The sequence below is a fragment of the Oncorhynchus gorbuscha genome, linkage group LG16 (assembly GCF_021184085.1).
Source record: "Oncorhynchus gorbuscha isolate QuinsamMale2020 ecotype Even-year linkage group LG16, OgorEven_v1.0, whole genome shotgun sequence".
In the NCBI taxonomy this organism is placed as follows: Eukaryota; Metazoa; Chordata; class Actinopteri; order Salmoniformes; family Salmonidae; genus Oncorhynchus; species Oncorhynchus gorbuscha.
In genome coordinates this window covers 64,699,181-64,987,538 of record NC_060188.1, presented here as the reverse complement: position 1 = coordinate 64,987,538, position 288,358 = coordinate 64,699,181, and the positions used below count along the sequence as shown (strand labels likewise).

Here is a 288,358-nt window from a genome sequence, read left to right as displayed (position 1 = left end):
TTAGCCACGAATGGCCCCCACTTTTCAGGGAAGTCAATATACACAGTCAGTTAGGAAAGCAAAGGCTAGCTTTTTCAAACAGAAATGTGCATCCTGTAGCACTAATTCCAAAAAGTTTAAGGACACTAAAGTCCATGGAGAATAAGAGCACCTTATCTCAGCTGCCCACTGCATTGAGGCTAGGAAACACTGTCACCACCGATAAATCTATGAGTATTTCAATAAGCATTTTTCTACAGATGGCCATGCTTTCCACCTGGCTACCCCTACCCCAGTCAACAGCTCTGCACCCCCCACAGCAACATGCCCAAGCCCCCTCGCTTCTTCTTCAGCCAAATCCAGACAGGTGATGTTCTATAAGAGCTGCAAAATATGGACCCCTTCAAATCAGCTGGGCTAGACAATCTGGACCCTCTCTTTCTAAAATGATCTGCCACAATTGTTGCAACCCCTATTACTAGCCTGTTCAACCTCTCTTTCGTATCGTCTGAGATCCCTAAAGATTGTAAAGCTGCCACGGTCATCCCTCTCTTCAAAGGGAGAGACACTCTAGACCCAAACTGTTACAGACCTATATCCATCCTGCCCTGCATTACTAAAGTATTAACAAACAGATCACGACCATTTCGAATCCCACCGTACCTTCTCCGCTTGCAATCTGGTTTCCGAGCTGGTCATGAGTGCACCTCAGCCACGCTCAAGGTCCTAAACGATATCATAACCGCCATCGATAAAAGACAGTACTGTGCAGCCGTCTTCATCGACCTGGCCAAGGCTTTCGACTCTGTCAATCACCGCATTCTTACCGGTAGCCTTGGTTCCTTAAATAACTGCCTTGCTTGGTTTACCAACTACTTCTAAGATAGAGTTCAGTGTGTCAAATCGGAGGGCCTGTTGTCCGGACCTTTGGCAGTCTCTAAGGGGGTGCCACAGGGTTAAATTCTCAGGCCGACTCTTTTCTCTGTATATATCAATGATTTCGGCTCTTGCTGCTGGTGATTGTCTGATCCACCTCTACACAAACGACACCATTCTGTATACATCTGGCCCTTCTTTGGACACTGTGTTAACAAACCTCCAAACAAGCTTCAATGCCATACTACACTCCTTCCATGGCATCCAACTGCTCTTAAATGCTAGTAAAACTAAATGCATGCTCTTCAACCGATTGCTGCCCGCACCCGCGCAACTAGCATCAATACTCTGGACAGTTCTGACAACTATAAATACCTAGGTGTCTGGTTAGACTGTAAACTCTCCTTCCAGACTCACATTACGCATCTCCAATTCAAAATTAAATCTAGAATCGGCATCCTATTTCACAACAAAGCCTCCTTCACTCATGCTGCCAAACATATCCTCGTAAAACTGACTATCCTACCGATCCTTGACTTCGGAAATGTAATTTACAAAAAATCTTTCAACACTCTACTCAGCAACATGGATGCAGTCTATCACAGTGCAAAAGTCACTGAAGTTGGAGACTTATATCTCCCTCACTAACTATAAGCATCAGCTGTCAGAGCAGCTTACCGATCACTGCACCTGTACACAGCCCATCTGTAAATAGCCCATCCAACTATCTCATCCCCATATTATTTTTTACTCTTTTGCACCCCAGAATCTCTACTTGCACATCATCATCTGCACATCAATCACTCCAGTGTTAATGCTAAATTGTAATTATTTCACCATTATGGCCTATTTATCGCCTTACCTTCCTAATCTTACCACATGTGCACACACTGTGTACAGATTTTTCTATTGTGTTATTGACTGTATGTTTGTTTATCCCATGTGTAACTTTTTGTTGTTGTTTTTGTCGCATTGCTTTGTTTTATCTTGGCCAGGTCTCAGTTGTAAATGAGAACTTGTTCTCAACTGCCCTACCTGGTTAAATAAAGGTGAAATTAATAAAAAATAATAATAAAAATGGTGGGAACCACATATGCGTCTCACAAAGACGGTGGTTGGTACCAAAAATCTCAAATTTAGACTCATCAGGTCAAAGGACTGATTTCCACCGGTCTAATGTCCATTGCTCGTGTTTCTTGGCCCAAGCAAGTCTCTTCTTCTTATTGGTTCCCTGCAGTAGAGGTTTCTTTGCAGCAATTTGATTATAAAGGCCTGATTCACACAGTCTCCTCTGTACAGTTGATGTTAAGATGTGTCTGTTACTTGAACTCTATGAAGTGTTCTATGAATAACTTTATTTGGGCCCCAATCTGAGGTGCAGTTAACTCTAATGTACTTATCCTCTGCATTGGAGGTAACTCTGGGTCTTCCTTTCCTGTGGTGGTCCTCATGAGAGCCAGTTTCATCATAGCGCTTGATGGTTTTTGCAACTGCACTTGAAGAAACTTTCAAAGTTCTTGAAATGTTCATGACTGACTGACCTTCATGTCTTAAAGTAATGATGGACTGTCGTTTCTCTTTGCTTATTTGAGGTGTTCTTGACATAATATGGACTTGGTCTTTTACCAAATAGGGTTATCTTCTGTATACCACCCCTACCTTGTCACAACACAACTGATTGGTTCAAATGATTTAAGAAGGAAAGAAATTCCACAAATGAACTGTTAACAAGGCACACCTGTTAATTGAAATGCATTCCAGGTGACTACATCATGAAGCTGGTTGAGAGAATGCCATGAGTGTGCAAAGCTGTCATCAAGGCGAAGGGTGGCTACTTTGAAGAATCTTAAATATAAAATATATTTTTATTTGTTTAACACTTTATTGGTTACTACATGATTCCATATGGGTTATTTCATCATTTTTATGTCTTCACTATTATTCTACAATATAGAAAATAATTTAAAAAATAAAGAAAAACCCTTGACTTCATGATTCCGTATGTTGGTAGTGTTCTCCTGGGATCCGCCAAACCCAGATTCATCCGTCCGACTGTCAGATGGGGAAGTGTGATTCATCACTCTAGAGAACGCTTTTCCACTGCTCCAGAGTCCAATGGCAACAAGCTTCACACCACTCCAGCCGACGCTTGCCATTGCGCATGGGGATCTTAGGCTTTTGTGCAGCTGATCGGTCATGGAAACCCGTTTCATGAAGCTCCCGACAGTTATTGTGCTGATGTTGCTTCCAGAGGCAGTTTGGAACTCGGTAGTGAGTGTTGCAACCGAGGACAGACGATTATGCACTACGCTCTACAGCACTCGGCAGCCCCGTTCTGTGAGCCATTGTTCCTAAACGTTTCCACTTCACAATAACAGCACTTACAGTTGACCGGGGCAGCTCTAGCAGGGCAGAAATGTGACGAACTGACTTATTGGAAAGGTGGCATCCTATGATGGTGCCACATCGAAAGCCACTGAGTTCTTCAGTATGGGCTAGTCTACTGCCAATGTTTGTCTATGGAGATTGCATGGCTGTGTGCTCGATTTTATACACCTGTCAGCAAATTGTCATAATTTCTACCAGCTACCTGTGCAACTAGAGGTGAAAAAACACTAGATCACATTTACTCCACACACAGAGACACATACAAAGCTTTCCCTTGCCCTCTATTTGTTTAATCTGACCATAACTCTATCCTAGGGCTGTGGAGGTCATTAACTTTTGTCAGCCGGTTATTGTCATGCAAAAGACTGCCGGTCTCATGGTAATTGCCGGTCAATGAACATAAACACATTTAGCATCTCCAGGCCTCCATGCATTCAAGCAGCCGATGCATGATTTCAGAACATCTGTATTTCAAAAAGTCTAATAAATCACTTTAATATACACCATCACAATAAATCCATTATTTATTTTAGTCAAGTCAAAAGAAAAATTATGATATGAAGAAAATGTATTTCAGAAGAACAGAATTTGAGTTGGCCTACTGTATTTGCGTTATCTGACTATGCTCTGTGCCATAGGCTGTAGGCTTGTTCATTTAGCTGACAAGACATGCTTATACATCCCTTATCATTATTTTGTGTTATTGTTTTTGTCACTGTGCATTGCTTTATCTTGGCCAGGTCACAGTTGTAAATGAGAACATGTTCCCAACTGGCCTACCTGGTTAAATAAAGGTGAAATACATTTTTTATGTATATGATTTTATAGTAAGAATAATATAATTGAACGGCTAAATAAAATAGAAAGGATAATTGTCCCATTGAGCAGTGCACATATGAAGTGGCTATGTTGAGCATACAAGATATCATTTGAAACAGGTCCTATATGCTAGATTTAGAGTTATTTGGCAACTGTAGTTGTGAATGATACAAACCTTAGAATGTCTTAGAAATCAACACATATATGGGCTGCATGGTGCTACTAGGCTATTGGTGGTTTTAAAAAGTAGCAGAAAAAAGCTGTGTGCTCTGTTCCTTGCCTCAGGCTGCACAGCTGTTCTCTCATCAAGTGATCATATTTACACCCATTAGACTATTCTCATTTTAAAATTGTCTTTTGATTTAGAATGACCCATTATCTAATGGGCAATAACAAAGGCAGGGGGGAAAAGACAAGCTATCTGTATGCACTCGAAAAGCCCGTTTTGTAGGCTACATCGTTTTATAGTAAAGCATGTGCTTATTATGAGTTGCTGAGAACTAAATATAATAACACTTATTTCACTCCATACATAAACCACTGTTTGAGGAGCTTCCCAGCAGGTGATATTTCGCCCAAGCTCTGTATGCCATGGACTTTCCAACCTTGTTCCTGAAGCTACCAATTGCTTACTTTGGGAAACCAAGTAAAATCTGTTTGGGAACATCGTGTTTTCACTAAACTGTTGACAGACCGTCTGCGTGCAAAAACAAATGAATAAAGGAGAGAGGGGAGGACATGGAAATGCATGGTGGTGAAGTATTATTTATAGCTAAAGGTAATGTGCCACCCAATGAATTATTCAGATATAAAAATGCCCTATTACTAGGCTATTCAAAATCAAATTCACTAATTGCAGGCAAACTGTGCCTCACAACCAATGAACCAACAGAATCGCCTATCCGACCCGAGACATAGAAAATACCAATTGGTAGTTACAGTTTTGTCACATCGCTGCAACTCCTGTACAGCCTCAGGAGAGGCGAAGGTCGAGAGTCATGGATCCCTCGAAACACTAGCCAGCCAAGCCAATTGTGCGTCGCCTCATGGATCTCCCAGCCACGGCCATCTGTGACAAAGCCTGGGATCGAACCTAGATAACTCCTCAAGGACTGCGATGCAGCGCCTTAGATCACTGTGCCACGCAGGAGGACCCTGCAAATTGAATTTAACAAACAATTAGTCCCCCCAAAAATGCAGCCCTCCTTTGAATTCCAAAAGGTTTGCCCAAGCCTGGCCTAGGCTATACCTTCTCTCCCAGACTCATGAATATAAATTGTGCAGCATAGCATAAGGTAACCAGTCCATCCAGTATGCATAATAATACAGTCCATACTCAAAGGCTAGACCAATTACAGTTGAAGTCGGAAGTTTACATACACTTAGGTTGGAGTCATTAAAACTCATTTTTCAACCACTTCACAAATTTCTTGTTAACAAACTATAGCTTTGGCAAGTCGGTTAGGACATCTACTTTGTGCATGACACAAGTAATTTTTCCAACAATTGTTTACAGACAGATTATTACACTTATAATTCACTGTATCACAATTCCAGTGGGTCAGAAGTTTGCATTTACTAAGTTGACTGTGCCTTTAAACAGATGGGAAAATTCCAGAAAAGGATATCTTGGCTTTAGAAGCTTCTGATTGGCTAATTGACATAATTTGAGTCAATTGTAGGTAAATCTGTGGATGTATTTCAAGGACTACCTTCAAACTCAGTGCCTCTTCGCTTGACATCATTGGAAAATCAAAAGAAATCAGCCAAGACTTCAGAGAAAAATGGTAGACCTCCACAAGTCTGGTTCATCCTTGGGAGCAATTTCCAAACGCCTGAAGGTACCACGTTCATCTGTACAAACAATAGTACGCAAGTATAAACACCATGGGACCACGCAGCCGTCATACTGCTCAGGAAGGAGACGCATTCTGTCTCCTAGAGATGAACGTACTTTGGTGCAAAAAGAGCAAATCAATCCCAGAGCAATAGCAAAGGACCTTGTGAAGATGCTGAAGGAAACAGGTACAAAACTATCTATATCCACAGTAAACAAGTCCTATATCGACACAACCTGAAAGGTCACTCAGCAAGGAAGAAGACACTGCTCCAAAACCACCAGAGAAAAGCCAGACTACGGTTCGCAACTGCACATGGGGACAAAGATCGTACTTTTTGGAGAATAGTCCTGATGAAACAAAAATAGAACTGTTTGGCCATAATGGCATTCGTTATGTTTGTAGGAAAAAGGGGGAGGCTTGCAGCCAAAGAACAGCATCCCAACCGTGAAGCACGGGGGTGGCAGCATCATGTAGTCAGGGTGCTTGGCTGCGGGAGGGGACTGGTGCACTTCACAAAATAGATTACATTGTGAGGATGGAAAATGATGTGGATATATTGAAGCAACATCTCAAGACATCAGTCAGGAAGTTGAAGCTTGGTTGCAAATGAGTCTTCTAAATAGACAATGACCCCAAGAATACTTCCAAAGTTGTGTCAAAATGGTTTAAGTACAACAAAGTCAAGGTATTGGAATGGCCATCACAAAGCCCTGACCTCAATCCTATAGAAACTTTGAGGGCAGAACTGAAGAAGCATGTGGAGCAAAGAGGCCTACAAACCTGACCCAGTTACACCAGCTCTGGCAGGAGGAATGGGCCAAAATTTACCCAACTTATTGTGGGAAGCCTTTGGAAGGCTACCCAAAATGTTTGGCCCAAGTTAAACCATTTAAAGGAAATGCTACCAAATACTAATTGAGTGTATGTACACTTCTGACCCACTGGGAATGTGATGAAAGAAATAAAAGCTTAAATAAATCATTCTCTCTACTATTATTCTGACATTTCACACTCTAAAAATAAAATGGTGATCCTAACTGACCTAAAACAGGGATTTTTTTTACTAGGATTAAATGTCAGGAATTGTGAAAAACTGAGTTTAAATGTATTTGTCTAAGGTTTATGTAACTTTCCGACTTCAACTGTATGTAGCAATGACATCTTAAATCAGTTTTGTTTGGTGTTTTTCTGCCACGGGTAATATGCCGGTAGCTATGTATATTATAACTGCACAATCTTCATTTTAATTCTGTTTTTTGGGGGGGCTTGGGCTCATAAGCCTATGCGTAACCTCTAATATGCATATGTTTGATTTGAATGAATAATCGCCTTAGAAAGCACTGTCCATTTTGTTGTGTTAGGCTTTGAATACAATAATTAGAATTCCCTTCTCCCAGCTGCCATGTTCAAAAGCACCTCTCACTCACATGGCTCTGTCAGATATATACATTCTTCTTAGCCTATGCCCTTCACTTGATCTGTCTCGGAACAGGGGCATGGGAAAAAAAACTACATGTCGTCTATGCACTTAAATAGCGAATGGAGGACCATACCACCTCCACCCTACCTGACACCCTAGACCCACTCCAATTTGCTTACCGTCCAAATAGGTCCACAGACGATGCAATCTCAACCACACTGCACACTGCCCTAACCCATCTGGACAAGAGGAATACCTATGTGAGAATGCTGTTCATCGACTACAGCTCGGCATTTAACACCATAGTACCCTCCAAGCTCGTCATCAAGCTCGAGACCCTGGGTCTCGACCCCGCCCTGTGCAACTGGGTACTGGACTTCCTGACGGGCCGCCCCCAGGTGGTGAGGGTAGGCAACAACATCTCCTCCCCGCTGATCCTCAACACTGGGGCACCACAAGGGTGCGTTCTGAGCCCTCTCCTGTACTCCCTGTTCACCCACGACTGCGTGGCCACGCACGCCTCCAACTCAATCATCAAGTTTGCGGACGACACAACAGTGGTAGGCTTGATTACCAACAACGACGAGACGGCCTACAGGGAGGAGGTGAGGGCCCTCGGAGTGTGGTGTCAGAAAATAATCTCACACTCAACGTCAACAAAACTAAGGAGATGATTGTTGACTTCAGGAAACAGCAGAGGGAACACCCCCCTATCCACATCGATGGAACAGTAGTGGAGAGGGTAGTAAGTTGTATGTTCCTCGGCGTACACATCACAGACAAACTGAATTGGTCCACTCACACAGACAGCATCGTGAAGAAGGCGCAGCAGCGCCTCTTCAACCTCAGGAGGCTGAAGAAATTTGGCTTGTCACCAAAAGCACTCACAAACTTCTACAGATGCAGAACCGAGAGCATCCTGGCGGGCTGTATCACCGCCTGGTATGGCAACTGCTCCGCCCACAACTGTAAGGCTCTCTAGAGGGTAGTGAGGTCTTTCTGTAGCTCAGTTGGTAGAGCATGGCGCTTGTAACGCCAGGGTAGTGGGTTCGATCCCCGGGACCACCCATACGTAGAATGTATGCACACATGACTGTAAGTCGCTTTGGATAAAAGCGTCTGCTAAATGGCATATATTATTATTATTATATTATTATATTATCACCGGGGGCAAACTACCTGCCCTCCAGGGCACCTACACCACCTGATCTCACAGGAAGGCCATAAAGATCATCAAGGACAACAACCACCCGAGCCACTGCCTGTTCACCCCGCTATCATCCAGAAGGCGAGGTCAGTACAGGTGCATCAAAGCTGGGACCGAGAGACTGAAAAACAGCTTCTATCTCAAGGCCATCAGACTGTTAAACAGCCACCACTAACATTGAGTGGCTGCTGCCAACACACTGACTCAACTCCAGCCACTTTAATAATGGGAATTGATGGGAAATGATGTAAAATACATCACTAGCCACTTTAAACAATGCTACCTAATATAATGTTTACATACCCAACATTATTCATCTCATATGTATACGTATATACTGTACTCTATATCATCTACTGCATCTTTATGTAATACATGTATCACTAGCCACTTTAACTATGCCACTTTGTTTACATACTCATCTCATATGTATATACTGTCCTCGATACCATCTACTGTATCTTGCCTATGCCGCTCTGTACCATCACTCATTCGTATATATTTTTGTACATATTCTTTATCCCCTTACACTTGTGTGTACAAGGTAGTAGTTTTGGAATTGTTAGTTAGATTACTTGTTGGTTATTACTGCATTGTCGGAACTAGAAGCACAAGCATTTCGCTACACTCGCATTAACATCTGCTAAACATGTGTATGTGACAAATAAATTTGATGTGATTTGATTTGATTTGGGCTCTCATGAAGTGTTTGATTTAATTTTTGGAAACATTTATATTGATGTCAGAGTGATTAGAGAGACAATAGAGTGCTGAGTACCAGGCCTTTAACAAGTTTAGTAAGCTACTAATGACCATCAGCAGCATCCGAGCATGGAGAAGCCTAGTTACCTAATTTGGCTGCAGTCATGACTCTTGACTGCTGGTGTGGCGCTAATATGGTCACCATAACAGCCCTTTAAATAGGTTAAAATTCACAATGCCGCAATGCCATTTTATTTATTTTTAACCAGGAAAGTCAGTTAAGAACAAATTCTTATTTTCAATGACGGCCTAGGAACAGTGGGTTAACTGCCTGTTCAGGGGCAGAATGACCGATTTGTACCCTGTTAGCTTGGGGGTTTGAACTTGCAACCTTCTAGTTACTAGTCCAACGCTCTAACCACTAGGCTACCCTGCCGCACCATTACCAGGATACGTACTCAGAGCATGCGCTGACCAGCTGGCAAGTGTCTTCACTGACATTTTCAACCTCACCCTGATCCAGTCTGTAATACCTACATGTTTCAAGCAGACCACCATAGTCCCTGTGCCCAAAATGCCAAGGTAGCCTACCTTAATGACTATCGACCTGTATCACTCAAGTCTGTAGCCATGAAGTGGTTTGAAAGGCGGGTCATAGTTCACATCAACACCATCATCCCAGACACCCTGAATCCACTCCAATTCACTTACCGACAAAACAGATCCACAGAGGATGCAATCTCTACTGCACTACACACTACTCTTTCCCACTTGGGCAAAAGGAACACCTATGTTAGAATGCTGTTCATTGATTGTAGCTCAGCTTTCAACACCATAGTGCCCACGAAGCTCATCACTAAGATAAGGACCCTGGGACTGAAAATCTCCCTCTTCCACTGAATCATGGACTTCCTGACGGGACACCCCCAGTTGGTGAGAGAAGACAACAACACGTCCGCCACACTGACCCTCAACAAGGGGGACCCTCGGGGATGCATACTTAGTCCCCTCCTGTACTTCCTGTACTCCCACGACTGTGTGGCCGCGCACGACTCCAACACCACCATTAAGTTTTCCGGCAACACGACGGTGGTACACAGCCTATAGGGAGGAGGTCAAAGACCTGGCAGTGTGGTGCCAGAACAACAACTTCTCCCTCAGTGTCAGCAAGACAAAGGAGCTGATCATGGACCACAGGGCTGTAGTGGAGCAGATAGAGAGTTTCAAGTTCCTCTGTGTCAACATCCCCCTAAGGCTGAAAAGATTTGGCATTAGTATTTTTTGTATTTTATTTATTTATTTTATTAGGACCCCTAATTGCTCTTCCTGTGGTAGAAACAGGAAACAAAACACAACAAATAAAATACATAAAAGACATAATATAACACTACATAATACAATACATAATACAATGAAAAATACATAAAAATGTCTGTGTTTCTTCACCGTCCCCGTCAGGTATTCTTTCATCTGTTTCTTGAATCTGGTTTTATTGCTAGCTTGAGTTATGTGGGGTGGCAAAGAGTTCCATTCAGTCATCGCTAAATGTAATACTGTGTGTTTTCCAGCCTCTGTTCTGGACCTGGGGACTGTGATGTGACCTCTGGCTACATGTCTTATGTGGTACTGATGAGTGTCCAAACTGTGTGCCAACTGCTTGAACAGACAGTTGTATCCCATTAACACCTCGCACAAAAACCAATAGTGATGCAGTCAATCTCTCCTAAACTTTGAACCATGATAGATTGACATGCATACCACTGACATTCGCCCTCCGTGTACATTTATGTGCAATAAAGTACCAGTCAAAACTTTGGACACAGCTACTCATTCAAGGGTTTTTCTTTATTTTGACTGTTTTCTACATTGTAGAATAATAGTGAAGATATCACAACTATGAAATAACACATATGGAATCATGTAGTAACCAAAAAAGTGTTAAACAAATCAAAATATATTTTAGATTTTAGATTCTTCAAAGTAGCCAACCTTCGCCTTGATGACAGCTTTGCACACTCCTGCCATTCGTTCGACCAGCGCTGTTGATGTTAATGGGGGCCTGTTCGGCCCGCCTTTTCCTGTAGTCCACGATCAGCTCCTTTGTCTTGGTCACATTGAGGGAGAGGTTGTTGTCCTGGCACCACACTGCCAGTTATCTGACCACCCTATAGGCAGTATCATCGCTGACGGTGATCAGGATGACACTGTTGTGTCGTAAGAAAACTTAACGATGGGGTTGCTTCATCATAAACGTATTGATGAAGCAGATGACTGAGGTAGTATACTCCTCAATGCCATTGGTTGAATCCCGTAACATATTCCAGTCTGTGCTAGCAAAACAGTCCTGCTGAGTAGTATCCTTGTTATCTGACAACTTCCATATTGAGCGAGTCACTGGTACTTCCTGCTTTAGTTTTTGCCCTTAAGCATGAATCAGGAGGATAGAATCATGGTCAGATTTGCCAAATGGAGGGCAGGGGAGAGCTTTGTATGCATCTCTGTGTGTGGAGTAAAGGTGGTCTAGAATTTATTTCCCTCTGGTTCCACATGTGACATGCTGGTAAAAATGAGGTAAAAGTTCGCCTGAATTAAAGTCCCCAGCCACTAGGAGTGCCACTTCTGGGAACGTAGGTGCACTCCGGAGGACAGATAGCAGGTGCAGGTTCTCTCTCCAGAGCCTGGCGAATATCCACATATATGTTCCAAAACACAGGGGCAACGACTTCCAATGGCCGAATGATGGGTGCATTCAGGACAGGAACCTCTTCTGAATCGTAGAGACGAGACAGGGCATCGGCTATGACGTTCTTTGAACCTGGGCGATATGACAAGGTGAAGTTGAATCTAGTGAAGAAAAGGTGGATTCAGCCACCTCACTGTCCATATGTACTCCAGGTTCCCATGGTCGGTGAGGATGAGAAATGGCTCTTCTTCAGAGCTCCCCGTCACCGATGTCATACTTCCTCTCTGCAGGAGACAGTTCTTTTTGAGTACCATGCACATGGAAACAATTTCTGTGGGTTACCTTGACGTTGGGACAGCACGGCCCCCACACCAACTTCTGAAGCATCCACCTCCACCCCGTAGGGCAGCGAAGGATCTGGGTGTTTCAGCAACAAGGTGAAACAACCCTTCAGTATGTGGAAGACCTCCTCGGCTGCAAAACTCCACACCAACTTACGAGGACCACTCTTGGGGTGAGAGGAGAGGCGATAGAGCTGAAGTTACTAATGAAGCGGCAGTAGAAGTTGGCAAACCCCAAAAACCGTTGTGGTGTTTGGGATTGGCAATAACATGACTGCATCAACCTTCCTCTCCTCCATCATCACTCCCTGTGGACTGATCTGGTATCCAAGAAGGAGACAGCCACCTGATGGGGAGCAGGTGTATGCAATGATGGTTGCCAGGTGTGCATAATTTTTTTTATTTTTTATTTCACCTTTATTTAACCAGGTAGGCTAGTTGAGAACAAGTTCTCATTTGCAACTGCGACCTGGCCAAGATAAAGCATAGCAGTGTGAACAGACAACACAGAGTTACACATGGAATAAACAATTAACAAGTCAATAACACAGTAGAAAAAAATGGGCAGTCTATATACAATGTGTGCAAAAGGCATGAGGAGGTAGGCGAATAATACAACTTTGCAGATTAACACTGGAGTGATAAATGATCAGATGGTCATGTACAGGTAGAGATATTGGTGTGCAAAAGAGCAGAAAAATAAATAAATAAAAACAGTATAAACAGTATGGGAATGAGGTAGGTGAAAATGGGTGGGCTATTTTCCTATAGACTATGTACAGCTGCAGCGATCGGTTAGCTGCTCGGATAGCTGATGTTTGAAGTTGGTGAGGGAGATAAAAGTCTTCAACTTCAGCGATTTTTGCAATTCGTTCCAGTCACAGGCAGCAGAGTACTGGAACGAAAGGCGGCCAAATGATGTGTTGGCTTTAGGGATGATCAGTGAGATACACCTGCTGGAGCGCGTGCTACGGATGGGTGTTGCCATCGTGACCAGTGAACTGAGATAAGGCGGAGCTTTACCTAGCATGGACTTGTAGATGACCTGGAGCCAGTGGGTCTGGCGACGAATATGTAGTGAGGGCCAGCCGACTAGAGCATACAAGTCGCAGTGGTGGGTGGTATAAGGTGCTTTAGTGACAAAACGGATGGCACTGTGATAGACTGCATCCAGTTTGCTGAGTAGAGTGTTGGAAGCCATTTTGTAGATGACATCGCCGAAGTCGAGGATCGGTAGGATAGTCAGTTTTACTAGGGTAAGCTTGGCAGCATGAGTGAAGGAGGCTTTGTTGCGGAATAGAAAGCCGACTCTTGATTTGATTTTCGATTGGAGATGTTTGATGTGGGTATGGAAGGAGAGTTTGCAGTCTAGCCAGACACCGAGGTACTTATAGATGTCCACATATTCAAGGTCGGAACCATCCAGGGTGGTGATGCTAGTCGGGCATGCGGGTGCAGGCAGCGATCGGTTGAAAAGCATGCATTTGGTTTTACTCGCGTTTAAGAGCAGTTGGAGGCCACGGAAGGAGTGCTGTATGGCATTGAAGCTCGTTTGGAGGTTAGATAGCACAGTGTCCAATGACGGGCCGAAAGTATATAGAATGGTGTCGTCTGCGTAGAGGTGGATCAGGGAATCGCCCGCAGCAAGAGCAACATCATTGATATATACAGAGAAAAGAGTCGGCCCGAGAATTGAACCCTGTGGCACCCCCATAGAGACTGCCAGAGGACCGGACAGCATGCCCTCCGATTTGACACACTGAACTCTGTCTGCAAAGTAATTGGTGAACCAGGCAAGGCAGTCATCCGAAAAACCGAGGCTGTTGAGTCTGCCGATAAGAATATGGTGATTGACAGAGTCGAAAGCCTTGGCGAGGTCGATGAAGACGGCTGCACAGTACTGTCTTTTATCGATGGCGGTTATGATATCGTTTAGTACCTTGAGTGTGGCTGAGGTGCACCCGTGACCGGCTCGGAAACCAGATTGCACATCGGAGAAGGTACGGTGGGATTCGAGATGGTCAGTGACCTGTTTGTTGACTTGGCTTTCGAAGACCTTAGATAGGCAGGGCAGGATGGATATAGGTCTGTAACAGTTTGGGTCCAGGGTGTCTCCCCCTTTGAAGAGGGGGATGACTGCGGCAGCTTTCCAATCCTTGGGGATCTCAGACGATATGAAAGAGAGGTTGAACAGGCTGGTAATAGGGGTTGCGACAATGGCGGCAGATAGTTTCAGAAATAGCGGGTCCAGATTGTCAAGCCCAGCTGATTTGTACGGGTCCAGGTTTTGCAGCTCTTTCAGAACATCTGCTATCTGGATTTGGGTAAAGGAGAACCTGGAGAGGCTTGGGTGAGGAGCTACGGGGGGGGCGGAGCTGTTGGCCGAGGCTGGAGTAGCCAGGCGGAAGGCATGGCCAGCCGTTGAGAAGTGCTTATTGAAGTTTTCGATAATCATGGATTTATCGGTGGAGACCGTGTTTCCTAGCCTCAGTGCAGTGGGCAGCTGGGAGGAGGTGCTCCTGTTCTCCATGGACTTCACAGTGTCCCAGAATTTTTTGGAGTTGGAGCTACAGGATGCAAACTTCTGCCTGAAGAAGCTGGTCTTAGCTTTCCTGACTGACTGCGTGTATTGGTTCCTGACTTCCCTGAACAGTTGCATATCACGGGGGCTATTCGATGCTATTGCAGTCCGCCACAGGATGTTTTTGTGCTGGTCGAGGGCAGTCAGGTCTGGAGTGAACCAAGGGCTGTATCTGTTCTTGGTTCTGCATTTTTTGAACGGAGCATGCTTATCTAAAGCGGGTTGCCAGGACTGGTGGTTAGTAGACTGGCGAAGTTGAGTACCTATGCTGGATAGCGGGAGTAGGCATGACAGAATGTGACTGTTTTTAGTCTTTGCTGTAACAAAGGCTTTACATTGTTCCAAATGGTCAGAAAAATTATATTGTAATCTAACAGCCCCTGTATGGCACACATAATATGCAAGTAGCGGTTGCTCCTTACCTTCCTTTTCTTGATCTACAGTATTTTCCACTAGTCAAATGTATTCCACAAGTCTGACTTCCCCTTTAGCTCATGAGCAACCAGTAAACATTCCCCCATTTTGAGTTTATTTGTCACGGCCTCTGCATCCATTTTGCCGTCACGTGTTACGGTGTTCAGAGTTTGTTCTAACCAATTTATGAAATGCTGTAGGCCCTATTGGTTACGTGCATGCGATGCATACATGTGTTGAGGAAATAGGGAATGTTTTTCCAAAACAAATGAGGGATTTCGGTAACTCAAGTCTTCAGTCAGAAATGGCAGTAATTCAAATCAAATCGTATTTGTCACATGCTCCTGTAACGGGATTCTTCTGTTGAAGGAGAGGCGGACCAAAATGCAGCGTGGTTATTTTCGTACATCTTTAATGAAGATGATAAATGAACAATATACAAAACAAGAAATGTGAAAAACCAAAAACAGCCCTATCTGGTGTAACAAACACAAAGACAGGAACAGACAAACTAGACACACAACATAGAATGCCCACTCAGATCACACCCTGACCAAACAAAACATAGAAACATACAAAGCAAACTATGGTCAGGGTGTGACAGTACCCCCCTCCCAAGGTGCGGACTCCGGCCGCAAAATCTGAACCTATTGGGGAGGGTCTGGGTGGGCATCTGTCCGTGGTGGCGGCTCTGGTGCTGGACGTGGCCCCCACTTCACCATAGTCTTAGTCCTCCACATTGTCCGCTTCCGTGGCCTCCTAACCACGGCGACCCTTCTAAAGGACCCCACTGGACTGAGGGGCAGCTCGGGACAGAGGGGCAGCTCGGGACAGAGGGGCAGCTCCGTACTGGCTGAGGACTCTGGCAGATTCTGGCTGACTGGCTGCTCTGGCAGATCCTGGCTGACTGGCTGCTCTGGCAGATCCTGGCTGAATGGCGGTTCTGGCAGATCCTGGCTGAATGGCGGTTCTGGCAGATCCTGGCTGACTGGTGGCTCTGGCTGCTCCATGCTGACTGGCAGCTCTGGCAGCTCCTTGCAGACTGGCAGCTCTGGCAGCTCCTTGCAGACTGGCAGCTCTGGCAGCGCTGGACAGGCGGGAGACTCCGGCAACGCTGGAGAGCAGGAAGGCTCCGGCAGCACTGGTCAGGCAGGAGCACCTGTAGGGATGAGACGGAGAGACAGCCTGGTGCGGGGGCCTGCCACCGGAGGGCTGGTGCGTGGAGGTGTTACCGGATAGACCGGACCGTGCAGGCGCACTGGAGCTCTTGAGCACCGAGCCTGCCCAACCTTACCTGGTTGAACGCTCCCGATCGCCCTGCCAGCGCGGCGAGGTGGAATAGCCCGCACTGTGCTATGCAGGCGAACCGGGGACACCATGCGCAAGGCTGGTGCCATGTAAGCCGGCCCAAGGAGATGCACTGGAGACCAGATGCGTAGAGCCGGCTTCATGGCACTTGGCTCGATGCCCACTCTAGCCCGGCCGATACGCGGAGCTGGTATGTACCGCACCGGGCTATGCACCCGCACTGGGGACACTGTGCGCTTCACAGCATAACACAGTGCCTGCCCGGTCTCTCTAGCCCCCCGGTAAGCACAGGAAGTTGGCGCAGGTCTCCTACCTGGCTTCGCCACACTTCCTGTGTGGCCCCCCCCAATACATTTTTGGGGCTGACACTCTGGCTTCCATCCACACCGCCGTGCTGCCTCCTCATACCAGCGCCTCTTCGCCTTCGTCGCCTCCAGCTCTTCTTTGGGGCGACGATATTCTCCAGGCTGTGCCCAGGGTATTTTACCATCCAACTCATCCTCCTATGTGCAGTACTCCTCGCGCTGTTCCTGCTGCCGCTGCCTGTCACCATGCCGCTTGGTCCTGTTGTGGTGGGTGATTCTGTAACGGGATTCTTCTGTTGAAGGAGAGGCGGAGAAAATGCAGCGTGGTTATTTTTGTAAATCTTTAATGAAGATGATAAATGAACAATATACAAAACAAGAAATGTGAAAAACCAAAAACAGCCCTATCTGGTGTAACAAACACAAAGACAGGAACAGACAAACTAGACACACAACATAGAATGCCCACTCAGATCACACCCTGACCAAACAAAACATAGAAACATACAAAGCAAACTATGGTCAGGGTGTGACAGTACCCCCCTCCCAAGGTGCGGACTCCGGCCGCAAAATCTGAACCTATTGGGGAGGGTCTGGGTGGGCATCTGTCCGTGGTGGCGGCTCTGGTGCTGGACGTGGCCCCCACTTCACCATAGTCTTAGTCCTCCACATTGTCCGCTTCCGTGGCCTCCTAACCACGGCGACCCTTCTAAAGGACCCCACTGGACTGAGGGGCAGCTCGGGACAGAGGGGCAGCTCGGGACAGAGGGGCAGCTCCGTACTGGCTGAGGACTCTGGCAGATTCTGGCTGACTGGCTGCTCTGGCAGATCCTGGCTGACTGGCTGCTCTGGCAGATCCTGGCTGAATGGCGGTTCTGGCAGATCCTGGCTGAATGGCGGTTCTGGCAGATCCTGGCTGACTGGTGGCTCTGGCTGCTCCATGCTGACTGGCAGCTCTGGCAGCTCCTTGCAGACTGGCAGCTCTGGCAGCTCCTTGCAGACTGGCAGCTCTGGCAGCGCTGGACAGGCGGGAGACTCCGGCAACGCTGGAGAGCAGGAAGGCTCCGGCAGCACTGGTCAGGCAGGAGCACCTGTAGGGATGAGACGGAGAGACAGCCTGGTGCGGGGGCCTGCCACCGGAGGGCTGGTGCGTGGAGGTGGTACCGGATAGACCGGACCGTGCAGGTGCACTGGAGCTCTTGAGCACCGAGCCTGCCCAACCTTACCTGGTTGAACGCTCCCGATCGCCCTGCCAGCGCGGCGAGGTGGAATAGCCCGCACTGTGCTATGCAGGCGAACCGGGGACACCATGCGCAAGGCTGGTGCCATGTAAGCCGGCCCAAGGAGATGCACTGGAGACCAGATGCGTAGAGCCGGCTTCATGGCACTTGGCTCGATGCCCACTCTAGCCCGGCCGATAGGCGGAGCTGGTATGTACCGCACCGGGCTATGCACCCGCACTGGGGACACTGTGCGCTTCACAGCATAACACAGTGCCTGCCCGGTCTCTCTAGCCCCCCGGTAAGCACAGGAAGTTGGCGCAGGTCTCCTACCTGGCTTCGCTACACTTCCTGTGTGGCCCCCCCCAATACATTTTTGGGGCTGACACTCGGGCTTCCATCCACACCGCCGTGCTGCCTCCTCATACCAGCGCCTCTTCGCCTTCGTCGCCTCCAGCTCTTCTTTGGGGCGACGATATTCTCCAGGCTGTGCCCAGGGTATTTTACCATCCAACTCATCCTCCTATGTGCAGTACTCCTCGCGCTGTTCCTGCTGCCGCTGCCTGTCACCATGCCGCTTGGTCCTGTTGTGGTGGGTGATTCTGTAACGGGATTCTTCTGTTGAAGGAGAGGCGGAGAAAATGCAGCGTGGTTATTTTTGTACATCTTTAATGAAGATGATAAATGAACAATATACAAAACAAGAAATGTGAAAAACCGAAAACAGCCCTATCTGGTGTAACAAACACAAAGACAGGAACAGACAAACTAGACACACAACATAGAATGCCCACTCAGATCACACCCTGACCAAACAAAACAGAGAAACATACAAAGCAAACTATGGTCAGGGTGTGACAGCTCCAAATATAACAGTTGTAGACCTTACCGGGAAATGCTTACTTATAAGCCCTTAACCAACAATGCAGTTGAAAAAAAGAAAATATTCACTAAAAAAACTAAACTAAAAAACTAAAAAGTAACACAATAAAATGATGTAACAATAATGAGTCAATGTGCAGGGGGTACAGGTTGTCAAGGTAGTTTGAACATGTAGGTTGTGGTAAAGTGACTATGCATAGATAATAAACAACAAGTAGCAGCAGTGTAAAAACAAAGGTGGGGAGGGTCAATGTAAATAGTATTGGTGGCCATTTGATTAAATGTTCAGCTTCAGCAACATGGACAGCGCAATACACACTGTTGATGTTCTGTAGTGGTCTCTGCAGCATGGAGGAGAGACAATGGGTGCTAGTCACACAGTCACTCGCTGTCTTTTTCTTTTCAACACAGCGCAGCAAGTCTGAGCCAGGCCCGGCACAAAATATCTATTGTGGTCGGACACCCTCTAGTCATTTGTGTGTCTTAATTATTTCATCAAACAGTTTGCTTAAAGCGTTAGACAAACTCAGTGCATATAGTTGATTTGATTAAAACACATAGGATGTGTCCATATATGGAAAGATAAACGCTTTAAAATTTTGACCAATCAATTGGTCGAAAGAACATACGAATCTTAGTCAACCAAGATGCTTTTTTCCCGCCTATTTCACATCCTCAAAATCCTCAAGTATGACTCAAGAAATATGCAATTCATCTGTAAATAATTTTGATGTTTTTGCTGAGGATGTTTTAGTAGCGCAATTTTTTTCTGTCTATTTTGTATATATATTTATATTTAATTTTTTTCTCCCAATGTGTCTCATGGGGGACAAACATCATTAACCAAATACAGAATCAGTTAGGAAAAGCACCTCCAGACAGAAATCTTGTTTTTCTAATGAACAACAGAAAAAAAACACAGGTGCCAATCGGCGTGTTCGGTGGCTCTTTAAATAGTTAACCAAGTAGCTACCTGGACTATCTACATGAACCCTTTTTTTTTTACTCATCACATACGCTGCTGCCACTGTTTACTATCGGTCATTTTATTCCCACTGCATATCTACCTCAATTACCTCGTATCCCCTGTATATAGCCAAGTTATCGTTACTCACTGTGTATTTATTATTACTTTCATTATTACGTGTTTTACTTTTATATTATTTCTCTATTTCTTTCTCTCTGCATTCTTGGGAAGGACCCCAAACAAATCATTTCACTGTTAGTCCACACCTGTTGTTTACAAAGTTTGTGACAAATGACATTTGATTTGAAATATATCAAAACAAATATTTGAAAATATATTCTCACCTGTATTTGTCAATATATTTTTTAAATGTACATTTGACTGTATTTAAAAAAAAAGATATGCTCACATTAAAACCTTGGGCAAATATAAGATATTCACCAAATCATATTGTAATGAAATGGTGACTTTACTCATAATAACAATGTAAATTATATCACTGCCAAAGTTCTGGCTTGGTGGCCCAAAAATCTGCATTGATTAATACGCAAAGCATGATATAAGAATCCTCTGAAGGGCCAAACTATGTCATATGCTGAATTAGGAACCACTTTGGCCACCCTCTAGACTAGATGTCATAGTCATGCATTTCTGGAATTTGAGCAAAGCTGCATGCATCTCTTGAATACATTTTAGCATAGATGCAAATGTCTGTACATGTATTTGAAATACATTTTAAGTTAAGTTTAATATATTGAAAAAATAAAAAGTCAATGTTGTATTACCAAAACAGAGTGAAGAAGAGAGAAAGAGCAAGATGAAAGAGAGGGAGCAAGGGAGTAAAGGATGAAAGGAGGTATAGAGAGCTAAGTACTCTGGGAAAAGTAAACAGCGGGCCATGTAATCACAGTGGATCTGAACAGAGGGCCTACAGAGAAGTCTGCACCCTGAGGAGACAAGTCAACAAACCCAGGGGGAAAATGGCTAACTAATTGACATTACTGAGCAGGGTTGAGGACACACACACACACACACACACACACACACACACACACACACACACACACACACACACACACACACACACACACACACACACACACACACACACACACACACACACACACACACACACACACACACACACACACACACACACACACACACACACACACACACACACACACACACACACTAGACTGGGTGTCAGTCTAGCTTATGTTCACCACATTTTCAATCTGTGCTTCTTCTCCTCTTTAGTTACATTCCACTTCGTTCTGCTCAGTTAATTTTCCCAGATTTCTGGCGCATATATGTTTTAACCAGCTGCTCACTTTTATCCACTTTATATAATCTGAATAATGAACAATTTCATCCCCTTCCTGACATGTAGTCGCAAACTCTCCCGCTGTCAGAGGCCAAAGTAAGCTGGCCTAGAGTAGGCCCACGATGATGGACATTTGCTCAGCACTAGGCCAACAGGCCTGGGATCAGTACTGGAGATCAGATAAATAGAGTGGTGGTGCCTCTGAAACTGACCACAGAGCAGTGGAGGCGTGGGCAGGATGCCCTGGCGTTTCAGCACCATGTGTGATGTATATATCCTGATGGTATTATAATGTAATATACAGCTGGACTGGCCCTTTAATGTTAAGACTGGCACAAGCCTACTGCTCTCAGGAATCTGACGCATATCATTACTGGGCTTAATCACAGATGTTTAACTGACCACAGTTTTTTCCCTTAGATGTTGCCATGTTCATATAAGACTTCATCGGGCTAACAACTTCATATTGCATGATAGGGATTTTACTGTCTGGAGTAGCTAATTGAATAGTAGGAAACATAACTGTAACTGCCACTGCCTTGGTAGAAATCCTGTACACTGCTAAACAATAAGGGTGCTTTGCGGTTCTAAGAACCATTTTGAAGGCCATACAGTATATGAACCGAGCTATTAAACACCTTTCGGTTTTATATAGCACCATTTCTTCTAGCAGTGTACAGTACATAGTGCCAGGTGACGTACCGCCCAGACTAAGAGTGGGTTACCCTTGTGAGTTTACTATATGCCCCAGTCAGTCAGAGTCTTCTCCGATCAGGTTATATGTGGCCACTTTCTCCAGTTCCCAAATGAATGGCTGAGGTATAGAATGTAGACGTCCCCCCTCCTTACTGCAACTCAAGCGCAGCACAGTAAATCAATCAACCGGCCCTCCAAATCTTTCAACTTGTGCTCCGTTTTCATAACATTTTGTAGAGTAAGAAAAATGGAGGATTTTACGTGATTAGGGGGAGAAATTAAATATATATACATGCATATTTATTTCAATCTATCTTCCATTCCAATGTATGGATAAGTTTGAGTGGTAGCCAGATTTCCCTCTTACTTTAATTGCTTCCATATTTTTTTCAGTGGATGAGGTAATGCCATCTAGTTAGTAAAGATTGAGTAGGAATGGCAGTCCGTGAAGCCATTATGTGTGATTATGAGTTTTTGCAGTAGTGATTTCTACTGAGGATCTTGTAAATTGTCTGATTAGAGACACGCCCACTAGTAACAGAAGGGGATTCTTATTTTTTTCCAGGAAAACAAATACATGTCTTTCAGCATAGATTTGATTATTTGGTAAGTTAATATTAATATCAATCATCTGATAATCAATCATAGAAGAACAGTATGTCTAGTGAAGGTGCTAAAATCACCCATTTTCTCTGACTCCCAAGCTTGCAGTAAAGTGAAGTTGCCCTTTGGCACAGATCTAGGATCAGCTAACTAACCTTAACTATTGGAAAGCGGAAAATGCTAAACTGACCTTAAATCAGTATCTAGGAGCAACTCTCAATTCAACAGCTCTGTAGGCTACCTCTCCAGCTCATTTGAGAGTGACTACAGTTGTGACTGAGGGGATTTCTGCAGGAGCAGCCCATCACTCCTACTGCCACTGACCCCATTCACAGGCCACAGGTCTACTATATCATACATGTGTCTGATGTGACTGTGATTTACTGGGCCCTATTAGAGTGCTGGAATGGGCTCAACCCCTGACTGTGTTGTTAAATCTACACTTTGGCTAGGCCGAGAGGAATTGCTGCAATGCTGCCTACCTGCCTCTCTAAAAGGTTTCTCTCTCTGGCTCTGTCACTCCCAAACTCTTGGCACACACACACGCAACTCTCTCCCGCTCTTTGCAAGCCTGTTCCATAGCCTTTAGGTTAACACCGGCCTCCCTGATATCATAACTCTTATTAATAGCAGTGTATTGTCATGTCAGAGTCGTAGTAGCTGTAAACATGGCTTGGGCGTTCTCCATTAACCTCTACAAGTCTAAGCCGATGGGGGGAGGGGGTTCTACTAAGCTAATATATGAAATTGTTTTAAGGTGGTCATACCATGGATCATTTTGCCAAAAAGACAGTCAAAAAATGTATCGTAACGAATAAGGTTTTGAAGTGTATTTCCTATACAGTGCCTTCAGAAAGTATTTAGTCCCCTTGACTTTTTCCACATTTTGTTACGTTACAGCTTTATTCTAAAACTGATTATATTGTTTTTCCCCCTCATCAATCTATGCACAATACTCCATAATGACAAAGCAAAACTTAGTTGAAGCACATTTGGCAGCGATTACAGCCTCGAGTCCTCTCGGGAATGACTCTACAACCTTGGCACACGTGTATTTGGGGAGTTTCTCCCATTCTTCTCTGCAGATTCTGTCAAGCTCTGTCAGGTTGGATGGGGAGTGTTGCCGCACAGCTATTTTCAGGTTTCTCTGGTGATGTTTGATCGGGTTCAAGTCCAGGCACTGGCTGGTCCACTCAAGGACATTCAGAGACTTTTCCCAAAGCCACTCCTGCGTTTTCTTGGCTGTGTGCTTAGGATCGTTGTCCAGTTGGAAGGTGAAGCTTCGCCCCCCACTCTGAGGTCCTGAGCACTCTGGAGCAGGTTTTTATCAAGGATCTCTCTGTACTTTTCTCTGTTTAATCTTTGCCTCGATCCTGACTAGTCTCCCAGTCCCTGCCGCTGAAAAACATCCCAACAGCCATGACGCTGCCACTACCATGCTTCACCGTAGGGATGGTGCCAGATTTCCTCCAGACGTGACACTTGTCATCCAGGCCAAAGAGTTGAATATTGGTTTCCTCAGACCAGAGAATCTTGTTTCTCATGGTCTGAGAGTCTTTAGGTTCCTTTTGGCTCCCAACCATGCTATTTTGCTTGTTTTTTTGTATTGCTTGTAACTTATTTTGTCTCTTATGACCGCAAAGCGATAACTCACCTTGAATTGGACTTATAATTTTTCTTTAATGAGTCGGACGAGAGGCATTTACTCCAAACACCCGAACAGGCCCTCATCCCCGTCATTCACAGGAGAAAAATATGTAGATTTCGCAGGAGGAGATCGGGGGGCCTTGTGAGGATCAGTCGATGAGTGGCTAATCTGTCACACCCTGATATGTTTCACCTGTCCTTGTGATTGTCTCCACCCCCTCCAGGTGTGGCTTATTTCCCTGGGGTATTTAGCCCTGTGTTTCCTGTCTCTCTGCGCCAGTTCGTCTTGTATGTTCACGTCAACCAGCGTGTTTTTCCCGTGCGCCTGCTTTTCTATTCTCTTTTACTAGTCCTCCCGGTTTTGACCTTTGCCTGTTTTTCTGGACTCCATTCCCGCCTGCCTGACCATTCTGCCTGCCCTGACCTCGAGCCTGCCTGCCATTCTGTACCTCTGAACTCTGAACTGGTTTTGACCTTTTGCCTGTCCCCAACCATTCTCTTGCCTACCCTTTTTGGATTGTTAATAAACATCTTGGACTCTAACCATTTGTCTCCTGTGTCTACATTACAGTATAATCAGCCTTTGCCATCCGTACTGTTAGCCAACGTCCAATCGCTGGAATATAAATGGGACGAAGTAAAAGCAAGTATATCCTACCAATGGGACATTAAAAACTAATATCTTATGTTTCACTGAGTTGTGCTGAATGAAGATATTGATAGCATACAGCTGGTGTAACGGATGTGAAACGGCTAGCTTAGTTAGCGGTGCGCGCTAAATAGCGTTTCAATCTTGCTCTGAGACCTTGAAGTAGTAGTTCTCCTTGCTCTGCAAGGGCCGTGGCTTTTGTGGAGCGATGGGTAACGATGCTTCGAGGGTGACTGTTGTTGATGTGTGCAGAGGGTCCCTGGTTCATGGGCGAGGGCACGGTCTAAAGTTATACTGTTACACTGGCTGGCTATACACTCTATCGGCAGGATAGAACAGCAGCCTCTGGTAAGTCAAAGGGTGGTGGACTATGTATATTTGTAAACAGCTGGTGCACGATATCTAAGGAAGTCTCTCAAGGTTTTTCTCGCCTGAGGTAGAGTATCTCATGGTATGCTGTAGACCACACTATCTACTTAGAGAGTTTTCATCTGTATTTTTCATAGCTGTCTACATACCACCACAGACCAATGCTGGCACTAAGACCGCATTCATTGAGCTGTATACCACCATAAACAAATAGGAAAACGCTCATCCAGAGGCAGAGGCCCAGAGGCCTACCAGACAAGTTAAATAACTTAGCTTTTCTGAAATTCTGCGATAAATATCACGTTAATTTCATATAAAGCAATAAAAAACGTGCTCAGTTTTAGGACGATTTTAAGCAGAATACATAATAAATAAACAATTAGAAACATCTAAAGTGCTGAACTTTGTTTATTTTTCTGAACAAACCACTCTGTCATAATCCACTGACACATTCACTCATGCACACCTCTGCATCAGGCTTGGGGCTTGATATCAACATGATATCTAAAAAACCCAAATAGATTCAAAGCTGATCAATCGCATTCCATTTGATGATCGATATTTCTTTCACATAAGTTGTCTTCAAAATACTTGAGATTGTGATTTTTCTGAAAGGGTCGTAATGGAGATAAAAAACAGAAAACGTCAAAATTGTGCATGGTGGTTGATATGTTCTTTTAAAACAGGATTACCATTTTTTTTATCCAGAAAGATGGTGCTTTCGTGATCCGTATTAAGTTTTACAGAGTGTTTAAAACAGTACAGCTGACAAATTGCACTCAGTGCTTTGAGTGACGCTCTCCTTTAGACAGACAGGGGAGAGCAGTGTCGACCACCCTACTAAAGCCAAGGTTAGACTGGGGAGAGCAGTGTCGACCACCCTGCTGAAGCCAAGGTTAGACTGGGGAGAGCAGAGTGCCAACTACCCTACTAAAGCCAAGGTTAGACTGGGGAGAGCAGAGTGCCAACTACCCTACTAAAGCCAAGGTTAGACTGGGGAGAGCAGAGTGCCAACTACCCTACTAAAGCCAAGGTTAGACTGGGGAGAGCAGAGTGCCAACTACCCTACTAAAGCCAAGGTTAGACTGGGGAGAGCAGAGTGCCAACTACCCTACTAAAGCCAAGGTTAGACTGGGGAGAGCAGAGTGCCAACTACCCTACTAAAGCCAAGGTTAGACTGGGGAGAGCAGTGTCGACCACCCTGCTGAAGCCAAGGTTAGACTGGGGAGAGCAGAGTGCCAACTACCCTACTAAAGCCAAGGTTAGACTGGGGAGAGCAGTGTCGACCACCCTGCTGAAGCCAAGGTTAGACTGGGGAGAGCAGAGTGCCAACTACCCTACTAAAGCCAAGGTTAGACTGGGGAGAGCAGAGTGCCAACTACCCTACTAAAGCCAAGGTTAGACTGGGGAGAGCAGAGTGCCAACTACCCTACTAAAGCCAAGGTTAGACTGGGGAGAGCAGAGTGCCAACTACCCTACTAAAGCCAAGGTTAGACTGGGGAGAGCAGAGTGCCAACTACCCTACTAAAGCCAAGGTTAGACTGGGGAGAGCAGAGTGCCAACTACCCTACTAAAGCCAAGGTTAGACTGGGGAGAGCAGAGTGCCAACTACCCTACTAAAGCCAAGGTTAGACTGGGGAGAGCAGAGTGCCAACTACCCTACTAAAGCCAAGATTAGACTGGGGAGAGCAGAGTGCCAACTACCCTACTAAAGCCAAGGTTAGACTGGGGAGAGCAGAGTGCCAACTACCCTACTAAAGCCAAGGTTAGACTGGGGAGATCAGAGTGCCAACTACCCTACTAAAGCCAAGGTTAGACTGGGGAGAGCAGAGTGCCAACTACCCTACTAAAGCCAATTTTAGACTGGGGAGAGCAGAGTGCCAACTACCCTACTAAAGCCAAGGTTAGACTGGGGAGAGCAGAGTGCCAACTATCCTACTAAAGCCAAGGTTAGACTGGGGAGAGCAGAGTGCCAACCACCCTACTAAAGCCAAGGTTAGACTGGGGAGAGCAGAGTGCCAACCACCCTACTAAAGCCAAGGTTAGACTGGGGAGAGCAGAGTGCCAACTACCCTACTAAAGCCAAGGTTAGACTGGGGAGAGCAGAGTGCCAACCACCCTACTAAAGCCAAGGTTAGACTGGGGAGAGCAGAGTGCCAACCACCCTACTAAAGCCAAGGTTAGACTGGGGAGAGCAGAGTGCCAACCACCCTACTAAAGCCAAGGTTAGCTGAGTAAAAGTTGGAATAAAACGCCACTCACCTTGATTCTTCCAGTGCTTGCCACAGTCTTCCCTGCTACCACTTCAGTCATGGTGATCTGCCGCTGCTGTGGGAACTGTTCTCACATTCTCATATGCTTTGCTGATTCAAAGTTACTGTTTGTCAACTTTCTCTTGTTTCCAAAAACATGTTTTGCACGTTATTTTTGTTGGCAAATGAGATTGATTTCTACTCATTGTACTGCCTATCAGCCATCAACAATCACCATCATCTTCACACGTGAATACGCTGACAGGCCAGGGGGGAGGGACTTTGTTGGATTGGGCCATTTTCCCCGGTCTGAGTCCTTTCCGAAGGCACTGTATCTAGAAGATATATATTCAAGTTTGTTTGGACACATATTCAACCCCTTATTTTTGTTGCCACAAAACTACCTCCATACTTCCATTCATTTGTATGGGTTACCTTCAGACAAGTCCTGTCATAGAGCACAAAACTACCTCCATACTTCCATTCATTTGTATGGGTTACCTTCAGACAAGTCCTGTCATAGAGCACAAACTACCTCCATACTTCCATTCATTTGTATGGATTACCTTCAGACAAGTCCTGTCATAGAGCACAAACTACCTCCATACTTCCATTCATTTGTATGGGTTACCTTCAGACAAGTCCTGTCATAGAGCACAAACACAAACTACCTCCATACTTCCATTCATTTGTATGGATTACCTTCAGACAAGTCCTGTCATAGAGCACAAACTACCTCCATACTTCCATTCATTTGTATGGATTACCTTCAGACAAGTCCTGTCATAGAGCACAAACTACCTCCATACTTCCATTCATTTGTATGGGTTACCTTCAGACAAGTCCTGTCATAGAGCACAAACTACCTCCATACTTCCATTCATTTGTATGGATTACCTTCAGACAAGTCCTGTCATAGAGCACAAATCTACCTCCATACTTCCATTCATTTGTATGGGTTACCTTCGAACCATTATGTTCGTGAGAGTCTCCCCCTACCACCATGGGGTCATGTTAGTTTGTAGCCCAAACGGTTTGGACACTACAGACGTTTTCGTGAGAACACAGATTTTCAGGATGTCTCATGTTCTGACAAACACTGCTGTAGCTCCTCCACCTTCCACCGCAGATGTGAAATGTGGTGGATTGAGATACAGCCCATACAAAAAAACAGATATCTCTAGTTTAAACTGACAGATATTGATGGGGATTTTTTTATTATGTTACTTAGATTGACGCATGGGTGCATCAATAGACTGTTAAGGTCCATTAAAATACCTTCACGTGTTTAGAAATTAAACCCAAATAAACTGGTTACGCTGGATGCACACCAAGCAGCTAGCACACACTCTCATTACTCCGTTCACTGCCCTCACAATGGCCCAAGATTAAAATCTTGTTTGGGTCCAACCAAACACTGGCTCTTTGTCTACTCAAGGCAGATATTTTAAGCTGCCCTAACAGAAAGGTGGTTATGATCGCACAGCAACCCCCCCCCCCTCTTTCCTTCTGTGTCTGAACATTGCGTTGAATCGCCCAATGTAACAACATCGCACAGATACAAATGAAAGACATTTGTCCTCTGGTGAGGATGGGTATGGATGAAGTACAACACAATATGTAATGGAGGACTATTTGTCTTTATTTGGGAGGAGAACACTAGGGCCCAGATGACAAATGTGCTGCTCCATCTTAATTTGGCCCTATATGTTATTCTAGAGGGGGTCTGTCTTTGCTGAGGGGGTGGGGAAAAAGGAGAGACTAGGGAGTGGATGGAACAAGCCAGGGGGCTTAAGGGGAGACTGTGAAATGAAATCAGGGGCTTCATTCTGAGGGGCTTCATTCTGAGCAAGGCTTTTTGTTTCCATACCCAGTCATTGGCTGATTAGACCTGCACAACCCTCTCCGCTCTGGGCTCCTAATAATTCCCAGAAACTCGGCACTCCCAGGGAAGCATGGAAGCCATTTTGTCTCGACCTCTCATTACAACAAGCAAATATTTCCCCCATTTTGGATCAACATCTCATTACAACATGCAAATATATTCCTGCAAATGGTCATGCCTTTTAATCCCCCATCTCTGTGTAACAAGTCTGGATGCTGCCTATCTGTCCCTCTCATGCCCCCATCATGGCCTGCACGTTTCCTGCCTGTTCTAAATAGCACGTCCTAATATTTACTTCCCCTTTCAAGCCCAGGCAGAGTAGGAGCTAGCCTGGTGCAGTCAGTTTGTTGAGGAGAGAAATTGATGCTCTCATTTATTCTGTTGCTGAAAACAAACATTTGTCCATTCAGAGCCTGTGTGACTTTGCTGAGGGGGAGGGAGGGAGGGGAGGAGGAGGGAGATTGGAGGAGCTGTGGATTGACAGCGGCAGGCTCATTGGCCAGGTTCTTTTTTGTGTGATTGAGCACCCTCAGCTCAGCTCTCTGTGCTTACAAAGAGAGAGAGAGAGAGAGAGAGAGAGAGAGAGAGAGAGAGAGAGAGAGAGAGAGAGAGAGAGAGAGAGAGAGCCAGGGACTGTTGCACAAAACACCAACGGTGGGACCAAGCTTAATACTGTGCATATGTACAAATATGTGTGTATGTGTGTGAATACCGGTCACACATACAGGACTACTAGTAATATATACTGATATGTCTGTGTGGTAGTCATCTAAATAAATTGGATATGATTCTCACACCAACTCCAGCCACTGACCCAGTTTGTGTGTGTGGCATTGGATGACACACTAGCTTTGTTTAAAACCAGTCAATGATTAAAGAAAACTCTAGTCTTCAAAAGGCTGGTTTCAGTCGGCTGTCAGCTGCAGCCAAGGCTGTGTGACTGTATCCAATAGCTATTAAATAAACACAGGCAATACAAAAGACATCTGCTGTGTTCAATAGGTCAGAGTAGAGTGATCGATGGTAGTACAACGGAAGGCAACTCTACAGAGGCTGTTGAATTGGATTGGATTTTATATGGGTAAAAATAATACATACATCAACAAGACGTGTATTTGAACCCAGAGGATAGCACATAAAACTCATTTTCAAAGTGGTCCTCGGTGGTAGAGCAGCATGAAGGAACCAAGCATATGGGCCTGATTGGGCAGGCTGAGGCAGTGTTGTGTATATAAGCAGGCTCTGAGATACTGCCATACCCCCTTTACTGCAGTTAAGTTAGACAGATGAAGAATTTGACATAGGTTTCATTAAAGAGTTTATTTCCAAAATGGTATATCCACACATTTTTCACATTCGTGTTTTTTAATCAGAAATGATTGCTTATGGGGACCTTTATGTGTATATATCATATTATAATATTACTGTCCTCAGGTGTTTAAATCGTACATTTTTGATGTGTATTAGAATTGGTTTAGTTGCAAAACGCTATACCCTGAGTATATAAAACATTAAGAACACCTAGTCTTTCCATGACAAAAAGTGACCAGGTGAATCCAGGTGAAAGCTATGACCTCTTATTGATGTCACCTGTTAAATCCACTTCAATCAGTGTAGATGAAGGGGAGGAGACAGGTTAAAGAAGGATTTTTAAGCCTTGAGACAAGGATTGTGTATGTGTGCCATTCAGAGGGTGAAGACAAAAGATTTAAGTGCCTTTGAACGGGGTATGAAAGTAGGTGCCAGGCGCACCGGTTCATGTCAAGAACTGCAACGCTGCTGGATTTTTCACACTCAACATTTTCACTTGCGTATCAAGAACGGTCCACCGCCCAAAGGACATCCAGCCAACTTTACATAACTGTGGGAAACATTGGAGTCTATATTCGCGGTGGAACGCTTTCAACACCTTTTAGTGTCCATGCCCGACGAATTGAGGCTGTTATGAGGGCAAAAGTGTGGGGTGCAACCCTATATTAGGAAGGTGTTCCTAAAGTTTGGTATACTCAGTATATATCCATTGTGTAGCTGGAATGGAATGTTCGTATACTGTATATTTAACATGTAAATTCAACACATCATGAATCTAGACTCATGCTATAGTGTTTGGTTAGAGTTAGATCTCATCCCGAATGGCACCCTATTCCCTATATAGTGGAGTACTTTTGACCACAATTCTTGAATTTAAAAAAACTATATTTGTCACATTTGTTTGTGTAAAACCTTGCAGTGCTACTTTTTTCTCTAAGAGTGGGGCAGATATATCTAGTTTTGCAACAAAATGTGACTGTTTGTCTCTTGGAAACGAAACCATGTAGTGATAGGTTTCAAACAAATACATGTCTGTCATTTAACAACCCCATGCCATGATTAGATGGGGAGAAAACACATCATCTCTTTCATAGGTTCTTTAAAGAAAAAAAGTGAACTTGACAACATTTCTGAAAATGGATATATAGTGTTTTGGAATGAAACATTTCAATTACTTAAGGCCAAGGAAGGATTTAACTTTTTCTTTCCCTCTATTTCTTTTTCGTATCTCTCCATCTTTTTAAAAATCTGTATCGGAACCAGATTTTTGCAAACTGTTGTGTCCCATCGCCAGGGAGTTTTTATCCCGGCGCACAGTGAATTCCGACATTAACTCCTTTTCCCTTTGGAATTTACATCAATACTCACAGAAACAGTGTCATGTTCGCAATAAGATTCATGGCTTTGCTGCATCCAGAGAGACACGAGAGATGAACTGCATTCCCAGCAGGCCATAAAAGCATTTTGTCTTGTGTACAAAGATTTGAAACGACAGCTTTATAACATGATTGTAGATTTACTAGAATATTATTTTTGGCGTTGGCACTGATGAGGATATAACTCAGTTTCAGAGTTTTTCTCTTATGAATGCCAACCTCTAAAAGGACATTAAAGCACCTTGCTCAGTGTTTATCTACCTATGTTTGTACCAGTGACTGGCGCCAAACTATGATTATCTTCTTTGGAGGGAGGACAGCTTTGATTAAAACTACATTTAGAAATGTAATAGTTTGCTGTCAGGTATCTGAGGGACAGGTCAGATACATCAAAGAAATTAGGTTTGAGAAACACTGAACTAACTTGACCATAACGTTATTGTGAAAGATCCTTGAGACTGGACCCAAGGTTCCATGGCCCTTCAACATGAGTTTGACAGAGCAGACTCAGAGCACTTCAGTCCGTGTTGGACGGCCTCAGCACGTAGGCACTCACACTTCTCTTCAGCCTGCCAACTGGAGGTTATCATTACAGCCCCCCCCCCCCCCCCCCCTTCTGGGCAGAAGGATTCGGGGACCGGTGGCTGGTGCCAACATTCCAGCCTAGTGGTCATTTTGTTGGATGGATTTCCTGAAGGCTTTCATGCCAGCGTGGCACTTGTGATCCACAATTACTGCTGCGCTGCCTCTGTAATCACTGCCCATGACAGGTGGAAAAGACCTGGGGCATTCCAGAAATGAACCTTCCAAACAATGGCTGTTCTAACCTGGCTTTCACATACCACTCCACTCACTCCCTACGGTCAACGGTCAATCACTATAAAGTGCCACCTGTTTCTGCACATAGGCTTTGAATTTTTTGGGGCCAACCTTTGTTCAACCAAATTATGATGGATACATTTTTGGCCCTATCAAGGAGTGAGGGAAAGCAGATAAAGTTTGAAAAATCTGAGAGTCAAAAGCAGATTTCACTGACTAGACTACAGGATGCTGAGCATCAGGAGGACTCCCATTGGCCCTGGCTCTACAGCCAGTTCACTGTAGTCTAAATAAAACCAAATTGAGACCACAGCTATCAAGCAATTACATAAAGCAACACTTGTAGATGTCGTGCTCAGCCCTGTTAGATACTGTACGTAGGGGCCAAAGCTTTGAAATACGTGTGATCGTCTGAAGTTTAGCTGCACATCTTTGACCACACAATGGCCTCATTAGGAAATTAGATCATGTTTAGAACAGTCTACATCAACTCTACAATGAAGTGCAGCTGCGTGTCCGGCCTTTATCTTGGTTAGGAATCCGACTGGGTTAAAGCCTATCTGAGAGGACAGGGAGACAGCACTGGTAATGACCGGCTGCTGCTCAGGTCAGGCTGATCTATGAGGGAGATGTACTGCTGCTTCCAGAAAGGACCTGTTAAACGGAGGTCAACAGAGACTGACAGAGATAATATCTAGGGTAGGATTCTATCTGCGGTAACATAAGGGACTGGTAAAAATATAAAAGTTTGCAGACTGAGTGAGGACAGATACTTAAGAAATACTTAAATGTTTTCTTTGCAAAATAATGTTTGATCAGATATGAGCTCTCTGCCAGACATTTCAAACGGTTGTTTGTGTTATTGACCTCTGTGGTATTTTGGAGGAGGAGGTTCTTGGAGGGTGTTACACAGAATGGAATGTGCTATGCTTGGTGGCGTATACTGGTTTTTCACAGATAGCAGCGATATCTATCTCTCACTCACTCTCATCACCAGTTTTTTTCTCTCTCGCTCTGGTTGTGTGTGTATATGAGTCTCTCTCTCACACACATTTGCATACTCCCAAACACACACACTTCTCTCTATCCTCTCGCTCTATTCTGTCACCTGGTTTGTATTGGGTGGGGGTCAGAGCACAGATGCCAGTTAAACGGCCTTAAGAAAGCCTGATTAGCACCGGGAAAAAAGGGGTCTGGAGATTATTTGGACCCTGTTGATAGAACGAGGGGGGAGAAATCCTGGGCTGCATTCATGAATACATTTCAAAGCCTACACGCTCAGTCCAGCACAGTCCACAAAGATCTCTTTTCAATAGTACGGTCTTCCATATAGGAAAGCTAATGGAGTTGTAGCTGCTGTGTTGTTCTAGGAATATATCCACACTCACGTCTCCGCTGGGTCAATGTGAATATTGTTCTACATTTCAAGAATCAGAGATTATTCTGTCTGTCTAGGGATTGCGGAAATGTAGACTACGCTTCATTTTGTTTAGAAATGCCAAGGAAATCAAGAAGCTCCAGGTGGTATTCGATTTGAAGTACCTTGGCATCATACTTGATTCCAACCTCTCTTTTATAAAACAGGTGAAAACGGTAACTCAAATAACCAAATTCAACCTAAATCATTTATGATTCATTCAAAATTGTTTGACTACAGAGGTAGCGAAACTGTTTTTCAAATCTATGATACTCCCCCACTTAACATACTGCTTGACTAGTTGGGCCCAAGCTTGCTGTACAACATTAAAACCTATTCAGTCTGTCTACAAACAGGCTCTCAAAGTGCTTGATAGGAAGCCCAATAGCCATCATCACTGTTACATTCTCAGAAAGCATGAGCTCCTGAATTGGAAAAATCTTGTGCAATAGACCGACGCATGTCTTGTATTCAAGATCCTAAATGGCCTGGCTCCCCCTCCACTTAGTACTTTTGTTAAACAGAAAACCCAAATCCATGGCAGCAGATACACAGGGTCTGCCATGAGAGGTGACTGTATAGTTCCCTTAAGTTAAAGCACCTTTAGTCAATCTGCTTTCTCTGTGAGAGCTTCCCATGTCTCGAACACACTGCCATCAGACACAACTGTACCGCCTTTCACACTTTCACAAAAAATATGAAGACACAGCTAAAAGCCAATCAGACTTGTGAACATAATCCCCTGCTGTGTATTGCCACTTTCCATCTTGTCTGTTGTCTGTAGCTTGTGGTGTGGAAACACTTTGTTGCTTTTATGTATTTTGTTTTGTTGCTTTTTTGCACTATTTCTCTGTCTGCGTGCTATGTGTTGCCTGTCCTATGTTGCTCTGCATGTGCTCACTGCTCATTGATTGTCTGTATTGTTATAGTAATTGTTTTTTAATTACCTGCCCAGGGACTGCGGTTGAACATTTGCTTAACTTCAGCCTGGAGGAAAATAAAAGCAAACCAAACTCTGATAGGTAGACAATGTTCCTCCACGGCAATAGTCAAGCGGCAAGGGTTCAATTGCTCCCAGAATGTTGTCTCTCCAACCCCCCAGAGGAGTGCAGGCAGGTTATTGAGTGCACTGAGAGAGACTGAGGGCACATGGCTACAATGCTGAGCTTTGCAGGGGGCACCACCTTCACAAAGGAGAGAGTCATATTTTGTAATGATTCTCAGAGCTTTGGATGGACTACTTTGAGACATGGTATTGATGGACGTGTAGAGAAAGGATAGAGCATTGTGCATTTGATCCTTTGTCATCAGAGCGAGAGAGGGATAAATAGAGAGAGTGTGAGAGAGAGAGAGAGAGAGAGAGAGAGAGAGAGAGAGAGAGAGAGAGAGAGAGAGAGAGAGAGAGAGAGAGAGAGAGAGAGAGAGAGAGAGAGAGAGAGAGAGAGAGAGACTAGTTTAGCATTGAAGCTGCAGAGGGCATGAGGGTCCTGGTCCTACATGAAAGGATCTGATCATCGTCCACTCTCTCAGAATGCCCCTTTTGATGTCCGCCCTTGTTTATTTGTTTGTGTCTTGGCTGTTGTTTTGATGCTGATAGCTGGTTTGGCTTGTGGCTGTTTGTATTATTTCTCATCTCTCTCCTCGACATGCATGACGTGTTTGAATGGAATGTTTAGATTGGACTGTAATGAAGAAGAATAAGATACAGGCATACCTCTGGAGTAAGTCTCTTAAGTTCTCTATTATTGGAGTGGCACTGATCCTTTACATAACCAGTATCAGGTATGTATTAGTGATGGTTTGCAGGCCGTGGCAGACTCCATTTGTTTTGGTTAAAAACTTTGTCTAATTGTGAGGCAAATCTCTCTTGCCAGAACCAATTACCAGACTAATGATTGGTGTCGCTAATAAAGCGCAATGATTCAAAAACACTTTATTTTTCAAACTCTGACTTCACGGGACAGGATGGGCCTTCTGCACTTCATCTAATGCATGTCGGAGCTGTCTTTCCTCCAGAAGCACATGTGGCTAATGATCATCCAGGCGCAGCTCCCCTCCCCTCCACCCACCAACCGCCCCCACTGCCCTCCACCCCCTGCCTGCCAAACACAGCCAAGAGGATATGTCTGACAGACATCAAATCCACAGGCTTTCCTCGTCTCTCTCAATGAAAATACCCTAGAGGGAAGAGGACTGAGCCGGGACATTAAAAAGGTACTGTAGGAAAAAAACAAGTAATCCATGTATTTATTTTCAAAGATGCTAGTTTATTTTGTTTTCTACCTAGAACAGTTGTTTCCTTTCCTCCCCATGTGATGGCCTCTGCTATCTCTTTCTCTCTCATTTCTTTGTGGTCCTGCTCTCAATGCTCTACTGACCTTGCACTTTCCTCTTTTTTTCCAGTGCTGGGTTGGTATTGCAGCTGGGCTCGCCACACTGCCTCCTGCCTCCTGCCTTTCTGCACATGGATCATTTCCTGGGGCCCCCTCTGCCCTTTCTCTGTCTGACAGTGCCTCTAATCCCTCTGGCTGCATACTTCTCACTGCAGCACCAGTGCCGGCCCAATCACTCTGCCCCAGCCGGTGCTGCCCCAGCCCCCTATGCCAGGTATTCACATTACTCTCCAGCTCGGAATAACCGCGGCCTACACCCGGCCCACATCAACCCAACACTGGGAGAGCAGGAAAAATGTGCGCAGAAAGATGTGGTACTGACATGTGTGTATGTAAATGTGTCTGAAAGGGATAGAATAAAGAAATTGTTATTTGATTTAGGTTGACAGTTGGGTGAAAAAAATGTATGCCCTTATTAAGTTGATTACTTTTTTGCAAACCAATGAGTTTCCCACGTTGATTCAATGCCATCACATTGATTTTTGGGGTTGAAATTGTGTAGAAACAACATTGATTCAACTAGCTTTTGCCAAGTGAGCAAACACTGGAACAAGACCTTACCCCAAGGCACAAAATATTGTCTCACAAGACTGCGATGCAGAGATAACTCACTGTCTAACCCATAGTGATCTGATACACAGTTGACTAGTAAATACAAACCATATAACCTGGGTAGAGAGGTCTGATAGACAGATGAACTCTGTAAAGGCTAATCCATAGTGACATGTTAACGCCACAGCGACTCCCTCCCCTCTCAGTGAGAGAAAGTTTCCCCAGAGTGAGGAGGCGGGGTGCGGTACAATTCCTGATTTACTGCCACCCTAATGTGGAGCAGAGCTCTGAGAGAGACTCAAGGGGGGCCTGGGACGCACCCTAACCCCCCTTCCCCATCCCTCTCCTCACTCTATCTCATCATCCTCAATATGAAAGAACACTGACAATGTTCTGTTTTCACCCACTGGTCAGCAGTGGCAGATTTCCTCGACTGTAATGCATTGGGCTGGTGTCAGGTGCCTAGAGCCGACACACATCCATTCTGGTTCAGCTGGTTTGTGCTTTTGGGGAGCTGATCAATGAAAAGGAGGATGTTGCGCCTCAAAAGAGATGCAAGGTCAAAGAGATGTTTGTTTGCGTTCACACGCAACAAAACAATGAATTATCAAAGTATCAACATTTCAGTGTAAACCTTGTTGTCCTTTCTTCTAATAGTATCCAAATGAATGTAGACAGAGAGATTCGATGGAGGCGTGATATAGCCTATTTCGTAAACATTTATACCGTCAATTAAAACCATATTTCATTTCATACAGTTGTTTATGTCGGGTAATGCTGGAGTCACACACCAAGCCATGCAATTTCCCCCGTCTTTTCACCCATCTGCTGTGACAGCTAGACTCAGCATAGCACAAATACAAACTAAATATTTACTCTCCTTATTGTTCCTCATGGTGACCTCCCTCCTCTCCTCTGATTCTCTCTCAGCAGGAGCCAATATGTTCATTTCAGGAATCATTAAAAAGTATATTTGGCAAGAGCACTTGCTCGACTACTTTCCTTGTCTTTTTAGCCTCTTTCTGTCATGTCACCTCTTATTACTGTACATCCAGTTCAATTGTGTTTATGCTAAAACTGTGTATTGCTGTGGTTATCAGTTCAAAATCTTCACACATGCATACATACATCAAATCTCACAATGGTTTGAGATAGATGGCATAATAGAATAAAGCAGTTTAACTGAGGGGAGAAATGTTATTGCGTAATTAATCTCAGCAAATCTAATTCTTCTCCATTTTCCAAGTATTACATCTGTTTCCAAGTATTGCAGAAATGCTAATTGGAAGAGTTGTGACTTGTTTTCCCAAAAGAGACAACGTTTTGATAGAAAACCCCAGACTGCTGGTAGGGCCACATACAAAACTCGTCTTTCATCTCCATAGCAACTGAAACACTTCAAGATTGCCACTCTGTGAGAATAATTCACACTTGTCCATAATCACATGACCTGACATGACCACCTCTCCTCAAAGGCCCTGTCCTGGAGAGGCTGCTTTGAAAGCTGGGCACTACATAAAATGAGAGGACATTACTGCCAGCAAATATTGCAGCGAACACATCTTGCCTCTCCATTCATCTCAATTTGAATGTTCTACTGGACTCAATTCAAGAAATATCTAGATGAATGTAGCCTACATCAAAGATTGTAAAGAGCACAATGGGATTATTAAATGCCAAGAAGAATTATACTGGTGGGACAATCCTGAACAAAACAGAGATCTCATCTACTTCTGAGCAAAACATAACACTCCATATCATCTCTTCTTCCTTTCAAGTGTTTGTGGACTTCACTGCAATTTAAAGGATAAGGCCTCATTTCTGAGTCAGTTCGCAAAAGTATTTTAATCAAAGCGATGTTTCCCAATAATATACTCTCCTCCACAAACACCACAATAAAAAAGGATTTTGTCTGTTCCCATTTTCTCTTTCCTTCCTAACAGCGATGGCATATCTGCCAGCAACAGGGGGGTTTGTTTCCCTGTGACCCAGATTCATAGCATTTGATGTGGGTCTGAGATGTAGCCTTAGCCTTGTGGTCCTCTACAACAAAGAGGTTTAATTGGAGTCACCTCCCTGTAGGGAGTTTCTCCTGTTATAGTGGAAGAGCTGAACCGGCCTGGCCTGGACACCGTCCTCTTGTCCTGGTGGGGTTACAAGGTGAGGGCTGCTCTGCTAACCTTACCCTAACCCAACAGGCTCTGAGGGGTCAGTCCTACCCAGCAGGGTGGCACAGTGGCAGGCAAACACATTCCTCCAGGTTGAGTTATATGGGCTGGGGATGTGGCTGTGGCCCATCTCTGGTTACTGATCAAAGCCAGGTCTGGTAGCCAGCCAGGCCTGTCCATGGCACACAGCAGGACAGAGGCAACAGGGTCACACTGAGATGCTCAGAAAAGCCCAGGGTGTCCCTGAATTTGTCAGCTAATTACAGATTTGTTTGAAAGGAACACAGCATGTGTGTGCGTGTGTGTGTGTCAGGGTTTGTGTGTGCGTCAGGGTTTGTGTGTGTGTGAGTGAGTGAGTGAGTGAGTGAGTGAGTGAGTGAGTGAGTGAGTGAGTGAGTGAGTGAGTGAGTGAGTGAGTGAGTGAGTGAGTGACTACCAGACAGTGAAACGGGCAGCAGATCAGAGACTTCCTGATATTTTGGTCAAGGGCATTATTTCAAAAAGCCTTTAATTTTAGTCTCTCTGGCAGCCCTTGACTGCAGTGTTACATCATGCACAGTCATTCTGTGACTTATTATTAGTTGCAGGGAGCGGATCCAGTCTCAGAGTCAGACAGACAGCCACAATCAGTCCTGACATTTAGATGTCGCCTCTGGTTAACTCTGATCACAGGTCACATCAAGGCCATTCCACATACTCAATACAGTGAAACATTTTAGTCACTTTACCCACATGTGGTATTCAGCAGTAACAACAGGTGTTTTATCAACACTAAACAAAAATATAAACGCAACATGTAAAGTGTTGGTCTCCATGTTTATGAGCTGAAATAAAAAATCCCAGAAATGTTTCACACACAAAAAGCTTATTTCTGTCAAATTTTGTGCACAAATTATTTATATCCCTGTTAGTGAGCATTTTTCTTTTGCCACGATAATCTATCCACCTGACAGGTGTGGCACATCAAGAATCTGACTAAACAGCATGATCACTACACAGGTCCACCTTGTGCTGGTGGCAATAAAATGCCACTCTAAAATGTGCAGTTTTGTCACACAGCACAATGCCACAGATGTCTCAAGTTTTTAGGAACTGTGCAATTGGCATGCTGACTGCAGACATGTCCACCAGAACTGTTGCCAGAGAATGTAATGTTAATTTCTTTACCAGAAGTCACCTCCAATATCATTTTAGAGAATTTGGAAGTACGTCCAACCTGCCTCACAACCTCAATGCATGTGTATGGCATTTTGTGTGCGAGCGGTTTTCTGATGTCAATGTTGTGAACAGAGTGCCCCACGGTGGCGGTGGGGTTATGGTATGGGCAGGCATAAGCTACAGACAACAAACACAATTGCATTTGATCAATGTCAATTTGATTGCACATAGATACCGTGATGAGATCCTGAGGCCCACTGTCGTGCCATTCATCCACCGCCATCACTTTATGTTTCAACATGATAATGCATGACCCCATGTTGCAACGATCTGTACACAATTCCTGAAAGTTAAAAATGTCCCAGTTCTTTCATTGTCGGCATATACCAGAAATGCCACCCACTGAGCATGTTTGGGATGCTCTGGATTGACGTGAACGACAATGTTCCTGTTCCCGCCAACATCCAGCAACTTCGCACAGCCATTGAAGAGGAGTGTGACAACATTCCTGCAGAGGAGTGGGACAACATTCCACAAGCTACAATCAACAGCCTGATTAACTTTATGCTAAGGAGATGTGTCACGCTGCATGAGGCAAATGGTAGTCACACCAGTTACTGACTGGTTTTCTGATACACGCCCCTACCTTTTTTTTAAGGTACTGTATCTGTGCCCAACAGATGCATATCTGTATTCCCAGTCACATGAAATCCATAGATTAGGGCCTAATTTATTTACTTCAATTGACTGATTTCCTTATATGAACTGTAACTCATTAAAATCTTTGAAATTGTTGCATGTTGAGTTATATTGTTGTATATCAGTATATATCTCCTCTAAACTGAGCAGCAACCTTGTGCTTGTGAAGTTGGTTAAGAGAACACAAACATCTCAAAGTCCTTTGTTAATTTTGTTCTTCTCATTTTTGTGGGTCTTTTAAGTGAAACCCATGCCCACGGCCAGAGACAGCAAGTCAGGATGGCTGCAGAAAGCCCTTCCCCTCTGCTGCTCTGTTCTGTGTGGAGGATACCCAAACCACACCAGAGCTCTGTTTTCGATCAGTCACTTTGCATTACCTCTCTCTCACCAGGCCAGGGGGTGGGGGCTGTGTCCATCCAGGGGGCCTGGAAGAGCTCGCAGACCCTGGGTGTCTGGGCACAGAGACAAGTTTGACCTGTTGGTCAGATGGAAAACCAGAGGGGCTGATTAGTCCTATAGCAATTGTTCACCTAGCCTCCTGTGGTAGCACACATATACTGTATGTACAGGAGCAGTCAAAAGTTTGGGCACACCTACTCGTTCAAGGGTTTTTCTTTATTTAGACTATTTTCTACATTGTAGAATAATAGTGAAGACATCAATACTATGAAATAACACATACGGAATCATGTAGTAAGCAAAAAAAGTGTTAAACATCAAAATATATTTTAGACTTTCTTCAAAGTAGCCACCCTTTGCCTTGATGATAGCTTTTCACACTCTTGGCATTCTCTCCACCAGCTTCACCTGGAATGCATTTTCAACTGTCTTGAAGGAGTTACCACATATGCAAAGCACTTGTTGGCTGCTTTTCCATCACTCTGCAGTCCAACTCATCCTAAACCATCTCAATTGGGTTGAGGTCGGGTGATTGTGGAGGCCAGGTCATCTGATGCAGCACTCCATCACTCTCCGTCTTGGTCAAATAGCCCTTACACAGCCTGGGGGTGTGTTGTGTCATTGTCCTGTTGAAAAACAAATGATAGTCACACTAAGCGCAAACCATTTGGGATGGTGTATCACTGTGGTGGCCATGCTGGTTAAGTGTGCTTTGAATTCTAAATAAATCATTGACAGTGTCACAAAGACATGGTGGTTGGAACCAAAAATCAAACATTTGGACTCATCAGACCAAAGGACAGATTTCCACCGGTCTACTGTCCATTGCTCATGTTTCTTGGCCCAAGCAAGTCGGTTCATCTTATTGGTGTCCTTTAGTAGTGGTTTCTTTGCAGCAATTCGACCATGAAGACCTGATTCACTTAGTCTCCCCTGAACAGTTGATGTTGAGATGTGTCTGTTACTTGAATTCAGTGAAGCATTTATTTTGGCTGCAATTTCTGAGGCTAATAACTCTAATGAACTTATCATTTGCAGCAGTGATAACTCTGATTCTTCCTTTCCTGTGGTTGTCCTCGTGAGAGCCAGTTTCATCACATCGCTTGATGGTTTTTGCGACTGCACTTGAAGAAACTTTAAAAGTTCTTGACATTTTCTGACATCTTCTGTATTCCACCCCTACCTTGTCACAACACATCTGATTGGTCAAACACATTAAGAAGGAGAGAAATTTCACAAATACATTTTTAACAAGGCACACATGTTGATTGAAATGCATTCCAGGTGACTACCTCATGAGGCTGGTGGAGAGAATGTCAAGAGTGTGCAAAGCTGTCATCAAGGCAACGGGTGGCTACTTTGAAGGATCTCAAATATAAATCTATTTTTATTTGTTTAATACTTTTTTGGTTACTACATGATTCCATTTGTGTTATTTCATAGTTTTGATGTTTTCAGTATTATTCTACAATGTAGAAAATAGTACAAATAAATAAAAACCCTTGAATGAGTAGACGTCCAAACATTTGACTGGTACTGTATACTGGCAAACCTTTAATCAACATGAAAAGCCAAAACACTGTCAGATCAATTGTTATACAAAAATGTCCCATTGCCTATATTATCTAGCTTGGGGGGATTTGGCATGAATCCCCCCAATGGGAAATTGATGGCCCGGAGAGGTGTGTTGTTATTGAACTGACAACCAACAGCCCATATTCAAGTTTAGCTTTCTTAAGGATTCAGAAAATCTCAAGCTTTAACAGACTGTTCATCAAAGTTAGCTGTTTTTCTGGAACAGAGTCTTGGTCACTGGGGAAACTGAACAGAGCCTTGGTCACTGGGGGACCTGAACAGAGCCTTGGTGACTGGGGGAACTGAACAGAGCCTTGGTGACTGGGGGAATTGAACAGAGCCTTGGCCACTGGGGGAACTGAACAGAGCCTTGGTCACTGGGGGACCTGAACAGAGCCTTGGTGACTGGGGGAACTGAACAGAGCCTTGGTGACTGGGGGAATTGAACAGAGCCTTGGCCACTGGGGGAACTGAACAGAGCCTTGGTCACTGGGGGAACTGAACAGAGCCTTGGTTGCTGGGGGAACTGAACAGAGCCTTGGTCGCTGGGGGAACTGAACAGAGCCTTGGTGACTGGGGGAACTGAACAGAGCCTTGGTTGCTGGGGGAACTGAACAGAGCCTTGGTCGCTGGGGGAACTGAACAGAGCCTTGGTTGCTGGGGGAACTGAACAGAGCCTTGGTTGCTGGGGGAACTGAACAGAGCCTTGGTGACTGGGGGAACTGAACAGATCCTTGGTGACTGGGGGAACTGAACAGAGCCTTGGTGACTGGGGAACTGAACAGAGACTTGGTTGCTGGGGGAACTGAACAGAGCCTTGGTCGCTGGTGGAACTGAACAGAGCCTTGGTGACTGGGGGAACTGAACAGAGTTTTGGTCACTGGGGGAACTGAACAGATCCTTGGTGACTGGGGGAACTGAACAGAGCCTTGGTCGCTGGGGGAACTGAACAGAGCCTTGGTTGCTGGGGGAACTGAACAGAGCCTTGGTTGCTGGGGGAACTGAACAGAGCCTTGGTGACTGGGGGAACTGAACAGAGCCTTGGTCGCTGGGGGAACTGAACAGAGCCTTGGTTGCTGGGGGAACTGAACAGAGCCTTGGTCACTGGGGGAACTGAACAGAGCCTTGGTTGCTGGGGGAACTGAACAGAGCCTTGGTCGCTGGGGGAACTGAACAGAGCCTTGGTCAGAGCCTTGGTTGCTGGGGGAGCTTGGGAGTGACTGGGGGAACTGAACAGAGCCTTGGTCGCTGAACTGAACAGAGCCTTGGTCGCTGGGGGAACTGAACAGAGTCTTGGTCGCTGGGGGAATTGAACAGAGCATTGGTCGCTGGGGGAACAGAACAGAGCCTTGGTCGCTGGGGGAATTGAACAGAGCCTTGGTCGCTGGGGGAACTGATCAGAGTCTTGGTCGCTGGGGGAATTGAACAGAGCATTGGTCACTGGGGGAACAGAACAGAGCCTTGGTCACTGGGGGAATTTAAAGCGGCCTGCGTTCATGGAGTTGTGTTCTGCTGCTCTGTTGCCTGGGGCCTGTTGTTTTGCTCAAGACAGCTATTTAGTGTCATCAAACCAAATATATAGGTCCTATTGGTATGGTAGAAATGATGTGTCATAAATCAGGCAGGGTGAAGAGGAGAAGAATAACTCCCTGCATGCCGTTTAGAATATTCACAAGGTTTTCGAGTGGAACTTTGGAAACCGCAACCTGAATGACATCATTCCACTGTAAAATTGGTTTGATGTTTGTTTGAGTTGAGTGTGCATGTGTGATTCACAAGAAGCACTTTTTGAGGATAAGAGTTTATTTTCTGAAAGCTGCTATGGAAAGAGCTTCCACCCCTTTGGCTATAGTCAGTGTGATTGTGTAGTTGTGTAGTTATAGTCAACTGGCTATAGTCAGTGTGATTGTGTAGTTGTGTAGTTATAGTCAACTGGCTATAGTCAGTGTGATTGTGTAGTTGTGTAGTTATAGTCAACTGGCTAGAGTCAGTGTGATTGTGTAGTTGTGTAGTTATAGTCAACTGGCTAGAGTCAGTGTGATTGTGTAGTTGTGTAGTTATAGTCAACTGGCTAGAGTCAGTGTACAAACGTGTCTATTTGAGGGGAGTCCATTGGTGGGTAAAAGGAGTGTGTGGCTAGAGTACATTATTAATAACATACCCTGTCTACCCACATTTATGTAAATGTAAAATCTACTGAATATTCTATAGACAAAATAAAATAACATCTCTTTGCGGGCTAAACTGTTCAATCTATACATAAATCGGGTGTGAAAGAAACTGGAATTTTAGGAATAACAATGGTTTTCTAATAAGTCTGAGAATCTGGATCAAATTAATAAAGACTTTAAAAAATAAAAATGACATGTATTTCTAGGATCTAGTTGTCCACTTTAAACACTGTAATTCAGTGTAAATCCTGTATCCTGTAAAGTATGGGCCATGTCATATTTTTTGAAGTACAGACACTCAAATACGTAGTATCCAAGTCAGGGTTGTGTGTTGACCTAAGGCAGAGTAAAATAAGCCTGGTTTAGTTATAACACTGCTCGGACAGGATGATGAGGATGATATTTAACAGTTTCCATGGTAATCATCATAATGAGTGTATCATTTCTCATTTCAGGACCTAGCTATGTCTCAAAATGCAAAGTACACTACTTTTATGTGCCTGCCACATACGCTGCCTTGTCTTGCTTAATCCTTTACTTCAAAAAGCTGTTAAGTTTGTTTCTGTCAGAAGGAGAATGGTTTAAATCCAGGGCAGTATGTTATGTCTTGAGAGAAGCTGGGCTCTGTTAAGCTCCGTTGTTTGAACAAGAGGCCCCATGTGTGTGTGGATGGACATTTATGGAGGAGCTTGATGAAGACTGTCGGCCATTACGGGTCTTTGGTTTCATGCCACAGCCCTGTATGGACATATACTGCAGGGGGCTGATAGGCTTCCCGCCCGCCTCAAGAGTCCAGGGGTCAGAGGTTAACTACATCAATGCTGTCATGTGACCTCCCCTCCTTGACCCTTGAAACACCTCACCTTACTAGCCCATATCTCTGGCATCAAGCACACCCCAGAAGGAGCTCTGCCTGGTACAGTACTAGGACCCCAGAGATACAAACATGCAGGGAATGGAGACAGTTCGGAACTGAAATCCACTTAAAAATTCCATCAAACCATCAAAAATATATGTAAAATATTTCTAGAACTATTTATCCACATACTGTATGTTTCTGACATGCTTTCATCAAATGAAAACACACAAGAAAGGATCTACAGCCGTATCTACCTTGCCTTAATTTGTCCTCAACTACTGTGGACCTGACATCTGCCGCCATTCAATCCTGTCCTGACGGCCTCTTGTCTTCACCCTGCTGCCTTGTCTTGCCTTCTCTCAGTTCCCTGCTGGCTGAGAGGAGAGCTTAGAAATGTAATTACTAGAAAAGGAATTCCCATTCATGTCAATATTCTGAAAATGAAATAATGAGATAACCGTGGAACAGCTTCAAAATGGTTTCTACTGAAACAAGACCACAACAGTCAAAGTGAATTGTCTGGTCACATTTAAAGCTTGTCTGAAACTCCTCATCAAAAAACTAAACTTATTTCTTATCTCCTGTGTTCCACAACAACACAATGTAAAACTGATCAACTGAGGCAATTGAGCCACACAGTTGTCATGCATAAGTGAGAACTGGCCTCAACTGTATTAAACAAAACGCTTTGAAGAAAACCTGTTTTGAAACACATTGAAATGTTCAGTCTCACACTAAGCCGGGTAATGATACTTCTTTGAATGGAAGTCCTTGAGAAATGTGAGTGATCAAATTAAGATTCTACACCTGTAACGAACATGGTGCTGCTCTTAAAGTCCGAACATGTCATGTTTGTGAATTGTCATTACATTCCCCAAACAAGTAGGCATTCATCCAACCACTTGACCTCAAGGAGAAACTGCTTTGTTCTCACTCAACATAACCCCCCCCCATGTTACAGGATCTGTTAATAATTTACAGGACATACAATAATAAATCACCAAAGCAAGAATGCAGAGCCATGAAACCATGGCACTCCAGTTCTTTGATGGAGCAGGCATTTGATTTCACAAACATTCCACTACTGAGCTTTAAAGGCAGAATAAATTGAATAATTCCAAAAAACATGTATTTGATGTGGAGGTGTGGATCACGCAATCTCGTACAACAAAGGAGATAGCTCTGATCGATAAAAGGGTTAAAGACAAAGCTGGCTTGTGTGGCCAAACATTTCAAAAGCACACAATCAGTGGTGGAGAAAATACCAAATTGTCATACTTGAGTAAAAGTAAAGATACATTAATAGAAAATGACTCAAGTAAAAGTGAAAGTCAACCAGTAAAATACTACTTGAGTAAAAGTAAAAAAAGTATTTGGTTTTAAAAATACTTAAGTATCAAAAGTAAGTGTAATTGATCAAATATACTTAAGTATTAAAAGCAAAAGTAAAAGTAAAGATAATTTCAAATTCCTTTATTAAGCAAACCAGACGGCACAATTTTCTTGTTTTTGCAATTTACGGATAGCCAGGGGCACACTACAACACTCAGATATAATTTACGGATAGCCAGGGGCACACTACAACACTCAGATATAATTTACGGATAGCCAGGGGCACACTACAACACTCAGATATAATTTATGGATAGCCAGGGGCACACTACAACACTCAGATATAATTTACGGATAGCCAGGGGCACACTACAACACTCAGATATAATTTACGGATAGCCAGGGGCACACTACAACACTCAGATATAATTTACAGATAGCCAGGGGCACACTACAACACTCAGATATAATTTACGGATAGCCAGGGGCACACTACAACACTCAGATATAATTTACGGATAGCCAGGGGCACACTACAACACTCAGATATAATTTACGGATAGCCAGGGGCACACTACAACACTCAGATATAATTTACGGATAGCCAGGGGCACACTACAACACTCAGATATAATTTACGGATAGCCAGGGGCACACTACAACACTCAGATATAATTTACGGATAGCCAGGGGCACACTACAACACTCAGATATAATTTACGGATAGCCAGGGGCACACTACAACACTCAGATATAATTTACGGATAGCCAGGGGCACACTACAACACTCAGATATAATTTACGGATAGCCAGGGGCACACTACAACACTCAGATATAATTTACAAACAAAGCATTTGTGTTTAGTGAGTCCACCAGATCAGATACAGCATGTATGACCAGGGATTTTCACTTTAAGCATTCAAAATGTAATGAGTACTTTTAGGGGCAGGGAAAATGTATGGAGTAGAAAGTACATTATTTTCTTTAGGAATGTAGCGGAGTAAAAGTAGTCAAAAATATAAACAGTAAAGTACAGATACCCCAAAAAATGACTTAAGTAGTAAGTACTTTAAAGTATTTTTACTTAAGTACATTACACCACTGGAAACAATAACCAGAGCACAAAACTGGCCTCTTCTTACACTACCTGTCGGACATACTGCAGCCCATTTAGCCAAGTGGGGATGAAGTGACACGATGGAATATATATATATATATATATATATATATATATATATATATATTTTTTTTACATTTATTTTGTATTTATTTATTTTATTTCACCTTTATTTAACCAGGTAAGCTAGTTGAGCACAATATCTCATTTACAACTACGACCTGGTCAAGATAAAGCATATAAATAAATAAATAAATATATATATATATATACACACACACACTGCATGACCATAAGTATGTGGACACCTGCTCATCAAACATCTCATTCCAAAATCATGGGCATTATTATGGAGTTGGTCCCACCTTTGCTGCTATAACAGCAGCCAATCTTCTGGGAAAACTTTCCACTAGATGTTGGAACATTGCTGCGGGGACTTGCTTCCATTCAGCCACAAGAGCATTAGTGAGGTCGGGCACTGATGTTTGGCAATTAAGCCTGGCTCGCTGTTGGCACTCCAATTCATCCCAAAGGTGTTTGATGGGGTTGAGGTCAGGGCTCTGTACAGGCCAGTTACATTTTTCCTCACCGATCTTGACAAACCATTTATGTATGGACCTCACTTTGTGCATGGGGGCATTGTTATGCTGAAACCGGAAAGGCCCTTCCCCAAACTGTTGCCACAAAGAAGCACAGCATTGTCTAGAATGTGTTAAGATTTCCCTTCACTGAAACTAAGGGGCCTAGCCCGAACCATGAAAAAAAGCCCTAGACCGTTATTCCTCCTCCACCAAACTTTACAGTGGGCACTATGCATTGAGGCAGGTAGCGTTCTCCTGGCATCCGCCAAACCTGGATGGTGTAGAGTGATTCATCACTCTAGCCAACGCTTGGCATCGCACATGGTGATCTTAGGCTTGTGTGTGGCTGCTGGGCCATGGAAACCCATTTCATGAAGCTCCCGACGAACAGTTGTTGCTTCCAAAGGCAGTTTGGAGCTCGGTAGTGAGTGTTGCAACCAAGGACAGGCGATTTTTACACGCTACGTGCTTCAGCACTAGGAGGTCCCGTTCTGCGACCTTGTGTGGCCGTTGTTGCTCCTAGACGTTTCCACTTCACAATAACAGCACTTACAGTTCCCCGGGGCAGCACTAGCAGGTCAGAACTTTGACGAACTGACTTGTTGGAAAGGTGGCATCCAATGACGGTGCCACGTTGAACGTCACTGAGCTTTTCAGAAAGGCCATTCTACTGCCAATGTTTGTCTAAGAAGATTGCATGGCTTTGTGATTGATTTTATACACCTGTCAGCAACGGGTGTGGCTGAAATAGCCGAATCCACAAATTTTAAGGGTTGTCCACATACTTTTGTAGATACAGTACCAGTCAAAAGTTTGGAGACACCGACTCATTCAAGGGGTTTTCTTTATTTTGACTATCTTCTACATTGTAGAATAATATTGGAGACATCGAACTATGAAATAACACATATAGAATCATGTAGTAAGCAAAAAAAGTGTTAAACAAATCAAAATATAGATTCTTAAAAATAGCCACCATTTGCACACTCTTGGCATACTCTCAACCAGCATTACCAGGAATGCTTTTCCTACAGTCTTGAAGGAATTCCCACATATTCTGAGTAGTGCTGGCTGCTTTACCTTCACTCTGCGGTCCAACTCATCCCTAACCATCTCAATTGGGTTGAGGTCGGGTGATTGTGGAGGTCAGGTCATCTGATGCAGCACTCCATCACTCACCCTCTAAGCCCTTACACAGCATGGAGGTGTGTTGGGTCATTGTCCTGTTGAAAAACAAATGATAGTCTCACTAAGCACAAACCAGATTGGATGACAGCATAATGCTGTGGTAGCCATGCAGGTTAAGTGTGCCTTGAATTCTAAATAAATCAGTGTCACCAGCATTAATTGTTGTTATGTGTTCCTGTCCAGACGCTGTTCCTGTTCTGTTTTATGTCCGTCAGTTATTAAACATCTCCGTAACAAGGCACACATGTTAATTGAAATGCATTCTAGGTGACTACCTCATGAAGCTGGTTGAGAGAATGCCAAGAGTGTGCAAAGCTGTCATCAAGGTAAAGGGTGGCTACTTTGAAGAATCTCAAATATAAAACTATTTTGATTTGTTTAAAACGTTCTTGTTTACTACATTATTCCATATGTGTTATTTAATAGTTTTGATGTCTTCACCATTATTCTACAATGTAGAAAATAATACAAATAAATAAAAACCCTTGACTGAGTAGGTGTGTCCAAACCTTTGACTGGTACTGTATACCGGCAAACCTTTAATCAACATGAAAAGCCAAAACACAGTCAGATCAATTGTTATACAAAAAGTTCTGTGTAAAATCCTTCATAAAAATCTGCACAATCTTTCCTTTTTGGGTCTCCTTCACATGGTGCAACAGGTCTGAACAGCAATGTGGCAAATAGCAAGATCCTTATTATTTAGTCAACAGAACTGGCTCTCCACCTTCCCTGTCACAGTGACCAATAGCAGCATAGCAGCAGGCGCTCAGCTAATGGCCAGAAGAACCAGCTACTGTATTTCCTGTCTACACAACACGTCATTCTCTCCTTTTGTCTGACCAGCGTCACCACTGATACCGAACACAATATGGCCAGTAGAAGCATGGCTCTATGGCACATTCAAACAATCAAAGCTAAACCATGGAAAACATATGAACAGTTAAAGATACTATTCATACGAACTGTGGTGAATAACCAAATAAATTACAATACACTGAGTGTACAAAACATTTAGAACACCTTCCCAATAAGGGGTGGCAGGTAGCCTGGTGGTTAGGGTGTTGGGCCAGTAACCGAAAGGTTGCTGGATCGAATCCCGGAGCTCACAAGGTAACACTCTGTCATTCTGCCTCTGAACAAGGCAGTTAACACACTGTTCCTCGATAGGCCATTGTTGTAAATAACAATTTGTTCTTAACTGACTTGCCTAGTTAAATAAAAGTTCAATTTAAAAAATATATAGATTTAGTTGCACAGCCTCAATTTATTTGAGCATGGACTCTACAAGGTGTCAAAACATTCCACAGGAATGCTGGCCCATGTTGACTCCAATGCTTCCCACAGTTGTGTGAAGTTGGCTGGATGTCCTTTGGGTGGTGGACCATTCTTGATACACACAGGAAACTGTTGAGTGTGAAAAACCCAGCAGCGTTGCAGTTCTTGACACAAACCAGTGCACCTGGCACCTACTACCATTCCCCGTTCAAAGGTACTTAAATCTTTTGTCTTGCCCATTCACCTTCTGAATGACACACATGCACAATACATGTCTTAGTTGTCTCAAGGTCTAAAAATCCTTCTTTAACCCATCTCCTCCCCTTCATCTACACTGATTGAAGTGGATTTAACAAGTGACATCAATAAAGGATCATAGATTTCACCTGGATAGTCCATGTGACCAGGTGTTCATATTGTTTTGTACACTGTGTATCCATTGTTTTATAATTGAAAAACTAAAAAATGTTCTGTGCTTTGTTCCATATTCAAAATGTGGTCAATGTGGTCCAACTCATTTCATCATGTAGTATTTTCCATGTGTAGAGTGCATTACCATTATTGACAAAGACATTTTCTGAGGGCAACATTTATTTGAAATTGTGCAATGTATTTGAACCGTGAAGAACATTACAGTGAAGCCATTCTGTATTCGTTCATTGCCAATTAGCCTTCCATCAACTTATCTAAGAGTCTCATGAGTAATGAGCATATTACCATTGTAATGACAATGAATGGTTATTTAAATGATTACATCATTACATGACACAAAATATCAAAGTAAGTGTAAACATTCACACACATTTAACACCACAGAAGATCCTATCACGTGTCACCCACAGCTGGCAAGCATCTACTTTATGCAATCTGTTCCACACAGAGTTACTGTAGCTTGGTAGTTAGTGTCCTTGTCTGGAAAAAAAAATAGTGAGGCTTGCTGAATGGTTTACAATATTAAGATGATAAGCTTAAAGACTCAGGTGGGATTTTGCACCAGGCCCGTTCGGGCCAGCAAGGTGGTGCACAAGGATTACATTGTCCAGGTACCCTCTCTGCCTCCCACCAATACGCATCAGCATCACCCAGCACAAACACTCCTATCCATTTGGTTGTGTGTATGAGTCAGTCACTCAACCACAGGGTCAGTCCAAATGGACTTCAGCTAAATGCTTGTTCTGTACAGCCTCTGCTCTGGGCTAGGACGGGGAGGAGTTGGAGCAACAGGGGTGGCTGGCTGTCGACAAAAATAAAGTTTTGCTGTCTCCACTGACCTCTAGCAAAAACTAACCCAATTTTTCTGAGAGCTGTATAAATGTTTTGACTAGGCAATCCACAATCTTTCTCCTCTCATGGTTATTAAAACTCTAATCGCCTTCAATAAATAGGTTGGGTATATATTTGAATGAGGACTTACTCAGGGCGAAACAGAGAGGATGGGGAATGTTATTTGTTTATCTGGTTGCTGTTGCAGAATGTGGTGGGGTGAGCTCGAGCCTTGTGACGGCTGAAACGAGATTGAAACGGAGGCTGTTTTAAAATAAACTGACCTCATATTTTACTTGAGCTGGCCAAGTACGGGGCTTGAAATTATGGCATGAATAGAATCAACAAATACATATCCTGGTTTATATGTACCTACTGTACAGTGTATTCAGAAAGTACTCAGACCCCTTGACTTTTTCCACATTTTATTACACTACAGCCTTATTCTAAAATGTATTCAATTGTTTTTTCCCCTCATCAATCTCCACACAATACCCCATCATGACAAAGCAAAAACAGGTTTTAGAAATGTTTACAATGTATAAAATGTTTTAAACCTACATATTACATTTACGTAAGAATTCAGACCCTTTACTCATTACTTAGTTAAAGGACTTTTGGCAGTGATTACCGCCTCAAGTCTTCTTGGGTATAACTCTACAAGCTTGACACACCTGTATTTGGGGAGTTTCTCACAATCTTCTCTGCAGAACCTCCCAAGCTCTGTTAGGTTGGATGAGGAGCGTTGCTGCACAGCTATTTTCAGGTCTCTCCAGAGATGTTAGATCAGGTTCAAGTCCAGGATCTGGCTGGGCCACTTAAGGACATTCAGAGACTTGTCCTGAAGCCACTCCTGCATTGTCTTGGCTGTGTGCTTAAGGTCGTTGTCCTATTGGAAGGTGAACCTTCACCCCAGTCTGAGGTCCTGAGTGCTCTGGAACACGTTTTCATCAAGGATCTCTCTGTACTTTGCTACGTTCATCTTTCCCTCGATCCTGTCTAGTCTGATAGTCCCTGCAGCTGAATAACATCCCCTAGCATGATGCCGCCACCACCATGCTTCATCGTAGGGATTGTGCCAGGCTTCCTCCAGACTTGACGCTTGGCTTTCAGGTCAAAGAGTTCAATCTTGGTTTCATCAGGCCAGAGAATCTTGTTTCTCATGGTCTGAGAGTCCTAGCGAGCGGTCAAATCATATCAAATCAAAACAAATTTTATTGGTCACATACACATGGTTAGCAGATGTTATTGCGAGTGTAGCGAAATGCTTGTGCTTCTAGTTCTGACAGTGCAGCAATATCTAACAAGTAATATCTAACAATTCCACAACAAATACCTAATACAGACAAATCTATGTAAAGGAAGGGAAAAAGAATATACACTGCTCAAAAAAATAAAGGAAACACTAAAATAACACATCCTAGATCTGAATGAATTAAATATTCTTATGAAATACTTTTTTCTTTACATAGTTGAATGTGCTGACAACAAAATCACACAAAAATTATCAATGGAAATCAAATTTATCACCCCACGGAGGTCTGGATTTGGAGTCACACTCAAGATTAAAGTGGAAAACTTTGATGTAATGTCCTTAAAACAAGTCCAAATGAGGCCCAGTAGTGTGTGTGGCCTCCATGTGCCTGTATGACCTCCCTACAACGCCTGGGCATGCTCCTGATGAGGTGGCAGATGGTCTCCTGAGGGATCTCCTCCCAGACCTGGACTAAAGCATCCGCCAACTCCTGGACAGTCTGTGGTGCAACGTGGCGTTGGTAGATGGAGCGAGACATGATGTCCCAGATGTGCTCAATTGGATTCAGGTCTGGGGAACGGGCGGGCCAGTCCATAGCATCAATGCCTTCCTCTTGCAGGAACTGCTGACACACTCCAGCCACATAAGGTCTAGCATTGTCTTGCATTAGGAGGAACCCAGGGCCAACCGCACCAGCATATTGTCTCACAAGGGGTCTGAGGATCTCATCTCGGTACCAAATGGCAGTCAGGCTACCTCTGGCGAACACATGGAGGGCTGTGCGGCCCCCCAAAGAAATGCCACCCCACACCATGACTGACCCACCGCCAAACCGGTCATGCTGGAGGATGTTGCAGGCAGCAGAACGTTCTCCATGGCGTCTCCAGACTCTGTCACATGTGCTCAGTGTGAACCTGCTTTCATCTGTGAAGAGCACAGGGTGCCAGTGGAGTTTTGCCAATCTTGGTGTTCTCTGGCAAATGCCAAAAGTCCTGCACGGTGTTGGGCTGAAAGCACAACCCCCACCTGTGGACGTCGGGCCCTCATACCACCCTCATGGAGTCTGTTTCTGACCGTTTGAGCAGACACATGCACATTTGCTGGAGGTCATTTTGCAGGGCTCTGGCAGTGTTCCTCCTGCTCCTCCTTGCACAAAGGCGGAGGTAGCGGTCCTGCTGCTGGGTTGTTGCCTTCCTACGGCCTCCTCCACGTCTCCTGATGTTCTGGCCTGTCTCCTGGTAGCGCCTCCATGCTCTGGACACTACGCTGACAGACACAGCAAACCTTCTTGCCACAGCTCGCATTGATGTGCCATCCTGGATGTGCCATCCTTGCTCCTTGGTGCCTGAAGGGCTCTTGGCCCTTCAATGCCACACACATCTTCTCTGTGAGCCTGGGTGGTTTGGTGGGAGAAACAAGAACAGAAACCAAAGCTGAGGGAGGGAAATAAATCAGCACAACAGCCCTCTTACACAAGGGGATCCTTCACAATTTACATTAAATATGTGGTTTAATATGTTTGTCCTAATTTACTCCCAGCACTGGACTCAGAAATATGAAATTATAGGTGAGCCCTTGGTCAGCCCTTGATGAACAAAATTTAAATCTTTTGAACGTCTTATTACTGTTTGGTTAAACATGGCGGTCACATAGATTTGCAGAGGTAGCTGACACATCAAATTCTTTATATCTCCATGTATCGTATTAATATTAACAAGCTTAGTGGAGGTAGTTGAGGTCTGGACATTTTTGTTGCTTATTTATACAAGCTACAGTATAACCAGGTTAATGGTCATTACAACTGTACAATTTTTTTATTTAATGAAATTTACATTCAGAGTCTGAAGCACACAGCCATTTCCCCTATCAAGCTTCTATTCACACAGTCACAGTGTATTCCTGGTAGGGGTCTAGCAGGTCTACTGTATCTGTCCATTTTTTACTGGTTATTTATGGGGCTGAACTGCATGTAAGGTAATTAATAATGGTTTAATTCATCCCAGGCCAAGTGTACACAGACTTCACTGAAAGAGAGGACAGCTCGACTCAACCCAGAAAATCCCACTTGATTTAAACCTAAAACTGCGTATTCCCCCTGGACACACACACACACAAAGCGGAGGCCTTCTATGGAACAGAGCCATTCACTGAAGCAGTAAACGACAACAATCCTTTATGATTCTGACCAGGGCCCAGACTTGTTCATAGTCAGGAAAATCTCCTTGCTTTAATTCTGACACATGAAAGATTGTATTTATACTTCATTATAAAGGAGTGTAAATGTTTCCTGTAGGCCTGATTTTTGTTGTTGTGCTTATTGTATTGTATGTTTTACATGTTGTAATGTATTGCCTACTGCCTACTTGGCCAGGTCTCCCTTGTAAAAGAGATGCCGTGTCTCAATGGGCTTTTTCCTGGATAAATAAAATAAAACAGAAATGGAACAAAACAAATAAAAAATGTACTAATATTCCATATGTTTGAAAAAGAGATACAATGTCCTTATCACATGTAAACAAAGGAGGCCATTCTGTCTTTGTAGAACAGTGAATGGGACATACAGTGTCTATAAGACTGAGCTCATCTCTTCCCATCGTTTCCTGAGCCTGTCAGGATGCTTCAGGAGGAAAGCCTGATCTCTTCAAAAGAACATGAGCAGTGGTCATAAGTGTGGGCTAACGTTAATCTGGAGGAAAACAATGGTTGATGGCGTTTTACGGACAGACAGAAAGACAGACATTTCCCAGGGTTCCCCTGGCGGGCCTGTCTAGGTGCTTGGGGGAGAAAGCCCTCTCTCTCCCGCTTTCTCTCTCAACCGTTCTCTCTCTTTCTTCTGTTCTCTCTTTCTCTTCTGTTCTCTCTCCATCATCTCTCTCCCTCCCTCCCTCCACTGGCAGGCTGCTCTATCTCAACTCCTCCAGAAGGTACATGTGACCCCTTCTATTTCCTGTTGCTGCATGGGCCTGCCTGCAAATGAACGCCATGTCAGGTGTTAGCTGATACTTCTTTCTGCTGAAGAGGAAAAGGAGATAAAAAAAATAAGAAAAACAGTTGAATGGTCCCATATTTAAAGCAGGGACGCATTAGGCTGGAAAACGTCAGGTTCTGAGTGAGGCTAAATGTGAACCTTTTACAGACTGCAAAAAGCATTGGTCATTTTTTCTCTCCAAAGTGTGCTGCTCGAGTGGCTTGAGTGGCTGGCGTAACGCGACTAATAATGCCACAGTTTATATATAACTCTCTGGAGGGGGAGGGAGGGGGTGAGACAGCAGAGGAGGTGTGTGTGTGTGAGCGGGGGGTGGGGGTGGGGGGGGAGGGGGGGGGGGTGATGGGTGTGTTGGATCCGGGCGGTCTACTCTGTCTGACATGTTTTCTGTGTTGGGGCCCAGGCCCAGGGCTGTTCTGAGCTGAGTTGGGGAACAGGACCCAGGGGGGACATAGAGCTCTCCTCGCAGCCTCTCCCTATAGGCCACCTGGGAGACACATCACAGAGACAGCACTTCCTCTGCCGGAGAGTCCAGCAGCCCTGTGACCAGACCAGCATTCTTTTCATTTAATCTGACCTACACTGCTCTGTCTGGCAGAGTAAAAGAGGAATGGTTCCTTATTTGTGAGGATTCTGTGAATGGCATATTGCATGAAATACCATTGTGTACACTTTTGATGATTAAGAAATTAGTTATGTGAAAAGTTTGGTCTCGTCCAACTAGAATGTCAAAAGAAAATACTCTGCCTCAGACGAGAGCAATCCTGAATTGTTTTTATTTTATTCAGTTGTACAAATTTGTGTGCTTCTGCTTGGGTGTGTTTCTGGCTGAGGCAATGTGATAGTCAGGTTCAATCTCAGTAGACACGATGATATGTTAGCTGTGTGTGATGATTTTTAACAATACTCTCAGTCACCAGTACTGAGCAAAATCATAAATTCCAATTCAATACACCATTTTCAGCTGCACACCACTTCCAGATCTTTCCAACATGACTTGATGGTAGTAGAATGGAATGATAAAAGAGATTTTGCCAAACGGATCAATCAATTTATCCCCAAATGAAGACCGGTTGAAAACAATGAGGAATATTTTGTCTTAAACATTTAGATTCCTGAGATTTATCTCACATTTTTTAAAAACTTTCTAATGGCTAGGGGTGATTTTCCACAGAGAACACAACATTGAAAAGCAAACTACAAGCCAATGTGAAGGTACTCATTTTGGCATTATTTTGTGTTTTGGTAGAAATCTAGTTGCATGGTTGATATTCTAGCTGCTGCACACTGAATTCCTCCAGTTGGCTAAGAAATAAAGTGAGTGAAAACAACTTCTCAGCATGTACAGAACCTCCCCTAATTTGAATGACAAATAATTGCTTCATCACTAACAATCGTTCCCTTGCCACAGCTATACAATGAACTGTACCAGCTACGATAAGCACACGGGACTGTTGAGTCATGCAGTTGGGCTCCAGGCTTTAATCTCCTCATGTAAACATGACCTGTGTGTGTGCATGTGTCCAGGTTTGACTCTCTACCTAACCTAATAAATACTCATGAACATGGAGTAGGGTTTATATGCAGAGCACACCCTGGCTCTCGGCTGTGATTGTGTGTGTAATTGTTTGTGTGTGTGTGTGTGTGTGTGTGTGTGTGTGTGTGTGTGTGTGTGTGTGTGTGTGTGTGTGTGTGTGTGTGTGTGTGTGTGTGTGTGTGTGTGTGTGTGTGTGTGTGTGTGTGTAAAAACACCCACTCTCAGCACATAAAACCTCTGGGTCAGAGAGGCTGGTTTATTTGTATTTACTACAGGGGGTTGGCTGGGGTGAGAAAGGTGTGCCCTTCCCAGGTCCTGTGCTGTGGAGGGGACATCCCATTCTCACTGAGCAGACCACTCAGATCTCATTACACTGTATTAGCTTCTAAAGCCCACCATATTTGTTTATATGGATACCCATTAGCTTTTGCAGAAGCAGCAGCTACTCTTCCTGAGGCCCACAAAAAAACAGTAACAAAACACTGATGCACAAGGACAGTCACACAAAGTTTTTATAAAACAATATACAAACAATATAAATAAAAAGGAATACAAACAATACAAATAAACAATATGTGTGTGTCCCCTCACAGTCCCCGCTGTTCCATGAGTTGTTGTTTCGCCTGTTTTTTTAAAGGTCATTTTGCTGTTTTCATTAGTAATTTGAGATAGAAGAGAGTTCCATGCGATCATTCGTTTTGGACTTGGGGACTGTGAAGAGACCCCTGGTGCTATGTCTTGTGGGGTATGTATGGGTGTCTGAGCTGAATGTTATTTGATTATGCAGACAATCTGGAATTTTCATCACAGTACTATTTCTCAGAAACACTAAAAGAGAAGCAGTTAATCTCTCGTCAACACTCAACCAGGAAAGACTGGCATGTTGATGTTAGTTCTGTGTGTGCAGTTAAGGGCAAGGCCTGTTGCTCTGTACTGAACCAGCTGCAGTTTTGATAGGTTTTTTCTTTGCTGCACTTGACCATATTACTGGACATTAATCAAGATGGTACCAGACCAGAGCCTGAACAACTAGAAAAACGCAGAATGTATTTTTAAACAGATATACCCATCCCCATCTTCACAACAACTTTGTCAATATGACTAGTCCATGATAATTGACCATCCAGTCTTATAGGTAGGAGTTTATCTTCCTCAACGGTCACACCCTTCATGTCATCTCCATAGATCTACGGTTTTCTCATAGGAACAGACTGGAAACCGTTAATTCCCCCGCCGGCCATCAATAACCACCCATCCCAGACATTCACAAAAACACTGAAAACACCCAGAGTGGTGAGAAGATGCCACCAGGACTGTGGATGGATGGAATTCCTCTTCCTTTGAGCTATGAGGTGGGGGCTGCCGGAGGGTTGGGTGCCACATCGCTCAGCTCACTGAAGGTAGAAGTAGCCTCAACTCGCCCAGCGGCGGCCTGAGAAATGGTAGACTCCACGTCCACTCAGAAGTGAAAAGAAAAGTGATATATTCTGAGAAAAAAATCTAACCTCTTGGGACTAAAGAACCTCCAGCAGCATAGCAGAGACAGGAGGTACTAAATCAATAGCATCACAGGTTCATTCATTCGTTTTTGTTTTTCTCTCAGTGTCAACACTGTTATTTTTAGAGCAAACTCAGAGTGTCTCATTCAACAGCTGTGACCCACCTGGGACATGGACGTCGTGGAAGAAAGTAAGTCAGGGGTGAATTCTTTAATAAGCCCATGGTCACCATCCAAGGACCAGTAGAGCTGCATGGCAATGACAGTGGGATGAGGTGTGAAGCAAAGTCAGGCAGGACATACACTCCTCATATAGACATGGCTCATCTTGGGACCCCCGACTGTGACCTTATCCTCCATGCCTCATTAGTCTATCTTCACACACACACACACACACACACACACACACACACACACACACACACACACACACACACACACACACACACACACACACACACACACACACACACACACACACACACACACACACACACACACACACACACACACACACACACGTACGTGGCCTCTGACACCCGCATATGCCAACGCATACGCATGCATATACCAACACACGTAAACGCACACATGAACGGACACACCCATGTGCTGAATGTGGAAAAGTTCCAGAATGTTCAGAGCTCAGAGCTCTTATTGTGATGTACTGTAGTATACTGTACCATGTGGGAGGGCTGTGGATTGCAGACACCTGATCCGCCTCTTGTCTCTGATACTGTTTATGCATTTATGTTAGATAAATGGTTTCAGACTGGGATCAGTAAGCCAAACATGTCATCTCATTCAGGACAAGTAAAGTGGGACAGGATGAAGTGGGGAGTGCACAGCTATACTTCTTTAAGAATAATACAGCCTTTTGTAGCTACCACCGCGTTGAAACCTCGGCTCGCCGCCATCACAGGAAGCAAAAATGAAATCCTGTCTCGAGATGCCAAACGCTGTTAGAGTTAACGGTGGCGCTCACCCTTCAGCAGGCTTCAATGAGAAGGGAACGTGGATAGAAAATGACGGTTCTATTATGGAAGGAGCAGCTTGCACCCAAACTACAGGTCACGAGAGAAAGGGAGAGCAGCGCACCAGAACTTCTTAATGTTTTCATTTAAGACTGAGGAGGTGATTAAATCAGGGAAGATAAACACATCCCTTGGAGACGGGCCCTAGCAACGCAACAATGAGTCTCTACTCCGACATAAAGAGGCATTCAGTCGGAGGTGGAGAGAAAAGGAGGAGAGGAGAGCTGCCTTTTCCCATTCCCATGATTGGCCTGGCCTGTCTAACTAAGAGTCAGGAGCCCAGGCTAACACCATTCACATCTGCCCTCATACCTTTGATAAACAGGCAAGCATGCCGAGGAGTTTTAGTTACATCTGTCTACACTGTGACAGGTTTTAAATGCTGCCTCTCCTCCACTGAAGGACTGTTGAGCACTGGTTGATGGGGACACAGTTAAAGTTACAGCAGAAGCAGCAACAGATGGAAAAACGTTTTAAAAGCAAAGCAGCACACTTAAGTTCACATGCCCCTAATGTAGTAGTGTATTTGGTTCAGCAGCTATATTGTACAGTTACATATTTTAAAAACAAAGCCTACAATATTTCAGCCCTAAACATATATATTTTCTCTCTCTCTCTCTCTCTCTGGGCTTTATTGGCATGGGAAACATATGTTAACATTGACAAAGCAAGTGAAGTAGATAATATACAATAGTGAAATAAACATTTTTAAATGTTTTATCTCTCTCTCCCCTCAGCGCCATTCAACACCTCGGAGCTGTCATCACCACAGGCGGACAGGGGCCCATGTTTCCCATACGAGGCGAGGGGATGTGTGTATTCTCCTCGAGTGGGGAGATTGTCACCATATTACTGTGTAAACCACACAGCCTGGCTCCTACCCTGCACTACACACCTTGTGGTCCACATTGTCACCTCGTAGCCCTGACGTCACTGTTGACATCCATACCCACACACTTTGCCCTTCAAAATGGATGATCGCATCACCAGCCTGACACAGAAATCAAATCAAACAATCTGGTCCTGTGTGTAAAGGGCAAGGCTGTATAAGCTTTGCCTCGCTTCCTAGACCCTTACTCTTGCTACCTCGACCCTTGTACCTCCCCTGACCCTTCATCGAATGCGAACACATTCGGGGCCGTCAGATTGGTCCAGAAACCGAACACATTCCAATTGCTGTAGAAAGCCCCTTGTGCCCCCGCATCACCACAAACGACTTCATACTAAAAATGGGGCCGTCAGATTGGTCCAGAAACCGATGGGTTTGGCCAGAGTAAGAACACACGTGGGTAAAGTGGATAAGTGGATACTCTGATTGGTTAGACATGATCCAATTGCTGTAGAAAGCCCCTTGTGCCCCGCATCACCACAAACGACTTCATACTAAAAAATGTAGGGAACAACAGAGCAGCGAAAGAATTTAGTGTGAGTTGTCAGGCTTGTATAGCTCCAGCTCCAGCTCCTGCTCCAGGCCATGGAGGTTATTTATGCCTGCTAGCCTGAGGGAGATCCCTAGTGAGCACAAGGCATTCTTCGGTTAATGGGAAATCCTCCTCATTTTGCTCATACAATGAGATTTATTCCGCAGACTTAAGTTGTAGCACATGTGTTTTGCATGGACATAACAGCATATCGGATATGACTGCTGCCCCTATGCCAGAGGAGTCATTTGTTAGGGAGTGAAGGGGAATTGGGGGGCCCCTCCAGTGGTCTGCCAACCCTTATACTGTACACAGACAGGTACAGCATTGAAGCTTTTCATATCTCCCACATTACAGGTTGAGTGTTTAATAGTGTTTAATAGCAACCTGCAACCCTGTTGCAGGTGTGGAATGTCCATAGGGGGAGTGGGGGGCCCTGGAGCAGCAGGAGGAAGAATGTCCATAGGGGGAGCAGCAGGTAAGGTAAGTGACCGTTGAGGGTGTAGGGGGAGCAGGTAGCTGACTAGTAGTAGCTATTCAGCAGCCTGATGGTGTAACTATTGGCCAGTCTCAGTTTTTGCAATGATGCTCCTGTACTGCCCACGTCTGAGTGATTGAAGCGGGGAAAACAGGGCATGGTTTGGGTGTCTGGGGTCCCTGATGATCTTCTTGGCCTTCTTGCGACACCTGGTGTTGTAGGTGTCCTGTAGGGCAGGCAGTGTGTACCCAATGGTGCGTTCAGCTGCACGTATCACCCTCTGAAGAGCCTTGCGGTCTGAGGCGGGGAAGTTGCCGTTCCAGGCTGTGATGCAGCCTGACAGTATGCTCTCGATGATGCTTCTGTAGAACACTTGGGGACAAGCATAATTTCTTCAGCATCCTGAGGTTAAAGAGTCAATGTCGTGCCTTCTTCACTATGGTGTCCGAGTGGTTAGACCATTTCAGCTTCTCTGAGATGTGTACACCAACGAATTTTGAGTTATTGACCATCTCCACGGTGGCCCCATTGACGAGGATAGTGGGGTGTCCAGCCTGGTTCCTTCTGAAGTCCACAATCAGCTCCTTTGTTTTACTAACATTGAGGGAGAGGTTGTTACCTGGCACTACACCATCAGAGTGCCTACCTCCTCCTTGTAGGCTGTCTCGTCTTAGTTGGTTTTCAGGCCGACTACTGTTGTGTTGTCAGCGAACTTGATGATGAAGTTGGAACTGTGTGAGACCACGCAGTCGTGGGTATACAGGAGGGGACTGAGGACGCACCCTTGTGGGACCCCTGTGCTGAGAATCATTGTCGAGGAGGTAATGTTGCCTACCTTCACCCCCTGGGGGTGGCCCATCAGGAAGTCCAAGGCCCAGTTGCATAGGGAGGAGTTTAGACACAAGTCTGTGAGCTTTGTAAGGAGCATTTAGGGCACTATGGTAGTGAAGGCTGAGCTGTAGTTGATGAACAGCATCCTCACATATGCATTCCTTTTGTCCAGGTTACCCAATGGCGTCTGTGGATCTGTCAGGGTGGTAGGCATTGAGTGTGTCGGGGAAGGAGGAGGTGATATGGTCTTTAAAAAAAATATATATATATATATATATATATATTTTTTTGCATTTTCCAATTAAGAACATTAAAAACAAAAGTGAAAAGATATTAGACAACGATAGGACAAAGTGACAGTAACAGACGAGCGTAACAAAAAAAATATTATAATTGTAATTATACACTGCTCAAAAAAATAAATTTTCATAGAAAGACCTTTGTTACCATCCTTGAATTTCCCGGAGGAGAGTAGCCAGCATGTCGGCAGGCTCGCAAGAGGCTGCTGAGAGCAATAGTCTGGAGCTGTCATCTGAGTTATGAGGGCTAATGCTAATCTTGCTAGCTGTAGCGCTATCGTTATCTTGGGAATCAACAACGTTTTGGTCGTCCTTCATGCCTCTCGGTCGGAGGTCCATGGCTCTTTGGGAGGGTAAGTACTTGACAATTTATCAGCCGATGTTAGGATATTGTTTCAATGTTGTTATTTAGGTAAAAATAGAATAACTTTGAAGAGCTCGGTTTGTCAATGTCTGCTCAGCTCCACGGCATCACGTGGTCTTTGACTAGCCTCTCAAAGCACTATATGATGATGCTAGTGAGTGCAACTGTTCTGCAGTCATTCAGTTCAATTACTTCCCCTCTCTTTGGGCACAGGGATGATAGTGGACATCTTGAAACAGGTGGGTATAGCAGCCTGAGCTAGGGAGAGATTGAAAATGCCAGATGGTCTGCATATGCTCTGAGGGCACAGGTCGAGATGCCGTCAGGGCCGGTAGCCTTGCGAGGGTTAACACATTTGAATGACTTACATACGTCCTTAGTGGTGATTGTGATGTGGGTGGCTTTCTTTTTGTAACCAGTGTTTGTAAGGATCCCCTGCCACATTCGCCTTGTGTCTGACCCACTGAATTAATCCTCTACTTGGTCCCTATACTTGTGTTTCACAATCTTGTTCAATCTGTGTAAGAGATATTTGTTTTGTTTAACCAAACTATTGTCCCCAGTCACCTTGCCCTGTTTATAAGCAGCATCTCTCGCTTTCAGTTTTCCTACAAGTCGGCTATCAATCCACAGTTTTTGATTCGGGTATGCTTTTACAGATACTATAGGCAGTGGCGATTTTAGCATGTAAATCTTAGTGGGGCAAAAAAACAAAAAAACAAGTGGGATGCATGCCAGCAAAACCACTACACAACACTAAGCAATACAGGAAGAAGGAGGAAGAATGACTGCCGTTTTACGAGCTCCTAACCAACTGTGCTATTTTGTAAAAAAAAATTGCATTGTTTGTAGCTTATTTTTGTACTTATTTTGTACATAGTGTTGCTGCTACCGACATTACTTCTGGACATCAGAACAGTGATTACTTTAACTCTTTTCTTTAAAGAGTCTGAAGCGAAGGATATACTGCTTTCTCGGGAACGGACCCAAATCCTTGTCACTTGCGTGAAGAAAATACAGAGAAAAGGGGACGGAGGTCGGCCTTCTGAGAATTCATAGGCGAGTGAGTAAAACTCCACTACCATCCATTCTATTGCCCAACGTGCAATTATTAGAAAGCAAAATGGATGATCAATACTATACTACCAACAGGACATTAAAAACAGTAATATCTTGTGTTTCACGTATCTTATGCGTCATTACAGGATTAAGATTGAATCCTACCACACCGGCTTTGACGCTCGTCGGATGTGGCAGGACTTGAAAACTATTACGGACTACAAAAAGAAACCCAGCCACAAGACTTAAATGTAAATGTAAATGTAAGCTGCCCAGTGACGTGAGTCTACCAGATGAGCTAAATGTACTTTATGCTCGCTTCGAGGCAAATTTTGTCATCAAAGTCTCAGGATTTATGGTGCTTTCAAACCAACTGGCAACTCGGGGAAAAAACAAGGTAGAATCATGATGACGTTATTAATCTTCAGAGCGTAGCTCTAGAAAGTTGCCAGATTTACAATTCCGAGTTGGATGACCGTTCAAAACGTATTTTCGTCTTGAACTCAAGGAGTTCGCAGTTCAGTCTTGAGCGCGGCACAAATCATGCTTTATTGACAGTACGACCAATGTCGAATGTTTATCATTTTAAACTTGGAAAAGAGCCCCTTAACCCCAAATTTGGGACCACACAGCCACCCCACTCAATAGCAGTCAGCCACTGTCACTGATTCCTTCCAAACCATTCATTGTTGAATTTGCAATTTCCAACTTGTTGTGTAAGGTTTATGTCCAATGGCCGATGAGCACCGATACATTTTATCTATAATTTATCTTCATATGACAAGGATTGAAAAGGATTTGCCAGTAGATTGTCGACTTGATTCATGATGACTGCTAGCTAAGATTTTGAAAGTATGACGTTGACATGTCCAATCAAAGCTACTGTACATATAAAGTGATTTTACATTTTATCTGTGGCCAATGACCTTGAGCCATCTTGGATGGGCACTTCGAATGTAACTCTATGGCAGCACCCAAGGGGCTTGAATTTTCTACTCAGACTTGGTGGTGATGTAGTGGTCCTCATGAGTGACAGAACACTGAGCCAATCACGGCACAATGCTACGTATTTTCTGCTAGCTTGCCCCACCACCACAGAAAGCACTGAGCTAGACTGAAACACCTATCCTTTGGAGCTGCCTTACTCAAGAAAAGAGACAATGTTTGTATGCGGATTCATTAACTCAATGATATGCATTTTTTTTACGTTGTTTTCAAACTGATATGTGACACGTATTAATGGCAAAATAACATGCAAAACAGGCAAGCCCCCCCCAAAATTATATTTTCTTGCTAAAAATGTGGGGCTCAAAACAGGTGGGGCAGGTGGCTCACATGTTCCTGTACGTTTCCCTCGTTGCACCATGTCCTGTTGGTCATAAAGCAAAGCCCACCACCCTTGTTCTTGCCAGAGAGAGCCTGCTTCCTATCTGCTCGAAAGACTGTTAAACCCGCTGGCTGTATATAATCCATTTGGATGTCAGAAGAATGCCAAGATCTGATATCCCTCTGGAAGGAGATCCTCACTCTAAGTTTGTCAAGTTTGTTCATTAAGGATTGAACATTGGCGAATACTATGCTTGGAGGACAGGTTGCCAGGTGTCTAAATTAATCTCACTAAGATCCTTCCACGTCTGCCTCTCCATTGGCATCTTCACTTCCTATTCTCCGGCAGGACTCCCTCTCTCTTTTCTACTTGAGAAAAAACAAGAAGAAAAAAGTAGAAACCTGAAATGTTTTATCGGAGCTCAAGGCGAGGCACCCTCTGTCAACTCCATCTTCGCCATTATGGTCACACTAATGGCAAGAGAACTAGACAAACAATCGATACAGTCAATAACTCTCTGACAGTGTGTCAAAAGTCAAAACTCTGCCTTGGTAAAATCTCACTATAATTCTTCAGAACTTGAAACTAGAAAGACAAATCTGAAGGATGTATCAGGATCCCTAGAAAGGGCAGCAATCAGGAATTAACAGCCTTGTCACGACTCCAAAATAGCGATTGATCCAATTGAAATGCATTTCTGTCCTACTTATCTATTGTTCATCCCCGTATCCAGTATCCACTTTACATTTACATTACATTTAAGTCATTTAGCAGACGCTCTTATCCAGAGCGACTTACAAATTGGTGCATTCACCTTATGACATCCAGTGGAACAGCCACTTTACAATAGTGCATCTAAATATTTTAAGGGGGGGGGTGAGAAGGATTACTTTATCCTATCCTAAGTATTCCTTAAAGAGGTGGGGTTTCAGGTGTCTCCGGAAGGTGGTGATTGACTCCGCTGTCCTGGCGTCGTGAGGGAGTTTGTTCCACCATTGGGGAGCCAGAGCAGCGAACAGGTTTGACTGGGCTGAGCGGGAACTGTACTTCCTCAGTGGTAGGGAGGCGAGCAGGCCAGAGGTGGATGAACGCAGTGCCCTTATTTGGGTGTAGGGCCTGATCAGAGCCTGGAGGTACTGAGGTGCCGTTCCCCTCACAGCTCCGTAGGCAAGCACCATGGTCTTGTAGCGGATGCGAGCTTCAACTGGAAGCCAGTGGAGAGAGCGGAGGAGCGGGGTGACGTGAGAGAACTTGGGAAGGTTGAACACTAGACGGGCTGCGGCGTTCTGGATGAGTTGTAGGGGTTTAATGGCACAGGCAGGGAGCCCAGCCAACAGCGAGTTGCAGTAATCCAGACGGGAGATGACAAGTGCCTGGATTAGGACCTGCGCCGCTTCCTGTGTGAGGCAGGGTCGTACTCTGCGGATGTTGTAGAGCATGAACCTACAGGAACGGGCCACCGCCTTGATGTTAGTTGAGAACGACAGGGTGTTGTCCAGGATCACGCCAAGGTTCTTAGCGCTCTGGGAGGAGGACACAATGGAGTTGTCAACCGTGATGGCGAGATCATGGAACGGGCAGTCCTTCCCCGGGAGGAAGAGCAGCTCCGTCTTGCCGAAGTTCAGCTTGAGGTGGTGATCCGTCATCCACACTGATATGTCTGCCAGACATGCAGAGATGCGATTCGCCACCTGGTCATCAGAAGGGGGAAAGGAGAAGATTAATTGTGTGTCGTCTGCATAGCAATGATAGGAGAGACCATGTGAGGTTATGACAGAGCCAAGTGACTTGGTGTATAGCGAGAATAGGAGAGGGCCTAGAACAGAGCCCTGGGGGACACCAGTGGTGAGAGCGCGTGGTGAGGAGACAGATTCTCGCCACGCCACCTGGTAGGAGCTTTGTATCCATTCTTAGTTCTATTGTCTGTGGGATTATGGTGACGTTTTATTTTATCACCACTACAGCACCTTCAGTGCCGTCGCCGCCAGGTAACTAGTGGTCATTCAGCGCAAAGTGATCTACCTACTACTATCTAACACTGCAACGCTATATATCTCCTACTTAGCTTTATGCTGGATGTGTACCCTACTTACTGGCACAGTGTTCACAGGATTACCTGGTGTTTTCCAGTGACAATCAAGGGTAATCTTGAAGTTGTCAGACTCTTCAGAAAAAGATAACAGCCGTCATTTATTGCAGTCATTGCTGATAATCAACAACCTTTTTTCATGTATTTGTCCTTGTATCAGCCCATACACTGAACACATTAGGAACACCTTCCTACTATTGAGTTGGACACCTTTTTGCACTCAAAATAGCCTCAATACTTCAGGGCATGGACTCTATAAGGTATCGAAAGTGTTCCACAGATATGCTGGCTCATGTTGATTCCAAAGCTTCCCACAGTTGTGTGAAGTTGGCTGGATGTCCTTTGGGTGGTGAACCATTCTTGATACAAAAGGGAAACTGTTGAGCATGAAAAACCTAGCAGAGTTGCAGGTCTTGACAAGCTTAAACCGGTGTGCCTGGCACCTACTACCATACCCTGTTCAAAGGAACTTAAATCTTTTGTCTTGCCCATTCACCCTCTGAAAGGCACACATACACAATATATGTCTCAATTGTCTCAAGGCTTAAAAATCCTTCTTTAACCTGCCTCCCTCCTTCATATACACTGATTGAAGTTGATTTAATAAGTGACATCAATAAGGGATCATAGCTTTCACCTGGATTCACCTGGTCCAGTCTATGTCATGGAAAGGACAGTTGTTCTTAATGTTTTGTACACTCAATGTATATTACCAAATTGTGAACCCTACGAGACTTCCTGAGAAGATGAAGGCCAGCTAGATAAAGTGTTGTTATACAGTACATCCACTAACGAAGAACATCTTGATCCACTCTTCCAGTGGACTCCAGTGTCACTGATGGGAGGATATAGATAGATGGTAGAGAGGAGACAGCATGAGATGTGGCATGTGGTTGTTGTGGCTACAGTGGAACAGCTAAATAATCAATGTATTTGAAGTCAATCTGAACAGAAGTCATGTCACGTGTATTTCCAGGCTAATCAGGTTAGTCTAAATTATACCGGGTAGGAACACAACTGAAACAGCTGTTGCGTTTCCTATCAGGAAGGAGGGACCAATTTCGATATAGCAACACACACATATGCATCCAATCAAATGAGGGGTCAACATTGAGGCTGCTAAGACCAATAAAACATCAGAGGTTGGAGATATCAATCTGGCAAAGGCAATATTAGTCAGATAAGGATAAATGAGACCTTTCAAAGAGGAGAATGTGACAGCATCTCTCCACAGACCATTACAGTGCCCCCTCGGGGATTGAGCTCAGCTCTAGATCCTCCCTTACCCCCAGGACTGGATCACTCCCTTCATCTCATTTAGAACAATCCTGTTTGGACCAAGCTCCGTGGTGTTGCTCTCTGATCCACACCCAGTAGCTTCTACAACAAGGTTACCCAACTGGCGGCCCTCTGATTTTATTTGGCCCCACGAAACGTTTTAATTTTAAAAAATATATACAGTGCATATATTCATCTTCGGATTGGACGTTAAACGGGTGTCCTGACTCTCTGTAGCCAATAAAAGATCCCATGGCACTAATCTTTAAGATTAGGGATGTTAAATCCGGCTCTCATACTATCATGATCACCTAATCATCCCCAGCTTACAATCGGCTCATTTATCCCCTTCCTCTCCTCTGTAACTATTCCCCAGGTCGTTGCTGTAAATGAGAATGATACCAGGAGAATGCTAACTGCCCCAATGCATATTGCCAACTGTAGAGTTTGGTGGAGGTGGAATAATGGTCTGGGACTGCTTTTCATGGTTTCCCTTCAGCTTCACTGAAGGGAAATCAATGCTACAGCATACAATGACATTCTAGACGATTCTGTGCTTCCAACTTTTGGTGAAGGCCCTTTCTTGTTTCAGCTTGACAATGCCCCCGTACACAAAGCGAGGTCAATATCAAATCAAATCCTAGAAAATTGTATTGGTCACATGATTAGCAGATGTTAATGCGAGTGCTGCGAAATGCTTGTGCTTCTAGTTCTGACAGAGCAGTAATATCTAACAAGTAATCTAACAATTTCCTAACAGCTACCTAATACACACAAATCTAAAGGGATGAATGAGAATATGTACACATAAATATATGGATGAGCGATGGCCGAGCAGCATAGGCAAGGTGCAATAGATGGTATAAAATACAGTATATACATATGATATGAGTAATGTAAGATTTGTAGACATTATTAAAGTGGCCTTGTTTAAAGTGACTAGTGATCCATTTATTAAAGTGGCCAGTGATTGGGTCTCAATGTAGGCAGCACAACCTCTGAGTTAGTGATTTCTGTTTAGCAGTCTGATGTCCTTGAGATAGAAGCTGTTTTTCAGTCTCTCGGTCCCAGCTTTGATGCACATGTACTGACCTTGCCATCTGGATGGTAGCGGTGTGAACAGGCAATGGCTCGGGGGGTTGTTGTCCTTGACGATGTTTTTGGCATTCCTATGACATCGGGCGGGTAGTTTGCGTTGTGCAGACCGCACCACCCTCTGGAGAGCCTTGTGGTTGAGGGCGGAGCAGTTGCCGTACCAGGCTGTGATACAACCCGTCAGGAAGTTCTCTATTTTGCATCTGTAAAAATTTGTCAGGGTTTTGGGTGACATGCTAAATTTCTTCAACGAGGCGCTATTGCGCCTTCTTCACCACACTGTCTGTGTGGGTGGACCATTTCAGTTTGTCTGTGAGGACCTTTACAGAAATGAGCCCTGACCTCAACACCATCTAACACCTTTGGGATGAATTGGAACGCTGACTGCGAGAGTGGAGGCTGTTATAGCAGCAAAGGGGGGACCAACTCCATATTAATGCCCATGACATAGGAATGAGATGTTCAACGAGCATACTTTTGGTCATGTAGTGTATATAAACGGAACCAAAATATAAACACAACCATTTCTAAGATTTTACTGAGTTACAGTTCATATAAGGAAATCAGTCAATTTAAATAAATTCATAAGGCCCTAATCTACAGATCTGACATGACGGGGAATAAAGATATACATCTGTCGGTCACAGATACAGTGGGGCAAAGAAATATTTAGTCAGCCACCAATTGTGCAAATTCTCCCTCTTAAAAAGATGAGAGAGGCCTGTAATTTTCATCATAGGTACACTTCAACTATGACAGACAAAATTAGAAAAAAAATCCAGAAAATCACATTGTAGCATTTTTAATGAATTTATTTGCAAATTATGGTGGAAAATAAGTATTTGGTCACCTACAAACAAGCAAGATTTCTGGCTCTCACAGACCCGTAACTTCTTTTTTAAGAGGCTCCTCTGTCCTCCACTCGTTACCTGTATTAATGGCACCTGTTTGAAGTTCTTATCAGTATAAAAGACACTTGTCCACAACCTGAAACAGTCACACTCCAAACTCCACTATGGCCAAGACCAAAGAGCTGTCAAAGGACACCAGAAACAAAATTGTAGACCTGCACCAGGCTGGGAAGACTGAATCTGCAATAGGAGAGCAGCTTGGTTTGAAGAAATCAACTGTGGGAGCAATTATTGGGAAATGGAAGACATACAAGACCACTGATAATCTCCTTCGATCTCGGGCTCCACGCAAGATCTCACCCCGTGGGGTCAAAATGATCACAAGAATGGTGAGCAAAAATCCCAGAACCACACGGGGGACCTAGTGAATGACCTGCAGAGAGCTGGGACCAAAGTAACAAAGCCTACCATCAGTAACACACTATGCCGCCAGGGACTCAAATCCTGCAGTGCCAGACGTGTCCCCCTGCTTAAGCCAGTACATGTCCAGGCCCGTCTGAAGTCTGCTAGAGAGCATTTGGATGATCCAGAAGAAGATTGGGAGAATGTCATATGGTCAGATGAAACCAAAATATAACTTTTTGGTAAAAACTCAACTCGTCGTGTTTGGAGGACAAAGAATGCTGAGTTGCATCCAAAGAACACCTTAACTACTGTAAAGCATGGGGGTGGAAACATCATGCTTTGGGGCTGTTTTTCTGCAAAGGGACCAAGACGACTGATCTGTGTTTAGGAAAGAATGAATACGGCCATGTATCGTGAGATTTTGAGTGAAAACCTTCTTCCATCAGCAAGGGAATTGAAGATGAAATGTGGCTGGGTCATTTAGCATGACAATGATCCCAAACACACCGCCCCGGCAATGAAGGAGTGGCTTCGTAAGAAACATTTCAAGGTCCTGGAGTAGCCTAGCCAGTCTCCAGATCTCAACCCCATAGAAAATCTTTGGAGGGAGTTGAAAGTCCGTGTTGCCCAGCAACAGCCCCAAAACATCACTGCTCTAGCGGAGATCTGCATGGAGGAACGGGCCAAAATACCAGCAACAGTGTGTGAAAACCTTGTGAAGACTTACAGAAAACGTTTGACCTCTGTCATTGCCAACAAAGGGTATATATAACAAAGTAATGAGATAAACTTTTGTTATTGACCAAATACTTATTTACCACCATAATTTGCAAATAAATTCATAAAAAATCCTACAATGTTATTTTCTGGATATTTTTTTCTAATTTTGTCTGTCATAGTTGAAGTGTACCTATGATGAAAATGACAGGCCTCTCTCATTTTCTTAAGTGGGAGAACTTGCACAATTGGTGGCTGACTAAATAATTTTTTGCCCCACTGTATATACACATATACAGTGCCCTCGGAAAGTATTCAGCCCACGTTACTTTTTTCAAATTTTGTTAGGTTACAGCCTTATTCTAAAATGGATTGAATAAAAAAGGTCCTCATCAATCTACACAGAATATCCCATAATGACAGTTAAAACAGTTTTTTTTTTTAAATTCTCAAAAATGTATTACAAATAAATAACAGAAATACCTTATTTACATAACTATTCAAACCCTTCATTATGAGACACAAATTGAGCTCAGGTGCATCCTGTTTCCATGGATCATCCTTAAGATGTTTCTATATCTTGATTGGAGTCCACCTGTGGTAAATTCATTTGATTGGACATGATTTGGAAAGGCACTCACCTGTCTATATAAGGTCCCATAGTTTACAGTGAATGTTAGAGCAAAAACTAAGCCATGAGGTTGAAGGAATTGTCATAGAGCTCCATGACAGAATTGTGTCGAGGCACACACCTGGTGAAGGGAACCAAAACATTTCTGCAGCATTGAAGGTCCCAAGAACACAGTGGCCTCCATCATTCTTAAATGGAAGAAGTCTGGAACCACCAAGACTCTAGAGCTGGCTGCCCGGCCAAACTGAGCAATCGGGGGAGAAGGGCCTTGGTCAGGGAGGTGACCAAGAACCCAATGGTCACTCTGACAGAGTCTCTGACATTTGGACACACGTACGCATTCCTGGGTTATCTTTATTTTTACTATTTTCTACATTGTAGGATAATAGTGAAGACATCAAAACTGTGAAATAACACATATTGAATCATGTCGTAACCAAAAAAGTGTTAAGGCTGTTAAATGTAAATAAATAAATTAGGCCCTAATCTTTGGATTTAACATGACTGGGCAGGAGCACAGCCATGGATGAGCTTGGGAGGGCATAGGCCTACCCACTTGGGAGCCAGACCCACCCACTTGGGAGTTGGGAGCCAGACCTACCAACTGGAGAGCCAGATCCACCCACTGGGGAGCCAGACCCAGCCAACCAATGTTTTTACCTACAAAAGGGCTTTATTAGAGATAGAAAAACTCTGGGTGGCTGGTCTCAGACAATCCCGCAGGTGAAAAAGACAGATTTGGCCAACAAGATCTTGGCCAACAACCTCCTTCCCTCAGTAAGAGCATTGAAGATGGGTCGTGGCTGGGTCTTCCAGCATGACAACGACCCGAAACACACAGCCAGGTCAACTAAGGAGTGGCTCCGTAAGAAGCATCTCAAGGTCCTGGAGTGGCCTAGCCAGTCTCCAGACCTGAACCCAATACAAAATCTTTGGAGGGAGCTGAAAGTCCGTATTTCCCAGCGACAGCCCCGAAACCTGAAGGATCTGGAGAAGGTCTGTATGGAGGAGTGGGCCAAAATCCCTGCTGCAGTGTGTGCAAACCTGGTCAAGAACTACAGGAAATGTATGATCTCTGTAATTGCAAACAAGGGTTTCTGTCCCAAATAATAAGTTCTGCTTTTCTGATGTATCATATACTTATGTCATGCAATAAAATGAAAATGAATTACTTACAAATCATACAATGTGATTTTCTGGATTTCTCACAGTTGAAGTGTACCTATGATAAAAATTCCAGACATCTACATACTTTGTAAGTAAGGAAAACCTGCAAAATCAGCAGTGTATCAAATACTTGTTCTCCCCATTGTATATATCCACAGTTGAAGTTGGAAGTTTACATACACTTGGGTTGGAATCATTAAAACTAATTTTTCAACCACTCCACAAGTGTCTTGTTAACAAACTATAGGCAAGTATGTTAGGACATCTTCCTTGTGCATGACACAAGTAATTTTCCAACAATTGTTTACAGACAGAGATTATTTCACTTATAATTCACTGTATCACAATTCCAGTGGGTCAGAAGTTTGCATACACTAAGATGACTGTGCCTTTAAACAGCTTGGAAAATTTCCAGAAATGTATGTCATGGCTTTCGAAGCTTCTGATAGGCTAATTGACAACATTTGAGTCAATTGGAGGTGTACCTGTGGATGTATTTCAAGGCCTACGTTCAAACACAGTGACTCTTTGCTTGACATCATGAGCAAATCTAAAGAAATCAGCCAAGACCTCAGCAAAAAAATGGTAGACCTCCACAAGTCTGGTTCATCCTTGGGAGCAAATTCCAAACGCCTGAAGGTACCACGTTCATCTGTACAAACAATAGTACGCAAGTATAAACACCATGGGACCACGCAGCCCTCATTTACCGCTCAGGAAGGAGATGCATTCTGTCTCCTAGAGATGAACGTACTTTGGTGCGAAAAGTGCAAATCAATCCCAAACCAGCAGCAAAGGACATTGTGAAGATGCTGGAGGAAACAGAAACAAAAGTATCTATATCCACAGTAAAACAAGTCCTATATCGACATAACCTGAAAGGCTGCTCAGCAAGTAAAAAGCCACTGCTCCAAAACCGCCATAAAAAGCCAAACTACAGTTTGCAATTGCACATGGGGACAAATATCACACTTTTTGGAGAAATGTCCTCTGGTCTGATGAAACAAAAATATAACTGATTGGCCATAATGACCATCGTTATGATCGGAGGAAAAAGGGGGAGGCATGCAAGCCAAAGAACACCCATCCCAACCATGAAGCACAGGGGTGGCAGCATCATGTTGTGGGGGTGCTTTGCTGCAGGAGGGACTGGTGCTCTTCACCAAATAGATGGCATCACGAGGGACAAAAATTATGTGGATATATTGAAGCAACATCTCAAGAAATCAGTCAGGAAGTTAAAGCTTGGTCGCAAATGGGTCTTCCAAATGGACAATGACCCAAGCATATGTCCAAAGTTGTGACAAAATGGCTTAAGGACAACAAAGTCAAGGTATTGGAGTGGCCATCACAAAGCTCCGATCTCAATCCCATAGACAATTTGTCGGCAGAACTGAAAAAGCGTGTGCGAGCTAGGAGGCCTACAAACCAGACTACACCAGCTCTGTCAGGAGGAATTGCTCTGTCAGGAGGAATGGGACAAAATTCACCCAACTTATTGTGGGAAGCTTGTGGAACGCTACCTGAAACGAAGACTGCTGTCGGCCATCCAACGAAAGAAAGGCACAATTTACGATCACTACGTGACCTGCTGCAGTTAGTACAGCCCAATATTAAAACACAACACTGGTAATTGATTCCTTTCAGTCATCTCCCTAATCATCCCATAGACTGGGGCCTGGGTAGTCAGACCTTCCCGACAGCTACTCACATATGATAAGTAATAATACATAATACAAAAAACGACAAAACAAGAGAACGATTTCTAATTTCTGTCCCAAAACCACTAGCATTAAGTATTGTGACTGTTGTTTTAAAGGGTGTGTTGTGGCTAGTCGCTGCACTTAAAATGTTCTCTGATAGTTTGGAATCACTCTTCCCCCTCTCTTCCCTTTCCCTGGTTAAAACATTGACTTTATTGTTATAATAACCATTTCGAAATAAATGTTCAGACAGGCAGTGTCTATGTGCTGCTTTGGAGGGCAGCACCATTCTAAGGCAGACAAAGGCGGGGCGGCAGGTAGCCTAGTGGTTAGAGAGTTGGGCCAGTAACTGAAAGGTTGCTAGATTGGAATCCCCGAGCTGTCGTTCTGCCCCTGAACAAGGCAGTTATAACCCACTGTTCCTAGGCCATCATTGTAAATAAGAATTTGTTCTTAACTGACTTGCCGAGTTAAATAAAGGTAAAAAACAACATTAGATGCTTCAATCACTATTAGGAGGCCATCTGCCCATTAATACATGCAGCCAATGAAAAGTGAACGTACCCCTGTTACGATTTAAGACAAAGTTTATTAAACTTATCATGGAATGAGACACTCCTGACAGCACACAAAGAAGTACATTTTGTCCAATAATGTCTGGCTATGTCTGTAGCAAGCTAAGCCGTTTCAATTTAGCCCCCTGTTCCGTATCGGCAGGGATTCCACGGTAGGGGAAGACTGGAAACACATGTGGTTAGTGGAGCTTCAGGAGTTGCTGCTGCCTGCTTAGCAGATGGATGCTCTGATGCTCTGCTCTTAACGTGGGCCAGACCAGGGGCCAACAGAGGCCTTGCTTTCAACACCCATACCCATTTGGCTTATCTTTATGCCTTCTGGAGGATATGATGGAGAGGTGGGAGAGCCGAGGGCAGCCAGCACCAGAGGTAGTAGGGAAAAGAAGGAAAGGGAAGGCCCATGAGACTGCTGTAGGGTCTCCTAGGGAGACTAGCTGTCAATCACAGTTGGGAAAGGCTTTGACTCTTACACTCACACCTCACCTTGGATGTCAGTCGTCAGGCTTTGATGCTGACCCCCCCGTGTTAGACCACCAAATGTGGCCTGGTTTGGTATTTTCACACTGTCGCTCAAAATACATTGCATGCTGTCTGTCTGTGGATGTACAGGAACGAGAATGGAAGATGTGTCCAGGAACAAGTCCACAAAGAAATCCCCTCACATTGTTAAGACACATCACTGGGGCTGTGATTGCTAAACCTATTTCCCACCTGCACTGCACTGGTGAAGAATCTGGGCAGGGGCAGGGCATAGTGGGGGCAGGTTGAAAGGCGGGCAGAGCCGGGGGTGGGCACAGACTACAGGTGTGGAGCCCTCTGCTTTGTATTTCTGCAGCTGTGAAAGTGTGGCCTCTTAATCCCAGGGAGATGCCTCCCTTTCAGTAGGGCTTTGCAGCATAACAGCAGAGGTGAGCTGGAGCTGGGACTGATGCCCATGGCTGGGGCTGATATCTGGGACAGTAAATCACTGAATATAATATACATTATGGAGTGCCTGCCTGCTTCCCAGAGCTAACCTGAGCTCTGAAGTCACCTCTGATTGCAAAAACAACTCCCAGAGTCTAATCTTTAAAGGTGTAGTCCACAACGTTTCCCACACGCTCCCTCCAGGGGATCATTAAAGGTGCAGTGGTCCATTAGGTTCCCACACATTGCTCTACATGTTACTGTTTTGGAGGCTCTGTCTGTCTACCATAATCAGTTCCCTGGTAGCCGCTCGGTTGCCGTAGTTACGCATGCCGTTGTGGTTTGTCAGTCAACAACAGGTCTGTTTGTCTGCCCTCTGTGGACAGAATGTGTTGTTGTAAAACATGATGAATGAAACATTATGAATAGCATGAATCCATTGAGTCGGAGTGGATGTCATTGGCATGCCTATTGCTTAATGTTAACCCATCCTGTTACGTCAGGACCACAATGTATGTCTTTTAGCCCTTCATTTCTACTAGAACAAAAAAGTTAACCCATCCTGTTTTACTAGTACAAAGAGGGCTACAACTCTCATTATCATTATCATTGCTCCCCCAAGATGTACAAAGAGCAGTGCTATAATTAACACCAAGAGAGAGCAAAATGTTTCCGGAAGATCTAGATTATAAACACACACGTCCATTATCCCTATCAAAGGCAGCTGTGAGGACATTCTATAGAATAGAGTAATAGAGCCTACTACCAAACATCTACTGAAAACAACAATGATATAATGACTAGTAATTCCTTCCTCCGATAAACAATACAGTATGATATGTCAATCCTCACATCTCTGCAGACGACAATAAGAGTGACGTTAATGGCGTTTTAGGATTGAAGGAAGGACAAATAATATCAATGTCAAGGGCTTCTAATGGACCACTGGTGTGACAAGGACAGCATTAAACCCAGGAATGTTGTAGAATGTTATAGGTTTCATTTACAACCTTGAGATTTTACATGGCTCCTAAGCAAAAGCGTTGCATTCTTTATGGTGGAACAAAAATAAAAACATGACAAAGGGAGAAGGAGGAAACCCAGCCATACAATAAGAGCAGGTCAGACTCCCTGTCTATACATTAGAAAGGAGGATGTGGGAATCTTGTCTGCGACTAGCTGTGATTGGCACATCTTTCAGCAGTGAGAGACAGGCCTGTCCTTTAAAGAGGAGCCACATAGTGACAGACAGGAGCAAGTATTTCTCATTACTCTTCAAAAGACTGAAAACTCCTTTCTTCCCTTATTTTGTTTCATTACATCGGGGGTGTCTTTCCATCTCTCTCTCTCTTTCCATCTTCCCATTATGCAATGATACTGAATTTCATAAGTTCTTGAATAACAACAATTTGTCGGGGTTCGCCTCCCTGACAATTGGTCAGAGAAGTGAGGGTGAACATAACGTAAGGAATGAGTGGTGTTTGCCAGAACGGCCGCAGAGCAGTAGATCGTTGGAAGGGTCCCGAGTTACAGAGCTATGGCATGTTCCTCCCCCTGATGGAAACTAGTCCATAAGGACCTAGAGATTGACATGGAATGCATGGAACACAGCGACTTCTCAACCTCCTAGCACCCAACAGAGGGTGTGTAGTGTGTGTGTACGGGGGGGGGGGGGGCAAATAATGAATATATGATTGATATAAATGAGGGAAAATACAACAAGACTTCCATACAGACTGCCATGAAAGTTGCAACTGAAGGGTAACAATGTGGATTACACATTACTTTCCTTTGCTTGACACATGCCTTGTAAAATACTCTGTACATTGAAGATCACAGGTTTCTCTTTGCTGAATGCTTCGTGAGCCTAAAATGTACTGTTATGCACCATTACTTAAAGCTGAATCAATACAATACAAAATTATATGTTTCCTTCCATCTCTAGGACTATGTCTAATGTACTAGATTTGATCCAAGATGTTTATGTATTCTGCAGAGTGCCCAAATTCAGCAGGGAGCAAATGAATGGAAATAATCCACAGAAAACATGACAACTAAGGAAGAATGGAGGGAAAAGGGCACTAGGCTAAAGGACAAATGGCAGGCAGAGAACTGCTAAGTCGGGTCTGGCTGACACTGAAATGACTATGTTGGAAGAGGATGACCAATGATGACCAATGAATGAGCCTGATGAACCTCACATAATTAAATAGAACAGTATTTTAGTGTCAAATCAAATATTTGTCTATAAATATATTATATTTTGCGGTACCTGGCTCCTACATAGCACGTTTCCCTTCATAAGACCACAAGCCTGATCTGACTGGGTGCCTGACAACTGTTAATGGAGCCCTTTCAGATCTAACTGCACTCTGAGGCATAGCGGACACTGGCTGAACACCATGTGGAAGTTGGATACTCTGTGCTGTGTGTATCCGCTTAATTTGTGTGTGCATTGAGAACGCCGATGAAGACATTAGCGATGAATGTTCCTTCAGTTATCTACTTAAATCTCAATCTCTTCTTTTAAAGCAGAAAATAATACAGCATGCTTTCAGAGTTGGATGTTGAATACAGAGAGCATGTCCCAGGATGACTTGGCCACAGAATTGTTTCCACGGAGACGTTTGACAAGTCTGAAAGAACACCAGAGAGGTTTGTAAGAAATTAAGCTGACACATTGATGAATGGTTTGCTGAAAATAATAACCCCAGATACATACCTAAAACCAACTGCCGGGTTCGGCCGTCTAGGGCGTTCCACCGCTGCCCATAGGTATGCATAGCAATTGGTAGCCCAGAGGCAAAAAACGTCACCACAGATTTAACAGAAGAAGAACAGAAAAAAACGGGTTGAAAAGTTATCCAGGCCGATACATCTGCACATACTGTACTGTACTTCAGAGGGCCCTGTTTGATTCAGTCAGTGTTTCAATTGAGCTATTGCCTCTGATATCAAAGCATCACTGCAGGATGGAAGCCATTCTTACCTTCACAGTGAACAGCCTTTATACTCTGACAAACAGCCCACAGAACAGAGTAAATCTCCTAGCATGAGTCCTGTGGTCAGGAATGGCTTCTGATCTAATGGCTTCAATACACCTGGGCAACATGACGAGACAATTAACAGTGAGACAACCTCCTGGGTCTTCTGATATAAAAATGTACAACGGTCTTCCCTGGTAAAATATATGATTGGCTTCTCAATACATCCTTGCTGTGTTCACGTGTCTCATTAAAAGATGAGCTCTGATTATCAACAACCAGGTGGTAAGGCACAGAACCACAATGGAACAGGATTATCACGGTGTGAGTCAACATTCAGATTCTAATCAATCAAGTCAGGTTCGATTCGGCCAAATATCTGCAGACTTCTGGAGGAACAGTTTGGCATAGGGGAGAGGCTGACCAGATAAGTTGTAACTGCTCTGTCTAAGCAGTTAAAGCAGAAAAGAGGGGCTTTAGAATGTTGATAGACACTTACAAAGGACATATGGGTGGGTATAGATGGCTGAAAGTGTCAACATACTGTAGCTGCCCCTCCTCTCTCCATGTATCTTTTAACAGAACTGATGCAGTAGGTCTACTAATCCTCCCAGTTAGGTCTGCTGCCTGCTAAATATATCTGGGTATACATGGCTGAAAGGGCACCTGTCAACGTACAGCTGCCCTCCCCTCTCCTCATGCACATTCTATCAGAATTGATAAAAAGGTCTACAGGGCGCCAATGTTGTGAAGAGTAGTGTGGTGAGAGGATGGTCACTAATGCATGGCTGTCTCTCATAGAAAAAAAATAAAGAATGAATGAGTCTAAGACTACACATTTTACAGAAACACATGTAGCCATATTATGTTGCTGTTCAACCAACTTATCATCCAGTAAAAAAAAATATCTTTCCTTTGGTGTAGTGAGAGGGCTTTCGCAATATTGTTATCTATTGTTAGCCGAAGGGGACTTCTGTTAAAAAATGTATTGTGTGCTTTGGGAGTATTCCTCTCTCCCCATCCCAAGCCACAAAGTGTTCAAGTGCTAATTTAACACACAGTGTTCATATGAGCTTGTTAGCTCACTTCTCATTGCGCTGACGTCAGCCCTAAGCGATTGTGCCCTATGGTTTTCATTTCACAAAAGCCCAAAAAGGAACCGTCATGTTATTCTTTGCCCAGTATATTCCCCTAACATCTCTCCAATGAAATCAGTTCCACACAAATGTGTTTCATGAGGCTCAACATGTGGCTGTGGAGAGAAGAGAGTCAGCCCCATAAAAGTCAGGTTTGTGGAGAGAAGATAGTCAGCCCCATAAAAGTCAGGTTTGTGGAGAGAAGAGAGTCAGCCCCATAAAAGTCAGGTTTGTGGAGAGAAGATAGTCAGCCCCATAAAAGTCTGGTTTGTGGAGAGAAGATAGTCAGCCCCATAAAAGTCAGGTTTGTGGAGAGAAGATAGTCAGCCCCATAAAAGTCAGGTTTGTGGAGAGAAGATAGTCAGCCCCATAAAAGTCAGGTTTGTGGAGAGAAGATTGTCAGCCCCATAAAAGTCAGGTTTGTGGAGAGAAGATAGTCAGCCCCATAAAAGTCAGGTTTGTGGAGAGAAGAGAGTCAGCCCCATAAAAGTCAGGTTTGTGGAGAGAAGAGAGTCAGCCCCATAAAAGTCAGGTTTGTGGAGAGAAGATAGTCAGCCCCATAAAAGTCAGGTTTGTGGAGAGAAGAGAGTCAGCCCCATAAAAGTCAGGTTTGTGGAGAGAGGGAAATATTTGGGCTTTTAAATGAAAACACTGGAGTTTTATTTTTTAGGAATGAGGCGTTACTGCTGGAGAGATTGGGGACGCCAGGCCAGGCCAGAAGATTCCAGCCAGATGGACCAGACTGGATTGGGCGGCTGAGATGGTTGAAACGACTGGGCTGCAGTGCAGCATGGCATGGCCTGGACATGCTCTCACAGTCCACTGTTACAGGACCAGAGCCCATGAGAGGAGAGTAGAGGAGACCAGGCTGAGATATGACACGCCATGGCTCAGCCATTTCTCATTCAGACATGGGGACCAGAGCAGAGCGGTTTCCCTCCATGCTCGTAACCTATTCCCCTTATCCTTGTATTATGACTATAATCCAGCTATAAAGAATTATGGTCACAGTATGAGGTCTCTGCTCACTAATGAATTAAAAACTCCACTTCTCTCTCTCTCTGTTGACTTAAACCCATACTGTTGAACTCGTGCCAGATCCGATTTTTGACTCAGGCTCTCGTCTCATTCTCATCATCTCTCATGCTCCTTAAATGGACTGCTGATGGGGCGAGGCGAGTAGCATTACTCATACAATCACTACACACACTCATACAGTAGGCTACACTCTGCCTGCATTGCATTGAACTCTATGACAGTGAAATAATGCTGCTGGAATGGAATTTTCTATAGATGGTCCCACAACTTGCCAGTGTTTTTAATAAGGCAAGGTGCTGTGTGTGTTGGTAATGTACGTGTAGGAAACACCCTGGTGGAAAGGAGTATTCTTTTATTAATCCATATATAGACACACACACATACAAACTCTCACTCACTCGCAGCTATAAAGCTGGGGACTCAATCACACTGTGACCTGTGCACTGATTTGGCCGGTGTGTATTTTGCGAGGTGGCGCTGATGGTGAACAGGCCAGCAGGCCTGACACAATGGCCATTATGAACTCTCAAGCTGTGCGCAGCGTCTCACATGTACCGAGATGGGTTTACGCATGGGAGCATAGAATGAATAAGGCCTGCTCACTCTCCCTATGAAGATTTCTACATTACTGAGCGAGAGGCCTTTGCTGTATGCTTAACAAATTCCCCCTGAAACAGAGTATAGACCTGTACATATATACACCATATCACAACTCCTTACCTGGGTTCCTAAGGCGACATCATCTCTCTCTCTGCTGTCGCTGTGATTGGCTGAGGTGGCATTCCCAGCAGGCAGCGGGGCTGTGCCTGTGTTCCATCCCAGGGCTCGGAGTCTAAGGCACCTGTACAGGATTAGGGTTGAGAAGACAGACACAGTGCACAGAGAGAGAGAGAGCTTATAGGATTGTGGAAGCAGGAAACAGTCTTATGTAGCAGACCTGGAGACTGAAAAAACTCAGGGACAGATATAGTGCTTGCATTAGTGCAATAAACTATAAACCATGAAAGGTGCAATAAAATGTTACAAATAAAATAGATGAGTTGAGTGTACAATGTAAAAAAAGACAGTTCCGCATTATAGCTGTGTTTGGTATTAAATAAATATAAAATGTAAACTAATGCAAAGCCTACGTAAATCTGTTCCTGAGTGTCTGCGTTGAAGGACAGTGAACCTCCGTGACACTGAAGGATTTTTCATTTAAGTCTCATTTGATCTGATCCTTGTCAAGGACTACACCCACTGGGCACAACACATCATTTCAACGTGGAAATTTGGGTAATGTTTGGCTGAGATGTTGATCAATGAGATTTCAACCTTTATTCACCCACTCAAAAAGACAATCAGAAGTTTGTTGAATTTCCAATGTGTTATTACTGCGCCTTCAACAACAAAGTTCAAATGGGAACACAATGTCAGATATTTGTATTTATGCAACAACTTAATGTGTTATCACTGTGCTTAATCTAATAGCACAACCACATGTCCTGGATTGCAGTTGAGATTATATGAAAAGTACATAGTGCAAGTGATGAATGCAGTTCAAGATTCTGCACAGATTATTATAGCAATTGTGAAGATCTCCACAGTTGCAACCTTTGCATGCTATCTTGGATACACTTTCTATGATTACATAAGAAGGCATTTATAGTTACAGTAGGTTAACCTCACAATGTGGTCCGGGATGTGTTACTAATTTTAAGGTTGAATAAATACTGTTACATCAGTTTGGAAACTTTAGGATATTTACTGTATTACACAATTATTATTGAATAGTGTTTGGTTGACAATGCAACCAAATATCAACATTTGAAGGATATGCATATTTTGTGCCACTGACTTAGTTGGTCTTTAATTACAGTTTGTCTACAAATTAACAATTGATATGTTAGAGTTAAAGTTAAAGAAATTAAAGAATAGGATGGAAATGGAGACGTGAATCGAACATATCAATAAGTAATTTGTAGACAAACTGGAATTAAAGCCAGATTAAAATCAGTGGCACAGATGGAACTATCCAAGCAGAAAATACATCTTTCAAATGTTGATATTTGGTTGCGTTGACAACCAAATACAATTCAATACCCAGTTTGTCTAAAAATTAATAATTCATATATTGGATTCACATCTCCATCTCAATCAAAAATCTAAGGACTAATTCTAATCTAATTTGATTTAGTCCTATTCTTTAACTTGATTTTTGGTTGAGATGGAGACTTGAATCGAACATATCAAATTTTAATTTGTAGATAAATTTGAAGTCAATCAAAGCTTGAAACCCTATGCTTTTTACTGGAAACAAGTGCTGTTGATGACTACGCAAATGCTATATAGGCCTAAATAATATAATTGATGATATATGAGTTATAAAGTATGGTTACATTCAATTTTAAAAACCTACCCGTTGGAATGACAGTGATTATATTGAGTAATTAAGAGATCTCTCAAGAATCATTCTCACGATAACACATTGGTAGTAGTTAAAAATATTAATGCTACGAAGGGCTAGGCTTGGTTAAAACCCTGGAAGAGCTGTAGATAGATCAACTCTCTAGTAGAAGGTGCTGCCCAACCTATAGTGTTTTTCTGATAGTGGATATAATGTTGAAGATCTGACATTGTTCCAAAGGTACAAATTCAACAGCCTTGTGAATGTTGACCTGTTTAAAGGTCTTGCTCACATCTGTTACGGACAGCGTGATCACACAGTCATCTGGAACAGCTGGTGCTCTCATGCATGCTTCAGTGTTGCTTGCCTCGAAGCGAGCATAAAAGGCATTTCGCTTGTCTGGTACGCTTGTGTCACTGGTCAGCTCGCTGCTGGGTTTCCCTTTGTAGTCCGTAATAATTTGCAAGACCTGCCACATCCTACAAGCATCACAGCCGGTGTAGTAGGATTCAATCTTAGTCTTGTATTGACGCTTTGCCTGTTTGATTGTTTGTCTGAAGGTATAGCGAAATTTCTTATAAGAGTCTGGATTAGTGTCCCGCTCCTCGAATGTGGCATCTCTAGCCTTTTGCCCGGTCGGATGTTTTTTTTTATTTATTTCACCTTTATTTAACCAGGTTGTCTAATTGAGAACAAGTTATCATTTACAACTGCGACCTGGCCAAGACCTGGCCAAGATAAAGCAAAGCAGTTTGACACATACAACACAGAGTTCCACATGGAATAACCAAACATACAGTCAATAATACAGTAGAAAAAGTCTATATACAATGTTGTTTGTAATCCATCGACATACTTCACAGATGTATTTGGCTCCCAGAATGTATGGCACAAGTGAATCCAGTGGTTTGTAACCCAATTTGAGCGAGCCAATGCAGCTCTTTGAGTTGGGATATTAGGTTACTCAGGTTATTGGGTTATTTCCCACAGTGGTAACCAAGGGCCTCAAACAGGCAGAATAGACTCATTGCATAACAAATGCCCCAGGAAATGCTGCTGGATTTTCTTGTCAGGCATGTAACTCGTTAAAAGAACATGCTGTTATAATATCACACACAAGATGACAAGAGGACATCATTTGTTGGCCATGCTGTTTGTCAGGATGGAGTGGACCAGAAGTGCATGGCACAACTGGCTGAGGATAACCTCAGTATAGAACAGGGACATGACTTGGGTTGTACAAAATGGAGGGAACTCATTGTTGTCTAGTTCCTTAATGCCCTAAACACTAAATATAGAATAAAGAGAAGGAAGGTGGGTAGAGGTATACTCTTTCAGTATGAAGACAGGTCTTGAATTGGTAACCGCATAATAGAGATATTGGAGATAGGAGGGAAATGTAAAACTGCCTGAGGTCTTAATGCACCTCCACAGTGCCATGTCTGTAGAACAAGCCCTCTAACTCTCATCCTCCTCCTCTTTCTGGTCATCTAACTCAATTAGAGATGAAAGGCTTTCTAAGAACAAGCAGGCAGGACATGGAAGCCCCTCCCTCCACACTGAAACCATCCAATAGGCTGAAGGAATGTCAATTTAGTTAATATGTGACAACAGTCCTTTCATTTGTTTTTCGTTCCTTCTTAAAAATACTTTTATGGCATCATTATGAAGGTATGTCAGCTATGGAGAAGACAAACACTGATGTCTTTTTTGCTGTGGTGAGGATGTCTAGAATGGTTGGAAATGCAGGCGCTCACTGGTCGTCTCTTCACTTCACAGCTGCAACCAACCAACTGCTATCTGGGAGCTATGAAGATACCGTTACCTAATAAAGACAAATCTAATCTACGTCAGTGGAGGCTGCTGAGGGTAGGACAGCTCGTAATAATGGCTGAAATGGAGTCAATGGAATGGTATCAAACATGTGGTTTCCATGTGGTTGATACCATTCCATTGACTCCATTCCAGCCATTACTCTAAGCTGTCCTCCCCTCAGCAGCCTCCACTGATCTACATGGCTTTACAGACCATTCTGAAGACACCTGGCTACTGAAACACAAAGTTAATCATCTGTGGTCTCTATTTCAGTTAAAGCGAAAGGTAGAAGTTTGGACATCTGGCGATTAAATCAAATAAACTGAAATAAAGAAAAATGTAATCTATGAAACAGATAAGAGTATTCTTTCGTTTATAATGAGTGTTTGCCGTTTAAATTCTAGCTAATGAGGTACGTGTGTGTCATCCAGAAGGGGGCAGAAGGGGAGCCAGAGGACAGGGGCTGGACTAGACCACCTGGCCTGACTGCAGCATCAGCCTGCTGACAGAAGTACACCTGACTCATTCGTTTACACTCACAAGCACATCATCCCTGACTCCATATGTCTATTTACATCATGCACACACCCACACAACAACACGTGGACACACAGAACCATAGGTCTCTCGTGCGAAAGAGATTTGACCACAGATGGTCTCAGGGATGTTAACTCTGGAAAGTCCTTTGGTCTCTACTGAGTTAGGTAAATCGGCTTTGAGTTTTCTTGCACCCTCCTTGAGGAACTTCAAAATGTTCTGAAATGTTATGTTCTGGTGCCTCTAGGGCAAATCAGAAAGCTGAGGACCTTATTACTGATGACTGTATTTGTTTTTTATGACTATGCTTTTTTTTCTGGTTGCATTTTGTATTTATTTCGATGTGTGTATTTTATGTCATTTAGGGCTCATCTGTAAAAGATACCTTGGTCTCAGTATGACTCCCTGATTAAATAAAGGTTAAATCAATTTAAAAAACCTCAGCGAGACTTACCTGGATAGCATGGTCCCAGATCTGTTTGTGTCATCATCTCACCACTTATCATGCCAAACAGGTCTGGTACCAGGCTATAACCTGGATACATACAGGTTAAATAAAATGCATACACACATGCCCATTCACACCTCCGAAACAAACACAAGTAGACCAGTGTACAGGGGGCTAAATACATCCATGCTATTGGACTGAAAGTCTTTAATAATAAACACTCTCCATACAAAGGTATACAGTTGAAGTCAGAAGTTTACATACACTTAGGTTGGAGTCATTAAAACTAGCTTTTTCAACCACTCCACAAATGTTGTTTTGGCCAGTCGGTTAGGACATCTACTTTGTGCAAGACACAAGTCATTTTTCCAACAATTGCTTACAGACAGATTATTTCACTTATAATTCACTGTATTACAATTCCAGTGGGTCATACGTTTACATACACTAAGTTGACTGTGCCTTTATACAGCTTGGAAAATTCCAGAAAATTACGTCATGGCTTAGAAGCTTCTGATAGGCTAATTTACATCCTTTCAGTCAATTGGAGGATGCATTTCAAGGCCTACCTTCAAACTCAGTGCCTCTTTGCTTGACATCATAGGAAAATCTAAAGAAATCATCCAAGAGATCAGAAAATAAATTGTAGACCTCCACAAGTCTGGTTCATCCTTGGAAGCAATTTCCAAACGCCTGAAGGTACCACGTTCATCTGTACAAACAATAGTACGCAAGTATAAACACCATGGGACCACGCAGCCGTCATACCTTTCAGGAATGAGACTCTTTCTGTCTCCTAGAGATGAACGTACTTTGGTGCGAAAAGTGCAAATCAATCCCAAAACAACAGCAAAGGACCTTGTGAAGATGCTGGAGGAAACAGGTACCAAAGTATCTACATCCACAGTAAAAATGAGTCCTATATCGACATAACCTGAAAGGCCGCTCAGAAGGAAGAAGCCAGTGCTCCAAAACCGCCATAAATAAGATTGTGCTTTTTGGAGAAATGTCCTCTGGTCTGATGAAACAAAAATAGAACTGTTTGGCCATAATGACCATCGTTATGTTTGGAGGCTTGCAAGCCGTAGAACACCATCCCAACCATGAAGCACAGGGGTGGCAGCATTATGTTGTGGGGGTGCATTGCTGCAGGAGGAACTGGTGCGCTTCATAAAATAGATGGCATCATTGAGGGTGGAAATTATGTGGATATATTGAAGCAACATCTCAAGACATCAGTCAGGAAGTTAAAGCTTGGGCGCAAATGGGTCTTCCAAATGGACAATGACCCCAAGCATACGTCCAAAGTTGTGACAAAATGGCTTAAGGACAACAAAGTCAAGGTATTGGAGTGGCCATCACAAAGCCCTGACCTCAATCCTATAGAACATTTGTGGGCAGAATTGAAAAAGCGTATGTGAGCAAGGAGGTCTGACTACACCAGCTCTGTCAGGAGGAATGGGCCAAAATTCACCCAACTTATTGTGGGGAGCTTATGGAAGGCTACCCAAAATGTTTGACCCAAGTTAAACAATTTAAAGGCAATGCTACCAAATACTAATTGAGTGTATGTACACTTCTGAATCACTGGAAATGTGGTGAAAGAAATAAACGCTGAAATAAATCATTCTCTCTACTATTATTCTGACATTTCACATTCTTAAAATAAAGTGGTGATCCTAACTGACCTAACACAGGGAATTTTTACGAGGATTAAATGTAATCTAACTTCCAACTTCAACTGTATGTACAAGGTTACATACTGTATAGCATTTTATGGAAATGATCTACTATCCGTCTCTACTATCAATCTCTCATCATAAATACAATACATTTCAACAGTCATCCAATACAGTACTTGATCATAATAAAATAAATCAGTTGACCATATCAGCTTGTCTACAGAAATCTCTGTGGTTCTTTCCCAGAGCAATACACAGGGGACACAGTTAGACCCAAATTGTATGTAAGTATTTTAAAGACTTGAACCCAGGTCTGATGACGGTTCTAATACTTTACAATGTTATCATTGACTGACTGATTGCCTATGAGGGAAAATAATAAAGCATGAATTCCTTTAAAACAAAAACACAAACTCAGTGAGACATTATAAATAACGCACATTGCCACCAGTGCAAGAAAAAAAAGGAGTTCAACAGGGAAATGTAAGAAAAATTACAAAAAAACTAAACAAGAAGACTAACATGTAAGGCCTGAGACATTCCAACAGCATAGAGTACACATAGGTTTGCACATTTTGGGGAATATTCAGAGGTGAAAACCTTCTGTGGGAATTAACGGGAATATATGGGAATTAACGGAAATATATGCAAATTAATATTAATACCATTTAAATGAAGATGTTTTCTTGCATTGGATATATTTACCATATCATATGGAGACAGAAACATAAACCTTTTACATTATCATAAGTAGACATAATTGCAAATGGTTAAATCCTTCCAATAGAAATAAAAATAACAATTTAGTTACTTTAATTAAATGAGTTGACTCTTCACGGGGATGATTTCACTGAACAACAAAAGAAAGGGGATTATTGAATGATCCCCAATGATCCATCGCATCTCCCAAAAACATTTTCAACATACATCTGTTAAATGATAGTCTTGAAATTAAAGCTTTGGTTGTCTTCCTCTCAGGCTTCCATGTCTTCTCCCTGAATCTCCTCAATGTCCACCTCCTGAACATCAGACTCTGAGGCCTCATCTTCAGTGTCACTTTCCAACCTTGTTGAGGATGGCTTGTTGTCAGGCACAAAAAGCCACAAAATCTCCCGGACGGCCACATATTTTTCAACCAATTGGTCAGCCTGTTGTGTGCTTTGGTAGGTGTGTTCCCAAACAAGGATCAGTTGTGCTCTGAGGCGGCTGATGTTGGTGGGATTTGTAATGTTGTTTTTTTTTGTTAAAAAAATAATAAATACAAAATTTTATTTAACGAGGCAAGTCAGTTAAGAACAAATTCTTATTTTCAATGACGGCCTAGGAACAGTGGGTTAACTGCCTTGTTCAGAGGCAGAATGACAGATTTGTACCTTGTCAGCAGCTTGGGGATTCGAACTTGCAACCTTTCGGTTACTAATCCAATGCTCTAACCACTTGGCCTAAATGATGGAGTCAACAGAGGAAAGAGCCTCAGATCCACAAAGTCCCTTCCACCAGGTGGCTGATGAGACATGTTGGCACAACTGCCATATCGCATCCATATCCAAAAGCCCTTGCTTGGAAATATACTTCACCAGACTGCCAAGAACCTTGCCCTCATTAAAGGCCAAGGTGGCGAGACATGGTAGTGATGACACCATAGACCTTGTTCATCTCTGCGCCAGACAGGATGCTCTTGCCAGCATACTTGGGTCCAACATATACGATGCAGGCAGAAGTCTTCACACTTTTTGATGTATTTCAGAACTGAACCTCTGCTTGGAGCAACAGTGAAGTGGGCAGGGCAGTATGGATTTCTTCTCTTACATCTGCAAGCAGAGTCTGAACATCAGACAGGATGGCATTGTCTCCCTTAATCTGTGCAATGGCTACTGCTATAGGTTTCAGTAGTTTCAGGCTGCTTACCACTATCTCCCAAAATACATCATCCAGGAGGATCCTCTTGATGGGGCTGTCCATATTGGCAGACTGTGATATGGCCTTTTCTTGGAGAGACTCCTTCCCCTCCAGGAGACTGTCAAACATGACAACATCACCCAAATGGGTATTGCTGGGCAGCTTCAATCTGGTGTTCTTATTCTTCTCACTTTGCTAGGTGAGGTAGATTGCTGCTATAACTTGATGACCCTTCACATACCTAACCATTTCCTTGGATCTCTTGTAGAGTGTATCCATAGTTTTCAGTGCCATGATGTCCTTGAGGAGCAGATTCAATGGATGAGCAGCACAGCCAATGGATGTGATGTGAGGATAGGACTCCTCCACTTTAGACCAAGCAGCCTTCATGTTCACAGCATTGTCTGTCACCGGTGCAAATACCTTCTGTGGTCTAAGGTTATTGATGACTGCCTTCAGTGTGTCTTTTGTCCCTTGTGTCTGTGCTCTTGTAGAATACTGGTTGAGGGGTGGAGATGATATAGTTAATTATTCCTTGCCCACAAACATTCAACCACCCATCAGAGATGATTGCAATACTTTCTCTATGGTTCGCTTGACCTTCACTTGAACTCTGCATCCAACAAATGAGTAGATAAAGCATGTCTGGTTGGAGGGGTGTATGCTGGGCGAAGAACATTCAGAAATATCTTCTGATACACATTGCCTGTGAGCATCAGAGGTAAACCAGTTGCATACACAACTCGAGCAAGACATTCATCATCATTTCTCTGACTTCGTTCCTCCACAGTGTCAAAAAAACGTTTGATTCCAGGAGGACCATGAGCTGTTGCTATCAATATCAATCATCATTTTCACCTCAAATAGAAGTAGAGGGACTTTTGTCAGAGGTTACTTGTTGTGAGCGCTCAGGAACTTCATGCACTTGGCCAGATGATTCTGCAACTTTGTTGCATTCTTCACATATGATTTGGCAAAGTATTTGCGAATGTACACAACTCTTTTTTCTACATTAGCTACAGTGAAATGTCTCCACACATCAGATAGTGCCTGTGGCATTTTCCTGTAATGATTAGAAAAAAATGTATAAAACAAAAACCAAATACTATTCCATGTACAGATAAATAGTTAAGCAGTTAGATTAAACAACTTATTTGCAAGATAAATGTTTTAAAATGAAACATATGGAAACAGGTGAATTAACACTCCTCACTTAGCAGGCTCAAGCAAGCTAAAACCCACATGGTAGCAAAAACTAACAGAAGTAGCAGAAATTGTTAACAAGTTAGAAATGATTTAAAACAAACTTTGCTGTAGGCTAATATTTTCTAGTTAACAAAGAATCATGTATGTCATATAAAATATATTCACCCCACCCAGTATTGTAATCAAAACTTACCAGAAAGCATGTAGTCCTTGGCTCAGACAGTGTAGTAGTGAGGGCTCAATAGCATCTCATTAGTGTGCAAGATCTTGAGAATCAGTTGTACATGTGAGGGAAGAATGCACTGTGCATACAGAGGGTTGCAATTCCATTTAATCGGGGATAGCTTAACCAAAATATGCCCCAAGACCTAGAATTGCCATATGTGTATCCCACAAAAAAAGGTTCACTATTTTAAGCTACATTTTTTGATACATTTAGATGAAATTCCCCAAATTCCAGGGCTTAAATTCCCATGGAAAATTTCCAGAAAAATTCCAGAAAATTAAAGGAAAGTTTCCGACCCTAAGTACACACCAGAAATGTTTTTGGTCTATTGAATAATATGTTAATTATTAGACTTTATATTAATACTTATATTAATGGGGCTTATTAAAATAGTAAAAAAATAAAAACCAGGTATGGAGAAGTCAGAGAAATTGCACTGTATCCCTGCCATGTGCCATGAGCTCAAGCCTCCCTCACACATGTCATGGTCCCTTGGGATAAAGACAGGGCAGCCCTATCCAATGGCTGTTGGACCTGGAGGTGCAGGGCGTAACAGTTACGGAGTATCTGATTGGGCCAACAGTCTAAGCTGCCCTGGCCTAGTGACCGGTCAATTTGCTGTACCTCCTTTCCTCTGTCAGCCATGCTGAAGACCCTGGCTTTGTTCAAATTCATCTCTCCTTCCCTTGAAGTTATTACTGACAGGTACAAGGACTGGACAGGTACAAGTGAAGACAATAGCTTTCATCAAGCTGCTCATGTTAGATTACTGGCTACTTCAAGGAAGGGAGGAAGGATACATTTTGTGTGTTTAAAGGTGGTCACAACACAAAAACCCCCTCCCTCCCTTCCACAGCATTGCCATGCATCCTGAAAAAAGAAAGCTGCGGAAGTGTTTCAACCACAAACATTTGCTTTATTTAATTTCAAAGCATTATAGAAATCAGAGGAGGCTGGTGAGAACAGCTATAGGAGGACAGGCTCATTGTAATGGCTGCAATAGAAAAAAATGGAACGGAGTGAAAGGTGGTTTCCATATGTTGGATGTGTTTGACTCCGTACCATGAATTCCATTCCAGTCATTACAATGAGCCTGTCCTCCTATAGCTCCTCTCACCAGCCTTCTCTGATATACATGTTTTTCGAGAAGTGCAAATTTGTCACATTCCAAATACCGTAGTTCCTATGTTTGATTTCAATTGATGCATGGAGAGAGGGAGAGTGACTCACACCAAAACACACAGGACCCCCCTCTCCACTAAGTTCATGTCCCTGACTCATGTGTCCTGTGACTGCAGTCCTGCCCTCACCCCCCAGCCCAGCCCTCCCCTCAGGTCCTGCTCTCCTGTTGTCACTTCTCAGAGGAGTTCTTGCGTGGCCTGCGGAAGCTGGACATGTTCTCATTTAGTGCATAGATGCGGCGGGAGAACTCCTCGAAGCAGGCGGCATCCAGCTCGCCCAGCACCTGCTCATCACACTCCACGGCCACCGCGTGCTCCACGGGGATGCAGGGGTAGTCCTCCAGCCTGGCTCCGTCCCCCAGTCCTGTGGCCTCAGTCCCCATGATCTCCTCTGCCTGCTCCACCGAGCAGCACAACTCTGGGTTCAATGCCATGGTCACTGTTAGCCCAGTTGTGGGCCCCGCCAGCCCGTAGCCTGGCATCACTAAGCCATTCATGGTATTCTGCTGGCTGGTGAGTGCCACCTCCTCCAGTTCCTCAATTGTGCTGTCCCGAGCCGGAGTGGGGCAATCTGAGCCTCCTGTGGTGGTGGAAGGCAGTTGCTCCACAACCACCACCTCTATTTCTCTGTCTCCATCCTCCTCTCCTGGGGCTGGTGTCTGCTGTGCCTGGACCTCCAGAGTCTTGGCCAGGTCGATGCTAGCATCCAGGGAGGAGGACATGTGTTTGAGGGAGGGGGAGGGCGGCGGCAGGCCCCCCTGTGGTCGGTCTATGGCCATGGCCGTGTTGTAGCTGGGAGGAAGAGAGGCTTTGTACTTCTGCTTGTCGGCCTCAGAGCTGGCCCTCTTCCTCAGTGAGCCCCGGTCTGGAGAGCTGGTGTCGGTGGGGAAACCCACCTCTGACGCAGCCGAGACACTGATCTGAGACTTGGCTCCTGTCGGGACCGGGATAGAGCTGGAGACATGATGCCGGTCACTGTGGGAGAGAAGGAGAGATGGAGAAAGAGGGAGGTAGGGAGAGAAAGAAAGAAATAATGAAAGAGGATATGATGGATATGCTCATAAGTCTTTCACATCCAAGGGTCATGGAGAGAGGAAAGGATAGAGGGAGGAAGGCTCCCCTCCCCTCCCCTGTCTAGCCCCCAGGCCTCTCTGATCAGACATGGTTCTGCATCTCATCTCTCCCCCTCCTGATCCAGATCCCAGACAGCTGGTCCACTGCAAATCACTCCCCATTATTACATTCAAAAACATATTCTCAGCTCATGCAACGGCAGGGCCATGCAGAGTAGAAGCTCACAGCATGCGTTCTAGAAAGTATGCAGGACATTTTTGCGGAATAACAGATAACAGACACGACAGAGCAACCCCCATCTGTCCCATACAAAACCCTAACCGTAAATTAACTTAAACAAGGGGTCCATAGCTGTTTAGCCATACTTAACCTGATCATTCAGGTATGAGAGGAGACATTGGGGGGAAATCTCATGGGGTCAAAGGTGAAATTGGGTCTCTGTGCTGTCAGAGGTCCACCTGTGGCTGGTTAGAGAGCAGAGGAGCCTGGGTAAGTGATCCTGGCTAGTTAAACAGGTTAAAGGGGTGGTGAGGTCACTGGGTGGTGATGTCCCTGTATCAGACGCCAGACAGTCTAGTCTAGCGTGTGGCAGCAAGACGCACACAGAGAGGACCTAGAGGCCTATGCCAGGGGAATGTTTCAAACACACAGCGACTGACTGGTCATTGCCTAGCTGTTTGATGGAGTACTTCAGGACTCAACACATGGTAGCTTGTTAAGAGGGTCCCAACCGCAGCCCCTGCCCCCTGTGGAGGCAGCAGAGCACAGGGCACTGACAAAACAGTTCACATACAGGGTTTAAAAACACACATGCATGCTAGTGCTGAGCGATTAGTGTTTTTTGAGGTCGGTTCAGTTTTAGTTCGATGATTAAAAAATAATCACCGTTTTTTATTTTTAATAATAATAATTATTTGTTTTACATTAAGTGCACAATGCATTATGTGGGTTGAATGCTGTAACAAAACTGAATAAAACAAGTAATACAAGTCCCATGATGGTAGTGGCTGCTTATTACCGATTACTTTAATAAAATATTTCAGTTTTATTTGATGGTCTATATTATTTCATTCCAAGTCATCATCTCATCTCTACAAAGCTGCTGCCTATGATGTCTGACAAAACCACAACTTTAGTAGTTCTTCAAAGTAAATAAGGGATACTTTCAGGATGACCGAATACCAATTATCAATCACTTTCAGGTAGATACCTCGCAAAGCAACTTCTCTCTATCCCTCTCGATCGTATGTTCTTCTGTCTATTCTCTCCCTCTCAGTGTCTGCCCCACACAAACCGGACAAGTAGATGGGCAATTGATTATGTTAATTGTAGTTAATTAGCACATTTTCTGGGCAAAAATATAAAGAATATTGGCCTGTTGGAGATGAACACTCCCTACTAGATTGCAATGTTCAGGCTTGATCTGATTTATCATTGAGGTCACAGAAGATATATATTATACTCATTTCTTTTTACTTCAGTTTATTTAGGTAAATACTTTAAAACTCTTTTTTCTTAAAACGGCAATGTTGGTTAAGGACTTTTATGTAAGCATTTCACTACACATGTTTTATTCGGCGCACGTGACAAATACAATTAGATTTTGATTGGACACAAACACAAACAGCTCACTGCTGATGAGTCAGTCACAGACACAAGACAGCAGAGTGTCCTCAACCTGCCCTATAAAAGAGGAAACCCACAAAGTGGATGGCCCATGTCATACCTGATCAGAATTATAGCCCACGGCCAGCATTTAATAAGCAGCTTACAGGAACACACAAGATGAGGTCAAACGTTCATGCAAGGTAAAAACAAATAAAGATAATGAGTTGAGATAACCTGGCATGAGAGCTCTTCTTTCTGAACAATAACTGGGGATACACTGTGCTGCACTTATTCACAGTGCGTGTCTATCTGGAAACATAATCTAACGCAATTGCCTTCACATTGGCCCTTAGCGACTATACAGTATATCCCATAAACCAAGGCTAAATAGAAACAACATGCTGTTCAAAACTCTTGATCAGTTTTCTCAAAAAAGCCAAAAGTTTAATGGTTTGCCATTAATGATTTGTATCTGTGAACTCCTCAACAACATTATTATGGTGTTTTGAGCACGCTCCAAAACTAAAAAACAAAACCTGATTTGGAAGACGGGAATAAAAAGAGACCTTCCATGAGAACTGAATTATCATTCCAGCGAGCAAACCCAAACCGTGGTCCAGGCTGGGCCCCTATCAAACAGAGGACAGGTTGGAAAAAACGGAGTTGAATGTTTGTTAAGCAGGAGTTTCAAACATTCAACGCATAATTTATAACAAGCTAATGACTGCCTACAGTCTGTTGTCTGCTGAATGACGTCCTCGTGGCAAGAGCTCTGAGACTGATCCAATCTTTGATTTGAATTAATATCAAGCCTTCTAGTTTCTCCCTGGCCCTCTCCCAGTACCCCTACCACACAGTAATCCATCTCGGCTTCAGGAGAACCCAGGTTAGGATCCAGGAGAAAGCTGGCCAACACAGATGCCTTCATGCGTTTTGGCTCCGAAACACAGTGATATGATATACAATCACATTGCGTAAAACATATGACCACTTCTTCTTTTCTGGGAGTGTTTAGATGTCACAATAATAAGGCCTGGATAATAAGGCATTTCTTGTTTGGAGCACGTTTGTTTGTAACATTTAGCTCCCCTCCAAATTGGTTCCTTTAAACAGCTGTCAAGTTAAGTCCCTTAATCAAGAGTGCAGTAAAGAGTCTGAGGAGTGGCGGCAGGAGGAGAGGGGGAGGAGGCTAACCCCCACAAATCTCCTTGAATGGGCTGTCATAATATTTTTTCATGCAGCACATTGTCTCAGTATGACTCCTGACACATTGCTTTTTATTCAGACCAATTAGGCTGTCCCCCTCCTTGCACCACTCCCCATACAGTAATTATTGCTCTGCTCAGAGGAAGGGAGAGCAGTAGTACACTTCCTGAATACTGTTGAAAAACCTGGAACCCATAGAGCGGGAGGACGGTGAGGGATGGAGGGAATATTGGCGGATTTACAGGAAGAACTCTCCATTGGAGGGAAGCAATGAAGGGTCTAGTTTTCACACAGTAGCCCATTGTGCCTATAAACAATACATAAAGTTCATTTGGAAAGTATTCAGACCCTTTGACTTTTTTCACATTTTGTTACGTTACAGCCCTATTCAGAAATGGATTTTTCCCCTTTATTTATTTTGTAATAAAAAATAAAAAACATCCTCATCAATAAACGCACAATACCCCATATTAAAATTTTAGAAATGTTTGCAAATGTATTAAAACTAAAAGCAGAAGTACCTTATTTATATAAGTATTCAGAGCATTTAATATGAGGCTCAAATTTGTGCTCAGGTGCATCCTGTTTCTATTAATCGTCCTTGAGATGTGTCTACAACTGGATTGGAGTCCCCTGTGGTAAAATCAATTGATTGTACATCATTTGGAAAGGCACACACCTTTCCAGGTCTCACAGTTGACAGTGCATGTCAGAGCAAAAACCAAGCCATGAGGTCAAAGGAATTGTCCGTAGAGCTCAGAGTCAGGATTGTGTCGATTTGTGGATCTGGGGAAGGTTACCAAAACATTTCTGCAGCACTCTGATAGAAGGACAACCATCTCTGGAGCACTCCACCAATGACCAATTTGTCATTATGGGATAGTGTGTGTAGATTGATGAGGGATTAAAAACAAAAAATGTAATAATTTTATAATAAGGCTGTAACGTAACAAAATGTTGAAAAAGTCAAGGGGTCTGAATACTTTCCGAATGCACTGTACTTGGACCAAGTTGAAATGCAAGCTAGTAGTGTTGTATAGTATGGTAGGTTGCAGTGGTGGCGTGGGTAGTACAGCCAGGCATACTCTACTGTTGGCATCCCTGTCTCTTTCAGGGCGGACATTGGACGACCTGTGATTTACAACCAAAGGGACAAAGTACTTCACTCTGGACGTTCTAACTCATCATTAAGTTTTACTAGTCCTCTAAGCCCTGGCGGACTTCCTTGTCAATGATTTCACCACATAAAAGCTACCTGAGCCCTCTGCCTAAACCATTAGGCCCAGACTTGGCAGGCCCAGACTTGGCAGGCCCAGAGGCGGATAGGCCCACTTCTCCTCCCAACATGTTTGTTTTAAATGGGGTCTTTCTTCCTCTGCCTGTGTCAGACTCAGCCCTGGATATTCCAGGCAGGCCAGGAATTTAGTAAACCAAACATTTTCTGCTGTCTTATCCTCAGACAGGCCTTGTTTCAGGTTCAAGGCATAGCTCTCTTCATTTCCAATTCCTGCTAAGGAGCTGTGATCAGAGCCAAAATACACAATAAAGATAAGATTCAGGCTTTGATGTCGTGGCAACCGAAAATCCCACAGGAACTACTAAACCAAATGCTATAACTGAAATATTGTAATACACACTAATAGGGTGGAGGGGAGTTTAAATGAAAATATTGTAATAGAGCAAGTCTCCTCTGTCCAAGTCTGGCCTTTTGAAGACGGAGAACGTAACCATCGTATGAAAATCACCACAGCATGTTAAACATATTGAACAAGTCGATAGTATGAACACTTAACAGTGGTGCCAATTGTGACTGCACACTGTTGTATTTGACTTGATTCTCAGCAGTTTGTATGGCACAGAGAACTACAGTACCACACACTGTCTCACAGTAAGACAGATTGTGTTATTTTGCGACATGTTGTGTTAGAATGACATAACTGTGGGGATCTATGCAGTACCTCAGCGAATGGCAATTACTAATGAGATCAGCTGGCCCTGCTGGCTCAGTACTCTGTGACACATAGAGGAGAGCAGGTCTGTTCTGAGCTGGGCTGATTGATTCATAGAGACCTGGTGGTAGGGAGCGTTCCTCCAGATGTTAGCTCATTCCTGCCTCATCCATGGAGAGCACTGTACAGTTGACATACAGACAAACACAGGCACACACCCTGCAACTCACAACCAAGAGCGTGTGTCTGTAAGGCTGTCTGTGTCGGGATGCTCGAACTCATCCAAACAAATGAGCTTTATTTGATTGATTATACTGTATGAGTTCCTCCACAACATCAAGCATCTACCCTTATCATCTCATCAACTCTCTATCAAATCCCTATGACTTAACTGGAACAATAATCTCCACATAATGAAACACCTACTGTGCTGGATGTGTGCCACCAGCTTTCCTGCAATGCATGTTGAGTTACTTACTGACACAGACCAGGACCAGTATTCCTGACTGTGTTATTGGCCATTTAGGCTGAACTTGCTTGGTTGTCACAGGTGGACATTTGCGGGAGTGAAGATAGAGACACGCAGCACGCAGGCACACACATACACATGCCAGGCTAAACATTTCCTCCTGTGTGTTCTGGGACTGTGTGTGTTTGAAGGCAGTTAAGGAGGGGTTCAGATTTAATGCCGTTATCACTGTTCTCTCACCAGGGGTTTTGGGGGGAATCTTCGGAACCTCCGGGCGGCTGGAGAAGCAGCCGGTGCCGGGGCTGTGTTCAATCATCTAGCCCCCTCACCCCAGACTCGGTGCACCGGCCTGGGCTTAGGACCTGTGAACCTCTGCCAGGGCCTCCGCAGATGTGGAGCCACAAATGGGAGCTTAACGGGTTTGTTTTGAACTTGGCAAGCAAGTTCCTCCAAGTCAAATGTTTCTGGCTGCCTTAACCACTTGCTTGGTTCTGTAACATTTTTAGGTCTCTTTAAAGTAAAGGGGCCAAATCCTTACTCTTCTATACACCTGTGTATTCTGTGCCACTGAGATGTACATACGTCTTGACTCTGTTTGCAACTGTTTTAGTAGGAAGGGATCGGTGTCGGAACATTAAAAAAACAGCCTCTTTCCATACAGTACAAACCTTAAACAATCATATACACTGAGTGTACAAAACATTTGCCCTCAGAACATCCTCAATTCGTCGGGGTATGGTGTCGAAAGCGTTCCACAGGGATGCTGGCCCATGCTGCGTCCAAAGCTTCCCACAGTTGTGTCAGGTTGGCTGGATGTCCTTTGGTTGGTGGACCATTCTTGATACACAGGAAACTATTGAGCACACTCAAACCGGAGCGCCTGGAACCTACTACCATACCGCTTTCAAAGACAACTAAGTTTTTTGTCTTGCCCATTCAATCTCTGAATGGCATACACACACAATCCATGTTTCAATTGTCTTAAGGCTTAAAAGTCCTTCTTTAACCTGTCTCCTCCCTTTATCTACACTGGTTGAAGTGGATTTAACAAGTGGCATCAATGAGGGACCATAGCTTTCAACTGGATTCACCTGGTCAGTCTGTGTCAAGGAAAGAGCAGGTGTTCTTAATGTTTTGTACACTCAGTGCACTGTACTTCCCAATGAAGTTCCCTGGATAAAGCCCATATTCACATGCATGAGAAGAGCCCTTCTGGTCAGTGTATTGTGCATGCTGAAAGCTCTATATGGAGGGGGAAACGTCTACACAGTTCATGGATGGTAATGGTTCCATTGTACATGTCCTCGCCACACCACCACCCCTGTATAGTAGTGGAGGAGAGGGGAGGGGAACAGATATCAAACCCCTTTCCCTCTCACAGTCTACCAGTTAACTCCCTTCAGCTGCTGCACAGCATTTTTATGCATCCATATTTCATACGCTAGGCCCCTCCGCTGGAAATAGTATCTGGATTTAGGCTTTTTCAGGAAGAGGGGAACTGGAAGTAATACGGGGGGAGGAAGGGCAATAAAACAAGTCCCATGCAAAAGGAGAGCAGGAATGAACGCATGTCCTCCCCGTTTCAGTGTTTCACTACTTCAGTGTGAAGCCCCCGAGTCAGACCACCTTCCTGTCCCCCAGTACCTGCTGTCTGAGTCAGTTAGAGGGGAGAACTATGTGGGTCCTGTGACGAGGACCTAACTTATGGCCTGTTCAGGCTTATTGCACATTCTCACCCACACACAGGGTGCTCTAAGTCTGCTGTGTGAACAGCCAGCCGCCGTCCCCTGACGAGTATTTCAGCCCTGTGTGTGTGTGTGTGTGTGTGTGTGAGTACGTGTGTGAGTACGTGTCCGTTTGGCAAGGCAGGCTTTCGTAAGGTAGGCTCTCGAGACGGAAACAAAACTGTGTGAGAGTAGGTGTGCATGTTGGGTAAGCACCTGTGTGTGTGTGTGCGCCAGAGGGTGTGTGTACACGGCCATGCCAGCTCCAGAGACGGACACAGAACTTTCACGGTTCTCAGCAAGGTTCTCAAACTCCTGAGTCAACACAGTGGAAGCCTTATTTCGTCCCCTGCGGCCTCGTTGTCTGGTATTGTTTCCTAAAACCGAACAGAGCTTCTCGACATCAGAACAGCTAATCTCCAATTGGACAAAGACTTCTACTTCACTTGAAGGAGAGACCACCATAGAGGCTGGTGTGCGGGATACCTGACGAGACTACGACGCAGAGTGGATAAATCGCTTATACCCTCCATTCTGCTGGCGAACGCGCAATCACTGAAGAATAAACTGGATGAGCGCCGTTCTGACGTTGTCAGATGTGGCAGGGCTTGCAAACTATCACGGATTACAAAGGGAAAGCCAGTGAGTCGAGAGCTTCAAGTTCCAAAGGCTTAACAGCTTCTATCCCCAAGCCATAACACTGCTGAACAATTAATCAAATGGTTACCTGGAAAATGTGCATTTTTGATTCAATAAAAACATTTGAACAATTACGCTGCTACCAGCTGTTTATTATCTACGCATAGTCACTTGACCCTTACCTACATGTACATATTACCTCAATTATCTTGACTAACCTGTACCCCCGCACATTGACTCAGTACCGGTACCCCATGTATATAGCCTCGTATATAGCCTCGTCATTGTTATTTTATTGTGTTACTTTAAAAAAAACTTTAGTTTATTTAGTAAATATTTTCTTAAAACTGCATTGTTGGTTAAAGGCTTTCACGGTAAGATCTACACCTGTTGTATGTGTGAAAAATACAATTTGATTTTTACTACTGAACTAATTTAGGCTTGCCATAACAAAGGAGTTGAATACTTATCGACAGTGAAGAGGTGACTCCGGGATGCTGGCCTTCTAGGCAGAGTTGCATATCCCAGATTGGCCAATAAAAAAAAAATTAAGATGGGCAAAAGAACACAGACACTGGACAGAGGGACTCTGCCAAGAAGTCCAGCATCCCAGAGTCGTCTCTTCACTGTCGACGTCGAGACTGGTGTTGTGTGGGTACTATTTAATGAAGCTGCCAGTTGAGGACTTGTGAGGGGTCTGTTTCTCAAACTAGATACTCTAATGTACTTGTCCTCTTTCTAGACTGGTTAGTGCCAGTTTGCACTGTTCTATGAAGGGAGTAGTACACATCGTTGTACAAGATCTTCAGTTTCTTGGCAAATTCTTGCATTTGAATAGAGTTCATTTCTCAGAACAAGAATAGACTGACGAGTTTCAGAAGAAAGGTATTTGTTTCTGGCCATTTTGAGCCTGTAAATGAACCCACAAATGCTGATGCTCCAGATACTCAATTAGTCTAAAGAAGGCCAGTTGTATTGCTTCTTTAATCAATTCAAACGTTTTCAGCTGTGCTAACATAATTGCAAAAGGGTTTTCTAATGATCAATTAGCCTTTTAAAATGATAAACTTGGATTAGCTAACACAACGTGCCATTGTAACACAGGAGTGATGGTTGCTGATAATGGCCCTCTGTACGCCTATGTAGACATTCCATAAAAAATCTGCCATTTCCAGCTACAATAGTCATTTACAACATTAACAAAGTCTACACTGTATTTCTGATCAATTTTATGTTACTTTAATGGACCAAAAATAGCTTTTCTTTCAAAAACAAGGACATTTCTAAGTGACCCCAAACGTTTGAATGGTAGTGTATATTATTTTTCATTTTTGAGAAGGGCCCATAAGTAAGCATTTCACTGTTAGTCGAAACCTGTTGTTTACGAAGCATGTGTCAAATAACATTTGATTTGATCTTTTGAATGAACATTCAACATTACCATTTAAATTATTGCCTCAATACCAGGCAGCCATTGAGAGTGTTGCCAGGGTTAGAGATACCAAGCCATTCTAGAAGTCATTATCAATAAAACGTCACAATAAGGTGCAGAGTGCTCGATTTGCCTGCTGGGGGGCAAGGAGATTACTAGCTCTGCTAAAACCATTGACAACTGTGTACACTTTTTCAAGCAATTGTTAAATAATGTTAACTATTCGGTTGTAATACCATCACCTCTTGAAGAGCATAGTTGGAACTACAAATTTCAGATTTTTCCATGCAAAACAATTGCACACATTTAGCTTTATCAGAGTTATACAGCAAGTAACTGTAAGCTTTGTCATTTTTTTATTTCACCTATATTAAACCAGGAAGACCCGTTGAGAACAAGTTCTCATTTACAACTGCGACCTGGCCAAAATAAAGCAAAGCAGTGTGACAAAAACAACGACACAGATATAAAAATTGGGTTAAACAAACGTACAGTCAATAACATAATTGAAACATCTGTGCAAATTAAGTAAGGAGGTAAGGCAATAAATAGGCCAATAGTGGCGAAGTAATTACAATTTAGCAATTTACACTGGAGTGATATATATGCTGATGAGGATGTGCAAGTTGAAATACTGGTGTGCAAAAGACCAGAAAAAACAAAACAAATATGGGGATGAGTTAGGTAGTTGGTTGGACGGGCAATTTACAGATGGGCTGTGTACAGCTGCAGCGATTGGTAAGCTGCTCTGACAGCTGAGGCTTAAAGTTAGTAAGGGAAATATAAGTCTCCAACTTCAGTGACTTTTGCAATTCATTCCAGTCATTGGCAGCAGAGAACTGGAAGGAAAGGCAGCCAACGTAGGTCTTGGCTTTAGGGTTGACCAGTGAAATATACCTGCTGGAGCATGTGTAATACGAGTGGGTATTGCTATGGTGACCAGTGAGCTGAGATAAGGCAGAGCCTTACCTAGCAAAGACTTATAGATGACCTGGAGCCAGTGGGTTTGGCAACGAATATGAAGCGAGGGCCAGCCAACGAGAGTAAACCGGTCGCAGTGGTGGGTGGTACATGGAGTTTTGGTGACAAAACGGATGGCACTGTGATAGACTGCATCCAATTTGCTGAGTAGAGTGTATTTTGTAGATTACATCGCCGAAGTCAAGAATCGGTAGGATAATCAGTTTTACGAGGGTATGTTTGGCAGCATGAGTGAAGGAGGCTTTGCTGCGAAATTGGAAGCCGATTCTAGATTTCATTTTGGATTGGAGATGCTTAATGTGAGTCTGGAAGGAGAGTTTACAGTCTAGACAGACACCTAGGTATTTATAGTTGTCCACATAATCAAAGTCAGAACCGTCCAGAGTAGTGATGCTAGTCAGGCGTGGGCAGCGATCGGTTGAAGAGCATGCATTTAGTTTTACTAGCATCTAAGAGCAGTTGGAGGCCACGGAAGTAGTGTTGTATGGCATTGAAGCTTGTTTGGAGGTTTGTTAACACAGTGTCCAAAGAAGGGCCAGATGTATACAGAATGGTGTCGTCTGCGTAGAAGTGGATCAGACAATCACCCGCAGCAAGAGCGACATCATTGATAAATACAGGGAAATGAGTCGCCCGAGAATTGAACCCTGTAGCACCACCATAGAGACTGCAAGAGGTCCTCACAGCAGATTTGACACACTGAACTCTATCTGAGAAGTAGTTAGTGAACCAGGTGAGGCAGTCATTAGAGAAACCAAGGCTGTTGAGGTCTGCCGATCAGTAACTGTTTACTGTCATCAGTAAACATCAATTGATCATATAATTTCAGAAGCATGAGGAGAGTCTCACAATACACCTCTCAATATTGACCACCATTAGATATTTTATCGATATAAAATAAGTGGCTTAGGTTAATTTCCCATCCTTTGTACATCCTTTGCCGATGTACTGTTACCTGATAATGTTTACTTTGCAAGCTACCTGATGAAACTGTCTTTGAACAGTTGGCTAAACATACAGTGGTAAGTAAACCTAATGTACTATTTTCTCCAACCAATATAGGCCTACCTAGCGAAGTTACCTAACATCCCCTTTTCAACATGGTTTTTTAATCACAATTGCTGCTAACAGACAAGTCTAGCTAGCTTAACAACAGATCCGGTCAATATGGCTAGTTAACAAGCTACATTTCAGGGAATAAACTAGATGGCTATATTATCCAAATAGTGTTTTTATTTGCTTGCCATCTATAGTGACAGTAGTCAGACAACTCTACCAGGAAGAGGACTCTTTCCAAAAGCCTAACCTCTGATGAAGCAAGTTAAATGACACCTTTTTTGCTTAGCTAGCTAGCTATTTAGCTACATGCCAAATGGATAGGTGACCTTCACGTATCTGAAATGACATGATCAATTGATGTTCACTGATCATGAAAAGCATGCAGTTACTTTTTATATAACTCTGATGATAGAGCATGTGGAATAATTGTAAATGTGTAGTTCGGACTATGCTCTTCAAGAAGTGATGATATTACAAACAAATAGTTCACATTTATTTAACATTCCCTTAAAAATGGCATGTAGTTGTCAATGGTTTAGCAGAGCTGGGGGTCTCCTTGCCCCCCAGCATCCAAATTGAACGCTCTGCACCGTATTGTGACATTTGATTGATAGTGCCCTATTCAACGTTTGCTACAACACCAAGGAGAAACAAAGCTTGTTAAGAGTCCATCTTAACCCAAAAACGGACTCAACTGCACGAATACCCATCCGTCCTGTCTTCAGTCAGCTGTTCATTCCAAAAACGTTTATTTGTTTTTACGGTTATGTCAGTTAGGCTATAGGTTATTTGATCTCTGGCTGTGCAAATAAGTGGTAGCAGCTCATCTATTCGTTTGCTCATCTATTACTGATCAGAAACATGCTATAATGTAGCATCAATCAAGTGTATTTTGCTTTTGAAGCCTGCGGAGGCTGTGAAATATGAACACAAGACTCACATCCTTTTGAAAATATAGATTTATATAATATAATATAATTCTAGTCCCTATTTAACACACTACACCCAGTAGCTCATTGAAGGTTTACGCCCAGGTGGTGCAATAGGTATAACTTTTTGGTCCGGCATAGAGCACATTTTACGTCGGGTGTAGTCCGGTTGCACCAGTTTGTCGTTAGTGGGTTGTAACTGACCCACTAACAACCAACTGGTGCAACCGGACTCTGAAGTGAAAAAGATATAGAGTAGAGATAGTGGGGGCAAAAATGCTAGGTGGGGTAGCTTAATAGTACTAAGACACTGCGAGAGTGAGAGTGGACAAGTACAGGTACTCACCATCGGACCAGAAGGCCGTGCTCCAAGAAGTTCTTGAGGTTGGGCAGGGTCTGGCGCAGGTCTGGAGTGGACAGGCCATGCTGGTATCTCAACTGGGAAGGACAAATAAAGCATACATTAGCAATGACCAGAGCTTTCTGTAACATTTTATATTGTACCGTACCATAACCTAAACTATCAGTTTAATTCACACATTCTCATGATTCTCTAGTTCTGATTCTGATGTCTCTGGACAAGGCAGATAATTACTACCCTACAGGAAGACCGAAGCAACCTGCCATTTTTTCATCTCTGAAGCATTATAACTTCTCACTTTGGGCTAATATCCACCCCAACATAGCATGGCATGAGGACCGGGTGCCCATCTGTGCTCATGTGAAAGGTGTGTGGAGAGGGAGATGAGACGTGGGCAGCGATTAGAAATGTCAGAATGCCGAACATCTGGAATAGAGATGGGGGTAAAACCGCACGTAGCAATCTCTCCCTCTATCCATTTCCCCCTCTCTAAGTGACCTAGATCCCCATTGGATTGATGACAATCCCTCTCTCCAGTCCTCCATCCATCAGTCATAAAATCAACCTCAAGTTATGACCGACAGGGAAGTGAGCCAAAGCGTTCCACAGGGATGCTGGCACATGTGGACTCCAATGCTTCCCACAGTTGTGTCAAGTTGGCTGCATGTCCTTTGGGTGGTAGACCATTCTTGATACACACAGGAAACTGTTGAGCGTGAAAAACCCAGCAGCGTTTCAGTTCTTGACACAAGCCAGTGCACCTGTTACCTACTACCATACCCCATTCAAAAGGCACCTAAATATTCTGTCTTGCCCATTCACCCTCTGAATGGCACACACAAAATCCATGTCTCATTTGTCTCCTCCCTTTATCTACACCGATTGAAGTGGATTTAACAAGAGAAATCAACAAGGGCTGATAGCTTTAACCTGGATTAACCTGGCCATTCTACAGTGCATTCGGAAAGTATTCACACCCCTTGACTTTTCCACATTCTGTTACATTACAGCCTTATTAAAAAATGTATTCAATTGTATTTTCTCACCCCTCATCAATCTACACACAATACCCCATAATGACAAAGCAAAATCAGGTTTTCAAACATTAAAAAAATAAAAAAGTATTCAGACCCTTTGTTATGACATTCGAAATTGAGCTCAGGTGCATCCTGTTTCCATTGATCAACCTTGAGATGTTTCGACAATTTGATTGGAGTCCACCTGTGGTAAATGAAATTGATTGGACATTTGGAAAGGCACACTCTTCTATACAAAGGTCCCACAGCTGACAGTGCATGTCAGAGCAAAAACTAAGCCACAAGGTCGAAGGAATTGTCCATAGAGGTCCGAGACAGGATTGCGTTGAGGCACAGATCTGGGGAAGGGTACCAAAACATTTCTGCAACAAGAACACAGTGGCCTCCATCATTCTTAAATGGAATACGTTTGGAACTTCATAGAGCTGGCCAAACTGAGCAATCTGTGGAGAAAGGCCTTGTTCGGGGAGGTGACCAACAACCTGATGGTCACTATGACAGATCTCCAGAGTTCCTCATCAAATCAAATCAAATGTTATTGGTCACATACACATTGTTAGCAGATGTTAATGCGAGTGTAGCGAAATGCTTGTGCTTCTAGTTCCAACAGTGAAGTAATATCTAACAAGTAATCTAACAATTCCCCAACAACTACCCAATACACACAAATCTAAAGGGGTGAATGAGAATATGTACATATAAATATATGGATAGGCAAGGTGCAGTAGATGGTATAAAATACAGTATATACATATGCTATGGGTAATGTGGGCAGCAGCCTCTCTGAGTAATTGATTGATGTTTAGCAGTCTGATGGCCTTGAGAAATAAGCTGTTTAACAGTCTATCGGTCCAAGCTTTGATGAACCTGTACTGATCTCGCCTTCTGGATGGTTGCGATGTGAACAGGCAGTGGCTCGGGTGGTTATTGTCGTTGATGATCTTTTTGGTCTTCCTGTGACATTGGGTGCTGTAGGTGTCATGGAAGGCAGGCACAACGGTGATGCGTTGTGCAGACAGCACCACCCTCTGGAGAGCCTTGCGGTTGAGGGTGGTGCAGTTGCCGCACCAGGCGGTGATACAGCCCGACAGGATGCTCTCGATTGTGCATCTGTAAAAGTTTGTCAGGGTTTTGGGTGACAAGCCAAATTTCTTCAGCCTCCGGTGTTACGCCTTCTTCACCACACTGTCTGTGTGGGTAGACTATTTCCCTTGGTCTGTGATGTGTTCGCCGAGAAACTTAAAACTTTACACCTTCTCCACTGCTGTCCATTCAATGTGGATAGGGGGTTGCTTCCTCTGCTGTTTCCTGAAGTCCATGATCATCTCCTTTGTTTTGTTGACGTTGAGTTAGAGGTTGTTTTCCTGACACCACACTCCGAGTGCTCTCACCTCCTCCCCGCAAACGGTCTCGTCGTTGTTGGCAATCAAGCTCACTACTGTTGTGTCGTCTGCAAACTTGATGATTGAGTTGAAGGCGTGCATAGCCACGCAGTCGTGAGTGAACAGGGAGTACAGGAGGGGACTGAGCATGCATCCTTGTGGGGCCCCAGTGTTGAGGGTCAGTGAAGTGGAGATGTTTCCTACCTTCACCACCTGGGGGCAGCCCGTCAGAAAGTCCAGGACCCAATTGCACAGGGCAGGGTTGAGATCGAGGGTCTTCAGCTTGATGAGGAGCTTGGAGGGTACTATGGTGTTGAATGCTGAGCTGTCCTCAATGAACAACATTCTTACATAGGTATTCCTCTTGTCCAGATGGGATAAGGCAGTGTGATGGCAATTGCATCGTCTGGGGACCTGTTGGGGTGGTATGCAAACTGAAGTGGGTCTCGGGTGGCCGGTAAGGTGGAGGTGATATGATCCTTGACTAGTCTCTCAAAGCACTTCATGATGACAAGTGAGCGCTACGGAGCGGTAGTCATTTAGTTCAGTTATCTTTGCCTTCTTGGGTACAGGAACAATGGTGGCCATCTTGAATGTTCTTGAAGCAATCTTGAAGCATCCTCTGTGGAGATGTGAGAACCTTCCAGAAAGACAACCGTCTCTGCAGCACTCTACCAATCAGGCCTTTATGGTGGCCAGACGGAAGCCACAGTAAAAAGGAAATGCCAAGGGTGTGCAAAGCTGTCATCAAGGCAAAGGGTGGCTATTTTGAAGAATCTCAAATATAAAATATTTAGATTTGTTTAAAACTTTTTTAGTTACTACATGATTCCATATGTGTTATTTCATAGTTTTGATGTCAACCATGTATGAGTAAATGTGTCTAAACGTTTGACTGGTACTATATATATATATATGTGTGTTAGTGGGATGCCGTTTTGTGTCACACACACACACACACATACATATATATACATATACACACACACACACACACACACACACACACACACACACACACACACACACACACACACACACACACACACACACACACACACACACACACACACACACACACACACACACACACGACACAAAACGGCATCCCACGAACACAGTTAGGGAGGGAGAGTAATCCTAAGCACCCCCACTCTGTCCTCTGAGTTTAATCTAACCTGTCTCATATCTCCACCCCACAGCAGAGCAGCATCAAGCGCCACTTCAGCCGTATTCTGCACTAGGCCCTGTGTCACTGACACGCACATCTGTTTTCTCTCCTCTGCTCTGTCATACTGCGACACCCATTCTTCTCTACACTCATACCGCCTTCCCTGGTTTCATCCCTTTCTCCCTCCCTGGGTATCACTCGCTCAGTGCCGTACATACACTACAGTGAGTGATGAACCACATGTGATTCTAATTAGGCCAAAAACAGTACCAGTGTATTGTTCCCACCAGCGCTACGCTCATCCATTACATACCACTGCCTACCGAGCATACCCCATAGACTATATATATGAAGACGTTGGGGAGAAGTACCACGATAACAGAGGAATTACAGAGAAGCAAATGTTGGCGCCCCAGAGGCCAAAGGCCACGTTTCTCAGTTTGTGTTTATAGTTAGAGGAAAATAATGGTTTTCTTGGATCAGCAGTCATCTAAACACCATTCATCCAAGTCAATTTTTTTGTAGCCTATTCTGTAATATTCTGTCAGGTCTGTAATGCTGTGCGGTGGTTCTTGTAAAGTTTGACTAATGGCATGAGGAGTGGCATAAGCATTAACACATGGGTCCTTGCTGCCACTGCCAGAGCACGCAGTACAGCGTGTGTGTGTGTGTGTGTGTGTGTGTGTGTGTGTGTGTGTGTGTGTGTGTGTGTGTGTGTGTGTGTGTGTGTGTGTGTGTGTGTGTGTGTGTGTGTGTGTGTGTGTGTGTGTGTGTGTGTGTGTGTGTGTGTGTGTGGTAGGCCCCCTTCTAGCCCTGGATGGTTTGAGATGTCAGGCTGGTGATCAAGGAAAGGCAGGAAGCAGAATATACAGTGCATGGTTTTAATTTAAGGCATTTGGAGCAGGTGCAGGTATTTACAAAATTATACTAAAGCCAACAAGATTGCTGGACCAGGCTCAAATTAAATAATAAACTAAGAAAAAAACTAGTCAAAAGAAGATAAAGACTGAAGATCAGTCATGACTAGTCCGTGGGGCTCACAGAAGCCCCAACTAACCCTTGCAGAGACAGGTGGCCATTTTGAATTCAAAATAAAGCTCTACACCTGAGTATTTATATTTCTCCTGGCAGCGACCAGGTGACAGGAAACGCTTGTGTTATTAGAAAGCACTTTGTCAAACTAAGCCAATAAACACTCACTTAGCAAAGACTAACACTCAATAACACTTTAGATATGTTAGAGAATATTATAACCTGTACGTTACAGATAAATACATAGAATATGTTCAAAATCTAGGATAGAGCAGAAACTCTTTCAACCTCCATTAATTAGTATTGGCGTCTTCCTTCTTAATGAGCACCTGAGTACTTACATGTTTGTAAGACAGAGATCTCTCACACACAAACATTTCTAAGTACTGCTTTAGACTAGCAAATAGTAGGCCTACTGCTTTCAACTAAAAAAATAATAAATCAACTTGATCTGATGTCTCTGTAATTTATATCCAATGTTTAGAAAATATTTTGAACAAATCAACCATAGGTAAGACACTCAACCAAAATGCATGTTTGGTGAGGTGACCAAGCAATTATATAAAAATGTTCTGAGACATGGGAGCTGTGGGGGAGCACATAGTTAGCTGACTAGTGTGTGTTAGATCCTTATTCAGCACAGCAAAACCTCCCAATTGATCTTATTCTGTATTAACAGTATGTGTGCGTGCATGCACATTTCGTGAACTAATTTGTGTGTATTTTGTGAACAAATGTGTGTGTGTCAGCACGTATACATATGCATGTATGCTCATACATAACCTCTGGGGGACCCATGGGACCAGAGTTCTCTATGGTATCTGCATAGACCTCCTGATCTCTGTGATAGGTGTTGTGTTTTATCAAAAGCAGATCAGATTGAGCCAGGCGGAGAGAGGGGCGCACAGTACTTAGATCTAAACCCATATTGGTGATGAAATGACCTAAAACATACAGATTCTGGATAATCCAGAATGAAAAGTTAAAAGCATAAATATCATACCCCCCCAAAAAATGCTAACCTCCCCTGTTATTGTAATGGTGAGAGGTTAGCATGTCTTGGAGGTATGATATTTGTACGTCTAACTTAAACTCATCATTATTGAAGATTCATTCAGGACTATCCGTAATCATGAAAGCATCCACATTCATGTAGAAACATATTCTATTGGGTTTTTTTTTTACAATGAAAGTGACTCTAAAATGACACTACAATATTTACCATTGATTATTGATTGATTATTCGGCACAAAATACACAACCAAAACAAACAGCAAAAACTGCAGTCATTTCTAAACGGTTCCCCCGATAAGGATGAAAGAATCCTCAAACTGAAGCTGACAGTCTGCACTTTAACCTCAGTCATTGTATCATTTCAAATCCAAAGTGATGGGAGTATAGAGCAAAAACAACAACACATGTCACTGTCCCAATACTTTTGGAGCTCAGTGTAAATGTATGTGATTGTGAGGGCTATTATTTCCTCCAAAGCTACGTGTTGAAACCTTGCCAAGCGTGGAGCAGAATGAAATGGGATAGGGATGAAGACATATTGAGGGGTGACATCACTGGATTGTTCCGAGTACATTATTGTTGGGGGAATTGTTAGGGTGTTAAAGAGGAGAGGATGTTCCTGAGTTGCACGCATGTGAATGCTGAGAGGACAGAGATGACTCTCCTGGAACCTGGACAAAGGCACATGTCTTACTGCTGCAGCCTCTGGGAAAGATACAAGATAGGGAGTCTATTCCAGTAGCACTTCTCACTACACCTTGAGTTCCATCATTGCCACACAGGAGTGTACCAACTCTCTGCCAATGGGCAATACACAACATTTGACCAACAAGTGCTTTGTTGGACCAACAAGTGTCTACTTGGCACCAGCCCTAATATTTTGTATGTATTATGGAAAATATGAACTCGTCATGAGGGGCCTTAGTGGGGTCTACATTCCTCCATCCACACATGCAGTCAGGGCCGGCCCTAGCCTTTTGGGGGCCACAAGTTAAGTTCAGTTAATTTCCTGCAATTCTAAAACATTTTGCAAAGGGTGGAGAGATTTGTTTTTAGTTTTTAATATGATATCTGACTATGAATGACTAACAAAATCAATGGGACCCCCCCAGTCGGTAATTCGACTATGATTGCTACAAGCATAGATAGCTTGCTAGACTAATTTACCAATTTAAAATGGGATAATTGAGTGACTGTCAGTGACTGACATAACAAGAGACAAACTGCTGATGCACAAGCAAATTTAGAAATTGCACCTTGTGTATTGTACAATTCTAACTCTCATCAGTAAGTTGAGTTCCTGACAGTTCCTCCCCAAAAAAGAAGGCCTTCAAAAGGGGGTGCAGGCCACCTGTTGGCCATCCCTGGTCTAGCTGGTCTGACCAGCATGGTCTAGCTGGTTACCAATTGACACATACCAGCTTATGCTGGTGACACTGGCATACTAGTGACCAAGTTGGTCCATGATGGTCTGACCACACCAATCATTATCATATTTCCCAGCATGCTGATTTTTATAATTGTTTGCCTGTTTTTTATAAGAGATTTTAACTGACAAACCAAAATCAAACATATTTATGATTGGTGTAACAGTACTATTATATCATTTGAAACAGCAGAATTGTTGTATTATTTCATGCACTGTTTGGAGTGCATTAAATATCTTTGTTGTGTTTTGCACATACATTGATTGACTAATTAATCTTATGCTACACAAAGATAAATAACATACATTTGGCAAAACTAATCCAATCTGTCAGCTGGACTTATTGCCGTTCCCGAAATGGTCGTTTCAGTTTAGATGGTTTAGGTAGTCTGATTTATTCATCTGGCAGTCATTCTGAATGCATATTGTGGGTGAATAAAAGTTCAAATTGTTGGATATCCCCACTGTCTGGATTCCAATAGGAATAAACATCACTTTGCAAGACGGCATGATGACATGAAGCTGGTTTTGTAACAGCGAAGGCTGGTCACCAGAAAAAAAAAATGCAGCGAAGACTGGTCACCACGAAAACACAGAGAAGGCACCAGCAAATACACAACAAAGTCTGGTCATCAGCAAAATGCCCTTTCCCCCCCCCTCATGAAAAATTCAATGTGCCGCCGCAAAGACCGTTGAGGAAACAACAGTGAAGCTGTGAGTGTGAAAGAGAGAAATGTGTGAGACAGCTTTGCCTGACATAAAGCTGGATGTCGCTTTCAATTAAAAGCAACAACACGGCCTTGAAGAGAGAGAAACAAACAGCTCAGAGGGAGGGAGGGTCCGGCTTCTCAAACAGGCCAGTTGTTTAGTAATATGTCACAACTGACAAGGCAAGAAATAAACTCTGATTTTGTTCTCCTATGATATTCAAATCACATGGCCTGGAATTTGAGAGAGTTGTTTGGAAAAAAAGTAAATAAATATAATCCTAAACATTAAATTGCTTATGAGTAACTCATTTTCTGAATAAGTCAGAGTGTCATTTCTCAAAACAGAGAGTACAGGTGGGGTCTATGAGGAGCTCTCACAGTGTGGAAGTCCCCTTTCACCTGGCTGCCGGCTGGCCAGACTGGGCTGTGCAGAGTGCTTTGTGATCAGGCTAACCAGATCGTGGTGAGAAATTACCGGGGCCCAATGAGGCCAGCTGTAAGGCGAGAGGCCCTGGATGGGGCCGCACCCACAGGAGGGGGGGTTCTTTCACATGACGTGATGCTAGCCTTTGGGCCTGACTGTAACAGATCCAGCACAGCTCCTCTCTTCAGGCCTCCTCACACACCTTTGTGTCTGTCTCCTTCCTGCCATGTCGCCCATTGAGACACTTGCACTCAGCCACTTCACAGGCCCTGTACAGAGCACTGGTAGAACACAGGACACTGAGCTAGTGTTTTTGATACCGCCTCAGGGCCGGATGTGTGTGTGTTGCAGGATGTGTGAATGGAGCGCTGAGCTCTTACCACCACTAGGAGTCAAGGATACCTCCAAGTCCCATCCACCATAGCAGGACCAGAGAGCCACAGGAATGCAGCATCTGTGTACAGCTCAGCTCCTTCAATCCAACCGGGGCCAAAAACGTAAACACACATTAGCTGACTAAAGCGTCCCAACCCGCTGGTTTACATGCCACCCATAACTCTGTGAAGGGCTGTTTGTTTTCGACTCAGGCTCTGCCACGCAGCTACGTAAACATCCCGACTTATGCAATGTATTATTGTTTCCTTTCTTTTTGTCACAACCAATTGTCCTAAGAGCTGAAAACGCCACAGTGAGGGCCTATCGTCCGTTCTGAGGTTAATTGCTGGTGACTTTCCGTACAAGAACCGCAGGGCCAGCTTTCGTAATGAAGCGCTCCATATTCGCTGTGAGATCATTTGAAGAGCCGTTTGTCAGCACAGAAGTCACAACAGTTCAAGCGGCGGGGAATATTAGCATCACCTGACAAGCGGTGTGTCTAGACTGCCACCAGGGATGGGGCGCAGACTCACTAGAGGAAACCTGTAATGTGTTTAGGTTTTCATCAGGAGGATTATTTTTCACGTCACAGGATTATAAAGACTAAAATCAGTACCCTGTGGATGTCAGTTGACTCCACCATCGACAATTACTCATGATTTCCAATCAGAATAGTACTAAATACTAATCCTGATGGTAAATGCTGCAGTTCTGTCCACTATGGTAAAAATATAAATAGTATTAGTGTTTCTCATAATACATCAGGGAGAGTAGGCCTAGTCCTTTCCGACTCCCTAAGGAGGGCAATCAAGGGGCCTCTGCTGGCTCTACTTCAACTTTAGAGGGGCCTAAGCAGGTGTGGCCTACCAGGCCAGTTCCAGGTCAATAACAAGGCCTCCAGTAGAGGTCAGGACAATCTGTAGTGGTGGTCCATATTTCTCCATACATCCATTATACAGTCTCTAATGAGGGTCCCTGGTTGTTATATTACGGCTATGGCCGTATTCTTACGGCTAAGAATATTACGGCTATGGCTCTCATCTATACTTTTAGTGATTGAAAAGTCAAGGGGTCTGAATACTTTCCAAATGCACTGTAAATACAAATGCATACTGTAAACACATTGGAAAAACAAATACCCAATTGATTTCTCATTGATTTCTCATCAACATTTCAAAAATATTGACAAAAATATTTACAAAGACTAGTTGGATGGGAAACATCTGAGTTTCTCTCACTTTGTGAGTACATGGGGGTATGCCGCGGGTCACTACTTCATAGAAGAGCAGTTTGAACGTAAACTATGACAAACGGTTTGTATTGCTAGTACTCTAAGAATTGGGATCATGCTTCATTGTTTAGCTAGCTAGCTTCATGTATAAACAAAATACCCTGACTGTTAACTAGCTAGCTTCATGTATAAACAAAATACCCCTTAAAGCTGACTGTTAGCTAGCTAGCTGACGTTAGATGTCTTCCTCGCTCGCTAGCTAACATTACGTTTATGATCTGTGTGTAGTACTGTTCAATGCCATTTAACACGGCTTATAGCCTAATGTTAGCTAGCTAACTAGTTAACATTGAACCTATTTGGTTAACTTTAGCTAGCTATGACAATAGGCTTGTATTGCTAGTACTCTATGGATTAGGATTATGTATGGTTCATTGTTTAGCTAGCATGTCTAAACAAAAGACTCCACTCCACAAGATGATTACATGACCCATCAAGCTGGCCAGGTGTGTCTGACAGTGATTATGGCCATCTATTGTATAATAATGCCAGAATATTTGTATCTGGAAATTGTCTTTCAGCATCAGTAGAACACGCCTGACTCTCCTCAACCAGCCATACAAGGAGAATGGTCTAATGCCTCCCATCAAAAAGAGAGCTGCCCCAAGCAAGCACAGGCTACACCTGAAGCATGAGGACTTGCTGCGAGTGGTGAACTTCAACAACTACGCGGAAGATACTGCAATAGTATTACCAGGACACCACACAGGCCACAAACACTTTGGTGGAAAGCTGCTGCCATCCCATGTGACAAAAGCAGCAGTGTGGCGTCTCTACGAGGAATCGATGACAACACTTGGTATGTAAAGCATAAACAACATGTTTTGATTATTTAATTGACCTCCAACATGTTTGGCAATACTTGATTGGCAGATACTTATGCTGTAAAGGAGATAAAAATGAATTCAGGTCAAAAATATGGAAAGCAGAAAAGGACTTCAAGGATAAAGTGGAGCAGAGGTTCTGTACAGGCAATCCAAGACAAGCATGGGAAGGGCATAATGCAATGATGAGAAAAGAAAGGAAAAAAGAGAACAATAATATGGTAGACTGTTCATCCTTTGTAAACAACCTAAATTGTTTTTAATGGAAGATTTGATACCGGCGATTTTAAAGACGAATGTAAACAAATATGTGAGACTTTCACCAAATCCTCTCCTGTCCAGATAACAGAGAACGAGGTGGCCTCATGCTTGCTAAATATTAAGCCACACAAAGCACCAGGCCAGACGGACTACGGGGCAAAGTACTGAAGGTCTGCGGAGTTCTCACACGACTGTTTCAACTCCTGCTGAGCACCTGTGTAGTTCCAAAATGGAAGGTGTCGATCATTTTATCGGAGCCTAAGAAGTCAGGGGCCAAATCCCCGACTGACTTTCGACTGTGGCCCTCACGCCTCTTTTAGCCAAATGCATGGAAAGGGTTAGTACAGTAAGCACCTTACGCTTTCCATAGCGGATCAACTGGACCGTTACAGTTTGCCTAGAAGGCACAGAGGGGGAGTCACCTTCAACATGCAAAATCATATGCACACATTTTATTTATTGATTTTAGTTCAGCTTCAATACAATGCAAGTACACACACTGCTGAAACGACTAATGGTCCTGAATGTCAATGGATGCCTCGCAGGTTTGATCAAGGATTTTTTAACTGACCGCCCACAGAGGGTCGTCAAGAATGGGGCCCTCTCTGTTGAACTGACCCTGAACACAGGGGTGCCCCAGGGGTGTGTCCTTTCACCGTTGTTGTTCTCCATCTACACTGACGAGATGAAAAGCCAAAGAAACAATGTGAGTCTTTTTATGTACCATGATGACATGGCTCTGGTAGGACTCTTTTTAAAGATGCTACATCAGATGGGGACAAACAGTATATAAAGTATGCTAATGTACTGGTGTGAAGGCATTTGGGCAGAGGTGTAAAGTACTTCAGTAAAAATACTTTAAAGTACTACTTAAGTATTTTTTGGGGCTATCTGTACATTAGTTTACTATTTATATTTTTGGCAACTTTTACTTCACTACTAATAATAATTTATACTTTTACTTTTGATACTTAAGTACATTTTAGGAATTCCATTTACTTTTGATACTTAAGTATTTTTAAAACCAATTACTTTTAGACTTTTACTCAAGTAGTATTTTACTGGGTGACTTTTACTCAAGTATAACAATTCAGTACTTTTTCCACCACCGGATGTGGCTGGGGGTTATAGCATTTTTTTCACATGACCCATCAATATAGACAAGTGTGTCTGGGTAAGCGTCATCTAATATTTATTAAATATTTTTATCTGGACACTTTCTGATTACCTGGAATTTTTCCTTATTGTAGGCTACTACCACTTTTAGTCTTAATCTTTACTACACTACTCACTGTTTAGCACATGACCCCAGTGATGCTAAGAAACAAGGCTTGGATGAGTAAGCGGTTTATCCTAGTGTCCTTAATCTTTAGGCCTTATAACTCCCCTCCACATCAGGTCCACATGTTGTGTTGATAAGTGGGCCTGTGTCCACCGCTATCATTAGCCCGTTTCCTCTAGATTTCAGCTGATGCTGCCAAGGCCTATCTCAAAGACGTGCGGGCGCAGGCCAGACTGCTTGGCACACGACCTGCGTATGTAAAAGTGAATAACCAGAAACAACAATGGGTTATTACAGCAGAAACTATGCTACATTAGGCATCCATCACATACATAGCACCTTCCAGTATATAGGCCAAGCAGAGTTTATGATGCATTGGAAACTACTACTAAAGTCCTGCTACTGAGTCCTCACCATCACAGCACACAGATGTCAATTTGGTGTGGCTTTCTGTTTTAGATATATTTCACCACCCAAACAAAAAGTACTCCAAGACAACAACATTTTTCAAAGAACAATAACACACTCAATCGACTACAGAATATTTACTTGATTGTGGATATATTTCTCAGCTTGAAAGGAGCTTGTTTGTACTGTAGACAGCCCCCAGATTCCTTTGGGTCAATGACAGCCCGGTCTGTCGGCTCACGATAACCAAACTACAGCCACTTCTAGTGAACACATGCCATCGGTCAATAGCACTCTGGCGGAGATGGCAAGTTAATTACATCTGAAAAGCTAACAGAGCTCTAGCCAAGGCGATGCCCGACAGTCATTCTTCAGGGCCTGGGCACGGTGCCAGCTCTCATCTGGACTGGCCCACCACCATGGGAGCAGCAGGGGACAACATAGCCTACTCAGCTCATTATACTGTTTGGTGTTCGGTATACATGTTTTCTCACACAGCAGCATTAGTTTTCTTCTAGCATGGTTAAACCAGACTGAAGAGTACAGCATTCAGTTTGTTTTTACCAAGCTAAGCTAACCCTCATCCTCCATCTAGTCTGCCATTTTCTGAGGTTTCGTAAATAGTACTCTAGGCGAACCAAACCATACACCTGTATGAAGCAAGGAGGACTGACAGGTCTTCAACCAGAAATGTTTTTATGAGGCGCTCAAGCGTCAGCAGCCTCATCAATCACTGTGAGGCACCATGGGATATGAAGTCCAGCTTGATTCATAAGTGGAGCCTTTTAATTTGTGCTTCACTACTACAGACTACAGAGCATGACTGACTGCAACACTCTCTCCTGACTAAAACCATGCATCCCTGAACATGATCAAATCTGGGGTTCAAAAAGTACATGTTTTTTCTTTCAAATTATTTAGCTGCGCTTGATTGAGCTTGCTTGGTGAATTGGAACCAATTAAATAGTAACAAAAGTGCAAAGCTGATATTCTGGCACTCCAAAATCAAATGCGCAAAGAATATGAAAGACAGCAAATACTATTTGAACCCAGGTCTGGCTGTATATATATATATATATATATATATATATATATATATATATATATATATATATATATATAATATATATATATATATATATATATATATAAAGCTCTGTTAAAAATCAGACAAGATGTTCTGTTGAAAATACCATGGCACATTCTCGCAACAAAATGAGGAGTGAAGTTTTACAGCACATAAACCACACAACACAAGCGTTCCTGTTTAAGAGATAGCACCCCACATTTCAAGAGTTACCAGAATTCCCACTGTCTTCACTCCACGATAAAACAATGGTATTGGTTAAAGATGAGTCAGATTCCAGATTCTATCCTTCCTTGTTTCCCAGTCCTTATTTTTTAGAAATAGATCTTGTCTCTCCCTAAATAGTTCTTGATTATGGTGACACCATATACCAGATTGCAGCAGCCACTACTCTTAAACCTTTGGATGCCGTCTACCATAGCGCCATTCGTTTTATCACTGGTGGCAGTTTTAATACTCACCACTGCATCCTGTAACAAAAGGTTGGCTGGTCCTCATTAAAGTCCCGCAGATCAATTCACTACTCCCTTTTTGTTTACATAGCCTTACTACACAAGCTCCCAACTTACCTAACTTTGTTGCTAACGTATAAAAGAATGAGCTACCAAACCATTTCACAGGGTTGGTTAACTCTTCAGATTCCTCGGGTCTCCACGGAATTAGGTAAATCCGTTTTTAGTTTTCACACTCACTTACATTTGGATTACCTGGTGCCACTGGGGCATTTTAAAACCCTGATGATAAATGAGTTCATTGAGGTGTGTAATTGTTTTGATTGATTGATTTAGTAACTTGGTTGTGATGTTGGTGATGTTCTGGTGTAGTGTACTTCACATTTTGTCTTGTTATATTTTTGACCTTTTGCTTTGTGGTCTCGGGCACCATTGACAATGAGACCCTGGTCTCAACTGGGCTACCTTGATGATTAAATACAAATAAAGTATTAACTCCACATGGTCCATCAATTGTATAGATACTTCTACACCTGTTTGATTAGCTTGGTAAATATGGTAAAGATTATATTGACCCTCATGGCACACGGTTACATAGTGAGATATTTGGTGCTGGGAGGCTGGATGAAAGCTTATGTGCATTCAAATGAAATGACTGATGTTGGCAGTGACTTTAGTTAGAAGATCATGAAACTAGCCAAATGAAAATAAAACTTGGCCATAGGCATTCCTTTAAACATCTCCTGGACCAAGCATTTTCTGCTTTTCCTGTACGTATAGCCCTTTTAAACAACCCCAGGAACACAGTGCACTTAATATTCCATAGGGTACACCTCTGTACTTCCTTTACCGTCCTAAATGTACATTATCTGTCCTCCTCCTGCACTCCGTCTCCTCCACTTTCCCCTCTCTTCCCTGTGCTAATTCATCCCAGGTGTGTGCCCGAGCCACCCCCTCCCTCCCTCTCTCCCTCCCTCTCTCCGATGGAGCTCTAATTCAAACCAGCCCGGCTCTCCCCTCGCATTACTTGTTGTTACACTTTATTGAGTTTGCCGCCAAATTCAGTCAACAGATTTACATAATTACGGGAAAGGCTGTGTGAGACGAATGGGAAATTCAGTTAGGAAACCACCGGTGACAAGAGGCCTAGGTTATTCCCCATTGACCCAATCACTGGAGGGTATGGGGGGGGGCTAGACCTCATCTATACCCATACATACAGCCATGGCGAGAGCCTCTGTAACTAAAGGGGTTGTTTGTGCGTGTTTGAGAGGATGAATAAGAAAACTAGTGGAAATAACCGATTGTTATTATACAGTAACAACATGCTATAGTGACACCTATTGGATGAGCCACTGTCTGTCCATGGTGGTGGGGGTCTGTCTGGCCTTGATGAGGAGTGGTGAACTCTCATCCACTAATGCTAGATCCAGGTTACAGTAGAGCAGGGAAACCCAACACCCACACTGCCCCTTTTAGTGAACACACACGGGTCAAACCTTCCTGTTAGTAATGCAGGCAAACTAGCAGGACTGTCATTTATCCTCCTTTTTTAGTATATGGTGGCTAGTTCTCATGGTGACTCCGTAAGGAACTTCTTAAACAGTTTGACGAAGCTGACCTCCCAGTCACATTACATTCCACTTTTAAAAGATTATTGATCCATCCTTGAGGGCAGGATCAAACCTTTGTAGGCTAAATGGTAGCTGGAACCTAACAGGGGTCGGATTTGGAACACACTAACTATAGCTGGTAAATGAAGAGGATGGGCGGGAAGTTTTGGCTTGAGCAGCCACGGGTCTCGTCTCCTGCTTAGCATGGAAAGATATATTCATGGAGGAAATGGTTCCTCAAGAAACAAAACAAATGTTTCCCCCAGTTACACCTTACATATGGCACTGCCAAATATAACCATTAAAACATTCATTTAATTTTAGTATGGTTGGGTCACATATATTTTTTTATTTGAGAGAAATAGTGTTGCGGTATTTTACTTCTTTCTTTTTTAGGCCGTAGCACGTTTCCACAGGGCCTCTGTTAAAACAGTGCGCCATGCAGCTGGGAGAATATACAGTGGGTCTGTGGTCAGGTGCCCATCCTATCCCTGCTGCCTAACTACAGCTCCTCTAATACACTGACTCACACACTCACACACTCACACACTCACACACTCACACACTCACTCTCTCACTCTCTCACTCACTCACTCACTCACTCACTCACTCACTCACTCACTCACTCACTCACTCACTCACTCACTCACTCACTCACTCACTCTCTCAAAGGGTCAATTGTTTTATTTTCTGTTATTAATGGAGGGCTTTATGACCAGGGTTTTTTGTATTGGTCCTTACTACAGGTCAGGGGTCACAGTGAAAACCTGTCTCGTTACAACGACCACATTCCATCAGTCTCCCATGGTAACGAGGGACCTGGGATTTTTTGCCACTCAAAGTTATGGATGGTGAGATCTAAGAGCTATAGTCAAACAGCCTTATTTATGAGAGTCTTTTGTGAAGCTGTCAACATAAAACCTATACGATTCAGACAATAAACTAAGAATAATGAATATAGATAACAGAAATCCATTCCAGCAAAAAATGTACAGTGTTTGAGTGAAGAAAAGAGGTAGAAATGAAAACAGTCATGGCATCTCATGGATGAAAGTCATAGAAAGATCATAGAATCGAGGTTGAAGCAAACTACAAGTAAAATAATAAGCTATAACAAACATCTATGAATTACTTTCTATGTTCCTTATCATTAGTGTGGTCTACCATGCCAAAAATGAGTGAAATGCGAAAGGGCCCAGTTCTCTCACACACTAGATGACAACAGTTGGCTAGAGCTTTCCTTTAGAAACAGAGGTTCACAACTGTGTACTGTATACGTGTATTATTCAACCCAACATAATTATCTGGTGTGATATTTATTTATTTAACTGTGTTTCTGGATGGTAACATGTTTTCAGTGTAACCTTAAATGACTAAAACCAGATATAAAGTATTAATAAAATATAACAGAGCTATATATTTTTTTAAATAAGATAATCTTTGAGAACTAACAATTGCCAAAATAGAATTTAAACTAAAATTGTAAAAATGTCATGGCATGGGCACCCCATTAAATTTGTTATGTTTTTCTCGCTTCATATTCGTCGCCATTTGCCACGCCCACTTAAATAAATCCTAGGGGAAACACTGTGTTTAAGTCTAACTTCTATATAAAGTGTGTGTGTGTGTGTGTGTGTGTGTGTGTGTGTGTGTGTGTGTGTGTGTGTGTGTGTGTGTGTGTGTGTGTGTGTGTGTGTGTGTGTGTGTGTGTGTGTGTGTGTGTGTGTGTGTGTGTCTGTTTGAGAAAGAGACAGGATGGAACCGAAAGGATAGTGTTGTGAACATATTAAGTATTAGCAGGCCTTCAAGCCATAAGCCGTCTCTAAGATAAACCACTCCCGTGCTCCAGTATCATAAAGCCAGATTGTGGTCAGCTTCTGAAGGGCTAGGCAGGCAGTGAAACAGACAAAGTCCACACTATACCTCGGAAAGAATAACACCACCAGAGGTTTTTATATCAGAAATGTAAAAAAAGAAGAGGAAGGTATACATAGGGGAAAGGAATATCATTCCAATGTTTTCCTGTGCAAAATGGACAAACTCAGCAATTATGCCTAATGCAATAGTAAAAGTCTGAATTATTATGTGGCCAACCACAGTAAATACCTCCATTGATGCTATACACTGGGATACACTAAAACAGTGGTAGATAGAGAGTGGCAGGCCATGGAGAAGCAAACTTAAGCAGCAATCACAGATACAATGTTGAATACTAGGGATAAGGTGGGACAAAGTGATTCTCCAAAAGGTTTTGTATAATTTCAGCCAGTACAGATGGAAGATCTTAATTTGATCACTCGGTTGAAGGAGAACTGAAATGTAAAACTTGTAGTGTATTTGAGTTTTAAAAGTCTTCTGAAGTTAGACATTTGCAATAATTATTATCCACATTTCCTGTTTCAGCTAGATTATTTTCCTGCTGTAGCAAACTGGCTCAAATTAAAATCCTAAATTCGTTGTTTTGAACGTAGTGTTAATGAGCCAAAATGGTTCCAAAAACTGTTGCACAATTGTGTACTAAATTGCAATTCGTGTGATATGTTACCAATTCTAATTTGTACAACACATTATGAATTTGTCAGTGCTTAAGATCCCGGACAGCAAGTTAAAATCCCATTTTCCCACACCATAACTTACAATGATCAAATGCAGCACGAGACAATAGGAAAAATGGAGGGAGAGAGACAGCGGGGCGAAAGAGAAAGAAAGAGAGAGAAGTAGATGAATACTAGATTGAGGGTAATGGAGAGTACCGAATAAACCTCTTCAGCTTTCTCTTCCACTGGCTTTTGCTGAGTATCAAAATTAGACCATGCAGTGCTAGGGAAAGGAGTATGGCCAGTGTCCAGTTTCATTTGGAGTGTCCTGAACATTCCCCCGTCACCTGGGTTGTTTCAACAGTTACCCTGCCTAGTGTTAAAGATGTAATCCACATTAGGGATTAGCTCTCTCGACACTGTGCCATGGCTAGGGGAGAGACAGGGAAACCAAACACCAGGCAGACATATGTCTAAACAAAGAGTGATTTCTCACAATGGATTATACAACCCTAGAAGAATAATCCGAGAAGAATCCAGTGATTACATATGCATTCATGGAAGCCAGGCTTGCCCCAAAACATTTACCAAGAAAAAATATATATGTATTTACACTACCGGCCCAAAGTTTTAGAACACCTACTCTTTCAAGGTTTTTTCTTTATTTGTACTATTTTCTACATTGTAGAATAACAGTGAAGACAACAAAACTATGAAATAACACATATGCAATCATGTAGTAACCTAAAAAAGTGTTCAACAAATCAAAATGCCGGCGAGCATTTGGCCTCCCTTGATAAAAATAAAAAAAAGTTTAAAATAATAGCAAATCAGCATTGAGCTAAACTGAGTGAGTTCAACTGTGAATGGTCCCGGCACACCAAAAAAAAAGTGTCAATGGAAGCCCGTTTGGATTTGGCGTCAGTCCTATCAAATCACAGAGAGCATACGTCACTGACAGAAACAACTTGAATTGTTGCATCTCGTTGTGTTGTTGTCCTCCGGTGGCTAGCTAGCCAGCTAGCTAAAAGTGTCCTTTTACTAAATTAGCCATGGATGGAGATGGGGATTTGGACTTGTGGTTTTACTTAAATCTCAGTTCTGGCCAATGACTATAATGGCGTTCCTGATTCAACCATTGATTGTGCCCCTGGCCTGATAGGATTATAGTGCAATATGTAGCTTGATGTAGAAGGCTAATGTTAACTAGCTATCATGAATGGATGTTAGACTAGCAAGCAGGCACTAAAAAAAGCATGTACAGTATGACAGAGTGATAGACCATTTTGTCAACAAGAAAGAGCGGAGGATGGCATAGGCGTTTCTCTACAAGTGGGGTGAGACAACGTGTTTTTTCTACTTGCACGAACAAGCAATGCACAGAAATCAGAACCATGGACAGCCACGTCTTATCTAGCTTACGTTGATTTAACAAAATTGTTCTTGGTATCTTTTAGTTGTCACTGTATTGGAATAAGCATAGGTGATATGATGATGAAATGTTGAAGTAGTGGGGGCAGCTCCTGTTTTCTTTGCGACTTGTGGTGGTTCTAAATCAATAGTTGTTTGGTGGTCTGCGTTACGCCTGTCGTCGGAAGGAGTGGACCAGCGTGAAAAGTGTTCATGATTTTCTTTATTATCAAAAAACGGCTCTCTAAGGTCAGGGCGTGACAGTCTGAAAATGGCGGAAACATGAACTTGTTGACCATGCTGTAGGTCATGTAACTGTTTGTTACATGCAATATGCTTTGTGGACTTCACCAGACAGAGGTTGCTTTCTGGTTATGTGATGAAACAAAGGTGTGGTTGAATTTATTCTGCCACCGTCTCTTCTTATTATCCGGGCCTTTAGGCCTATATATCACAGTCGCAAGGCATATGAACTAACAGGTTTGTATTTGTAATGGAACCCCATTATCTGCTGCCAAGGCAGCAGCTACTCTTCCTAGGTTCCAGCAAAATGAAAGCAGTTATACATTTTAACATAAAAAAATAAAAAAAATCAATACATTCACAACAGATTTCACAGCATGTGAAGTGTGCGCCATCAGGCCCTTATTCTACAACACATTATTTTTATGTTGTTTTTTCTAATATTACTTCTTGCATGAATTACTTGATGTGGAATAGAGTTTCATGTAGTCATGACTCTATGTAGTATTGTGCACCTCCCACAGTCTGTTCTGGACTTGGGGACTGTGAAGAGACCTCTGGTGGAATGTCTTGTGGGGTATGCATGGGTGTCCGAGCTGTGTGCTAGTAGTTCAAACAGACAGCTCAGTGCATTTGACATGTCAATACCTCTCACAAATAAAAGTAGTAATGAAGTCAATCTCTCCTCCACTCTGAGCCAGGAAAGATTGACATGCATATTATTAATGTTAGCTCTCTGTGTACATCCAAGGGCCTGCCATGCTGCCCTATTCTGAGCCAACTGCAATTTTCCTAAGTCCCTCTTTGTGGCACCTGACCACACGACTGAACAGTAGTCCAGGTGTGGCAAAACTAGGGTCTGTAAGGACCTGCCTTGTTCGCTCTGGATAAGAGCGTCTGCTAAATGACTTAAATGTAAATGTAAATGTTGATAGTGCTGTTAAGAATGTAAAGGAGACTTTATTATGGGGAGACTTCTCCCCATCATAGCCATTGTTGTATCAATATGTTTTGACATGACAGTTTACAATCCAGGGTTACTCCTAGCAGTTTAGTCTCCTCAACTTGCTTAATCACCACAATATTCATTACACAATTTGAGGTTTAGGGAGTAGTGAATGATTTGTCTCAAAGACAATACTTTTCGATTTTGAAATATTTAAGTCCAACACCCATTCTGAAACTAACTGCAGCTCTTTGTTAAGTGTTGCAGTCATTTCAGTCGCTGTAGTAGCTGATGTGTATAGTTTTGAGTCATCCGCATACATAGACGCACTGGCTTTACTCAAAGCCAGTGGCATGTCATTAGTAAAGATTAAATACATCAAGGGGACTAGACAGCTGCCCTGGGGAATTCCTGATTCTACCTGGATTATGTTGGCGAGGCTTCAATTAACGAACCCCCTCTCTGTTCTGCTAGACAGGCAGCTCTTTATCAACAATATAGTAGTTTTACACTCAATATAGAGTGTAAAAAAATAATACATACGCTTTTCCGTCAACAGACTATGATCGTTAATGTCAAAAGCCGCACTGAAGTCTAAAAAAAACAGCACCCAGAACTTATATTTTTGTATAAAAAAATATATATTTAAAAAAAATAATCATTTTTTACTCTTTTTTCTCCACAATTTCAGGATAGCCAATTGGTAGTTACAGTCTTGTCCCATCACTGCAACTCCCATATGGACTCGGAGAGCCAAGCCTCCTCCGAAACACGACCCTGCCAAGCCGCACTGCTTCTTGACACACTGCCCGCTTATCCCGGAAGCCAGCCACAACAATGTGCCGGAGGAAACACCGTCCAACTGGCGACCGTGTCAGCGTGCATGCCCGGCCCTCCACAGGAGTTACTAGAGCGCGATGGGACAAGGACATCCCGAGCAGCCAAACCCTCCCCAAACCTGGATGATGCTGGGCCAATTGTGCGCCGCCTCATGGGGCTCCCGGTTGCGGCACAGCCCGGGATCGAACCCGGATTTGTAGTGATGCCTCTAGCACCTTACACTGCAGCGCCACTCGGGAGGCACCACCCCCACAATATTTGTATTATCAATTTCTCTCAGCCAATCATAATCAGTAATTTGTGTAAGTGCTGTGCTTGTTGAATGATCTTCTCTATAAGCGTGCTGAAAGTCTGCTTGTCAATTTGTTTACTGTAAAATAGCATTGCCTCTGGTTAACAAAGGGTTGGTAACAGGCTGATTGGTTGGCTATTTGAGCCAGTAAAGGGGGCTTTACTATCCTCAGGTAGGATAATAACTTTTGCTTCCCTCCAGGTCTGAGGTCACACACATTCCAGTAGGCTTAAATTGAAGATATGGCAAATAGAAGTGGCAATATCATCCGCTATTATCCTCAGTAATTTTCCAGGTTATAGAGCAAACAACGCAATTATTTTTTCTGGCTTCCCCAGTGATTTTACCCACGCACCGCTACTGTAAGAATTGAGGGCTATGCCTAATCACCAAAGCATTCCATCAAACAATTCCAAACAGATGTTCCTCTGAGGCAAACTCGCACAATATTTAATTTTACTCCAAGGGCCCTGCAGACATTTCTTGTTGCTAAACTCAAAAATTGTGTTTGCCGCCTTATTTGTTTTATATCAGATAAGGGAGAAGTAATCTTCGACTAGACGAGGAAATCCAAATAAACTGATTATATTCGCTCTATATCAAAGCCTGTCCAAAGTTCACCCTGTTCTGAACCTTTAGACTCCACTTGTAATAACTCATAACTTTAAAGTTGTTTGCCTAGCTATCCTACAACGATTACATTCACTCTCTCTAATTTCTCTCCAGTCACTCAATGCCAACCCTCATTCGCACCGGCCAAAATCAGGCACAAAACACTTACTATCAGACGTGTACTGGTATAATGTCTCCCACCAAGATCACACCATTGATCCTGGGAATCAAATGCCTTCACAGAGAGATTAAACACAACCTTGATATTACTTTTATCAACACTATGCGCGCACACACACACATTATCCCTGTGTGCGATTCAACTCCCTGCCAATTGGCAGGGGAGCACTTTATGTTATGAGAAAAGACATGGGGTTTTGTATTAGAATCTTTCCTCTTTAGGAAAATGAGCGAAGAGCACAAATGTTGAAAGTCTGGAGTCTGGGCCTTTCATGTAAGGTAACTGGCTGCCTTTCAAATGGTGCAAACCATTATCCGAGCTACTGGCCAAAACTTCAAGAGGGATACTTTAAAAATATATATTATTTAAAAATTGTTTAACGGTATTGTTCGGTCCAAAAAACAAATGATAAAACAGGTTGTTTGGATCCTGGATGCTGAATGGTTGATAGCAGGGTTAATCACGACAATCCTTGGGTAATGTTAACAGTTCCATTTGAATTATCAATGTACGTCTACTGATCCACAGCCCAGCCAGGCAATTCATAAACTTCATCTCCCCTAGAAAAAAAGAGTCTTGACATTATTTCCCCTTGCTTCTAGCCTAGCATTTTGTTTGCAACAGTTTGGGTTTGTCTAAACCTTGCTGCCTGCCTCTGACCTGTGCAACAATGTTGCATTTTTTTTTGCGATCTCCACCCTGCCATTCAGAATGAACATATCCGGATGAGACTGACAGCTTCTCTGAGCCGGGCAAATTAATTTATCATTTATCAGGATCATGAAAATGGATATATGCAAAGAAATAGCAATAGAAACAGGTAAAACAAACAAAAAAGCACATATTTTGTGTCATTTCAGCTGCTTGATCCGTATTAGCTTTAGTTTGCTAGCAAGCAAAGGAGATGTTGCCATCTTGCATATCAACCTTTTTTTTGCTTGGAACGGACAACACATCGCTTGGCTAGCGGCCATGCCAATAGAGTCGACGAACAGCTCGGTTGGTTAGCAACTTCAGAATCTAAGAACTAATGACTGGTTTTTGCCTGGAGTGTGTTGTCTGGTGGAAGGGTGAAATAAAATAAAAATTCCTCATTCAAATAAAGTTGAATCAAAACGTGATTCATATTTTTTTTTAAATATATTTTGCAACCGTTTCATAAAAGCAATAAGACACCTGAACCCAGGGATTATCATGAAAAACACCCTCCTAAATCCTGTTTACCTGGCCCTCCGCTTCGTGTCGGACCAAAGAACAGCCCTTAGACGGATGTTATTCTCACGATAATCCCCAAGCTCTCATGCTTTACTGCTTAAGGATAACCTCACCTATTATCCAGCATGTTTTTGGAGGCCAACCACTCCAGTGTGTTCCATTTGTTCTGATAGAGGGAACAGAGAATGAGGTCGAGTGTGCCTCAGACAGAGTTTCTCATACTCCTATAAACAAAAAAACGCCACCCTAAAACTATCTTAGTCCATTGTTGATATAGTCTTTTGTATTTTGAAAGTTACATATCTTGAAAACTTGACTGCTGACATGCAAAACATTTTGGGACTATATCAACAATGGACTAATGAAACAAATACCAAAATATAGTTTTGGGGTTGAGTTATCCTTTAAGTACTGTAGTAAAGTATGTGATTTTAGTGTGTAAGTATGCAGGTGATTATTCCATACAATATAAGTAAATAGGTACATACAGTGCATTCAGAAAGTATTCAGACCCCTTCCCTTGTTCCACATTTTCTTATCCTAAAATGTGTTAAAATATATATTTTCCCTCATCAATCTACACAATACACCAAAATTACAAAGGGAAAACAGGTTAAGAAATGTTTGCAAACGCATTAAAAATTCAAAACAATTACCTTACTTACATACACTACTGTTCAAAAGTTTGGGGTCACTTAGAAATGTCCTTGTTTTTGAAATTAAAGCACATTTTTGGTCCATTAAAATAACATCAAATTGATGGGAAATACAGTGCAGACATTGTTAATGTTGTAAATGACTATTGTAGCTGGAAACGGCAGATTTCCTAAAAGAAATGTCTACATAGGCGTATAGAGGCCATGTAGGCATTTCCATAGGCGTAGAGGCCATGTCGGCGTTTCCATAGGCGTATAGAGGCCATGTCGGTGTTTCCATAGGCGTATAGAGGCCATGTAGGCATTTCCATAGGCGTAGAGGCCATGTCGGCGTTTCCATAGGCGTATAGAGGCCATGTCGGCGTTTCCATAGGCGTATAGAGGCCATGTCGGTGTTTCCAGTTGGTGGTTGAAGATTTCCCTCTAGTGGTGTGGGGGCTGTGCTTTGGCAAAGTGGGTGGGGTTATATCCTTCCTGTTTGGCCCTGTCCGGGGTGTCCATGGGGCCATGTGTCTCCTGACCCCTCCTGTCTCAGCCTCCAGTATTTATGCTGCAGTAGTTTATGTGTCGGGGCTAGGGTCAATCTGGAGTTTCATTTTCCTGTGTAAATCTAAGTGTGCTTCTCTAATTGATTCTCTTTTCTTTCTCTCTCTCGGAGGACCTGAGCCCTAGAACCATGCCCCAGGACTACCTGACATGATGACTCCTTGCTGTCCCCAGTCCACCTGGCCATGCTGCTGCTCCAGTTTCAACTGGCCTGGGCCCTAGGACCATGTCCCAGGACTACCTGACATGAGGACTCCTTGCTGTCCCCAGTCCACCTGGCCATGCTCCTGCTCCAGTTTCAACTGTTCTGCCTTACTTTATTCAACCATGCTGGTCATTTATGAACATTTGAACATCTTGGCCACGTTCTGTTATAATCTCCACCTGGCACAGCCAGAAGAGGACTGGCCACCCCACATATGCTCTCTCTACCTTTTCTTCTCTCTCTCGAGGACCTGAGCCCTAGGACCGTGCCCCAGGACTACCTGACATGATGGCTCCTTGCTGTCCCCAGTCCATCTGACTGTGCTGCTGCTCCAGTTTCAACTGTTCTGCCTTAAATTTGACCATGCTGGTCATTTATGAACATTTGAACATCTTGGTCATGTTCTGTTATAATCTCTACCCGACAGCCAGAAGAGGACTGGCCAAAAGCCCGGTTCCTCTCTAGGTTTCTTCCTAGGTTTTGGCCTTTCTAGGGAGTTTTTCCTAGCCACCGTGCTTTTACACCTGCATTGTTTGCTGTTTGGGGTTTTAGGCTGGGTTTCTGTACAGCACTTTGAGATATCAGCTGATGTACGAAGGGCTATATAAATAAATTTGATTTGATTTGATTTGATGTAGGCGTTTCCATCGGCGTATAGAGAATTGGAGAAACTCCCCAAATACAGGTGTGCCAAGCTTGTAGTGTCATAACCCAAGAGGACTAGAGGCTGTAATCGCTGCCAAAGGTGCTTCAACAAAGTACTGAGTAAAGGGTCTGAATAGTTATATACATTTGATACATTTGATATAAGAAAAATCTGTTTTTGCTTTGTCATTATTGGGTAATGTGTGTAGGTTGGTGAGGGGAGGGGGGGGTAAACAATTGAATCTATTTTAGAGTAATAAGGCTGCAACTTCACAAAATGTGGGAAAAGTCAAGTCTGAATACACTGTACTTAGCCACGTATGGTTAAGTATTGTTACTGGGTGGCACCTTTGGGCACCGTGCGGGTAGCTGCGAGTAGCACGTGGGACAAGGGGCACAATTATTCTCCACCCAGACAAACTATAGCGAGCCCAACAAGCGACCAACTGAGGCTTAGACATGTTTAAACCAAAGAGAGGCGTTTCCATGGTGACCTACAGCCCGCACCCTGAGTGGCAGCCTACAACAATTAGTATTGTTGTGTAGGAGGGAGGGTGGTACCTCTATACCCCTTTTAAAAGCTAGGCAGTGTTTATTTAACAGGCTCTTTCATTAGCCACTTAACTCCTCTTTCTCAAACAACTGTGAAATTATTATGTGGGCCCTGGGACAGTCAGGGGCCTTCTGCCCCAGCTACAGCCCAGCTCATCACAGATACTTCATTAATAGAGTGAGAAATGGGTTTGGCTTGATACGGAGGGATGACATGACAGTAAGGCCTGGCCGACTGACACTATCCATTACCCTCACTCTACCATCCTGAAGGATGCAGCCTGACATCAGGGGTGCTGGTAAGGGAGTCTCTCTAATGGGGTGGGATTTTATTTGACGGAGAGTGAGGGAGGGGAGTGTGGAAAGAGTCTGATATCCCCACAATGCCTGTGTTTGTGGGATACATGTTTAAGGGAGAGGAAAGAGAGAATCGGACTGATTCTGCTGGGGTTTGTTCATTCCTTCACAATGAGTAGAGTTTGAGGAGCAGATCTGTTAAATCGGATGAAAGACTGCCGCTCTGAGGAGAGAAGAGGTAAGAAAGACCTTAATGAGATCCACATGGAGAGGATGAGTGAATAGTGATGGAGAGAGAGAGACAGAGAGAGACAGGATCGACACAATCCAGCCAAGATGGTTGACAATTTTTTTAAAATATCGACCAGATGGGACCAGCATTGTTTTATTCCAAAAGCTGTTTAATTTCTTTAAGGTGGAATAGGCCTTGTAGATGAAGGAACGCCATTTTGCCAGAACGCACACGATAAAGGCAAGGCGCACAGAGCAGTTTGATTAATTAACTAGAACAACACGTTTTCTAAACTTGCTGACATAAAATATACTTGGTCTCTGCTCTTCACCGATTCACACGACGAGGGGGAGAAACCCGAGCCTCGTGCTTGGCCGGCCCAAACACCCACGAGTACAGAATCTCATTTGTTTTTAAGACCTCATGTTGGGCTGAAAAAACGACCGGTCAGTTTTACACGTTATGACATGGCTTTGATAAGATGACCAATCTAATCCCAACAGACGCAGAGAAAAAAATATTGCCACTGACTGTGACGTCTTTTCATCTTTTACTACTTATCAAACAGTTGTATTTTTACATTCCCTCTGCCCCTCCCCCCACCACACTATCATTCCTCAGATATTATGAAAATGCATTTTGATGTGGAACTGACTGGGAGAGTTTTTTGTTGTTGTTGAAGTTATCATTTTGAAATGGCTGTATGCTTAGAGGGGCCAAACATGTAGCCTAGCGGCTGGGGTTCAAATAGTATTTAGAGTAGTCCAAAAAGTGCAAACCGAGCGCATCTGGCACTCCGGGGCATTTTATTTAAAATGCTCAAAACATTTTAAAGAGTTCAAAAACGATATGAACCCAGGTCTCTCTAGAGCAAGACTCCAACAAACAAAGACCCTCAACTACAAATCTCAAGCAGCTGGAAACTTCAGCCACACTATTAAGTTAAATGACAGCGCAGAGCCCACAGCCCAGACAGAAAAGGAGGGATCCTCAAAAGCACACAGTTAAACACTTCAATAATGATATGATTTCACTACAGCTTTGCACTGAGGATGCAACATGACACCTTTCATAATAATATATAATAATAATATATGCCATTTAGCAGACGCTTTTATCCATAGCGACTTACAGTCATGTGTGCATACATTCTACGTATGGGTGGTCCCGGGGATCGAACCCACTACCCTGGCGTTACAAGCGCCATGCTCTACCAACTGAGCTACAGAAGGACCATCGTACTGTAACAGTGTCATCAGATTATGACACATTTTCAGGCCAATTGTGAATAGATGTAGGAATTCCAATTGGCAAGAAAAGTAGATCTTGACTAGGAACCAACTCTCCCCACTGATCCGTTTGTCCTCATCTATGTCTTTAACTTCCAGTTTGCAACAATTGAGTTTCTGTCTCCCTTGCAAAGACAACAAATAGCACACACACACAGAAAGAGAGAGCGAGAGCGCGAGAGAGCGCGAGCGAGAGAGAGAGTTTCTATGGGGAAAGAGTAAGCAGGATTAGGCCTTCTTCCACCCATATATTAAGTGTAGTGGGCTGCTCTGGCACCTCTTTGCGGTGATAGGCAGATCCTGAGCTACTGACCTCAAACAGTGGAAATTCAATAAGAGGAATTGAAGTGTTTCATAAAGCCATAGGAGGCTGTCCAGAGGAATCCCTGTAAAAACCTGGCAGCCCAGGCATAATCACAGCGTGCTGACGGCCCACGCTCCCCTCACAGGCTCTAAATTGGAAACCACATATGTATACAGTGCCTTCAGAAAGTATTCATACCCCTTGACTTATTCTGCATTCGGTTGTATTACAGTCTGAATTTAAAAAAATATATTCTCACCCATCTACACACAATACCCCAAACTGAAAACATGCCTTTGAATTTTAACAAATGTATTGAAAATGAAATACAGAAATATCTAATATACACAAGTATTCACACCTGAGTCAATACATGTTAGAATCACATTTGGCAGCCATTATAGCTGCAAGTCTTTCTGGGTAAGTCTCTAAGAGCTTTGCACATCTGGAATGTACAATATTTGCACAATATTTTCTTTAATTCTTCCAGCTTTGTCAAGTTATTCATTGCTAGACAGACATTTTCTAGTCTTGCTGTAGATTTTAACGCCAATTTTATTCAAAACTGTAACTAGGCCACTCAGGAACATTCAATGTTGTCTTGGTAAACAATTCCAGTGTATATTTGGCCTTGGGTTATTGTCCTGCTGAAATGTCAATGTGTCTCCAGTGTCTGTTGAGAAGCAGACAACCAGATTTTCCTCTAAGAATTTGCCTGTGCTTAGCTCTATTATGTTTATGTATAGTCCTTGCCAATCACAAGCATACCCATAACATGATGCAGCCACCTCCATGCTTGAAAATATGAAGAGTGGTACTCAGTGATGTGTTTTGTTGGATTGGCCCAAAACTTAACGCTGTGTATTCAGGACAAAGTTAATTTCTTCACCACATTTTGTGCAGTTTTACTTTAGTGCCTTACTGCAAATAGGATGCATGTTTTAGTGCCCTTCTTTGCGAGGCATTGGAAAACTTCCTTTGTGGTTGAATCGGTGTTTGAAATACACTGCTCAACTGAGGGACCTTACAGATAGTTGTATGTGTGGGGTACAGAGATGAGTTAGTCATTCAAAAATCATGATAAACACTATAATTGCACACAGAATGAGTCCGTGCAACTTATTATGTGACTTATTAAGCACATTTTTACTCCTGAACTTAGTTAGACTTGCATTAACAAAGGGGTTGAATACTTATTCACTAAAGACATTTCAGATTTTCATTTTTTATTAATTTGCAAACATTTCAAAAAACATAATTCAGCTTTGACATAATTGGGTATTGTGTGTAGGCCAGTGACACAAAATCTTAAATGTAATCCATTTTAAATTCAGACGGTAACACAACAAAATGTGGAAAAAGTCAAGGGGTGTGAATACTTTCTGAAGGCACAATAACTGCAGTCCCAGTTAAATAATAGTGCTGGGTCTGGACCTGGCTGTCATGCAAACAGAGACGACTGACTGGTCCTACCCCGCCTCAGCTGGACGGACGAACAATCACACACTAAAAGCAAACCAAAAATAAAAGGTGGTATGGGCAACCTGTGTCAGCTTTGAGGGCCACTACTCCCTTAAATGATGAAGTGAATTGATGTAACACCATATCAGGGAAGAGAGATAACCCTTAAGACGGTAATATTGGGCACACTACCACCCATACACCGCTCATTTCTGCACTGGGTGACATTTATAATCCAATATTTAAAATGTATGTTTTTAGGGAGTTAAGGGAAACAGGTGCTTCTGGTGCCGGTCGTAAAAGTTTCTACCACAGACAGAACCAGTCTACCCAATAAGTGGCTCTGGATTTGTACCGACCGAAGCTAGCAACAATGTTTGTGATGGAAAACGGGACTAGACCACACAATGAGAGGCTATGAAAAGCCCTGGGAGAGAGGTGTGTGTTTTTGCACTGCATTTAGCTCCAACACAGCCTGGGTTAAAAAAGTATTTTAAATATTTCAAATATTCTGTGCATTCACTGGAGTGACAAATGGGTGGGGTTTGCACTTTTGTGGCTACTCCATCTTTTCCATTGCACCAGACAAGTTCAATAAGGCACAGATAAAGTATGTGAAAAATGTCCAATACTATTTGAACCCAGGCCCTAGACTGCTGCTGCAGAGGCCCAGTGAGAACCATCCCACAGCCCTGAGAGGCCAGAGCTACTTGCTGCTTCTTTCTGGAAGCAGGTTTTTCCACCTCCAGGCTCATCCAGACCAGAGCATCATGATTTCCCTTCCTCTTGGAGCAAACGGGCAGCCAGCCACTCAGGCCTCCCCTCTCCTCCTCTCTAAACATCTCCTGCTCCTCATACTTGGCCAGAGAACAGTAAACTAAACTCTGGGAGGGAGGGAAGCTGGGGGAGACCCTGGTTGTTCCTGTCCCCCTTCCCCCCATGCCTGGACACATTCATCACTATACTCACTGAGGAAAGAAAACGTTATTCATTTATTTAAACTATGAAATACTGAAGCGGTGTGATACGAAGACCTGCTGCAAGTGCCTGATTTCTTCCAGCTCCATGGGTGGCTGGTTCATATAGAGAAAACAGAACTATGTGATATATACAGTGTGTTGCTGCTGCGGTATAACATACAGCAGGAAAGATACCATCCTTACAGTGTTGGAGGGATTATAAAGGAGATACAGTACGAGGTATGACTGCAAGCAAGAACAGCAGCTATCCACTCCATTACAAGCTCACCACAGTTCTATGTCTGCCCATACAGTACAGTAAGAGCACATTTCCTAAAACATGGACAGTCATGCACTTACACACTTAAAAGAGTACAACATACTGTACAAGGCTTGGCATGTCCAGAGCACTCTGAGGTACTGGAGTCTGTGACACACGGATAGATGTAATCTCTGACTGGGCTCTTTGAGAACAGAGTGACTCTGGTTTCAAATAGTATCCGTTTTCTTTCAAATACTCTACCTGTAATTGATTAAGCTTGCCAAGCATAATGAAACCAATGGAACAGTCCCAAAAGTGTAAATCCCACCCGTCTAGGGATTTCAGGCAGGCTCAATCAAATGCTGAACATGTTTGAAAGAACCCAAATCCTATTTTAACCCAGGTCTGGTGAGTTCCCCCTCTCTCTCTGGCTCATAAATCATGTGAGAGAAGGTTAGACAGCTGTCAGAGCTGTCTCCCTCTCTGGTCCTGTTATTCCTAGACTGTTAACAATCTCTCAATCCAGCAGTATCACTCCTCTCTCCCCTAACCGTTTACTTAACCCACTTACACTCTGCCAAAAACAATTTCTTGCTTGAAATGTGACAAATCAAGTCGGCTAATGAAGTGCCTTTTACAGTCTGAGACATTAGAGATCGACTTTAAAGTGGCACCTTAATGGCATTACAATATAAATCACATTGTCAGAGGCAGGGGTGCGGAATGGGCCTCTTATTAGATGTACTGTAAAGGGACAATTACCCAGCCATCTATTCTTCCGCATGCAGGCACTTTGCTTTGAGGCTCGCTGCTATTCTTCACCACCGGGCTAAAACAAAACCAGACACAAATTCATGACCTGTCCTGCGGTCTCAAAGAGAACTCTACTTGTTCCCTCACTCCCTCCCTCCCTCCACATAAGGAGGTAGAGGGTGGAATGCAAAGTAAAGTACAGTACAGTCAGAGGCTATATCTCTGGGCGTGTCTGTCCTGTCCATTATGCCACAGGTTTACCATGTCAATCCCTGTAAAATGGAAAATGAATGTTGTTGTGTCTGTCTGTCTGTCTGCACTTGAAGCTCCACATTATCCATATTAGCCTTTAGGGTTTGGGAGGACACAGAAGCCTGTTTACTGAGATGAGGTTTTGCAGGGGGGGCCAGGCGGGACAAAATAAGGAGACTGGTTGTTTTAGAGGGGACGATGCGGAGTGCAGAGTGACGTGATCACATGGCTTTTTCAAGAGTGCTCTCTGACCGGACCATGCTGTGGGGTTGAGTCACTGACCACAAGCCTTCACTGACAGAACGGACTGTCAGGGAGAGAGGTTTTCTAGGGGACACCTGGAATAGTTCCTCCTAAATCTACTCCCCTCCACTGAAAGGTTGAGCTGAGAATGGCTCAGGGGAACCAATGCTCCTCGCTCTCATATTTACCTGCCTCATCTTAATTAAATTCAAGGGTAAACATAGCAGTACCATCTATGGCCAGTCAGCCCTTTTCTGCTCAATGCGTTGCCTTCAGTTCAAGGACACTGTTAGTTTCAATAATGAATGGGAGATCTTTGTCAGACCTGGGAGAGGTTGGGATTCGGCAAGGAGGGCTGGGCCCATCGTCTGATCAAGGATTTCTATTTAAAACAAGAGTAAACAGGATCCTTAAACCTGGGATTTTTGTCTGGAAATGACCTAACACCATGATGGTTATCACAGGCAGCTCATTCATTCATTCAATATTGTGTTGATCTTTCCCCTACAGAAGGAACTCAAATAAGATGAAAGTGGTGAAGGCACGGGAACAGCTCTGGGGCCAGAGTGTGGAAGTGGAGGGTTATAGTTCCAGTTCTATATAGTGATTAATTACATTGAAAGGAAGTGAGGGAGCACCATGTCATTCAGTAAATTGGTGGAGGATGTCCAATTTACCATTACAGAACATTACATATTACAGTCTGAGCCAGGACATTATACAGGCCTATGAAACAGTACATGACACAGTGTGGTTTACAGGGAGTTATTCTGGAGCCCTGTGGGTTGAACGATGACTGACCATGGGTAAACACACAACTGTTTAGGTAAATGCCAACATGAGTCCATGGAAACAGTGACAAAATGTGCAAAAAATGTAACCCATCCTGTTCTGTCCTCTTCATTTCTGTGATAAATCATTGCCAGCTTATTCTGGTCACAAAACCCCATTGTAGGTCTGGCTGAGAACTGTCCGTATTAAAGAAAATAACAGACAAATGAATTAAGGTAATAATATGGTGATCATTTTCATGGAGGCGTTGTGAACATTCTGACTTGCACTGTGCCCAGGCAGTGCACATGCTATTCAGGTCAGGCTGGGTTCCAAAGAGACTGAAGGCGATATGGAAGACGGGGGCTGGGTAGTGTTCTACCTCTTTAGCACGCTAACCTGAGTCAGGCTCATATGGTTTCTATCAATGATTTATATATACACTAAATGACTAATACCCCCTATCAGTAAATGAGTGTGTATATAAATCATTGATATACGCTATGTTAAAGCCACCGTGCCTCCATCTTGGCACACCCCCATCATTGTACAAAAATATTTTAGAAGCTATAGAAATGCATTTATTAATGTCTACATTCATTTTTGCCACATTTACAGAGACCTTAATGCATACTTAAATGATATTCTAAGCGAAACATAAAAATAAAATAAAAACTTTATCTTTACATTTTGAGATGACTAATTTTACTCTCCCCACTACAACAAAACTACGTAAATACTGTATATGTAATTTTGTAATTGAAACACTGTAGAATTCCATTCATTCCTATGGAGGACTGCTCCTTCAAAACTCAATGGCCAATACATAGAGGGTGTAGAAGATGCCGGAAAGAGGAGGGTGGAGAGAGAGGGGGTGAGAGGAAGGGAAAGGGACAGTTGTAACACTAGTGCATACTATACAAATGGATGGCTAGGACACGTAAACAAATAAACAACCAAAATTAGCTCACGGCATCTCCACATCATTCTCATAATCCTCATTCATTGCTTAAGATCACTCTCCAATCCGAAATCCTGCTAGCTAAGCTAGAACATCTTCTGCCTCCTTTTCTAACCGATGGGCTCCACCAATAACAACTACCTCCATTATTATCATCATTATCATTCATTACCATTCGGTGTTCTTGCCAATCAGGCAAGAACACGTACTGCCTCTCAAACTGATAGACTCCAACAATAAGAGCACGCCTAAGGCCCAGCTCCACCAATAATAGCTAGCTATGTCCCAGCTCCTGCTCCTGTTCCATACGCAGTATGCTGGCAGCCCAGCCAGGCACTTCCACTAACCACTAAACATAGTGGCTCCCCCATGAGTCATAGCTTGGTTTTATGGAGCCACAGTTGCCACACTCTCTCTAAATGGCCTGTGCATTATTCTGACGTATGCTCCAGACCACCAGCATGGCCAGAGTCAACGCCAGGGGTGCATTGTGGGTAATGTGGTTGCGCTCAGCCAGGGCCCTGGGGTTTGAAGGTTGACAGACCCGAGCGAGTGGCAGGTTTATCCCTGTGGGCCTCGGAGCTAGGCATGGTGGTGTGCCCATGCCTTCTGCTTCCCCCTCCCTCAGTTAGACAGCCCTGGGTCGGTCCTGCTTTAATAACTGTGCAACACTGAGCTTCCTGCTCCCAAACCAGGCAAATACGATACCCCTGGCTTAGCGATTCAGAGCTAATTGTCAATGGTGTAAAATACTTAAGTAAAAATACTTTAAAGTACTAAAGTAGTTTTTTGGGGTATCTGTATTTATATTTTTGACAACTTTTACTCCAGTACATTCCTAAAGAAAATAATGTACTTTTTACATTTTCCCTGACACCCAAAAGTGCTCGTTACATTTTGAACGCTGAGCAGGACAGGAAAATGGTCCAAATCACACACTTATCAAAAGAACATCCCTGGTCATCCCTACAGCCTCTAATCTGGCAGAATAACTCAACACAAATTATTTGTTTGTAAATTAGTGTGCCCCTGGCTATCCATAAATAAAACAAATAAAAAATTGTGCTGTCTGGTTTGCGTAATATCAGGCATTTTAAATGATTTATACTTTTACTTTTGAAACTTAAGTAGATTTGATCAATTACATTTACTTTTGATACTTAAATATATTTAAAACAAAATAATTGTACACTTTTTTAACTCAAGTCGTATTTTATTGGGCGACATTCACTTTTACTTTAGTAATTTTCTATCAAGGTATCTTTGCTGCTACTCAAGTATAACAATTGGGTACTTTTTCCACTACTGCTAATTGTTGTGCACCCCAACCCTTCCCCCACCTCCCCTCCACCCTTCAAAACTACATCTAGCGTCTATTGCAATTTAATCCAGCTCACGTGCCTGTTTCACAATGAGCATACGGATAAAGGAGATCTAAAAGAGAGCGAGAGAGAGCAAGTGCTTCAGCTCCAGAGCATACGTTCACTATCCCTGAGAGCCAGTCTCACTAACTTGGCTACAACGCAGGATTGGCGGCTTCAGTTCTTCTGCCCCCTGCAGAGACTTTCAGCCCCTGTTACAAACCCTCACCTGTGGCCTCCTGAACTGGAGGGATGGAGCAGCCAGACCACACTTCACCACGTAGTGCACTCATTCCAAGGGGCTAGAATAGGACAGGCCTCTCCGTGAGAAGCACAAGGCATTAGCAAAGCTTTAACGTAACATCGGAGTAAAAGAAACACCTGAGCAGCGTTTCTTTCTTTCTGGTCCTGATGAGAGAAAAAAATCCTATCGGGGAAGGTTCTCTTCTGCACTGTTGAACCAATCCAGTAAATGTGGAGGAGTTGCCTTGTTAACTTCCAAAAGCGGAAGTCGCGTCACAGGCTCTTTCCTTTTCCTCTGAAAACCGGATGCATCCGTTTGAATACGACCCAGCAGAGGGTGGCAATGCTTAAAATCGAGTTACAGAAGTGCAACTGGGGAGCAGAGTGCAAAGATGCATGTTATCGAACTTGGAAATGTCTCCACTCCAATCCTACAATCCATTTGGGTGTCGTTTGTGTTGAAACATGTTGTTTGCAGAGTTCACAAGGAAGGAAAATGGAGTGGAAATGGGGTTCTGTCCAAGTTTTGAAGACAATGTTGTTGTTTCCTTTATGTCGACAGTTACCTGCATAATGTCTTCCATCCACCACTGGTCCAGTATGAATGTGTACTTCACCCTGTAGCCAGAGCCCTGCTTTGTGTCAGCAGCAAGATACCGTGGCAGCCCAGCTCCAGCCGGGCACAACCTAAGGATCGCATAAAAATCACTAAAGAAAGAACAAAACACAAACACAATAATAACAACCTGGCCGTGAAGCAAAGCGCTGTGGCTCTATTGGTCAATTACACTAGTGAGTGGAAAACCCAGGCTCAGTGTTTCTAATACGGTATGGGGGAGAGGGGGGGTCATAGAGGCAGCCATTTCCTAATAAAGCCTTTAGAGTATTAATAAGGACCATACCGTAGTCTCTACTCAAACATCACTGGGACGCAATCCAGGTCTCCCAGATAAAGTGGTCTGAAACGGCCAGAGTTGTGGAAAACCCGTATCGACTGTAAAAAGGAGGAAATGAACCGTGACAGTGTTGCGTCGGTCGCTTCATGCATTCCCCCCAAACTACTGGAACACATGTGATGGCGGCGGAACCCAGTGATCAGACACAGGAATGCACAGTTTCATGCGAGGTACAGCAATTCCCCATAGATGGCGGGGGAGCTGTCTTTGTGGTGGGTTCCGCTACATCTACTATGAAATGTTTACCACTTGCGCTGCTCTGCAACAACGTTTCACAACCATTGTCAGCTGTAGGGAGCTGATCCATGCGGTGCACATAGGTTGATTTTGAGTCGGCCCAGTAAATCATTCTCAACATGGATATATCCCCCCAGTCACACATGGAATGTATAAGATGCTAGACTGACAAAAACTCATGAGCTCACCTTCAAAGCATTCAGTGACACAGACACAGAATGTTGACTGTCTTGCACAATGACGAGAGCGAGATTTTCCGGATGGATTCACCGCAAGTCAACCTGAGGATTTGATTTTTTACCGACACACAGTCACATGCCAAACGCTATTCCAGGGGGTAGGGTGGGGTCCCACAAATGTAACGTTTGGTAAAGACTGGGACTCTATATATTGCTGTTTGAGCCTACTTGCCAGGTTTTTAAAGGGGCAGTTCAGTCAAAAACATGATTTTCTGTTTCCACACTATGAGGTCGAAATAACACTGATGAGGCAAAAAATATGATAATTATGATAAGCTTTTTGGAGTGAAAAAAACACCTTGAATATCTGCCTGATCAGGTGGGATGGAGATTTTGGCCCACAGCATGACATCATTATCTGATTATTCTGACCAATGACCACTCATGTTTTATTTGCATATGTATCCTACTACTTTGAAGCGGGGTAGGCTCTAGAGTCTAGACAATCTTATCCGCCAAATGTAAATATACACTTTATATACAAATGTATGTTGACCCACCCTTCAAATTAGTGGATTCGGCTATTTCAGCCACACGTTGCTGACAGGTGTATAAAATCGAGCACAAAGCCATGCAATCTCCATAGACAAACACCGGCATTAGAATGGTCTTACTGAAGAGCTCAGTTACTTTCAACGTGGCACCGTCATAGGATGCCACTTTTCCAACAAGTCAGTTTGTAAAATTTCTGCCCTGCTCGATCTGTCCCGGTCAACTGTAAGTGCTGTTATTGTGAAGTGGAAACGTCTAGGAGCAACAACGGCTCAGCAGCGAAGTGGTAGGCCACACATGCTCACAGAACCAGACCTCCAAGTGCTAAAGCGCATAAAAATTGCCTGTCCTCATTTGCACCACTCACTACAGAGTTCCAAACTGCCTCTGGAAGCAACGTCAGCACAATAACTGTTCTTCGGGAGCTTCATGAAATGGATTTCCATGACCGAGCAGCTCCGCAACAGCCTAAGATGACCATGAGCAATGCCATGCGTCTCATGGAGTGGTGTAAATCTTTGGAAACACATTGGAAACACATTCTCTGGAGTGATGAATCACGCTTCACCATCTGACAATCCGATAGACAAATCTGGGTTTGGCGGATGCCAGGAGAACGCTACATGCCCCAATGCATAGTGCCAACTGTAAAGTTTGGTGGAGGAGGAATAATGGTCTAGGGCTGTTTTTCATGGTTCAGCCAGGCCCGTTAGTTCCAGTGAAAGAAAATCTTGACAATTCTGTGCTTCCAACTTTGTGGCAACAATTTGGGAAAGGCACTTTCCTGTTTCAGCATGACAATGCCCCCCTGTGCACAAAGCGAGGTCTAAACAGAAATGGTTTGCTGAGATCAGTGTGGAAAAACTTGACTGGCCTGCACAGAGCCCTGACCTCAACCCAATCCAACACCTTTGGGATGAATTGGAACGCAGACGGAGAGCCTGGCCTAATCGCCCAACATCAGTGCCCGACCTCACGATTGCTTGTGGCTGAATGGAAGCAAGTCCCTGCAGCACAATGTTCCAACATCTACTGGAAAGCCTTCCCAGAAGAGTGGAAGCTGTTATAGCAGCAAGGGGGGGGGACTAACTCCATATTAATGCCCATGATCGATGAGCAGGTGTCCACATATTTTGGTCATGTAGTGTATGTAAATATATCTAAATTTGTATCTACACACCCACTTGATCAGACTGAGAATTGCAATGGCAAAAGGAGGCTCATAATAACTTTGGGGGTGCTTATATTAGTCCAGTTACACACAAATGTTTAATGGAAATGTGTTTCTTGCATATCCCAACTGCTCCTGAGATACCCGCGGGGAGTAGGGTCACGGCCAGGGTCCAGAGACAAATGTTTCACCTTGCTGGTTCGCATACTTGAGCCGACACCTTTTTGGTTACTGGCGCAATGCTCTACCAGCCGTCCAGGGAAAGAAGTTATTTTCATGAAATAAACACACACAGTGATTTATTAGACATACGGTGATGATAAAACAAAACAAAAACAAAATGTAAAGACTGCATGGGGGATTTAAGAGGTTGATCCACGTCCATGTCTGAGATGAGAATTATCAGGCTCTCGACCCACACAGACATGCACACAGACACTCATATCCCTTTCTACTTGACAGTTACTACAGTACTGTAAAGTCAATCAAATGACACCATCATCAACACTTCTTCCAGGATAGTATTTCACCTCTAAACCTGGCAGAGCGGACAGGCAAAAGTGAGGGAAAGAAAATCAGATCTGATGTTGGAGCAACTCACACCACAGTAAAACGGTCACTGGTCTATAATTCTAAGAACCCCATGGAAATGTTACTTATCTGAACCCCTTATAGATCATTACAATCATAACAGTACATGAAACAAACTGGGGGAAAAAGCATTCTCGATTTCAGTTCGGTTGCATAAAGAACAGAACACGATCATTTTGAAACATGTAACATTTTCTGGGTCTCCATACATACCGTACAGAACAAATAATGGTTCTGCTCTTTCATGCAAATCATAACATGCACCCTAGACCTCCTTGGGTTTTCAGTCCAAGCTTATTTGAATTTGCAGTGGGTAGTTTGTCCCCCCCATCTCTCTCTCGTTGTTGGACCAAGGCGGATGGAGGATGGCAGCAGTTTGGATAGCAGCTAGCTAACAGGTTGCGGCAGCGGCAGTGCGTCAGAGTCCAAACCTCCCAAAGTGCAGTCATTTGAACCCAGCCACCTGTTGCAGTTAATTGCCCTGCTTAATACACTGGAGAGATCCCATTCCACATTCTCATAATGGAATGCAAATTGTTATATTTGGTGCTCAATGATTAAAGGAGGGAGGGGGGTGGAGAGGGGGGACTCACACAGGTCAACAAATTAGACCCATTTTAATCGAGTTTGACCCGTGTGTGTGTGTGTGTGTGTGTGTGTGTGTGTGTGTGTGTGTGCGTGTGTGCGTGCGTGCGTGCGTGCGTGCCCTTCTCCCTCACAGTATCCTGAGCCATTACATACAGAGGGTCAGTATGTACACTGGGGCCTCCCTCTAGTCCAGTCTGTTTTCATGCATCCTAGTTTCTCCATATGTATTATGAGTTTGCAGGTCTTTCAAAACAACGGGATCAGAGGAACACAGTAACAAGGCTCCAGTCCAAATGGACATGACTTGATTGATCCAAAACATGTGTAAAAACCAACAGACCAATGCAAACACTGTCTGTTCCCCACACAGAAACCTTTCAGTGACTTAACACCCTCAGACCATCTGAACTTCTGAGTTGGCCTGACACATGCTGGTGCTTTGTAGCTCAGTTGGTAGAGCATGGCACTTAACACCCGGGTAAAATGTATACACGCATGACTAAGTCGCATTGGATACAAATGTCTGCTAAATGACATATATTAAATATATTTTGTGTCAACATTACCTGGGCGATGTTCTTGTTGATCAGGTAGACTCCGTACTCAAACTGAAAACGCTCTCCTCGAGGGTAAAGTGGGAATCTGTGTGAGAAGAAGAGAAAGAGCGATGATAATGAGTGTACAGTACTGGAGTAAGTGGTACTGGAGTAAGTGGTACTGGAGTAGGTGGTACTGGAGTAGGTGGTACTGGAGTAGGTGGTACTGGAGTAGGTGGTACTGGAGTAGGTGGTACTAGGGTAAGTGGTACTGGAGTAAGTGGTACTGGAGTAAGTGGTACTGGAGTAAGTGGTACTGGGGTAGGTGGTACTGGGGTAAGTGGTACTGGAGTAAGTGGTACTGGGGTAAGTGGTACTGGAGTAAGTGGTACTGGGGTAAGTGGTACTGGAGTAAGTGGTACTGGAGTAAGTGGTACTGGAGTAGGTGGTACTGGAGTAGGTGGTACTGGGGTAAGTGGTACTGGAGTAGGTGGTACTGGAGTAGGTGGTACTGGAGTAGGTGGTACTGGGGTAGGTGGTACTGGGGTAGGTGGTACTGGGGTAAGTGGTACTGGAGTAAGTGGTACACATGGGGGTCTGTGGGTAACAGCAGAGAGAAACCTAATCCTGATAGATTGAGGAGTTGAGAGCGCAGAGGCCCTCCCTCCTCTCTAACATCAAAACAGTTCCTGGGCTCTTCAGAGAGACATCTACCACAGTAATAACAATACCACAGTTAGGGTTGAAAAAGGAGGGTATATTACTATAAACTTTTAAAGTTTACCAGTAAACTACCAGAAGTTTTGTAACTTTCAAGGATTTAATTTAACTGATCACAAGACATCTGTGAGAAATACATGGACAGGCAGCTGGGCTTCCTGAGGAAGAACATGGAGGACAGCATGGAGAGAACGATAGAGGAGAGGATAGGGAAGGAGGTGGAGAAGCTGCAGCCCTTTTGGGTACTTTTTATATCTCTGGCCATCTGTGTGTCATTCTCATATGTAAAATATTCAATGGTTGACCCTGTAAAACACATTTCTGCACCTATGTAACAATAAAACATTTTGATTAGATTTTTTACTATGTCAATACGTCTTTGTTGTAAATGTATTGGCACCAAACTGGTGGTGGTTTTGAAAAAAGTAAATCGTTGGAAGAGTTGCAGAGTTAATTGAAAATAATGCCATTGTTGATAAGATGCTTTTTTCATTAATTATGCAATTTTCTCTTGAACCATATGGTCTATTCAATATAAAGTCATGGACAATATGGGCACATATATAAAAAAAAGTATACTATATTTGAATACATATTTTTGTTTAAGTCATTCAAGTATAATTTACCAACATTACCATAGATTGCCATAGATTACCTGTATTCCGGTAACTTTGGTAAATTACCGGTAGCTTTGCAACCCTAACTACAGTAAATAAAGTAATAACCAGACTTGTATATGAGGGTAATAACAAATTAGGAGTGCAATTTCACACATACCTCAAATATATAACATATCTACATCGCCGATTGAAAATAGCCAGAATAAACCATGTGGTGCTTGAAATTGTTTTTTCATTCCTTGTTGGTTTAACATTGACAGATTCACCAACAAGACTGAGTGCTGTGAAATAAATTGCTTCCCTGTTGTCACAGTCCAGGAATTACTGTAGTGTAGTCTGTATCTGTTGGGGTTTGGTAGATAAAACATCTTAGCAGAAGCTGAAGGGAAACACTGAACTGAAATATCAGCCAAGCTCGGAACCATCCAGGCTGCATACTGTAGGCCTATCAAACAGCCTGTACACCTGCTTTTACACTTCAGGGAACAAAGACAGACAGATGGAGAGGCTCGGTGGGAAAAAAAACATTCAGCATTCAAGTGCCAGTCAGATGTCTAGCTAGTAGGGCAGGGCAGGCAGACACACACACAGTGCTGAAAACCCCTGGATGGAAGTGTTAATGTGGAGATGGAGAGACTGCCCCAGGCCGAGCCTGCTGACCCCCCCTAGTGACAACAACGCTCTCCTCTCATCCCACTATGGCTCAAGTCTGCCTTATCCTATGATAGTCCCTGTCACTATGTGCTCATGTCTGCTCCAACAGAGAGGATGTACTGAAGAGATGTGCCCAGGGCACGGTCTTACTCTGCTCGCACACGCACAGAGACCTGCTTGAGTTAAACATGTACGACTACTGACTACTCCTCCACTGTCAGGCTCAGCAGTCAGTCAGGTCAGGAGGTGCAAGTGAACATCCGGCCCTCCTCCCCCTTCCCTTCCTCCCCGTCCCCTTCCTGTCAGTGGACATGGCTGAGCCCCTGAAGCCAGGACAGGTTCTACTGGTAATCCTGTGTTAGAAGAGACATGCCCTCTTCCCGCAAACTGACCCCCAGGTGCCAGGGGCCCAGAGCCGAGGAGCGAGGGGCCCAGGTCAAGAGTTTGGAGGTTCCTCTTGTCACACCACTGGTACTGTACATCACTGTTACAGGGCAAGGTGCATGAGGCAATGACTGTAGCCCCAACTGATACAGCCTAGCTACTGCAGCTCTGTTATCTATAATGCCTGATGTCCACCAGATGCATATGTGTTTGTTTTGCCGGATGTCTAGCCCGCATTTTCCACACTTGATGCACATGTGCTTTGCTGTTCAACTAGCTAAAAGCTAGCAAGCTGCAGTCTGCGTGTGTTCTTCTGTTTGTACCACGGCATGGTAAAGTAATGCACGAGTTGAAAATATTGAACGCATGCTGTACCCAGAACACACAGCAGCCTAGTGCGGCATCCCCAACGTAGCGTTGCGGACAGCACCATTAACAACGTTCCCGCCGGAACGCAAAGAGTTTGATGCATCTGGTGGACATGAGGTATAACGCTTTAACGCCTTAGTACAGACTGTAGTGCAGTTCTCCTCCTCGGCCCAATACATACACACAATTCATTCAGTTTCTTGTGAGGTGCATTACATAGAAACTCTTTACCAAATAAAGTAGACAAATAACACTGTTGGTTTCACAGACAGAGGGAAACACTATAGGCCACACAGCCTCAGACACTTGTTTCACTCCTACATACCCTGCCTAGTCAAACCCCAGAGGAAGCAGCATGCCAGAGGTCATATCTCATGACCAGGAAATAACTAACAGAGGGAGAAATAACACATCAAACACACACAGTCTCATAGCAGGCATTCCAACAATCACTTTCTCCCGACAACATATGATTAGTTTGCTGGTGAAGGGGAAATCAGAGAGAGAGAGGCTGACACGCGCACATAAGCACACATATAGAAAAGCAAAGGAACACATGAAGATACATCGACGTGCACACGCCCTCACCCGCATGGTTTGCCGTCACGGTGAGGTGATTAATGAGTGCTGTCCAGTGCGTCTGAAATCACACTGAAGGGACTCCGGTTCACCAAACACCAGGAATTCCTCCCGGGAACGTCCAGTAAAGTTAAATATATTATTACACACCAGCAGGAGGGAGGGGAAGAGGAAGTCAGGGGTCCCAAAGAGATGTGGGGGAGGGGGGGGGTAGAGAGCTGACAGGAGAGGGATAGAGAGAGAGGGAAGATGGGAGTGAGAGAAGAGAGAATAGAGGGAGGGTGCAACATGTGAGAGTGAGAGAGACACGACGAGAGAGCAGTTATAGAAAAGACAGAAAAGAAGAGAGAGACAGGTGAGAGGGAATGACAGAGAGAGGGAAGGAGACAGAAAAGAGGGGGAGTTGGAGTGGAAAGCAGTCATTTTTACCAATGGGCTGGCCGGCCGGTCTTCTCTTGGCGTCTGTGCTGAAATGATCTGTTGCACAAGCTGGATGAACTGGATTACAATCGTCCTTGGAACAGCTCTCAGGCCCACGGGAGCCCTCCATCCATCCACAGACCAGAGCCAGAACACAGAATACACACATACATATATACATGCATACATACACTCGTTGCTCTCCTTTCTGGTTTCAATTATAATCTCTTTCTCGTCAGACAAACACACAACGACATACATGCACACACACCACAGCCTTCCGCTACTCACCTTCATTAAAATAGATGTATTTCTATTACTCCCATGTCCAAATACCTCTCCCCACACCCCAACTCTGGCAGCTCTTTACATTCAATTGGCAAACTAAATATGACACTGACAGGCACCATGATCAACACTGTCATCCGCACTGACATCTACTTAATGTGATAAAAAAACTCTCATTCCCTCCCTATCTCACACGCCAATCTGTGTGGAGGACCTGTCTAAGCTGAGCTGTCTAAGCTGAGCTGTCTGCGAGTCGCGCGGACGGCCGGGTAGAGATATGTAATTAATAAGGAGCAGTGTGGGGAACACTAGGTACGTCTTAAAAGCAGCTTCTAACAGAAAGCCCCTTCACTTTAAAGGGTTAGAGTATTTACACAGCCCTCGGTTTCATCAGCCCACCAGGCCTTTACCTCACAGACAACCCTAAAATACGATAGCAGGACGGGACCCTCGTAAAAAGGAGAAAATAAATAAATACTCTGGAGTGCAGAGGAAGCCAATAACATATATGGAATCATGTAGTTACCAAAGAAGTGTTCAACAAATAAAAATGTATCTTATATTTGAGATTCTTAAAAGTAGCCACCCTTTACCTTGATGACAGCTTTGCACACGCTTGGCAGTCTCTCAACCAGCATCACCTGGAATGCTTTTCCAACAGTCTTGAAGGAGTTCCCACATATGCTGAGTACTTGTTGGGTGCTCTTCCTTCACTCTGCAGTTTAACTCATCCCTAACCATCTCAATTGGGTTGAGATCGGGTGATTGTGGAGGCCAAGTAATCTAATGCAGCACTCCATCACTCTCCCTCTTGGTCAAATAGCCCTTACACAGCCTGGAGGTGTGTTGGGTCACCGTCCTGTTGAAAATCAAATGAGAGTCCCACTAAGCGCAAACCAGATGGGATGGCGTATCGCTGCAGAATGCTGTGGTAGCCATGCTGGTTAAGTGTGCCTTGAATTCTAAATAAAATCTGGCAGTGTCACCAGCAAAGCACCACCTCACCTCCTCCTCCATGCTTCACGGTGAGAACCACACATGCACTCTGCGTCTCACAAAGACACAGGGAATGGAACCAAAAATATCAAAAGGAAAGATTTCCATTGGTCTAATGTCCATTGCTCGTGTTTCTTGGCACAAGCAAGTCTCTTCTTATTATTGGTGTTCTTTAGCAGTTGTTTCTTTGCAGCAATTCAACCATGAAGGCCTGATTGACGCAGTCTCCTCTGAACAGTTGATGTTGAGAAGCGTCTGTTACATGAACTCTGAAGCATTTATTTGGGCTGCAATTTCTGAGGCTTGTAACTCTAATGAACTCATCCTCTGCAGCCGAGGTTACTCTTTTCCTTTCCTGTCACGGTCCTCATGAGAGCCAGTTTCATCATAGCGTTTGATGGTTTTTGCAAATACACTTGAATAAACCTGCAAAATTCTAAATTTTCTGGATTAACTGACCTTGTCTTAAAGGATCTTCACCGTTTTTTTCAAATTTTCACCTCAAATGACATACCCAAATCGAACCGCAAGTAGCTCAGGCCCTGAAGCAAAGATATGCATATTCTTGGTACCATTTCAAAGTAAACACTTTGAAGTACTCGAGGCGGCGAACAAGCGATTCGGTGGAATTCTCTCTGAGCCTCTTTACTGTGTCGTCCACCATGCTCGATGCTAGGTACAAGGACCGCTACATCGATGCAGACCAGAAACAGTGTTTATGTGAAATGTTAAATACACAGCTGGACAAGAGGGAAACGGACACAGTAACAGTGTGCACCAAGGAAGAGAGGCCACGGACAGAAAGAGCTGAAACTTCACTGTTTGATGTGTATGATGAAATCCTGGTTGAGACTGAACAAATTAACAACAAAACAGCACAGCAAGTAAGTGAAAGAAATAGGTTTTGATTATGTTTTACAGGTCATGGGGACATACAGTTGTGGTCAGAAGTTTACATACACTTAGGTTGGAGTCCTTAAAACTTGTTTTTCAACCACTCCACAATTTACTTGTTAACAAACTATAGTTTTGGCAAGTCGGTTTGGACATCTACTTTGTGCATGACACAAGTCATTTTTCCAATAATTGTTGGAAAAAGATTATTTCACTTACAATTCACAGAATCACAATTCCAATGGGTCAGAAGTTCACATACACTAAGTTGACTGTGCTTTTAAACAGCTTGGAAAATTCCAGAAAATGATGTCAATTAGCCTATTAGAAGCTTCTTAAGCCCTGACATCATTTGAGTCAATTGGAGGTGTACCTGTGGATGTACTTCAAGGCTTACCTTCAAACTCAGTGCCTCTTTGCTTGACATCATGGGAAAAATCAAAAGAAATCAGACCAAAAGACTTCAAAAAATAATTGTAGACCTCTACAAGTCTGGTTCATCCTTGGGAGCAATTTCCAAATGCCTGAAGGTACCACGTTCATCTGTACAAACAATAGTATGCAGGTATAAACACCAAGGGACCAGGGAGACGTCATACCGCTCAGGAAGGAGACGCGCTCTGTCTCCTAGAGATGAACGAACTTTGGTGCGAAAAGTGCAAATCAATCCCAGAACAACAGCCAGCTTATTTTTCCCGCAAACACATGCTTGTGAATATTTCCTGAAATCTTTCCCGGACTAGCTGTCTTGGTTTTCTGATTACTTGATATTTTATGATTACTTGATATCTTGTGAAGATGCTGGAGGAAATAGGTACAAAATAATCTATATCCACAATAAAACAAGTCTTATATCGACATAACCTGAAAGGCCGCTCAGCAAGGAAGAAGCAAGAGCTCCAAAACCACCATAAAAAAATATTGTACTTTTTGGAGAAATGTCCTCTGGTCTGATGAAACAAAAATAGAACTGTTTGGCCATAATGACCATCGTTATGTTTGTAGGAAAAAGGAGGATGCTTGCAAGCCGAAGAACACCATGCCAACCATGAAGCACGGGGGTGGCAGCATCATGTTGTGGGGTGCTTTGCGGCAGGAGGGTCAGGTGCACTTCACAAAATAGATGGCATCATGAGGATGGAAATTATTTGGATATATTGAAGCAACATCTCAAGACATCAGTCAGGAAGTTAAAGCTTGGTCACAAATGGGTCTTCCAAATGGACAATGACGCCAAGCATACTTCCAAAGTTGTGGCAAAATGGCTTAAGGACAACAAAGTCAAGGTATTGGAGTGGCCGTCACAAAGCCCAGACCTCAATCCTATAGAACATGTGTGGGCAGAACTGAAAAAGCGTGTGCGAGCAAGGAGGCCTACAAACCTTACTTAGTTACACCAGCTCTGTCAGGAGGAATGGGCCAAAATTCACCCAACTTATTGTGGGAAGCTTGTGGAAGGCTACCTGAAACGTTTGACCCAAGTTAAACAATTTAAAGGCAATGCTACCAAATACTAATTAAGTAAATGTAAACTTCTGACCCACTGGGAATGTGATGTGAAAGAAATGAAATCTGAAATAAATCATTCTCTCTAAGACAGGGAATTTTTACCAGGATTAAATGTCAGGAATTGTGAAAAACTGAGTTTACATGTATTTGGCTAAGGTGTATGTAAACTTCTGACTTCAACTGTATGTAAATGCCAACAAAATAACTTTTTGGTCAGTGTGGTGTGGTTTGTGTGTGTAATCTTTATTTAAACTAGGCAAGTCAGTTAAGAACAAATTCTTAATTACAATGACGACCCAGACGACGCTGGGCCAATTGAGCTCCGCCCTATGGGACTCCCAATCACAGCCGGATGTGATACAGACTGGATTTGAACCAGGGACTATAGTGATGCCTCTTGCACTGAGATGCAGTGCCCTAGACCGCTGCGTCCGTTTGTGTGTGTGTTAACTATTTAACTTTACTAGACTGCTTAAAAGGCTGCTAAAATGTTAAATATCGGTTATCGGTCAACAATGTCATATCGGTGCGTCCTTACTTTTTTGGTTACTAAATGTTCTGTTTGATGTCTTCACTCTTATTTTACGATGTAGAAAAACCCTTGAATGAGTAGGTGTCTCCAAACCTTTGACGGGTAATGTATATAATTACCAAATAAATATATTGGGGATTGGAAATGATGCAGACAATTACATTGATGGAAGCCACAATCTATCTGCAATATTAAAACTGATCTACCCCTAAAAAATAAATTTCATTGGGTAGGTTCCTTACTATATGTAATTCGTGAGATTTACTAGTTACCTGTCCAAAATTGTAATCAGTAACGTAACTTTTGTACTACCCAAACTCACTAGCATAATATGATTACTTTCAGTAACTTTTGGACTACCCAAACTCACTAGCATAATCTGATTACTTTCAGTAACTTTTGTACTACCCAAACTCACTAGCATAATCTGATTACTTTCAGTAACTTTTGGACTACTTTTCCCTTAACGCTAGAAAAGCCTGGCCTCTTTGGACCTCCCTTCAGGCCAATGAGGAGTCATCTTGACTCAACATTCTAACATCTAATAAATATATTTAAATGTATGCTATCTGAATACACCAAATGTGCAAATCAACAGTTCTGGTTCACATAGTGGAGTTGGGAGTTAGCCACTCGTAACCATTACTTACACTTAGCTATGTGCAGTCGGCTCGAAGAAAAGAAAAAACGAGAAGAAAAAAAATTCCCCAGAAGTTCCCTAGAATGTCTTTAATGTGCGATTTCAAACGCACCAGGACCATAAATGATGTGAGGCCTGCTTTTAAAAAAACACCTGCTGCCTCGCAACTGTCACGGCTAATGGCACCGGTTACTATATAAATCACAGCGAGCTGTAATTTCCAATATCTGAGAAATGATTACATTGAGCATATGTCAGTGAATGCTATTTTAATGACTGCCGCTCTACTCCACTTACATCTCGGGTAAGGAACCATCTTGGAGCAAACGCACTGCTGTAGAAATGTCTCCCTCCCTCGACTCAATACTGGTACACCGTGTATGTAGCCAAGTTATCTTACTCATTGGCATTTATTATTACTTTCTATTATTTCTCTGTTTTCTCTCTCTGCATTGTTGGGAAGGTCCCATAAGTAAGCCTTTCACTGTTAGCCTAAACCTGTTGTTAACAAAGCATGTGACAAATAAAATAAGATTGGATTCTCTCCCTCCCTGCCCTGCTCTGCCCCCCCCTATTATTTTAATTAGAACCAGAGAGCTGGACCCAGAGGACAGGATCTAAGCAGATTTCTCTATGGGGCTAGCTAGGTGATCTCCCTCTGCAGAAGTGCCTCTATTTATCACAGGGAATCTAAACTTCCTCCCAGATGCTGACCAGAAGTGAAACGGACACATGGAACGCTATTTCGAATTTGTGTTCACAATCTTGTGGCAGGGAGTCACAGGCCATATACAGCTGACTACTCCCATGAGTCTTAATGTTAGAGAGAGAGAGGGGGAGAGAGCACTGACTTTACTGCTAACTTCTTTATTGAGGAAAAATGTACTTCCTACGACTGTGATATGTGGTTGTTAAGATGAACACACTAACTGAAAGTCGCTCTGGACAAGAGCGTCTGCTAAATGACTAAAATGTAAATGTAGAGTGAGACCCGGCCGCTATTGGCATTAAGACAACACAAGTCAGGCCAACAGTTACCCATCGATGAAAAAGCAGTGTAAAATATAATGTACAGATGAACCGAGCCAACTAAGCCACTCCTTTGAGTTAACGATCATAGTTATGGCTTTGAAAGGCGTTCAACTAAGGCAGATGTTTATTATTAACAGCTTTACATGAAAAAGACAAATTTGTCAATTGGTTGTTAAATGGGCTAAAATAGAAGGGAATGTATCCTAATGGCTGAGGCATTAACAGAGTGATGGTAGAGTAGAGTATAGGCTGGGTGGTGGGTGCCTGAGGCATCAGGGCATTGGACCACTGAGGATGGGGAGCAGCCTGGTCTCACTGGCCCACTCAGCTCATCTTCTTTGGATCACAGGGTAGCAGGGCCAGTCAACCTCTTATGCAACTGACCCGTCTGGCACACCAGACAATCCTTCCCTTTCCCCTGGGCTATCCAAAACTCACTAACCCTTTACAGTACTTCCTATTATATTGTACTACATCTTTGAGGGGGTAAAAGAGTGTGAGAAAGTATTTGCGTGATTGGGTGTGTGTTGTGTGAAAGTCTGCCCGTCTCCATTCTGTGTCCTGTCATTGAGCAACTATTCTACCCCCTCCCTCCGCTCTCTCCTCTCCTGTCCCGTGACTAAGGGAGGTTCAGCCACCCCTTCCCCTGGTCCCACATGGTCCATGTTAAGGGACGCGAAAGCGGTGAAACCCCGTAACAATAACCTTCTTTTGAGCTGCAGGTCCTGCCGAGCCGAGGCCCTCTCTTAGAATCTCTCCCTCCCTCCATTCCCTGGCAGTCATAGTTCCACCCCAGCCGCACAACACTATACTTGAGCCACACATTGATGTGTCAATCCCTTCTTAGACGTTTTTCTTTCTTTCTTAAGCCTTCACTTTCATAACGAAACTCAGACAAAAAAAATGGATTCCCTCTTAATAGTCCTAGTAAAAAGGCTGTATGAGGCAGCGCTTAGACTTTTAACAGCCGGGCTCTGGTCTCAATCATACAGTCAGTGGACATCTGGATCGCATCTCCCCATTCTCCCCCATGCAATCAGACACACTAGAGCTATGGAGCTGATGCTGGGCTCGCCCTGCTGCTGCTCTCCACAATGTGGGTGCAACGTGTCGTTACAGCACATTGCATTCTGAGAATGTCTTTAGGGGGTGAAAGCTTCCGAGATTCCAAATAATGGTGCGTTCAAGGTAGGCCTAGTGCCAACAAACAGGCAAAGTGGAGTCATCGCCGTTCACCACCTTTCCCTAAAAACTCCTTGCAGTTCCCAAGCGGCCCCATTCATTCATTCCACACTGACTGAGAGGTCTCTAGAGGGCACTCAAGTTCAGCTGTACACAGGTCTGCCTGCTCTTGCTGTGGCAAAATGGCCGCCTACATAAAAGCCAAGGTCATCATTATCCGAGACCGCAGGTCCACCGCAACTTGGAGTGGAATATAACAGCAATGCCCTCATTCTACAGGTCAGACACATTTATACATGGCTGGCACAGTCAGGAGAACCTAAATGGTTGTTAGACTCCAATTAACAAACACACACACACATATCCAGGGATAGGAAAAACATGTCTTACTCGACTATATGATGAACTGTAGGTGGTGCTAAATTTTCACATTTTTAACTAGACTGGCAGGGTGCGATGTGAGATCCACCACATGTTTGGCCTCCACAGAGGAATCAGTCACACCCCAACTTCACAGTGGGGACACTCCGCTCCATCTAGCTGGGAACAAGCTGTGCTGAGACGTCACTAGCATCTGGAACACACCACTCATAGAGAGTAATACACAGAGAGAGAGAGCGTCACACACCACAACAGCCAACTGGGGACCAGAGATGCACAGTGAGTGGTGGACTAGTAATGTTTCCCAGACCCTCCAGGAGCATGGCCGGTGTGATGCCTGCATACCTGCTCCTCCATCATCATCACAACAGAGGGTTTCTATACGCGTGCCTTCAGCAATGATCCATCGCAAACTCACCTGCTAATTCTGCCATGCTTTAAAGTTACTGCTCAGGTACCACCTCACTCATCTCTATTCATTGCCCCTTTCCGACACTTTAATCACTCTTTTTGTACACTCACAGCCTCAGACAGGTTACTTTCCATCTTCCCACACATCGTTTGGCCTCGTGTGTAGGGCCCTCTGGGACCGGCAGGCTCATAAACATGGGGAGGGGGAGGTAGAGGGGGTGAGATGTCAAATTGAAAGGAGCGTTCGGCCCTGCTCAGGGACACCCGAGGGTGATGTGGTGGGGCTGTGAGGCCGGGCTGGGTCCTCCCTTCACCCCTCCTCTGGTTTATTTTCTCTGATGGGCCTGGTGTAAATATCCTGCTTTAAAGCCCTGGGAATGGGAATGCGTACAGTGCAGTCAGGCCCTCCACAGAGGTAGATGTAGTGGGAGAGTAGAGCTGGATGGAGAGCGGGGGAGGAGAGACCCCCAGTGAGCCCCTCCAGCTGCCATGATGACATCACTCAGAGGAGCAGAAGAAGAGATAAGTCGCTGCCAGCTGCAGTGGTCTCTGACACTGCCACGCACTCTCACCATCTGCCTGTTTACGTTCAATGGTTTGGATGTATGCCATATGGATGCGTGTGTGGAGGAATGCATGTATTTGTTGACATGACTTCCCCTGTGTCTGACTAACACAATGATGGGCAGTATCCATATGTGTGTGTGTGAGGAAGTACGAGAGAAAGAGAGGAGAGATAAACACACTGGGAACATCTCACCCTGACAGGGTGATACAGTGTAAGCCCAGAACAGCCAACAGAGTTAGATGAAGCATTGGTCAGGGCTTACTGGGTTACTGAGGTACTAATGAGGGTCCACGAGGCTTGCTGCCTGTCTAGGGAACTGTTAGTTACTATGAGTTAATAAAGGGGTCTCAGGTCTGGCCCTTCTCTCTTTCTTATTCATTCATTGACTATAACAAGGCTGCATGCATTAGCGTTTCAAAGGCCAGTCTGCCTGCTACCCCCTCAACAGCACAGAGCAGAAAACACACTGCCACTCTCTACCCATCTCACTCTGGCCGTTAACATCCACTAACACAGGACTCACAGCTGCTCCTTATACAGGAGGCCTCGTAAAGGGGAACATCACACATCGTATAATATTGTGTGTCTATGAAACACTGGCGATCTCCATCTGCTACAAGCGAAGAATATCACTCAATGGAATATGAAGGGTGAAACCAAAGTATTTAGCTGATATGAACAGGTGAGAGCCTTCCTGCCACGGTGGAGAGACTAGAGGCAGTTAAATGTGAGCAAGCTGTGCAGAACCAGAGATCACAGGTTACAACTGTACTGTATGTAGCGTGGCAAGAAGCAATCCAGTCAGACTTTTTACATTCTTAGCAGTTGTCACTTACATTTATTATTAATCAATCTAACACTAAAGGGATCAAATATGCCCACATCCTTATCATACCCATCACTACTTTTGTCTGATTATACCTATTTTCAAAGTGTCTTTGGGTTTTAGAAAATCCTATAAATTATTAATTTTGATACCCATTCTTTAGTTTTCTTGATTGAGGGGGGAATGTACAGGAATGTGCACGGAATGTTCAGGAATATAAAGTAATATACGATTGCATACCTGGGAGCATGTGTGTGCATTCCCAAACATGCAATTATCACAAGGCAACAGGAGTTTTGTTAGAAGCTTGATGCATAGTTACCGGATCCAAACAGATCAAAATAATCATTTTAATAAAGTGTCCTTACACTGTAATTGTTGTGCCCAGTACACTATAAATTGGATTTAAACAAGCAGGCTGGTACAGCCCAAAGGCGAGGCCCCAAGAGTGTTATCCTCTCCTTGTGTCCATGGCAACAATATTATCATACATATCCCTACATCTTAAATACCTCTCTCTATTCATGTACATCTGTCTAAATACAGTGTTGATAGAACAGTGCCTAGGTTAGCCCCCGGGGTACAAAATTAATACTGTCGTCTACTACACATGCCAGGGTGGGTAAAACACACTGGCTGCTTTAGAGGGATTTCCAACAATTTGCTTGGTCATTATGAAAAATAATACTGTCTACTGTCTGGGGTTTATGGAATGGTAAAGAGGAGGACTGTTAAAAAAAGACCTGTGAGTGAACCTCACACGATTTGATATGCTGCATTACAGTGGGCTTAACCTGTCCAAACAGATCTGGATTGGAGGAAAGGTTGTTGTGTGATAGGTCACATGCTTCCCTCTGATCCTCACTTTCATGGATGACTAGGAATCCTCTGCACAAACTAACTACTGTACAGTAAACTAGAGAACACACACGTTGACCTTATTTGGCTCTTCTTATGACCATGAGCTCTCCAGTCGTTGAACTTTAGAGTTTCTCTCTACTCTACCGCTAAATCGTTGGCTACTAGGAATCCTTGGCATCCATCACCTGGTTACAGCAGGCTTAGCTACTGTCATTATGTGGCCCCTGTAAGGCCTTTCTTATGACCAGGAAGACGGTATATCGTCTCCCAAGGTCTATTATTGTGATCATTATAGAACAGAGTTACTCTATTGGAGTAGTGACGTGGTGGCTAATCATCACAAAGTAAATTCAACCTATACTGTTGTACAGTAACAATGAAAAAATGTGTATCTACCAAAACAAATAAAAAGAAAGAAAATAACCAGAGTGTAGGGTCCTTACTCTCGCTCCTTCTCACTGAGCTTGTCTGTGATGGTGTCCTTGATGGAGGAGCGGGAGCCTTTGTGGATGACAGGATACCTGAGAGGGATCTGCAGGAAGCAACTGATCATCAGTACCAAGTGGGCCGTGTAACCCAGGGCAACCGCAACGCTCCCATCATCCTTCGCTGCAGGACAAAACACAACAGAGGTCAGTCAGTCTCTGTTGGACAGGTTTACTGTGAAATGGTCTCATTGTTTCTTACTTTATAAAACCTTTGTTGAATGGATCTGATAATGAAATGCCATGCCTGTTAATCACTTCAATGGCTGTGTTTTAATGGGTTATTAATCCAACACATTTTAATGCTACGACTAGAAACTAAAGTTGGTCAAAACGGCAACAACGAGCTAAACAGTCTCAGTGTTTCTTCATTTCTTTAGCGCTTCATGAAGCTCCACTTGAAAGCAAGTGATCAGCAACAGTCTGACTGCAATACTCATGTATTTCATACGTGTTTCATATAAGTTCATTACACTGAAATGAAAGATCAAATCGTAACGTGGTAATATAATAAAGACGTCACAAACTGGAAAAAAACTTTGGTAACCAAGTAATCACACCGATGAAAAGCAGGCACATTTACATGGGCAAAGTGTTTTCGAAATGATATAGAGTGGGTTTTGGCGACGGAACACGCAAGAAAACTTCAACTGCTGTAGAAAACCTCATTTACTTAAAAATACTTAATTTATTTCAGAAATGTGCGTGAAAAGTACAACTATCCCTACTGGGCTCAATTGCATTTTAGGGGAAAATTAGACGGTTACGGTTTCATTAACATTTCTGACTAGAAAACAGGTCCACCACCTCGCTGAAGTAAAGGAACTGCTTTCTTTGACAGCACATTAAGTTGTTTCAAGTTCTCAACTGCCGAGCAACAGGACATTGCTCCGGGCAAAGTGCTTATACTTTCCAAATCCCCAAATCATAGTGCTTTTGTCTTAATGCTTTGGAATAACAGACCGCCGCCTCAGTAAATAGTTGACTAGGAGCGCTTTGGTGTATAACTAGACGACCCTGAATTATACAATTCTTGTGTCTGCACCTCTGATACCAGCAGAGGCCATGAAGCTGACAACCTTTTATAATGCCAATACCTTCCATAAAACTAGGTCTATCCAACAGGAATGTCAGATAAAGGAATCATAAGTATAACTGACATGAACTGGGGCAAATGGAGAACCTTTTAAATCCAAAGTCAAGTATCCTCAGATGAGGGCTGAGTTACCTCCGAGAGAGAGAAAGCACTGGGGGGCTTGTTTCCACCCCATGACCCCTTCTTCTTAGCAGCAAGTCCCCTCTACCCTCACCAGTCTCCCCTCCCTTCTCCTCTACCGTCTCCTCCAGTCTCTCATCCAAACTATCCTCTCTCTTCTTTCCCCTCACCTTATCCAGCCTCTCCCATCTCTTGTCCCCAGTCTCCTCCAGCGTCACCCCTCTACCTTCTCCCCTCAGTCTCCTCAGGCAGGGCAGGTTGGATTAGGCTGTGCAGTAGCCCTGACCCCAGTGGCTCACTAATCTACCACATCCTACCCTGCAGACAGCCCTCTCCTGTCTGTGACCCGGCAACAACACAGTTTCAGACATGATCGGCTTAATACTGGGCTGGCCCAGCTCTCAGGTAGGGCCCCACAGAAATCAGAGCAGGGGTGAAGTGCCAAAGGTCAGGCCTCTATGATGGGATAGTTTCAGGCTGGGTTGCTGTATAGGTTTAGTGGTTAAGGTGGTGTTAGACAGGAACGTCTGACCGGGTAGACCCTCCTACTCACCTCCTATAGGCCTCTGTCCCTCTCACTCTCTGTTCTACTACACAGCCACACCACATGCAAGGAGAGGGACGGGAGGACAGGTTGGAGGGAGGTTGTGAGTGGGTTAGGACTCCCCCTGTAGGCCTCTCCATCTCCTAATGCGATGCCACAGCACATGCCTCGTGGGTTACTCACTAGATATCTACCACCCCCGAGGGGTGAGACAGCCGCACACCTCCACAGGGGATGGGAATCCACTCACCGCTGCAAATACAACCGACGAGCCATCAGGATGAGGAAGAGGGGGAGACTGCTGCAGACAAGGAAATGGGGGGCTGGAGATCGAGGCAGCGTTGGGGTAGGTCGGGGGATAGCAATGGAGGGGTATTAAAAGAAGGCACACTGGTGAAACCTGGCTCTCATTAGTCCCCCTGCCTCAACCCCCTCAACTCCACTTCCCCCTCCATCATGTCTTTGAAGTCGTGCTTCCCTGGCTGAGAAAGCCAAATCAGATTATCCACAACACATACGGGTGGACATGGAGGGAATTAGATGAATAACACTTTCCAAATGTAAGCCCCTCTTGAATCATCATCTTATTCAGACCTTTGCCATGTAAACGCGCACAAACACAATGCCAAATCCTCATCTGCTGCCTTTAAAACACCCACAGTAAATGACAGACTTACGACATACAGTACTTTGCAGATTATACTACTCAGTATTCATAAATACACAGAAATGGTGGGCTGAACTTACAGACCAGCAGAGTGGTGTGACAAACTCAGAGAGTCCCTTTATCAGTTTCATCCCTCTCACCCATGGGTCCGGTCCTTATAAAGTAGCTGGGCAGCAGAATTCACAGACTCCAGAGGTCAAATACACAGGAAGCAATTTCCACATTCTTGGATGATGGGGAGCACTCTGTGGGTCCTGGGCCTGCTTCCATTAACAAAAGGTTGCTACCAGGGAGTATGGTGAAACCTTTCAGGTGTAACTACTCTGACTCTGCATCAAGGTATTACATTTAGCCCATACAACACATATGTCTTGCACAGAGTTTCCTCCACCAGCCACTACTTCTAAAACACTTGTCATTGTACCTCAGAGCAGATATTGTTCTGTGTCCCAATTTGCACTCTATCCCCATTCCCTATATACTGTAGTGCCCCCCCAAAACTATAGTGCACAATACATAGGGAATAGGGTGCCATTTGGGACTCAACTATAGAGTCCCAATTACAGGAGAGGATCAGTCAGAGCATCAGCTTAAAGGGATCCACTGATATCACACAAACCTCAGACGGAGTACAGGCTCACATTTACTACATGTGGATGGTGATGTGGAACCAAAAGAGAGGTCAGAAGTTTTAACCTTCAATAAAAGGAAGCAGATGCACCCTGCTTTATGAGTGTCTCTGTGTCACTCCAAACCCTTCCGTTTCCCATTGAAATAGATATGTTACCTTGGAAATCCTCAGAGTTGGGCAGCTTCACTCCACAGATGACATAATCGGATTGATTAGCCTGCAGGGAAATTAAACAAGTTTTATGAGAATGAGAATCCAATAACCAACAATGCCATATTCAGAAAACAACAGAGAAAACAGAGAGAGAGGAAAGGGAAAAGCTTCGGGAGCAAAAAGGGCCCTCTCCTTAGAAATGGTATTTTAATGACCACTGAGTATTTAAGCTGTTCAGCTCCGTCGCAGAACATTTCAGATAGAAACTTTAACCGATTTCAAAACACAGGGAATGTAAGTGGTTGGCCACTCCAAAGACTAATAAGGGCTGAGAAAACATTTCTCCCCAAGCTTTTCTCACTCAAGGTTTTCTCTCTTGTTCGCCATCGTTGTCATGCCATATAGCTGACTACAGCCAATAATGCGTAGTATATTGACCAGGCTCATTTCTAGCATTACTCAGGAGGAGGTTACTCACGGCCGTGGTGACCACGTCGATGGGGTAGATGTAGGACAGCTCAGAGAGGAGCTGACGACAGCGGAAGGTGAGCTGAGCGTTGGACTTGAGGAACATCTCTCTGGGGAGACAGACACAGAGACAGTCACTTGATGACTCAGTCAGACTCACTGCCTTACTGAGCAACACAAAGAGGACAGTAACAGAGGAGGAGGAAGAGAACAGAGGGAGGACTGGTGACAGAAAAGAGAAGCAACTGGATCAAATAGACAGGGATATAGAGAGGCAGGAGGATAGAAAGGGGGAAATGACAGAAAATGGGTATAAGGGAACGATGAGGAGGTGATGAAGAGGGAAGGGGGGATGGGGAGAGAGAGGGAGAAGGTACTGTACAATACAGTATTATACACTGAGTGTATGAAACATTAGGAACACATACACTTTCCATGACATAGACTGACCAGGTGAAAGCTACAATATGATCCCTTATTGTCACTTGTTAAATCCCCTTCAAATCAGTGTAGATGAACGGGAGGAGACAGGTTAATTATGGATTTTTAAGCCTTAACACAACTGAGACATGGCTTGTGTACAGTACGTGTGACACTCAGAGGCTGAATGGGCAAGACAAAAGATGTAAGTGCCTTTGAACAGGGAACGGTAGCAGGTGCCCGGTACACCGGTTAAAGTGTGTCAAGAACTGCAACGCTGCTGGCTTTGTGTTTCAAAAATAGTCCACCACTCAAAGGACATCCAGACAACTTGACAACTGCGGGAAGCATTGGAGTCAACATGGGCCAGCATCCCTAACTGAGGCTGTTCAAGGGCGAAAGAGCAACTCAAGGAAGGTGTTCTTAATGTTTGGTATACCCAGTCTATATGAATAATATGAGAGAGAAAAACAACAAGAGTGTGGATGGGGAAAGAGTAAAGCTTGGGAGGGAGAGAGAGAGGGAGAGAATAAGGGTGCAGGTAGGGGGATAGGGAGGTGGAGTGAGGGATGGATGGAGGGTAGCTTGGGTGTCAGTTAGTTATGAGGGGTGACGGTGCCTTAATTAGAAACTGAGGTTGAAGAGAACAGCAACGGTGTGTTTATCTTGGCCCAGACCTGGATGAGGAGACCTAATGGCTCAGCTCTGAATCATCTCCACAGTAATTGTAATAGCAACTCAATTATCATAACTGCCAAATTACCAGCCACTCTTTTCCCCCGGGACAGGTCCAAAAATCACCACAGGCCCCTTAGACCAGCCCTGGGCTGTTCCATTAGCAGACTTGGTGGGGGGGGGGGACGACGACGACAACAACCCATGAGCCTGACCTGCCTAGGTGAGAAGAGGAAACGTCTGGAATAATGTTTGCTTTCTTAAGTCCACCTCTTGACAGCTACAGGAGTCTGACTTCAGACAAGTCAGAGAACTCAAAAGTGTGTGTGTGTAAATATATACAGTATGGCTTATGTGTACATTGTGTGTGAGAACATGTGTGCCTGTGTGTGTGTGTCCCCATTCAACAATTTAAACCAGCACTTTGGGAGTAGAGTTTTGTGGATAATGGCCCATCATTTCAGACAGATGAAAAGGTGTTGGGAGAAAATGATCATTGGATATGAACAGCCTTTCCTCCATGCTCCTCGTCACCCCATTCTGCTCTGCCTGTGGTCGGCCTCCTGCCTTGGCCCTCACCATTACACAGTTGGAAATCCCTGGTCTTACTGTGGAGGCTTTGTAGATTCAGAAGATCCAGATGATTACCATGTTAATCATTTGATCCTTCCTTCATAGAAACCTCACATCTCAGTCCAGCAGGTTCTCTTATCTGTTCTGGTTAAGCCCAGATGCAAGACCCTCAATTCCCACATCAAACCCAAACCATCAAAGACAGACACATTTCCAGAAACCTGGTTATTACATGAACTCAGCAACTCTCCCTAACAAACACTTCTTTTTCGCCCAATGAACTTTAAATACACTTTTTTTCCAGGGGTGGACGTTAGGCAGATGCATGAGTGTCAAAATACATTGCCTTGGTTACATGATGCGTTGGTGGGTTTCTTTGCCCGGCCAGCTATAACTAGTGTGTTTACTGTAGCAGTGCTGTTGCTTCTGCTCTGCCTTGGCCCCATCACTGCCAGGTACCCAGCCAAACAAACTCTGTATCCAGGGTGCACCCCTGCAGGCCAAGGCAAACACATCAGACTGGTCTTTGACACAATCTGCTTATTCTCTCTAGGGCTAAAAACACAAATAGGCAGCGCCGAGCCAACACCCCCTCTTTGTAAGCAGAATGTAATCTCCCCACAGCATTTAGAACAATTGACAGCATATTAGAACACACCATTCTGTGGGGCCTAGGTAATTTCTAGCAGATGGCGCGGTGAACCAACGGGATGGAGCGCGGGTGCGAGTGTGTGTGCGCGAGTGTGTGCATGGATAAATAAATGCTTCAATTACAGGTTGACACGTACCTTTTGGCAGTGCATTCTTTATGTTGCTCTGTTAACGACTCCCTCTCCATCCCCAGACTGTGGTGTTTGGTGGAGAACGCTTCCTCTAGGGAGAGATAAGGGGGATATGAGAGAGAGAGAGAGAGAGAGAGAGAGAGAGACAGAGAGAGAGAGAGAGAGAGAGAGAGAGAGAGAGAGAGAGAGAGAGAGAGAGAGAGAGAGAGACAGAGAGAGAGAGAGAGAGAGAGAGAGAGAGAGAGAGAGAGAGAGAGAGAGAGAGAGAGAGAGAGAGAGAGAGAGAGAGAGAGAGAGAGAGAGAGAGAGAGAGAGAGAGAGAGAGAGAGAGAGAGAGAAAAAAAAGAGAGAGAGAGAGGAGAGAGAGAGGGGAATATGAGAAGACAGAGAGATGGAAAGAAAGGGAGAGATGAATATGACCGAGAAAGAGAGTGATAGCGAGAGACATGAAAGAAAGAGGGAGAGAGAGAAAGAAAGAGAAAGGGAGGTGGTAAATTACCAGGTGTGTTCTGTTCTGGTAAATTACCAGGTGTGTTCTGTTCTGGTAAATTACCAGGTGTGTTCTGTTCTGGTAAATTTACACAGGTGTCTGGGCGTGTTTCTTGATTTAATGCCTTCCACATTAAACACTGGAAACATCACACGGTTACTTTGGTCAGGAAAAAAAACATTTCCTTCCGACTAACATCATATAAAACCACTACACATGAATAATGATGGTAGGATTTGTTTGACTTTTGTAGTCAAATAAAGTCAAATAAATAAAAGCATTTAGATAAGGAAGAGTGATTACAGATTTAACAGCGATACGGATGAACCTAGGCATATTAAAACCACAGTCCAAACTCTGCACCTGGAACAATGTATGATGGGACAAAGAGTTTTGGACTAAATTAACAAGCATGATTTTGTGTGTTAATAGAAAACACTTAACTTTGGTACAGCATGTGCAGTGCCACATGGCATAAACATCTCCACCTGAACAAATATGATCTGGCTATCAGACATCAGTACCAACCCCATCTTCTCCCAACCATCTCATCTCATGTACCTTGCTGTTGACAGGCTGAATAGAGAATGGATAAGAGAGGCTCCAATACACACTCGTCTTGACACACATTTTAAAACCCAGCTGGTTCAAATGAACCTCTCTTGCACTGCATGTTACCTGTCAAAGCTGGTCTGCCCAGACAGAAAGTCCAAAGAGGAGGTGGAGGGGAGGATAGATGGGGGTTGCAAGGAGAAAGACAGAAGGGGAGGTTCGGGTGCCAGGGCCAAATCTTCATCAGATTAGGGATGACAAGAAAGATACTGTTTGGGATTGGGCAGATTAGTCAGCCCGTTTGGTTTAAACGATGTCTCGAAAACAGTGTTCAAAAGGTCCCCCTTCGCCTGCATAGGCCCTGAGCTTTCCTAGGCTTTTATGTAACCCCCCCCCACCCCCATCGCCAACGCATCAAAGCCTCTGCCGCCAAACTAAAACAAATGGAGACAAGTGTGTGTGTGTGTGTGTGTGTGTGTGTGTGTGTGTGTGTGTGTGTGTGTGTGTGTGTGTGTGTGTGTGTGTGTGTGTGTGTGTGTGTGTGTGTGTGTGTGTGTGTGTGTGTGTGTGTGTGTGTGTGTGTGTGTGTGTGTGTGTGTGTGTGTGTGTGTGTGTGTGTGTAGAAGACTATAGTGCCATGTTTAGCTACGTCACACAGCTTTAGAGATGTTATTCTTTCACCGGCCTCCAATGTTGTTGTGTTCTCTCCTCAGAGACAAAATAATAATATCCACCATGTCACAAGCGGAAAAACTCCCACACGTCCTAATATAAGGAGCTACCTCTTTCCATCTCAGTATAAAGGAAAGTGAAATAGAGAGAGTGAGAGGAACATGTGTGTGTGTGAGGAGAGGGAGAGAGAGTAAAGAGAGAAAGTGGGAGGGAGGGAGGGAGAGAGGAGGGAGGGAGGGAGGGAGGGAGGGAGGGAGGGAGGGAGGGAGGGAGGGAGGGAGGGAGGGAGGGAGGGAGGGAGGGAGGGAGGGAGAGAGCGAGAGCAAAGGAAAGCTGAAGATACAAGGGGATAAAAGCATGAAACAAGGACAGGTTGTGTTACTGTGTAACGATGGAGGAAGTGACTGAGCTGTGACCCGTGTTGGTACGAGACAGAAAGCCATGAAACATCACAGGATGTCTCCCCTTTAATAAGATGTGGGGGGGGGGGAGCAAGAAGAGAGAGAAGAGAGAGAAGAGAGAGAAGAGAGAGAGAGAGGAGTACTGCAGTTGAAGAGAGGAAAAACTATTGAGAGAGGGTAGAGGGAGAAAGAGAAATGCAATGAATCACAGTGAGAAAGGTCTCTGGTTGGTCCTATTATATCTCCTCTATATCTCCTCTAGGCCCAGGTCCAGTTATACCACTCTATCACTCATTAGTAAGATAGTCACCCTCACTCACTGAACATGGCCACTGTGCAGCTGAGGGAGCTGTTGACTGTGGGTGTAATGGTGCTAGGTTTAGTGTGGGGACCAGAGTGCTGAGCTAAGCCCAGTGTGTTGATGTGATAGACACCCCCACATCTCTCGCCACTTTAAAAAACCTTGACTCTTAACTCTGGGTTACTAACTCTGCCACTGTTTATTGGCCTTCAGTCGCCTCGGTGGGAAGGCAGAGAGTGAAAATAACTGTAAATAACCACGATAAAGACTTTTTACTGCCCTAATTTATAACGTCTGCTCAAGGTGGTAGAGGGGAATATTAGGCGAGAGGAAATTGTGACAAGAAAAAAGGAACCAGAGGAAGAGTAGTGTTGACGCCATGACTGAACATTAAGCAGAAGGCTGTGGAGGTTAAGGTTAAAATAATGCTCCGTCTTCTCTGGGCTTTGTCTCGGTGAAGAATCCCAGCTCTCCTCAAGCCTCTTACACAAACACACACAGGAATTCACATGAATATGCACACACACAAACATGCATACACACACAACCAACACAGGGCCAACAGGGCCAGGGATGCAGCCCACCATCATAGCAAATGAGCGGCCATTGGACAGCCATTCGTTAACCTGTCATCAAGATGACCCCTGGCCCTGAGACTGCCCTATCAGCTGGAAGTTCACACACTGTCAGGAGTGGCTAAGTGTAGCACACACACACACCCCCACACACAAACACCCACACACCCACCCACACACAAACACCCACCCAATGAGAGCCGGCTGGCGTCTGCCAGCTTCCTAGCATTCCTCACATGCCTGCACCCTCACAAACACCCCTGTAGGTACTGTATAAATGGGATTTGACCCCCATTTGTTTTGACAGTAAAGGGGATCGTCTGAAAAAACGCAATTTCACAGAAAGGAATGAGGACCGGAAACAGACAGAGCAAATGTGATATGATTCTAAAGACTGCATTCACATACTGTCTAGCCTAGTGAGCAGCATGGAGGGGCAGCATGGGATGTGGGCAGCATGGGACGTGGGCAGCATGGGGGGGCAGCATGGGACGAGGGCAGCATGGGACGTGGGCAGCATGGGACGTGGGCAGCATGGGGGGCAGCATGGGCAGCATGGGACGTGGGCAGCATGGGGGCAGCATGGGACGAGGGCAGCATGGGACGTGGACAGCATGGGGGCAGCATGGGACGTGGGCAGCATGGGACGTGGGCAGCATGGGATGGGGGCAGCATGGGACGTGGGCAGCATGGGGGGCAGCATGGGGGCAGCATGGGCAGCATGGGATGTGGGCAGCATGGGACGTGGGCAGCATGGGGGCAGCATGGGCAGCATGGGACGTGGACAGCATGGGGGCAGCATGGGACGAGGGCAGCATGGGACGTGGGCAGCATGGGACGAGGGCAGCATGGGACGAGGGCAGCATGGGACGTGGGCAGCATGGGATGTGGGCAGCATGGGACGTGGGCAGCATGGGACGTGGGCAGCATGGGACGTGGGCAGCATGGGACGTGGGCAGCATGGGACGTGGACAGCATGGGACGTGGACAGCATGGGGGGGCAGCATGGGACGTGGGCAGCATGGGACGTGGGCAGCATGGGAAGTGGGCAGCATGGGACGTGGGCAGCATGGGACGTGGGACAGATCAGAGACCCTGGTCCTCCTTGTTCACTGAGGTGAGTCAGTTGACCAGGACTCTTACTATGGAAACCATACATATCTAACCTAATCTTGTCCACTGCCAGGTACTTTTCCTTCTGTGTTTAATAACAGTGTCTATCCTCTTAGCACAAAAGGAGTGGCAGTGGGGCGGCAGCGTAGCCTAGTGGTTAGAGCGTTGGACTAGTAACCGAAAGGTTGCAAGATCGAATCCCCGAGCTGACAAGGTACAAATCTGTCGTTCTGCCCCTAAACAAGGCAGTTAACCCACTGTTCCGAGGCCATCATTGAAAATAAGAATTTGTTCTTAGCTGACTTGCCTAGTTAAATAAAGGTAAAATAAAATAAAAAGACATTCTTAATCCAGCAGTGGTCTGAGTGGTGACAGAGGATTAAGGGCCATTTGTCAGGATGGGGACACAAACACAACCCATACCCTGACCCCTCCAGGTAGTGTGTGTGTGTGTGTGTGTGTGTGTGTGTGTGTGTGTGTGTGTGTGTGTGTGTGTGTGTGTGTGTGTGTGTGTGTGTGTGTGTGTGTGTGTGTGTGTGTGTGTGTGTGTGTGTGTGTGTGTGTGTGTGTGTGTGTGTGTGTGTGTGTGTGTGTGTGTGTGTGTGAGAGCCTGGAGGTTATGAACACAGTGTGTGCAGGCATGCTGGGCTGCGGTCCAGTCAACCAGTCAAATCAATAACACAAGCCATTTTAGGGAGAACCAAACCACCATGGCTTCCTGCCCTTTGGCCAAACACAGAACCTGGATCCATCAGAGACTTCGTCCCCCCAGTCCTCTTTGAACACACCCTACCATACCCTGCTGTTAAACAACACTGCCCACCCCACCCTGCTGTTAAACAAATACAATAACAGACTGGTCAGAGAAAACAGGAGAGGAAGAAGGAGGGAGACGGAGAGAGGGACACGGATGGGTCTGCCAGAAGTGAAAGCTTTGAAAGTCACTCAGACACAAGGAGTGGAGGGACAACATGATCTGGCCCCAGGTCCAAAAAGAAATTGAAGCTCATTCAACATGCCTTCCCTAATTGCTCATATTCCTCCTATGCCTAGCAGGTGCCATTTTTTATGAAAGGTTGATAACACACCTAACAGTCACAAAATGTATGAATGCATTTACTACGTATAGGACAGCTGCGTACATACTTACAAGATGTGATTCACTTAATTATCTAAGCCACCTGGATCATCCAATACATCTACAGGAAAAGAGCCACGACATTAATATCAATGCCATACAAGTATATATGTATTGTTCTGTGCGTGTGCATGTGTGAACCGGTCTGTGCGTGTGCATGTGTGAACCGGTCTGTGCGTGTGCATGTGTGAACCGGTCTGTGCGTGTACATGTGTGAACCGGTCTGTGCGTGTGCATGTGTGAACCGGTCTGTGCGTGTGCATGTGTGAACCCAATTTGTAAGTCGCTCTGGATAAGAGCGTCTGCTAAATTACTTAAATGTAAATGAACCCATCTGTGCGTGTGCATGTGTGAACCTGTCTGTGCGTGTGCATGTGTGAACCCATCTGTGCGTGTGCATGTGTGAACCCATCTGTGCGTGTGCATGTGTGAACCCGTCTGTGCGTGTGCATGTGTGAACCCGTCTGTGCGTGTGCATGTGTGAACCCGTCTGTGCCCATCAGGGTGGTGGTGTTGAATATGAACTCTGCTAGGGTTTTTATTTCCCTGCGGACATAACGGATATGGAGCAGTAAACATGCTAGTAAAACAAACCCACCCATCCCAGACATGATACAGCCGGCAGTTCTTCTGTTATTGAACTCATATAATTGACTCAACGACACCATAAAACGCTAACGGGTTACATTACCGGCCCTGGTAGAACAACTTGTCTGGCCGGCACAGAAAAGCCTCTGTCTGAGAGTGTCGCACGGCCAGGGGGAAAACTGTCACTGTAGTGGAGTGACTCAGAGACTCCAGCCGGTCAACAGTGAAAGAGGTTTCCTGTGTGTGAGGTGCTGTACTGTACTCTACTGTAATGATCTGGAGTGGAACATGCCGTAAAATAAGTAGTCCAACAACAGCAGTTGGCTGACCTTCAGCATACCAGTCTCGTAGGATCTATCAGAGGTAGTGCACTACACAGAATACTAGGGTGCCGTTTAGGGCAACCCCAGTGTAAGGTACATAACAGGAGTACAATCCCATATGGACGCCAGTCCCCACACTATATGCAATTTGAAATTGTAATATCTCGTGGCTTGGAAATGCCAGTCAATTGTGTCCAACTCCAAATACCCCTTACCTTTCTTCTGAAGCTGTGCTCTCTCCTTCTGCCGCAGGTCTGTCTCGCGGCCCAGCACCTTCCTCTGTCTCTCCAGCTCACCTCGTAGCATCCCGAGACGCATCTGCATACACTCCCGCTCCTTCTTCTGCAGAGAGAGAGCGAAGAAAGGAGAGAGAGAGGTGGAGAGGAGAAAATGAAGAATAAACCGAGAGAGAGTGAGAAAGAAAGAAATAGAAAGAGTATATATGTTTCACCACAGCAAGTGCTTTTCATTATTCCAGCTCAACACCATATCCCCATTAGGTCTCTCAGAACAAGCCACACAATCTAGGGCCAATCCCATAACAAACTCATTCAATACGCCTCTCATAACCCATTATACACTGTCAATACTGGATGGATGAAGACAAGTGGGGCCTCAAACAAGGTCTTTCAAAGGAACCCCTCCAAAATCACTCACGAGAGAAATTGGAGATCCTCATATAAAGGGCAAAAGCGAGTTAACCCCTTCATGTCCACAATGGAAATATATAATTTCCTCTGGTACCCTTGTTCTCTGAGCTTACTGATGGACAAATCTGGAAAATGATTCTTCAATTGGCCAATGTGTTTGTCTAAAATACAAGTTTTTGACACTACTATATTTAGTCTTTGGACATATTTTATGAATGTGAATTCATGTGAATACATGTTCAAATGATCAGATCTTAATCATTGGTGGTCAAAACACAAACGTACGTGGACACCCCTCCAAAATGAGTGGATTTGGCTATTTCAGCCACACCCGTTGCCGGCCGGTGTATAAAATCGAGCACATAGACATCTCTATAGACAAACATTGGCAGTAGAATGGCCTTACTGAAGAGCTCAATGAGTTTCAACGTGGTACCGTCATGCCACCTTTCCATCAAGTCAGTTCGTCAGATGTCTGCCACTGCTAGAGCTGCCCCGGGTCAACTGTAAGTGCTGTTATTGTGAGGTGGAAACGTATAGGAGCAACAACTGCTCAGCCGCGAAGTAGTAGGCCACACAAGCTCACAGAACTGGACCGCCGAGTGCTGAAGCGTGTAAAAATCATCTGTCCTCGGTTGCACCACTCAAAACCAAGTTCCAAACTGCCAATGGAAGCAATGTCAGCACAAGAACTGTTTGTCAGGAGCTTCATGAAATGGGTTTCCATGGCCAAGCAGCGGCACAAAAACATAAGATCACCATGCACAATTTCCTTCTGAATGCAATTGAGCCAATCAGTTGTGTTGTGACAAGGTAGGGATGGTATACAGAAGATAGTCCTATTTGGTAAAAGACAAAGTCTATATTATGGCAAGAACAGCTCAATTGAGCAAAGAGAAACAACAGTCCATCATAACTTTAAGACATGAAGGTCAGTCAATACAGGAAATATCAAGAAGTTAGAAAGTTCAGTCGCAAAAACCATCAACCGTTTTGATGAAACTGGCTGTCATGAGGACCGCCACAGGAAAGGAAGACCCAGAATTACTTCTACTGCAGTTACTTACAGTTAACTGCACCTCAGATTGCAACGCAAATAAATGCTTCACAGAGTTCTAGTAACAGACACATCAACTGCTCAGAGAAGACTGAGTGAATCAGGCCTTCATGGTCAAACTGCTGCAAAGAAACCACTACTAAAGGACACCAATAAAAAGAACAGACTTGCTTGGGCCAAGAAACACAAGCAATGGGCAATAGACCAGTGGAAATCTGTCCTTTGGTCTGATTAGTCCAAATTTGCAATTTTTTGTTCCAAACGCAGTGTCTTTGTCAGACACAGAGCTGGTGAATGGATGATCTAAGCATGTGTGGTTCCCACAATGAAGCATGTGAGGTGTGATGGTGCTTTGCTGGTGACATTATCAGTGTTTTTTAAAGAATTCAAGGCATACTTAACCATTATGGCTACCACAGCATTCTGCAGCAATACGTCATCCCACCTGGCTTGCGCTTAGTGGGACTATCATTTGTTTTTCAACAAGACAATGACCCAACACACCTCCAGGCTGTGTAAGGGCTATTTGACCAAGAAAGAGAGTGATGGAGTGCTGCATCAGATGACCTGGCCTCCACAATCACCCGACCTCAACCCAATTGAGATGGTTTGGGATGAGTTGGACCGTGGAGTGAAGGAAAAGCAGCCAACAAGTGCTGAGCATATATGGGAACTCCTTCAAGACTGTTGGAAAAGCATTCGAGGTGAAGCTGGTTGAGAGAATGCCAAGAGTGTGCAAAGCTGTCATCAGGGCAAAGGGTGGCTATTTGAAGAATCTCAAATATAAAATATACTACATAATCCCATGTGTTATTTCATAGTTTTGATGTTTTCACTATTATTCTACAATGTAGAAAATAGTACAAATAAAGAACAACCCTTGAAAGAGTAGGTGTTCTAAAAAAATTGACCGGTAGTGTATATACAGTGCCTTGCGAAAGTATTTGGCCCCCTTGAACTTTGCGACCTTTTGCCACATTTCAGGCATCAAACAAAGATATAAAACTGTATTTTTTTGTGAAGAATCAACAACAAGTGGGACACAATCATGAAGTGGAACGACATTTATTGGATATTTCAAACTTTATCAAATCAAAAACTGAAAAATTGGGCGTGCAAAATTATTCAGCCCCCTTAACTTAATACTTTGTAGCGCCACCTTTTGCTGCGATTACAGCTGTAAGTCGCTTGGGGTATGTCTCTATCAGTTTTGCACATTGAGAGACTGACATTTTTTCCCACTCCTCCTTGCAAAACAGCTCGAGCTCAGTGAGGTTGGATGGAGAGCATTTGTGAACAGCAGTTTTCAGTTCTTTACACAGATTCTCGATTGGATTCAGGTCTGGACTTTGACTTGGCCATTATATCACCTGGATATGTTTATTTTTGAACCATTCCATTGTAGATTTTGCTTTATGTTTTGGATCATTGTCTTGTTGGAAGACAAATCTCCGTCCCAGTCTCAGGTCTTTTGCAGACTCCATCAGGTTTTCTTCCAGAATGGTCCTGTATTTGGCTCCATCCATCTTCCCATCAATTTTAACCATCTTCCCTGTCCCTGCTGAAGAAAAGCAGGCCCAAACCATGATGCTGCCACCACCATGTTTGACAGTGGGGATGGTGTGTTCAGGGTGATGGGCTGTGTTGCTTTTACGCCAAACATAACGTTTTGCATTGTTGCCAAAAAGTTCAATTTTGGTTTCATTTGACCAGAGCACCTTCTTCCACATGTTTGGTGTGTCTCCCAGGTGGCTTGTGACAAACTTTAAATGACACTTTTTAAGGATATCTTTAAGAAATGGCTTTCTTCTTGCCACTCTTCCAGAAAAGGCCAGATTTGTGCAATATACGACTGATTGTTGTCCTATGGACAGAGTGTCCCACCTCAGCTGTAGACCTCTGCAGTTCATCCAGAGTGATCATGGGCCTCTTGGCTGCATCTCTGATCAGTCTTCTCCTTGTATGAGCTGAAAGTTTAGAGGGACGGCCAGGTCTTGGTAGATTTGCAGTGGTCTGATACTCCTTCCATTTCAATATTATCGCTTGCACAGTGCTCCTTGGGATGTTTATAGCTTGGGAAATATTTTTGTTTCCAAATCCGGCTTTAAACTTCTTCACAACAGTATCTCAGACCTGCCTGGTGTGTTCCTTATTCTTCATGATGTTCTCTACGCTTTTAACGGACTTCTGAGACTATCACAGTGCAGGTGCATTTATACAGAGACTTGATTACACACAGGTGGATTGTATTTATCATCATTAGTCATTTAGGTCAACATTGGATCATTCAGAGATCCTCACTGAACTTCTGGAGAGAGTTTGCTGCACCGAAAGTAAAGGGGCTGAATAATTTTGCATGCCCAATTTTTCAGTTTTTGATTGAAAATACAGTGTTACTGAAAATACAGTGTTATATCTTTATGTTTGAAGCCTGAAATGTGGCAAAAGGTCGCAAAGTTCAAGGGGCCGAATACTTTCGCAAGGCACTGTATCAACAATATCTATAAATCCACACACACACACCACTAGAGAATATGCAGTATAAGCAAATCCAATGCAAGTCAATAGAGACTGGAGAGAGAGTAATTTGACAAAATTCTCTCTCATCTTAAACATGTTCAGATCTTAATTTTTGGTATATTTCTTGCCTGGACCAAAATTTTAATATACAGTTTTGCAAATCTATTAAAAATAAAAACACCAGATTTACATAAGTATTCAGAACCTCTGCTATGAGACTTGAAATTGAGCTCAGGTGCATCCTGTTTCCATTGATCATCCCTGAGATGTTTTCACAATTTGATTGGGGTCCACCTATGGCAAATTCAATTGACTGGACATGATTTGGAAAGGCCCACACTTGTCCATACAAGGTCCCACAGTTGACAGTGCATGTCAGAGCAAAAATCAAGCTATGAGATTGAAGGAATTGTCCGTAGAGCTCAGCGACAGGATTGTGTTGAGGCACAGATCTGGGGAAGGGTACCAAAAACATTTCTGCAGCATTGAAGGTCCCAAGAACCACTAAGACTCTTCCTAGAGCTGGCCGCCAGGCTAAACTGAGCAATCGGGGGAGAAGGGCCTTGGTCAGGGAGATGACCAATAACTCAAATGGTCGATCTGACAGAGCTCCAGAGTTCCTCTGTGGAGATGGGAGAACCTTCCAGAAGGACAACCATCTCTGCAGCACTCCACCAATCAGGCCGTTATGGTAGAGTGGCCAGACGGAAGCCACTCCTAAGTAAATGGAACATGACCACCCGCTTGAAGTTGCCAAAAGGCACCTAAAGGACTCTCAGACCATGAGAAACAAGATTCTCTGATCTGATGAAACCAAGATTGAACTCTTTGGCCTGAATGCCAAGCATCACATCTGCGGAAAACCTGGCACCATCCCTATGGTGAAGCATTGTGGTGGCAGCATCATGCTGTGGGGATGAATTTCAGTGACAGGGAGCCTCAGGATCGACGGAAAGATGAACGGAGCCAAGTACAGAGAGATGCTTGATGAAAACCTGCTCCAGAGCACTCAGGACCTCATTCTGGGGTGAAGTGCCGTGTAAATGACTTCTTTGCACAATTCTAGCCAGTTCCTCTGTCCAATGTATGTGTTCTTTTTCCCCATCTTAATCTTGTCTGATATGGCTTTTTCTTTGCAACACTGTCTAGAAGGCCAGCATCTTGGAATCGCCTCTTCACTGTTGACGTTGAGACTGTTGTTTTGAGGGTACTATTTAATGAAGCTGCCAGTAATGTACTTGCCCTCTTGCTCAGTTGTGCACCGGGGCCTCCCACTCCTCTTTCTATTCTGGATAGAGACAGTTTGCCCTGTTCTGTGAAGGGAATAGTACACAGTGTTGTACGAGATCTTCAGTTTCTTGGCAATTTCTCGCATGGAATAGCCTTCATTTCTCAGGAATAGACTTTCAGAAGAGTTTCAGAAGAAAGGTCTTTGTTTCTGGCCATTTTGAGCCTGTAATCTAACCTACAAATGCTGATACTACAGATACTCAACTATTCTAAAGAAGGCCTGTTTTATTGCTTCTTTAATCAGGACAACAGTTTTCAGCTGTGCCAACATAATTGCAAAAGGTTTTCCAATTATCAACTAGCTAATCCAAGTTATAATTTTAAAAAGGCTAACACAACGTGCCATTCATTGGAACACAGGAGTGCTGGTTGCTGATAATGGGCCTCTGTATGCCTATGTATATTTTCCTTATTTTTTTATCTTCCGTTTCCAGCTACAATAGTCATTTAAAACATTAATAATGTCTACACTGTATTTCTGATCAATTTGATGTTATTTTAAATGTACAAAAACTTTTCCCTTTCCTTTCAAAAACAAGGACATTTCTAAGTAACCCCAAACGTTTGAATGGTAGTGTATATACCAACAATTATTAAGATCTGAACATGTTTAAGATATGAGAAAGAGGGAAAACTCTGAAATTACTCACTCTCCAGTCTCCATTGACTTGCATTTGCTTATACTGCATGTAGTCTAGGGGTGAGAAAGTGTAGATTTATTTGTATATATAATTTAAACAAGTATTCACATGACTTGATTCATGAAATGTGTCCAAAGACTAAATATAGTACGATAGAGAAACAGGTCAAATAACAATACTATATGCTTTTAAACTATTTATTTCTGAAATGCATTTCAAAATACTCAGGAAACTAGGTGAATGTCGCAGGTTACTACTTCACAGGAGAGCAATTTGAACTTAAACCTTTTTTGTTAGCAAAATGCGTTTTTTGGCAGAAATGGAACATGTGAACTGTCATGTACCTTAATAACATACCTGTATGACATCTGTAAATACGAATACAATTGTTAAATTATGAGCCTAGTTGGTTTAGCCACAGAAAAAGTCAGCAACCTTCCCACTAGCCATGATTGGCTGAGGTAATGAGTGGGCTGGACATGCCGAGAGATGAGTATGGATTGGTCTGCCATATAGCACACTTCTGTCTCTTTGAGCTGGTCAGTAAGTGTAGGTAATCCTGTCTAACGCAGCTTTTTTTATGTATCGTGTAGTAGAACTGTGTACGTGTTGCTCTCCACTTTCTGGAAGACCGAGTTTTGAAATCAGTGGAATTACAGTATAATAGCTAAGGAGATGGAGAAAACACTTCACTCCGGATTACATCTTCAAACTAAGGACAACCATGGCATCCGTGACAGGAAGAAGCGCCCATCTGTGATGTATTCAGGTAAGATAGTCTAGCTCGCTACATTTTCAGATATGACACTCTTCTAATTTTGACAGAAAGTAATTTTAATTTCAAAGTTAATGTGTACTGTTAGCTAGCTAGCTAACATTACGTGTATGATATTATTATTATTTTTATCTCAGAGCCATTGCTTTGCTAGTTATATCCTAATTTTAGCTAGCTAACATTGAACCTGGTTGGTTAGCTACCTGCATATTCATGCAGGGTAGTAATGTCATGAGTTGGGATTATGGTTCATTGTTTACCTAGCTAGCTACATGTCTTAACAAAAGACCACTATGAAAAGTATCCTTTTCATCAGAATGTCACTGCGACAACTATTGATAGAAGTAGCTGGTAAATTTGCTCTACTCCAATTTCAGAGCACTCTCGTCTGAGTGTGCCAGAGCGCAATGTAACTGACAAATTAACGCTCAACACCCGCTGAATATGGCCGGTGTCAGTAAACGTTGCCAAATTTAAAAATAATTGTTGCCAGTAACACAGTTGCAGTCACCAACGTTCGGGATAACATAAAAACAGCCTAACCAGCTCTGCTAGGGTGAGAAAATGGTCAGTGAGCGGTTCTCTCATTTGTGTCTGGAAGTAGCTAGCAAGCTTGCCAACGTTAACCAGTTAGCTTGGGCGCTTGACTGTTGTTGTTTAGACAGAACGCTCAGATAAACTCTTAAAGAGGACAAAAAGCTTAAGAGGGTGTGAACCATGCTGAATGGGTGTAGACAAAGAAGAGCTCTCCAGTAGGTACCAAAACATTCAAAGGCCATTTTCTCAAAAGGGAGTTTACAAGTTTATCAACTTTCAAAGTAGAATTACTTTCCCGTTGTTCCTCAAATGCAGTGTATTATATACCATTTTGTAGCTCTTAATCCAATGTAAAAAAAAAACACTTTCAAATTTTGCTACATAAGACAGAACCAAGGCGGTCGATCACAGTTAAAAAATAAATGTATACATTTCCTCAAAATCCCAATTTAGATTGTCATTATCTATCATACTTCCAATGTCAATCTTAAAATCTTCAATGTGACCTGTGTAGACACTTGGACTTACCTACTATGTTGACCAATGTCATACAATTACACCATATGGAATTTGTCCTGTGGTGCATTTTGATATTGTACTAAATATAGTTCAAGGACGTGAATGGGTTTGAGGTCACTGCCAAGCGAGAGAGAGAACATCGCACTAACTGGCGTAAAGGGCCAGTGTGTTATGTAGCAAAGTGTTATCTGATAGAAGTGGGTGGGCTTTGTGACTGGTTCATTCTGGGACTGACATTGTGGCTGAACCCTCTAAGACCTGGAGCGGGGCTCACTACATCCAGGAGAGGTGAGGTCGGGCCTTTCGCTGCCTTGTCTTGACTGGACCTTCCTCACTTCTGCCCTTTTCTCTCAGACCAGGGGTCTTAAACCTTTTTTTTGCCCATGGACCTCCACCAAGGCAAACCGGAGACCCACGGGCCCCCATTATATATTTTTATTTTTCCTTTATTTAACTAGGCAAATCAGTTAAGAACAAATTCTTATTTTCAATAACGGCCTAGGAACAGTGGGTTAACTGCCTTGTTCAGGGGCAGGATGACAGATTTGTACAATACATTCAGTATTGTTGTAATCAACATTTTAAATGATTAGATTTGGTAGATAGTTTTCATTATTTTCACCTCCTACATTGTAATTGGAAGAGGAAGTGTAAACACTAACATAGCCTATTATCTGAAAAAGGGAACTCAAAACACATTTTTGCTAATAACAGCTAATTAGCTGGTTAAACAAAGGTTATCCATGTTTTGGCAAACATGTACTGTACAAGGAGAAGATGAGAGAGCACCACAACATCACCTATTCACTAATTTATCAGCTGCAGACAAGCCAATGGAGTTGGTGGGGGAGGGGGAGGGGGGGCATAGAGTCAGCCATTATATTGCAGTCCTAACTATCCAAGGCCAGGCCAGGCCAGGTAGATGACGATGAGACCATGAGTGCTGAACTGAACCAAATACTTATCTTCCCTGGCTGGCAGACAGCTGGCTGTAGATTGATCATGGGACTGCGGGGCACAGGGGTGACGGAGGGGGCTGCGCCAGTGAAACATTAGATTCTGATTACATCGGAGTGGACAGAGAGACTGAATCCTGCTGTGGTATTCACCACACAGCCTGAAGTCACAGTTTATCACCATATCAAACACTTCAGACTGTCAGAGCAGTAGGGGAGAAGCTGAGCTGTGTGTTTGTGTGTGTGTGTGTGTGTGTGTGTGTGTGTGTGTGTGTGTGTGTGTGTGTGTGTGTGTGTGTGTGTGTGTGTGTGTGTGTGTGTGTGTGTGTGTGTGTGTGTGTGTGTGTGTGTGTGTGTGTGTGTGTGTGTGTGTGTGTGTGTGTGTGTGTGTGTGTGTCCAGATGGCTTCCAAATGGTCTCGCTTGGAGAGGGGGAGGAAGGTGCATATGAGAAATGATCATGAGAGACGTGAGGACTGGAGGTTCTCAAACGAGTGTGGGGGTGACAAGATAAATGTGCTACCATGTAAGAAATAGTACAGCATCAGCATTGCACCCTTTAGGGGTGGGGAGAAGGTGGTGCAGGGTCACACACACAGGGCTAGCATCAACACCAGATGACATCTAGCTCACCACATGTCCCGTCACCTGGGTATACCTGGATAGAGCCATTAGTATATGCAAGTCAATATCTCCAGCCACCACAGGGTGCCTCCCTATCAGGCCCCAACACCATCCCTGAACATCTCACTCTATCTGGGGTTCACTTAAGGCCTGTTGGGAGGCCCCCTCCAGCCCTGGATGTACTACCCCCAAATGAAGAACAGCGCTTGCTCTTTCGCAGGGCACAAAGTTGGAAAGATTAGAGGAGAAAGAGGGATGGATGGAGAGAGAGAGCTTGTCCTCCAACTCAAACCCATTTTGATTCCTCTGATCAGTATCATAATCCACCGCCAAGGAGGCTAATGAAAACCAGAGAGAGAGTAAGCTGACTGAGCATCTCCCTCCTCTCCCAGTCTGGCTGCTTGATATGATCATCCCAGTCAGTCCTGCATTCCTCTATCTTCTGACCCAGCAGGAATTTTAACCTTGTTATTTAGAGAGAGCATTTATTTTGCCAGTTGCCTGCAGCTGTGTGTGGTATCAACACACACACACAGACAGACACGTACACGCACACAGGCACAAATGCAGGCACTCACACGGACGGACACACACAGATGGCGATCGCAGCCAGGATCAGTAAATGCTGATATGCCTCTTATCAAGGTCTTCTGAGGCTTTTTTTTAGGAAAACAGAGGGTGTCAGTCACTCAGACAGGCTAGATAGAGCCCCCATCTCCCGGAGTGTCAGAGCCCATATGTAGTGCAGGAATGCTGCAGCTCGCGTGTTAACCACCACTAACTACAGCCCTCCTCTAGACTTTTGCCAAATGCCAGAGTTGACAGGTAGGCTGAGGCCGGTGTGTGTGATGTATGTAGTGCTTGTGCGGGTGTGTGTGTTTGCGTGCATGCATGTGTGTGTGTGTCTGTGCGTGTGTGCATGTGTGTGTGTGTGCGCCTTACAGCCAAAGCGCTGTGTATTGCTTGTCTGAAGGTCCCCGGACATCAAACAGCCAGTTGGTCAGCTGAGTCAACAGCGACAGAGGCATAACCTGGCCGTAACCCTGGAGATCAATGGCAGAGTGTGGGTGAGAGGGTGAAAGGGCCACGCCGGGCCGTGTTGGTGGGCTCCATTCCACACCCTTTGATCCCACACAGACGTGAGGTGGGGTGGGCAGACAGAGGGAGAGAGAGATACTAACAGGGAGAGCACTCATAAACAGAGAGGGGAGACTCAGAGTAAGACACACACAATGCTCCCCTCTTTGGAAACCAATAACTCAGTGGGATCATTTTAAAAGGATCGGTCTCAGCTACAGTACACAGAGAGAGCAGCGGTGACTGATCAAAAGGAGATAGAACATGATTTATTAGCTGAGGTGAACTCTAAAAGGCTTTGGAATGTTTCATTGAGGGGAAGTATCAGCCAAAAGGCATTTTCAATGGGAACATTGTGCTGTAGTGTGTGTGTGTGTCTTCATCATCTGATTGACTGAGGTGCTAGTAAGTAGTCAGTTTAGTTCAGTGGTAAAGAACACAGCACTCAGACAACAACAGGGTGAGAGAGAAGGGGACAACTAACTGAGGTATGTAGGTGAACAACAACAAGAAACTGTTGGAGCTGTGTCCTCTGACCGTGATGACAGCCACGCACGCACGCACGCACGCACGCACGCACACACACACACACACTATTCATAACCCTTGACTTATTCCATTTTGTTGTGTTACAGCCATATATTTTCTCTCTCACCCTTCCACACACAATACCCCATAATGACACAATACCCAATATTCTTTGAAATGTTTGCACATTAATTGAAAATGAAAAACAGAAATATCTAATTTACATAAGTATTCCCACCCCTGAGTCAATACATGTTAGAATCACATTTGGCAGCGATTGTACAATATTTGCCCATTATTCTGTTCAAAATGACTCAAGCTCTGTCAAATTGTTTATCATTTGTTTAACATGAAATACCCCTGAAAATGTTTACAATTACAAGCTTACCCATAACATGATGCAGCCACCACTATGCTTTAAAATATGGAGAGTGGTACTCAGTAATGTGTTGCATTAGATTTGCCCCAAAGATAACACTTTGTATTCAGGACATCCAGTTCATTTCTTTGCAGTACTACTTTAGTGCCTTGTTGCAAACAGGATGCATGTTTTGTAATATTTTGTAAATTCTGTACAGGCTTCCTTTTCACTCTGTCAAGTGGCTTAGTATCGTGGAGTAACTACAATGTTGTTGAGCCATCTTCAGTTTTCTCCTATCGCAGCCATTGAACTCTGTAATTGTTAAAGACACCATTGGCCTCATTGTGAAATCCCTGAGCAGTTTCCTTCCTCTAAGGTAATGGAGTTTGTCGTCTTTGTCGTGACTGAGTTTATTGATACACCATCCAAAGTGTAATTAATAATTCCACATTGCTCAAAGGGATATTCTTTTATATTTATTGTTACATATCTACAAATAGGCACCCTTCTTTGCGAGGCATTGGAAAACCTCCCTGGTCTTTGTAGTTGAATGTGTGTTTGAAATTGTATCTGTGGGGTACGCGATTATTGCACATGCACAAACAACTTATTATGTGACTTGTTAAGAACATTTTTACTCCTGAACTTATTTAGGCTTGCCATAACAAAAGTGGTTGACTACTTATTGACTCAAGACATTTCAGCTTTCATTTTTAATGAATTAGTTACATTTTTCAAAAACATAACTCCACTGACATTATAGGGTATTATGTGTAGGCCAGTGACAACAATCTCAATTTAATTTTAAATTCTGTCTGTAACAAAACAAAATGTAGAGAAAGTCGGAACACACACACTGTAGAGAAAGCTGTGGAGGAAGGGGGGAGGGCGGATACATCTTGTGTGCAAAAATCAGCTTTTAACTTGACAGTGTAGCCTATACCTTGAGCCGCAAAACATGAAGGTGTCAGAGCCCCAGGGCTTTTTTAACAGGAGCTTTTGAAGTGTACGTTTACAATAAACACAACATTTAAAACCTAGGATTACCACTCCGTTTTCACAGCTGTTTGGAAGCCAATTCCAACATTTTTAAATATGCTTTCTTTTTATTGGTTTTGATTTGACTTGAGGGTGGAAATAAAGTTACACTTTTTTTGTTAAAATGTCCCAATGCAACATGCAGGGGTATTCAACTCCAGAGCCTGCTGGTTTTCTGTTGTACCTGATTATTCATTGCACCCGTCTAAATCAGTCCCTGATTAGAGGGGAACGATAAAGAAATGCAGTGGCACTGGTTTTGAAGTCCAGAGTCAGGGTTGGGTAGGTTACTTTCTAAATGGATCTGTTACAGTTTATAGTCACCTGTCCAAAATTGTAAATCAGTAGCTTAACTTTTGGATTACCCAAACTCAGTAATTAGAGCCACAAAGTCATAAAATCTGGTTTTAAATGTAAACCTAACCTTAACCCTAATGTTAACCACACTGCTAACCCCTAATGCCTAACCTTCAATTAAGACCAAAAAAGCTCATTTTTGTTTTCATTAATTTTAACAATATCACCAATGACAACCTGCTTAAGAGGCATTAGAAGAAGACAAAAATGAATATTACCAATTGAACAACATCCATTGGAGGACAAATCAATGTTAGAGTTTGGATGTTGCATTTTACTTTATGGGTTGGTTATGTTGGCCTGCTATAACCCATTGCTTTCTACTACAGGTAATAATATGATTATCTTTACATCTTTCCAGCTTTTTATAGCGATTAGGACTTGGGAAATATAGATTAGCCAAATTGTTTTACCTAGCATCAGCCCAAAACTAAGAACTAATTAGTCTACTCTGTTGTTTATGATTTTGTTGTCATGGAGGAGTGATTGGGCTCATTTCTTTGAGTTGAAGAAATGCTGCTCTCGAATGGCAAGCTTCGAGCGCTACCAAAAAGCTTTATTTGCATTTGAAAAATGAACCCCATATAGTGCATTTGCTAAGAACACCTATTGTTTACATTTGTTGGTGACACTTTGATATCTTGATAATTTGCAGCTGTTTAAGGCTATAAACAAGTGTGTGGGTTTGAGCATGTGTCCGTTTTTGAGCAATAAAAGCCGCATTCATGATGAAACTTGTTTTTGACTGTATGGAGAACAATACCATGGGTGAGTTTAGAAGGGAGAAACTCGCTGAAACTTTAATTCCATAGGTTGGGTACCGCACTATGCAACTGTTACAAGTAGAGGTTGACCGATTAAATCGGAATGGCTGATTAATTGGGGCCGATTTCAAGTTTCCATAACAATCGATAATCAGCATTTGTGGACACCGATCATGTCCTATTACATTGCACTCCACGAGGAGACTGCGTGGCAGGCGGACTACCTGTTATGCGGGTGCAGCAAGGAGCCAAGATAAGGTGCTAGCTAGCATTAAACTTATCTTATAAAAAAACAATCAATCTTAACATAATCACTAGTTAACTACACATGGTTGATGATATTACTAGTTCATCTAGCTTGTCCTGTGTTGCATATAATCGATGCAGTGCCTGTTAATTTATCATTGAATCACAGCCTATTTCGCCCAACGGGTGATTTAACAAGCGCATTCGTGAAAAATGCACTATCGTTGCGCCAATGTGTACCTAACCATAAACATCAACGCCTTTCTTAAAATCAATACACAGTATATATTTTTTAACCTGCATATTTAGTTCATATTGCCTGCTAACATTCATTTATTTTAACTAGGGAAATTGTGTCACTTCTCTTGCGTTCATTGCACGCAGAGTCAGGGAATATGCAACAGTTTGGGCCGCCTGGCTCGTTGTGAAATCATTTGCCAGACTTTTACGTAATTATGACATAACATTGAAGGTTGTGCAATGTAACAGCAATATTTAGACTTATGGATGCCACCAGTTAGATAAAACACGGAACGGTTCCGTATTTCACTGAAAGAATAAATGATTTGTTTTCGTTATGATAGTTTCCGGATTCGACCATATTAATGACCTAAGGCTCGTATTTCTGTGTGTATTATATTATAATTAAGTCTATGATTTGATAGAGCAGTCTGACTGAGCGGTGGAAGGCAGCAGCAGGCTCGTAAGCATTCATTCAAACAGCACTTCACTGCGTTTGCCAGCATCTCTTCGCAATGCTTCAAGCATTGCACTGTTTATGACTTCAAGCCTATCAACTCCTGAGATTAGGCTGGCAATGCTCAAGTACCTATTAGAACATCCAATCGTCAAAGGTATATGAAATACAAATGGTATAGAGAGAAATAGTCCTATAATAACTACAACCTAAAACTTCTTACCTGGGAATATTGAAGACTCATGTTAAAAGGAACCACCAGCTTTCATATGTTCTCATGTTCTGAGAAAGGAACTTAAACGTTAGCTTTTTAACGTGGCACATATTGTACTTTTTCTTCTTCACCAACTTGAACATGTTTCATTATTAATTTGACAAAATAGATTTTATTGATGCATTATATTAAGTTAAAATAAGTGTTCAATCAATATTGTTGTAATTCTCATTATTACAACTAATATCAAATAAAATGTATTTGTCACATACACATTGTTAGCAGATGTTAATGCGAGTGTAGCGAAATGCTTGTGCTTCTGGTTCCGACAATGCAGTAATAACCAACGAGTAATGTAACCTAACAATTCCAAAACTACTACCTCATATACTCACAAGTGTCAAAAACAATTGTCCGATTAATCGGTATCGGCTTTTTTTTGGTTCTCCAATAATCAGTATCGGCGTTAAAAAACATCATATTTGGTCGACCACTAGTTGCAAGAGCACATTCTATGCTGGCTGACCACTGGGGCATACTCATTACGCCGATTCTGTTGCAAAACCTTTCTTAAACGAAAGTAACCGGAACGGAGAGAGTTCTACCTGAATTTGTCCAAGAGAAACTCTCGTTTTACTCTGTTTGCTTCCATTTGGTTCTTAAACAGTAAACGGATTCCTTAATGAATATACCCCTGGTCGCCAAAACAATGATTGATAGGCAGCTTAAACTTCTTCAATTAAACCATTATTGGGGTAAAAAACACATATACATTTGTGAACAGCCATCCACATTCAAAAAATCTACAATGCATAAGGCGCAAATAGGTAAATGAGAGAGCAGCAGTGTGAATCACATCAATGCGCTATGCAGCCTAGATATCAATAATAAGTGATATCTGTATTGCCCGTAGGCTACACCACTGCTGTCATCCTTACCTCCAAATGTTTATTCAAGTTGGAAAATGACTGCAGCATTATCTTTGGAAGACTTAGCTTGGACTACAAAAGCCTATTCCTGCTTTTTTCCCGCAATCCATCAAACGCATCTGGTGTGTCATCATAGTGTTCTCTGACTTGTAATCAGACTCGCTCAGATTGAACAAATTTAAACATGCGCCTTTTTTCAATGCTGATTTTAATGTCATTGAGAAAACAGAAAGGTGTTAAATATTTTTTTTGCACAAAACATCCTTTATGTATTTAAAAGTCATCCTAGAAGTAATCATTTAGTTTTTCAAAATAATCATCTCAATACTGAATACATTTATCTGTTACATGTAATCCGTTACTCCCCATCCCTGTCCAGAGTTGAGTTTGAGGGCGATAGAGGGTGACCGCTTAATCTGTCTAAATAGATGATATGATAAAAGCCTGAGGATCTAATTACATATTTATAAGGATCTGTGTAATACACTATCTACAATGTGCTGAGCATTTAGCCTCGTGCTAGCTTGGTGCCATCCACAGATGATTATTGCTGGATGATCCCAGGTGGTTGTTTTGGCTGACTACAGGAGTAGCTGCTAGTGCTGCTCATCTGGATGAGCACAATCATCTTTGGTCAAATAAAAAAAAGAACAAAGACTTCAGTTCTCCTAGCCAGGTCTAATCTGACAAACTGATTATTATAGTAAGCACATGATATTGGCACGACATAGATAATGGGTTTGCAAGAGGATGAGTTGTGGATGAGCAGAGATCAGTGGAGGATCTGTATGTGGCTGGCTGACTCACCCGCTCGTTGCAGGCTGCTGTCGTCCTCAGCTTCTCCTCAATCTCCTTCCCGATCTTCTGCACCGTCACCTGGGTCTGCTTGATGGCTCTCTGTGCTGTGTGGAGCCTAGAAAGTACAGGGAGGAAGAAAATCAGGATATTAATCAAAAGGCTCTCTAACACAGGAACTCAACAGACATGTACTGTATAATAGAGGACACTTATGTGATGCTGACAGATTTACATTACAACTGCAGGAGAGTAAATAAATAACTATACAGAAGAACAGAGGTCCGACTCTCTTCTATGGACAGCGTAATGTCAGCCATCTTGTTAGCTGCGCTATTTGTTAATGTTATATAGGTTTGTTTGGAGGACAGAGGGAGGAAGTATGAGTTATGATGGACTACATGTGTGTTCTTAATTTGTGGCCAGAGTTTGCTTCCCCTCATTGTTTCTTTTCCTAATTTACTGGGGTTTCATCTATATTGTTGTGCTGTGTTGTCTCCAAATGTCTCAAAGGTTAATGAAAGTTCCAAATTAACAAAGGACAAAGCAGGTTTTGAGAACGTTGAAAGAACAAAGTTCATTAAAGTGACTCTTAAAATGTAGTCCTATAGATTCAGGGGACATATCAGGTTCTCAAATACCCAAGAACCACAAATAACCCACCAGTATTTTAATCACTTTTATTTTCTAATATATCTAACCACAATTTAAGGCTTCAATGTTGCCCTATGGACCTAAACATACTAAATCCAGACCACTGAGAGAAACCTCAACGGGCCATTTAATAAACCCTCACCACAAACATGGAAGACATTCCCAAAACTTTTGGGTACTGAAGTCATTCATTCATTGTCCTCTCTGGAGAGGGAACAATAACAACAATACCAAAAGACAAGCCTAAACGTTATTGCAGCTATCAATCACAGACTTGATTAACTCTCCAAGTATGCTTTCAACAGCTCCAGGCCTCATGGGGAGGGAGGGAGAGAGGGAGACTGAGATGCTCCCCACAACAGAGCTGCCCCAGGGACACATCTAATAGGAACAGACAACCATCACACCAGGCTGAGATGAGGGTCCTCCTCACATGCAGGAGGGCAGGCATTAGCAATAATATTGTCAGAGAGACTCGAGATCATCCTTGTTTTGTCTAATTTACAGACACGCTCAATGGGAGGTAAGCGTTAGATGTGGCAGTGTCTGACCCATTCTCGCTCTCATCTACAGTATGAATGGTTCTACCATCTGGTCTGGGGGCTCCCGGTGGAGAGATGTGGTTATCTTTCAGCCCCCCTGCCCCAACTTTCCAACCCACCATTCTTCCAGTCACATCATTCCACCTCTTTCTGAAGCAGGCTGTTCCTCAAATCTCCATCCTACAATCCCTCCTTCTGTCTATTAGTCGCTACTAGTGAACCCTGAGGATGATCTAAGAACGTGCTGCCTGGCCTGTGTTTAATAGTAATATCGCAGTACTTAACCTAGATAATGCTAAGGCAGAATCCCGCCCCAAACCACTATGCATAGTCTTCAGTCAATCAATGCACCAAAACCAGTGCAGAGTTCTTCAGCTTTTGGCTGAATCAGTGGACTTGGTGTAAGCCACAAAGACTATTTTAAGGGCCCAGGATTGTGGATAATCCTGTACTGGTGCCAAAACACTCTGCGATCTTTCATACTCCACTTCTGGGGGCTTTTAAACTGTCATCAGGGTCCAGGTATACTGAGGGCTGGTGGTTTCCCCTTCCTCTAGTACTTATAACATAATGGGAATATTCAACCACAACTTTCTTCTAAAATTCCTACTATGCTTCTTTCTTAGAAATTCTCGATCATTCTCAACACCTCACTTCGGAGCACGAATCTGAAAAGAAGCCTTTTTGGTCTTTCCCAATTTACCACAATCTCAAAATTGATCAAAAACATTTAACAAAATTGGTCTCTGTGACTATGGACATCTTTCTTCACTACGTGACTGCAACCACCTGGGTCCACACATGCCTCTCTCTCTCTCAGTAAAGGTTACATTAAACAGGGTGGCGTGGAGCCACAGTCTTTTCGGATAAACGTCCCTCTTTTCACTCACGTATCCCATATCCGTTGCTTTCGTTCCTCAATTTTCTTAAATGAGGTAATTGGCTAAATCAGTGAGGCTAAAAACTCCATTCCTCTATCCATGCTGAACAAGGCAGCTAGTTGTCTGCCAATAAGTCATCTAGGCTACATACATCATGGGCCTTTTGGGGTTGGGGTGGTGAAGGGGGAAGGGGGGGGGTACTCTGGTGCAGCTCTTTCCCACTGCTTGCACTTGAATGTGGTCCATGTGTGAGCAGCAGCTCTGGGTATTAGTCCATGGACTATATACACTCGCCTCTCATGATGCAACAACCACTTGTGGTTGAGTTCATAGTGGTTGCAGTGGGGAACGTGGTTATGGCAGAGTGAGAATGTGGCCTGTGGTCATGGAAGAAGTGGAAGTGGGGAATTTGAGTAACTTTACGGGACTGTTGAGAAAAGGGGTTTTGCTTCGGTATGCAGTCCCTCAGAGCCTTCCTGGAACTGCCTCTTTTACTGGGTTTTATGCCTGACCCTCCATAAAATTGGTTTCCACTAATCCAGCTCTGAGATATTTCCACAGATCTAGGGTGCCTCCAGCCCCCTCCATGTTTTTTCATTAAAACGCTGTTCCTCAGACACCTCAGGATATTACTGTGTGTGGTAGGAGGACGGAGCCCAGACCAACATTCATCACTCCTGTATCTTCAGTAAGTGGGGTCAGACACTAACTTCTAATGATTTCACACTAAGAACAGAGGGAGGGAAAAAATCTTGACAACAATCATTCACTTTTCTTCCCATTTCAACCTGCCTGGGAAGACAACGATAGCCGTTGGAGATAGTCCTAGGAAACGTCAGAGCAAAGACATTTTGACAGCTTTATCAGTCCGAGGTGATTGCGATGAAGGAATCTGATATGGCCACTTCCCCTAGGTGAGTGCTGTTATCTCCCCAGACCTTCACGCATGTCTGAAACCCTTATCAGCTCTACCAGTCTGAGGCTAGGAGGGCCAGGGCCCCTGCACCACAGGGGGGAGGGGGGTGAACAAATCCCATGCAACTATGCCCTCACTGGAGCAGTACAACCACCAGGCTGGCACAAACCCCTCCAGAAAACCCACTGAACGATAAAACAACTTTCATTTTCTACAACAGGACTAGTGTAAATGACAACTAGGGATTACTTGGAGTTACAATTCAAATAAGTACGCATTTCAGATGTGCTTCAAAAGGACATTCAGTCCTTGATTTAAGATCTATAGGCATCTGACAATAATAACATCTGTTGGCTTTCAACATTAAATCAGTTGGTGGGTGAATGCCTGATAAAAGCATGTTGATTACAACAACATTTTTGAACTCTCCCTAGACAGACAGCTGCTTAGAAGCCATCTTTAAAGAATTGTTGTTTGCGATGCTGCGTCTCACAGAATAAAGGAGGAAAGAAGTAAGGGTTGATGGATTTATGAGGTGCAAAATCAATGAACATTGTAATAAATACAAAAATGGCATTGACTTTCTAACCTCATACACATCCAGTACGTAGTAACTCCTTCCTCACCAAAGCACTGGCTCTGATGGCCTGTCCCATTCATGGATTCATTTACCCAACTGATGATCTCCAAATAAATATTTACCATGGTTTATACATAGAGCAACAGGCCAGCACACCCAATCTCGCAATCAGTGCCGAGCAACAGCAAAGGCAGATGTATCATCTGGTTTACAGAGATAAAGGTAGGAAAACAACTAGGGGAAAAGAGAGAGAAAAGGAAAGAGAAATGTAGAGAGAAAGAGAGAAAGAGGACAAAGGGCAATCAGTGAAGTACAAACACCATTGTAAATGCAACCCATATTAACAGATTCTTTATTTTCCATGTTGTACTTCAACTATTTGCACATTTTCACAACACTGTACATTGCCATAATATACCATTTGAGTGTAATGTTTACTGTTAGTTTTATTGTTTATTTCACTTTTGTCCATTGTCCATTTAATTTGCTTTGGCAATTTAAACATATGTTTCCCATGCCGATAAAGCCTTTCAAATTGAATTGAAAGAAGAAGAAATATCCCATCCTCTGTCCCTCTGGAGAATAGAGTAGGGGCACATTGAAACAAAACACATTTCATTGCCTTATATAGCATTGGGGGTTGGGGTCTTGCTCTCCTCAATCACAAAGCAGTTGATGAGATAGCTTAAAGCCTGGGTCGATTCCATTTTTCCACAATGGCTTGTAGCGGTTCTCTGTTTTTGTTCGTAATCATGCATTTTTCATCCCCCCTCATATCGTTCCGACACTGTGCTTTTTGTTTTGAGAGACCGCTTGACGTCGGGGGCATGGAAACATTTTGTGGATCTTTTGTGTTAGAGAGAAAACGCGAGGAAGCGAGGTACAGTTGGTATCTAAGAAAATATAATAAGAGGGAGGAGGGGAGGAGGTTGACAAAACACTTTTCTTTTGCTGTGTGATACGATGGGTTTCATTTCTGAAATGCTCTTATATCAGGTGACAAGAGATTGGGGCCCTTGTTTATGTTTTTGGCCCCTCTCCACCTCCGCTTCCACTTCCTCGGTCTACAGATATAGGTCATACACACTGAAAGACACAAACACCTTACAGACAGGCCTGGAACATAGGCTGGTTGAGAGACAACTAGATCAGACATGTACTTTTACTGAACGGACTAATTAGTTCATATCGGTTAAATCAAACATAAAATAAATCTGTTTGATCTTACAAATGAAACCAATAGAATACATTCACACCCGTAGTCATTTGTATCTTAGAAATAAAATAAAACCCCAAAATAGATAGTATGTTTTACAGATAACACAAATATGTAACAGGTACCCAACAACGGCCAAACAACATAAAGCAAGGGGGAAGAGAGGCAGAGGGGTGACATAGTTGGAAAACCAAATAAACACCTTCCATTCTGCCACATACCTGGACCTCAACAGCAGGGCAGAGAATGTCAACACATTTTACCCTGTCGCTATTCACCTCAAATTTCACCATTGTCCCCCTATGTACATGGAGGGGGAGATAAGATTGTCCCCCCGCAGAAAATATTTTGGTGTGCCTGCTCTCTGTGGATGGATGGATGGATGCCTCATTATTGACTTCCTCCAAGATGTTGTAAGTCAACAAGCTTGGTTTACAATACATGGCAACTTAAGAGAGAAATGCATGCTGGGAAACCCTATGAGCAACCCTGAGAAAGGATACTTTAGTCTTCTAGGGTCAGAGAGAGGCCAGGCCCCTCCCACTTGATTACAGACTAGAGGTTCCCACCTCCTCCCCTGCCACCAGAGAAACCCCCCTCACCTCAGCCTAAACCCAAAGTGTCCTTCTAGGTCAATAAAGCTGCCGGGGGTAATGAACCCAACAATAAACAACTAATATCCTTACCGCACGAAGACTTGCCTTTTACCACCACTGTTACATCAATTAGGATCAAAGTTAGGGCCTAGCGTGCTTACTCCCCTGACAGCGGTGTTCGCTGACCGCCAGCGAGCGATGTTGGCCCCGGAAGAAAGAAAGAGATATAGCCTAAACAACCAGGAGCAGGAACACTCAGTCTACATGGGCACCAAACAGAACGAATTAGAGAGGAACTACATGAAATTGTCCAATAAGAAAAGCGTGATTTTTGATAATTAATTTGCTACGGTGTTCACTAATTAACAAGACCCAGGAGTCTACCATGGCCCTAGTGGCTGGAAACAAACAAAGAATGCAGGCTAGTGGCATGGCGTGTGAGACTCTTAGTTTCTCCCATTTGAAACACCTTAAAAAAAAGACAAAAAAAGACAAAAACATGTCTATAATGTCTTGATATAACTCTAATATACTAAACGTGAGAATGTAACTAACTCATAGAACACATGAAATAGTAGTCTAACGCATGATTTTAGGGATAGCGAAGAAAAAGAGATTTCCACACTAAGTTTGGAGCACAGGGGAATGTTAGGGTGAATAGCTGCAAAAGAATGGCCCAGAGGACCACATCTTACAACAGGAGTCCCTCAGCACCTACTGGGCTTGTTTTGATACCGCCCAAGTATACTCCTGAGGTGTGATAGCAAAATAGCATAGATACATCCATATTATGTAGTGATTTGGGGTTTAGTAGCCAGTTTGTTTTCTGTCGTCTGAATGGTGGCGTTTGTTACCCTGGGGGTCAGCTCTCTGGGCCTGGAGTGGGCCAGCTGTTTAAATGGGTCCTCTTAATCCGGCCCAGAACAATATCCTGTGGCTGAGAGCCGGCAGGAAACACACACGACTGCTATGAGGCAAGGCACTAACTACAGGAAAGGCTTATCACCTCCCCTAGACACTGGGTCAGGGCAGACCCCTCTAGCCTTCACAGTAGAACACTGCCTCCGTTTTCACACACTGAACAGACACAACACACACACACACACACACACACACACACACACACACACACACACGAGGGAGGGAGGTCAGTAAAATAAATAATCTGAGAATACAGAGAAAGAACAGCGTGGCATTGATAGAGGGGAAAAAGATTCATCTGACAATGTGTTAAGAGCGTGGAATTCTGTGGATCATCTGTTCAACAAACTTTGTGTAGAGCCTATTGGTTGAGTGAAACAATCACATTGCGATAGATTCAACATTTTATCAGCCAATATACACAGAGTGTACCAAACATTTGGAACACCTGCACTTTCCATGACAGACTGACCCAGATGAAAGACATGATCCTAATTGATGTCACCTGTTAAATCAGTGTAGATGAAGGGGAGGAGACAGGTTAGATGGATTTTTAAACCTTGAGACAATTGAGACAAGGATCGTGTATGTGTGCCATTCAGATGGTGAATGGGCAAGGCCAACTATTTAATTGCCATTGAACGGGGTATGGTAGTAGATGCCAGCTGCACTGGTTTCAGGTTGTCAAGAACTGCTTTTACGCTCAACAGTTTCCAGTGTGTATCAAGAATGGTCCACCACCCAAAGGACATCCAGAAACTGGAATTCGGTGAATCAGCCCATGTTTTTCCACTCTTCAATTGTCCAGTGTTGCTGATTGAGTGTCCACTGGAGCCGCTTCAGTTTTTAGCTGAAAGGAGTGGAACCGGTGTGGTCGTCTGCAGCAATAGCCCATCGGTGACAAGGACCAACGAGTTGTGCATTCCAAGATGCCATTCTGCACACCACTGTTGTAATGTGCTATTATTTGCCTGTTTGTGGCTCACCTGTTAGCTTAGCTTGCACGATTCATGCTGTTCTCCTTCGACCACTCATCAACTAGCTGTTTTCGGCCACAGGAGTGCCGATGACTGGATGTTTTTGTTTGTCATTCTATTCTCGGTAAAACCTAGACACTGTCATACGTGAAAAGCTCAGGAGGATGGAGGTTTCTCAGATATTGGAATGGGCACGCCTAGCACCGATGATCATACCATGCTCAAAGTTGCTTTTTCCCCATTCTCACGTTCAATCAAACAGTAACTGAATGCCTCGATGCCTGCTTTATATATTAAGCCACGTGACTATCTGTAGGAGCGAACCATTTTCGTGAACGGGGTGGTGTACCGAATAAACTGGCATCAGTGTATATACCCTGTGCTAAAATGATATATAGTTACAGCGCATACACATATGTAATTCGCTTTCGTTTTACAACTGTGAATAAGATTCCTGGAGCCACTTGAGTACTCGGGCCTACATTTCCAGTCTAAGGTACATTATCCATTTCAAATGATAAGTTTATAAAACCTGTACCCGTAGGCTGCCGCTTAAAAGAAATAACAGTAAGAAATATAAACAATTTAATAACTAATAATACATTCAGGAAAATCAAACAAAAAATAGAAGTGGGCCTCCACCACCAACCTCCCATTCCCCCAACCAGCATGTCTCCATCCAAACCCCGCACCCATGGAAACCATGTTTACCACCCTTTCGCACACCCCCTAGCAACTAAGATTGTGCCCACTTCCACATCATATGGAGGAATGAGCCAACCTGATTTAGGGAACACAGTGAACAGTTGAGGCCAATCTCATCGTAAAACATTGTATTAGTGTTTAATACAGTCTGTGAACAAACTTCAAATATTTAAGTTGATGATTTGGATTATGGGATGCCAAGGTCATATTTGTTCATATTCTGTTCCAGTTAAAGGGTTGTTCAAACTCAGAATATAAGCTTTCCAAAAGTTGTTTATATATTATAGCGATCAGTCCTTTCGGGATGGTTAGGTAGTTTGGTTTCCCAAGGAACTCCTAAGATCTAATTCTAGAAAAAAAAGATTTGAGTATGCTTTATTTGTTTTTCAAATCTTTGCATTTTCTCAAACCACTACTGTCCATGATATCGGCATGGGTACAGATTCAAAGTTTGGACCATTGGGGGTTGCAAAAGGACACCTTCAATATAGCAGGGAGTTATTGTGAAATATTGGAGTATTGACATGTAATTTTGATTCCCAGTTGCATTGTTTTTCAATTTTGCGCCAAATAGAAATGGTGTGCACAATAATAGAACCAAAGCATAGTTCATAATGTTTAAGGGATGTATCAGTGAAGACCACCTCTTCCAAGGCAATAAGAGACACCATATTTCTCTCTATACTAAGCCAAGGGGCAGAATAATCATGTTTAAACCAATTTAGGACGAAATGCAAATGCCTGGAAATACAATTTAAATGTTTGGCACAAATATTCCTTGCCATATTTGAAACCGCACTATGGATTTGATCCCAATAGCTAGAAGGGGGAGACAAGAGAAGCATTGAACTACAGAAATTCAGCTGTTGCAATATTCATTTTGACAATAAATAAACTCAGCAAAAAAAAGAAAACAACCCTTTTTCAGGACCCTGTCTTTCAAAATAATTAATAGAAATCCAAATAACTTCACAGATCTTCATTGTAAAGGGTTTAAACATTGTTTCCCATGCTTGTTCAATGAACCATAAACAATTAATGAACATGCACCTGTGGAACGGTCATTAAGACACTAACAGCTTGCAGTAGGCAAATAAGGTCACAGTTAAGAAACCTTAGGACACTAAAGAGGCCTTTCAACTGACTCTGAAAACAATCCAAAAGAAAGATGCCCAGGGTCCCTGCTCATCTGTGTGAAAGAGCCTTAGGCATGCTGCAAGGAGGCATGAGGACAGCAGATGTGGCCAGGGCAATAAATTGCAATGTCCGTACTGTGAGACGCCTAAGACAGCGCTACGGGGAGACAGGACGAACAGCTGATCGTCCTCGCAGTGGCAGACCACATGTAACAATAACAACACCTGCACAGGATCGGTACATCTGAACATCACACCTGTGGGACAGGTACAGGAAGGCAACACAACAACAACTCCCCGAGTTACACCAGGAATGCTCCCTCCATCAGTGCTCAGACTGTCCGCGAGAGGCTAGACTGGAGGGCTTGTAGGCCTGTTGTAAGGCAGGTCCTCACCAGACATCACCGGCAACAACTTTGTCTATGGGCACAAACCCACCGTCGCTGGACCAGACAGGACTGGCAAAAAGTACTTTCACTGACGAGTCGTGGCTTTGTCTCACCAAGGATGACGGTCAGATTCGCGTTTATCGTCGAAGGAATGAGCGTTACACCGAGGCCTGTACTCTGGAGCGGGATCAATTTGGAGGTGGAGGGTCCGTCATGGTCTGGGGCGGTGTGTAACAGCATCATCAGACAATCTCAACGCTGTGCGTTACAGGGAAGATATCCTCCTCCCTCATGTGGTACCCTTCCTGCAGGCTCATCCTGACATGACCCTCAGCATGACAATGCCACCAAGCATACTGCTCGTTCTGTGCGTGATTTCCTGCAAGACAGGAATGTCAGTGTTCTGCCATGGCCAGCGAAGAGCCTGGATCTCAATCCCATTGAGCACGTCTGGGACCTGTTGGATTGGAGGGTGAGGGCTATTCCCCCCAGAAATGTCCAGGAACTTGCAGGTGCCTTGGTGGAAGAGTGGGGTGACATCTCACAGCAAGAACTGGCAAATATGGCACAGTCTATGAGGGGGAGCTGCACTGCAGTACTTAATGCAGCTGGTGGCCACACCAGATACTGATTGTTACTTTTGATTTTGACACCCCCTTTGTTTGGGGACACATTATTCCATTTTTGTTAGTCACATGTCTGTGGAACTTGTTCAGTTTATGTCTCAGTTGTTAAATCTTACGTTCATGCAAATATTTACACATTAAGTTTGCTGAAAATAAACGCAGTTGGCAGTAAGAGGACGTTCCTTTTTTTGCTGAGTTTATTGTCCGGTTAATGTAACTGGGATATTAGTCCATCTACTGAGGTTGAATTTAATTGATCTGAGCATTCTGTTAGTTTCTGGAAATGGTTTTATTGAATGAAGTAAATACTGTATATCACAAACATTTAAAATGGGAAAGGATTGGGATTCCATAGGTAGAGATTAAGTCCTCCATCGGGGTCTTGAGAGGCAGTATGGCAGATTTGTTTAGATTTATTTTTTAACTTGAGAGAGCTGAATTTGTCTATCTTCAAAACTTTTGGGAGGGATTGAGATACATCGTTTCGATAAAGTGAGATTGTTACGACTTTTACTTCCTCTAGATAGTAAAGTTTGATCGTCTTCTCGGTAGAATTGAGAGATATCGGTGTAATTTCATTCGAGTGTCAAATTGCCTGTGCCAGGGGCACCATAGACAGAAATAGCAGAGGTGAGATGGGATCACCTTGCCTGTTATTTCAAGGTATTTTAAAAGGTACAGAGCAGCTATTGCCCCACAGGCCATGGTGCATCTAGACTGTTCTCTCTTGGCTTTCCACTCCATCTGCTCCACCAGGCCCAGCGCTTCAGAGGAAGTGCAGTGTTTTCCATAAGCTCCGGCCAAATAGCCGATAACGGACTTATTGTAAGCTTGCTACTGTTTCCACTTAATAAATTAACTAGGCTTCTTTTCATTTAAAAGTTTCAATTCGCTAGTCAGAAATGTCTGTGTAGCCTTCTCCCGCTAGAACGAAAGCTATGCGTGATCTATTGATAGGACAGTCACAAATTATTTGCAAATTATGGTGGAAAATAAGTATTTGGTCAATAACAAAAGTTTCTCAATACTTTGTTATGTACCCTTTGTTGGCAATGACAGAGGTCAAACGTTTTCTGTAAGTCTTCACAAGGTTTTCACACACTGTTGCTGGTATTTTGGCCCATTCCTCCATGCAGATCTCCTCTAGAGCAGTGATGTTTTGGGGCTGTTGCTGGGCAACACGGACTTTCAACTCCCTCCAAAGATTTTCTATGGGGTTGAGATCTGGAAACTGGCTAGGCCACTCCAGGACCTTGAAATGCTTCTTACGAAGCCACTCCTTCGTTGCCCGGGCAGTGTGTTTGGGATCATTGCCATGCTGAAAGACCAAGCCATGTTTCATCTTCAATGCCCTTGCTGATGGAAGGAGGTTTTCACTCAAAATCTCACGCTACATGGCCCCATTCATTCTTTCCTTTACACGGATCAGTCATCCTGGTCCCTTTGCAGAAAAACAGACCCAAAGCATGTTGTTTCCACCCCCATGCTTCACAGTAGGTATGGTGTTCTTTGGATGCAACTCCGCATTCTTTGTCCTCCAAACACGACGAGTTGAGTTTTTACCAAAAAGTTATATTTTGGTTTCATCTGACCATATGACATTCTCCCAATCTTCTTCTGGATCATCCAAATGCTCTCTAGCAAACTTCAGACGGGCCTGGAGATGTACTGGCTTAAGCAGGGGGACACGTCTGGCACTGCAGGATTTGAGTCCCTGGCGGCGTAGTGTGTTACTGATGGTAGGCTTTGTTACTTTGGTCCCAGCTCTCTGCAGGTCATTCACTAGGTCCCCCCGTGTGGTTCTGGGATTTTTGCTCACCGTTCCTGTGATCATTTTGACCCCACGGGGTGAGATCTTGCGTGGAGCCCCAGATCGAGGGAGATTATCAGTGGTCTTGTATGTCTTCCACTACTAACCACTACTATCCACAACTAACAAATACTAACCACTGCTCCCACAGTTGATTTCTTCAAACCAAGCTGCTTACTTATTGCAGATTCAGTCTTCCCAGCCTGGTGAAGGTCTACAATTTTGTTTCTGGTGTCCTTTGACAGCTCTTTGGTCTTGGCCATAGTGGAGTTTGGAGTGTGACTGTTTGAGGTTGTGGACAGGTGTCGTTTATACTGATAACAAGTTCAAACAGGTGCCATTAATACAGGTAACGAGTGGAGGACAGAGGAACCTCTTAAAAGAAGAAGTTACAGGTCTGTGAGAGCCAGAAATCTTGCTTGTTTGTAGGTGACCAAATACTTATTTTCCACCATAATTTGCAAATAAATTCATTAAAAATCCTACAATGTGATTTTCTGGATATCCTTTTCTAATTTTGTCTGTCATAGTTGAAGTGTACCTATGATGAAAATTACAGGCCTCTCATCTTAAGTGGGAGAACTTGCACAATTGGTGGCTGACTAAATACTTTTTTGTCCCACTGTATATGTCTAGGGTATCTCATCGGAACAAGTAGACCAAAGATCTTGTTTGTATTTTCCTGCGATTCAAAGCCCATGTCGAGACTTGTCAGAGACCGCTAAAGTGACTTGTCAGTGTAGCCTAGTGATGGTTGTTCGCAAACCTGATTTGGCTCCCTAATTTGCATACTGGAAGGCAGAGCTGGGAACTGCCAAGGACCTCAATACACGATATCACGATACTTGTACCTATTCCGATTCTATATGTATTGCGATTCGATTGCCATTCGATGTTCCAAACATATTGCCCACCATATATGTCTGCTGCAGAGGGAAAAGTGATAATTCACAAGTGATAGGCTAATATTGTCACCTGTCAGACTATTTGTAGAAAAGGGCCATGGAGTTGGTGGAAGAATCCTTTAATTCATGCCCACTTTCTCAGTTGGGCCAGGGGCGCTTTAATTAGGTCAAGTGGAAATGTCCGACAGATCTCAACGCCGTAAAAGGAGGAAATTGCCATCGCCCGATCTCGCTGCTTTCTCTTCCTTAACTCCGTCTAATCCAGAGGTTTTGTGCGTCCATGAATCCACCGAATCTGTTACCTTTCAGCTGAACTATCTGTTGCGATCGGCAGAGTGGGCCATCAATTATTGTTTATAGTTATCACCGCGGAGCGCGGCATGGAGCGCACACTTCAAACCTAATGTGTAATGTGAATGTTCAATATTCACAGCTATACAGATCATCACAGGCCAATTATGCCATAATGAAATTACATGTACATATGAAGACACTTGAAAGGGTGAAATATGAAACATCATTGTTTGCTGAACTGATCGATTCTGATATCAAACTAATGGGGATTATAGATTGAATAACCGATCACTGTTTGTATTATTCTTCTCATGATTATGATAAATAGTTACAAGCCTAAATGACTCAAGGATGATTCCTATTGACTTCTTAATGAACTGGATTGCTGAATTCCCCAATTATGTTAATAATGAATGATTGTTAAGATTTGATCTTTGCGATTATGAATTTGATTGGATACACTTTATTCTGTTTCCTTTGTTATGCAGCACAGACTACTCAGTAAATATACCACTTTATGGTTAAGGCAATTCCTGCCTCAGTCTCATCCATTCCTCTGTCACCTGACCTGTTCACCTTCACTGTCCTACCAATCCTACCTGTCCAGCTCCCCCACACAGATTCCACTAATCTTTCACTATTCTTGATTTAATCTGGTCTTTACATATACAATTTATTTTGATTTAAAATGGACCGGGGGGAAAAATACATGTCATCTATGTACATAAATAGCAAATAGAGGACACTTTTCCCATGGTTCATTTTCATGCCAGCCAGGTAGGCTATACTCCATGTGCTTAATATTTGGAAAGTTTAGATGTAAATATAGGCCTAGCCTATAGAAAGCAGAGGGGAGCTTCCTCTTTTTAATAGAGGCCATCACTCTGTTCTCGCACAATTGCATAGCCTATAGAAATGTTGCACAACATGAGCTCATGAAGTGTTTGAGAAGATTTTCGATTACATTCGCATTGATGTCAGAGTAATTAGAAGGACAATAGAGTGATGGTACCAGGCAGTTAGCAAGTTTGGTATGCTGCTAATGACCAGCAGCAGCATCAGAATTTGGAGAAGCCTAATTACCGTGACTAAACAGTCATGTGTAATTTGACTGCCTTTATGACTCGTGACCGCCGGTGTGGCAGTAATACAGTCACTGTAACAGCCCTAGGCATTATCTAAAACAACTAGCACACTGAATTCATACATTTGAAGTAATTTTAATCGTAAAGTCATGTCTTTCTATTCAATACCAAAACTAATATTACCAATCTGGGAGGTAAAGTCATTAAAGTATTAAATAATTTAGCTGCATTTAGATGGAATCAAGGCATTAGAATACACCAGAGGCCACCAAGAGAGCTTGCTCTGCATTTTTTGAGTGTGTGTGTGTGGAGGAGGCCCAGAACTCCCTGGCTGGCTATTTTTTCTATTTGGCTGCATACTCCATGTACTTACGGAAAACACTGGAAGTGGCTCAGTACACTATATCATCCCTCCTCTCAGTAAATCTTACTCTATGTAAGGCCTCCTCCGTCTGCCAGCCCATCCAAACTCGTGTTCCCTATTCCATGTTGTGTTTTTCACACTCCCTAGGCTTAGGGGTCTCGTCAAACCGGGCCAAGTCGACAGTGAATCGCTCGCTGACAAATTTGCATCATCAATCAAGTGTTCTTGGAAAGGGGAATCAGAGCCATTCCGGTCATAGCCAGGCACTGAGCAGCTCTCACGCAGAGACAAAATGGGTGAGGCAAGTTACAGTATTTGTTGCGACTGTTGTTGATCCTTTGTGACTGTATGTATCACTAAAATATATAGCTAACTGGGGACAGCAGGGATACATGCTGTGTACAGCACTTGCACACTGCTTCAATGCTCCTATTATATATGTACTGACAAACATAATTTCTACCTAAATCTATCATGAGCACAACAGCAGTAGCTGTTTATATAGGTTTAGAGTATTTTTTACAGTATTTTCCATGCCAAACACTTGAATAAAAAGGTTTATCACCCGTATAGCACTACATAAAAGCTCCGATGCCTGATACAAACAGTACCAGTTGAAAATTTGGGTGAACCTACTCATTCAGGGATTCTTTATTTATACTATTTTCTACATTGTAGAATAATAGTAAAGACTTAAAAACTATTAAATAACACATAGGGAATCATGTAGTAACCCCAAAAAATGTTAAACAAATCAAAATACATTTTAAATTATTAAAAGTAGCCACACTTTGCCTTGATGACAACTTTGCACACTCTTGGTATTATCTCAACCAGATTCACCTGGAATTATCTAACAGTCTTGAAGGAGTTCCACATATGCTGAGCACTTGTTGGTTGCCTTTCCTTCACTCTGTGGTCCAACTCTCATCCCTGACCATCTCAATTGGATTGAGGTCAGGTTATTGTGGAGGCCAGGTCATCGGATGCAGCACTCCCATTACTCTCCTTCTTGGTCAAATAGCCCTCACACAGCCTGGAGGTGTGTTGGGTCATTGTCCTGTTGAAAAATAAATGATAGTCCCACTAAGCGCAAACCAGGTGGGATGGCATGTTGATGCAGAATGTTGTGGTTGCCATGCTGGTTAAGTGTGCCTTGAATTCTAAATAAAATCCCTGAGTGTCACCAGCAAAGCACCCCCACACCATCACACCTCCATGCTTCACGGTGGGAACTACACATGCAGAGATCATCCGTTCACCTACTCTGCGTCTCACAAAGACACGGCGGTTGGAACCAAAAAATCTCTAATTTGGACTCATCAGACCAAAGGACAGATTTCCACTGGTCTGATGTGCATTGCTTGTGTTTCTTAGCCCAAGCAAGTCTCTTCTTATTATTGGTGTACTTTAGTAGTGGTTTCTTTGCAGCAATTCGACCATGAAGGCCTGATTCACGCTGTCTCCTCTGAACAGTTGATGTTGAGATGTGTCTATTACTTGAACTCTGTAAATAATTTATTTGGGCTGCAATTTCTGAGGCTGGTAATTCTAATGAACTTATCTGCTGCAGCAGGGGTAACTCTGGGTATTCCTTTCATCATAGGGCTTGAAGGTTTTTGCGACTGCACTTTTCTGAATTGACTGACCTTCATGTCTTAAAGTAATGATGGACTGTCAGTTATCACAACACAACTGATTCCACAAATTAACAAGGCACAACTGTTCATTGAAATGCATTCCAGGTGACTACCGCATGAAACTGGTTGAGAGGATGCAAAGAGTGTGCAAAGCTGTCATCAAGGCAAATGGTGGCTACTTTGAAGAATCTCAAATATAAAATATATTTTGATTTGTTTAAAACTTTTTTGGTTACTACATGATTCCATGTGTGTTATTTCATAGTTTTGATGTCTTCACTATTATTACACAATGTAGAAAAAAGTAAAAAATAAAGAAAAACCCTTGAACGAGTCCAAACCTTTGACTGATACTGTACATATTAACAACTATGTACACACATCTATCTATGCACCTGAACTAATGAAATCCTGTGGCATCACTCCAGTCCAGACATCACAGTGAGAACTCCGAACACGAGAGTTTAGAGAAATGAACATACTCAGAACTATCCAGAAGTGTCTATGCAATTCCATGCTATGGAGGTGGGGTTTTGGTCTACATACACCCCTATAGAAGTATGTATGTATGTATCTGATGAATCATTGTTAAAAGGCTCTCTAGGCCCTAAACAGTGAGCACATCGCAGCCTGAAGCCAAGACACAACCCAGAGCCTGTCCAGGTCTACCCTAGAGAGAAAGAGAGGGGAGCAGGGAGAGACACCTAGGCCATGTTAGAGTCAACGAGCCACATCACATCAGCGTCAATCAGCCTGGCTACAAGCTTGCAGAGGAGCCTCAGGCTCAAGAAGGAGATGAGAGGGAGTGGTACAATGGAGTTGCTTTAAATTCCTCAGAGCCCCACCGGGATGGAGAGATGGAGAGAGCAGGGGAAGGAGGTTAGTAATGTAGGACTCAACAGCACTGAGCAGAGCCCATAAAGCAATAGGATTCAACCCTCTCAAATCTGTGGGGACACCATTTTCTCTTAAATAACCCCCAAAAAAGCCTGTGCACAAATTCTGAGTGAGTGATATTAAAAAATAAATAATGGTGTGTGTTGTTGGCCCAACATTGGTGTGAAACTTTGGTATGTATGTGTAGATCACTCACGCACCCTGGAGGCCATTTTCTATTCCCATGTCAGGCGTAGACACAAAACAGTAATCGGCCAGAGGAAGCCCCTAGGGCTCGAGGAATCTTCACCCTGACACTGTACAGCTCACCTCAAGCTGGGGCCAGGAGTGATGCATAACATAAAGGAATGCATATATCTTATTCTTGAACCCTCTGACTCAAGAAAAATAGTAAAAACTTGAGGAAGAGGACGGATAATCCACTAACAGATGTAGCCTAACTATAGGAACTTGTCATAAACTGTCCAAAACATTGTGCCCCTTGCAGTGCAAAAGTGTAATTAAATGTAGCTTGATCCAACTTCTAATTAACTGTGGCGTTCCCCAAGGCAAGCCCTACTCAAACCCTGTAAGTAGTGTTAACATTACCCCACATTCAAATATAGAACAGAGCTGTGTTTTTGCAACATAGAGAAAACAGCAATTGAAACCATGCCTCCCAAGTCCTTACTAAACTGCCTGGTGTTTTCCCAACTCAGAAAGTGATAGTTTGGCACCCCCTTGTGGAATAAAGGAGTAAGAATGGCCACGCATCTCCAATATTAAAACCCAATAATTCTAATGGGATTATCCATCTGTTACTTTAATATGAAGACAAGGTTCCTTTATTTAACTAACTTGATTATAGCTTTCAATACATATGCCCTTTTATGTCCAAGAAACACTAAAGACTAAAGGAATTTTGGCAGCTCAATGACTTGGGAGCAAAGACAGACTATAATAATAAAGACGTTTGAGGCAGTTTCCTGGCGCCATTTTATGGACAATGTGGGGAATATTTATAATGACAGAAAGTGTGAGGAATGTTTAGAGTGACAATTAGATAAAACAGCAAAGCTGGTTGCAAGTCATCTCCACAAGTCATACTTCGCAACCATGGCCTATTTATTGCCTTTACCTCTCTTATCCTACCTCATTTGCACATGCTGTATATAGATTTTTCTACTGTATTATTGATTGCATGTTTGTTTATTCCATGTGTAACTCTGTGTTGTTGTATGTGTCGAACTGCTATGCTTCATCTTGGCCAGGTAGCAGTTGCAAATGAGAACTTGTTCTTAACTAGCCTACCTGGTTAAATAAAGGTGAAATACAAAAGAAAACAAAACAAATCTGCAGTTGAAAGGGAGTGTTTTGCTAGTTACTGAGATAAGAATGTTGGTGAGTAGGTAATGAGTGGGGTAAGACAGTGATGAGGATATTTTCTGTTTTCTATTCTTTTGCTTCCAGAAGTATATTTTGCCATTCAAATCCTTTCAGTTAGCTAAAGGAAGTTGTGCCCCTGGCCTGTAAACAGGTAGAGTATGCCCTTGGTAGGGCAGTCAAACAGCGTACTTGCCAAGAGGCTAGCATATGGAACGAATTCAGTGCCAACAGAAATTGCATTTGAATTTCATATTTATTTGCACAAATTTAATCTATGAACTCATAAATTGAACTTGTATTTCATGATTTGAAACTGAATTGAATTAGTATTGCATTCAGGTTCAAAATATAAAAGTGAAATTGAATATTTAAAAAAGGTAAATATTGCATCAATCGTCTGTGTATCAAGTTAACAAACCATTATTAAGTTAATCAAAGATAAATATATTCATAATAGTTCAAATGCTAGAGCCAAATTCATTGGAAGAAAATACATTCTACATGACACAAAGGCTTCAGAAACTGCCAGAAACTACCTTTCCTGTCTGACAAAGTACCAAGATGTTGTCTCTGGATGTTGTCTCTGGATGCATCATAAATTTTGATAAACTTGAAATTATAGTTTGAAAATCTGATACACAGACAATGAATGCAATGTTTACCATATAGAGCAGTATGATGCTGCCACCACCATGCTTCACAGTAGGGATGGTGCCAGTTTTCCTCCAGATGTGACACTTGGCATTCAGGCCAAAGAGTTCAATCTTGGTTTCATCAGACCAGAGAATCTTGTTTCTCATGGTCTGAAAGTCTTTAGGTGCCTTTTGGAAAACTCCAAGCGGGCTGTTATGTGCCTTTTACTGAGGAGTGGCTTCCGTCTGGCCACTCTACCATAAAGCCCTGATTGGTGGAGTGCTGGAGAGATGGTGGTCCTTCTGGAAGGTTCTCCCATCTCCACAGAGGAACTCTGGAGCTCTGTCAGAGTGACCATCGGGTTCTTGGTCACCTCTCTGACCATGGCCCTTCTCCCCCGATTACTCAGTTTGGCCGGGTGGCCAGCTCTACGAAGAGTCTTGGTGGTTCCAAACTTTTTCAATTTAAGAATGATGGAAGCCACTGTGTTTTCATGGACCTTCAATGCTGGAGAAATGTTTTGGTACCCTTCCCAGAAACTGTCCCTCAACACAATCCTGTCTTGGAGCTCTACAGACAATTCCTTCGACCTCGTGGCTTGGTTTTGCTCTGACATGCACTGTCAACTGTAGGACCTTAGATAGAATTTACCACAGGTAGACCTAAATCAAGTTGTAGAAGCATCTCAAGGATGATGAATGTAAACAGGATGCACCTTAGCTCAATTTCAAATCTCATAGCAAAGGGTTTGAATACCTACACTTGAAGTTTAAATACACTTAGGTTGGAATCATTAAAACTCATTTTTCAACCACTCCACAAATTTCTTGTTAACAACCTATAGTTTTGGAAAGTCGGTTAGGACATCTACTTTGTGCATGACATAAGTAAGTTTCCAACAATTGTTTACAGACCGACTATTTCACTTATAATTCACTGTATCACAATTCCAGTGGGTCAGAAGTTTACATATACTAAGTTGACTGTGCCTTTATACAGCTTGGAAAATTCCAAAAAATTATGTAGTCTTTAGAAACTTCTGATAGGCTAATTGACATAATTTGAGTCAATTGGAGGTGTACCTGTGGGTGCATTTCAAGGCCTACCTTCAAACTCAGTGCCCCTTTGCTTGACGTCATGGGAAAATCAAAAGAAATCAGCCAAGACCTCAGAAAAATCATTGTAGACCTCCACAAGTATGGTTCATCCTTGGGAGCAATTTCCAAATGCCTGAAGGCACCACGTTCAGCTGTACAAACAATATTACGCAAATATAAACACCATGGAACCACGCAGCCGTCATACCTCTCAAGAAGGAGACGCGTTCTGTCTCCTAGAGATGAACGTACTTTGGTGCGAAAAGTGCAAATCAATCCCAGAACAACAGCAAAACACATTGTGAAGATGCTGGAGGAAACAGGTAAAAAACTATCTATATCCACAGTAAAATGAGTCCTATATCGACATAACCTGAAAGGCCGCTCAGCAAGGAAGAAGCACTGCTCCAAAACCGCCAGAAAAAAGCCAGACATGGTTTGCAACTGCACATGGGAACAAAGATCGTTCTTTTTGGAGAAATGTCCTCTGGTCTGATGAAACAAAAATAGGACTGTTTGGCCATAATAACCATCGTTATGTTTGTAGGAAAAAGGGGGTGGCTTGCAAGCCGAAGAACACCATCTCAACCGTGAAGCACGGGGGTGGCAGCATCATGTTGTGGGGGTGCTTTGCTGCAGTAGGGACTGGTGCACTTCACAAAATAGATGGCATCATGAGAGTGGAAATTATGTGGATATATTGAAGCAACATTTCAAGACACCCGTCAGGAAGTTAAAGCTTGGTCGCAAATGGGTCTTCCAAACGGACAATGACTCCAAGCATACTTGCAAAGTTGTGGCAAAATGGAAGGACAACAAAGTCAAGGTATTGGAGTGGCCGTCACAAAGCCCGGACTTCAATCCCATATAAAATGTGTGGGCAGAACTGAAAAAGCGTGTGCGAGCAAGGAGGCCTACAAACCTGACTCAGTTACACCAGCTCTGTAAGGAGGAATGGGCCAAAATTCACACAACTTATTGTAGGAAGCTTGTGGATGGCTACCTGAAACATTTGACCCAAGTTAAACAATTTAAAGGCAATACTAATTGAGTGTATGTAAACTTCTGACCAACTGGGAATGTGATTATTCTACTATTATTCTGACATTTCACATTCTTAAAATAAAAGTGGTGATCCTAACTGACCTAAGACAGGGAATTTTTATGAGGATTAAATGTCAGGAATTGTGAAAAACGTATTTGTATTTGGCTAAGGTGTATGTAAACTTCCGAATTCAATTGTATGTAAATAAGGTCTGTTTTTTTTATTTCTAATAAATTTGCAAATATTTCTAAAAACCTGTTTTCGCTTTGTTATTATGGAGTATTGTGTGCAGATTGCAATTTTAGAATAAGGCTGTAACGTGACAAAATGTGGAAAAAGTCAAGGGGTTTCAGACCTTACAGTGCCTTCAGACTTTCCGAAGGCACTGTATTCGCCTGTATTAACCCCTCAAAAATAACATGCTAATTAGCTGCTAATGTGGCTATCATAAAGAACTACAAATGCCATGAACTGGATGATAATTATCTTTACCTCAATTCGGCATTATCTCTGGATCAACTATCTAATGTTAGTTAAATGCAGTAAGGAACATAGTCTAAATTTCTTAAATTGACAATTCTGTGAACTATCTTGTGCAGGTTTTCAATTGACACAACACCTGTTAGCTAGAGATGACATACAGGAGCTTGCAGGGATTTGTAGTTTTGCATGATGTCTACTTTTATGCTAATTAGCATTTTCAAATCAGAGTATATAGAGATGAATATATTGATATAGCTTTTTTAACAGATTTACAAGGTTATCAAAACATGAAGCCAGGGTAAGCCTACATTAAACACAGCCCTTATTTTAAGTGTTTATAAAATCCCTTATTGAAAAAATGAATTATGGAAAAACATTTGGAACGATTTCCTTACTTGACCATAAGTTTTATGGGTATTATGACATCTCCACTGTGGGGCCCTATGCTAATTGAATATATTAATTAATTCATTTAAAACTGAATGCAAAATTCATTAAATTTAGTTTCAAATCATGTTCAATTTCAATTGATTAATTAAATGATTCAATTTGTGCACTACAAACTAAAAAATAGGAAATTTAAATGTAATATCATAATACCAATTCAAAATGATGGAATTCAAATACAATTTCTGTTGGCACTGAAATAGCTCCATACTAGCTGGACACATTGTCCTATGGGAGATGCTGTTACGTGTCCAGCGTCTTGTGTGTGAGTGTTTGAGTGTTTGGTGGGTGCGGCCTGTTTCACCTCAGCAGAGAGAAGACACTGTAGGAGTTCCTCACTGAACTCTGGTCCACAAGGAGTAAACTGTTCTTCTTCCTTTCAGAGTGGTCCTGAAATAGGCACATTTCAACCTTACAATAACAAAACGAAACATAGAAAAACTACTTGTAGAATGTTTATGGTCTATATTAGGGACATAATTCCTGGATCAAAGTCGGCAGTACCTTATGATCAAAGTCACTTGCATAGTAGCCATCATTCAATCCAAATATGATTTCATTTGGATTCCTGGAGCGGATCTGTGGAGGAACAAAGCAGTGGCATTTAGTATGTCTGTATTAAAAGAAGAGAAAGGCTGTTATTGTCTAGATGACTGCATGGATGCTAGTCAGCATACATCCCAAAGTAGCCTACATTTTATGAGCGTGTGAGTTTACACACTGACCTGCTGCCCTGTGTATCTGAGCCCATCCAGGTTGACCTTCCACTCTATGAGGAGTGTGAACTGTTCCTCCCAACCGCCCCAGATCCTCACCACGAAGCAGGACACAGATGTGTCAAGGAGGTCCGGCAGCATGCCAAAGTCCAGGCTCCGCCATGTTGGATTCTGACAAAGACAGGCCAAGACAAGGGATTATGCAGCTGAATGAATGATCCCACTGGGATGGAACATTTTGATTAGTTCCAGTTCAAGTAATATTGCAAATGAAAACAACCAAGTGTTTAATTTGTTCAAATGACAAATTCTAATGTGTGTCAATAGTGTGTGTGAAAGTGACTCGAGCACACAAAATGGTGCTGAACCAGGATGTTAATTTATCTGTCATGTAACTGTTGTCCCACTTACAAAAGTCTGGACAAATATTTACAAATCCAACATCAATATCCTGAGGTGATTTGTCATCATAAAATCTCACAGGGTTTCAGACGGAGCTCTAGGTTACTCTAACCTAGAGCCGGCGATATATTGAATTAGCGCGACATTCCAAATGCCTGTATAGCAAACATCTAGTTTTTTTTATTTTCATGAGAGTAGTCTTTTTGGTCTAATCTCCTTTGCTACTTCTGTGCTGTGTGTACCTTTCCATTTCTCTCTCACAGACACTCCCCCCAAGCCCCTTCCTCTGCCACTCACAAATATGAGAGATCACTTCTTCCTCTCTGACAAGCGGTTTCAACTCAATATTTGCATTTTAGGTTTGGTACAACAGAATTGTTTTTATTTCACCTTTATTTAACCAGGTAGGCGAGTTGAGAACAAGTTCTCATTTGCAACTGTGACCTGGCCAAGATAAAGCATAGCAGTGTGAACAGACAACAACACAGAGTTACACATGGAGTAAACAATAAACAAGTCAATAACAGTAGAAAAAAAGAATCTATATACATTGTGTGCAAAAGGCATGAGGAGGTAGGCAATAAATAGGCCATAGGAGTGAATCATTACAATTTAGCAGATTAACACTGGAGTGATAAATGATCAGATGAACATGTGCAGGTAGAGATACTGGTGTGCAAAAGAGCAGAAAGGTAAATAAAATAAAAACAGTATGGGGATGAGGTAGGTAAATTGGGTGGGCTATATACCGATGGACTATGTACAGCTGCAGCGATCGGTTAGCTGCTCAGATAGCAGATGTTTAAAGTTGGTGAGAGTGATAAAAGTCTCCAACTTCAGAGATTTCTGCAATTCGTTCCAGTCGCAGGCAGCAGAGAACTGGAAGGAAAGGTGGTCAAATGAGGTTTTGGCTTTAGCGATGATCAGCGAGATACACCTGCTGGAGCGTGTTCTGAGGTGGGTGTTGCCATCGTGACCAGTGAACTGAGATAAGGCAGAGCTTTACCTAACATAGACTTGTAGATGACCTGGAGCCAGTGGGTCTGGAGGTGAACATGTAGCGTGGGCCAGCCGACTAGAGCATACAGGTCGCAGTGGTGGGTGGTATAAGGTGCTTTAGTAACAAAACGGATGGCACTGTGATAAACTGCATCTAGATTGCTGAGTAGAGTATTGGAAGCTATTTTGTAGATGACATCGCCGAAGTCGAGGATCGGTAGGATAGTCAGTTTTACTAGGGTAAGTTTGGCGGTGTGAGTGAAGGAGGCTTTGTTGCGAAATAGAAAGCCGACTCTAGATTTGATTTTGGATTGGAGTCTGGAAGGAGAGTTTGATATGAGTCTTGAAGAAGAGTGTGCAGTCTAGCCAGACACCTATATGTCCACATATTCTAGGTCGGAACCATCCAGGGTGGTGATGCTAGTCGGGCGTGCGGGTGTAGGCAGCGAACGGTTGAAAAGCATGCATTTGAAATCAGCCATATGGACACCAAAACACATTTAGACATTATTTTACTGTAATAGAGAATTTAAAGGTTAACTCCTCAAATTGCACGCAGAACAGACACTAATTAAAATGGTAGTATCAATGAACATTGGTTCTGGAAAATGAATGCTCAGTTTGTTACACGTGTTATTGCGGGACCATGTACCGCTAGCAGCATTTTAGCCAAATACTGTTACACTAGCCGTCTAGTCTGTTTTATAAATATGCAATAAGCATAAAACACAATTATATAAGGAATTGGCAAATCATTTTCATTCTGATAAACAAGGTAGGCCACTTGAATTCAACATTTTAACAAGTAGACAGGCTAGCATGCTGTTCAAACAGTTGGAGAAAGACAGAAAGGTGTGATCATAACAATTCAACTGTTCTACCAACCTTGTTAGCTAGCAAATAAATCCATGTTGGCTAAACATTCAATTTAAGAGATGAGCTGGCTACTCACTAGTACATGGGCTTGTGCTTCAGAGATTGTTCAGGAGACCAGTGTTAGCAAGTCTCATAAATAATGCCTGCTACAAGAAGGTAGACATTATTAGTGAATGTACATTATGCATGGTTCTCATTAAATGTGTAACAAAAAGGGCATTTTCATAGACAGACTTGAAATCCAGATCATTGATTATCGCAAAAAAAGCAGGTTATACAATTTTGATAAAACAATGACATTATTTGTGGGTCTTGTGGTTGTGGAAGGCTTATATTTAGCCTCGGTATAATTTCACAAGGCCTGAATTCATTAGATTATTGTTGACTGTTAGAAATGCAGTGTATTTGACTTTTAATTGTACACCAAAGCTTATTAAAAGAAAACATAGGTAAAACTTTACTTGACACCATAACCATGTCATAACAGCTGACAACTTGTCATAACCTGTCATAATATAGTGATAATGCACGAAAAGCTGGTGTTTGGAGGATATATTGGCATGGGTGTTGTTGGTCGAGGGCCGGTGTTAACCGTGCCAATATATCCTCCAAAACACCGCCTTCGGGGGCTTTATCACGTTTACCCAACCGGTTACCAACATATTCAACTAATGAAAAATCAAAATTAGTTCATGAATTTATTCAAACTATTTCATCCTTCCACAATATACAGTCCCAAAACAAATCTAGGGTTGCTAGCCAAGGGGGCTGGTCGTTTCGGTTGCGAGAGACGCGACCCAGTCATTCAGTATTTTTGTTCTGTATCTATGGACGCAACCCAGTCATTCAGTATTTTTGTTCTGTATCTATGGACGCAACCCAGTCATTCAGTATTTTTGTTCTGTATCTATGGACGCAACCCAGTCATTCAGTATTTTTGTTCTGTATCTATGGACGCAACCCAGTCATTCAGTATTTTTGTTCTGTATCTATGGACGCAACCCAGTCATTCAGTATTTTTGTTCTGTATCTATGGACGCAACCCAGTTATTCAGTATTTTTGTTCTGTATCTATGGACGCAACCCAGTCATTCAGTATTTTTGTTCTGTATCTATGGACGCAACCCAGTCATTCAGTATTTTTGTTCTGTATCTATGGACGCAACCCAGTCATTCAGTATTTTTGTTCTGTATCTATGGACGCAACCCAGTCATTCAGTATTTTTGTTCTGTATCTATGGACGCAACCCAGTCATTCAGTATTTTTGTTCTGTATCTATGGACGCAACCCAGTCATTCAGTATTTTTGTTCTGTATCTATGGACGCAACCCAGTCATTCAGTATTTTTGTTCTGTATCTATGGACGCAACCCAGTCATTCAGTATTTTTGTTCTGTATCTATGGACGCAACCCAGTCATTCGTTCTAAATGTTCCATTGCCATATTGGCTGACATTCTTAATCCCTTTGCTTGCTAGCTAGCCAGCCAACTACGAATAACTTAGTCACGTGAAACAGTGCAGAAATAATAACAACAGTAGCTGCTGTTTAAACTGCTTTCTAGTGCCATTTATTTGGATACATCCATAACAATGAGCTGTCGTTAATGAGGCACGATTTCGCCTGGCATAGAAAATGTCGCCTGGCATAGAAAATGTGCTCTCTCGTCAGGACACTTTTGTTCACGGAGCTAGCCAACAACACAGCTAACACAATCATTGCAAACTAGCTACACTTCGTTTCGTTTGACCTTTTTTTTATTTTTTTTGATGTACATTTCTTTGTTTAAATTCATTAAAATGCCAGCTGATTCGTGTGTTCGACTGATTGATTAACGCTGCCTGCCACTCTCTCTCGTCCCGACTCCTATGGGACAGTTGGAGATAGAATTTGAATATTGAAACAATGTTGCAAATGTCGAAGATACAGACATTAAGATGTATACAAATCTCCACGGTTGAAAACGAAATGTTAGTCTAAAAGAAAATGTGAGATTATGTCTACATGTGTTTTAGGAAGCGGCGCAGGTCCTAATCCAGGCACTTGTCATCTCCCGTCTGGATTACTGCAACTCGCTGTTGGCTGGGCTCCCTGCCTGTGCCATTAAACCCCTTCAACTCATCCAGAACGCCGCAGCCCGTCTGGTGTTCAACCTTCCCAAGTTCTCTCACGTCACCCCGCTCCTCCGTTCTCTCCACTGGCTTCCAGTTGAAGCTCGCATCCGCTACAAGACCATGGTGCTTGCCTACGGAGCTGTGAGGGGAACGGCACCTCAGTACCTCCAGGCTCTGATCAGGCCCTACACCCAAACAAGGGCACTGCGTTCATCCACCTCTGGCCTGCTCGCCTCCCTACCACTGAGGAAGTACAGCTCCCGCTCAGCCCAGTCAAAACTGTTCGCTGCCCTGGCCCCCCCAATGGTGGAACAAACTCCCTCACGACGCCAGGACAGCGGAGTCAATCACCACCTTCCGGAGACACCTGAAACCCCACCTCTTTAAGGAATACCTAGGATAGGTTAAGTAATCCCTCTCACCCCACCCCCCCCCTAAGTTTTAGATGCACTATTGTTAAGTGACTGTCCCACTGGATGTCATAAGGTGAATGCACCAATTTGTAAGTCGCTCTGGATAAGAGCGTCTGCTAAATGACTTAAATGTAATGTAAATGTTTTATAGTGCCTGGGCTGATGAGACAGTGGAATTTAACGTCAATAGATTTAGCCGGTGGTAACTTGTGGAATAGACAACCGCTGGAATGCGCTTTTATATTTTATTTTGAACCAAGTCAGTTAAAGAACACATTCTTATTCGCAATGACGGTCTACACCGGCCAAATCCAGACGACGCTGGGCCAACTGTGCACTGCCCTATGGGACTCCCAATCAAGGCCGGTTGTGATACTACCTGCAATCGAACCAGTGTGTCTGTAGTGATGCCTCAAGCACTGAGATGCAGTGACTTAGTCCGCCGCGCCACTCGTTGAAACCAAACGGTATTCAGGATTAAACCCACCCGTTGTATAATAAAGGTCATAACACTGTCATGACATACATTTAGACCTGTTATGACATATATTGCGCTATTCTATGGCTGGTTATTATGACACCTAAATAAAAGTGTCAAAACACACAAAACCTACCACTCAAGGCAAACCATTCCATTACACCATGGTCTACTTGTCAACAGTATGTTTGCTATATAACATTTTCTGAAATTGGCCATATGAAATTATAATTGCGCACACATTGATGTCAGACATGCACCTACTCCAGTGCTCTGTTGCTGATGACTGGGATGAATGCAAGAGCAGATTTCAGGAGAAGGACAAGACACCCTTTTTTTGACTGACATAAAGGGCATTTATGTGATCGGCCTATCTGGCTTATATAATGATGGTCATAATGCTTCCTGACAGTGTCATAAAGTGCATTTTCTAAGTCCAAGTAAAGTGACACAGGAGGGTCATAATGCTTCATGACAGTGTCTTAAAGTGGATTTTATACAAGTTTTTTTTAATGACTAAAGAATTCGTTACATCAAAGGATTTCATTCTCAAATTGTATTATTTATTCAAATTAGTTTTTTCCCTGCCAAGAAGTTTCCTTTCGTTTTAAAGTTTGTTTCTGCAGCAAGGTCTTCAGATGCATTACTTTCTCTGAAAAATAAAGAAAATAAATCAGAATAGAGTATGCTACAATTCAGTGACAGCGCTAAAAAAAGCTGAAAACGAATTATACCAAATATATTATAGCAAACACTTTCACACATTCTCAAATACATGACAATCACGGTCTCAACTATTCATGTAGCTAGCTAGTTAGCTACCATCTAGTTAGTGTTTGTTTAGCTAACATTAGCTGCCCTATCACTGAATATGGTGGTGGTCTGCAAAAATACAGTAAATAAACCCATGCATCGTTGAGGTAACAGTTCATATGATTCACTCTATATACAATGTTAATTGTACTAACAAATTATAGAAGAGGCCTGTTTATTAACTGTAACAAAAAACCATGGACAGCTAACACTGAGATAGCTAATGTTAAAGGTTAGCATGCAACAGTTAGATTCACATTTCATAAAAAGTAACCTAAAATACATTATTAGCATGATTCATATGTACATGTAAATACACTTAATACTTGACATCGTTTGCAAAAAAATAAATAATAATAATAATATTTTTTTAAAGTATGAGCCAAAACGTTTATAATGACAATGTATTTAATCAGACATCTCATTGACTTGGCTAGCTTACATAACGTTACAAATTAAGCTAGTTTAGCCTGGCTATGATCATATGGAGGGGAACATATTTAGTTATTCATTCAGTCAAAAATTGGAACTACAGTCGTGGCCAAATGTTGAGAATGACACAAATATTAATTTTCACAAAGTCTGCTGCCTCATATTGTATGATGGCAATTTGCATATACTACAGAATGTTATGAAGAGTGATCAGATGTGAGTGTTGACGACGACAAGGCTGGAAATCACTCTGTCGTGCTGATTGAGTTCGAATAACAGACTGAAAGCTTCAAAAGGAGGGTGGTGCTTGGAATCATTGTTCTTCCTCTGTCAACCATGGTTACCTACAAGGAAACACGTGCAGTCATCATTGCTTTGCACAAAAAGGGCTTCACAGGCAAGGATATTGCTGCCAGTAAGATTGCACCTAAAATCAACCATTTATCGGATCATCAAGAACATCAAGGAGAGCGGTTCAATTGTTGTGAAGAAGGCTTCAGGGCGCCCAAGAAATTCCAGCAAGCGCCAGGACCGTTTCCTAAAGTTGATTCAGCTGCGGGTTCCGGGCATCACCAGTACAGGAATGGTAGCAGGCAGGTGTGAGTGCATCTGCACGCACAGTGAGGCGAAGACTTTTGGAGGATGGCCTGGTGTCAAGAAGGACGCAAAGAAGCCCCTTCACTCCAGGAAAAACATCAGGAACAGACTGATATTCTGAAAAAGGTACAGGGATTTGACTGCTGAGGACTGGGGTAAAGTCATTTTCTCTGATGAATCCCCTTTCCGATTGTTTGGGGCATCCGGAAAAAAGTTTGTCCAGAGAAGACAAGATGAGAGCTACCATCAGTCCTCTGTCATGCCAACAGTAAAGCATCCTGAGACCATTCATGTGTGGGGTTGCTTCTCAGTCAAGGGAGTGGGCTCACTCACAATTTTGCCTAAGAACACAGCCATGAATTTAAAAAAATGGTACAAACACATCTTCCGAGAGCAACTTCTCCCAACCATCCAGGAACAGTTTGGTGACGAACAATGCCTTTTCCAGCATGATGGAGCACCTTGCCATAAGGCAAAAGTGATAACTAAGTGGCTCGGGGAACAAAACATTGATATTTTGGGTCCATGGCCAGGAAACTCCTGAGACTTTAATTCCATTGAGAACTTGTAGTCAATCCTCAAGAGGCGGGTGGACAAACAAAAAAACACAAATTCTAACCAACTCCAAGCATTGATTATGCAAGAATGGGCTGCCATCAGTCAGGATGTGGCCCAGAAGTTAATTGACAGCATGCCAGGGCGGATTACAGAGGTCTTGAAAAAGTAGGGTCAACACTGCAAATATTGACTCTTTGCATCAACTTCATGTAATTGTCAATAGAAGCCTTTGACACTTATGAAACGCTTGTAATTATACTTCAGTGGAATACTGAAGTAACATCTGACAAAAATATCTAAAGACACTGAAGCAGCAAACTTTGTGGAAATTAATATTTATGTCATTCTCAAAACTTTTGGCCACGACTGTACACATCAAAATGTAGATAAACATGTTATCTTTTCTGAAACAAAGCCATACTTATAAATGTTACAAACATGAAAACAGAATGAATAAGGAGACATATGGACAAATGACATTTTTTCACTGGGCCTGCAGCTAACTGTTCAAATGTCTCCCCCTAGTGGTAGCACCAAGTATACATGTATATTAAAGCAAACCAATGGAGGACAATTATAATGTTGTGAACAAACTTTGATTCCAAAATATGGGCATTTATAGACCATCACAGGAAATGTTTTGTTGTTGTAAAGGCTAATAAGGGTGTTTTGTCCTACTCCTGCATTCATCCAAGTCATCAGCGATAGAGCACTGGGCTATGTATGTATGACATCAATGTGTGTACAACTGCAATGGTAAAACTTACAAATTTAGGAAATGTTACATTATTTACAAGTAGAATGGAATGGTTTGCCTTGTGTGGTAGGATGTGGGTTTTGGCACTCTTATATATAGATGTCATAACCACCCATAAATAACTATCGTGGTAGGGTTTGTGGGTTTTGGCACTCTTATATATAGATGTCATAACCACCCATAAATAACTATCGTGGTAGGGTTTGTGGGTTTTGGCACTCTTATATATAGATGTCATAACCACCCATAAATAACTATCGTGGTAGGGTTTGTGGGTTTTGGCACTCTTATATATAGATGTCATAACCACCCATAAATAACTATCGTGGTAGGGTTTGTGGGTTTTGGCACTCTTATATATAGATGTCATAACCACCCATAAATAACTATCGTGGTAGGGTTTGTGGGTTTTGGCACTCTTATATATAGATGTCATAACCACCCATAAATAACTATCGTGGTAGGGTTTGTGGGTTTTGGCACTCTTATATATAGATGTCATAACCACCCATAAATAACTATCGTGGTAGGGTTTGTGGGTTTTGGCACTCTTATATATAGATGTCATAACCACCCATAAATAACTATCGTGGTAGGGTTTGTGGGTTTTGGCACTCTTATATATAGATGTCATAACCACCCATAAATAACTATCGTGGTAGGGTTTGTGGGTTTTGGCACTCTTATATATAGATGTCATAACCACCCATAAATAACTATCGTGGTAGGGTTTGTGGGTTTTGGCACTCTTATATATAGATGTCATAACCACCCATAAATAACTATCGTGGTAGGGTTTGTGGGTTTTGGCACTCTTATATATAGATGTCATAACCACCCATAAATAACTATCGTGGTAGGGTTTGTGGGTTTTCTTATATAGATGTCATAACCACCCATAAATAACTATATAGATGTCATAACCACCCATAAATAACTATCGTGGTAGGGTTTGTGGGTTTTGGCACTCTTATATATAGATGTCATAACCACCCATAAATAACTATCGTGGTAGGGTTTGTGGGCTTTGGCACTCTTATATAGATGTCATAACCACCCATAAATAACTATCGTGGTAGGGTTTGTGGGCTTTGGCACTCTTATATAGATGTCATAACCACCCATAAATAACTATCGTGGTAGGGTTTGTGGGCTTTGGCACTCTTATATAGATGTCATAACCACCCATAAATAACTATCGTGGTAGGGTTTGTGGGCTTTGGCACTCTTATATAGATGTCATAACCACCCATAAATAACTATCGTGGTAGGGTTTGTGGGCTTTGGCACTCTTATATAGATGTCATAACCACCCATAAATAACTATCGTGGTAGGGTTTGTGGGCTTTGGCACTCTTATATAGATGTCATAACCACCCATAAATAACTATCGTGGTAGGGTTTGTGGGCTTTGGCACTCTTATATAGATGTCATAACCACCCATAAATAACTATCGTGGTAGGGTTTGTGGGCTTTGGCACTCTTATATAGATGTCATAACCACCCATAAATAACTATCGTGGTAGGGTTTGTGGGCTTTGGCACTCTTATATAGATTTGTCATAACCACCCATAAATAACTATCGTGGTAGGGTTTGTGGGCTTTGGCACTCTTATATAGATGTCATAACCACCCATAAATAACTATCGTGGTAGGGTTTGTGGGCTTTGGCACTCTTATATAGATGTCATAACCAAATAAATAACTATCGCTTTGGCAATATAGATGTCATAACCACCCATAAATAACTATCGGGTAGGGTTTGTGGGCTTTGGCACTCTTATTCATGTCATAACACCCATAAATAACTATCGTGGTAGGGTTTGTGGGCTTTGGCACTCTTATATAGATGTCATAACCACCCATAAATAACTATCGTGGTAGGGTTTGTGGGTTTTGGCCCAGTTATGTAGATGTCATAACCAGCCATAAACAAAAAGCAATATAGTCACAATAGGTCTCAATATTCAGCATGACAGCGTTATGACCATATTATGATCGGTTATGACATTGAGATAGAGATATATATATATGAATCGCCCAGAAAGTTTAAAAATTAAATAATAATTTTAAAGAGATATATATATATATATATATATATATAAAAATGATATGATTTTTAGGCCAAATCCAACCCAGCCCTACTCCAACGCAGCAGCCAAATCTGTCTGCAACATTGATGTCACCGTAAAGACATCACATGCCACATTTTGCCTGCTGTGAAAGACCCTGGACTGCTATATTCATCTAGCAGCGGTACCCAGACCCGCTAAATCATTGCTGCCATTCCAAGGAATATGATCACGATCAATCGATATATATAGATAGAGATAGAGATAGAGATAGAGATAGAGATAGAGATAGATAGATAGATAGAGATCTCTATCTCTATCTCTATATATATATATATATATAGAGATAGAGATAGAGATAGAGATAGAGATAGAGATAGAGATAGATAGATATATAGATATCTATCTATCTATATATACACACACTTTCTACTTACCAAGAGTCAGATGAACTCATGGAAGCTATTTTTATGTCTCTGTGTGCAGCTTGAAGAGAATTGCTAATTAGCGTTAGCGCAATTGCTAGCTTTTCCCATAGACTTCCAGTCATTGGCTAACACTAGTTAGCAATGACTTGCAAAATTACCTTCAATGTCCTTCAAACTGCACACAGACATAAAAATGGTATCCATTAATTAATGGGACTCTGGGAAAGTAGGAAAAAAGGCTTGATTGGCAAAATCTCGCACAATCCCTATAAGATCTGAGTGACAAGTTACAACATATATATTTGTAGCAAACAGAGTAAGCAGTGGAGCAAACTGCCACCGTTTGATCCTCACCCTACAGTGGGGGTGGGCAGAAAGGAGCAAGCTCCTTTGACAGACTAGAGAAGACAACGGGGAAACAGACAAAAACACTATAGAACAAACAAAGGTCATGGAGGAATGCTGACATTTTCAATACAAAGGCAGATTTCAGATCTCTGCCAGACACAATCCTGAGCTTAATCTGCAGTACATTTCAGACTAGGGCCCTGGAAAGTAAGGGAAAGGTAGGCTTGGAAAAGAGCTTAGGCCAGCTCATGATTCTACATTTGGCATGTTGGTAATGGTCTGCTGCTCTACTTGGCAGCATTCATCACAGACTCCATGCAGAGAATGGAGCGCGTAGCAGCTGCTATTCCACAGAGGGTGTAGGACAATCGGTTCCCTGCAAACGAGGAAAATAAAAATATGGAAACTTCCGACTGAATCCAAGGACGTTGTGTTAATAGAGCCATTGCTGAGAAGGCAATATCTGATTTTGCTGAATGGCGTCTTGCAGAACACAATGGCAGACATGCTATGAACACGTTTAGAGAGAGAGAGAGAGAAATAGTACAATGGACGCTTGTGCATATTTTATACATACAGTATGTAAGCCTGTTTGTTTCCTCTTGTCTCCTACAGTGTGTTGCTACAAGGCTGCTTTCCACCTTCCTGTCTGTTGTTTATATGACTGGGGTACAACATGAAGAAAGAGATTAGCGCATGCCAAGAACAGAGACGTTGACTGTTTTCTGTTGTTCTTGGCCTTATTGCACATATGCAACTGTCAATAAGAGACCATACAGTACAGTAAAACCCTGTGCATTGCCCTCTGTGAAGCTACGGAGACAAGGAGATGGGAGCTTGCTGACACTGTGTGTATCAGTGATGACTCCCATTTAAAGCAGTCAGATTCATGGTCACAACACCATCCTGGTGTGGCCAACCTGTGCAATGTTGATACATCCAAGTCTGAATTCAAATGAAACAAACAAGTGCTTTTTTTGGTCGAGTTACTTTAGGTAATATTAGGTGTTCTTTCAGCAACTGTTTTGACAGATGAGAGGAAGTGAAAGGTAGGCTACTTGACTTGATTGTGTTAGAAACAATCACCAAGGCGGCTGACCTGAGTCCATGTAATGGCTGGCAGACAACACTCCTCTGCAATGGGGAAATGGAGGAAGCATGCCCTCTTTCCACACAGCAGCACTGGAGAAAGTGCCCACTGTTCACTCTCACATGTACACACACACACAAACACGTTGTGGGCGTGGCAGAGTGCGTAAACCTGGACAGGGGTAGTGATAAACCTTTTGGCTGGCCGTGCTGTCACTTGTTTCTATTCTTGTGTCCTCTGAATGGAACTAAGCATATAACCGGTAGTGTGTTTCCACAGACATAAGCAGACAAATTATACAACAAAATCCACACAAAATGGATTGCTATGACATTCCATAGCTGGTGCTATAGTCATTTTGTGTGTGGCCAGGCAGCCTTCTTTGGCAAATTAATGTAGAATCTGTCCAACACATGTTTGTTCTTTTGAAAAGAATGACACTCACCAATGAACCTCGGATGACTTCACTCTTGTAAAAGTCTGCAAGGGACGGCAAAAAAAACAGGTTAAATTAATTTTAAAGCATTCTCAAACAGATATTGAGCCTTAGCAATCTCACGAGGATAAAGACCACCTCTATTCCTGTCATTATTGAAAGAGATCGTGATACCTCACATCTCAAAATAGGGCTACTTAATGTTAGATCCCTTACTTCAAAGGTAGTTATAGTCAATGAACTAATCACTGATCATAAACTTGATGTGATTGTCCTGACTGAAACATGGCTTAAGCCTGATGAATTTACTGTGTTAAATGAGGCCTCACCTCCTGGTTACACTAGTGACCATATCCGCCGTGCATCCCGCAAAGGCGGAGGTGTTGCTAACATTTACGATAGCAAATTTCAATTTACAAAAAAAAAGGCGTTTTCGTCTTTTGAACTTCTAGTCATGAAATCTATGCAGCCTACTCAATCACTTTTTATAGCTACTGTTTACAGTCCTCCTGGGCCATATATAGCGTTTCTCATTGAGTTCCCTGAATTCCTATCGGACCTTGTAGTCATAGCAGATAATATTCTAATTTTTGGTGACTTTAATATTCACATGGAAAAGTCCACAGACCCACTCCAAAAGGCTTTCGGAGCCATCATCGACTCAGTGGGTTTTGTCCAACATGTCTCTGGATCTACTTACTGTCACAGTCATACTCTGGACCTAGTTTTGTCCCATGGAATAAATGTTGTGGATCTTAATGTTTTTCCTCATAATCCTGGACTATCGGACCACCATTTTATTATGTTTGCAATTGCAACAAATAATCTGCTGAGACCCCAACCAAGAAGCATCAAAAGTCATGCTATAAATTCACAGACAACACAAAGATTCCTTGATGCCCTTCCAGATTCCCTCTGCCTACCCAAGGATGTCAGAGCACAAAAATCAGTTAACCACCTAACTGAGGAACTCAATATAACCTTGCACAATACCCTAGATGCAGTTACACCCCTAAAAACATTTCTCATAAGAAACTAGCTCCCTGGTATACAGAAAATACCGGAGCTCTGAAGCAAGCTTCTAGAAAATTGGAACGGAAATGGCGCCACACCAAATTGGAAGTCTTCCGACTAGCTTGGAAAGACAGTACCGTGCAGTATCGAAGAGCCCTTACTGCTGCTTGATCATCCTATTTTTCGAACTTAATTGAGGAAAATAAGAACAATCCAAAATTTATTTTTTATGCTGTTGCAAAGCTAACTAAAAAGCAGCATCCCCCAAGTGAGGATGGCTTTCACTGCAGCAGTAATACATTCATGAACTTCTTTGAGGAAAATATCATGATTATTAGAAAGCAAATTACAGACTCTTCTTTAAATCTGAGTATTCCTTCAAAGCTCAGTTGTCCTGAGTCTGCACAACTCTGCCAGGACCTAGGAACAAGAGAGACACTCAAGACAATCAAGAGAGACACTTTTAGTAATATATATATATATATATCTTGACACAATGATGAAAATAATCATGGCCTCTAAACCTTCAAGCTGCATACTGGACCCTATTCCAACTAAACTACTGAAAGAGCTGCTTCCTGTGCTTGGCCCTCCTATGTTGAACATAATAAATGTCTCTCTATCTACCAGATGTGTACCAAACTCACTAAAAGTGGCAGTAATAAAGCCTCTCTTGAAAAAGCCAAACCTTGACCCAGAAAATATTTTTAAAACTATCGGCCTATATCGAATCTTCCATTCCTCTAATTTTTTTGTTAAGGCTGTTGCGCAGCAACTCAATGCCTTCCTGAAGACAAACAATGTTTACGAAATGCTTCAGTCTGGTTTCGTGAAGGTGGTAAATTACCTTTTAATGGCATCAGACTGAGGCTCTGCATCTGTCCTCATGCTCCTAGACCTTAGTGCTGCTTTTGATACCATCGATCACCACATTCTTTTGGAGAGATTGGAAACCCAAATTGGCCTACACGGACAAGTTCTGGCCTGGTTTAGATCTTATCTGTCGGAAAGATATTAGCTTGTCTCTGTGAATGGTTTGCCCTCTGACAAATCAACTGTAAATTTCGGTGTTCCTCAAGATTCCGTTTTAGGACCACTATTGTTTTCACTATATATTTTACCTCTTGGGGATGTAATTCGAAAACATAACATGGTGAAGCCCCAAAATTGCCCTCGCTGGAAGCCTGTGTTTCAGACATAAGGAAGTGGATGGCTGCAAACTTTCTACTTTTAAACTTGGACAAAACAGAGATGCTTGTTCTAGGTCCCAAGAAACAAAGAGATCTTCTGTTGAATCTGACAATTAATCTTAATAGTTGTACAGTCGTCTCAAATACAACTGTGAAGGACCTCGGCGTTACCCTGGACCCGGATCTCTCCTTTGACGAACATATCGAGACTGTTTTAAGGACAGCTTTTTTCCATCTACGTAACATTGCTAAAATCAGAAAATATCTGTCCAAAAATTATGCAGAAAAATTAATCCATGCTTTTGTTACTTCTAGGTTAGACTACTGCAATGCTCTACTTTCCAGCTACCCTTGATAAAGCACTAAATAAACTTCAGTTAGTGCTAAATACGGTTGCTAGAATCCTGACTAGAACCAAAAAATTTGATCATATTACTCCAGTACTAGCCTGCCTACACTGGCTTCCTGTCAAGGCAAGGGCTGATTTCAAGGTCTTACTGCTAACCTACAAAGCATTACATGGGCTTGCTCCTACCCATCTCTCTGATTTGGCCCTGCCGTACATACCTACACGTACGCTACGGTCACAAGACTCAGGCCTCCTAATTGTCCCTAGAATTTCTAACCAAACAGCTGGAGGCAGGGCTTTCTCCTATAGAGCTCCATTTTTATGGAATGGTCTGCCTACCCATGTGAGAGACGCAGACTCGGACTCAACCTTTAAGTCTTTACTGAATACTCATCTCTTCAGTGGGTCATATGATTGAGTGTAGTCTGGCACAGGAGTGTGAAGGTGAACGGAAAGGCTCCGGAGCAATGAACCGCCCTTGCTGTCTCTGCATGGCTGGTTCCCCTCTTTCCACTGGGATTCTCTGCCTCTAAACCTATTACAGGGGCTGAGTCACTGGCTTACTGGTGCTCTTTCATGCCGTCCCTAGGAGGGGTGCGTCATCTGAGTGGGTTGAGTCACTGATGTGATCTTCCTGTCGGGGTTGGCGCTCCCCCCCTGGGTTGTGCCGTGGCGGAGATCTTTGTGGGCTATACTCGGCCTCGTCTCAGGATGGTAAGTTGGTGGTTGAAGATATCCCTCTAGTGGTGTGGGGGCTGTGCTTAGGCAAAGTGGGTGGGGTTATATCCTTCCTGTTTGGCCCTGTCCGGGGGTATCATCGGATGGGGCCAGTGTCTCCTGACCCCTCCTGTCTCAGCCTCCAGTATTTATGCTGCAGTAGTTTATGTGTGAGGGGGGCTAGGGTCAGTTTGTTATATCTGGAGTACTTCTCCTGTCTTATCCGGTGTCCTGTGTGAATTTAAGTATGCCCTCTCTAATTCTCTCTCTCTTGGAGGAGGACCTGAGCCCTAGGACCATGCCTCAGGACTACCTGGCATGATGACTCCTTGCTGTCCCCAGTCCACCTGGCCGTGCTGCTGCTCCAGTTTCAACTGTTCTGCCTGCGGCTATGGAATCCTAAACTGTTCACCGGACGTGCTACGTGTCCCAGACCTATTATTTGACCATGCTGGTCATTTATGAAAATTAGAACATCTTGGCCATGTTCTGTTATTATCTCCACCCGGCACAGCCAGAAGAGGACTTCCTAGGTTTTGGCCTTTCTAGGGAGTTTTTCCTAGCCAACATTTCAACACCTGCATTGCTTGCTGTTTGGGGTTTTAGGCTGGGTTTCTATACAGCACTTTGAGATATCAGCTGATGTACGAAGGGCTATATAAATTAATTTGATTTGATTGAATAAACACACACACACGCAAAAGCTTAAACAACACTTGTGAAGATACAACACCTGTCAGGATTACCTGACAACAGCAAGCCAAGGCCCTGAGGTTTTGGCTCAATCTGGGCCATTTTTGTATATTAACTAAAAAAATGATTTGCCCTTAAACCAAAAGTGAAAGGCCTCATTTACTGGAGCATCAGCGTCCCCTAACAAACTAAGCCCTTGTGCATTTAACTACACTTTGTAATGGGACACTAACATTTCTTCCACTTGTGAGAGTAGCCTAATGCAGTTCACAGTAGTGCTGAACATTTAGTCCTAAGTGGGCTCTGGCACTAAGGGCTGAATCGTAATTAAGATGTCTGCATCTTTCCATGACTACTGCGTAAATCCTGCATTGTTGTCAAGTTATGTGCACAGATCTCAAGTTAGGATTCAGGCCTAAAGACATGTTTGTAGTGTGTAGTGACTGGGCTCAGTAGTGTGAAAGGGGTATTGGTGCAGTGGCCGGGAACACTGATACAGAGACAGCTGAAAGAGGGTGTACTGTACTGACCTCTGGATATCCAGTCCTCTAAGCAGAGATGAAGGGTAAAATATGTGTCCAACAGTGGAGAGCCATTCTTGTTGACGATGTTGCGGGCTGCGATGCTTCTGAGATGACGTAACCGCCTCTGTTGGGGAGAGAAAGGCAGATGGTGAGATAGTCAGGAAAAAGTGACAAGAAATAGAAGCAGGGGCAGAGACAGGAGACAGCATTTAGCCAAATGAACTGCCCACAACCAGAGGTAGCCTAAGTCTAAATTACGTACGATGCAGCTTGTACTTCTCTCGGTCAGCTTCAATGCCTTTTACAATTGTATTATCGATTTCAAGAGTTTCATCCTGTTACACAATCCAAATCGATGCAGATCGACTTACAAGACTGTTACCCAATGAGCTAGTCTAATTCACACAGAAGTAAACAATGCAGTCAACCAGAAGTCACAATTTCAGATAGCAAAGTCATTAGGTTCAAGTACATCCTCATGTTAAAAATAAAAACTGACCTTTTAGAATATAGTAGCTCGGTTTGAGAGAACTTGGCGTATCTGGTAGGGCCGGGATGATACCAGTATCGCAATATTTTTTTCACAGCAGAAATGAAAAAAACGAAGCAGACAAAAACTCTTTGGTCCTTTAAAAACATGCTGAATTTGTAACATATTGTGTGCTATAGCTTGAGAAAGAAAACAATTGACATTAGGGTAGTTTTCCTAAAGAAGTTAAAGCCGCTTCGTGCTTTGTTTCCTTGCCACGACAATAACGAGTATTGCGATACTGTTATAGTCCAGACCCTAGTATCTGGTTAGTCACACGTCATCTACTATCAACATTTGTACAAAAAGAATACAATTTGCAGACAAGCGTTTCATTTGAAAGCAGAGTTCATTCATGTGTTGACTTCACTGTGTTTCCCTCACAAAAGCTCTGCATACAGGAGCGCCATAGTTTCATTAGCTAAAGTCCAAGCCAGCATGCCAATGACACACAAAAAGCATTTGTACAGTACGTCTCAGAGTAGAAACCCCATGATTCCGCAGCTCTATAAAATGTGTTCCACACCCCTGACAGAACATAACCATGGTTGGACATCAGCCAGAAGTCCACCTTTCAAAAAAATTGAGAAGTAGCCTAAAATAAAAGGAACCTACTTGAAGAGAAAGGATCAGTTACAGCCAACCAAAAAAAAGAGTAGACTACCTGAATAACTGAAGAAGATGTTATTTTACAGAGGCCTGCATCTATAAAAAAATAATGGCTCCAAAGAAAAAGCCTCATAATTGGGGGGGGGGGTGTAACTCAAGAGAATGGCAATGGGACATGAGACCCGTGAAAAGAGGGGCCATTGAATGAGGTCACCCCTCAGGGGCAGCAGTGTCAGAGCAGCAGTAGGACTATCTATGTCAACGGCAGGCCAAGGCCCTCACCTGATCTGCATTCTTCAAACTCCAGCAGCCCACACTGAGCTTCCACCACCACAGGCATTAGGGATAAATCGAAGTCATGGGATTCCCTATAAGAATAAGGTTGCTCAGAAACAAAAACCCAACTTGTTCAGCAACCCCCCATAGAAAAGGTCAACTGACTTTTCTCCGGTCCAACTCATCCCAAACCATCCGATTTGGGTTGAGGTCAGGTGATTGTAGAGGCCAGGTCATCTGAAGCAGCACACCATCACTGTCCTCCTTCTTGGTCAAATAGCCCTTACACAGCCTGGAGGTGTGTTTTGGGTCATTGGGGGTGGCAGGTAGCCTAGTGGTTAGAGCGTTGGACTAGTAACCGGAACAAGATCAAATCCCCAAGTTGACAAGGGGGAAAAAAAAGTTCTGCCCCTGAACAAGGAACACACTGTTCCTAGGCAGTCATTGAAAATAAGAATTTGTTCTTAACTGACTTGCCTAGTTAAATAAAGGTAAAATAAAATACCATTTTAAAATTGTCCTGTTAAAAGACAAATGAAAATCCCACCAGTTCTGTACCAGTACCCCTTGTACCACTTATTTTACAGCTGCATTTTAATTATTCATTATTTTTATTTCATTTTGTTACTCATCTACTTTTACTTATCACGCATTGTTGGTTAAGGGCTTGTAGCATTTCACTGTAAGGTCTACTGTACACCTGTTGTATTCGGCACATGTGACAAATCAAATTTTATTTGACTAAGCGCAAACCAGATGGGATGGCATATCGCTGCAGAATGTGGTGGTAGCCATGCTGGTTAAGTGTGCCTTGAATTCTAAATAAATCACAGACCGTGTCACCAGCAAAGCACCCCCACACCATCACACCTCCTCCTCCATGCTTCACTGTTGGACTCACACATGCGGAGATCATTCGTTCACCTACTCTGCTTTTCACAAGGACGCGGCGGTTGAAACCAAAAATCTCAAATTTGGACTCATCAGACCAAAGGTCTTATTTCCATTGCTCGTGTTTCTTGGCCCAAGCAAGTCTCTTCCTTTTATTGGTGTCCTTTAGTGGTAATTTTGTTGCAGCAATTCGACCATGAAGGCCTGATTCATGCGGTCTCCTCTGAACAGTTGATGTTGAGATGTGTCTGTTACTTGAACTCCGAAGCATTTATTTGGGCTGCAATTTCTGAGGCTGGTAATTCGAATGAACTTATCCTCTGCAGCACATGTAACTCAGGGTCTTCCTTTCCTGTGGCGGTCCTCAGGAGAGCCAGTTTCATTACAGTGCTTGATGGTTTTTACGACTGCACTTGAAGAAACCTACAAAGTTCTTGAAATGTTCTGATTTGACTGGACTTCATGTCTTAAAGTAATGATGGACTGTCGTTTCTCTTTCCTTTTTTAGCTGCTCTTGCCATAATAGGGATTTCATAGTTTTGATCTCTTCACTATTATTCTACAATGTAGAACATAGTAAAACAAATAAAGAAAAACCCTTGAATGAGTATGTGTCCAAACTTTTGACTGGTATTGTATATTTCTCTATAAACACAAGCACCACACCCATTACACACTACAACATGCCCACACCTGTACATGAACACACAGTAGCCTCCCCTTTCAATACACATATAATGTACATGTAAAATGCAAACATACAGTGGGGCAAAAAAGTATTTAGTCAGCCACCAATTGTGCAAGTTCCTCCACTTAAAAAGATGAGAGGCCTGTAATTTTCATCATAGGTACACTTCAATGACAGACAAAATTAGAAAACAAAAATCCAGAAAATCACACTGTAGGATTTTTAATTAATTTATTTGCAAATTATGGTGGAAAATAAGTATTTGGTCACCTACAAACAAGCATGATTTCTGGCTCTCAAAGACCTGTAACTTCTTCTTTAAGAGGCTCCTCTGTCCTCCAATCGTTACCTGTATTAATGGCACCTGTTTGAACTTGTTGTCAGTATAAAGGACACCTGTCCACAACCTAAAACAGTCACACTCCAAACTCCACTATGGCCAAGACCAAAGAGCTGTCAAAGGACACCAGAAACAAAATTGTAGACCTGCACCAGGCTGGGAAGTCTGAATCTGCAATAGGTAAGCAGCTTGGTTTGAAGAAATCAACTGTGGGAGCAGTGGTTAGTATTTGTTAGTTGTGGAAGAAGACATACAAGACCACTGATAATCTCCCTCAATCTGGGGCTCCATGCAAGATCTCACCCCGTGGGGTCAAAATGATCACAGGAACGGTGAGCAAAAATCCCAGAACCACACAGGGGGACCTAGTGAATGACCTGCAGAGAGCTGGGACCAAAGTAACAAAGCCTACCATCAGTAACAAACTACGCCACCAGGGATTCAAATCCTGCAGTGCCAGACGTGTCTCCCTGCTTAAGCCAGTACATGTCCAGGCCCGTCTGAAGTTTGCTAGAGGGCATTTGGATGATCCAGAAGAAGATTGGGAGAATGTCATATGGTCAGATGAGACCAAAATATAACTTTTTGGTAAAAACTCAACTCGTCGTGTTTGGAGGACAAACAATGCTGAGTTGCATCCAAAGAACACCATACCTACTGTGAAGCATGGGGGTGGAAACATCATGCTTTGGGGCTGTTTTTCTGCAAAGGGACCAGGACGACTGATCCGTGTAAAGGAAAGAATGAATGGGGCCATGTATCATGAGATTTTGAGTGAAAACCTCCTTCCATCAGCAAGGGCATTGAAGACGAAACGTGGCTGGGTCTTTCAGCATGACAATGATCCCAAACACACCGCCCAGGCAATGAAGGAGTGGCTTCGTAAGAAGCATTTCAAGGTCCTGGAATGGCCTAGCCAGTCTCCAGATCTCAAGCCCATAGAACATCTTTGGAGGGAGTTGAAAGTCCGTGTTGCCCAGCAACAGCCCCAAAACATCACTGCTCTAGAGGAGATCTGCATGGAGGAATGGGCCAAAATATCAGCAACAGTGTGAAAACCTTGTGAAGACTTACAGAAAATGTTTTGACCTCTGTCATTGCCATCAAAGGGTATATAACAAAGTATTGAGATAAACTTTTGTTATTGACCAAATACTTATTTTCCACCATAATTTGCAAATAAATAAATTTAAAATCCTACAATGTGATTTTCTGGATTTTTTTTCTAATTTTGTCTGTCATAGTTGAAGTGTACCTATGATGAAAATGACAGGCCTCTCATCTTTTTAAGTGGGAGAACTTGCACCATTGGTGGCTGACAATACTTTTTTGCCCCACTGTAATTATGTATGTTGGGAAAAGTCACATTCCTCAAGTTGGTCAATGTGAAGTTTCCAGATTTGATCAAACATGTCCTTTTTTTTTTTGCTTAAATTTCATACAACACAATCTAAAGAAATGTAACTATATAGTTCAGAACTCCAGTTCGTTATTGATGGTGAGTATGATGCTTTCCAATTGATAGCTATAAAAACAAAATGCAGCAATTATAACTAGGTTTAAAAAAAATGATATTGGTCATCAATATTTACATTTCCCAACAGACATCTATTGTGGCGATAGATAGAAATTCCTAAACACAATAATATGATATCACAGACATTATCCCAAAATTGTGTCAGTTTGTCACAGGACCACAGCATATGTAATATTGTTCCTTTACTCCAACAATTCTGGGTGCATAACATGCATTCTGGCAGGAGTGTAGTAAATCCAACTGATTATCTTGAATTGCAATAATTTACATCTAAGGTTGTAGGAGAAATTATGAACATTTTTACATATCTGTGACCAATAGTCTCATACATTTTCTTAGAGATCTGTTTCCCATTTTTCCTTTATAAAAGTTCTGTGCTATTAGGTAGAAATTCAATCAAAGCTAGAAGCTTTAGATTCATCCAGATTCTATTGAAGCGATTTAATAAGATTTCTGAGTTATAAGAATTTAAAGAAATTGGTTTTGGATAACCCACATTTTTCTTGTAATTAATTGAATGACAGTAGAGTGCCATTATAATACATTTGCTAAAAATGAATGATGCCACTTTGGAACCAGGACTTAACGGTGTTGTTATTGTCCAGCTTCATAAGGTAAGTGTAAAACATTCAATTTGACTCTTAAAGGCTTTCCATTCCAAATAAAGTGGGAGAGTAGGTAATTTATTCTTAAAGAAGTTGAATGGAATTGAAACTGGTAAAAACATCAACCATGGTAATATATTAATTTTGATTATATTGACCCTCCTAACATAGAAATAAGGAATGTTTTCCATCTCTGAACATCGGATTGAATCTAATCTAGTAAAGGAGAGTAGTTGATCATATAGGCCTCCACCAAATTGCATGCTATCAATACAACCAGGTATATCATATGCTTCTTTGTCCTTTTTCACCGAAATCTACTATCCAAGCTTGAAAAGTCATAACCAAAATAATTCTGGCTTATATTCTAATGAGCTTTACCCGCAAACAAGACCAAATTTGGTTGGTCCGGACCACATCTGTACCAATCATAGACCAAATCACAGTACAGCAGAGTACAATATAGTAGAGTACAATATAGTAGAGTATAGTTCAGTACAAAACAATAGAGTACATTATACTGTACTGATCTATACTGTGCTGTACTGTCCAAACGTATGAAACAGAAGTCAAATTACTTTTCAACGTCCATGGCTGTCTGGTGTCGGCCTGTGCACATTAGGCGAGAGGGCTGGTTAACAGTGATTCCCTAACAAGGCCTACTTTCTGCAGTCACTTATGAATCTTGTGAAACTTTAACAAGCCTGCAATGAGAAGAGATTCACAAGCCATATTCTCCTCATATTCTGAGTTAATGAGTCTTTGACACTGGGTGTTTCCCAGCACAGCTAGCTACCTCCCAACAATACTGCTCAGTGTTCAGGCAGACCTGTGCTGTGACACCTGTCAAGTCATTCATAAAGACGGTTTCTTCCCAAAGTAGCAATGTAGGATGTTGTTTAAAAATATGATAATAAGCAGGAATTAATGTATATCTCAGCAGCCAGTAAAGGCAACTTCAATAATTCCAGATTTGAAAACATGCACCTTAAAGACTATATGCAATTTTAAAATGATTTGCACTGAGTACCCACACATTCAACCCTTACACACACACAAGGGTTAGAAATGATTGTTTTTTTTAAGATAAGCCCCGCCATAATAAGGCATTTGATTGGTTTGACGTGTTGCGAGGCATCACAGATTTGCACTGACTTCCAACCCCTCTTTAGCTGATTTCTGCCATTGAACTTCCAGCAGTGTTTGCGACAAGGCTAGGGCTAAATTAAGCTGGCTGGCTAGCATATTCGTCTCGGTTACTTGCCAACTAAATATCTAACAATTATATCTAACATTTGCACATGTATCTAACTAGCTATTATAGACAACGTATAACTGTCTCGCTACCCAAGAGAGCTGTAATAGGCCTGCTGTATTCATCTTGCAGTTTTGACATGTGACACACAGCATTATTACAGAATGAGAGTCACTCATAAAAACATTCCACCGAGCTGAGGGTCCATGTCCTTACCTGCTGAGATGTGAGTTCTACGTGCAAGCCTCGAGAAGATGAGGCTCCAGAGTTGACAGAGGAGGCGGGTACAGGGTGATCCCGACCGGTGATGGAGTTCATTCTCCTAACGGCCCTGGGGGTTTCGTACCAAATAAACCCGGATCATGTAAATCTAGATTCACCTTCTAAGCCAGAAATGTATGTATCAGAGCAGTAATCCGCTTAATAAGAAAACAAAGCACTTTTGTATCCGTCAGTTAGCTAGCTAGCTACGTGACATAAACAAAGTAGGACTTGCTCAGGAAGCTGTCACCCGTCCGTCAAAGAGCACTCTACGCGGGGTCGAGACAACGCGGGTGTTTCCGGTTTTCAACCGAACTTCCGTTGCTACAGAAAAAACTAATATGGGGACTTCGCTCAGGTATCGTCAGTAGTTAGCACAAACACAAAGTCATAATCCCCGCCTATTCATACAATGTATTTTTTTAATGTAAACTTTATTTAACTGTGCAAGTCAGTTAAGAGCACATTCTTATTTACAATGACGGCCTACCCCGGTCAAACCCTGACGACGCTGGACAAATTATGCGCCGCCCTATGGGACCCCCAATCACGGCAGGATGTGATACAGCCTGGATTCGAAACGGGCTAGTGACGCCTCTTGCACTGAGACCAGTGCCTTGGGCTGCTGCACCACTCGGTAGTCCGATTTATATTCTTACATTTTTAACCTAACCACACAGCCAATCGTATGCCTAAACTTAAATCAATACCAAAAAGCCACCTTTTGTTTTATTGCATTTTTACGATATAGACTATTTGCATCTTTACGACAAACGTCAGATTTGACCTTTCACAGCAGGTTAAGAGTATTAATGTAGCAGGTTAGAATAATTAGGTTAAAGTTTGGAAAAGGGTTAGGGTTAGCTAAAATTCCCCCAAAATAAAAATGTTACGTTAATTTGACAAAATCTGTATGTATACTCTTAAAATGTGATTTAAAACCGAACCTTAACTCTAACCGTATCCACACTGCTAACCGTGTGCCTAACCTTAAATTAGGACCAAAAGGCTATTTTGTTTTCAAACATTTTTACAACGTGGACAATTTTTACTTTGTGGCTGTGCTATCTTGTGGAAAGAGACTTCCTCCAAATATGAGGAAGTGAATGTTTCTGCATGTATGTATCTATCGCGTGACCTGCTGGTGACAATTCACTCAAGTACAGTAGTGGAGAGTAATTGGTGAGGACTGTTTTTTTGTGTGTCCTAAGCATTTGATTGCCTACTTGGCTAATTAACGAATGGTGATAGAACATTTATTTTATCAACTTTGTCAACTGGAGTTAACATTATATTGGTTAGTAGGCTATTTGCGATGAGGAATTTAGTAATCATACACTGTTTGCATAAATATTTAATGACTTTCCCAAAAAACTTTCCCAATTAAATGTTGACTGCAATTTAGGCCTACTTGACAAAGTTATAATACTGATTTATATTAATGGGGAGGGCATTTGTATTGCTCAATTTAATTAAAATGCAACTACACCCTCCAAAAATATATTTTTTCAGTTTTTCCCAGATCTCAAACATGGTCTTCTGGTGTGGTTTAAGGATTGTTGTGAACTTAGAAGGTTTTTATTTGTGGTTTTGAGAATGACATCTGAAAAATGATTTTTCACACAGGGCACCTTTCCTTCACACAGGCACCACTACACCACTGCATAGGGCCGATGGAAAGACAGCAATCACACACAGAATGATGTTAATTAAAGGATAAGCAGTCCATTCACTTGGACAAAATAAGCCAGTAGGTCCCAATCATAAGAATACAAAAACATTAGGGTAAGCATTTCCTTATCGAAATGTACAACTATTACTTCCCATTGCAAAAAAACAGTTCACGTTTAGCACACAAAGTAACCTAAAGTTTAAATGCAACAATGTTTCACACATACACAAAAGTTATTTTAAAATAGATGGCTAACAACAGCATGCCCACTGCAATAAAAATCAAAGTTCCACTCATGAGATGATGATAATTTGAAAGTTATTCAAATTAGCAACAACTTCTGTAGTATTATCTAAAATCTGGAGGCAGGACAATGAGGTTCTAGCTTCAGCATGTTTACTAGCCTAGTCTGCGCATATCATACATAGGTACGGATACCCCCAAGGGACATCCTACTACATCTTCCCCTCTCCAATGAACAAGAACTCAACATGCATAACCACTGAAGCATAACTGAAATGCAATTTGGAAACCAGTATTATTCTCTGGCATGCTACTTCACATCCTGAAATAGTGTGAAAGCATTAAATTACACAGTATGAACTTAGGTACAGTCTCTTTTTGGTCTTTTTTGACCAAGACCAGACGAAGAGCACACATTACACCCATTTTAAGGTCTCTGCACTGGCTGCCTGTGAGTTTTAGAATTAATTTTAAGATTGGTTTTTAAATCAATCCACAATTGTGCAGCCCAATACATGTCAGACATGCTTTTAAGTGATGTACCCAGTAGGTCCCTCAGGTCCTCTGGCACTGGCCTTTTATCTATCCCAAAGCCTAGTACCAAGAGGCATGGAGAGGCAGCCTTTAGTTATTATGCCCCCAGCATCTGGAATAGCCTGCCAGAGAACCTGCCAGGGCTGAAACTGTGGAAACATATTTAAAAGTGATCTTAAAACACATATTTTTAACTTTGCTTTTCCTTAGGGTGCTTTTTAGTTTGTCATTATTTTGTTTTTTAATTTATGTTTGTTGTGTAGTAAATATTTCAGCTTTTATTTTCATTGTTTTTTATGTTTTTTTTTCCTGTAAAGCACGTTGCATTACATTCCATGTCTGATATGGGCTGTATAAAGCTTCATTTGATTTGATTTTGTGAACAGAGTGCCCCATTGTGGCAGGGGGGCTATGGTATGGGTAGGCATAAGCTATGGACAACGAACATAATTGCATTTTAACAATGGCATTTTGAATGCACAGAGATAACGTAACAAGATCCTGAGGCCATTTGTTGTGCCATTCAGCCGCCACAATCACCGCATGGCCCTGTGTCGCAAGGATTTGTACACAATTTCTGGAAGCTGACAATTTCCCAGTTCTTCCATGGCGTGCATACTCTCCAGACATTTCACCCATTGAGTATGTTTGGGATGCTCTAGACTGACGTGTACAACAGCGTGTTCCAGTTACCGCCATTATCCAACAACTTTGCACAGCCATTGAAGAGGAGTGGGACACAAGATGCAGTTCATAATAATGGAGCTAATGGAATGGCCTTAAACACGTGAAAATCACGTTTGATGTTTAACCTTTAACTAGTTAAGAACAAATTCTTATTTACAAAGACGGCCTACCCTGGCCAAACCCGGACGATGCTTGGTCAATTGTTTGCCACCCTATGGGACTCCAATCACAGCCGGTTGTGATACAGCCTGGAATTGAACCAGGGTCTGTAGCGACGCCTCTAGCACTGAGATGTAGTGCCTTAGACCGCAGCGCCACTCGGGAGCCCATGTATTTGTTACCATTCCACTCCAGTCATTAGAACGAGCCGGTCCTCCCCAATTAAGGTGTCACCAACCTTCTGTGGAGTGGGATAACATTCCACAGGCCACAATCAACAGCCTGGTCTACTCTATATGAAGATGTGTTGTGCTGCATGAGACAAATGGTGATCACACCAGATACTGACTGGTTTACTGAGCCACGCCCCTACTTTTCTTCTTTTAAAGTACCTGTGACCAGAGGATGAGCTGTATTCCCAGTCATGTGAAATCCATAGATTAGTGACTAATGAATTTATTTCAATTGACTGATTTGCTATTATGAACAGTAATTCTGTAACTCGTAAAATCTTTGAAATGATTGCATATTGAGTTTATATTTCTGTTCAGTGTGTTTGTATTAATGTAGTCATGCAACAGTCCGTAGGACCTTTGTTTCTATTATCCATGTCTTTAGACAAGAACAGCTCAAGGACTGCACTAATGATGTTCTGTATTATGTCATGTTTTATGTGGACCCCAGGAAGAGGAGCTGCTGCTTCAGGGGATCCTAATAAAATACAAAACACTAAAGATGCAATGTTGTTTCTATGATGACAGGAAGAAAATGTTTACAAAGACATGTTAAGTTTTATTCTAAAAACAAAAAGTTTAAGTTGACAGATTTTGCTCAAGCTATTCATTCACAACATAAAAGGCCTTGCCTGCTGTTTATTGCACGAGTTAAGAGAGTGAGATGTTTACAAGAAGTTAATGAAGCTAGAAGAATTTGCATTTCAAATGACACTTCTATTTAGCACTCATCACCAACCTCAACATTTCACCACATTTGCAAAATAATTGTCTTTTCATCTTGCATAATATATAAACAGTTCTGCACCTAAGATAATTGGCAGGATGATGGCATATCAAGTCTCAGTAATTTCGCTAACACTTCTTGGAAATTACCATGGGAGTGACTTTCAACTCAAATCCAAATGTGTGATAGAAAAACCCTTATACTGTACATTTACCATTTTACTCAATTGAGTAGAACCCCAAAAGTGTATTTTTATGACATTCATCACTGATCTGCCCTCTGTGTGGAGGAAGAATTGTTTTTACATCATCAAAATCATCAACAACTACAGTACATGGGGCATCAAGGCACTAAACAACACTCTGCAGCCCAGTCAATAAAAATGTGACATTGAACAATTCCTAAGGCACATTTTAGAGCAATACCTCAGAGGGTAGTAACAAATACAAAAAGTGCATCAATATATACATTTATGAATTTAAAAAAAAATTGTTCCATTGGACAAGGGAGGACAGGTTCTTATTTACATAATACAATACTTAGTGGCATCATATAAACACAATCTAAATCCATTAGAATTACTTCTCCTTCCAGTTTCAATGAAGTATGCGTGTGCTGGGAAGGGACACCCATCAGCTCTTTGGCTCAATTATCACACTATATTAACTTCTGAGGCCATACCATTACAATTGCATTGTTTGTGCATTTAGCTAAATAAATAAATAAATAAAGGCCTCAAAACATCTGATATTGAACTTTTTTTAGGGCCTAATATATGGGACAACTACATGGATACATGGGGGAAACAAACATGGTGTGTGTGTGTGTGTGTGTGTGTATGTATAGCCTTCTAGTGCCACCTAGTGGGAGTTCTACTGCACATGAAAGCAAGTGATCGTATCTTATCAAACTATACTCCCTCATCTCTTCTGTCATGGAACATATCTATAAATGTGGCATATGCTGAAGAGACTCCATTCGGAGACATTTAAGATAGTCATTGCCAATAGCAAAGTTGACTAGGTCAGGCGGAATAGTAAAGCAACCTAAAACATTAAAACCTGCCATTTTCACCCCGAGTGGAGTAGGGACGTGAGCCTTGTATACTGGACGAGGATGAGAGCACGGGTGGGTTTATACACACACCCACAACTTTATGTATATCGATTGAATTCCAGAGACAATCAATCAGATCCATGCACGTGAATGGGGTGTCGAGGCTGAACAAACAGCTGCCACAGTTCTGAGGTTCCGAGGGGGTCCCGCTCACTCTTTTCTCATTGGATGTGCAGGATGTCACTCTCTTTCAATCCGAAGCGGGTCTTATACTTGTCAAAGAGGCTCCTGAGGGACTTGATGTACATGGCATGGTACAGTTCCACCATATCCCGAGTAGGCTCCTCAACCTTTGGTACCGTGATCGGTTCACCCACTAAGAGAAGGGGGTAAAAAAAATATATATATATCAATATCCGCAAAAAATAATTTAAAAAAAAATCAGCTGACATTTAACTTTTTGGTTTGACGAACTGCAACATTTAACATAAACATGGCCTTGATGCAGGGGAGAGAAAATGTTGACTGTGTGGATGGTTCTGTTAACACAAAGGAGCAAGAGTTGCCCTTGAACTGCTTGGTAGTAACCATAACCCTGACCTAGCATTGTAATTACTTAAGATTTTTACAGATGGACAATAATCTACAGATCCTGGCTGACAGAACAATTTGAGTTGCGCATATATTTTGATAGATGGCTAACAGGAAAATGGCTCATAATAATGGCCGGAACAGAGAGAATTAGCATCAAACACATGGACTGGATCACTACCAGAAACGAAATGCCTGTGAGATACTTTCAGTGGGGTCTTGGAGAGGGTTTCTCACCGATGGTAGTGATGGGTTTATTGTAAGGCACCATTCCCCAGGAGTCAGAGAAGAGGCCACAGCCATGGAATAGACAGGGAGCAAAGCCCAGAATCTTCTGCAGCCGCTTCTGAGCTAGTCGACACCAGGTTCCCTCCTCTAAGATCACCTGCTTGTACACATTGTTCTCCCCAAAGGAGTAGACCGGCACCAGGTCAGACCTGACAGAGAGCAAGGGTTTACATTAGTCTCCAGAAGTTACTCATAGGGCATAATGGATATCATCTGATCTCTGAATGATGAGCTGACTTGTTGTTTGAGCTTCCCTGCTCTAATTATTTCAACATCTGTCATGAAAACGCATTATGAGGAATTTAGAAAAGGAACCTTTGGGAAGCATTTAGCCAGGGTAACATAGGCCTGCCTACATGCCACTTGTCTTAGGAGGTCCTAAAAATATGAGCCAGTGACCCAGATACGTACTGTACATGCCAGGGGAAATTAGCAATCATGCATGTTATCGAAGGTTGTCATGAATGAGGGTCTACTATACATAACATTTTATACAACCTCTAAGACACTGAACCAGCGTATCTACAATCCACCATCAGACAATATTTATCACTGAAGTAGGCTTGTTTGGATAAGTTGAGCAAGTCAAAATGGTAGCCTATTGGCCCTGGAATAGAGTGAGATTCCCAGTTAGTCTGATCTGGTCTATGCCAGCTCACTCAGTGTGCTGAAACAGTGTTCTCAGGAGTCACAATCTGATGGAGTCCATCCTTTGGCCTTGACCCGGGTGTGTGTACTCTATGCCAGGAGCTCTGAGCAATTGAGGACCAATTACCACATGAGTAAGTGTGTGCCAATTAGGGTTGTGGTCAATTCCAATTAAATTCACTCATTAAGTGAAGAATTTACATTGAATTCAATATAATTTCAACAATGTTGAAATTAGACAGTTTTGACTTTGAATTTATTATTTGTAAATTTCACAGTTAATAAACTTAGTATCACAAATTGACTGCAATTTAAATGATTTCAAAATAGCTAGGTTGTCTGAACAATTACATGATCAGCCTGAAAGCCTGAGGAAATTGGAATTGTCAGGGATAATATTGCATTAGAAATTGAAACATTGGAATTGAGAGAAAATTAATGTCTGAATTCAAAGATTGACCTGGAATTTGAATTAAATAGAATTCTCAGGGAGGGGGAATTTAGAATGGAGTGGTGTAAAGAGCACCGCCATTGCACGCTGAAGCAGTGGAAACAGGTTCTCTGGAGTGAATCACCACACTTGACCATCTGACAGCCCGACAGACGAATCTGGGTTCGGCGGATACCAGGAGAACACTACCTGCCCCAATGCATAGCGCCAACTGTAAAGTTTGGTGAAGAGGAATAAATGGTCTGTGGCTGTTTTTTTTTATGGTTCGGACTAGTTAGTTCCAGTGAGGGGAAATCTTAAAGCTACAGCATACAATGACATTCTAAACGATTCAATACTTCCAACTTTGTGGTAACAGTTTGGGGAAGGCCCATTCCCGTTTTAGCATGACAATACCCCTGTGGCCAAAGTGAGGTTCATACAGAAATGGTTTGTCAAGATTGGTATGGAAGAACTTGGCCTGCAGAGCCCTGACCTCAACCCCATCGAACACCTTTAGGATGAATTGGACCGCGGACTTCCCAGGCCTAATCGCCCAACATCAGTGCCTGACCTCACTCATGCGCTGAATGGAAGAAAGTCCATGCAGCAATGTTCCAACATCTAGTGGAAAGCCTTCCCAGAAGAGTGGCGGCTGTTAAAGCAGCAAAGAGGGGGACCAACTCCATATTAATGGCCATGATTTTGGAACGAGATGTTCAACGAGCAGGTGACTACATACTATTGCTCATGTAGTGTATGTGTGTAGCCAGGATTTGTGTATGATGGAATGTTTGCGCTCTACTCTCACCCTTGCTGGAGGGCCAGCCTCACAAATCCCTTGCGGTTATTCAGGGTGACAGAATTCATGCCTGGAGCACAGTCCAGAGATTCTGCTGCTCCCCCGACAACGATGACCACTGCGTTGCCAGTTCCATTCCGAGAGAGGAGGTAGTCGATGGAGTTACGGTTCACTGGGCAGATACCTAACGCATGGGAGAGAATGGGGTTAGGCTCAGCAATCAAACATGGGCCCAAAGACCAAACCATAAAGTCTGTTTTCAGTAGACATTATTTAAGAGAAAATGCATACTGGTTGAGCACAGACACATATTATTGCTGTAAATTTTACATTACACTGCAATACTACTCTAAATGACCAAATTAAGATAACCTGCACTGTTAGCTTTTGACAGAAGCAGCTCCCTACAATAGTGAGCTCAGCAAATACAGGTTGGTAGACAGAAGCTGGCTGTTTCATCCTGGCTGCGTAATAGGACAAAGCTCAAGAGTTCTGCCAAATTACAGTCTGTAGCTAAAAGGCTGTTATCAGCAGTTTAAAAGAGAGAAGAGGCAGCCTCTTCAGAGGGACAAAACTCCCAGAAACCATCTCACCCCCAGACATGAGATAGTCTCTAAGGATTGGCATCCGGAAGTTTCCAGCCAGGGTGGCAAGAGAAGGCTTGATGCCCGGGAACTTCTTGGAGAATCCAGTGGCCTCAGTCCCGAAGTTACAGAAGGCTCCAAAAGAGAAGATCCCATGGGGGTGGTACCCAAAGATGTAGTTTCGGCTGGGCAGCAGGTTGTGTGTCTTGATGAGCTGGAAAAAAAGTTGACAAAAAGAGACATGAGTTTAGACTGATGTTTAGACATGATTAGACTGTACTATCACACCAGTCTCAGAGGGGAGGTTACAGGGCCCTGATATGATGCATCTTTTACACTCAAGTAATAAAATAATTCACAGGCAAATAAGGCAATAAAATGTGCTGTGTGTGGGATGTTTACCTGCACGTTTCCACTAAATAAAATCAAATGTATTTATATAGCCCTTCTTACATCAGCTGATATATCAACAATTACAGACCAGTATCCCTTCTTTCTTTTCTCTCCAAAACTCTTGAACGTGCCGTCCTTGGCCAGCTCTCCCGCTATCTCTCTGAATGACCTTCTTGATCCAAATCAGTCAGGTTTCAAGACTAGTCATTCAACTGAGACTGCTCTCCTCTGTATCACGGAGGCGCTCCGCACTGCTAAAGCTAACTCTCTCTCTCTGCTCTCATCCTTCTAGATCTATCGGCTGCCTTCGATACTGTGAACCATCAGATCCTCCTCTCCACCCTCTCCGAGTTGGGCATCTCCGGCGCGGCCCACGCTTGGATTGCGTCCTACCTGACAGGTCGCTCCTACCAGGTGGCGTGGCGAGAATCTGTCTCCTCACCACGCGCTCTCACCACTGGTGTCCCCCAGGGCTCAGTTCTTGGCCCTCTCCTATTCTCGCTATACACCAAGTCACTTGGCTCTGTCATAACCTCACATGGTCTCTCTTATCATTGCTATGCAGACGACACACAATTAATCTTCTCCTTTCCCCCTTCTGATGACCAGGTGGCGAATCGCATCTCTGCATGTCTGGCAGACATATCAGTGTGGATGACGGATCACCACCTCAAGCTGAACCTCGGCAAGACAGAGCTGCTCTTCCTCCCGGGGAAGGACTGCCCGTTCCATGATCTCGCCATCACGGTTGACAACTCCATTGTGTCCTCCTCCCAGAGCGCCAAGAACCTTGGCGTGATCCTGGACAACACCCTGTCGTTCTCAACCAACATCAAGGCGGTGGCCCGTTCCTGTAGGTTCATGCTCTACAACATCCGCAGAGTACGACCCTGCCTCACACAGGAAGCGGCGCAGGTCCTAATCCAGGCACTTGTCATCTCCCGTCTGGATTACTGCAACTCGCTGTTGGCTGGGCTCCCTGCCTGTGCCATTAAACCCCTTCAACTCATCCAGAACGCCGCAGCCCGTCTGGTGTTCAACCTTCCCAAGTTCTCTCACGTCACCCCGCTCCTCCGTTCTCTCCACTGGCTTCCAGTTGAAGCTCGCATCCGCTACAAGACCATGGTGCTTGCCTACGGAGCTGTGAGGGGAACGGCACCTCAGTACCTCCAGGCTCTGATCAGGCCCTACACCCAAACAAGGGCACTGCGTTCATCCACCTCTGGCCTGCTCGCCTCCCTACCACTGAGGAAGTACAGCTCCCGCTCAGCCCAGTCAAAACTGTTCGCTGCCCTGGCCCCCAATGGTGGAACAAACTCCCTCACGACGCCAGGACAGCGGAGTCAATCACCACCTTCCGGAGACACCTGAAACCCCACCTCTTTAAGGAATACCTAGGATAGGATAAGTAATCCCTCTCACCCCCCCTAAGTTTTAGATGCACTATTGTTAAGTGACTGTCCCACTGGATGTCATAAGGTGAATGCACCAATTTGTAAGTCGCTCTGGATAAGAGCGTCTGCTAAATGACTTAAATGTAAATGTAAAAAGTGCTGTACAGAAACCCAGCCTAAAACCACAAACGGCAAACAATGCAGGAGTAGAAGCCAGTTCCATTCTGAGAGTAGAGGTAGTCGATGGAGTTACGGTTCACAGGGCAGATAGTGTGAACAGTAGTTCCATTACAGAGATGCAATACTTCTGCCCTGTTAGAGCGGCCCTGGTCAACTGTAAATGCTGTTATTGTAAATTGGAAAGGTCTAAATCAAGTAACATTTTATTGGACACATACAAATGGTTAGCAGATGTTAATTGGAGTGTAGTGAACTGCTTGTGCTTCTAGTTCCGACAGTGCAGTAATCTCTAACAATTCCACAACGACTACCTAAATCACACAAATCTAAAGAGATGGAATAAGAACATGTTTTTTTATTTCACCAGGTAGGCTAGTTGAGAACAAGTTATAATTTGCAACTGCAACCTGGCCAAGATAAAACATAGCAGTTTGACACATACAGAGTTACACATGGAATAAAAAAAACAGTCAATAATACAGTAGAACAAAGGGTTCTACAGTGAGTGCAAATGAGGTAAGATAAGGGAGTTAAGGCAATAAATAGGCCATGGTGGCGAAGTAAATACAATATAGCAATTAAACACTGGAATGGTAGATGTGCATAAGATGAATGTGCAAGTAGAGATACTGGGGTGCCAAGGAGCAAGATAAATACAGAATGGGGAATATATGCACATATAAATATATAGATGACCGAGCACCATAGGCAAGATGCAATAGATGGTACAAAATGTAGTATATACACATATGAGATGAGTCATGTAAGATATGTAAACATTATTACAGTGGCATTATTTATTGTGACTAGTGATCCATTTATTAAAGTGGCCAATGATTAAAGTCTGGATGTAGACAGCAGTCTCTGTGTTAGTGATGGCTGTTTAACAGTCTGATGGTCCAGCTTTGATGCACCTGTACTGACCTCGCCTTCTGGATGGAAGCAGGGTGAACAGGCAGTGGCTCAGGTGGTTCTTGTCGATGATCTTTTTTGGCCTTCCTGTGACAGCGAGTGCTGTAGGTGTCCTGGAGGGCATGTAGTTTGCCCGGTGATGCGTTGTGCAGACAGCATCACCCTCTGGAGAGCCTTGCGGTTCAGGGTGGTGTAATTGCCGTACCAGGCGGTGATACAGCCCGACAGGATGCTCTCAATTGTGCTTCTAAAAGTTTGTAAGGGTTTTAGGTGTCCAAATTTCTTCAGCCTCCTGAGGTTGAAGAGGTGCTGTTACACCTTCACCACACTGTGTGGGTGGACCATTTCAGTTAGTCTGATGTGTTCACAGAGGAACTTAAAAAAACTTTCCACCTTCTTCACTGCTGTCCCGTCGATGTGGATAGGGAGGTGCTCCCGCTGCTGTTTCCTGAAGTCCACGATCATCTCCTTTGTTTTATTGACGTTGAGTGAGAGGTTGTTTCCCTGACACCACACGCTGAGTGCTTTCACCTCCTCCCTGTAAACTGTCGTCATTGTTGGTAATCAAGCACACTACTGTTGTGTCATCTGCAAACTTAAATGATTGAGTTGGAGGCGTGCATGGCCACGCAGTCGTGAGTGAACAGGGAGTACAGGAGGGGGCTGAGCACGCATCCTTGTGGGGCCCCAGTGTTGAGGATCAGTAAAGCGGAGGTGGCGTTTCCTACTTTCACCACCTGGTGGCGGCCCATCAGAAAGTCTAGGACCCAATTGCATAGGGTGGGGTTGAGACCCAGGGACTCAAGCTTAATGATGAGCTTGGAGGGTACCATGGTGTTGAATGCTGACCTAGAGTTAATAAAAAGCATTCTTACATCAGTATTCCTCTTGTCCAGATGGGATAGGGCAGCGTGATGGTGATTGAATCAACTGTGGACCTGTTGGGGCAGTATGCGAACTGAAATGAGTCTAGGGTGGCAGGTAAGGTGATATGATCCATGACTAGTCTCAAAAGCACTTCATGATGACAAAAGTGAGTGGTACGGGGCGATAGTTAGTCATCTTTGCCTTCTTGGGACTGGGAGTGATTGAATATGTCTAAACACACCAGACAGCTGGTCTGCACATGCTCTGATGACACAGCTAGGGATGCCATCTGGGCCAGCAGCCTTGCGAGGGTTAACACGTTTAAAATGTCTTACTCACGTCGGCCACGGAGAAGGAGAGGGGCCCACAGTCCTTGGTAGTGGGCCGCGTCAATGGCACAGTATTACCCTCAAAGCAGAGTGCTGAAGCGTGTAAAAAGTGTCTGTCTTCGATTGCAACACTCACTACTGAGTTCCAAACTGCCTCTGGAAGCAACGTCAGAACAATAACTGTTTGCCGGGAGCTTCATGAAATTAAATGGGTTTCCATGGCCGAGCAGCCACACACACAAGCCTAAGCTCATTGTGCGCAATGCCAAGCGTGGGCTGGATGGGAGTAAAGCTTGCCGCCATCGGACTCTGGACTAGTGGAAACGCCTTCCCTGGAGTGATGAATCACACTTCACCATCTGACAGTCCGACGGACGAATCTGGATTTGGCGGGTGCCAGAAGAAAGCGATCTGCCCCATTGCATAGTGTCAACTGTAAAGTTTGGTGGAGGAGGAATAACGGTCTGGGGCTGTTTCATGGTTTCGGCAAGCCCCCTTAATTCCAGTGAAGGGAAATCTTAACGCTACAGCACACAATAACATTCTAGATGATTCTGTGCTTCCAAAATGCCCAATGCCCATGTGCACAAAGAGAGGTCCATACAGAAATGATTTGTCAAGATCAGTGTGGAAGAACTTGACTGGCCTGCACAGAGCCCTTACCTCAACCCCATCGACTGCCTTTGGGATGAATTGAAATGCCAACAGCGAGCCAAGCCTAATCGACCAACATTAGTCCCCGACCTCACTAACTGCTCGAGGCTGAATAGAAGCAAGTCCCTGAAACAATGTTTCAACTTCTGGTGGAAGGCTTCCCAGAAGAGTGGAGGCTGTTATTGAAGCAGAAGGGGGGCCTTCTCCATATTAATGCCCATGATTTTGGAATGAGATGCTCGATGAGCAGGTGTCCACATCATTTTGGTCATGTAGTGTACCTTTGATAAGCAGCTAGCTAGATAGCTCCAATGCCAATTTTAAGTCTTTCTAAACTAATATCTGACAAACTCAGAAATATGAAGTTATTTCAGAATGAAAGTTAACTGGCTAGCGCATCATGCTTTGTGATATTGTTAGCTAACCATCCTGGTGCACTCGATCTTTTGTGAGCTGACTGCTCGGTCTAAATATTATAATCTAATCAGTTTAAAAACAGTGGCAGCATGTGTAGCAGTGGTTATTCAGTTTTTGATATGCAAAAGTAAAATGTGTATTTATGCTGTTGCTCAAATCTGAGAAAATATATTTATTAATTTTATTTTTTTAATTAAAAACTAGATTACATTTGTGTCATGCTGCTTTGTTGACAACTCCAACCACCTTGTGCCCCAGTTATTCAGCCAATAACCGGCCACCGCTGTATTTGATAACATACATGCAGTAAGTGGAAGAGAGAAGGAGCCCTTGCTGGCACTGCAAGTTGTAAGCCACCGTCCCTGCATGCACTGACACCAGCCAGCCCTGACTACCAGCTGACATCCAACTGCAAGTTGTAAGCCACCGTCCCTGCATGGTCTGACACCAGCCAGCCCTGACTACCAGCTGACATCCAACTGCAAGTTGTAAGCCACCGTCCCTGCATGGTCTGACACCAGCCAGCCCTGACTACCAGCTGACATCCAACTGCAAGTTGTAAGCCACCGTCCCTGCATGGACTGACACCAGCCAGCCCTGACTACCAGCTGACATCCAACTGCATTAGTTGCACAAGCTAAAACAAGTTAAGCAACCATTCATCTGAAGCAGGATGTTGACATGTGAAGTTTCTAATGTGTCTCAAGCCCTACCAATACCTGGCATACAGTCAGTCTGAGTCCGAAAACCCTACAATTGAAGCCCCTTAACTCCACAAAACAGCAGTAAACATCATCTGATTACAAACCCAAAACATTACAATACTGTAAGCCTCAAATCAATGCAGATACATGTTATCAAACACAGCCATCTTATTCAGTTTGCATCAGAGCTACTTGATGCAAATAAGTGATCATCAAGCCACTCAGACATAAACAGTCAGTGCTCAAAGTATGGATCACAAGTAGGGCCAAAGTCCAAGCTCCAGAGGCAACACACACACTTGAATCCCCCCTGGCTGTTAACTGTCAATAATTGAGTCATTATGGTTAAGACTACCTTTATTCTTAAATTGGTCAAAGGCTTTAAGAGCCTTTGACTATACTTTCTATGTATGAGTGAAAACAATTGTATGGTAAAACATTTATTGTAGGGTTAATGTTTATAAAATGCTCAATTTTAAACACTTAAATCAAATAGCTGAACTGACTGAACGACAATTAAATATAGCAGATGTCATTTGAATGCCGTTGGTTCATTGATATTCATGAGGAGTGTGAAGGCATACAAACAACTCAGCTAATTCATTCCTTGGTCAGGAGAGCAGCGTGAGAAAGCACAAGAGGAACTTGCAAAAAAATTGCTTGCTGTTAGGATACCAAGAGAACGTGTCTACCAACAATCTCCAGGTGCGGAGAAGCGCAATAATAATCGGGGGAAAAAAGAAAAGCAAAAAAAACTCAGCGATGTGCTGTCGCCTATCAGGCGGGGCAAAGCCTATCCTTTCAACTGACACGTCAACTCCTTATTGCATCATCAGGGAACAGGAACCAACAGCTGACACTGGATACAGTCACAGATAAGATTATGGTCAAGCTTGTGCTACATCACACAATCAATAAAAACCATTGATGCTCTAACTTTGTATCTGACCAGAAAAAGCATATTTTAGCATCTCTACATGCATGTTGTATTCCATCACAAATTTCCAGTTTAATAGCAAACCTAATTATCTGGCCTTATGACACCGCTTACACACTGACAAGTGAAAACCATCCCACTTTTATTTGTTTATACATCCTCCAATATAAGAGGTCAAGATGCTACATAGCACTGAATGGCCCATTCCAAAATTACACCCGTAAATTCACACTATACCTTTAAAGTGTTAGGCCTATTCTTTTCCACTCACCCTGATGGGAAAGTAATCTCTGAAGTAAGTCCACACAATCCAGTTCCTCACCCAAGAGGACCTCCTGCCACCTGAGAAAACAGAGGTAAAGGATAGATCTCCAGTCAGAATAATAAATCATGTAACCCACATAATGATTAATGCAAATAAACAGTAACATAGTGCCAATTAACTCAATTTCCCAGCACAGCTCCTTATAGTCAGACACAAACCACTGCTTCTGAAATTACATCAGTTTCACACACACACACTACCAGTCAAAGGTTTGGACACACCTACACATTCAAGTGTTTTTCTTTAGATTTACACATTGTAGAATAGTAAAGACATCAAAACTGTGAAATAGACATATGGAATCAGGTAGTAACCATAAAAGTATTAAACAAATCAAAATATGTTTGAAGAATACATGTAGCCATCCTTTGCCTTGATGGCAGCCTTGCACACTTGCATTCTCTCAACCAGCTTCATGAGGTCGTCACCTGGAATGAATTTCAATTAACAGGTGTGCCTTGTTAAAAGTTAGTTTGTGGAATTTCTTTCCTTCTTAATGCGTTAAGCCAATCAGTTCAATAGTGACAAGATAACCCTATTTGGTAAAAGTCCATATTATGGCAAGAAGAGCTAAAATAAGCAAAGAGAAATTAGTCAATCATTACTTTAAGACACGAAGGTCAGTCAATACAGAACATGTCAAGAACTTTGAAAGTGTCTTCAAGTTCAGTCACAAAAACCATCAAGCGCTATGATGAAACTGGCTCTCATGAGGACCGCCACAGGAAAGAAAGACCCAGAGTTACCTCTGCTGCAGAGGATATGTTAATTAGAAAAACTGCACATTCAGATTGCAGCCCCAAAAAAATGCTTCACAGAGTTCAAGTAACAAACATATCTCAGCATCAACTGTTTAGAAGAGACTGCATGAATCAGGCCTTTATTGTTGACTTGCTACAAAGAAACCACTAAGGAACACCAATAAGAAGAGACTTGCTTGGTCCAAGAAACACAACCAATGGACATTAGGCCGGTGGAAATCTGTAATTTGGTCTGATGGATTTTTGGTTCCAACTGCCGTGTCTTTGTGAGACGCAGGGTAGGTGAGCGGATGTTTTCCGCATGTGTGGTTCCCACCGTGAAGCATGGCGGAGGAGTGACTCGGTCAGCGATGTATTTAGAATTCAAGGCACACTTAAGCAGCATAGCTACCACAGAGATACAAATCCCAACTAGATGGGATGGCGTATGAGAGTGATGGAGTGCTGCATCAGACAACCTTGCCGCCGCAATCAACCAACCTCAACCCAATTGAGATGGTTAGGGATGAGTTGGACCACAGACTGAAGGAAAAGCAGCCCACAAGTGCTCAGCATGTGGGAACTTCAAGACTGTTGGAAAAGCATTTAAGGTGAAGCTGGTTGAGAGAACGCCAAGAGTGTGCAAAGCTGTCATTTACTTTGAAGATTTGTTTAACACTTTTTTTGTTTACTACATTTCATAGTATTGATGTCTTCACTATTATTTGACAATATAGAAAATAGTGAAATTAAAGAAAAACCCTTGAATGAGTAGGTTTGTCTCACACACTTTCAAAAGTTTGGGGTCACAAATGTCTTTGTTTTTGAAAGAAAATCTTATTTTATGTCCATTTAAAATAACATCAAATTGAGCAGAAATACAGTGTAGACATTGTTAATGTTGCAAATGACTATTGTTCCTGGAAACTGATTATTTGTGGAATATCTACATAGTCGTAAAAAATAAAAGAATCTGACGTTTCCAGCTACAATAGTCATTTACAACAACGTCAACACTATTTCTGATCAATTTGATGTGATTTTAAAATTGACAAACAAAAAAAAAAAATGAGCTTTTCTTTTAAAAACAAGGACGTTTAAGTCACCCAAAACCTTTGAATGGTAGTGTATGTATATAAACTCAGCAAAATAATTATTTGTAAAAATCCAAATAACTTCACAGATCTTCATTGTAAAGGGTTTAAACACTGCTTCCCATGAGTGTTCAATGAACCATAAACAATTAATGAACATGCACCTGTGGAACGGCCGTTAAGACACTAACAGCTTACAGACAGTAGGCAATTAAGGTCACAGTTAAGAAACCTTAGGCCTCTTTAATGTCCTTTCTACTGACTCTGGGGGAAAAACAAAAGAAAGATGCCCAGGGTGTCTGCTCATCTGTGTGAACTTGCCTTATGCATGCTGCAAGGAGGCATGAGGACTGCACGTGGCCAGGGCAATAAAATTGCAATGTCCGTACTGTGAGACTCCTAAGACAGCGCTACAGGGAGACAGGATGGACAGCTGTTCGTCCTCGCAGTGGCAGACCACGTGTAACAAACACCTGCACAGGATCGGTACAGCCGAACATCACACCACAGGACAGGATGGCAACAGCTGCCCGTATTAAAACAGGAACGCACAATCCCTCAATCAGTGTTCAGACTGTCCGCGATAGGCTGAGAGAGGCTGGGGCGGTGTGTCACAGCTTCATCGGACTGAGCTTATTGTCATTGCAGGCAATCTCAACCCTGTGCGTCAACCCTTCCTGCAGGCTCATCCTGAAATGACCCTCCACAAATCTCTTGTTAACGAACTATAGCTTTGGCAAGTCAGTTAGTACTTTGTGCATGACAAGTAATTTTTCCAACAATTGTTCAGAGATTATTTCACTGTATCCCAATTCCAGTGGGTCAGAAGTTTACATACACTAAATTGACTGTGCCTTTAAACAGCTTGGAAATTTGCAGAAAATTATGTCATGCTTTATAAGCTTCTGATAGGCTAATTTACATAATTTGAGTCAATTGGAGGTGTGCCTGTGGATGCATTTCAAGGCCTAACTTCAAACTCAGTGCCTATTTGCTTAACATCATGGGAAAAATCAAAAGAGACCTTGGTCAAGGAGGTGACCAAGAACCCGATGGTCACTGACAGAGCTCTAGAGTTCCTCTTTGGAGATGGCAGAACTTTCCAGAATGACAACCATCTCTGCAGAACTCCACCAATCAGGGCTTTATGCTAGAGTGGCCAGAAGGCCAGACAGCCACTCTGTAAAAGAGGCACTTGAAGACTGAGACCATGAGAAACAAGATACTCTGTTCTGATGAAACCAAGGTTGAAGTCTTTGGCCTGAATTCCAAGCGTTCCGTCTGGAGGAAACCTGGCTACACCGTAGGGATGGTGCATGGTGGTGGCAGCAGCAGCATGCAGTGGGGATGTTTTTCAGCGGCAGGGACTGGGAGACTAGTCAGGATTCAGATAAAAAGGTAAACTGAGCAAAGTACAGAGATCCTTGATTAAAACCTGCCCCAGAGCAGGTTTCTGAATGTCCTTGAGTGGCCCAGCCAGAGCCCGGACTTGGAACATCTCTGGAGAGACCTGAAAATAGCTGTGCAGCAACGCCCCGCCTCCAACCTGACAGAGCTTGAGAGGATCTACATAGAAGAATGGGAGAAACTTCAAAATACAGGTGTGCCAAGCTTGTAGCATCATACCCCAAAAGACTCGAGGCTGTAATCGCTGCCAAAGGTGCTTCAACAAAGTACTGAGTAAAGAGTCTGAATACTTATTTAAAATGTGATATTTCCAGTTCTTATTTGTAATAAATTAGCAAAAATTTCTAAACATGTTTTTGCTTCATCATTATGGGGTATCGTGTGTAGATTGAGGGGGAAAAAACAATGCAATACATTTTATAATAAGGCTGTAACCTAACAAAATGTGGAAAAAGTCAAGGGGTCTGAATACTTTGAAGGCACTGTATAGAAGGGCACAATTTAACCACAATAGGGCAACGGCAGCCATTAAGTTAAGCAAGGAGCCGAAAGGTTGCCAGTTCAAATCCCAGGGCTGACAGAGAAAAACCCTCTCAACCTGACTAGTATTAAGAGCTGGTTTGAGTGACCGTGGTACTTGCCTTGTTTGGGGGTGTTCCAGTCGAAGATTAGCCAGGTAGTGTACATGGCAGAGATTACCCAGAGGTCTGTGCAGAACATGTAGATTAACAGCACAGTGCAGCTGATGCCTATGTGGTCGGATAGGATAGGAGGGCAGAAGAGCAGCTATTCAGCATCTGCACTGTACCACACTTCACTAAATATTTATTATTCAAATGCAACATTCTCCTTATCCCTCATTTCCACACAAACACCATAAATGTATACTGCAATCTGAAATTCTGGGACATACAAACTAACAGAAACATCCCTACGGCCCACCAATGAATCATTTAATCTCAGAAAATCTCTTGTAATAAGAGAGCGAGTTTACAGGCTTGATGTCCTTGTTGGAGACTTACAGTATGAGACCACAGGGCCAATATATCCTTCAGAAACTACAATATTGAACAAAAATATAAAAAAGCAACCATCTAAGATTTTACGAGTTACAGTTCATTTAAGGAAATCAGTCAATTGAAATCAATTCATTTGGCCCTAATCTATGGATTTCACATGAATGGGAATACAGATACGCATCGGTTGGTCGCAGATACATGCCCCTGCCTTTTTAAGGTATCAGAAAACCAGTCAGTAACTGGTATGACCACTACTCGCCTCATGCAGCGCAACAGATCTTCACATAGGTTTGATCAGGCTGTTGATTGTGGCCTGTGGAATGTTGTCCCACTCCTCTTCAATGGCTGTGCAAAGTTTCTGGATATTAGCGGGAACTGGAACACGCTCTGAATCTGTGTACGACAGCATCTCAAACATGCTCAACGGGTGACATGTCAGGAGAGTATTCAGGCCAAGGAAGAACTGTGACATTTTCAGCTTCCAAGAATTGTGTACAGATCCTTGCGACATGGGGCCATGTATTATCATGCTGAAACATGAGGTGTTGGTGGTAGATGAATGGCACAACAATAGGCCTCAGGATCTCATCACGGTATCTCTGCGCATTCAAATTGCCATCGATAAAATGTAACTGTGTTCATTGTCAATAGCTTATGTCTGCCCATACCATAACCCCACCATGGGACACTCTGTTCACAACATTGACATTAGCAAATCACTTGCCCACACGACAGTCTGCCCAGTACAGTTGAACTGGGATTTATCCGTAAAGAGCACACTTCTCCAGCATGCCAGTGGCCATCAAAGGTGAGCATTTGCCTCCTGAAGTCAGTTAGGATACTGGACTGCAGACAGGTCAAGACCCCGGTAAGTACGATGAGCACGCAGGTCAGCTTCCCTGAGACGGTTTCTGACAGTTTGTGCAGAAATTCTTTGGTTGTGCAAACCCACAGTTTAATTAGCTATCCGGGTGGCTGATCTCAGATATTCCTGCAGGTGAAGTAGCCAGATGTGGAGGTCCTGGGCTGGTGTGGTTACATGTGGTCTGCGGTTGTGAGGCCAGTTGGACGTACTGCCAAATTCTCTAAACAACATTGGAGGTGGCTTATGGAGAGAATTGAACATTCAATTATCTGGCAACAGCTATGTTGGACATTCCTGCAGTCAGCATGCCAATTGCACACGCCCTCAAAACTTCATCTGAGTCATCTGTGGCATTATGTTGTGACAAAGCTGCACATTTTAGAGTGGCCTTTTATTGTCCCCAGCACAAGGTGCACCTGTGTAATGATCATGCTGTTTAATCAGCTTCTTGATATGCCACACCTGTTAGGTGGATGGATTATCTTGGCAAAGGAAAATGCTCACTAACAGGGATGTAAACAAATTTGTGCACAACATTTGAGAGAAAAAAGCTTTTTGTGCGTATGGAACATTTCAATATTTTATTTGAGCTCATAAAACATGGGACCAACACTTGACATGTTGTGTTTATATTTTTGTTTAGTGTAGTTAGAGCCACACAGAGATCCAGTCACATACTCACCCATGGTGAGGAAGGAGATGACCCACTGAAGAACTGCAATGACCTGAAGATGTTTCTCCATCTTGGATCGAAGGGCAGGCCATGGAGGGGAGGGCAGGTCCTGCAGGGACAAGAGGATGCTATAGCCTGTGCCTAGAGAAGATAGACAGGGTCATAAATGAGTCATACTGTACAGTACATCCACATCAATCGATTAAGTCAGTTGCAGTCAGTGAGAAGACTAGAATATGAAAATAATAAACTGTCAATCCTTTTCCCAGGTTCTCAAAGTCTGACAAATACACAAACAAGGGACATTAGACACTAGAGAGAAAATGAACAAAATGTTCATCCCTTACAAAGTGCCGTGATCAAACAGACCACAAGCAATAAACAGAGATCACGTCAAATTCCTCATGCCACTGCAATTGCTATAGAGACAGAGCCACTTACTACCATGGTCTGATCACTACTCATAAAGAGCAGAGCCACAGTCCTGACAGCTACATGTACACTGAGTGTACAAAATATTAAGTACACTTTCCTAATAGAGTTGCACCGCCCCTTTTGCCCTCAGAACAGCCTCAATTCGTCAGGGCATGGACTCTACGAGGTGTCGAAAGCATTCAACAGGGATGCTGCCCCATGTTGACGCCAATGCTTCCCACAGTTGTGTCAAGTTGGCTGGATATCCTTTGGGTGGTGGACTATTCTTGATACACAGGGGAAGCTGTTGAGTGTGAAATATCCAGCAGTTTTTGACACACTCAAACCAGTGCACCTGGCAAATCTTGTATCTTGCCCATTCGCTCTCTGAATGGCACACACCCATGTCTCAATTGTCTCAAGGCTTAAAAATGCTTCTTTAATTAACCTGTCTCTTGCCCTTCATTATGACTTTACACCCCATTGTGGATTGAGAGTTACCTGTCTAAGATGGCAAGACCTCTCCCCATCATAAAGCACTACTCTGCCTTCTTAACAACAAGGCAGGTCCTACAGGACCTAGTTTTGTTGCTCCTGGACTACTTCCCAGTCGTGTGGTCAGGTGCCACAAAGAGGGACTGGCCCAAAATTACAACTGGCCCAGAGTTCTGGTCAGCATGACTGCCCCTTAAAATGCACACACAGAACTGAAATTAATAATATGCATGTCAATCACTCATCATGGCTCAAAGTAGAGGAGAGACTGACATCATCACTACTTGTTTTTGTAAGAATGTTGAATGCGCCGAGCTGTCTGTTTAAACTACTAGCACACAGCTCGGACACCCATGCAAACCCCGTAAGACATGCTACCAGAGGTCTCTTCAAGCCCAGAACAGACTATGGGAGGTGCACAGTACTGCATAGAGCAGTGGCTACATGGAAAATTATTCCACATCAAGTAACTCACGCAAGCAGTAAAATCAGATTTCAAAAGCAGCTTATGGAACAGCAAGGACTGTGAAGAGTTACACACACAGGTATAAACGCACATGTACACCTGGATTATGTGGTGTAGTAGAGTAGTTGCCAGAGGGCACACACTTAACGCAAAATATTGTATAATACCCTCAGTGTACATTTTGGTTCAAAAACTATTAGTCTTACAAAGGTAAGATCGGGCCTCTAGGGCACTGCATCGCAGTGCCAGAGACTCCAGGTTCGCGCCCAGGCTCTGTCGCAGCCGGACACGACCAGGAGGTCCATGGGGCGACGCACAATTGGCCTAGCGTCGTCTGGGTTAGGGAGGGTTTGGCCGGTAGGGATATCCTTGTCTCATCGCGCACTAGCGACTCCTGTGGCAAACCGGGCGCAGTGCACGCTAACCAGGTCGCCAGGTGCACGGTGTGTCCTCCGACACATTGGTGCGGCTGGCTTGCAGGTTGGATGCGCGCTGTGTTAAGAAGCAGTGCAGCTTGGTTGTGTTTCGGGGGACGCATGGCTTTTGACCTTAGTCTCTCCCGAGCCCGTACGAGCCCTCTGTGTCGTGCTGTCAAACAAAACACTGTCCGTTCTGCGCTCTGGCCCACACGTGCATAATTAAATCAATCATGCGAAGGGTTTCGAAATCAGGGCTACTGGGCAGTATCAGCCTCAGGGGGTCAAAGACTTGATGTAGACTAGGGATACTACACAGTGAATCAGGCACTGACCCCACATCTTGCCCCTTACTGGGCAGCATTCAGCAGGGCACAACGTTGTGGAACGTTGCTGATATAACTATATTATGTTGTACAAATCTGAGCCTCTCTGGCATGTAAAATAAATGAACTTGTAAGCCCTATTCATGATTTGTACTGTATATCTTCAACGTTCACATTTGCCTACTGAACTAGGCCCTGGTGTACACTTTTTCACTTCTCTTCCTTCACAGATCAGACCCCTAAAAATATACAAGTAACATGTATGAAAACTACTGTGCCCCAATACACTCTTGACAACACACCAATGTGTTGGCTTATCCGATGTCTTTCAGAACAAATGTCTTACATGACAATGACGTATTGCATCCACAACAAACAGCATCCCAACAAACTTCTGATTATGTTTTGGGCTGCCATAGTTCTGTCATATTTTAATGTTTTGCAAGCTGCTTCTTCATCTCACGAAAACTGATTACACGCCAACACAGGATTTGGAATATAGTGGAGATGATCCAATTATAAAATGACTGCCGATTATCAAATTACTGCCGCTTGATAGGATGATTGATGTCTGTGTGCAATTTGTTTGCAGTGCATTTTGAATGAGGGTGCATATCCTACCTTTTAGAGCACCGGAGTAGGCAGCAAGTATGGTCTTCATAACTGTGGCTCCGGGAATAAACAGATTACAAGACTTGGAAATACTTTCTGCTTTAAAGTTTGTAAACTCTACAGCTCCTCTATTTTGACTGCCTTCCACTGTACTGAATTGAAGCGCCGCACGCGCATTTAACCGGTATGGGAGGAGCCAGTCACAGTCAGTATGGGAGGGGGTGGGAGGTGTATTTTTATTAACAACCGATGCGCTCCTGGAAAATAACCTAAGTGGATGCGAATTTGGCAGTCTAACTAACACTTGGGCCTGAAGGAGGCAGGCACGGTTAACACTGGACGGGCACTGTCACTGTCTCACGGTGTGTGTTTACTGGACAGTCACGTGATGTCGGCAGTGATCAACGGTTGTGTTTTGACCATTTCCATCACATCTGACAGCCCGCCCCGCTATGAAATTATTATAGATGTTTTACTTTTAGCACCACCCTTACAAAAAAAAGATTGCAGTTTTTAAACTGTAGTAATAGTGCAATAACTGCAGTCGCCTGTGGTATTTTGGACGCAGTAATTGCAGAATAACTACAGTGTAAGTTATACAGCACTCTAACTGCAGAATTACTGCAGTAAATAAACTGTTATTTTGGACGCAGTATGTGCAGCATACTGCAGTTATACTACACTCTAGTCTACTGCAGTTATACTACACTCTAGTCTACTGCGGTTATACTACACTCTAGTCTACTGCGGTTATACTACACTCTAGTCTACTGCGTTATACTACACTCTAGTCTACTGCGGTTATACTACACTCTAGTCTACTGCGGTTATACTACCCTCTAGTCTACTGCGGTTATACTACACTCTAGTCTACTGCGGTTATACTACACTCTAGTCTACTGCGGTTATACTACACTCTGACTGCAATCTTTTTTCGTACGGGCATTAAAGTTGAACATGTCAAACATGCTTAACAGGTCACTATGGTTAGCCAATGCCTAGTTGTTTAGGCTACTTTACGAGACAGGATTATAGAGATGGCTACGCAAGACACTTTTAGCCTATCTGGTAGAATAATTGACCCTTGAGGAAACAAGGGTAAATGTCTCCAATCACTTGAACATATTTTTGTTAGGACAAGAGATGCATGTTGGTAAAGAGACAGCCTTCACTGCTCTTGAGTATGGTTTTATATTTTTTCTCAGAGTGTGACTTTATGGTATTAAGAAGGTATTATCAACATGTTCAGAAACAAATCAAGGAATCCATCAAGCTGTTGTTCAATTTGATTTGAGCCATGGCATAGAAATGTCCCCCTGGCTTTTCGGTTGGTCAGTGTGCAGACGGGCAACTGTCAACAGTATATTGTGCAAGGCCCTGGTCAGTTCAGTGCCCTCCCCTGGGTGTTTCAGTTTCTGGCAGAGACTCCAGAAGCACTGCCTTTCAACCACTACCTCGTTGCCAAGCCTGGCAAACCCACAGAACACATGGAAAGAACACATAGAACGGAAACCACTCGACAAGATTTGACACTGCCCACTGTGGACACATACTAAGCCATCTTAGATATGTTCTGTACAGTAGGGCTACAGTACATGGAATCGAAAATGCTCTTTTCAGATATTGCAAGTACATGTAACTTTATCATGCCCCTGATTCATTAAGGTCCAAAGAGTTGATCAGGCAATGCCAACAGAGATGGGGTAATGGCCACAGTCTAGACACACAGAAATCAAATGGGATCAGAGTCAAAAGTGCATTTGTCTGATATCTACTGTACTGTCATTGACTCTTGAGCATTTTTATTTTGGCATCAACTCATTACAACCCATCTGGGTGGGGTTCCAGTTTATTTGAAAGTGCTATATGCCTTTATGACACCCTCATATGTGTCATGATCTGTTATGATCCCATGGTAGGGTTTCAGTCATAGCCACCGGAAGTAGTTTGGGGGTGCTGTGAATATTTGTCAGCGCTGAAGATGTAAATATTGGTCCACTAATACAGGACTAGTGAAGGGTTGTATTTGAGTGTTTACCAGCATTTGTAACTTGAGTCTGATAATTATCTGTACGAAACAGTTAATCTGATAATACTTCAGGAATATGAAAATACTTGCTTGATATATGTTTTCCTGTTTCTTGAAAATGCAACTTATTTCTATGTGAAAACTTAAATGGTCTATTCATTCCTTTTCCATTTTAGTAGAATCTCTTATCCAGAGCAACTTACAGTAGTGAGTGCATGCATTTTCACACTTTTTCATATCCATCGAACCCACAACCCTACTGTAGCATTGCAAACGCCATGCTCTACCAACTGAGCCACATCATCACATCATCACAAACCACTTGATGTCTAAATTTACTCAATTACTGTATTGTGCATTGTTTTTCTTCATGATGATGAAAAGTCTACAGGTACAGACCTATATGACCAGCCTATGTACAATACAGTAATGTACATTTACATTAAGTGGTTTGTGAGAATGGTAAATGAATACTGCACAAAAAAAGAGGTTGTTTTCCATGTTATTTGATCAAGAAAAATATTTAATTTGATGTGGAGGTTTTGTGTCTTTGCCCATAACTTTGCACCTTTTGATGAAAATGTTTGAGAACAGGGTTTTGTTCTTTCTGGATTCCATTAGAATGACAATCACAGAGAAAGGGACAGGGCAACAACTCCTACAATTCCAACTACTGAATCCTGCAAGATAATGTTCTTAATTATATGACTAACTATTTTGCGAAAGCTGAGATGCTGACATTTTTGTTGTTGTTGCATGCTCTACAGATGTCTACATCAGTCCACAAATACGAATAAAGGCCCAGTGCATTACTTTTGTGAAATAATGTCTCCCCCCCAAAAAAAAATGTTTCAGCAACATTGAAGGTTTTAAATGACATCCACTGTGCTCTTGATAAGTGTGTCTGTTTTTATTGATTTGTCGAAGGCTTTTGACACCGTGGACCATGCTGTGTTGTGGAATAAATGTTGTGGAATTACTGGTCATGCTTTAGATTGGTTTATAAATTACCTATCAAATTGTACACAATGTGTAATTGCGGATGGTTGTACATCTGAGTCCATAGAGGTGTGCTCAGGTGTTCCGCAAGGTTCTATTTTGGGCCCACTGTTGTTCATTTTTTATATCAACAACGTTGAGGAACTTATTGAAACATCAGATGTTCATTTGTATGCAGATTATACTGTTCTTTATTCAAGTGGTAGTAGTTTATCTTTAGCTTTTGAAAATACCCATACAGCATTTAACATCATAGAACAGAATCTTTATGATTTAAATCTGATTCTAAATTCAGGTAAAACAAAATGTGTGGTATTTTCAAATGTCAGGCATGTTACAAATCATGTCATTGCTACATTGGCTGGACATACTATAGAGCAAGTTAAAGTGTTCAAATATTTGGGTGCGTGGGTTGATGATAAGCTGAGCTTCATTGTGCATGTAGAGAACTTGATAAGGAAGCTCAAGCTGAAAATAGGATTTTATTACCGGCATAAGGCTTGTTTTTCTTTTGAGGCCAGGATGGAGCTGGTACGATGTACATTACTGTCAGTTTTAGATTTGAGTGATGTTATATATATGCAGGTCTCAGCCACTACCCTGAGAGCAACTGATTCAGTGTATCATGCAGCCCTCAGGTTCATTACAAATCAGAAACACACATCATTGTGATCTCTACAGTGCTGTTGGCTGGTCATCATTAACCGTGCGTAGGCTAAAACACTGGTATACACTGATTTATAAGGCCATATTGGGTAAAATGCCATTTTATCTCTGTTCTGTTTTAGTCGGGTAAGTAAATAAATATAAATTACGGTCCCATTCTGATTTGCTTCTAACAGTACCAAAAATTAGAACAGGTCATGGTAGAAATAATTTTAGTTACTTAGCACCGTGGTCCTGGAATTCTCTCCTGAACATTTTCAAATGTGATGATCTAGTTTCGTTGGTGGAGTTTAAACACTTGATCGATGTATATATCATAGAAGAGTGTAATTGTTTTTAGGCCAGCTGTTTTTAGTCAAAATGTTTGTGTTTTTAATGTAATATGTAATTGTTGAACTGTATGTGTGTGTGCTGCCATCCTGTTAGAAGGTAACAGATTATTTTATTACAATGGTTAAATTGGATTTTCATTGTGTTCAATGGTGTTATTTGCCCCCTAGTGGCGCTTTCTGGTACTTGTAAAGACGACGCAAACAGGAAGTACAGAATTTGTTTTGCACGCATAGAAGCAGCTACAAACAACGCTACGGTGCAGGTCTTTCAATGTAGTTATTTCTTGTCACGCTTCAGCCTTAGAAAAATATTTCTTTGTAAGTTCGATTCAAGCATTTAGCTAATGATGATAATCTTGTTATTGATAGAGCTGCTTACATATTAATGTTGGTTGCATTTACTCACAAATTACAATGCCTTTAATGTATGTCGTTAGCTGTATTACTTTGCTCATGCGTCATGCAAACGAATTGTAAAATATACAATACTGTAGTTTTGTTACTGTTTCTAGTGTAATATGCTTTGTTATTCTACATAGATGGTTATACATTATTAGAGTAATGAAAGGAACCAATTACCATATGGTTAACAATTAGCTATATGGTTTGGCATCATGCCAGATGCATGGTACCTTAGCGCATGCTTTGTATTTATGCAACTTCAAATGTTTAATGTACAGCTACAGTATGTCGGTGTGAATTGAATACTAAAGTATATTCTTTTCTGTATTTTGCAGTTTCACAACATAAACGTTTTCAATATATTCTCCCTCTCGGGCTTCCAGCCGCTCTGCCGTGCTAGCTCCTCATAATGCCGCCTCTCTGCTTTCGCTGCCTCCAGCTCGGCTTTGGGGTGGCAATATTTCCCTGGCTCCGCCCAGGGTCCTTTTCCATCAAGGTTCTCCTCCCAAGTCCATTTATCCAAATAGTACAGCCTCTCCCACTGCTGCTGCTGCCTCTGTTGCTTCTCCTGCTGCTGCCTTTGCTGCTGCTGCTGTTGCTCCTGCTGCACCTGTCGCTTCTCCTGCTGCTGCTGCCTCTGTTTACCACGCCGCTTGGTCCTTGGTTGGTGGGTGATTCTGTAATGGTTTTCTTCTGGTGAAAGAGAGGCGGACCAAAATGCAGCGTGGTGGTTATTCATGTTTTTAATAAAGACTACTATACATGAACAGACTAAACAAAACAAGAAAAGTGAAAACCTAAACAGTCCTTTTTTTATTTTTTAAATAAAAAATCATTTATTATCTTCAATACCATTCATTCAATCCATAATTTACATACATACTCAAATAATGGTATTTTAATTAAACTAATTAACTAAACATAAACCCCAAACAAAACCTCAGGGGAGCATCTTCCCTCCCCGTCACCCTACAAAATACATTTCCCTATCTCCCCATCCCTAATCTATCCTCTTACAAATCTAAATGACACCCAGCCCTAAACCCCCCTTCCACCTCTCCCGAGCAGCATGCTGCCCCCACTTCCTCTCCTCCCTCTTCATCCTCCCCCTCAAATCTCCTTCCACCCTCCTCACTATCCCTTCCACCCCCCCAATCTCTCCCTGTCTTCACCATGTTCTGCCTTGCTTCCCACAGCCCCCGTTTAAAGAGACTCATGAGAAGCCAGAGCAGAAACCTCTCTAACCTGGCCCACGTCAATACAAAATCCCCCTTTACCAAACCTAACAACACCCGTGCCCTAGCCCATACTACTCCGGCAAAGGCACAGTCCCAAAAGACATGGCGCACAGTCTCCTCCCTGCCACAAGAGGATCTTGGACAGGTGGGGGATTGCACCAAACTATACCGGTACAAGATGGAACGTACCGGCAAACACTAAACCTACTCGGACAACTTTAACCTCAGGGTGCGCACGCAGCCACTTGGCCGCATGACCAAAGTGCCACGGCAGCTGTTCCGCCCGAGGACCCGTGTTAGACCCCAGCATTATGCTTCTCGCCTGATACGAGAAAAACACCCGCAGGAGGTAACCGGACGGGTGTATCACTGGCTGAGCAAGCTCCGTTAACAAGAAAGAAACAAAAATTGAGTCCAGCTTGAGGGGGAAATGTGGTACCCCCCTACCTCCCTCCCCGATGGGACAGATCATGCGTGCCCTGGCAACCCACTCGCACCTGCCACTCCACAAAAACTGAAACATAAGTCTCACTAGAGGCCTCCTCAGACAAGCCGGCAATGGGTAGATGTATGCCAAATACAAAAGAGACGGCAACACATCCACCTTTAGGACCAGGACTTTGCCCATAAAAGACAAATACCTAGCCTTCCACATTGCTAGCTTCCTCTGTACCACTGCGATACGCATGTTCCAGTTTAGCGTCGCTGAGCCGGAGGTCTCAAAATGGACCCCGAGAATCGTCAGGGCCCCCTCACAGAGAGAACCCCCCCAGGCACATCCGTTCTACCGCGCCATCTTCCGAAAAACTTGACGGAAGACTTTGCATGGTTCAGAACTGCTCCTGACGCTCGGGTGAAATCCCCAAAGATGGCAAGGGACCTTGTCAGGCACGAGTCCTTGCACAACAGCAAGGAAGTGTCGTCGGCGTACTGCGTCATCTTAACACGCAGCCCACAACTTCCAGGGATCAGCAAGCCTTCCACCCCTGTGTCTGCCCTAATGGCAGCCCCCAGAGGCTCCATGTACAGAACGAAGAGGAGAGCCGAGAGTGGGCACCCCCTGCCTGACCCCAGATGAGAGGTCAAAAACGTCACCCATGTGACTATTTACACTAACTCGGCACCCCGCTCCGACATATAATGTACGAATCCATCCTATAAACTTCTCCCCAAATCCTAATCGACCTAACACTCTGAATAAAAAGGATCTATTCACGCGATCGAAGGCTTTCGCCTGATCTAGCGCTGCTACCATTAAAGGCAGTCCTCTATCTTCAACCCAAGCGATGGAGTCCCTGATTAACTGTAGGTTCCATCTAATAGAGCGGCCCTCTACCCCGCACGTCTGATCCTCATGAACGACGTAGGGAAGGGCTGTGCGCAACCGGTCTGCTAAAACCTTTGCAAGTAGCCTGTAATCTACACACAGCATGGTCAACGGCCGCCATTTGCCAAGGTCTGTTACTTCCCCCTTCTTATACAAAAGTGACAGCACACCAACAGCCATTGATCCCCCCAGGACCCCCCGTCTCAAGGATGGCCTTCAAGACTTCGAGGACCACTGGTCCAAGTATACCCCAAAACTTGAGATAAAACTCAGCTGGCAGCCCATCTATCCCAGGCACCTTCCCTTTTCCCATCCTCCTAAGAGTGCTCTCAGCCTCTTCTAGTGAGATCTGGGCCTCCATCACTTCTCTAATGTCCTCCGGCAACCGCCTGGACAAGTGTTCTAAAAACACATTTCCCTGCTCTACATCTATTTCCCTTTCCTTAAATAAACCTTGGAAATGATCAGTTGTCACCCTGACCATATCCTCTGGTTCTCTAACTATGCTACCATTTTCTTCCCTAACACCATGCATTACCTTCCTACTCTGTCTGGCCCTAACCAACTTAAAGAACATAGCAGAACAAGTCTCATGTTCTAGAAAGCCACTATGCGCACGCTCCAGGAAAGCTCGAGCCTTCCGCTCCTGCAACTCCCTGTGCTGCGCCTTTAGGGTTGCGGATCTCTCCCAGTCAAACGACCCGCCGAGGTTGCCTGCCTCGTATTCGAGTTCAATTAACCTTTGGATACGATCCACCTCCCTCCTCTCCTCCCTTTTTTTCCTCTTGCAATACCCTATTATAAAATCCCTAATCCTCACCTTAACTAATTCCCACCACTCTAACACCCCCTCGCACATGGACCGGAGGCCCTCAAGCCTCCAAAAGAAACCATAAAACCCGTCAACAAAAGCCTGCTCCTCCAGCACATCCCGATCTAGCTTCCAGTACCCCCTACCAAAGAGGCAGACTGGCGACCCCACCTGCAGGAGCACCCCGTCGTGATCCGAAAAGAAAACAGGCAACAGCCGCCCAGACAACTTACCCAAAGACCTGGGTACAAAAATATAGTCGAGCCTCCGCTCAACCCCCCTGGAGTTGCGCCATGTAGGACCATCCATTTTCAGAGTAGTGTGCAGACCACCATCTACCAGACCATGGCAAGCCATTAGCCTGGCAATGGCGCCTGCACTGTTATCCCCCCTCTTCCTAAATCTGTATTAAAATCCCCCCTATCACCAATTTCCTATTTGTGACACACAGGGGCGTCAGACAGTCCACCATCTCCCTCCTGTCTGCCACCACCTGTGGCCCATACACTACCACTAATCTAAATTTACAATCCCTTATCGTGACATCCACCCCTATAACCCTCCCCTACATTACCTCAAAAGAATCCTCCACTTTAACCTCCCTGTGCCCACACAAAATCCCTACCCCTGAGGAGTGCACCCCCCCAACGCCCCAAACCGACTCCCCCTTGTCCCACTTCCTCTTAAACCTTAAACCTACCCCTCCATCCCTCAGGTGAACCTCCTGTAAAAAACAAAAATCAAACCCCACACGCTCCAAATAACTAAAAACCGCCCTCCTCTTAACAAAATCCCTTAAACCACTTACATTTAAACTAACAAAAGTAAAATTAGACCCCATGAAAAAATAAAAACATGTAATACACTCATTCTAAACCCAGACAGAAAAAAAAACAGGAGACTCACCCGATGCTCCCCTGCTCCATATCTACCGGTGAGAACACCATCCGTACTCCAGACATCCCCCCCTCTTCCTCCATCACACCATCCCAGGATGCAGGAATAGTGTTTGGCTCCGGGGTGCCCTGCACCCTGGGTCTACCCCCACAATCCTCCCCCTCCCCAGTGTTGCAGCTGGTTTGGAAAAAAAATCGGAGAGGCTGAGTCCCCAAACAAAAAACTCCCCACCTCCTCCTGTACCCAGTCCTGAGTCTTGTTAGGTGTGTCCCCACCCAACAGAAGTTGAGGGCCTGGGGAAACCAGCAGCAACCCAGAGCTTTCTCCCACCCCCATCACTCTCTTGGCCATCCCCTCCATCTCACTGTCGGCCAATCGCACCGTCCTCTTCATTCTCTTCTTTGGTGATGACGGCAGTGGAGAGATACCAGCCCCCCCCGCCAGCTCCTCCACCATACCCCTCATCTCTTCCACCAGGGCACTTTCCCCCCAGTCCACTTGCTCTTCCACCGTCTCCTTCTCCACCACTCCTCCCTCGCTTTCTTCTCTTTCATGCTCCTCCACTCGGTTGCCTTCTTCCGCCGCTTTTCCTGGTTCTACTCCCGTGCCTTCCGTTTCCTTCTCTCTTCCATCCGCCGCTTCTTGCTCCTCCTCCTTCCTTGTGGCCTTCCCCTCTGGACCTGAACTCTGGTCATGAGGCGTGCTTCCTTCCTCTCCTCTTCTTCCCCCATCCCCCGCCCCTGCTCCCCCCCAGCCGCAGACGCATATGACCTCTGACGGGCCGGGCACCCCCGCCAAAGGTGTGCTGACGAGCCACACCCATGGCACGTCTTAGGCTTGTCACAATCCCTCGCCTTGTGATCCTCAGATGCACAAAATCTGCATTTTCTTGTACTGCACGAGGTGAATATGTGACCGTAGGCCATACAGCGCCTGCAAAATGGGGGCTGACGTGCATAAAACAACGTCCCCCTGTCAGCCCCTAGGGAGAACATAGCAGGAGGATGGAGGTAGCCACCATGTCCCTTTGGGTCCTCTCTGAGGAGGGCCTGGAAGCCTCTCCTCCCATTCCAAAACCAAAGGGAGTCTTTGAGGTGCCTTGCTGAGGAGACGTTATCCATGTATCTCCCCAGAAAAGCCCTCACCTCTTCGTCCTTAACGTAAGGGTTGTAAATGTTGACAGTTACAACCCTAAAGTTATTCTTCGCCAGGCTTGTTATATCGTAGTGGCACATCGGCCTCTCACCTCCCACTGCTCTTGCCCTTCTCAGGATATCATCGTGTCTTTCCACTGTATATAGTGCCACGTCGTATGCTCCCTCCAACGAGTTGCCTTGGAAACAAAACACGTCCTTCACCATCAGCTTTAGAATCCCCATCAATATTATTCTTCCAAAAGATTCCCGTCCTAAAGGCTCCAACTCCTTCTCCTTCCAAGCAAACCGAATTGTGTTGGCCAGCCCAATCCCAGGGACCGACCGTGTTGATGTATTTAGCACCATCTCCGCAAGGAGAATGGTGCTCGTTCAATTCTCTTCCAAAACAAGTAAAAAAGAAAAACCAAAGTGACCGAGCCTATCTGGTGAAACTACACAGAGACAGGAACAATCACCCACAAAACCCAACACAAAACAGGCTACCTAAATATGGTTCCCAATCAGAGACAATGACTAACACCTGCCTCTGATTGAGAACCATATCAGGCCAAACATAGAAATTGACAAACCAGACACACAACATAGAATGACCACCCAGCTCACGTCCTGACCAACACTAAAACAAGGAAAACACATGTATGTCACACCCTGACAATAGAGAGCTGTTTATTCTCTATGTTGGTTAGGTCGGGGTGTGATTAAGGGTGGTTTATCTAGAGGAATTATATACCTATGTTGGCCTGATTATGGTTCCCAATCAGAGGCAGCTGTTTATCTTTGTCTCTGATTGGGGATCGTATTTAGGTAGCCATTTCCCCCATTGTGATTTGTGGGATCTTGACTATGTTTGTGTGTAGTTGCTTTCTGCAATGCATGTAGCGGTACGGTGCATTTATTCGCTTTATTGTTTTGTGCTTCCAAAAATAAGGATGGAAACATACCACGCTGCATCTTGGTCCACTCCTTATAATGATTGTGACAGTGTATGTAAGTTGTTTTGTCTGAAATGCATCCAACACATTTGTAGAGTCATAAGCTTAATGTAGTCATTGCGTGCTATGAATATGGGACCAAATACTTAACATTGTTTACTACTTTAATACACATATAATTGAATTTGTCCCAATACGTGTGGTCCCCAGAAATAATTCATACCCCTTCACTTAGTCCACATTTTGTTGTGTTACAGCCTGAATTTAAAATGCATTAAACGTGTCTTTCTCACACAATACCCCATAATGACAAAGTGAGAACATATTTTTAGAAATGTTTGCAAATGTATTAAATGAAATACAGAGATATCTCATTTATATACTGTAAGTATTCACACCCTTGAGTCAATACTTTGTAGAAGCACCTTTGGCAGTGATTACAGCTGTGAGTCATTCTGGGAAATTCTCTAAGAGCTTGCCACACCTGGATTGTGCAACATTTGCCAATTATTTTCCAAATTCTTCAAGCTCAGTCAAATTGGTTGTTGATCATTGCTAGACAACCATTCTCAGATCTTGCCATAGATTTTCAAGTAGATTTAAGTCAACACTGTAACTCGGCCACTGTCTTCTTGGTAAGCAGGTCCAGTGTATATTTGGCCTTGAGTTTTATGTTATCATGCTAAAAGGTGAATTAATCTCCCAGTGTCTGGTGGAAAGCAGACTGAACCAGGTTTTCCTCTAGGATTTCGCCTGTGCTTAGATCCATTATGTTTATTTTTTATCCTGTAAAACTTTCCAGTCCTTAACGATTACAAGCATACTCATAACATGACGCAGCCACCACTATGCTTGATAAAATGGGGAGTGGTACTCAGCAATGTGTTTTATTGGATTTGCCCCAAACACAACAATTTTGCAGTATTACTTTAGTGCCTTGATTCTGTACAGGGCTTCCTCCTTTTCACTCTGTTAATTAGGTTAGTATTGTGGAGTAACTTCAATGTTGTTGATCCAATGTTGTTGTTATCACACTCTGTAACTGGTTTAAAGTCACAATTGGCCTCATGGTGAAATCCCTAAGTTTCCTTCCTCTCCGGCAACTGAGTTGGGAAGGACGCCTGTATCTTTGTAGTGACTGAGTGTATTGATACACCATTCAAAGTGTAATTAATAACTTCACCATGCTCAAAGGGATATTCAATGTCTGCTGTTTTTTGTTTACCCATATATCAATAGGTGCCCTTTGCAAGGCATTGGGAAACCTCCCTGGTCTTTGTGGTTGAAACTGTGTTTGAAATTCACTGCTCGACTGAGGGGATCTTACAGATAATTGTATGTGTAGGGTACAGAGATTAAGTAGTGATTCAAATATTAAATTAAATCGTATCAAATCAAATCAAATTTTATTTGTCTCATACACATGGTTAGCAGATGTTAATGCGAGTGTAGCGAAATGCTTGTGCTTCTAGTTCCGACAATGCAGTGATAACCAACAAGTAATCTAACTAACAATTCCAAAACTACTGTCTTATACACAGTGTAGGGGATAAGGAACATGTACATAAGGATATATGAATGAGTGATGGTACAGAGCAGCATACAGTAGATGGTATCTACAGTATATACATATGAGATGAGTGTGAAAAGTAAACAAAGTGGCATAGTTAAAGTGGCTAGTGATACATGTGTTACATAAGGATGCACTGTTGTAGAGTACAGTATATACATATGCATATGAGATGAATAATGTATCAAACATTATATAAGGTAGCATTGTTTAAAGTGGCTAGTGATATATTTACATCATTTCCCATCAATCCCATTATTAAAATGGCTGGATTATGTTAAACACTATTGCACACAGTGAACTCATGCAACTTATTATGTACATTTTTAACTGAACTTAGTTAGGCTTGCTATAACAAGGGGTTGAATACTTATTGATTCGAGACTTTTCATTTTTTATGAATTTATCAACATTTCAAACAGTTCAGCTGATACGGAGGAAAATACCCTTCATTTAAGATGATAGTCTGCGTATTAATGTCATAGTCATTGTTTAATTTCAAACCCAGTGCTGGAGTACAGGGCCAAAACAACAAAGCATGTGTCCCTGTCCAAATACTTTTGGAGCTCACTGTATATTTGAGACTTGAGGAGACAAGAATAACGCTGCAGGAAATATACATTTTGATAAAGGCATTGATATTTTAAAAGGATATTGTAATCTGATTTCACATTGACTTAACCAGGTATAACCCCATTGGACACATGTCAAATAATGCAGTTGGGGGCGAGCGACCTGACTGTAGCCCTGTTATACACAATGTCTACCCCCCCCCCCAAAAGGAATTGTGGATTTGATTATGGATTGAGTTACTTGGAGTACTCTACAGGCCACTCTATACTCCTGTTGGTGTCAAATGTTATCACAGGGCAGGAAACTCTCAACACTCATCTTACCAGTCTGCCAATCCTGCCATTTTGCCAGGGGAGCCAGACCATCTTTCCATGCAGGTCATTGTCACACACCCCTCACACTCCCACACCATGTCATGCTGAACTTGAAGATGTTTGTAAATCAGTATTAGCGTTAAGTAATGGCTTATCAAAAAAATTGGCATTTCGTTTGATATCTTTCACCTGCTACTTTCTGTCTCTTTTTTTTGTATTCACGCTCTCATTCTCTCCAACCTTCTTTCCCCAGTTCAATGTTTAGTTTTGATTTCAATTTGGTTGAGTTGTCAACTAACGTGAATTAAATGTGAAATCAACAGAGAAAATAACGTTCTTGAATTAAGGTTCAAACTTGAGTAAAAAACAGACAATTCCCTTACATTGATTACTTTTTGTAAATCCAATAATTTTCCAACGTTGATTAAACGTCATCGCATTTATTTTTTGTTGAAATGACGTACACATTTTTGCCCAGTGTGCAGTTTATTGTAGTCATTTCTCTGTCTCGCCCTGTGCTTTTCTTTCTTCTCTTTCCTGGCCTGAGGGTCATTGGTCTCTGTTGAAAGTGCCTGGATACTATCCAGGTCACACTAATGTGACCAGCTGCCAGTCTGCTGCTCGTTTGGAAACATTTTACCCTTGCCATTGCACTCAAAAAAAAGTGTTGTGAAAGTCAAACAGCCTTATCGCTGAAGGACCAGATCCAACTCCAAGCTGTCACTGACCCTTGAATAATTCATAAGAACTGGATGACAGCTGTGTGCAAAGTTTATCCAGTGAATGAGACTTAAACACCTTTATTAAAATAAATTAACTGGTATTACAATATTCAAATAAATGAATATATGACCCTTCTGTTGAGACAGAGACATTGGGATTTTATATAAATGGAAACTTATGAAATCAGAAATACTATCATTGTGTAAACACAGTGAGTATAGTATTTTATATAGGAATCTAGAGGCCTCATAAGTGAGGATACAGTGCATCACCCTATTGCATGAAATCTCCCTACAAATTCAACCTCTGACGATATGTGATAGGACATTCAACCTCTGACGATATGTGATAGGACATTCAACCTCTGACGATATGTGATAGGACATTCAACCTCTGACGATATGTGATAGGACATTCAACCTCTGACGATATGTGATAGGACATTCAACCTCTGACGATATGTGATAGGACATTCAACCTTGGCAATTCCACAGCTGAGACTCACCTTTTCATTGAACGTGTACGTCAAGCATAAACCATTGATTGAGAAGTTGAACAAACCATACACCTATTTTTTTTAAACAATTGCCACTGAACATTTTACTAAAACACATTTACTTGAACAGTGCAGATGGAAAGTTTGGTTACAAAATGACAGCAAAATCTTAACTTTTTTTTATGTCACCACGTTTTCCAAAAACTTCCTGCAGAAGGAATCGGATGTCAGCTGTGATATGTCACTTTGAATTTGAAAAATACTATTTTGGTTATTGAACTACAGTACATGAAGTGGATCAACACCCGGTAACAGAATGAAGGTAACAGAATGACATAACGGGTTCCTGATTTGTACTATTCAGAAATGGATAATTGTTCATGTCATTCTCTTCATGTTGATGTATCCTAAATAGGTACAGTAAGGTAGAAAAATGTAATATCCTCCTTTGCATGTTTGGGTATTATCCTACACACTGGCTTTATACTAATGAGTTCCGCCTCCAAAACAGAACAAATAGAGTACAGTCCAGTAGATTATACTGTACTCTACTTTTCTTTACTTTACTGTACTCTACTGCAACTGTTTGTGAGAACTATTGCAGACATTCTCTTACTGATTTTTTTTTTTTTGGTCAGTCTGTTACACGTTATAATGTGACACGTTATCTTTAATAATTCATAAACAAAATTGTTATCAGTGAAAACACTTTTGGTTATTGAACTCCTGGGCTACAGTTGCATTGGCCTGGACCCCTTTTACTGCCGGTTCGGAACCCCACTGATACTTCATGACTGGACTACTGACGTAATCTGCCAGAGGGTGTTCTTCCACTGGCTACAACGTCGCGACATCCTCTGAATGCCCATCTGCTAGCCTGTAACATTGACTGTTATGAATAGGTCCATCGACCAATTTCTTGGGCCACTAGGTAACAGAATGATCCATCAAATCAAATCAAATCAAATCAAATTTTATTTGGGTTAGCAGATGTTGATTTGCAGTGTACTATTCAGAAATGGATAATTGTTCATGTCATTATCTCTTCATGTTCAGTGATAACCAACAAGTAATCTAACTATTCCAAAACTACTGATACACAGTGTAAGGGGATTGTGTAAAACACTAATACATATGAGATGAGTGTGTAGACTGTTATTGTGTTAGGTGCAGTCGATGTTGTAGAGTACAGTATATACATATGCATATGGATAGAAAGGTAAGTAACATTATATAAGGTAGCATTGTTTAAAGTGGCTAGTGATATATTTACCATTTCCCATCAATTTCCATGTAACAGTAGCAGCCACTCAATTTTGGTGGCTATTTAACAGTTGGGTTGAGATAGAAGCTGTTTTTCAGTCTTATTTGATGCACCTGGACCTTTCTGGATGACCCCACTGGTTCGGGTGGTTGATGTCTTGATGATCTTTATGGCCTACCTGTAACAACGGGTGGTGTATGTCCTGAGTTCAGTTCCACCCTCTGGAGAGCCTTAAAGCAGAACAAATGCTCCGATATCTGTAGAAGTTTGTGAGTGCTTTTGGTGACAAGCCTTTCTAGCCTCCTGAGGTTGAATAGGCGCTGCTGTCCAGTGTGAGATTATTTGTCTGTGACTGTGTATGCCGAGGAACTTAAAACTAGCTTCTCCACTACTGTTCCATCGATGTGGATAGGGGGTGTTCTCTGCTGTTTCCTGAAGTCCACTGCATCTCCTTACTTGAGTGTGAGAACTATTGCAGTCATTCAAATCCACTGATTGTTTCGTCCGCAAACTTTTTGAGTTGGTCACTCGTGTCACGTTATAATGTGACAGGGTTATCTCTTAATAATTAGCGGGGAGGAGATGTTGTGCTTCACCACCTAGTTCCAGACCCAGTGCAGTGATAAACAAGTATTTAGCTTGATTTACATTTATGGTGTTGAATGCATGTAGTCGATAAGTAGGTATTCCTCTTGTCCAGGTGGGTTAGGGCAGTGTGCAGTGTGGTTGAGATTGCATCGTCTGTGGACCTATTTGGGCGGTAAGCAAATCTAGGGTGTCAGGTATCCAGGTCCTTGACTAGTCTCTCAAAGCACTTCATGATGACGGAAGTGAGTGCTACGGGCATTACCTTAGCTTTCTTGGGAACAGGAACAATGGTGGCCCTCTTGAAGCATGAACAGCAGACTCCAGTGATTGACATGTCCGTAAACACAATGGTCTGCGCAGTCGCATTAACACGTTTAAACTTACTACCTCGGCTGGGGTGAGAGAGACTGCATGTAGGCCGTGTCAGTAACACTGTATTGTCCTCAAAGGTATTCCTTAAAGAGGTCCGTGACTGGGCTGGATTTCATCAGGTCCGTGATTGACTGTAGACCCTGAATGCCTCTTGTGTCTGAGCCATTGAAAGATTCCACTTTGTCTGATTGCTTGTTTGATAGCCTTAGTCCATGTTTGTATTCAGTCATGTTGCCAGACACCTTGCCCTGATTGAAGAGTGGTCCATTTCACGCAGCCCCATCCTTTCTGGTTAGGGAATGTTTTTACCTATTTTGCCAGTTTAATGAACTCGCCTGGACCCATCTGACGCAATTTAATGAACTCGCACACCGAATCAGCGTATTCGTCAATATTCCCATCTGGCTGGTCCCAGTCCACGTGATGGAAGCAGTCTTGGAGTGTAGAGTCAGCTTGGTCTGACCAGCGTTGGACAGACCCCTCTTGATTTAATTTCTGTCTGTGGCTGGGTCAGCTTTTCCGAACTGGGCCTTATAATCTGCCAGAGTTAGAGTAACAATGATGGTTTTCCACCCCTGGTTGCGCAATCGATATGCTGATAAAATTTAGGGAGTCTTGTTTTCAGATTGGCTTTGTTAAAATCCCCAGCTACAATGAATGCAGCCTCCGGATAAATGTTTTCCAGTTTGCAAAGAGTTAAATAAAGTTCGTTCAGAGCCATCGATGTGTCTGCTTGGGGGGGATATATACGGCTGTGATTATAATCGAAGAGAATTCTCTTGGAAGATAATGCGGTCTAGATTGTGAGGATATTGAACAGAAGGATTTGAGTTCCTGTATGTTTCCTTCATCAACCATGTCCCGTCCATCGACCTTCTTACCAGATAGATGTTTGTTTCTGTCGGCGCCAGAAACTATACCCCAGTTTGCCAATTGCAGTCTCTGATGTCCCTCTGGAATTTGCTCGGATTTCATCAACCTTGTTGTCGAGAGCTGGACATTGGCAAGAAGAATACTGGGAAGTTATCCATGACCAGAACACCGCGACTGGACTACCGACGTAAATGCACAAGCAGGCTCCTCACAAGGAGGCTAAAACAGACTTCTTCCGTCGAGACATCCTCTAAAGCCCTTCTGCTAGCTTGCAATCCCCGGTCCGCTAGATGTCTGAATTGCTGTGTCTCTAGCCAGCCTAACTACTCCCACACATGCAGTGACATCACCTGGTTTAAATTATGTTTCTAGAGACAATATCTCTCATCACTCAATGCCTAGGTTTACCTCAACTGTATTCACATCCTACCATACCCTTGTCTGTACATTATTCCTTGAATCTATTCTATCGCGCCCAGAAACCTGCTCCTTTTACTCTCTGTTCCGAACGTACTAGACGACCACTTCTTATAGCCTTTAGCTGTTCCCTATCCTACTCCTCTGTTCCTCTGGTGATGTAGAGGTTAACCCAGTCCCTGCAGTGCCTAACTCCACTCCTACTCCCCAGGTGCTCCCATTTGTTGACTTCTGTAACCGTAAAAGACTTGGTTTAATGCATGTTAACATTAGAAGCCTCCTCCCTAAGTTTATTTTATTCACTGCTTTATCACACTCTGCCAACCCGGATGTCCTAGCCATGTCTGAATCCTGGTTTAGGAAGACCACCAAAGACCCTGACATTTTTGCATCCTGCAGCACAAACTCAAAAAAGTTCTGGGGCACTGTAAAGTCCATGGAGAATAAGAGCACCTCCTCCCAGCTGCCCACTGTTTCCTAGCTTAAGTGCAATGTCACCACCATTAAATCCACTATAATTGAGAATATCAATAAGCATTTTTCTACAGCTGGCCATACTTTCCACCTGGATACCCCTACCCTGGTCAACAGCCATGCACCCCCCACAGCAACTCGCCAAAGCCCACCCATTTCTCCTTCACCCAAATCCAGATACATGTAGCTGATGTTCTGAAAGAGCTGTAAAATCTGGACCCCTACAAATCAGCCGGGCTAGTCAATCTGCACCCTCTCTTTCTAAAATTATCTGCAACATTGTTGCAACCCCTATTACTAGCCTGTTCAACCTCTTTTTCGTATCATCTGAGCTTTCCAAAGATTGGAAACCTGCCGCGGTCATCCCCCTCTTCAAAGGGGGAGACCCTCTAGACCCAAACTGCTACAGATTGTAGTTGCAGTTGTAAATGTGAACTTGTTCTCAACTAGCCTACCTGGTTAAATAAAGGTGAAATAAAATTTAAAAAAATAAAAAATAAGTAATGACTCTTCGCTTTCATTTGACATGCTCCTCCTATAAACTGCACATGTTGGTGCTCATGGGTCCTTTTACATGGAAATAACCCTTACACAAGTCTCAAATCTCCCTGACAGATGTCACTTACAAATCTCCCTGACAGAAGTGAATAAGTGTGGCTCTCGGATAATTATACTAGTCCCCAGTGTCCCCCTGTTACCATGTCCTGAGGAATGGAATATGCAAGTAGGCTACCATTGAAAGAATTGGACATATTGAGCACTTAAACAGTGTACATTTTATATTTTAAAAAACACCGATTTTTATTTTGTAAAATATTTGCAGACATTACATTTTTATTAAGATGGGAAATAAGTAAATCAGTGCGGGATGGGCACATACTCAATACAGTCGTTTGCATGAAGGCAAAGATTTTTCCATATCTTGGCAAAGAAAGTCCATATCAATTCATTGGTTTGCTTGTCTTCTTGAGTTTGGTCTGGATCCTTCAGTTGGTTATGGCAGTAAAGGTTTATCTGTTTGAGGAAAGTCAAGTGAGAGGATTTGGTGGTGCAACGCCAAAGGTGGTTTGGAAGCCTCTCTTTCCTCTCCTGCTCCTCCCCTCTCTTTTCTCTCCCTCTACCCTCTCTCTCTCTCACTCCTGGTTGTGTGTTCTGCTCAGACGAAGCTAAGGTGTTGGTTCTCTGGCACTCCGTACTTGCCCTTGTGCTCCTCAAACAGCTGGCTGAGTTCTTCTGTGTAGAGCTGATGGAGGGCATCCAGCTCTTCCTCTGTGGGCTTTTCATTCTTCTCCACTCTGATTGGCCGTCCCACTGTGGAAAGGTCAAAGGGTATGCATGATGACATCACATTCAAATATAGGTTACTGTAGTAGTGCATAACGTGCAAAAATGTATTTGCTTTTTGGATATGATTTTTATTGAAAGTATTTGTTTCACATAATATGATGTCATTTTCAAGTTGGGATTGCCAAATAGATGTACACAGTGCCAGCAACTGTTGCTGAGAGGTTGCAGCCAACTGATGCAATCAAACTATCTAGCAAGTCAAATATATCCAATGGGCAAATGTGTCCCTCTCTGCCAGATAGTTTACTGCCAAAAACAACAATTGCCTTTGCAACAGTGCCTTTAAGCTAGAGAAAAGGATAAATAAATTGGGTAGATATAGTGAACAACTACTGATAACCCCTCTGGCTTCAACTGGCAAGGCCCAACATTTCTAAAACCTTGCTTAGAGTTATCTGGTCTACTTAAGTATGAAATTGGAACAATGTTCTAGGCAGTAATTCAGAGTGACAGTGAAGATCAGACAGTGACTCACCCACAGTGTTGATGGGCTTCCTATAGGGTATGATACCAAAGCTGTACTGGAAGATGCCCCGCGCATGGAAGAGGGGCAGAGAGATACCCATGATGCTCTGCAGCTTGTCCTGAATCCAGCGGAGACAGGTGCCTCGAGGGTTCCCCACCTGGTCAAACAACTCGTTCTCTCCAAAGGAGAAGACTGGCACCAGATGGGCACTACGGAGGGAATGGGTGGAGGAGATGAGGAGGGGAGCGGAGAGGTGAGGTGAGACAGGAGTTTTGTTACGGTCATCTCTATGAGTTTGCAAGGTACAGTATATTTGTAGAACGCAGACCCATGCAGTTTCCATTTCACTACTAGGTGTTGAAGTTATTCCTAAACTACTCTACTATTGAAATTCACAAGCAGTCATGTAAAACACGTGATTTGAGCAAGCTTTGTGTATCCCACAAAATAGGTTGTGAGCGACTGTAGCTGGACTTGCTGTATAACCAGCAAAGTCAAGGGAAAACTGAATTGTGTAACACTGGTGTCACTTGACTCGTCCCTCTGCATGTCATACAGTGCTTGCACGCGGCCAATAGAAATTCCCAAAGGGCTTACACAAGTCACTATTTCAGGAAGCTGCCCACAAGTACACACAGTACATATTCATATCAAACTATGATGAAGTGATTGATACAATTGAAGTCCCTTGTGCAACCATGAGAATAGTTACAATATTTCATCAGAGACAAAGATAATAAAATGTCCTTCTCCCCCTCTGGCACTGGTCTTACCCATGTTCCATTGCCAGTTTGACGAAACCTTTCTTATTGGCCAAGAGAATGTTGAAAGCGCCAGGGCGTGCGTCCAGGGCCTCGGGGGCTCCTCCCACTGCTATAACAACGGCATTCCCACCTCCCTGTCGACGTAACAGATAGCTGGCACTCTCCTTGTCCGAGGGAATTAGACCTGGGAAATACATTAGACTCACAAGTCAGGTGTTCGTAACAGTGGGGAGGAAAGTTTGGTACACTATTCTTCACTGTCGAACGATGATCAAACACAAAGATGTTAATTTGCATCATGCTGGTTGTCCCCAATCAATCAACTAGTGAATCCGATGTATTTATATTACCATCGTCTTTACAGCAACATACATTGAGCATACCAAACATTCGGGACACCCTCTGAATGGCACACATACAAAATCCATGTCTCAATTGTCAAGGCTTAAAACTCATTCTTTAACTGGTCTCCTCCCCTTCATCTACACTGATTAAAGTTGATTTAACAAGTGACATCAATAAGGGATGATATCTTTTCACTTGGATTCACCTGGTCAGTCTGTCATGGAAAGAGTTCTTAATGTTTTGTATACTGTATGTCAAAGTGTTTCACAGTAACCCGGCCTTGACCTAACCCCAACCCCACTAACCTGCCATCATGATGTAGTCTCTGAAGAAGGGGGCTCTGAACCAGAGAGGCAGCATCAGCAGGAAGCTGTCAAGGCCAGGGAACAGCTTCCTGAAACCTGTAGCGTACGTACAGAAGTTAATGAAGGCTCCAGCCACCAGCACCCCATGGGGATGGAAACCAAGGATGTAGTTCTTCCCGGGGTCCAAGTCTGCTGTCTTCACCAGCTGCAACACACAGGGGTTTCACTTGTGAATTCAATAGTCATAATAGTTATGCAGTTATATACTATACAGTAAACAGGGTGCATCACATTAATTTCTAAATCTGAATCTTTGTGAGAGATTTTCTGAAACGTTTCAAAGATATATTGAATGCCATACTCTCTAGGAAGCCTATGAATTGACTTCCAGGTATTTGGCCTATATCTTCATGTCATGTGTATCTTCATCACGTGTCACCTGTGTGAGTTCTAGTTGTTGTTCGCCTGCCTCCACAGGGGCTGTGAGTAGAGACTATCCTGCCTCTAACCAGTATTAACCAGTGTCGCCTGTCTCTTTGCACGGGCAGATAGGAGATAAACAGGGGGAAGGATCATGCCTGTTGTCTCCCTTGATAGGATGGTCACAGGTTCTGGATGGGGGCAAAGTTTCTTGTTAGCTAGCCATGTGCCGGGAATGTTATGCCCATACACGCCAAACCAAAGCTGCTAAAAAAACTTTTTGTATCGACCTCAGTGTTTGAAATTAGCAGTTCAAGGCCAATGAGCTCCAATAATCAAGTCCCCACCTATTAGTTATAGGGCTACGCTAACCTCTCACTAGCAAAACGAGGGTAGTCATAGTAAACACTAAGCAGGCTTTGGGTGGGATGCATTGACTTAATGGATTGAGATGATTCATTCAAGGATGAACCACCAATTGTTAATAACCCGTTTGACCTTCTCTCGTTCCTTCTCTTGTTTGTCTATAGTCCTCTGTCTAATCATGAGATTTTGCTGTTTCCAAAAACAGATTACAGAATTAGTCAAGCTCTAAGACTAAATATGCCAATAATATTTCTGATTCTGTTGTCTGGGGCCATGCAGTCCTCGGATGTCTGGAGATATATGGCTGACCCCAATATCTCAGCGTGGGGAATGCATGTTTGGGAGTGTACTGAATGTATATTGGGGAATGAAGCTTAATCCGAGTTTGGCTTATTGGCCAACAAAGATGTCGTATGAGTGAGAATGGAGCACTAGTCATTGGTTGCCATAGAGAGAGAACACTGGCCAATTATTATTTTGGTCTGTACTGGAGACAGCCTCTATTTTTATCAGCTCCTTTTCCTCCATGTTTACAATCAAAATGGGTGCCCACTCCTATGCCCGCTGATACAGTGAACCTATTTTTCACATAATCTCCCACTCATGCTTGATATACAGTAACCTACATCATATTTAACTCTACCATTTGAACTCAGCAGAGGTTTTAGGCATGTTGTTGGATCTTGGCTTGGAGTTGGGTTCAAACATGACAAAAAGTGTATACATTCTCCAAATTCAAAGTGATGAGAGGAGTCTGTGTCTATAAACTATAGTCACTTGTTTTCAGTTTGCATGTCGGGGTGCAGGCGGAGGAAATGACGCTGTCATTAGGGATGGTAGTGGAGAACCAGACCTCAGTGAAACCGATGACACCCTCTGAAGGACACTGCTCTGTTCAGACTAACATTTGCTCTTTATTCCAGGCTTAAAAATGCATGAAGTCAGATGCTCTGTCGGCATTTAGGGCATAATACATGGGAAATTACATTCCAGGTTTGAAGAAGTGATCTTTGTTTGGTACTTGGTATCTGGTTATGTTTAATGTACTGTATCTTTTCTTGAGAAATGAAGGAAAGTCCATATGAACTAACAATGATGATGCTCGTTGACTGTAAATTCCCGTGTGGAATCGATCTGTGTAAATTCACAATGTGGCATTCAGAACCAATTCATGTTTTGCTTGAGGGAGACATTACTCTCTCTAATACAGTTTTTCTCAGTGGTGTAGTGAAGGGTATACGCAAGTTTACGTCATAAACCCACGTATTTTTTTCTGCGTGCATTGCGTACACTCACTTCTTAATCCCCATGATGCATATCAAAGTAGTGTAGTGGAGGCATATGCCATATAAATTCATAAGGTTGATGGAACAGATTAGAATGTTTAGCTTAAAATGTTGATAAACTATACATTTTAGGCACAGCAATGTGCACACGGCGGTAGGCCTACATGCAAATATTCCAAAAAGCAATTTGCGGGAAAACACCATTCTAAAATGTGCACCACACATGCAAACAGTTTCATGGACGGAAATATCGTTAGAAATATAGAAAGAGGGAAGAACTAAAGATGCAAGAACTATCATGGGTTGCTAATATGACTAGGATAACAGGATAATGCCTTTGGCTGCTAGACAATGAAAGAAAGTTGACAGAAAACCAATAGAACGCATCCGAGGAAGTCTTTATAAAGTAATTGCCTCTATAGGCTACTTTGAAGCAAGTTAAGACATGCCTCATAATATAAAGAAAAAAGTCCAGGTTTCAAACAATTAAAGAACAAGAAAAATATAGCAATCCTAGCCGTCTTCTGGTAGA

The 288,358-nt window shown here is 43.1% G+C and overlaps 3 protein-coding genes across 3 annotated transcripts in view; all 3 read right to left on the bottom strand.

Moving 5' to 3' along the window:
- Positions 1 to 94,776: 94,776 nt before the first annotated feature.
- Positions 94,777 to 240,303, bottom strand: LOC123999603 (UV radiation resistance-associated gene protein-like). Its single transcript, XM_046305522.1, has 15 exons — positions 239,736 to 240,303; positions 232,796 to 232,913; positions 228,312 to 228,346; positions 215,497 to 215,658; positions 215,276 to 215,350; positions 215,076 to 215,161; positions 192,580 to 192,685; positions 176,209 to 176,335; positions 169,847 to 169,931; positions 167,401 to 167,500; positions 166,926 to 166,986; positions 163,670 to 163,835; positions 149,391 to 149,466; positions 108,479 to 108,570; positions 94,777 to 96,037 (listed from the first exon to the last, which is right to left on the bottom strand). The coding sequence occupies exons 1-15, from the start codon at positions 239,835 to 239,837 to the stop codon at positions 95,233 to 95,235; spliced, it is 2,196 nt and encodes a 731-aa protein (XP_046161478.1). The 5' UTR covers positions 239,838 to 240,303; the 3' UTR covers positions 94,777 to 95,232.
- Positions 240,304 to 243,918: 3,615 nt separating this feature from the next.
- Positions 243,919 to 264,258, bottom strand: LOC124000096 (diacylglycerol O-acyltransferase 2-like). The gene is made up of 8 exons (XM_046306225.1): positions 264,083 to 264,258; positions 261,354 to 261,485; positions 259,429 to 259,536; positions 255,493 to 255,563; positions 248,444 to 248,648; positions 247,860 to 248,034; positions 245,920 to 246,119; positions 243,919 to 245,467 (listed from the first exon to the last, which is right to left on the bottom strand). Exons 1-8 carry the CDS (start codon positions 264,120 to 264,122, stop codon positions 245,313 to 245,315), a joined length of 1,086 nt encoding a protein of 361 aa, XP_046162181.1. The 5' UTR covers positions 264,123 to 264,258; the 3' UTR covers positions 243,919 to 245,312.
- Positions 264,259 to 283,307: 19,049 nt separating this feature from the next.
- LOC123998643 (2-acylglycerol O-acyltransferase 2-A-like) overlaps positions 283,308 to 288,358 on the bottom strand; it is an 8,891-nt gene continuing 3,840 nt past the window's right edge. The window contains exons 3-6 of the mRNA XM_046303701.1: positions 285,755 to 285,959; positions 285,114 to 285,288; positions 284,350 to 284,549; positions 283,308 to 283,838 (exon numbers count right to left, since the gene is read on the bottom strand). Coding sequence (XP_046159657.1) covers positions 283,684 to 283,838; positions 284,350 to 284,549; positions 285,114 to 285,288; positions 285,755 to 285,959 — 735 coding nt within the window. The 3' untranslated portion in view covers positions 283,308 to 283,683. The remainder of the gene's footprint in view (positions 283,839 to 284,349; positions 284,550 to 285,113; positions 285,289 to 285,754; positions 285,960 to 288,358) is intronic.

Coding starts and splice junctions, on each gene's coding strand:
- LOC123999603 (XM_046305522.1), bottom strand. CDS start 239,837: ATGAACTCCATCACCGGTCGGGATCACCCTGTACCCGCCTCCTCTGTC. Junction 108,571..149,390: donor TCAACAAGAACATCGCCCAG/GTAATGTTGACA, acceptor TGTCCTTCCCAG/TTGAGATACCAGCATGGCCT. Junction 96,038..108,478: donor CACGGCCTTCTGGTCCGATG/GTGAGTACCTGT, acceptor TCTCTCCCACAG/TGACCGGCATCATGTCTCCA.
- LOC124000096 (XM_046306225.1), bottom strand. CDS start 264,122: ATGAAGACCATACTTGCTGCCTACTCCGGTGCTCTAAAAG. Junction 248,649..255,492: donor GAGATTACTTTCCCATCAGG/GTGAGTGGAAAA, acceptor CTTTTTTTCCAG/CTCATCAAGACACACAACCT. Junction 245,468..245,919: donor TAAACCCATCACTACCATCG/GTGAGAAACCCT, acceptor CCCTTCTCTTAG/TGGGTGAACCGATCACGGTA.